This window comes from Camelus bactrianus, chromosome 7 (genome assembly GCF_048773025.1).
Source record: "Camelus bactrianus isolate YW-2024 breed Bactrian camel chromosome 7, ASM4877302v1, whole genome shotgun sequence".
Taxonomy (NCBI): domain Eukaryota; kingdom Metazoa; phylum Chordata; class Mammalia; order Artiodactyla; family Camelidae; genus Camelus; species Camelus bactrianus.
In genome coordinates, this window is record NC_133545.1 from 24621092 (window position 1) to 24857279 (window position 236188).

General features: G+C 37.3%; 2 protein-coding genes across 3 annotated transcripts; both read left to right on the top strand.

Annotated features, from left to right (window-relative positions):
- The first annotated feature begins 12843 nt into the window (after positions 1 to 12843).
- NDUFA5 (NADH:ubiquinone oxidoreductase subunit A5) lies at positions 12844 to 25130 on the top strand. The gene is made up of 5 exons (XM_010947592.3): positions 12844 to 12962; positions 13262 to 13306; positions 16571 to 16687; positions 21444 to 21509; positions 24185 to 25130. Exons 1-5 carry the CDS (start codon positions 12942 to 12944, stop codon positions 24284 to 24286), a joined length of 351 nt encoding a protein of 116 aa, XP_010945894.1. The 5' UTR covers positions 12844 to 12941; the 3' UTR covers positions 24287 to 25130.
- Positions 25131 to 31192: 6062 nt separating this feature from the next.
- IQUB (IQ motif and ubiquitin domain containing) lies at positions 31193 to 197326 on the top strand. Of its 2 annotated transcripts, XR_006722158.2 has the most exons (14): positions 31193 to 31345; positions 36648 to 37063; positions 39519 to 39653; positions 42658 to 42819; positions 42904 to 43076; positions 43288 to 43443; positions 52427 to 52637; positions 61395 to 61570; positions 69282 to 69452; positions 71763 to 71939; positions 77804 to 78052; positions 78970 to 79155; positions 125693 to 125815; positions 197311 to 197326. XR_006722158.2 is itself a non-coding variant. In XM_010947593.3 (13 exons), the coding sequence occupies exons 2-13, from the start codon at positions 36652 to 36654 to the stop codon at positions 83769 to 83771; spliced, it is 2391 nt and encodes a 796-aa protein (XP_010945895.2). In that variant the 5' UTR covers positions 31193 to 31345; positions 36648 to 36651; the 3' UTR covers positions 83772 to 94094. The 2 variants fall into 2 exon arrangements, 1 of the variants encoding a protein (XP_010945895.2); XM_010947593.3 differs by lacking the exons at positions 125693 to 125815; positions 197311 to 197326 and adding an exon at positions 83589 to 94094.
- Positions 197327 to 236188: the final 38862 nt, after the last annotated feature.

Here is a 236188-nt window from a genome sequence, read left to right on the forward strand (position 1 = left end):
ATGAAGAGCAGAAGGGAGCCTATAGGACAGATACTACCTGGCCATTCATTGATTGGTAAGTAAAGACAATTTCTTTTTTTTTTTATTTAATTTTATTTTACTTTTTATTGAAGTATAGTTGATTTGCAATGTTAGTTTCAGGTGTACAGCAAAGTGATTCAGTTATACAGATATATATATATATATATTTTTTTTTCAGATTCTTTTCCGTTACAGCTTACTGTAAGAAATTGAATACAGTTCCCCGTGCTGTACAGTAGGTCCTTGTTGTTTATCTATTTTTTATATATAGTGCTGTGTATCTGTTAATCCCAGACTCCTAATTTATTCCTCATCCCCCCTTCCCCTTTGGTAACCACAGTTTGTTTTCTACGTCCATGAGTAGCAAAAGCCACTTTTAAACGGAGGTCAGTTCCACTGAAGCAAGCGGAAGCCCTGCCTGCATGAACGACAGCACCACCTAGTGGGCGAACAGTCACACAACCGTAGATGTCTACTGGTTTGCTTTCCACGTTCGTATTTTCAACTACTTTTTTAAGACTTAGGTGTCCATTGTGAATGCATCATTCTCTTCATAGACAGCTTAACCAGATGGCCTTCGACTGAGCCTCAACTCCATGTTTTGGAGTGGTTTGCTGTCTGATGACGGTCAATACTTATTGAGTTCTTATTATAACCAAGCGTCACGCTAAGATCTTTCCTCAGGATTTCTATGTACCCTGCACAAGGATGTTTGAATGAAGGGACCAGGGGACCAAAACTCATCTTCATCTTTACTCATTAATACTGGTGCCCTGGAGGAGGATTTTACCTACCTAAAGAGAGAGTTGAAATTTCCTAGATTGCACGAAGGTGCTGTGTGATGCAGTCCTGGTCCTGTATATGCATTAACTCCCATTTAAACCTCACAACATTCCTGCAAAGTAAGTATTATACTACCATGGTGATGTTCCAAGGAAGAAGTAAGGCTTAGGGGGTTAAGTTAAGTTTGCATGGCTAGTAGGGGCAGAGCTCGGATTTTTACAGTCTTGCCCACATGCTGGAGGCCTCTCAGAAGTGTGAGTGTGAGTGTGTGTGCGCACAGGTGCTTACATGTAGAATCACTGCCCTCCCCATTCCCATACTGGAGCGAGAGATGTTGTGCAGTGTCTTTCCACTACAGAGAAGCCCCTGCTCAATTGGCCCCAAGCAGAGGCAAGCTCAGAGCTGCCCCTGTGCCTGGCAAGTGGGACTGTAACAGTTCCTTTTTCAATGACTCAAGCATCTGAACAAGTAGCCAAACCACAGACACCAATACGGACCCAGGGGCTGCCATGCACCTCAAGACTTCACCTGCTACCTTAGTCTGTTTGCTGTCTGATCAGGCTATGCATGTTTTTCCCTCTGTGTCCTGTTCACACTGTCACCTGTCTCATACCGCATTGCCACTCCCCATTTCTGCCTGTAGAGGTCCTTCTGCTCCTCTAAGACCCAGCTTAAATCTTCCTTCTCCATCTCTAAGAAGTTCTTCCAGTCCTATCAGAGCCCATCTCTTTTTCTCCTTTATTTCCTGATTATGGTGTTTTTTTGTTTGTTTGTTTGTTTGCCTCGAACTGTAATCATGTATGTACATTTCTTACATCAGGTTTTTATTTGTAACCTTTGAGGACACGCGGTGTACCACATGGGATTTGCACAACGTTGCATTCAATAAATGTGAATTGAATTGAAGGCCTGGGGACCTAAACAACAGAAAGAGAGACCTGCAGCTTCACCATATGTTTAAGGTCCTCACCTAAACTAAACATCTAAGTAGGAATTTCAGAATACACGGAAAGACAAGCTGGAAGTCTTAAGGCAAATTTGCAATGCATTCTAAAACATAATAGATTTGTTTTTAATAAAGAACTATTAAATAATTTAATTAGTGTGATTTGCCATAATTAACTCAGCTCTCAAGAGCCGAATGAGTTATAGATTTGCAAACCCCTTGGTACCAGGCAGGTTGGAAACTAGTTCTCAGTTATTTTTAAACTCTCATTTTGGACTATGATTATCTATTAGATTCTCAGGCTAAAGTTAGGCAGTAATTAAGTAGAAGGGAAAAAAACAGAAAGGTCACTCAGGATATTTCTGAGAATATTTATGGCGAATTTATTTTTCATTGACATGAATTGGTGATAAAAAAAAGATTTCAGAGAACCTAACTATTATAACCTCTGTGGTGAATATACAGCAATGCAGAAATTTAACACCAGATATTCATTTAAAAAATAAATCTAAGATCCTTGTTCTTAATCTTAACCAAGAAGATATTTTCATCTAAGATTTTCTTCAGTTAAGCTTTGGAATTATCAAGGAAAACATGCTGTTACTATGAAATCAATGTATTCCAATATAATTGGTAAAATAAATATGACCCACATTTTTCTGTATTGGATAACACCTACTGTAAATACTGTTACTTGATTCTTAACCTTTGGCATATAAAATATCTTACATATTAATTGTGTTATTATAGATTTAGATAAATTAAGAAAAACAAAACTGGATATTTCAGACAGGAAGTAGGAGAAATACGACTTCATAAGTTTCCAGAAAGCAAGGATTCAGTTGCCTGACTGTCTACAAGAGGGAGGGTAGATTATAGCACAGAAAATTCTTACCACGCACACACACATTTCACTGAGAAAGAAAAAGGGTGAGGCATTGAACGAAATTATTGTGGTTCACAGCAGTCTCTCGCATTAGCTCAGATGCTAAAAGAGTGTATATGAAAGATGGCAAAGATTCCTATAATATGGATAAATATAAAGACTGGGTGGTGGTTCCTGCGTCTGGGTCTTTCTCCCCATGCTGTACTTGCAGTAGTCTAGTTAATATACTTCCTGGCTCAGAGCAGGTCCTGCACAATCATTTTGAGTGAATCAATGTACAGTCAACAGCAATATTAAAATTCATATGGAAAATGAAGCTGTTAGATCTTGACCTCAGAAACTGCTGACATGTATAACAAGTCAGCATAAATTCAGATGAGATTTGATACTCACCTATATGAAAAAAAAAAGCTGCTAGAGGATTAATTCAGCCAATAAATGACTCGGGTAACTATGACATACGAATTAGCAGTGATGGAGTTCAGGGCAGGAAGCCCCCACTTTGGCATATTGATTATTTTGAATTAAAGTTACATATGAACCAGCTGGTGCAAGAAGGACACGCAAACCCTTCTGTGCTCTCCTGAAAGCAGGAAATGAATCTCCCACGTGAAAGGCGCCCTCCCTGTGCCAGGAGGCGGAGAGACATCCTTATCACCAGCGATATGAAGTTCAGGGCCAAGAAAGCTGTAATAAACAAAACTTGTTACTTCTTTATGCATTTACTACACCAAGTCCAAACCTCTTCGTTTTGTCAATTCTTCACAAATTTATTATTTCTTTGTCCAAAAGGTATAAAAGCTGCCTGCTTTGGTTACTTCTTTGGGCCTCATACTTCTACAACCTCCTGTACATACGAAATTAAATTTTTTTTCCCCTTCTGTTAATCCTCCTTGGTTCAATTTAATTATTAGACCAGCCAAAATAATTAAGAGGCTAGGGAAATTGTTCCCATCTTTGAAAGTAGACAATATATATATTTACTGTAGAGCTAATAATAAAAGAGATGTAGAAATTAGGGTTATAGAACAGAATGTTTATGTTATATGCCCTGACAACATACATATGAGGCAATTAACATAAATTTGGGAAAGAAAGGAAAAGAAGGTAAGTGGTATTGATTGCTGTATCTGGTGTAGCTGGGGGTAAAATGATAAAAAGCAAATCTGACATGTTAGATAATGGAAGTATAAAAATGTTTAACATATGAAGGTGGACACTGAGAAAAGTAGTATTTTTTACTAAAATTGGGTGGGAGAGGGAATGTGGAGGAAGCAAGGAAAAAGGAAAAGGGAACATGATAATTTAATCAATTTTTCCTAGTGGGAAACCAACAGGTGCTGTCTAGGAAAATTGGAAACCAAGAGAGTTTTATAATATTGTAGATATAAAGTTAGCCATGAAACAAAAAATAAAGTCGTTTTAAATGTCTGAAGAACTACATAAAAAATAAAAACGGACTGACTAGGAAAAGGTACTTTTAAAAACCACAAAACCCAGAGCAACCATATCTGTCATATTAATAAATGAAAATGAGCTCGCTGTTGATTAAGGGAAAGGATCAATTTGATATATTTATGGTGGATTCTTACCTTTCTTTCCATATTTTTCTCCCTTGTGTGTCTTAAATAGAGCCCAAGGGAGCTGGGAGTTAATAGAGAAGGATGTAAATCCAATAAAGTCTTCAAGACTGAAATAGAAAAATAAAATAAGTCTTGTGGAGGAAAATGAGACTGGAAGTACTTAAGCACATTATAAACTGCCTGTTACTGGATAAGAAATGAATCCATTCTTCAAGGAAAAAATACTGATACAAGGTCTTTTGAACAAAACGCAGTAGGTTAAAGAACTAACTGCCCAGCTATAAGAATGAATTGGTAAATAGAGATTACTAAAAATAAAGGCATAAAAAATAGTGTAGCCTCAAATCGAAGGTGAAAATATGCTTGTGAAAAATAGAGAATAGCTAATGCTCAAGCTCATGAATACTTCTTAGAGCCTGGTTGACTATTTTCCTTCAGTGATCTTTCAGTCTGAAATACTGAAGGTAAAAACAAAATATTGGGGGTTTAAAAAAAAGTTTTATGGTTCTCAAATCCAAGTTTCTTCCATCGCTTGCAATCGCTGATGATTCCCTCATTGCCTTAACAATCTATCAATTGATTTAGGTTTACTTGCAATCAGTACCACTTAGGTACACCTACTTTCTGGCTGTCTCTGCAGAAAATGCCATGGGAAAGTAGAATAAATAAAAATCATGTTTTCATGCTCTCAGAATTAGCAAGGAGAAGCAGAAATCAAACTATTTCTTGTTTGAAATAAGAAATGGGTGGACTAAAGTTAGTGGTGGACAATCTGGATGTCCTTTGACAGGTAAATCATTAAACAAACAGTGGTATATCTGTAACATGGAATACTACTCAGCAGTATAAAGGAATGAACTGATACATCCAACAGTCTAGATGAATCTTCAGAGAGTTATGCTGAGTGAGAAAAAGTGAATCCCAAATGGTGCATACTGTATTTATTCATTTATAGAACATTCTCGAAATGGAGAACAGGTTAGTGTTTGCCAGGGGCAAAAGGGGGAGTGAATGTGATGGCAGTGGGGGTCGCTATAAAAAGGCAACATGAGAGATCCTTATGGCTGTGGAAGTGTTCTGTATATTGACTGTATAAATGTTAATATCCTGTATAAATGTTAATATCCCTTCAAAAATTAAAAACCAATGCTAAGTCAAAACTGTTTAGGCTTTCTTTGTATAAATGTAATGAATTGCTCCCAATCTTACTTGACCTTCACTAACCACAGCACATTTTCACCAGCTGTGCTATCGGAGTGGACAGTCCCTTAAGGTCTATGACAATAGTTTAAGCTTTCAGCATGGTCGACAAGGATTTAATTATACCCCATGATAACACACTTTTTCTTAGAGAAAAGCATAATAATAGCAATCATTACTTATTCCTAATTTCTAATTGTCCTAGTTACCCATAGTAAGGCATGTCCATCACATGCTAGTTCTCGTCTGCATCCTCTTGCTTGTAATTTACCAGAGAAATCAATTATACTTAATATGCTTGCCTCTCAGTTTCCTCAAGAGTCTCCCCACCATGTTCCCTACAACCATCTCAGCCACACTGTGCTTGTAAGATATTATGTGAATTCCACTTAGCTTCCCTTTACCACCTTGTTTACTGGCCTCGCGCTACTGTGGGTGCTGATTCCATGTCTTGTTCAGCTGGCTTTTTAATAACGGTGTCCACCTTGCTTCAGCCTGTTCCTTTTCCCTGCTACCCTCCTTCCGCCAGGCATTGCCAGTGACATACTGACTCCCTGTCTCCTTCCTTCTTTTACTGCCCCTTAAGTCGGCCTCATACGTCCTCCAACTATTAAAGATGCATGTGATAATGTTTTAATGTCATGTAAGGTCACATAATCAAGGCCCCCTTATTCTGCTATTTACTGTTGTTAGCAATGACTTTTTAAATGGCAGGTTGGTTCTTTTGGGGTCTTAGCTGTTCCTGGGCTAGATTTTTTTTCCTGCTGTCTACACGTATTTGAGGTATTTCAGACCAAACTCTTTTGTGTTGTACTGTTTATTAGGTTTCCTACCAAATGAATTTGCCAGAACACCTAAAAGAAATAAAGTTCTTCATCCCCTCAATGGTATAAGGTTGCCAATATTGTCATTAATATTATCTCTCTATCACCACCTCCTGGCAAACTGCCTGCATGGTTTACGAAGTCATCTTAACTGGCTTTCTATGGAAAACAAAGGCAATTTTAGATACTTTATAATATCTTTATATTATAGGATTATGTTGTAATGGGGAAAGGACAAGTTGCCTGAGTATATGATAAGATCCCTGAGACTTTTTTTTTTACTACATTATATATTACGTATTATATATTTTATAATATTGCAAATAAAATTGAACTTTTCTCAAGAACTCTCAGGAATGAAAGCTATGCTGACCCTGAAATTCAGATTGAAGGTTTCCATGATTAAAGTATTTACTCAGCTTTTCAGAGCACCTGAATTCATAAGCAGGACCCCAACAGAATATTTAAAGGAAGGTTTGAAATTTATACATTAAAAGATATTTTAAAAATTCCACTGTGATGCCTTTATAATATCTTCTGTAGTTTTAATCAGAATTTTTGGAGGCTCCTGTCAATTTTTCTTTATCTTTTGTCATCACTGCAGTAATTCATGTCCATTCCCCCTTCAGTCAGTCCCTAGCATCTTTAAATTTATTCTTTCATTATTCTCTGTTATTACTCTCCAACAGTCTTGCCCAGGGCTACCAGTAAAACGTGACTTTTTTCCAGTTTGCTTTCCTCTGTGGGACTCTTTGGAGTAAGTGGGCTTTGCTGTATTTGAGGGCGAGAGGAAAAGGCAGCTGGAATCACCTAGCAGTCTTTTGTTTTATGAATACTAAAAAAAAAAAAAAAAAAAAAAAAATCCCCCTCTGGCCCAATGGTTTTGGTCCTGAAATTTACCAAGGACCTTAGGCTCCCATGCGACTTAATACAGTGAACCGCAGTCTTTGGGAAGATGACACGTGGAGTGTCTGTTCGGTACTGGTAGCTGCCGTAGCCCAAAGGTCTTTGCTTTGCTTTGTGTGAGGGTGTTAAACATTGGGTCCTATGACTTTAAATATTCCTTTTTGTTAAACTCATTTGTTTGGTTTTGCCATCTTATTCTTTAGTCTGTAATTTGGCTAATATTTATTTGTTGATGCTAAACTTCTGAAACTCATTTTTTTTTTCTTTAAAAACATTCTTCTGTATGAATTTTCACTTGCCGTGTTGCTAAAGCCAGAACCCTAGGAGCCATTCTTTCATTCGGTCCTTTCCTTTACCTCTCACGTCCGATCTAGTAGTAGAGCTCTTCGGTTTCATTTTCAGATTTTACAATGCATCGGCCCTCTTCCGCTCCCAGCAGGCTTGTTCAAGCCATTATCACTCTTGCTCGGGCTACTGCAATCCTCTCCTAACCATTTCTTTGCTCTGTTCTTTCTCTGCTGCATCCCATCCCTCCACCAGTATCAACTGGAGTTGTCTTTTCAAAGTGTCGATCAGATCTCCTCACAGTTTAAACGTATTTAAACATTCCCATGGAACCATCTTTTCAACTCAGTCCCTGCCACCCTGTTATTCACGCTTCTAACTCCAGTAATAACTCTGGGCAGGCACTTTCCCTCCTCATACTTTCGTGCCTACTGCTCCCTCTTCCTGGATGCTCTAGCTAGTTTTTGTGTGACTCGATCCTTCTCTTCCTTCCTGTCTCAGAACAAATGTCTTCTTCTCAGAAAGGTCTTCTTGCATCCTTTACTAGGTACCCATCTATCATAGTGCAGTGTTCATTCCCTTTGGAGAACAACATTTGGTCATTTTATTTATTCATTGGTTTACTTATTTACTATGTGTCCAACCACTAGAATGCAGCTCTTTGGTGACTGAGACCTGTCAGTCTGCTTCACTTATAGACCCCTAGCATCTACTGCAGCTTCTCATACAAAGTGCATAATCCACATGCATTTGCTTAACAAATGATTATTCCAGTTTTTCTGCTGTTTATCCAGTTTTCAAAAGTGATTATCTGCTTCATCTCCCATGGTGAAGTTCCTTCTCTGCTTTAGCTATGTTGTCTCCCTGCACCCTCATTTTGTCTTGGTTATTTTGTTTCAGTTAATGTGTCATTTTACATTGGATGAGACTAATTAAAAATATAATATTGACATTTATGATATATTTTGACCCTTTTCAATTTGTTTCTTATTTTTAATTGTATCTCCCTATTTCTAAACTCTATTTAGGTACTCATTTTTTAAAATAATTATTGTTTTATTACCATTTTACTCACATATTCTTATTACATGTATGTTAATAAATATTCATTTTAGTCTCATAAAAGTTTCATCTCCTTAAACAAACTTCCTGCCTTTCATCACTTCTTTTCTTGCTTGCTTTTGAATGGGGAGCAGCAGCGTCTGGTACTGGGAAATCCAGCTCGACATGCCCCCATCGACATTGTTAGTGTTCAATTCTCCCAGAGGTTCTGCTTTTCAATAGGGATATTTGTATTTAACCTCAACATTAAACTTAGTCCAAACCTGGATGCGAGTGTCGGATAGCCCCCATTTTCACACATTAGGTAAGTCAAATATGTGGAAGCTGATAGGCACTCTGATAAAACTGAGTAATGGCTTTTTTTTTATCTGAGTTCAGCCCAATTTAGAATGATTTTCTAAAAACCACCATATCAAAAACACTCAATTATCTGGCTAGACATGTTTTAGAAGTATCCATAACCTAGAGAGAGAAGAAGACAGGAAAAAAATCCAAGTTGTTTTGACCAGGCCTGATATGAATGGAGGCACAAGAGTTGGGTAATATCTGAACGATTAGAATTTTAATATGTCAGTTTGTTCTAAGAATTAACTTGAGTAAAATGATTTTCTTTGTTGCCAAACTGGGAGAGGAAAGAACACTCCTTGAGTAGAGATTACTTTCACCTCTTCTCCCCAACCGTAACAGCTAAGGGGAAACTGACCAAGGCAGTCCGTGTCCCCTCTAGATTTTCAGGAGTGAGCCCTTTCTGTCCCCAAAACTGAGATGCTTTCTTCTTTTTCAGTCATTTGGTCTCATGCCTCCTTCAGGTGAAATTTCCCTCAGCAGAGCTCAAGAGCCTTACATTCTAGGCAAATATCCTAACTGCATACATTTGGTAAGATCCAGCCCTTCAGAAAAGACTCTGTGTCATTAAGAAGCAGCACAGGAGGTCCTAACTCTTCCAGTTAATTAACTGGAGAAAAAAAGACTTCCCTTACTAGATAGGCTGGAGGTCCTACAGATTAAATTGTGTAACACACAAGCTCCAGATTTTAGCTCTAAGTTACCTGGCCTGCTAACTTCATTTGCAGAAGAACTTCCCAACATCTGTCTCCTTCCTGAGAGGATTCCAACAAGGACCCCTTGGGGAACTCTCACCCAACTGAGAATACAGGGCATTTGGTGCCCTGTTACTCACGTTAGGATATTCCCAAATCCCTTTCTGATATCACAGATGCCAGTGTTGATTTCCCTTTGCAGCTAATTCTACTGTCACCAGCCACAGGACACCACTGTCGATCCCACTCCACACAGAGCCCTGCATCTCTGCAAAGGGACTGGCTCAGAAACCCTGCACATTTTCCCACCACAGAGGACTCATTAGCTATGCAGTACCTTAGCCAGGATCAGTTAGGTCTTTTTAGCCATGGTGTCTTTAGTAAATGTGGTAGGGCAGAAGCCTGAACCCAAAGTTACAACCAATGAAAACACATGCATCTTTTATAATCACATGACTCCATGTTCTGGAACACACTCTACAATGATGAAAATTCTTAGAATCTGGAGAGGCAGGGAACGAAGACTGTGACCTCATAAACTTCCATTCATCTAAGTTCCAGTGACTATTTCAGCATTATCTAGTTTGAAAAACAAGGATATTTCCTCCCAGGCCTAATGTAATTTCCTGAATCTAATCTAGTGTTTCTAAGTATATATGTCACCTTTGTAGGAGCAAATGGGTGCATCAGATGGTTTGCTTCAAATCAGTAGTTTCTTTGTATTTATATCTGTGTGCACATCCATGCACGGGTGTCTGTGTATTTTTAAAATGCCATTAACACATGCATATTTGTTACTATTACATTTCCTTTGTCCTGAATTGTAATTGTGGAAGATTTCAATACTAGAAGTTGGAAATTATGATGGAAGTTATGGTAAAGCCTAATTCTTGGGTAATCTCAGCTGGAAAGATTATATCCCCATGGCTCATGTTTCCAGGGGCGGCTATCCTAAGAGAAGAGAGGAGCATTTAATCAAACTCATGTAACACTCAGTGTTACTTTATAGGGTTGCTGTAACAAAATACCACCAACTGAGTGGCTGAAACAGCATAAATAGTATTAGCTCACCCATCTGGAGGCTAGAAGTCCAAGATCAAGGAGGCAGCAGTGTTGATTTCTCCCAAGGGCTAAGAGAGAGAATCCATTCCATGCCTCTCCCCTAACTTCTAGTGGTTTTCTGGAAATCTTTGGTGTTTTTTGGCTTGTGGAAACATCATCCCAATCTTTGTGGGCTTCATCTTTGCTTGACATTCTCCCTGTGTGCATCTCTTTGTGTCCAAATTTCCCCTTTTAATAAGGACACCAGTCATATTGGACAAAGTCTCACTCCAATGACCTCATCTTAACTAATTACATCTTCAATAACCCTATTTCCATATGTGGCCACATTCTGCTGTAGTGGGGGTTAGGACTTCAACATAGGAATTTTGAGGGGGCACAATTCAACCCATCACCCTCAATCACAGGTTTGCATATCTTCAACTAACTATTGTAAAATAATTCCTGAAGTGATTATACCAATTCACTCTCACCAGCAGTGTATGAGTATTCCTGTTGCTCCACCTCCTTGCTAACACTTGGAACTGTCGGTCCCTAATTTTTGTCCATAAGATGGCAGTAAAATTATAGTTAATTTGCATTTCCTTGTTTAATAGGAGGGGGTGTTGAGTTCTTTTCATGTTTATTTACTGTCTCTGTTTCCATTTCTGTCAATTATCGATTCATTTCTTTTGACTATTTTTGTGTTGTACTCACTGGAAATATATTAACTGGGTGCCCATTATGTACCAGGTACTATTTGAGGCACTTGAGATATGGTAAGAAAACATTTCCATCCATATATGGCTTATATTCTAGAAAGGATGATACACAAAAACGATATAAATAAGATAATTAGATAGTATATTAGAAGGTAATAAGGGCTATGAAGAAAATTGAAGCAGAGAAGAGGGTAAGGAGTGTTTTCATGGTGATTTGCAGTTTTAAATCTCGTGGCCAGGGCGGCCCACATTAAGAAGGTAGTATTGTGCAAAGATTTGAAAAAGGTGGGGGAGAGAGCCATCTGCCTGCCTGGTGGAAGGTTTTCCAAGAAAAGGATTAAAAGAGCAGCAACCTGAGTAGGGAGAGGGAACAGGATGTTAGGTCTGGTCTGAGAGGTGAGGGGCAGAGGGGCAGCTTTATAGGACACTGTATGCAGATGGAAGGACTTGGGCTTTTACACCTCGAGTGAAAAATCACAAAAGAACTTTGAGCAAAATATTTTCTAAAAGGATTATTATAGCTACTGGGTTGAGAAAATTAATAGCAAGATAAAAATTAATAACAAAATCCCTTGTGTGGTGCTGTGTTCCATGCACTGAGCTGGGCACTAGACATACATTAACTCATTTACAATATTCCAGAGAGAGAGGCAAGAATGGAAGCAGGAAGATCTGTCCTGGTTATTAGTTCTTCTTTTTACTGATTTATGGAAGTTCCTTTTATATTCTAGGCACCACTTATCTTTTGGTGACTATAAGCAGTTGCAAATATCTTCTCCCATTCTGTAGGTTATTTTAATATTAAGTTATGCCTTTTTCTATTCATATATATATATATTCTCAATTGTGCTCTTTTCCCATTGACTTTTTAAGCAAATGCCCTTTTTAACTCGTCACCCCTCAATTTTTGGTTATATCCTCTTCCCTGCTACCACTGCACTTGGCACAAACCTCTTTTGGAACACTTACCAAATTACCTATTCATGCACGTCTTTGTCATTGGTTCTGTGAAATTCCGGGCTGCAAGATCCTGTCTTACAAATTATGTCCCAGAAACTAATACATAATGGGTGTTCAGGAAATTGTTTAAGAGGTTAAGTGGGAAAAAGCGGTGTGGTCTGGTATCGCTTCGCCTGGGAAAATGAGAAAATGGATGATGTGCTTCAGTGAGTGAAATGAAATACTGAACACCGAACTAACCTTTGCACCTCAGAGATCACTCAGATGAATGCTCCACGACCACCCTCATTTTACTGCAGACTACGCTGTGGCAGGGAGGAATTCGCCAAAGATTAAGCCGAATGCAGGTTCCTAGAGCGACTATATCGGAGATTTTTTGTAATTTGGAGTGTTCCCTTCAACCTTTGGGCAAGTGGTCGGCGTGAGAGGGACAGGAACTGAGATGTAAGACCCTAAGGGAATCCTTTCCCCAAGCGCCGGGTTCAGACACTTGTGCACTCACTACGCATGCGTCAACTTTCCCGGAAGGAATGGGCGGGGCAGAGCCTTGGCCCGGGTGGCGAGCCTCAGGAGGCGGGGCCAAAGTGTTTCCAAGGTGACGGAGAGGCGGCCTCGGCGGTGGATTGAGCGGGTCTGATCGAGGTTCCCAGAGGGCTGCGCGCCCCGGCTGCTCGGTGCTGTCATGGCGGGCGTGCTGAAGAAGGTGAGCCGGGTGGAGGTCACTGACGGAACTTTTCAGATCGTGGGGATGGAGTCAGCGGGTGGGGGGCGCGGGCTTGGCGGCGCTTTTGCGGGACTCATTTTGCTCTGCCATTAGAGGTAACCAGTTTAGTGGCTCCAATCGGAGAGGCTGGAAAAAAGCTCCGAACGAGAGGCGTTGAGAGACCGGTAGCTGGTTTTCGGCCCAGTTTTAGCCAGGACAGTGGTGATTTTGCTTTTCCTTAGCGTGGCGACGCCTGGAATTATAGTAAACAGTGTGAATCGTGTTTTGTTTTTGAACAGACTACTGGCCTTATGGGATTGGCTGTATGTGAGAGTCCACACGAGGTATGTACCTCTTTTTTTTTTCATTCCTGAGTTCCCAAGGAAGGCTAGAACCTTCAGACCTTGTTTCTTGAGAGGTTAACGGGATACGGATAGTTTAATCCAAAATTACAACTCAGCTTGAGCTCTTGAGACAGGAGCGGTATTTAGTCCTTCGTTTATCCGATGCTACTTTTTTTTCCCCTCTATGGTCTCTTTTTCGAACCACTTTTCTTGTTGATTTTTTCCGTGGCATTTTCGTGGCGTCACATTTAGTTTTGTGAGTGCCCTCCCAAATCTATATCTTCATTTTCCACCCTTTCCTCCCTCCTCACCTTTTCTTAGGTGCTCTAGATTCTATACACTTCCCATTACCGAAGATACCGCTTTAGCGGTTGCTCCCTTTTGTAATCAGTTTTCCCTTCTGGTAGATCTTTCCTGTCAGTATTCAGGCATGCTTGCATCTAAAAAACAAAGTAAACAAAACTTCCCTTGATCCTTCTCCCTCCAATAGTCACGCTATTTCCGTGCTTCCCTTTACAGGTAACTTCAAAGTTATCAATACTTTACCATTCCCTGTTTCTGTTATTCCGCTTTGAAGGCTCTCCAGTCAGGCTTGGCCAGAACTGCTCTTTTCAAGGTCACCATGCTGCTAAATCCAATGGTCATCTCACGTTTCTCATCTTAATTGACTCAGTAGCAGCATTTGACTCATTTGGCACTATATCCATCAAGCACTTTAATTCCTGTACTTCAGGAGTTTTCAGTCTCCTGGTGTTTTTTTCCTGCTTTTTTTTTTTTTTTTTTTTTTTTGCCACATCTTTTTTCTGGCTTATCACTCATATTCCTACTTCTAAATGTTGGAGTTCTAAGACTTTATTCCTGGGTCTTTTCTCTACTTATACTTGCCCTCTCTTGGTGTCTGGACCCAATCTAATGGTTTTAAATACCACCTATTCACTGATAACTCTTGGGTTTCCTTATCAAGCACTGACCTCTCCCTTTATGAAAGTCTTGCATATTTAATTGCTTAGTGGACATCTCCACTTGGATGTCAGCAACCCAAACTTAATATCCAAGTTTGAATTCATGATCTTCTCCCTAAAATCTGCTCTTTGTTCAGGCTTGCTCATGTCAGTTCCATCCTTCTATTCACTCATGTCACAGACCTTGATATCTTTTATTCCTTTCTATTTCTCAGACCCCACATTTAATACTTCAGTAAATTGTCTGGGTTCTACCTTCAAGTTATATCTAGATTTTTATTACCTCCCACCATCTCCTCTGCTACTACCCTATTCTCATCCACCATCATCACTGCTGTGGATAATTGCTTTCACTTCCTAACTGCCTCTCTGTGCTTGTCACTGCCTCAGTTTGATCTTTTTTCAACCAAATTAGAGTCAACCTGTGAAAATGTGAGTCAAGTCATGTGAGTCCTTTCCTCAAACTCTCCAATGGTTTTCCATTTCATTCTGAATAAGAGTCCTTACAGTGGCTCTCCAGATTCAACAGACTGTATTCTACTGATTTATCTAGTTTGTTGTCTCTCTCTACTAGAATGTAGGTTTCCATCGAGACAGGGTTGTTTTAGTCTTTTGTTCACTGCTAGAACTATGATTAGCACGTGGTGTGTGCTCAGTAACTAATGTTTGCTGTGTTAATGTCTTGTATTCATTATGCGTTCGTAATGACTCTAGACTCAGTGCCTAAAACTGAACTCCTGATTTCCCCTTTCTAAATCTGTTTCTTCCACTGTAGACTATTTTTATTGATGTGTCAGAGTCTTTCTACTCCCCAGGCTGGGAATTTGAACGTTCCAGTTGATAATTCTCTTACCCTTGTATCTTCATGTTCATTTCAGTGATGAGTTTTGTCGATCCTTTTCTATAACAGCTCTCCATTCTGACCCCTCTTTCTTTTTCCTACTCTTAGTACCACAGTTTAGTCCCTTGCTCTTGTTCATAGAATTGCAGCAAGCTTGTTACTGACCTTCTTCTCTGTTTTTCCTTCATCCAATTCATTTAATTCACTTCTGCCAGGTTAATTTTTCTGAAGCATGCATCTAATCACAATTTTTCTGTATCTTTTAACTATCCACAGAATAAAGCCCAGATGCTTTAACCTGACATGTGAAACCACTTACAACCTGACTCCCCTTTTCTCCAACCTGATCTCCTAAGCATTTCCTGTGTGTCCTGTATTACAGCCATGTGCTGTCCAATAAAAATATAATGCGAGTCATAAATGTAAACCATGTTTGTAGTTTAAAGTTTTCTAGGAATCACTTTTTTTAATAAAGAAAAAGTTAATTTACTGAACATATCCAAAATATTACCATTTCAATATATAAATCAGTATGAAAATTAATGATATTTTAGTCTTTTTTCATGCTAAATGTTCAAAATTCAGTGTGTATCTACCCGTAACAGTGCATCTTAGTTCAGACTGGTCACATTTCAAGTGCTCAGTGGTCAGATTTGGCTAGTGGCTACTATATTGAACACAGTTCAAGGAAAGTAGAACTGTGTACTAATTCCTTGATAGTTCTTTTATTTTTTTGCCATTTAATTCTTTATATGTATTAATTGTATAAAATTACCTTTTCCAATGTCTTTAAGTGTCCAAGTCCTACCATGCCTCCAGGTCATTCTCAGATGCTGCTTCTTCTTATGGAAACTTCTCTGATATCTGCTTCCCCAATAAAATAATAATGCTAACATTGAAACTTAATGTTTGCTAGATACTGTTCCAAGTTATACAATATCCTATGAAGCAGATATTATTAACATCCCCATTTCAGAACCCAAATCTCTTCCTAGGCTTTTCTAGTGTCATACCCTTTGCTAAAATTAAGAAATGAGGCTAACCCCCCCTACACACACACACGACTCAGATTGTATGTTATCTGACAAGTTCTACATTAGTATAGTAAAATACACTCTGTTATGGAGCATTGTATTCAAATATGTAAACAATGTCTAAATATACAAATTACTTTTTAAGAAAAAAAGATTCTTAGAGGCCCTCAAGGTTGATTTTGTATATTCATATGTATGGTGAGTATATATGAATGAAATTAGGTAGTAGTACCTATAATTTTATTGTATAAACTAAATTAAGCTAAAACAAATTTCAAATTAAATACAGATTAATATAAAATACAAATTAAATACAATTTAAATATAGATATGAATTAAAAAAAATAATCTGTGAGACTTTTTGAAGTATTCCATTAAATCTTTGGTGATATTTTAAGCTGGAAATTTGTATGTTTTGTCTTTTCAGAGGCTAAAAATATTGTATGCAAAGATTCTTGATGTTCTTGGACAAATCCCTAAAAATGCAGCATATAGAAGGTACACAGAACAGATTACAAATGAGAAGTTGAGTATGGTTAAAGCGGTAAGTAGCTGACTTGATTTTGTTTTATTGAATTTATGGTATCCAGTGCAACATTTAACACAAAAATTCAGTTGCTTATTTTTATTCTCATTTCTATTCTCTTTCCTTCCATGCTTTTTCTTTCATCCTTTCTCCCTTTCATTCACCAAACTCCTGTTTACTGAGTACTTGCAATATGCAAGGCACTACTAAATACAGGAGTGAAAGAATAAGATCAAGTCCTTTCCTTAAGTCAGCATGGTAGCTTTCTTTTACATCTCTTACCTATCCAGTCCTTTATTGATTGTTTACTTCTTATCTATAGATACATCAATCTTTATCTCTCTTTTCTAGTTTCAGAGTAGAGAAGAATGAAAACAGAAGAAAAAAAAATGTGTGTTGTATTTAGCAACTGTCAGAAATAACAAGTGCTTTGTTGCAGAAAGAAGAGGACTAAGTCTCTTAACTATCAAAAATTATATTGAGCATTGTTATGGACTGAATGTTTGCGTCCCAACCCCCACATTCCTAAATTGAAGCCCTGACCCCCAGTGTGGAGTAATTAAGGTTAATGAGGTCGTAAGAGTGGTGCCCTGATCGGATAGGATTAATGTCCTTAAGAAGAGACTCTAGAGAGTTCATGTTCTTTGCCATGTGAGGACACAGCAAGGTGTCTGTCTGCAAGCCAGGAAGAGAGCTGTCACCAGAAACTGAACCCTGCCACACCTTGATCTTGAACTTTCAGTCTCCAGAACTGTGAGAAAATAAATTTTTGTTCTTTGAGCCACCCAGTCTTTGTATTTTGTTATGGCAGCCCAAGTGGAGGCATACAAACATTTTACAGCTTCTGAATCAAAGGCCCTAGGCAGGCACACAGTAGACTGCTGCTAATGCTTTCATACCAAACTATATTGTACTATTGTTAAATCTGCACAGCAGCAGTTATTTTGTGGACTTTTGTAATTATCCAAAAAAGTGGTCATAAACTCCAAAAGTAACATATACATGCAATAAGTGGTCCTTACATATTTTTCTTATTAGATTACCAAACTCTAGTCCAAAGAGAATTCTTATACTTTCCTTAAGTGTACAGCAAAACAATGCAGTTTGATTTGGAACTTTTCTTCTTATTCTTACAATTCTGGAGGTAATTTACAGATTACAAGTCTTTAAAGGGGAGAGACTTTTCTTTAAGGAAAATGGGCTTATGCATTTTTTCCCATCACAGAGTAAGAAATTGCCCTTTTTCTTTTCATGAGGTGAATCTCTTTAACTCTGTCTTTTATTCTTTCTCTGCTTTCCTTTTCCATAACCTTGTTCCTCTTTAATCATTTCTTCTATTTTTCTTTTTAGCCTCCCATTTTATTATCACTTTCAGATAGCCTCAAAATGTATTTAGCTTCTTATCTTAAAAAAGAAGAAGAAAACCTATCTTTATATTTTCCTTTACTTTTGCCCTATTTCTCTCTCTTCTCTCATAGCCAGTGTCACCCAAAGAAGAGTTCATTGTCATTACTTTCACTTAGTAGTTATAAATTTTTTTCTATGACCTGGGCTGTTTTAATTGCCTTATAACTAATTGGTCTGTGTATGGTTCTATCATATTTCATTATATGCCCCACACCGCCAAGAATTTTCTTTCAATATGTAAATCTAATTGTGATAAGTTTCTGCTTAAAAATCTTTCTACCGTTTCCTGTTCACTGTTTCTCAAAGGCTGAATTTAACGACTTACACTGGGCTGGTTGTGTGAAACTCACCCTAGCTACCTTTACTGTGTGGTTTTGATGTACAGCCAGGCTTGGGCACCACTGGCTTATAGTATTCTTATCCTAGTATGGAAGCCTCCCAAAATCTGGCTCTAAATTTTCTCCTCAATATTATCTTGTCATTTCCTGTTTTGTACACTTCACTTTAGTAATACCAGACTACCGACAGTTATGTGAATTCCATGCAATTTTATTTTTGGTTCCTTTGTATTTTCTCTTCTCTCTCTCTGGAATACCCTTACCTTGTCTGCCTGGCAGTTCTTAGTCTTTAAAACTCATCACTTCTTCTGTGAAGCCTTTTATATCTCCTCTACTAGTCCATAAGCTACTTGTGAATTGCATCCATCTTTATATCCCAAGAATCCGGCTTAGTACCTGGCACTTAATAAGGTCCTTGGAAATGTTTGTTTATCCAAAAGGCTAAATATAAATAGTTTTTAAGAACACCAAGCACTATGTAATAGCTGTATTGCTCTATCCTGTTTTTGGTAAAATTATCACAAATTTTTAATCCCCCATGGAGGCATAGGGTCTTCAATGAATATTATAATGATTATAAAATATCTATTTACTAAGCCTAAAATGGAAGTAAAAGTAAATATTTGTTCAGATTATACTAGGGAGATAGTAATAGCATATTGGTGAAAAGCATTGGTCTGTGGTCTAAAATTTTCATCTCAGCTCTAATACTTATTTGCTGATTTGGCATATTGCCTATTTTCACTGTCTCAATGTCCTCATCTTTAACTTGGGTATAATAATACCTGCCTTGAACACTTTAATTATTAGGACTGAATGGGTAATACATGCACAGTGCTTACCACAGTTGCAAGCATGTAGTGAGCACTCAGTACATGGTGCCTTATCATGCCATTGGTAAATAACAGTCACATTATTGACTCACCTTAAGTAAGACAAATTTTGAATTATTTTCCCAACGTGGGTTTTTTCCTGAGGTTGAAAACCATGTTGAATATTCCTTGCTTTCTTAACCTTCTCCCCTTCTCCCTCGTGGGTCTCTCATAACAATGACCAGCTTCCCTGTTTTGTTATTGATGTTTGGCTTCAAAACTCAGTCACTTTTGAGTTAAACAGTCTTTCTTGAACATGTTCATCTGCTTTTTTTTTTCCCCTCTCTTTTCCAGCTACTTTGTATTTGTTTAAGAAATGCTTATTGAGTGCCTGTCACATGCCACGTATAGTTCTGGGCATGGAAGCTAGTGCTTACAAGGCAATGGACAAAATGTAAAAATACCTGCTTTGGAGATTACACATTAATGATGAGAGGCAAATAAATAAATAAATAAAACAAGTAAGTGAATAAATAAGTACATTCCATAGTATGTTAGAAGATAGTAAATGCAGTGAGGGAAGTTAAAGAAGGAAGAACGGCGTGTCCGAGAGTGATGAGGGATGCTACAGGATGAGTTTCCTGTGGCTGCTGGAACAGCTTACCACAGTGCTGGTGACTTAAAACATTCACAATTTATTCTCTTACATTTCTGGAAGCCAGAGTCCAAAATCAGAATCAGGGCCCCAAATCAGGGTGTCGGCAGGCCTGCACTCCCTTTGGAGGCTCTAGGATAGAATTCCTTCCTTGCCTCTCCCAGCTCTGGTGGCTTGTGGCCAAATCACAATCAGTCTCTGCCTCTATGGTCACATTACTTTCCCCTCTTCTGTGTGTAGTCTCCCTCTGCCTCTATCTTAATGAGGATACCTATAATTGTATTAAGGGCCCACTCAGATAATCCAGGATAATCTCACCATCCCAGGATCCTTAATCACATTTGCAAAGTGTTTACCATGTAAGGTGGCATTCACAGGTCCCAGGAATTAGTTCATGTATATTTTGTGGGGCATTATTCAGCCTACAACAATATAAATTATCAGAGTGATCCCCGCTAAGAAGATGATGTATGAGTGAAGACTTTGATGGAAGTGAAGGAATAAGCCATACAGATATTTTGGGCCAGCCAGCAGATGCCCTGAGGCAGATGCCAATTCCTGTAGAATATACTCTTTCTCCCTCTTTTGATTCTATTTATAGGCCAAAAACCCACCCTATTTACAAATGCATGTGTATATACAGGGCATGGTTTCTGGCTCTCAAAAAGCTTAGTCTACTACAAAATTAATATGTTGCTGAATATTCTAGGTACCCTATTAACATTTCTTTTTTAAAAACCTTTTATTGAAGAATAATGTACATAAAGAAATGTGCAGAAATCATAACTATGGAACTTGAATTTTCACTAAGTAAATCACACGTCAGCACTAATTCAAAAAAGACGACATTTCTAGAATGCCAAAACCCTCTCTTGTTCCCCTGGAGGTTGCTATCCTCCTAGAGGTAACTACTCTTCTGGCCTCTGACACCACAGGTTCATTTTGTGTAGTTTGGAACTTTTTATAAGTGGAATCATCAATATGTATTTGGTTTCTTTTACTTAATAATATGTTTGAGAGGATCGTCTATGTTGTTGCATGTGGTTGTAGTTTGTTCATTCTCATTGCTCTGTAGTAGTCTATTCTATTAAAATACCATAATTTACTCTATGTATGGCCATTTGGACTGTTTCTAGTTTGGAGCTGTAATTTGTGCTGCTGTGAACATTCTTGAACATGTCATTTGGTTAACGTATTATGCATTTCTGTTTGGTATATACCTAGGAGTGGATTTCTAGATCCTAAGAAAGCATTTATTTTTAATGCTAATGCTTAGGGGGAAATATAGGAAATACTAAGCAAATAAAGTGTTATTTTAGAATCTGTATTTTAGGAAAACCGAGTTAAGCATCATATTCTTACCCTTGTTAAGCATATCAGTAAACATTTAACACTTTTAAGATGGAAAAGCAATAAAATAATAGATAAAATGACTTTCCACCAAATATTTGGTAAAAATTAGCAAGGGTACAGGGAAAGAAAAATTAATTTGTCACAATTAAGTGCTTTTTGTGCTTCTTTGTATAAATATTTTTTTCTTCTCTTTTTCCCTTAAATTATAGGAACCAGATGTTAAAAAATTAGAAGAGCAACTTCAGGGTGGCCAAATAGAAGAGGTGATTCTTCAGGTAAGAAAAAGCTGAATATTCAGATGTTTGGCTTTAAATGTTCAAAGGCACAAGGTATAGAGGTACAAAACTGATATTCCAGAAAGAAAGGAAAACTAAATTTTTAAATTTATATCAACTCATCAAATATAAGACATATAGAAAATACATACTTCTGACATGTGTATGTCATTTATCATTGATTATAATTTGAATTTATGAAGCTTCTGTTGGAAGTTTGGAATTTAATCAGTGTGTTCTTGTTTGCCTTTCCTTAGTTGAAATTAGTAATACAGAATTATTGTTATTGGAATAATTTATGTTTTTAGATACAAATACTTTTATGTATTAAAGAGTTACTATATTTTTAATATAGGAAAACACAGGTCTTTTGCGTCATAAAATTAAAGTGTATTTTTCACTGTTGGTTAAATTTTTAAAATATGTTCTTGTATTTCATGTTGTAAATTATTAACGTTTTTGCTCCATCATTTGTTTTTAGTGTTTTTCTTTTATCTTTCATTTTTTTTTAATGAAAGCTATTAACCTTAAATTTTTGCTATCTTGTCTGTTTATTCTTTTTTAGTCTCTTTGCCTTTTGACTTCAATTGAATATTTTCTCCTTTATGTAGATGTTTTTAATTTTTTATTTGGTCAAATTGCCCTCCCCTTGTCCACCCCCTTTTCAGTCCCACTCTATCCCAGTATTACAAGTTTAGAATGTCTTCCCCTTATAAGGATCTGATAAATATTCAATTCTGTTTCATTTAATTTTTATTTTTTCACATTTTAAAAAGTGTAACCATTTCTTCTTACATTTTCTTACCTTTTATCAAAGTATATAACCAATAGATGTGATATACAAGTTCAAAAGAATTGTTAGATGGCTCTGTTAAAAGAGGAATGGAGCATTCAGATAGCTTTCTAGGCATGTAGACTGTTTCAGTCATTCAAAGACCTATTTTCTTGGCCTTTTATTCATTTGCCAGGTTGAATATGGTACTTGGTATGTTATGGGAACTTGCTGCAGACTTGTTGTCTTCTTCCTGTTCCTCTTTCTTTTCTACCTGATTTCACTTTAATCATGACTTTAGTTTATCTGATATGTTAATTTATCATGCAGTTATACATTAGGGTACATTAGGTATTTTTAAGTTAGCTGTGCAGTTCTCCACATTTTGATGGGCAAAATATTAAGATTAAATTAACTTTAATAATGTTTAATTTAAGCCAATAGATCTAAAATACTATTGAAACATATCATTAATATAATAAATTAAGACAGTTTACTTTTTATTTTAATACCAAGTCTTTAAAATCTGGTGTGTATTTTATACTTGCAGCACATCTGAATTTGCACTAGTTACATTTCATGTGCTCACTCAGTAGGAACATATAGGTAGTGGCTACCATATTGGCAGCCCATTTCTGGAGGTACAATATGTGAGGAATGAGGAAAGAATAGTGTGTTAGAAGCCAGAGAAGAGGGAGTGGATGCTGGGGCTATGTGCCGCTGAGTCCAGCTCCCTGAAGTAGAGCTGGCGTCAGTGATGCTCAGGAGTAGGCACCCTCCCCACCCTGCAATGCCTTGGGGGCATAGAGGAAGTGTGAATGTTTAAGAGATACTGGCCAAAGGGCAGTCAGGGAAACAGCCATCCTTAGGAATATTTTTAATCAGTATTTTCTCATTTCAGCATTAGTAAATACCTCTACCCCCAGATTTCTATTAATCTACTCTTTAACTGATTGTGTATATTTTAGACTGTTGCTGCTAAACATAGGTTGGCTGCTCTGCATCACTGGCACAAATGAGGCATTGCCTTTTAACTAGAGAATATAGCCTCTGATAGGATCTCAGCACCCATTCTGTGTTTTAGTTCCTTCTCTGATGTCCTGACAGGCGTTCAGCAATGTTCTTCTTTTAACTTGGCTAGAGTCATCATAGGCCTTTTTGCTGTAGAAAAAAATTGTGCAGTAAAAGATAGCTAAAATATTTTGTTAAATATGGTATATATTGTGTTTGAAAGGAAAAATTAAATGTAACAATCTGATTAAGGAAAGTGATTCGATTGCTCAATAAACAAATACACCTATTGTATTCTCTTGAATTATTCCATAGATCCCTGTTTTACAAATTGTTTGTCTCAAGTGATTTTAGATCATAAAATCAGTTAAGTGGATTATGACTAGTGGTTCTTTTTTTTTTTTACATTCAGTAGAAAATAGTGTGTGTGACAACTAGTTAAGGTGATGATATTTTTAGTTTTGTTTTAGTTACATGTGTATATTTCTGGATCCCTTAGTAAAATTTTTATTTTTTTTAATGGTGGGCCATGGTAAAATAAAATCTGAAAGCTACTGACATAGTTTGAGACATAATTCTTCAAAGAATTTGTGGTGTAAATTGTGAAACAATTAAAATTGAAAACTCACCAGCTAAACTTTTGAACAATCTAATAGCAAATTTTTGATAAAATAAAAGAACTCAGAAGCTGTCCTTTCTTACTCATGATGATTGTGTAGCTGTGAGAATTAAGGTAATTTAATTAATGATGTTCAGCATTTGATGGTAGAACAGCTTATTAGTTATTAACATGAAAGTAATAGCTCTAATAGTTATACTTCAGTTATTAGCTTTGGTAAATATCTATTAAGCAGTGTAATCAAATGATCTTTTAAAAAATTTTTATTAACAGGCTGAAAATGAACTAAGTCTGGCGAGGAAAATGATACAGTGGAAACCATGGGAGCCTTTAGTGGAAGAGCCTCCTGCCAACCAATGGAAATGGCCAATATAAACATCATTAAGTGACCTGTGTGTTGATGGGAAACTGATGTAATTAAATATTCTGTTATATTAAAAATGTTTCCATATTATTAACATAATCAAGAAAATTGATACCAAACATATTTAGGAGACTTGTTAAACTTGGTGAGAATGGTAATAAGGACTTGTGAAACAGTTTTTAATTTATAAAACATTCATTCAGATTATTTCAGAGATGATATTTTTTTAAACAGAGAGGATATGGGGAAGTTTGGAAAGTTAATTGGGAAACTTCCTAGAGATTTTCAATGCAGGGTCCATATTCAAAAGGTGAAGTATTTTTAGTGGTATCTTCACATTGTTTAATTTTTTTTATCCTGAAAAAAAAGAAAAGGTACTTTATTATTATTGTTTGAACAACTTTATAGGTCACTGAAGTGAAATAGTAAGAGTAAAAACCATCAAATTAGAATTTATTGTACAGTTGAGAAAATTTGTTTGGTATTGGAAAGAGTTTTTTTTAATTTATAGAGGTAGTTGGATAAACTTACTTTTTTCTTATTTAAGGAAGTTATCTTTCTGGCCCTTTGCCTTTGTTTTTTGATCAACCAAAGTACATCAAGATAAAGATAGAATTTCTGTAAAAGAAGAGACATTCAGAGTTTCTAAAGTTTCTAAAGACATACAGATAGGCTTGTTTTGAGAACATCTTAGTTGTATGGTTATAACTTCAAAGTGGAATCACTAAGTAGTTTTCACTAATTTCCAATATTAGTGCAGCTAGATATCAAACAAGATAAATGCTGTTCAAAGAAAGAAGCAGTTTGGCAAGTTTAAGGGTAAACAAAAATAAAATTACTTTTTATATGTCCTCACCTTCTAGCCTGCTATCACTTTTAAATATTTGGCTAAATTTGGTATTTCTTACCTTCAAAGATAGTACTTTTGCTTTTTTGTGTGTGTATTTTTACATCTGCATAATGTGTTTTTGCTGTCTCCTGTAACAAAACAGAGCCTTTCAGAATTTTTAGAATGAGTAGAAAATTATATTTTTCTTTTTCTGCAGTATATTTCTCCCTTCATAGAGCTGTAAATTGAATGTTAAATGAATTGGATTGAGTTGCTTTTTAGCAGTCATATTGCAAGAGAAACTTCTTTGGGGAAGTGGGAAAAGCATTAGAGGGAGAGTCAAGTCCAGGGGTTCTCATTCCCATGGTTCCAGCACCATCATGAACTCAGTGACGAAGTGGAGACAAGTTGTCAGTCTCTCAGAATGGCCTGTTTATATCCTTCTCTGTAAAAGGTAAAATGTATGATTTATAACTTCCTTTTCAGTTCTAACCATTGCTTTAATATATAATACATAGTATTTATTAAGGTCAAAACGTATGATCTCAAAGCATGTTTGCATAGATGCTTTCAAGCTAATTTTCTAGCCAACAATTTTTTTCAGGTCCTTTTGGCACATGAAAACAGAAAGGTGGCTTGTTACGTACTTTCATCTCCACTTCTCCCATAGTCCTTGGGCGTCTTTTATATTTCACCAACAGAGCTCCTGTGGCTATTAGTAAAAGGGGGCCTTCTATGATGTTTGCGTTAGAAATGCTAGTTGAATAGCAATGCTAGTCACAGTAACAATAATAACTAATGTTTGTAATATTTGCCAGACACTTAGTTCTAAGTATTTGACTGCCGTTACTCGGTGAATCTGCACTACAACCGTAAGAGTGAGGTCCTGCAAATCATCTCCATTTTTCCAGATAAGGAAACGAGAATTCAGTTGTGAGTAGTGCTCCCCTGCAATTAGGCAACATAGGGACCCTGGAGAAACTGAAGCACAAAGACAATGTAATAACACGCCCAATGTCACATAGTAAGACGTGGAGCTAAATTTTGAGCCTAGACAGCCTTGCTCCAGCACTCATTCTCCTAACCATTATATTACTCTTTATGCGTAGCTTGGGGTGCTGTCCCTCCTGCCTGTACTGTATGGGCTGCACCAGAAGAACCTAGATCTGCTTCTTGACTTTTTCTATCAAAGTACCTATAAATAAGAACAAATATGAACAGAAGTAATAAACTGAATTTCATTTTGCATGGAAGTCTTCTTATGGATCATAGGCAGATAATGTCAGGGGGTGGGTGCCTGAAAGGCACTGCTGTGAGGGCCATCATTCTTCTACACTTCCTGTTATTCCAGCTGCCCATGTCATCTTACAGCTGACTTTTTAGGCCTGCAGATGTTTTCCAGGTGCTTCCTATAAACTTCCAGATTAAATTTTCCTGATCTTTTGCAGCTAATTCTTCTGTTTAAAGATCTTCAGTGTTGCTGAGTGGTTTCTAGACTAATTTGAGTAATTTTCAGAATGGCCCATTGCAGTCTCCCTAGGCTCCTCATATGTTTCATTCAAGTTAATCATCATACTCCAGACACCTCAAAAGAAATAGGAGCTAATCAGTTTGAGCTTTGCATACAAAGAAGAAAGTGGCAGCAAAGTGATGCTCCCTTTGTCCTATCTGTGAACTGAGTGTACAGTATTCCAAGTTTTTGGCATTCTTTCCTTTGGGAAGAAAATGGTTTATATGTAGGATAACTGTACTTTTTCATTCAATATGTAATGATTTTGAGAGTGAAGGGAAGTAGATAAGAATAACAGATATAAACCATGACTATCCTGGACACACAGGATATGGCTCAGCCTGAGGGATGCTCACCTTTTTAGGCCAGGAGCACTTGGGAAGTTGTCTGCCATCTGGATAGAGAGGATGTGATGCCAGCAGAGGCAGCCATCATGTACTTGCAGACCCCAGGTGTCACTGTGCCTCTTCATTCTCCGTTATTCCACCCCTTGGCGCGCTTTCCCTCAGAATTGGGGATGGAAGTTTGTTTTATTTCCTTTTCTAATCCTAAAGTGCAGTTGGAAAAGTGAAGCTAATTGAGCTTTTTTGTTGTTATAATGCAAAGCAGGTTTATTTTCAAAGCAGGGAGGAATAGGATACTAGATAAAAAGGAAAGGAGTCTTCTGTCAAATCTGTCAAGTGGAGATCAAGATTCTTTTTTATATTTTCACTGTAAAAAGGCAGCTTATGTTATTGGGATGCTGGTAGGGGCAGGGCGAGCAAACTTTCAGCCTCTGCACAGGGTCCCTGAGGGCTGTCTGGCCCACCTTTGCAAAGTGGGATGCAGGGCTTCTTCTCCCTGGTTTACCCCACCGGTCAGCCTGCCTCTCACTCAGGTCCAATCTGCTCCCTCAGCTCCACGTGGGTCTTGTCACCAGATTCTTCAGGAGCTACCTTTGGGACCTACTAGGATGGGAAGATGTGCTGTGTTACCTTCAGAAGTTAAGTCTCTACCTGCTGCAGTAGGCTTTTCAAATGGGCATGGCCTAGCAAACATTTACCAAACATTTGCTTTTCTATATCCTTGTGAATTGCCTTCCTCCCCTTTGAAGTCTTAAACCACTACCCGCAACATCCTCTTTTGTCTTTAGCTGAAGATGGTATTTAATGTGAGATTTTCGGCCAATTTGGTGAATGACTCAGTTCTCCTGGCCTCTCCCGTGTTTACGTGTAATTAAAATTTGAATGATTTTCTCTTGTTAATCTGTCTTATGTCAATTTAATTCTTAGACCAGCCAAAAGAACCTAGAAGGGTAGAGGAAAATTTCTTCTTCCCCGATAGAATCAAAGTGGGAACGTGATACAGGAATTGAATTATTGATGGGGACTGGAGTAATTTATTTGAATGTTTTTATTTAGAGATAATAAGCCAAAACTCTCCTTAGTGAAGGAAAATATGAGGAAAATAGTGAATTAGAATAGGCTACCCCTAAGTCCCACTGTCTTATTCAGACAGTAAAAGTTTGTTTCTTATTCATATTACATGTCTAATGAGGGTTGACAGTGCTCAAAAGAATCACACGGATCCAGGCTGAAGATGATGACATTTCAACACATGCTTTCACAGACACAGGGGCAGGGGAAAAGGAATATGGCAAATCACAGATGGAAACAAAAAAGAAACAGAAAGCCAAGGTTAAAACAATTTTTTTTTGGAGTGTGTTAAAGAACTCATTAATTTAGCTTGCCATGCATTGCTAATAATGAGTTTTCGACGTGGTTTCGGTTTATAGTAATAGCTGTTTGTTGTGTGCTTATGTGAAATGTAAGGTAGGTTAGCTTCTTTCCATACATGACTGTAAGTGAAAAGCATTGCAGAGATTCTTTATTGGTATTTCTCACAATCTTCAAATATTAGGTTGATTTCTTTTTCAGGTGAACATTTGAGGCATTTCTAAAGAGAAACATTACTATTTTATGATAGTGTATTTCATTTTACTCTTTTTCTATAATTGGAAGTTTGATTCCTTTTCTCAGGGTGAAACAGGTCCACAATTCCCTATCTAAATTCCAGAGTCCAAAAATGTTTGAAAATAGAAAAGTTTTTCATAACTTATTTATAAGCAAAGCCTGACCTGAATTGAAAGAAGGCTGTTTGTGGTCTTTATCCCACTTTGATGTGAATGTGAATATATTCTGCCCCAGAAGTACTAGTGTATTTGATTCTGAAGTACGTCCCCAAGCCCACTGAAGATGTTACAGGATCATAGGGTATGTGCCCATATTACATGTCAAAAGTCTGAAAAAATCTGAATTTCAAACACATTTGTCCTTTAAGGTTTCAGAAAAGCGGCTATGGATCTGTATTTCCAGTATCTTAACAAGCTCACAAAGGTATTATTATCCAAATTCAGTTCATACATGTAATTTCCAAAGTATAATTTGCAGGTCCTTAGCTTTCTAAATTATTCTTCCAATATGTTTTTCTAATTCATTCATTTACATTAAAATGCATTTTAGCCTAAAGGGAGATATTTTGAAATGCTTGATTTCATAAAGCCACTAGATGGCATCTTTATAAAAATAAAAGCTCTTTAAAAGAAATGTTTACTGTATAAATAAAGGCTGAGATAAATAAAGGTAGATTCTTATTTCATGAGAAATAAAGATAAGTCATTTGGGGCAATAAATCCTGAGAAAAAAATGCATAGGTTTATTGTGAAAAATAAAATGGAAAATGATATTTTAAAATTACTTTTCCACTTTCAGAATTGAGGGTCTTTTTCCTATTGGTTGTTTTCATCTTGCGTTTACATTTTTTAATATAACCAAGCAACTATATGTTTATATGTGTGTGTGTGTGTGTGTGTGTGTGTGTGATTTTGATGTGCTAATAACCTTTCTAAGCTGCATAGACTACTTGGGGAGCCTATCAATTAAGTTAGGCTTATATTGTACAATTGAGTTGTATAAGATCACCTCCACAGCAAACTATAAATAAAATATGAACATACAGTATCAAGTCACCTTTTAACATTGTGAAGTACTTAAATTTCTCTACCACCAAGTTTTCTTCCCTCCACCTCCTGCTTCTGTGCCTTAACCTAGTATTTTCATACTGTCCCTAACATGGAGGACAGTGAATGATAAATTTTAAAGAGGAGACCCAGAAAGGTGAATGTTTAAAACCAATGGCATTCTCATTACTAGTAAAATTTGAGAAACACTATGATTTTGGAGATGGGGATGGGGGAGTGTTGGGAAGAACTTGTCTGCACACCTCCAATCACACTTGGTTTATTCATGAAAGACTAATTCTAGTGGTTATCCGAATGCCCTTTGCTCTTCATGAATATGTGGCTTCAGGAAGTGCATTTAAATGCATTTGCTTTTATTTAAAACCCCTTAGTAAAGTCAATTTTATTTGCGACTATAATCCATATTTTATATTGTTCTGGGTAAGAAATATCTATTTTAGTGTGAGATAAAGACTGAAAAAATGACATTGGACATTAGGAAGCTACTGGGGAGATGAGAATGTAATTTCAACAGAATGGTATAAAGGAATGAAGACACTGAACATCATGAAAGAAAAATGAACCTGTCCTATATATGACACAAATTTAAGTTTTATTACTTAGTCTTGTATCCTTTTAGGAGGGTGTCGATTAGGTTTATTTATTTATTTTTTAATGGAGGTACTGGGGATTGAACCCAGGACCTTATGCATGCTAAGGGCACACTCTACCACTAAGTGATACCCTCCCCCCAATCTTACACCCTTTCTAAATAGCAAACTGTGGTAAGTCAAGGGTAGCATAGAATAGTGGTTTAAAATGGAGGCTCTGGAGTCAGACTGCTTGCGTTTATTTCTGGCTCCCCACTAAACCTCTCTGAGCCTTAGTTTCCTCATTAGTAAAAGGAAGCTGATCACAGTTCTTCCTTAATAAAATTGTTGTAAGAATTAAATTAAAAATATATGTAAAGTGTTTAGGAATAAATAATACTTAATAAATGTTACTATTATAAAGCCACATGAAATTTGTTACTACATTTGCAATAGGAACATAATTGATCCTTTCCTTCAATAATATGTGCTTCTTTAAAAACCATCTCAATTTAAAGAATTTATAGTGATAGGAAAAAGAAAAAACTTTATAATTCAGTGTTTAACAATAGCTTTGCTTCTCCTGACTCAAAGGGGGAATTATTTAATAGCGCCCATCTCCCTTTTCTCTTTGGCTGCCAAGGAGCTAATAGCCAAGTTCCAAATTTAGCAAAAGCAAGTAGGCATCTATTGTTGTACCACTGTGTTCTCCTTGGTCAAGGTCTTCACTCACTTCTTATTTACATTTTCCCTAACCCTTATTTTTCGTATCCCAAAGCGCAAATTGCTTTCATTGTTTGGTTGGGAGAACTGTGCCATTTCGCAAACATAAAGACATCTGAGAGAGCGGCTTCTGTCCAAATCACTTTCGGCTCCAGATAACGAGCGGGTAACAAGCCCCCTCGCCCCGCCCCTCCCCGCGCCTCATTCCTTCTCTCCGCCCCCTCGCCCCTGGTTCCACCCCTCCTCCTCTTTTCCAGCGTGGTCACCGCCTCTTCTCGCGGGAGCGGTGCCCTGTTGGGGACAGGGTGCCAGAACCGTTGCTAGGATACGACCCGTAACCGAGAGTCCGGCGAGTATGGACTCTGCTTACTAGGAGCCTGAGGAACCGCTTCCACCCGAGTTACTGCGTTTCTTAGTCAGGTAGGAGGACAGGTGCTGGCTGCCCTCTGTCGGCCCGACCCCTAGAGCGACCTTGAGCGGGTGGCTGAGGCGCTGGGCTCCGACGGCTGTGTGGGGCGCTGATGCAGCTTGGGCTCTGGGGGCTGTTTGGCCGCTCGGGGATGTTCCACCTTTGCCTACAAACCTGTGCAAAGCATCCCATCTTTCTTGGTTCCTTTTCTGGCTCCAGATCTCTGATTTGGGGTTAGGAAGCAGCAGCATCAAGCTAGGAGGTGTACCTCACTTCCCACGGTAGTAGTATAAAAGCAAGACGGGTGTGTAACCCAGGTCTGGCATTAAAAGACGTTCAGCCCTCCATGGTGACCGTTTTCAGCCTTTAGTAAATAGAGAGCTTTCATACTTTACTCTTTCACTCCTCTCCACCCATGGTCTTTGCTGTGCCTCTTAAAAAAACTTAAAAACTCAACAAGACTACTTGGTAGAAGGCAAAACTGGGTCCCTGCCTTAATACTTACACTAATATTCTAGATATAGCAACGAAATTATGCATTGTAGGTGAAAGGGGGATTTTTAAAATATGCAATCATAGTAGAGTGTTTTTTCTTTTTAAACTTTTTTTTAAAAAGATTATAACATTTACGCTTGAATGCTTAATACATAAAGTTGATAAAAAGTTCAAACAGTAAAAAGAATGAACAGTGAAAATCTGCTTCCCACCCACGTCCCCCGCCACCTCCCCGCCCTCCACGTCGCCTTCCAGAGGTATTCTATGCATATGCAAATATGTAGTTGTATCTGTAACATTGTTCATCCTGGTATGTGCTTTTGTTGGAGGAGGTCATTGGAAGGACGTGACCCGGTACCCAGGCGGGCAATTGGAGGAGAGGCTCTTTCCCCCTTCCCTGTCCTTGGAATGTACCTTCTGCCCACTGTTGCTGAACCAGGAGATGTGTTATTAAGACCATCTGAACTGTACACGTGACTGAACCCCGTAAAATTCTCATTGACTCTTAAGATTTTGGCAGGTGGATGTTGAGATTTACTGTCTTTAGGCTGCCTCCTTTGTAAGTTTCCCTGCTTGTTAAACCTGCCACCTACAATCTAGAATGGTCTGCCTCTTTCTCCAGTTCTCCCTGCCATCTGTGTGCTGGGCTCAATTTCAGTTTTACTCAGGAAATTATAGAGGATGTGAACCAAGAGCTTTGTGTTTCCCTTAATTGAACCGTACAGTATCTAGCCTTTAGAACTGGCTTCTTCATTGAGCATAATTTAATGGAGAGTCACCCATGTTGTTTCTTGAACTTTTTAAAAACTGAGGTTTTGTTTAGTTTTGTCTCGTTTTACTATTTTTCTCTGTACTGTTCTGGCGTTTAAAAACTTTATTTCAGTTCTTTTATTGGTGGTTCTTGAAATTTAACCGCTTGTATTTAATTTAACAAAATCTAGCATTACGAATATCATCTCTCTCACTTTTGTAAACAGTGTAAGGATTTGATAAGTGTATTCTCATCATTCCCTTCCCAATTGCGTATGATTATTGTCTCATATTTTAATTTTCTGCTGTTATTTTGTGTTGACAATATTTATTTGTTTTTACCCATATGTTTTTGATTTATTTGTTTGCCTATTCTTCTTTCACTTCAGACTAACATGGGACCCATTTTCCCCCTTTTTCAAGTGTATCCTTTAGAAATTTCTTTAGAGCAGTTATCTTGGTGATAACTTATTTGTGAATATTTCCGTTTTTCCTTTTTTTTTTCCTGTTTTTCTTTTTGAAATATAATTTTACTGGGTGCACAGTTCTGGGTTGATAGTTATCTTCTTTTAATTAGTCCATTATTGCCTTGGCTTCTATTTTTCTGAAGAAATATTTGCAGTGATTTTACTTTTCTTTCCTTTGTATTAATGCCAGCAAATTAATATAATTCAAAACAGTGGATGATACGTCCTGTATCACTGTTTGCTTTCCGGACTTTGTTACTCTCTAATTTAGTTATAATATGTATGTTTATGAATTATTTGTATTTATCCTGTTAGGTATATATATATTTTTAACATTTTTTTATTGATTTATAGTCATTTTACAATGTGTCAAATTCCAGTGTAGAGCACATTTTTTCAGTTATACATGAACATACATATATTCATTGTCACATTTTTTTCTCTGTGAGCTACCATAAGATCTTGTGTATATTTCCCTGTGCTATACAGTATAATCTTGTTTATCTATTCTACAATTTTGAAATCCTGTCTTTCCCTTCCCACCCTCCACCCGCTTGGCAACCACAAGTTTGTATTCTATGTCTATGAGTCTGTTTCTGTTTTGTATTTGTGCTTTGTTTGTTTGTTTTTGTTTTTGTTTTTTTTTAGATTCCACATATGAGCGATCTCATATGGTATTTTTCTTTCTCTTTCTGGCTTACTTCACTTAGAATGACATTCTCCAGGAGCATCCATGTTGCTGCAAATGGCGTTATGTTCTCAGTTTTTATGGCCGAGTAGTATTCCATTGTATAAATATACCACCTCTTCTTTATCCAGTCATCCGTTGATGGGCATTTAGGCTGTCTCCATGTCTTGGCTATTGTAAATAGTGCTGCTATGAACATTGGGGTGCAGGTGTTATCCTGAAGTAGGGTTCCTTCTGGATATATGCCCAGGAGTGGGATTCCTGGGTCGTATGGTAAATCTATCCCTAGTCTTTTGAGGAATCTCCATACTGTTTTCCACAGTGGCTGCACCAAACTGCATTCCCACCAGCAGTGTAGGAGGGTTCCCTTTTCTCCACAGCCTCTCCAGCATTTGTCATTTGTGGATTTTTAAATGATGGCCATTCTGACTGGTGTGAGGTGATACCTCATTGTAGTTTTGATTTGCATTTCTCTGATAATTAGTGATATTGAGCATTTTTTCATGTGCCTATTGATCATTTGTATGTCTTGGAGAATTGCTTGTTTAGGTCTTTTGCCCATTTTTGGATTGGGTTGTTTGGTTGTTTCTTATTAAGTTGTATGAGCTGCTTATATATTTTGGAGATCAAGCCTTTGTCGGTTTCATTTGCAAAAATTTTCTCCCATTCCGTAGGTTGTCTTTTTGTTTTACTTATGGTTTCCTTTGCTGTGCCAAAGCTTGTAAGTTTCATTAGGTCCCATTGGTTTATTCTTGCTTTTATTTCTATTGCTTGAGTAGACTGTTTGTTCTAGGAGAACATTTTTGAGATGTATGTCAGATAATGTTTTGCCTATATTTTCTTCTAGGAGGTTCATTGTATCTTGTCTTATGTTTAAGTCTTTGATACATTTTGAGTTTATTTTTGTGTATGGTGTAAGGTAGATCCTGTTAGGTATATTTTTATGTTGTGCTTCCTGGACCTGTGGATTCATATTTTTTAAATCAGTTTTGACAAATTTTCAGTCATTATCTTTAAAAATATTTTCTCTCTTCCATCTTACTGTTTTCTTCTGGGACTCCAGTTTGACATATGCTGGATCAGGGGCTGGCAGACTTTTTCTGTAAAGGGCTTCACAGGCTACATGCAGTCTCTGTTGCAGACTCTTCGTCGTGTTTTATTTTGACAATACAAAGCTGTTCTTAGCTCACAGGAAGATACATGCTTAGCGGAAAAATATGCCAGACTTTCTTTTCCTCTTTCCCATGACTCTTAATCTCTCATAGTTTTCATATCCTTATCTCTTTGCAACATTCTGTATAAAATCTTTTTATTTCTCTTCCAGCTCTCTTAGCGGATAGAGAGACCCCCAAATTGGGAAGCCCCGCAAACAGGTGGGCAAGCTGCCATCCCTCCCTGCCACCAGATGTAGGTCCTTGTTTGTCGACTGAGAAAGAATTCTCAATAGAGACAGAGGGACAAAGTGAAAAAGAAAGCTGCTTTGTAACTCAGAGAGAGAAGGGAAAAAAACAAAGAAAGAAAGCACTCAAGCAGGGAGCCGTCAGCCAGGTAGCCAGTCGGGACAGCTCTGGCCCCCCAATCGGGCCACGGGGTCTTTTATTGGAAGCCTCTGCCATGCTTACCTTTATTCCGGTGGTGCCAGTCATGTTCTGTTACAGGCCTTCTCCTCTTGAGGAGCTCAGCCCTAAAACAGAAACTTGGGTGGAAAAAAAGAGAACAAAGAAAGAGATACTGAGCTATGTCCTTTGAACTGATGCAGCAGTTGTGGAACATAAAATGTCCTGTTGTACGGCTGTGTCCTTGGAACTAAGGAGCCAGCTGCGGGATGAGAGAAACAACCTGTTTTTTTTTTTGTTTTGTTTTGTTTTTTTAACAGCCTGGCACTTTCTTTCCCTTGATGTTAGTCAGCCAGAGTTAGTAAGCCTGCCTCATCCCCCCTCTCAGCTCTAATGCTGTGTTCATTGAATTCAACTATTATATATTTTTATTCCAGATATTCTTTTTCTTTCTTTTTTAATTTGTCATCTAGTAGCCAGAGAACTTCACTGACTACGGTTAATTTTTTTCTGCATAACGAGCTGTGTTTAGAGTGGAAGTCCCAAACACAGCTTTTCCACCTCACTACTATTCCAAGTTTTAATCTTTTCTATGCTGTTGCCGCAGAAATCGGCCTCAGGCCCATTTCCCCTACCCCTCTTCCCGCTGCCAACTTCTATTGGCGGGCTCCTGGCTGTACCAGCTCCTTGCTGCCCTGCTCCAGCTCCTGCCTCCGAAGCCTGCCTCTGGGCTACTCTGGGCCACCGTGGCCCAGGCTCCCGGGTGCTGTCACACTGTCTCCCAAACCAAAGCTCTTCGTTGCTCAGGCCCTAGTCAGCTCCCAGATCGATCCACATTTGTTTGTTGATATGTTTCTTTTGAGGGCAGAGGTTATCAGTCATCTCTGCTACAATTTGTGAGAACAAAGCTACTAAAAAGAGTGTGTACTTTCCAGCCTATCGTGGCTGTGGACCTGGCAGGTTCCTTGGGGCATCTAATCAGTCGTAGTGCCAGAAGCACGAATCCTGTGCTAGTTCGGTCTTTAGGAAAAAAATTATTGAAAAAGTCCTTTCACAAGGAATTGTTCATTGAGTAAGGAAGAGATGGCGATATATTTTAAAATATTTTTCAATATATTCTTCACAGAAGATTTCTCTCAAACTTATTATGTTTGAGCTTCTCTTTTTGGTACACATTTTTACTTTCTTTTTATTAAAAATTCACCAATGTTTTTACCTAATGCCATTACTAAGATAATACTTCAAAATAATGAGCCACATTGTACTATATTATGAACATTACTGTATACCAGCAATGAACTTGATATTTGGTGTAGGAATTTTATGTGTAGTAAATGCATTTGTTTTTTCAATTCAGGAAAATGTCTGACCAGGAGAAAGGCCCTGATGCTCAGAATGCTGTTGATGCATCAGGAGAAAGAAAGACGATCAATATTCCGGTTCCCTCAGAAAAGGTTCCAGAGTCAGATCAAACTAGAGACAGTGAATCTGAACCAGGACCATCTGCTGGAGGCCAAGAAAGAGGTGCTGAGTTACACAGTGACCAGAGCATTTCAAACCTGGAACTAAATGATGTCGAGCAACTCATGGAAGATGGTACGTCAACCGAACAAGGTTCCTATTCTCCGAGAGACTATGGAGACTCTCTGACCAAGTCTGCGAATGCAGTGCAGTCAGCCAAACAATACACAGAAGACCCTCTGACGTTGCTGGAAAAAATAAAGGCTGGGAAAGAATCTCTGAAAACATCAACGAAAGATGCTTCAGCAACAGGTATTACCTAGGGGTGAGCGGGTGTTTTTTTTCCCCTCATTTTGAAGAATGGTTGCTTTTTCTTGTTTGTTTTTGCTTGAAAATTTGTTTTATACTTGATACTGCTTTCCTCTCCCTTATCCATCAACCTTCTATGACTACAACACTTGAATCTCCTGATCATGTGAGAAGCCCCTCTGCTACTTACTCTGCAGTATCTGCTTTCCCTAAATAAATGGACATCATTAAATTTCAAATTGATATTTATTTTTGCCAAATAGAGTAGGTTTCTGAAGTGTTTAGGGACATATTTTTAGTATAATTATGAGTCTTTTGCATGCCACTTTGGAATTAATCGTACATAGCCAGCAAGCGGTGGGATGGGAGCTGGACTCCATGTTTTCCTCATTTCCTAGCCAGTACTCATTCCATGTATCTTGCGGCTTTTACGTATTTCCGTGTTTCTGCTTGGTGTTAACTTTATATTGAGCTCCAGAAAAATCATTGTTGTATTTCATTATAGGTTAATTTTAAAGACATCAGGCTGATGGCATGGCATGTTGGAGTTATTACTACGCTGTTGGTAACAAATTGGGAGGGGAGCAGCAGGAATTCTTCTTGGATGGTTAACTGACTGCTCCTTCTCCTCCTTGTCCATAAGTTTTGGGAGAGTTTCCATTCAGAGGGTGGAGAACATGGGCTATCATTTAACAGTAACAGCAACTCAGTTTGACTGGCAGAATGTAGTGTTTGAATCCAGTGGAGTCGTTGGTCTTTGTATGGTGTGTCCACACAAGAATGAAAAGGAGAAGGAAGTAATCAAGCCCATTTATACCTAATTGAAGTTATTATCCCTCAGTTTCATTTTTTAGTATAAATTTGAGCTCTGTTTTTTATTTCTGTGATTCTCTGATATTGTAGCTTATAACAAACACACGGTGATTTAAAAAAAAAAAGTGGTCTTGATCCTGTACTTCTTTTGTTTAACTTTATTATTATTTTTAAATTGAAGTACAGTCAATTACAACGTGTCCATTTCTGGTGTACAGCACAATGTTCCAGTCTTGCATATACACACATACATTCGTTTTCATATTTTTTCCATTAAAGGTTATTACAAGATACTGAGCATAGTTCCTGTGCTACACAAAAGAAACTTTTTTTGATCCTGTACTTCTTGAGGCTCACAGACTCCTTAACACACTTTCCCTTCCCAAAGCTTGGGAAGTAGCTGCTATGAAAAGTTTAACATATACTAATCATACAATTTTGAATCCAGGAAACAATTGAAATAGCTTGTGATAATTTAACATTTGTGAGAGTGTCCTCTCTGTTGATAGCTAACTGTGAAAACAAGTTTTAACGAGCTCAAAGGAGCTTGGCATCAACAGAGCCTCCTTAAATTTCATGCTGGCATTACTGATAAATGTCTCATGTAGCTTTATGAAAAGTGTCCTGTCAGGCATCTAGAAACATACAAAACTATTTTGGCCTACAATGTGCACTCTACACTCCATTTTAACTTATTGTATCTTCTTCATTAGAATTTAAAGTCTGTAGATGTGAAAGTTTACCCCATAATTAGTTTTTAAGGACTATATTTCCTTCTTATAATTTATGAACAGATAATCATTTTATAATTATGGTTTTTCTCTATTTTTAATATGTAAGGGTCTTGATTTTTTATTTTATAGAGTTTGGAGTGAGCCACATAGTGTCCATTTTTGTGAAAAGTAGATTTGTACATAGTTATTCCAGATACTTGTAATAAAGTGATCTTCTGTTTTGCGTTTTGCCAACTATAGATATAAATCAACAATGGGAGGAAGAACGGACTTAGATAATCTCTTGTCGTTGCAAGGCCAAGGAAAATTTCCTTTGAAAATTTCCCTCTTGGTTTTTTTTTTTAACTTCATGAATAGTCACTGATTTCCTGATGCATGTAATCAAAACATGCACGTTTTTAAATTCAGATCTCAGGGTCTCCATTTCTAATACTTACTACACAAAAACGCTTGATTTTCTGAGATGTTTCCTATGTTTATATCTGAATAATAGATACTAGATATTGTTTAAAATTTTTAAATGATTTAAAAAGAATCTTTAAAGGAGGTTTAGTTTCATTTCCTATTTCTCAGGGTATCCTGGGCGAGGAGGTAACCTCGAACGTGCAGTGATCCTCCAGCAGGCAATGGAAGAGAGACCTGAACTCCGAGTTGGATTTGGGGGAGCAGGCATTGGCTATTAATGTTAATTCTTGAGATAATGGACTGATTTTCAAAGCAAAATGTTGCAACTGAATGTCACTTCTCATAGAAAATGAAAAGTAACTCTTATCACGGAGGTGTGGGAAGACTTGTCAGAAGCAGCCTTATTCTATGGATTAAAAATTGTCCCATAATTCTCTGTCTGCTTGTGGACTCTAGGTTGCTGACCCTTGCTTTTAATTATGACTCTTTTCTCTTTTTATCTACAGTAAAAATTGTACTTCTTCCAGTGGGCCAGAAAATTATAATGCCCTTTAAAATCGACACCATTTTAAAATACCTCCAGGATCATTTTTCATCCCTGTTAGGTGTCCCACCTTATGTACTGCAGCTGAGAAGTTCAGGTAAGCTGGAGGCTGGTAAACTTATCGAAACTTATTTTGTCTTAACGTGTAAATAATCAGGATCCTTATTGATTAAACTAAATGTCTTGATAATTCCTGCTTGAACATTATATTGTAGTTACACATTTATTCATTCAATGCATTGTTATTGAAGACTTTTGTTCTACATACTTTGCTAACAACTATCAAGAAACATGAAATAAAAGCCCTGTTTTCAAGTTGTTTACAGACTAGGCAGGAAGAAGACAGGTGCAGTGGTTACCACACGATGTGTGAATGTTCTAGTGGAGATGTGCTCAAAAAGCTGTGAGAAGCAGGGAGGAAGGACACTGATCTAGAAAGCTTCATCTAATAAAAATGATAATGCTTGTGCTAAGCCCCAAAGAGGTGAGAAAACCTGGGAATTTGGGGAAGTGGTAAGAAGCTTAGAGAGACCGAAGTAAACTTTATGTGGGGAGTAAGAGGAAATGAAGTTGAAAAAAAAGATGATGAATGAGTGAGTATAGAAGAAGAAGAGGACTGAGAATGGTTTATCAGTCTTCTATACGTTAAGATCAGTTCGCGTTCCCATGATGTTCATGTTCGTTTCTATTCTGTGGTCATACTGAGCAGCCAACCTTATATTAGCCTTGTGTTATGAGAGAATGTAGTCTTTGTAACTGAGAATTAAGCAGAGTAGCATAGCTAAATAAATGTTTCCACAGCATATGAGTGCACAGATCATAATATTTTATTAAAAAATTGGTATTAACTTATAAAAATGCCAAAAAAGTTTCCAGGGAAATAAGACCAATTTTTTTGTGTGTGGGGGGAAATCCTATGTGCTAAAAAGAAGTAAGCCATACCTATTAAGTTCTTCCTCCTTGTCAAATCCGAGAAGAACAATCAGTTCAATCACATAATTATTTCTAGAAAACTGTTGCAGTGAATGTGCTCTAACAGTAAAGATGTTCAAATAGTCAAACAATTGGTTATTAAAGCCTGATTGAGGAAACAGAGCTAAAATTTAAATAGTTATTATAATAATAATGATAAAAGTGATGATGATATTGGTTAATTTGAGCACTTACTGTGTGCCAATCTTCTACAAAATGTTCTGCCTACATCATCACATTATTATTCAGTCCACGTAACAATGCTTTGAGGTAGATATTAACGTTTTTGCGAGAAGCTAAAGCTTGAGGAACTTGTGTAAATTTTCACAGCCTATGAGTGGCAGAGTTTGAACTTAAATATAGGTATGACTCAAAAAAGGGAATTTTAAACTGCTTGGTATTAACTAGAAGGTGAAGTTCAAGATTGGAGAAGAGAGAGCACTTTGAAACTGGAGTAGCTAGCCAGTGGTACCTAAGAATCTGCACTGCCTGAATTTTCTTCTTTATGTGTAACTACCAGGCATCGCCACTGGGTGGCAGGCTTATGTCAGCAGCGCTAGTAAGAGAGCTTGATGCTATGCCAAGCACCCTCTAAGACAGGTACTTTATTCTAGTACTAGAACTGGAGTTTGAGTTTGGGTGGGACCAAGCCTACTGTAGAGACAATCAGAGGGATGAAGAGGACTCTGTATTAGTCTGAAGAGGAATCTTTGTTTTTTATGGCTGTTGTAAAAATTAACAATAAATTTGGTGGCTTAAAATAACACATTTTGTCTCTTACAGTTCTGGAGGCCCAGAATTCTTAATCAGTTTCACTGCATAAAGAAAATCAAGGCGTCAGCAGGGCTGTTCTCCTTCTGGAGGTTCTGGGAAAGCTTCTTTGCCTTTTCCAGCTTCTAGAGTTGCATTCCTTGCATTCTTGGGCTTATGGCATCTTGCTCATCTTCGAAGCCGACAACATAGCATCTTTAACTCTCTCTCTGTTTCTGTCATATTATCTTCTCTGTAATCAAATCTCCCTCTTCCTTCCTCCTATAAAGGCACTTATGATTACATTTAGAGCCCACCTGGATAATCCAGGGTAATCTACACATCTCAAAATTCTTAATAAAATCTGCAGTCACTTTTGCTGTATAAGGTAACATTCATAGATTCTGGGTTATTAGGACATGGATATATTTTAGGGACATTTTCAACCTACCAGAAAACCCAGAAATTTTAATTTTTTAAATTAAGAATTTAGGGTGAAATTGAAACTCAAAAGATTTTTGAGTGTGCTTTGAACATAGTTCATATAGACTAGTGGTATCTGTTATATTTCTAAGAATGAGTAAGACAAACTTTTGCGATGTTCAAATTCCTAATTGTAATTTAAGAAGACCATATATTGGAAGATTGACACAGATTCTATCAATAAACTTTCCATTATACAAAACAGCAGCAAGTAACATTGTTCATATTTCTGTATGCCTTGCAGAATGTAGAAATAAAATAATGGTCAAATTATAGAATAAACCAATGGGGTTATAAGTTGAAGCAATACAACATAAAAGTAACTTGATGTACACTTTTTTTCAGCAAATAAGCTGAGGCTTGACTCCGCCTTGGCAAGAATTAATTTATATGAATTTCTGATTATAGAAACAGACAAAAGAAGGGATTCTTTAGAACTCTGAGTGTATACTTTTCTACCCTTGAGAGAGTGGTGTGTATTAAAATAATCAGGCTTTCCCTGATGCGGAATTGTCTTGTGCTTACATATAACACATTGTAATTTTTCTAGAGATTCACCGTTTAGCATACGGTTTTGCTCATATTATAGAATGTGTTTTTTATTTTCAAGTGTTCAGAGTTGCGTGGTTATTGCATATTTGTATTTCTGATGAATTGAGAGTTGTAGCTTTACTTCACTTATAATGATGAATTCCTGCTCAGGAGTATCACTTTAACATTTTCCATTGTGGCGTTTTCTGTACTAACATTATAGCAAGCGGTGGACACCATTAATACTCTGGTAATTAAACAATATGCATTCATGTAACCACCTTTGGTGTTTGCCATTCCTGAAAAGGAGTACATATAGTCATTTCTTTGTCATAATACTTTTTATAATTTTCTCTCATTTTTAGGAGTGATTCTTAAAAATAATGAGACATTGCTACAACATGGAGTTAAGCCCCAGGATGTTGTACAAGTGGAAATCTTTTCTTTACAGCCAGATCTATATCCACTCAAAAGAATAACTGGATTAAATGATGTCCCTCAAATCATAACTGTCAGAGTACAAACTGGTTAGTAATTTGATATCTTTTAGATAAAGTATTTTTGAGTACCTTTGTAGTACCTTTTATTCAGTCTTGGTTTTATCTCCTCAGGCATTGATCTGTACCAGGAAGTGGGTGTTGAGATTATAAAATCTGATTTTCACAAACCATTTCTTGGTGGATTCAGGCATAAAACAACAGGAATAGAATATCACAATGCTGGAACACAAACTTTACCTAAAAAAATTCTTGAAAAACAGAATGCATTTTGTAGGGATACCCAGGTAATATTTTTATTTTTCCATGTAGATTTTTGAAGCTGCAGAATCAACAAATACTGTATTGTGTATCTCTCTAAAATTAAAAATATTCTAAGGAATTATAATTTTATAAAATAAAAAAGAGTATTCACTTAAATGTGTAGGAAAATATGCTCTCTACTCTTGATGTGTATATAATGAATACTTATTTAAATTTTTTATGTTTATATTTTAGACAGTTTTTGAGAAAAGAAAGCTCCAACAAACTGCAAATACAACATCTACACAGATGACTAAAATTGGTGTGTATGTATCAAATATGACTGATAAACTGGTAACACCAGGAAAATATTTTTCAGCAGCAGAATACCATGCTCAAAGACTAGAGGCGGTAAGATAACTTTTATTATAAGTGAATATTAAAAATTAGGTATTTGAGCTTCTTTTTCTGGTGTGTCTGTGTGTGTTTCCCTACGCCACACTTGCATGTGAAAGAAAAAATTACTCTTAACACTCATTAGAGATGGTAAGGCAGGCTTTATTCAAAAGGGGCTACTACAATGGAGTTTTATATTTTGTAGTAGAGAAGAGAGATTGGGCTCAGCTTTGAATACAGGGAAAAGAGGGAAGTTATAGCCAAGGAGCAGGGTAGGGGTCAGTGGATGGAAAATTACTAAGAGAAAACATCTGGAATAAGGGAGGATTCTAGCTAAACCAGCTTAGCAGGATTTTTGCTGAAGGCAGGCCAGAATGATTAGTCATCATCTGAAACATGGTGCAAGATGAAGAACCCGATGGAATATCAAGGGTGATCAGATTTTGAGGGTAGGGATTCTGGTTAAACTGACTTAGCAGGACGCTTGCTAAAACTGAACAATGCAGAGATGAACACAGAATCCTAAAAATCAAGGCTTAGTTGTAAAAGAGCTCAAAGGAGCCTGATTAGAATTTGATCAAGGAAAGAATCTTTGTCAGTGTGAGTCATTTTTTATTGGGAGTAAAAGCAGCCTTTATCTCCAGTGTGTCCCCCCACCTCCCCTCCTCAGTGTGAGGAACTGGAACGCTAAATGCAACCAGTCCTTCCCTTTCCCTTAGGGAATTCCAGGGACTGTGTGTTGCCATTGGGCACTATTAGCTTTGTCCCCTCTGTCCCTTGGCTTCAGTCCCTCTGTCCTTTGGCCTTAACCCTTGTGACAGAATCACCTATGGAGCTTTCCAGAGTAATTGAAATCAAAAGGATATTAACATCTATTTTCTCTGATACTAATAAAGCCACTCCGTCACTTTTACGTTACTGTTTGCGTGGTCTGTTTTTATCCTTTTACTTTTACCCTATTTGAGTCTTTCAATCTGGAATATATTTCTTTTAGACAGCATGTAGTTGGATCTTGTTTTTTTTATCCAGTCTGACAATCTCTGCTTTTGATTGGAGTGTTTAATACATTTATATTTAATGTAATTATTGATAAAGTTGGATTATATCAGCCATTTTGCTGTTTGCTTTCTATGTGTTGTGTGTCCCACTTGTTCTCCTATTCTTTTAATGCCTTCTTTTATATTAAATAGATATTTTCTAGTACCATTTTAATTCTTCTGTTTTTTTAAATTTAGAACTTTTATTTTCTATACAATGTATACTTTTAAAAAAATATACAATTCAATGATTTTTTATTATATCAATAGTTATGCAACCATTACCACAGTGAATTTTACAACATTTTCATCATCCCCAAAGAAATCCCACACCTAAAGCAGCCACTCCCTATTTCCCTTCAATCCTTTCTGCTTTAGGCAACTGCTGATCTACTTTCTGCCTCTATTGATTTGCCTATTTTGGTTATTTCATATACATGGAATCATACAATGTATAGTCTTTTGTGACTGGTTTCTTTTACTTAGCATAATGCTTTCTAGGCTCATCCATGTTGTAACATGTATCAATACTTCATTCCTTTATATTGCAAATAATATTCCTTTGTAAATACACAACTGTATATAAACACACTGAAGGTATGCCAATATATACCACATTTTGCTTGTCTTTGTCCATTTATCAGTTGATGGACATTTGAGTTGTTTCCACTTACTGGTTATTAGGAATAGAGTTCCTGTAAACATTCATGTTCAAGTTTTTCATATGGACATGTGTTTTCACTTCTCTTAAGTATGTGCCCAGGAATGTAATTGCTTGATTGTCTGGTAACTCTTTTTAACCTTTTTAAGGAACTGCTGGACTGTTTTCCAGAGCAGCTGCACCATTTTATGTCTCACCAGCAGTGTATAAGGATCCCAGTTTCTCCACATCCTTATCAACACTTCTTATTGTCTGTCTTTTTGATTATAGCCATCCTAGTGCGTGTGAAGTGGTATCTTATTCTGGTTTTGATTTGCATAACCTGATGGCTAATGCCACTGAGTATTTTTCATGTGCTTATTAACAACTTGTATATATTCTCTGAGAAATGTATATTCAGATACTTTGCCCATTTTTAATGGAGTTATCTTTTTTATTGCTTTATTGTTTACAAAACTTTTTCTTAGTTATTTCCTAAGTGGTTGCTCTATGTGTAGTTCAGGGATTAGAATATACACATCCATTTATAGCAAAAAAGTTTACATTACTACTAACTGAAATGCAATAAAGTATTGAAACCGTGCTCCAGTGGAACTCCAGTTTTATTCCTTCTCCTTTGTGCTGTCATTGTCATACAAATGTGTGCATTCTTTTCATGTTCTAAGCCCCATAATTCCTTTTATAATTATTGCTTTTATGTAATTCATTTTTAAATAAGAGTAGAAAAAAGGAAAATATATTTATACAGTCTTTTATATTTACCTACATAGTTATATTTTCTACTGCTGTTTATTTCATTTGGGTTAAAATTAACATCTAATGTCTTTTTCTTTCAGTTTGAAGAATTCCCTTTAGTATTTGTATGTGGTTGCTTGCTTGATGGTGTCCTGAAGGCCTCTGAGTCTCTGTTCCTTTATTTTTTTCTCTCCAAAGTGGATAATTTCTAATAATATATCATCAAGTTTATTATTCTTTCTTTTGTCAGTTCAGATCTTCTGCTGAGTCTGTTTTTTGTATTCTCGTTTCAGTTACTGTACTGTTAAACCCCCAAATTTCCATTTGGTTCTTTAAAAAAAAAATTCTGTCTCTTCATTGATATTCTCTCACCATAAATTTTAAACAAAAACGTATTCCGTATCTAACCCTAACCATAGTCAATATGGTATTTTCCTTCTGTTTTTCCAAATGGCGTTAATCGTATAAAAAAAATGTAGAAAATTCATCACTTAGTTTTTTCTTTTTCTTACTTTGGAGACAACTGTACATGGAACTTTAAAGAAGCTTTTTGTACACTTAACATTATATCACAAGCATTTCTCTACCTTTCATTATTTATTAAAAACATTTTAATGGCACCATATTTTTCTACAATGTAAACAGCATATTTAATTACTTTCCTTTGTAGGACATATAGACATGTTTTCATCAAAGTCTTAATGATATATAAATTGTAGTGTGCATTTAAAAAATACTTTGGCAGGAGATATTAGAAGTTGAATTACTAGGGCAGAAATGACGACTTTTTAAAATATTGTACCAAATTTACACCCGTAAACCATTTATAAGAGCCCCTTCCACACTGACTTCACCAATAGCACATATTATTTTTCAAATTTTTTGTCATCTTATAGATATTACATATATTTCATATTTTTTGTCAGCCTATCACTCATACTTAATGATACCTTTCATTATAATTAAATTTATTAATAGTCCCCTTTATGGTTTTGCATTTTATATATTGTTATGGAAGGCTGTATCACCCCCCCCAGTCATAAATATAACTTTCTTTTATAGTTTATGTGTTGGGGGTACTTAATCTGGACTTTTTCAATGATATGAAGAAGAGTTATAATTTTTTTCTCAAATGTAATGCCAGTTGCAAAGTACTATGAGTATTCAAGTTTGTTCTCTCCACAGTAATTTAATGTATACTGAATTTTCATTTATACATACATCTGTTTCTGATTTCTCCATTCTCTCATTTATGTATATGTCTTTTTCTCTCTGTCAGTAACGTATTGTTTTAATTATTACTGCTTTATAATATGTTTTGAGAACTGGCACATTAGGTTCTATCTCACTGTTCTTCCTTTTTTAAGACTGTCTTGATTATTAATGCAAAATTTTCTTCCATATAAATTTTAAAGTCAGCTTGCAGTTTTCATGAAAAGTTGAAGCTCTTGATCTGAAGTACACTGATCAGTTAGGGAAAAATTGACACCTTTATCCTATTAAACATTAGGGATGTCAGTTAAACATGACATATGAAGCATGTGCATTTTGTCTCTGCTACCTCCTAGCATCGTTTTGCTGCACGTAAAAAGAACTGATGGCAGTGACTTTGTATTTTGTATGACAGGAAACCTGGAGCTAGACTGTTGTTCTGGCCCAGTGAGCCTAGGACCTTGAGAGAGGAGTCTGTAGCCTTAGTCTTTTAACTCATTGCACTGCAACCAGGGGAACCACGGGACTAACCCTGTAGCTGACTATCAGTGCCTCTAATTAGTTCAGCCTGAAGAGGTTTTACCTTTTCAGTCCAAAACTAATTTTCACCGAAGGAAAAGATGGAGTTATTGTAGACTTTTGAGGAAGAGTGAAGTTTTGGTGAAATTTAAGTGAACAGTATCTTGATTGTCTCAGGGTAAAACAGGGTTGTGTATAAATGGGTCAGGTTTGGACTGAGATGTGGGCCAGAGTACTGTTCCTTTGGTAACAGAGTTAGCAGAGAGATGTGGAATCTTGTTTCTTCTCTGAAGTTCAGCATGTTGGTAGTAAATCAATTCTCTTTGTCAAAGTAACCTCGATCCTTCAGGCAAGAGTGAGATGTTTCATTCTTAATGATCTAATTTTAGACAACAAAGTTTCTGATAGATTATGATTTTAGAGAACAAAGTTTCTCCGTGAATAAGAAGATAGTATTTACTCAAAGAAAGGGGTTGGTACGATATTTTATAGCTGCAGAATGTCCTTGGGAGAAATGCTATTTCCTGCTAATTTTGTAGCTGACTTTATTAGGGCCTGTTACTCCAGCCTGATACATTCTTGTTTTCTTAGTCCAAACTAATTTTTAATTTCTTACTGTATGGGGTCTGGCTGGTGGCTCTGTGATGTCATCAGGAACCTGAATTCCTTTTACTTTTCCTCTCTATTAATCTCATCATGAGTTTGTTACTTTGTTATGATAAAATGGTTAATCAGCCTTCAGCATAGTGTTTGCATTCTGCAAGAAGGGAGAAGCTCAGGGGGCATGTCCCATACGTGGCATTCAAGAATTTTCCCTGAAAGCCCTACCCAGGGATTCAACTTACATCTCTTTGGCCTGAACTGGGTCATGTGACTATCCTGGCCACCAGTATGTGATAAATACATTTCTAAAGTTTCACATCGTTGCTCCTCAATAAGACTGAGATTTTTCTTAGCAACGAAGTAGGAGGGAGTAGATATTAGGTGGCAGAATGGACAACAGTACGCTATACTACAGCACTTTCCAAACTTCAATAAAATGATGTTAAGGGAATAAGAGAAGTATAAACATACAGGAACAAAGAATATCTGAGAAAAGAGAAGGGTAAATGTCATTTGAGTTTTTAAAGTTGTAAAGCAGATGGAGAAGTGTTAATGTGACTTACTTGAGCAGAGAAAGTGAAAATAAATGCCTGCCAGGGAGAATGGCATCAAGAACCAAATCAGTTTGCCCCAAGAATCCCGGAGAGTGAATTGGAGATTGAGCCATAAACAGAGAGATTGGTTAAAGGCTAGGATAAGGAGTAAATTTCCATTTTAGTAAGTTCTGCTTTAATCTTGATTGATTCCTTTCTCTTTGTATTATGTTTATTTTATTCTTGAGCTTCTTGAGTTCGATGCTTAGTATTTATTTTAAATCTTTCTCATAGTAAGCAAGATTATATTATGTGTGACTACTGATATTTTTGTACTCATTCCTGCCATCTTATTTTGGTTTTTGTTTATTATTCATTCTTGCTGTTTGTTTATTCTTTTACTAAGCTTCCTTTTTTTTTCCTTTGGTTTGACCAAACTTTTTAATTTTTTTATTCTTTCATAGTTCAGAAGTAGGTATTTTGTTTCTATTTTTCAAGTGGTAACTTATAAAAATTTTTAATGCACTTAATCAGGCTCTCTGTCTTTTCCATGAACAAATCAATGACCCTAGCAGGCTCTTTTTCATTTCCTGCTTCTCCTCTCTCATTCCTCCCAGCCAGTGAGGATTTGATCTGGAATTACAGTTACATGTATATTACATAATTATAATTTACTGCATAACTATAACTTCAGATTGTTTTATATATTTATATGGATATAATATGTAGAATTTTTTTTCAAATAATACATATTTAGCCCTAATAATTTTTTGAAAGTTTTTGCTCACTTCTTTAATTCTTTCCCTTTAATTTATTGTTCTTGTTGGAATGTATTCTCTAAGTAATTATTTCAGAGATTATGCCTGGGAGGTGAGCCATCTAAGGCTCATTGAATGAACCTTACTCGGGTTTTGGTTTGAGTGGGTGTAGAAGGTTAGATCCAAACTTATTTTCAAAATGGTTTTCTTTTATAACTTCAAAGCTGTTTTTAATTAAAACTCTGATGTCAGTGGGATTCTCAGCTCTTTGTTTCCTCTTCCTGGGAGCTTTCAGGGTCTTCACTTTATCCTTAGTAATCTTACTGTGATGTGCTTGAGACTTGGGGATGGATCCTTTCTGAGAGCTCATGTCTTTCTTTAGTTTTGGGAAATTTTCTATGAAATTTTGAGCATTTTCTCGAATCCAGTTTTCTTCATTCTGTCTGGAACTTGTAGCAGACATATTTTGGAATGTCTGCATTCGTCTTCCATATCTCTTAATATTCCTCCATTCTTTCTAATTTTTATGACCTTTTACCCTGCATTCCAAAAGATTTTCCTGTCTAAGTTTCTTGCTTGCTAGTTCCCTCGTAGGCTCTGCACATTCTGCAGAACAGCCTACAATAAACTACTAGTTACTGGCTGATGTCCATTCTTCCCATTGTAGTAAAACTTTGGCTGGGCCGCACCACTGAAGGCCGCATTTCACAACTCTTTTCTGTGTTGGTGAGGCCAGAGGACTAAGGCCTGGAAAAGGGGATGAGGGAGCTGATGTGTTCCCCTTCTGGACATTGTTCTTAAAGTGACTGGGTGGTAATTCTTTTGTCTTTTCCCCTCTCTACTGGCTGGAAGATGGGAAGTGGACCAGCCACTGGGACACAGGAGTAGGAAGCCACTTGGTGAGTAAGGCAGAGCTTCCTACTAGCCCCAAGCCGTTTGCCAGTCCCTGAGCCAGTCCCTGAGCCAGTCCCTGGATTACCATGCGAGAAGGGAAAAACTGTTGTTTAAACAACTGTGTTTTAGTATCTTTACAAGTTCAACAAATTTAATAACACCCAAGCTAAACACATTGTACTGATATTTTAAATTTCAAAACCAAAAATTTTGTCACAGTATTTTGTTGGTTCTTTTTTTAAAAAAAATTTTTATTTGTCTATTATTGTACTACTAAATTATTATTATTTTTACTTTTGGTGGGGCAGGTAACTAGGTTTATTTATTTTTGGAGGAGGTACTGGAGATGGAGCCCAGTACCTCGGGCACGCTAGGCCTGCACTCTGCCACCTGAACTAGTCCCTCCTCCCCGGTCCTTTGATGTTGATTGAATAGCCTTTCCTTTCTCTCTGAAAATACTCGCTCTGTCCAGTTTGGCTTTGTTGTTCTTTTGTTTTGCTTTAGTCTGGAAGAGTGGCTCTAAAACCTTAGTGTGCATCAGAGCACCTAGAGAGCCTGTAATACGCAGAATCCGTACTCCCCCCCGAACCTCTGATTCAGTAGCTCTGGGGTGGGGCCTGGGAATTTGCACAACAGTTTTCCAGATGCTGCTGCCGCTGGTGGTCTGGCCGTCATGCTTTGAGAACCTCTGTTCTAGTAATTCTGTTTCACACAAATGTAAGTTCTAAGTGACCGAGGAGCCTTTTATTTTGTTGCCTCTTCTCAAATGTTTGGTTATTCTTGGATATGAACCCAGAGTATTTGAAATTCCAGATGTCCCACGTGCTACAAAGTATTTGGTTGTGATAGTCTTACCCCAGCGGCTTTAGGGGACGGGCAAGACTTGATTCTGGAAGAGAGCTAGTTTTCTGGAGAGGGGGCTTTTATTCATCCTGGGTGTCACCAGCCTTGTGGGACACTAACCACACTTGCCTAGAGGCAAATACCTCTGCTGCTCTTTACCTAAATTGTCTTAGAGAGCCTGTCCCTTTTGCAAAGGGGAAAGCAGTCACTTTGTTAGTTGCCCTAAAACCCCTCCTGCAAACCAGTTTGCGAGGCACTTCTGGGTTTTCTAGCTTCCTCTCCAGTGCATGACTAGATAGATTCCTTCTTCAATTTATTCCGCCTGTCTCCTTTCTTGAGGGGACTCTTCAAACTTCCTGTTCTGTTGGAGGACTCCTGCAGTATGGTCCAATATGTTTATTGATTTCTGTTTATGTGCTTTTTCTGTAATTATTAGGGATCAGGCTGAGGGGAAGGGCTGTGTCAGCACGTTCTCTGCCCTCAATCTTGGCCTAGCCTCTCCATGTTTTTCCTTTTTAAAAAAAAAATGAGTTTAGGAAATAAAAGGAAGAACTCTCTCAGTTACATTGCAAGCTTTTTGAGGATCTGGTACTATACTGTGTCTTTAAACACATATATTTTCCTCCTAATTTAATATATACTTGTTTGCTTTGGTGGTTTCTACACATAACCTACCTGCTGAGTGGTTAGTAGATTACATTTTTAAAAAGATATGAGCATAGCTAATGACAGTTAAGATAAAGTAGAGATAACTAATATTTATAACAATAACAGTATTCATCAAAATGTACCAGGCTTGAGCTAAGCCCTTCATATGCGTACTACTATTATCACTATTTTGCAGATGAGGGTCCTAAAGCACAGAGATGGCAAGTAACTTACCCCAAATCAAACAGCTAGTGAGGAGCAGAGGGAAGATTTAAACTCAGTTTTACTCCGGAGCCTGTGCTCTTAAGCGTCATACTAACTGCCTCCTATGATGGTGTACCTGCAGCTTGAGATTTCAAAGTCAGATGGCTGGAGTGCCTTACCTGTGACTTTTGTATTGTAATGTATGTGAGAGTACCTGGCATAGAGCTAAAATTTGACTCTCAGCATTTTTTAGTAGTTATTGAATTGGAATAGAAATAATCATTGTTGCCTTTTATTGTCTTAATAAAGTTGATGATAGACACTTTTTATTTCCTTTTAATTTACCTGTAGGTAATAGTGCTACAGACTTACTACAGACAATGGCATGCTAAAGCCGTGGTAGAAAGTTTAAGAAGACAGAAAATGTTAAGGTTGCAGTGGGAGGCACAGGAAGAACTAAGGAAGATAAAAGAAAAAGAAGAGTGGATGAAATTGGACTATCACCGGAGGCATAATCCTCAAACAAAAGAAGATTTCGAACTTCTTTATAATGCACTAGAATGTAAGTTTGAAATAGGCTTTGCATAAAATATTAATTTTATAACTTCATTAGTAGGAAAAACAGGTTTACTAAAGACAAAAGGAAGACTGTTATTTTAGGAGGATGTCTTGGGAATCTGGACTAGAGAATTTAAGGTGAATAATGTCTTACATTTGAGGATGGAATTAAGACTGAAATGAAATTGAAAGTGCTCTTATATTAACAGTGGGTAAATAAGATGTGAATACTGCTCTGTGCCTTATTCAGTTTTAGTATATTATTTCATTTGATCTTCGTTCCTGTGAGGTAAAAAGAGAAAGTATTGTCCAGTCTGGTTCTCTGATAGTCTTGGGAATTTGTGAACTCAGAGTTGAACTGTCTTGAATCCCTCAGCCCTGCATCCTGTCTCTGATTCTGCTCTTTAGAGGAAAGGCTTGGCAATACCTTCCTATTCCCCTCCATTAATGACTCTGTGTGTGTGTGTGTGTGTGTGTGTGTGTGTGTGTGTGTGTGTATAATGTATATGTATTATATATATTAAATATAACATATAGGTATGTATGTATGTACGTGCACTGTCCACCCATTTGACTTCTGTGCCTCATTTCTTCCACAGGATGTGTGCTAGTCACTGACACAGTTACCCGCAGTTACTTGAACAAGCCAATCACTCCCTCCTTTGGGCAGTAGGTACACTGTTCTTCCTGAAGCTTTTCCCCAATGCCCACCTTGCAGTCTCAGCTTCAGTGTCACCTACTCAAAGGCTTTTGTGAACTGACGATACCACCTGGGTATCCTGTTATCATCTGAGGGTTCTCACTGCACCCCAGATTTTTCATTTATAACGCCACACTTTGTAACAGTACATTTTTTGTTTAAGACTTTCACCACTGGAGTATAAGCTCCATAAGGGAATAGTGATGTATTTGTTCTTTGGATGATCTCTCATTTTCTGTGCTTAGCTCACATGCCCCACAAAAGGTGGCAGATGAATGAGCAAGTGAGTGAAGGGCGACCCGAGGGCGTGGTGATGCAGCTCTCCAGCTTCTGCTCTCCCAGGAACGGCTCTGAAGTGGGAGTAACTGGAGCAGATGCCAGAAAGTGAAGTTGGGCTCTTGTGATGACATAGAAGAATTAAAAAAAAATGTTAATATCCTCAATTTTTTTTTAGTTGGACAGATTTTCATCCACAGAAATAATAGTCTCTGAATTCTCTATGATTATTCATGATGTTAACTTTAACTTTGCTTCTTTGTATACTATTTGTTTGTGGTGGTGTTTGTGTTCTGTTACCTGTCTCTCCCTTTCTAATCCAATACAGTTTTAGGTGTCAGATATCGGTCTGTTTAAATAGCTGTGTGACAGCACGCTGTTCACTGAAGAGGATACAATTAAACACTAGGTCTTACAAGCAACATTAATACATTTATCTATTTGATAAGGCGCAAAATTGAGTGGCTTTAGGAACGTGGCAGCGTTTGAGGTAATAGTTACACCTGTTTCTGAGGCTCGTATGTCCACTCTCCCTTTCTCCTAATCATTGACCTCAGCAAATACTATCTGTTTTACTTTGGACGTCACTTCTATTTCCATTTTCTCTCAGTTGAAAACAAAGTTTGTTTCTCAGGGTAGTAGTTAAACAGAGAGCACTGTTAGCAAGGTGTCTGTGAAAGGTCTCATTGACAAGTATTAAACTAAAGTTCTATCAGAGCAGAGTTCTATTCAAATAATCTTCCAAATTCACATAGGAGTAAACCAGAGGGTATCATTGTTATTTTGTTTAGTTAACAAGCAGCTGTGCAAACTAGTAGAAACTATGCTCAGTGAAGTTCTACTATTTCTACTTATGAGTGATATTAACTTGGATAAGTTACTCCCTTCTCCTAGGCTTCAGTTTCTTTATCTATGAAAAGACTTAATAATTTCTGGCACGTCTACTTCAGAGGGCTTTATAAAGTGAAAAATACAAAATATTACATTTATGAAAGTACTTAAAAGTGCAAAGACGTATATATATATGTTACTATTTACTAAGGTAAATAATTTTATGCATATTTTCTATATTAAAGTAGAACAGATATATTTTTTATGTTTACAACATGATTTATATGAAAGAAAATGAAAACAAAATTTTACATAAAAGAGAGATCTCTTAGTTTCCTTCCAGCCCTAAAATTCTAAATTAGAGCTCTAAGAATAATATTTTTTAAAGGTCTGATTTGTGGTAGTTAAAGTTCAAGTTCACAAGCTCAGTAATTTATACAGCTCTTCTATTTAATAGTTTTCATTCCACATTCTTCACGCCAGTCTTTGAAACTGCTGCCCTCTTGTGGCTCATAGTGACAATTACATAGTTTGAATTACAGCTAATCCTAATACAAAGTTTAACTTTTCCTCAGTAATAACAGCAAAATGGTACCAATTTAAGAAAATGAATTTAACTATATACTGCATCAAAGAAAATTTGTCTCCAAACAATAATGTTAGATTTTTATGTCTTTTTTTTTTCTTATAGCAATATGTTGAGGGTGACTTCTTCTATTGATCTAAATTGTTTCTCTCATCTCAGACTCAACACAGGAGTCATCGTCTTTAGGAAACCTCTCTCGACAGCATGAATTGGGCTTGGAGCCTCTTTTCCCTGCCCTGTAATTCTCTGTTCACACCGTTCTCTTAACTGTCCGTGTCTGTACCTCGGTTTCTGATAGAACCTTGCTTATCGTGTCTAATGGATGTTTGCTGAATTGGATCTTCTACCCTTTGACTTGTTTTGACAAAAGTCAAAAAGTCAAGCCAGGTGGTTTCTGACTTGTCTCTAATTATTACTTCGATCTCAGAGTACCTTGACTTCTAGCTTCTGGAGACTCCCTGGCCCCATCCATTGACAGATCTGGCCCTGGGGTTTCGGTCTGAATCTTTCTTGGTTCTTTCCATTCAAGCTTCCAGCAAATGCATATAAACTGCCAGTGGTGGACAAAATATTGTATGTTCTGCTATTTCTCGTTTGGAAATTGCAAGTTTAGATCTGAGAAATTATAGAAAGTGTATGGACTTTATATACTAGTACCATCCTTTCATTTTACAGTTCCATTTACAGTTTCATTTATAGTTTATAGTATAGAACTTCAGACCCTGGAAATTAGATAATTTATCCAAGAGGATAAGTTAAGGATATAAATATATTCTTTCAAATGAACCAATTCCTTTAATATCTTTTTCTTTTAAAATATTGGTGGTTATTGACATCTGTTATGGGTTGAATTGTGTTCCTCCCAAATTCATATGTTGAAGTTCTAGCCTTTGGTACTTCAGAATGTGACTGTATTTGGAGATAGGGCCTTTAAAGAAGTAATGAAGAAAAAATGAGGTCTAATGGGTGGACCCTAATCTAGTATGATGGTGTCCTCATGAGAAGAGGAGATTACAACACAGACACACATGGAGTGAAGATCACGAGGAGGCACTGGAAGAAGATGACCACTTACAAGCCCAGGAGAGAGGTGCTCAGGAGAATCTAATCCTGCCATCACCTTAATCTTGAACTTCTATCCTTCAGAACTGTGAGGAAATTAATTTTTGTTGTTTATGTCACCCAGTCTGTGGTAGCTTTATGGCAGCCCTCGCAAACTAATATAGAATTCCAAATTTTTTTTGTTTTAATTATCATTCTCAGGGAATATATATTTTATGAAAGGGAAGAATCTCTCATTTTTCTCAGTGTCTTCCCTGTATAGTTCTGGAAACTGTCAAATCAGATATAAAATCAGTTTTGTTCACCTGCTCCTGGTTCCTGTGCTTTTCTGTTCCATTTTGGTAGTTGGGTCGTGGGATTTGTCTGATGCCATGTTCTGTCCCTGACTCTAGACTTACAGGGAGGCTGTTCATCTAATGGAGAATTTTACTAGAATTATTTTCATTTTTAATTACCTTCATTGAGTTGTTTCCTTTTTAAAAGTCATACTAACAATGTAAGCAAAATGTAGGATCTGAGCTTATATGACATATATGTGCCCCCTGATTCACCCAGGACTGAAGTGTTAGTCTAGCAGACCAGTATATTGGTTTCTGAAGTTGTTGGCAGAATAGCATAAATAATATCCTAGTGGCCTAAATATATTACTGGTTACAAAGTTTTCTAATGTAAAACTGGGAAGTAAAATAGGCTTACTAATATCATTCAGTTTTTATTTGCTTTCTGGGAGCATCCTTATAATCCCATGAGGTAAATATTCTCAGTTATTATTTCCACAAGTAAGCAATTTTCTTCTTCATTCGTATACTGCCTTTTGGTATATGGATATTGTCAAATTTTTAAAAGTTTTTTGGTTGGTAAAACTACTCTTAAATGATACACTCATCAATCTTGGATTTTCTGGACTTTCATAGCATATTTTAGCTCTTAAATTTACAACCCTTTTGCTGAAAACAATTTAGCGTTTAAATTTACGAATCCTTTTTGAGCAGACCAAGCTGTACTGTGTCTGAATAATGTGTTCTTGGTAAGGGTCAGAATGGATTCTTGTAAAGAACGTGAGCAGCAAGTCCTTGACCTGATCACGGTGATTTCAAATCGAAATTTGAGAGGAGGAAGAAACAATCTGATAAAACTAGATATCATGAAAGGTAGTGGTTATAACAAGAGGGCCAGAAACAACACTTAAGGCTTCAGATATTTACCTTTCGATGAAGAGTGTTAAAATAAACTGGAAATTTTAGTAGAAGGAGGAAAATATAATTTATAATTATATAAATTATATATAAATGTAATGTATTCTGAAACATCCCTGCAACACATTGAGAAAGTAATCATGCCTGGAATATAACAATGGGAGAGTACATTTTACTTGATTGAATCATACCTGATACAAGATAAGAGGAAGTAATCTTATGTCAAGAGGAGATGTACCCAAAGGAAGTATTTAAACCTAATGGTGAAACATGTCAAGCTTTTGGGTAATGAGAGGCAGAAATTCTGCCCTAGTGGAAGGATTTTACAGTCTGTCCAACCAGGGAGAGGCAAGGGGACATGCTCGCTCCTTCAAAAAGGCATTGCGCTCTCTCACTTTTGTATGTACCATCAAACCTTATAGAGTTCCTTTCAGATGATAATTGCTCAAAAATTGTAGTTGAGTGTTTTGAATTGGCAAAGAAATGATAGGGTTTTGGCAAATATAATAACCAGATAAGGGAACTAGGATTTTTGAAGTTCAGAGAAAAAAACAGGTTTGATTCTACGGCCAGAGCACAGCTCATGAGGCTCTGAAACTTCATTATTCTGACAATAAAATAATAAATCACCTCCATGTAAAAGGAAAGAATTAGATGGCTAATTAAGCCATTAAGTAAAAATGGCTCTCCAGTAGTAAACCAACTAATAAGTTCACATTGAAAAGGAATGTGATAAATGTCAAAAGACTAAAGTGACTCTGGGGAATATTTGTTCAGAATAAAGAACAGTAGGTCACTGTTTCAACCTTTGTTTTGCTTCCGTGTTCTCTATGAAGAGCAGAGAACAAACATGGCTTCGGTGAGTTCAGGTTCCCAGTCCGACTCTATATGCCAGGGGATCTGAGCCACACTGGTCTCGCACATAATCATGGAGCATGGGAGCCAGAAGACATGGCCTTCCAGAGAAGGCCGGTGATTACCTGTCTCAAACATTACAGCTTTTTATAAGTCTGCCCCGCTCCCTGCCCCGGGACACACTTTTCATAGGTGCCTGATTTGAATTTGAGGCTTACTTTGAAAATATACTTTACCACAATGTTTGTTACATCTTATGCATTTTGATATTAGCATTGTTTTTTCTTTCTTTCTTTGATGGTTGACAGTCATACCTTTTACTTCTTATTTGATTAAAATGTTATTGTTGATAGCATTTTTTACATTTTCAAGAGGTTGGGAACATTCTTAAACTTTTGTAATTAATTGTAGTTTGTACTGTGTCAAAAATGCAGTTTTCAATTTTTCTGATTTGGGGGATTTTTGTTTTCTTCCATTCCTACTCCTAGAATTTATATAAATTTAACTATTTCATAGCAATTTGAAAATAAGATATATTTTCAGCTTTTGGCTTTCAAAGCTTGATGCGTATTAATTAGTTTAAATTTGCTAATCATAGTGTGTCAATATGCTAATGCTTTTAATTCTTCTTTACTTGGCTGTCATAGATTAACTCATTTGTATTTCATTTATGTTTATATGCTATAAAATATACTCACCACAGTAGTATTTATAACTAATAGAAGTTTTGTTTTATATACGTTGCTGGGATGTGATTTTCAATATAAACACTTATGACAGCCATACCTTTCATCATAAAATTGTCTTTTACTCCAAGGACTGAATTTTGATTGTTCCCCCTCCATTTTCAATATATTAATATTGCTGCTTCTGCTTTTTTTGTTCATATTTACCAACCTTTTTATATCATATTTACCAACCTTTTTATATTTAACTTTAATCTTTGATGTCACTTTATTTTAATGTGCTCCCTGAAAACATCATATCATTGGTTTTTTAAAAAATTTTAGTTTTGTTTTCAGTCAAAAATTTAACCATTTCATATTTTAAAGATAATTATTAGACTTAATTTTGCTTCTCTAATCTAGTTTTATGCTTTCTGTTTCTAATTTTTTTTGTCTTTTTCTTCATAAACATTTGTGACTGTTAATCCTGTATTGATTTGAAATGTAGGCATTCTTCTTTCATTCCTTCTTAAAGTTTTTCAAAGACGTTCTTAAAACATGAGAAGCTATCAAATGGATTCATAGCCTACCCTTTTCTCTAGCTCTGAGTCCATGAATTAAGGTTTACTGTCCTTTGCTACAGCGTCCATTTCTGAGATGAGACAGACAGCAACAGTTTGGGTGATGGCATTGGTGCCTCTTTGAGTGTCTTCCAGTAGTGTCTGTGCTATACCTTAAGGAGATTCCCCCAAGATTCTACATATGAATCACACCTCTCTCTGATTTCCAGTACTGATTCTGGTCTCTCCCTGTTCTCCTCTATTTCATATTTCTTGTATTATTTCAATAAGAATTTAGGAGGAGGCAATGAGCAGTCTGTATATAAACCTCCATCTTGTCAGAAATTTGGTATGCCATATTTAAAAGAGCTGCTTGGCCTGGATGGGACATGAAGTTATGCCAAATAATGTGCAGTTTAAGAAAGGGAAGTGTTTTTTCTGGAAAAGAGAAAAACTAAGTGGAATGTGACAGCTGTCTTCGATATCCGCAGGGATGCCATGTGGTGTAAAGAATAGGCTGACTCTGCTTTGACTCATAGGCTGGTACCAGGACCAGGACCGAATTCAGCCTGTCCAGGCTGCTGGGAGGAGGATGCTGTCTTAAATGGGGAGGGGTGTTGAACTATTTAACTTCTTTGTTTTTTGAACAATTTTTTAATTGAAGTATAGTCGATTTACAATGCTGTGTTAATTTCTGGTGTACAGCATAGTGAGTCATATATATATATATATTCCTTTTCATATTCTTTTCCATTATATGCTGTTACAAGATATTGAATATAGTTCAAACTATTTAATTTCTAAGTTTCTTTTCAGCACTAATTTTCCTTTATTGTAAATAAGTTAGACATTTTTGAAATGTGGGATATAAAACAGTTTTCTTCCCTTAATTTAGCATATATAAGAATTGAATGGGACACTTGTTAAAATAAATGTATCTGAACCCAGAAATTTTGACTTCTTTAAGTTTGGAGTAGGACCTAGTAATGAGTATTTTCTGAGGTTAGTTTTGAGAATAATCTTCAGGTAAATTGAGTTTATAAAAATACTATTCTTTGGCATTTTATGGTTTTGTCCTAGGATGTATTTCATGCAACACATTCTTTATTAATAGTAGCCAACGCTTTAAAATATTATGAATATTATTTTATCATAATTCATTAGTTTGAGGAAGTGTAAAAGTAATTACTTTATAACACTTGCTAATATAATTAGGGTTTTGTAAATAAGTGGAAGATGGTACTAAAAGTGCTAGTAGTGAAGAAAACAGTTGAAGCCAACAGTTCTAAATAAAACTGTGTCACGCTGGGTACTGGGGGAAGCAGATACCAAGGTGGAGTTTGAAGTGAGAAATAAAGGGAAGACCGAGCAGGGAAAGGACATGAGAGTCTCCTTTCAGACTGAGATGTGGGTTGTTGCCTGTGAAGCTGACAGAGAGGAGAGAGGGTGAGGGATGGAAAGCCTCAAAGAGACAGAGCTCGGAGGGAGTCTCAGTCAGCCCACTGGTCAGCTCCGATACAACGACTGACCCCAGGAGAGACCACTGCTGGCCCTTGGTACCCCACTGGCTCTCAGTCATTGACTGGGCGCTTAGTGGGGAGAGTGTGGCCTGTGCTCCAGAGTGGCGGCAGATCCGAAGTGCTGTAGCTGGGACTGTCAGCCTCCTGAACTCCTAGCAGCAGGCACTGCCTTGGAGGGAGATCTGAGCAGTACGTGTTCATAGGTGCCACACATCCAGGCCACATTTTTTTCAACACTGGGGTGTGTGCATGCTCACTTGGAGGCATAATTTGACATTATCCGTACTGATGTACTATGGACTCTTCTTTTATCGCTTTAAGTCACTTAGCTTCTGTTTCATCCTGTTTTTTGGGGATATCACGTGTACAATATGAATGATTCTATTCAAGTCTAATTTTATTTAAAGTGATATAAAAATAAAATACTGCTTGTCAGGATGTGATAGTAAAAAATGCTCTGGAAAGATGTGGGATTTAAAAACTCAAGAGTCTTTCATGTTATTGCTCTAGTCTGGCGGCAAGAAGAACTTGCACGCATTAACCAATCTTTCACTGGAGCTGAAAGGAAAGCTGCTTTGTGTCAACTTCTGGAGAAAGAGACCCAGATAATTGCTTCCATTGGGAGACATAGATACATCGCTTATATGGCGAACCAGAAAGCACTAATACAAACTTTTTTGGATCAGGTTAGTGAAGTAACAATTATTTAAATATGAATGCATCCTGAGTTAAAAAATGTAGAATAATGAACTGAAGAGACTTATATCGTAAGAATTTGCATGAATTTTGTGGAGCATTTTGGTGATGTGTTTATTTAAATTTTGCATGTATTTTTTTTTCTTATACAGCTTTAGATTTTTGCTGCAGCCTAGAATAACAATTGACCAGTAATATGGAATTAACATGCTGTTAACAAAAGAGATTTGTCCATGACGGAAAAAGTGAAGACACCTTCCTTGTGACTCTGTTCATTTAGATTTAGGCTGGTTGTAGAAATTGGATGAATTCCACACCCAGATAAAATGTAGTCTTGAAGTCACAAAATGCCTGGATCTGGGGTGCCCCAGAGTAAACAACCTGGAGAAAATAGCATAGACTAGTGTTTCTGCTTTTGCTCACCAGGTCATTAGCTGACTGGAAATTTCTGATTAAAAAGATGTAAGATTATTGAAAACCATGAAAACATACAATTAAGGGAAAAACTAATTACCCTTTCATGGTGAAATTGCCTGTTTGATATTGACTAGCTTGTTTCCATAGTGACCAGTTTCCTTTTATGCACTTGATCTTTCCAAGCAATTAAAAGCCAATCCAGCCGTGAGAAGAAAAGGGATGGAGTTCTTTAAGATATTCACCTGTCATGATTTTAGTTGTATGATGCTTATTCTGTGAGAACATCTGTTCTTAAAAACCGTATTTTTGTGATACTATAAATGCGCTCCTCTCATCTCACTTACACGCTCTCCTGTTTGATCTCAGTTTTTCTTGTGGCTTTACCCTGCATCCTGGAACTCCCTACGGTTCCAGCCAGACTTCTCTTGGGAGCTTCCAAGTCATAGCTAATTGCCTACTATCACTGCTCTTTGGATGTCTCAAGAGTACACCTCCAGTTGACAGGTCAACCCCTAAGCCATGTCATCTAACCATTCCTTGGCTCCTCACCTCTAAGCTCGTCCTCTGCTGTACCACTCACATAGTTTATCTCTATGAAGATTTCCTCATCTCCTCAGTTGCTTCAGGCAGAAACCTGGGCGCTATTCTTGATGTCCTGTTTAGCCGCCAGACTGTTCTATTACTTGAATAATCTCTGTTCTTTACTTCTTCCTTTTCAAACCCACCACCACTGCCTACAGGGAAGTGGCTCTGCCGTGGCACCTTGATAACCTTGCCTGTATCCACACAGGCTGTGTCAGCAAAGACTTGAACCGCAGCTAATCTGAGTCTTGGCAGAACGCCTTGCGGTCCTGCTGGAGCATGAGAGGATGAGAAGTATCTGAGGAGGCGTTATGCATCAGCTCCCCTCTCTGGCTTTCCTGTGTCCCCTGGGAGGCCGTCATGAGACAGGTCTTATCTTGTGTGTGTGAGCTGGACACTGATTGAATTGAATCTGGATTTCCTTCCCATCTGGATTATTTTATGTCTCTGAATTAGGCTGTTGACCTCCAGTCTCACTTCTCAGTTCCCTCCTCCATCACCCATACTGCAGCTAAAGTGATCCCATTAAACACGGCTCTGCCCCTACCCGCCTCGCCGCCCTCAGGGAATGAAAATTTCTGTAATGGACTCTTGGCTCACCTCACCCGTCCCACTGTTGTCTCACCGTCATCTCTCCTCGCACAGGACAGCCACACTGTTCCAGCGATGCTCAGTTCCTTGCATGTCTCAGGGGGGCCACGCGCACTCAGTGCTTTTACGTCTGGTGTGCCCTCTACCGGAACATCCTTTCTTTCCTCAGTAGCCAGCCACCCCCCCCAAAAACAAGCACAGGTGCCCCTTCTGGGAAGCACTGCTGATGCCCCTGCTTTAGCCTGTTCCGCATGCTTTCCTAAGACTCTGCGTCGCTTCTGCCTTTGTACCCAGTGATCAGTTTTTATTACGGCTACTTATATGAGTGAATCCTTCCTAGATTCTGAGCTTCTTACGGCAAGAGCTACCTTTTATTTCTGTATCCTCATATCCTAGCGCAGTGCTTAACACAGAGCATCAATACATGCTTGTGGAGGAAGGTAGAGAGGAAAAACAAGGGATAGAAATAATGGTTGGGTAATTTTATATTTCAGGTATTATCAAGAAATTATGCAACATAGATAAAGTCATTTCAAATTCTTGAATATCTTCGTTCTAGGAAAGATGAGTACTACTATAAGGAAGCCATAATAGTCATACTTCTGCAGGGTGATTCTTTAAACTAAACGTATTCCTTTAGCAAGTTGCTTTATCTTGAATCCAGCTTCCTCACTGGACACTGTGTTCCTTATGTGTCTGATTGTTATTCTTACCAACCAGCGTGGACCAGGGGGCACAGGAGTGTCTGGAGGAGCTAGAGGCCTCTGAGGTGCTAATGGACAGGGAAGATGGGTGGCACCTGCCTTCCTTATTTAAGGCTGGACCTTCTACAGGGTTTCCTACTTGTTCTTGATCTGCCGCTCTGTTCCCTATAAACTATTTTAAATTCTTGTTGCAAATATTTATACAATGTCTATTCTTCATTATGCTTTTACACCCCCGACTTCTGGTCTCATGTCTAGCATTGTCTCTAAACATTTTTTGAATCATAGTGAGGCCAAAGGTAGATCAAGTCCTGCCATATAAAGTGACTCTGGGGCCAGCTGATGACCATTGCCCCCTGTCATGGAGCAGAGCACTCTAAGAATTTCCTTAAATCTCACCAAATAAGGAGATGGGGAAATTTTGTTCACAAGAATTCCTAGGAGGGAGGAAGATTTGTTTTTGTTTTCTGGTTTTTTTTTTTTTTTTTTTGGAAGTGGGGTAAATAATTTGATAAATTTTGAGGTAGAATCTGAGACCCAGAAAGGTCCTGAGTATAGGAAGAATTGCTCTATGCCAGGAAAATGGGCGTTTTTGAGTATTTCTAGGAGAGAGGGAGGGAGGAAACAGTTGGAAGGCAACGAGGTGCAGTGTGGCTTCTTTAATTGTATTACTAAATAAATGAAGTATTAAGTGTAAGAAGATTCGTTCTGGTCAGAGGAGAGGGAACAAGAGCAGTGACTGGACCTTAATGTCCAGACTGATGCAGGGCAGCACACAAAGATGCAAGACCAGAAGGTTGAAGGGAGGATGGAAAAGCTGGCCACAAGAGCTTGTGGGTTCACAAGAAATCAAGGCACGGCTTTGTGTGGGCCGTACGTTTTAGACTTGGGGTTCTGAACCCTTGTTCACCCCAGCTGATATGCCAGTTAATCTCACCAATGCCCAGGCTAAGATTTAGAGGAAATGGACACTTTAGCTAATATGAGGAAATTTTAAATCAGTTTTGACCAAAGTGTTATACAGGGCAAGAAAAACACCACCACAGACTGGGACAACTACACTTGACATCAATCCCAGTCCATTATATAGTCTCATTAGTCCAGTCTTTAAAAATATTGGCTAACAGTGACTTTTGGGCTGCTTCTAACCTGTTATAGTAAACTTTAAAATCTTTGTTATTCTAATACATAATCATTTTAATCACCTTTCTGTATATAATGCCATACTAAATATCATAGAAAACAATTAAGATAGACTTTATAGTTAGTCTTCTGTTGTAAATACTTATCAAGGTCTGTTCCTTTTTATGCCTGTCTCCTCCCCTCACCATGCCTTGCATTGCCTCCAGTATTCAGGAGTCAGTGTTGATTTCATGAAACTTGGAGTAACTTATTCTACAGTTTTTTTTATTACTGGGGAAAAATAGCTTGTAATTAATCCCTGAGGCTAAATAAAGCCAGAGTTTTTTTCAAATGTTAACACTAACAACCAGAACCATGATGCAGATTTTAAGATCCAGATTTAGGACGAGAACATGTAGGTATGTAAAGAGATTATTTACTTCCCTGTAATTGGGAAATAACTTTGGAGAATAAAATTTTATGGTTTGGTTTTAGTTTAACTTCATTTTATCTAACTATTATGTCATGTACTGAGCTAATATTTTATTTTTTATCTTCTCATCCTGAATATAGAATTTCTCTGAGTAATGAGTCATATTATTTTAAGTTAGTCCAATCAAGGCACTGAACTAATCAGTTGTTATGAATTTGATATTAAGCCTTCATTCTCCTTAAAAGTCTTAATCTAAAGATTTTTGAAGCATTAATTAAATAATTTGCAAATTAATCCATCAAACATGGTCATCCACAGGTTGTCAAATGTTAAAACCTCACAAGTAGACAAAGGTGAAGAAATTCGGGTCAAGAAATTTGAATGAAAAATCATAAGCCAGTTTCTAATATAGCCTGGGTGCTCCTTACCCAAACTGTGTAAGGAGACCATTTGAATTTCTGCAAGAGGTTTCCCCTAGAGTCAAGGCCATTTATTTCCTTGCGTCTCTTTGATTCGCCCACCACTTGTCACAATCACAGGCTACAAAACTGCAATCTGCCTTAGCTGTGTCTGTTAATTTTTTTTCTCCTTACTCAGGTGGCCAACAGCTAATGGGATAGAAAAATGCAACCAGCTCTGGGGCTCTCTGAGCACCACAGTACACAGGCACGTGCTCTGTGGATGAACAAAGCCCCTTTGCTGGGCAAAAGAAAAGTTGATCAGTACCCAGTAGCTTTGGAGGGGTTATGTGGTTCTTAATTTGTGCCTTTAGGGACTAGAGTATTAATTTAGGAGAAAGAAAAGGCCTCCTCTTACAGCACAGTCATTTCTTCTATTTTATGGAGGCTTGCCGCGCTCAAGGTTTTTGTTGTCTCTCCACCTTCCCTTCCTTGAAATGTGTCTTCCTGCTGTTCTTCTGTCTCTCTCCTCCAGAGTCTATGCTGCCTCATTTGTTGGCAGCTAAATGGAATTTATTATGCTCCTGCTTTCTGAAGCAGTTTTAAGAACATGATTGTTGTACATCTCTTATTACAGCCAAAGCATTCAAAGAAAAAAAGGAATAGAAAAGAGAAATAAGCAAAGTTGACATTTTCCTGCATCAGAGTTTAAAAAAAAAACAAGAAACCCACCTTAAGGCCTGAAATCAAAGAAGCTTAGACTTGAAGACCAAGTTATTAGTGTTGGCAGAAATAAATCCAAATATAAAAACTGCTTTGCCAAACAGATTTTTTTTATATCTTTTCAGTGCTTATGCTAGGGAACTCAGACTTCAAATCTAGGAATCTTTGATTATATCACTCAGTTTCCTTTAATCTGGTTTACTCCTGGTTAGTCTTCAGGTTTTAGCTTATGTACTGTTTTCATTTCACCAGTTAAACCCTTCATAGCAACCTTTAGTTACCTATTTACCTGCACCATCAAGCATAATCACCCTTTATTTTAATTACTTTTTAAAAAATCTTTCCATCCCGTTAGACTTAAGAATTTTTGAAATCAGGATAGTATTTTATCTAGCACACTGTCCAATATATAGTAAACACAATAAATATTTGTTGATTGAATAAATACAGAACTACATGAGAAATTTATCTTATAATCTTTTGGAAGAAATAGAATTAACAAACATTATGATAAATATATATGTAACAATTTGTATCCAAATTGCATTTCCCTGAGTGATTGAAATAGAGATACTATATACTTTGTGTGTGTGCATGTGTTTGTTTTTACAAGTACAATAGGACTTCAGATAATAGTGATTTCAGTGATTTGAAACCATAGTGTTAGGAATCTATATGGAGAAGGTAGGATTTAAGTTAAAAATTGAGGAGTGGGAAGGATATGAATGTTGAGTATATTTAGAAAAAAATCCAAGGTATGACTATATCCTCTTACCTTAGATGGGGCTAAAAACATGGAAGGAAGGTAGAATTAAGTCAATACAACAGTTGAAAAAACACAATCAAGTAGATGAAGTAAGCATTTCATTAAAAGGCTGTTATACTGAGATTATTACAAATGAAATAGTTTACCAGCTTGCAGAGCTAAAGGTATTGTCCACATTACTGGAAGAAAGGAAATTACACTTAATAGAGCCACCCTCAGAAAGCCTGCATACAAAGATTGCCCTTAGACTTTAGAATATTGCAAAATGAAACAGCCTAAGATTGCTTATTCCTTAAAACTTTTAAAAAGAGCTTTGCAACAAACATTAGATCTCAGTAACACTCTGAGGCCTACCACAGACAAGGCTGTATCCATTCAAAAACAATGTTTTAAAAATTTCTAAGTGATAATTAAATGATAAAATATTTTCTTACTATTTTCCTACTATAATCCTTAATAAATTTTATTAATTCTGTCAGTCTGCTAGTGAACTCTACATTATTTAATATTAGATTTATGCTCTGAAAATATAAATTAATCATAGGGCTGCAGTTTCTCATTTGCTGGATTGAAACTAGACCCTGAGGATCTAAAGTTTCTGATGAAGATTCCTGGCTCTGCACAACGTTCATTTTAGCTTTGATCAGAAAATGATGCCATTACTTTGAACACATATCATGTATAGTTGTTGCTAAATGGTAGCTTTGCAGTTTTCAATGTAATTTAGCTAATATGAAATGTAAAAATTTAAAGGTAAATTGAGACTAAAGGTTTCTCATAAGGCTGTCATACTAAATGCAGCCTTATTTCTCTGTTTGGCTACTCTAACTCCTGATGATTTGTTCCAATACATCGGCTTCTATTTAAACTTTAATTATATCAAATCTAAGATTTAAATGGTTACAAGTATGTGGCGATTATAAATTGGACTGCAGGTCTCCAAAGCAATTACCAATCAGCCTACAAATAATACAGCATTTGGCCAGTTCGTGGTCGTGAGCAACGTACCCTCCTTTCTGATAGATTATAATCTGGGAAAGAAACTGAGCAGCTTTATACCTTAAAGTAGAAGGGAAAATAGTGAGTTTTCACTATAATATTTCTAGGTCGATGAATCTTCTCCTGAAGTCTCAGTAGGAGGGAACAAAAACCGTGGCAAACACAGTCTTAGTCACTGTTAAAGATTGTACTGGGGTCCCGAGCCAGCAGAGCTTACTCCACTTCCTGTCTCTAAATTCTTAGCCTGGGAGTCCTCAGAGGAGCTTCAGGGCAAGTGAACACCATCTTGGACCCTCAGGTTGAGAGGCAGGCTAGGTTGGGAGGCACCAAGCCAGATTTGGAAATAGGAAGTGAAAATCTTAGCCATCACCAGGGAGGCAGGGACCACAGCCCCGCTAAGGTAGCTAAACACAGCTATTTCACTATGGACATCTGCTTTGTGAAGAACTGTGAACTTGTTATAGATTTATTTTTTGCAGAAAACAAAACCATAATTAAAAGAGTCCCGTTTTGCCTTATCTGTAGGTCTAATGCTTTGAGGATTGTAGCAAGTGTTCCACAAAGGTTGTCCTCAATTGGCAAAGCATGATCAAGACACATTCATACAACTCAATATGATTGAACTAAATAAGTTGTTTTTAGCATTCTAAATAGCATACTTTTTTTTTTCCCCAAGGTGGGTAATGAGTTATTTCATAAACCCGTCAAATTCTCCATCATACTAGTTAGGGAAAATTAGTAGCAAATTCTGAATCCTGAGGATTCAGGATTATTTGCATGTTTATAACCTGAAGCTCTCTCGTATTTTTTTTTCCTAAAATGTTTTACTTTCCCATGGCCTTAAAATTCTTCAATCAATTTGTGATATTCATAAAGCTCATGATAGTAAGGTTAACTTACAGTAGAAGAAACAAAATTACTTTTGAACCTTTAACTGATAATTATAAACATAATATTATTTTTAAGTGTTCAGCTCCAAAGATGTGGAGAAGATTTGATGGCAAAATAATTGAGATGGATACACAGTTCACCATCAGAGCCAGAGAGCTGCAAAGCATCTATGAATGCATTATGCTGAAAAACATCTCTCAAGATGAGAGGCTGGATGTACTCTTAACGCTTAAACATACTGTAAAGGTATGTCAACTTTCTCTTAGTTTGGGGGTATCATAACCACTGTCAATAAAAAGAATTGAATACTAAAATGAGATGTTTTGTATTAAGTAATTATAAAGATATTAATAAATGTTTATATGTATGAATTTTATTTTGTCAACAACTATATTGTTTGGGTATAATTTGGGGAGATATGATTTATGCATTAATGTTTATCTAAAAATTTTCAAACTATATATTATGACACACAAATATAGCACAATGAAAATTCCCCATGTAAATATATCCTCAGCTTTGCAATGAATGCAGATATATATATAGCATGAAATTAATGCTCAACTTAGTTCAATACAATAGCAATTACTGTCTATATATTTTGACAAAATTTTATTTTTAGCAATTTTAAAGCAGCATTAGTGTAAGTATTTTTATCTCTTTTCCCTCATCATTAGTTAGTTTAAGATGCAATAAGTAGTTGAGCAAATGGTTCTTATTGGAAGGTAAGTCGGTCTCCATGGGTCTCTCACATTTCTGCCCCTCTTGAGAGCAGAGACATGGACTTAATTAAGCATTGATGACCTTTGCTCTGGACTGCCTTTTCAAGGATGTTTGTCTAGTGACTATGCCTTTGAAGATAGACATAGTTAAGAAGAGAGGGAGAAGCAGAAGTTCCAGAGGTAGGAAATAAGAATATCTGCAGATGTCAGTAAAAAGAACAGATTGGAAAAAAAGAGAGTGCAGGACCATTAGCTGGTTAATGAAAAAAGTCAAAGGATGGACTCAAAAAAGATAAGTTATGCATTGCTTAATACACTAATATATCCATCTATGCATTTATTTAACAATATTTTGATGGAAGTTAAGGCCTTTGAGCATAACTTGAATTCTGGCTCTACTCATTATGGCTGCACAACCTTAGATAAGTTATTTAATATTTCTGAAAACCAGTTTTATCATTTGTAAAATTACTTGCTTTGAGGACATAAAGATATGTATATATAAATATATATATGTATATGCACACACATATATATATATAAATATAAATAAAAATATAATTTATACATCTCAATGTTTACAAATAGGGAGTCCTCAGTAAATAATGGGTAATATTTTTATGACAATTATTAATACCAGTGAATCTGAAACTCGAGTATACACCAGAGTCATCTGGAGAGCTTGAAAGAGAGAGAGAGACAGAGAGAGAAACAGGAGGGGAGAAAGGGAGACAATATGAGGCTAAATGAGTAAGAATGGTATCTAAGGCTCCATTTCTGAGCAGCTAAATTAGAATCTCAAGTGTGAGGGCAGTGTTAAAATCTTTTAAAATCTCCTCAGGTCATTCTAATGTGCCTTCAGGGTCAAAAACCACTGATGTAGACTCTTGTATTAGCTATGTCAAGTGTGTATTACAAAGAACAGAAGAGCACTATTTTACAGTTACTGACTTTCCCTTCTGACTTCTTTATTCAAACGATGTTTCTTATAGTCCCTTCTTGAGCAGTTGGAACAGCTTCCATTTTATTACTTTTAAATCCTCTACCTTAATGACTTCAGCTCTTACCTGGGCTTTCTTATTCAACAGCATTTATTTCTATTACTTTATTACAAACTATTGTGAATTATATAAAAATGCAGAAAAAACATATAAAATTTATATGTACAGTCTAGCAAATATAAAACCACCAACATGTGACCACTCTCTGGCTTAAAAACAGGACATTGCCAACATCCTCCTTTCTCTTCATATTCATAATTCACCCTCTGGTCCCCTAAAAGTGACCACCATACTGGCTCTCATGGTCATCATTTCCTTGATTTTTCTTCATAATTTTACCACCTCTGTATACATTTCTAAATAATATAGTATTGTGTTGCTTATTTTTAGATCTTATTTAAATGGAATGATACTGTATTTTTTTTGTGCCTTGATTTGCTCAACATTAATTTGTAAGATTTAAGCCTATTATTGTATATAGCTGTAGTTCATTCATTTCCATATATTAGATAATATACTATTATATGAATAAGTTATCACTTATTTATGTAATCAGTTTATTTATGGATATTTGGTTGTTTCTGATTTCGAGCTTCTGTGAACAATGACTGCATGCACATTTCTCCAAAGCACTCAAGAGTAGAATTGCTGGATTGTAACTTATGCATATCTTAAACTCTACTAGATAATGTCAAATTTTTTTCCAAATTAGTTGTACCAATTTATACTTCTATCATTAGTGTTTCATTACTTTTGGAATTTTCAGTTTGGGTGGTAATTTCAACTTAGTGATATTTAAAATTCTATACCGACTATGTTTGTGTTTTGGACAGGAACATGCATGTAAACTGACTCAGGAAATTCTAGAATTGATTGACAGGGAGGTTGACCTTATGATGAGAGGAGTCAAACATCATAACCTTGAAGGACTCAGGAAAAGGATTGCAACACTCTTCTTTCATTACATCAGAACACCTTTGTTTAATCCAGAAGTTGCAAGACACCTTAAGGTACCACTCTACTTTTTTTTTCCTGTATTACTTTATCAGAATTTTAAAATGTGCTAGAGTAAGTTGAAGTATATTCAAATTTTGCTTTAATGCTTTACTAGGGGTCCACATGGAAGACCATCTTATTGGTAAAATTGCCTTTGAATGATATTTTTTATGTTGATAAATTAGTCATTTAACTTTGTCTGTCCGTGTTTCCAACCTTGAATTCTCTCCTGCTCTCTGAAGCAAATTTCCAGTTGGAAACTGTGCCGTTTGAATGCATTGTAATTTCTCACACCTTCATGCTTTTGCACATACTGCAGCTTCTACCTGGAATGCTGTCCCCTTCTTCAACCAGCCAACTCTTCTTGATTTTCTAAGACACAACTCACATGTACCCTCTTTCATTAGGCCTCAGAGAGAGTTAAACTCTTCATTTCTGAGATTCTACATGTACCTATTTGTGTCCTTTTATACTACTTACCACATAGTTACAGTTATTACTGAACAGATCCATGTAGATACCCTGTGAGAACTTCAAATGTGACATGTATGTGAATTAAACTGCCTTTTCCACCTCCAATATGCTTAGGCTTCTGTAAGCAATTTTCTCTCTATAAAGCCAAGATAAGTGTGTTATTGCCTTCTTACTTTGCAAAACTATTTAAAATACTTTTAATAACGTTTTTTGGGGGGTTTACTAAAGAACTTGAAATAGTGTTTTATTCCAATGATTATTTTTAGAGTAGTAATCTATTTAAGAAGCTGATTTAACATCTATTTTGCTTTTTTTAAGCATAAACAATATCAATATTTAGTAAAAGTTTTTAGAAAAATTAAAGTTGTTGAATTTTTATTCTTTCTTTTTAAAATTTAATTGTTTTGCAGGAGAATATTAAAATACAACAAAAGTTCAAGAGAAAAGTTGCCCACTGAATTATTTCTTATTTGCATCAATGTTTTATTTTTCCAAGATACCTTTTGGTCCTCAATAGGCTTAGTTTATATATACTTGGAGTAGTATAATAGAATTTAATATTTTACACATTCACATAATGTTATACCATTTATTCACTTTTTAAATTTACCTTTGATAAAATTCAGTCTTTCTGGTGAGTTCTGACAAATGCAGAGTCATGTAGTCAATGGCCAACAGAGCAATTAAGATAAAAAATGATCTTATCACTTCCCCTAAATTCCCTCATCCTGCTACTTGTAATCAACCCTTCCAGTGGCTGCCTAACCCTTGACAAACCCTGATCTGCATTTTATTTCTGTACTTAACCTAACTCAGAGTGTCATAGAAATGGAACTGTGCTCCGTGCACAAGCACACCAGGTTTTATTGTACTTCGCTTTATATCACTTTGCAGATACTGTGTTTTTACTAGCTGAAGGCTGTGGCAACCGTATCAAGAAAGTCTGTTTGCACCATTTTTCCAACAGCATTTGCTCACTTCATGTCTGTGTGTCACATTTTGGTAATTCTCGGAATATTTCAAAAATTTTCATTATAATTATATTTGTTATGGTGATCTGTGATCATTGATCTTTGAAGTTACTATGGTAATTGTTTTGGGGCATCATGAACCTCACTCATATAAGATGGAGATCTTAACTGATAAATATAGATATGTTCTGACTGCTCCACCAACCATCTCTTTCCTTCTCCTCCAGCCTCTCTATTCCCTGAGACACAACATTATTGAAATTAGGCCAATTAAAAACCGTACAACAACCTCTAAGTGTTCAAGTGAAAGCGTTGTACACCTCTCCCTTTAAGTCACAAGCTAGAAATGATTAAACTTAGTGAGGAGGTCATGTCCAAAGCTGAGCTAAGCCAAAAGTTAGGCCTCTTGCACCAGTTAGCCAACTTGTGAATGCAAAGGAAAAGTTCTTGAAGGAAATTAAAAGTGCTCCTGCAGTGCACACATGAGAGATAAGAAAGTGAAACAGCCTTACTGTTAATATGGAGAAGGTTTGAGTTGTCTGGATAGAAGATCAAACCAGCCACAATATTCCCTTAAGTGAAGCTTGGTCCAGAGCAAGGCCCTAACTCTCTTTAGTTTTATAAAGGCTGAGAGAGGTAAAGAAGCTGCAGAAGAGAACTTTGAAGCTAGCAGAGGTTGGCTCATGAGGTTTAGGGAAAGAAGCCGTCTCCATAATATTAAAGTGCAAGGTGTGATAGCAAGTTCTGATGTAGAAGCTGCAGCGAGTTATCCAGAAGATCCAGCCAAGATAATCAATGAAGGTGGCTACACTAAATGACAGATTTTCTGTGTAGATGAAATGACCTTGTATTGGAAGAAGAGACTTTTACAGCTAGAGAGAAGCAGTCAATGCCTGGCTTCAAAGCCTCAAAGGACAGGCTGACTCTCTTGTTTGGGACTAATGCAGCTGGTGACTTTAAGATGAAGCCAGTGCTCATGTACTATTCTGAAAAATTCTAGGGCCCTTAAAAATTATGCCCAACCTACTCTGCCTGTGCTTTATAAATGGAACAGCAAAGTCTGCATGACAGCACATCTCTTTCCAACCATGGCTTAGTGCATATTTTAAGCCCACAGTGGAAACCTACTTCTCAGAAAAAAAAATTCCATTCAAATTATTACTGCTTACTGACAATGAACCTGGTCACTCAAAAGCTCTGATGGAGATATACAATGAGATGAATGTTGTTTTCATACCTGTTAACACAACATTGTTCTGCAGCCTGTGGATTAAGCAGTAATTTTGACTTTCAAGTCGTATTATTTAAGAAATACATTTCGTGAAGAGGTATGGCCAAGATAGCAGAGCAGGAAGATCCTGAGCTCACCTCTTCCCACCAAAATTACAGCTGTTTACAGAGCAGCGATCTATGAGAACAACCTGAAGATAATCAAAAAAGATTTTCCACCACTAAAGATAATAAAGAAGGAATCACAATGAGGTGGGTAGGAGGGGCCGAGACGTAGTATAGTCAAGATCCACACCCCCGGGTAGATGATCCACAAAATGGGAGGGTGATCACGATTGCAGAGGTGCTTCCCAAAGGGTGAGGGGTCTGAACCCAGTCAGGCTCCCCAGCCCGGGAGTTCTGCATCAGGAGGACGTGTCCCCAGAATGTCTGGCTTTGAAGGCCACCAGGGCTGGCATATGGAAAAGCTGGAGGGCTGCACTGTAGGAAACAGAAACTTTGCTCTTAAAGGGTGTGCACAAAATCTCACAGCTACCCCGAACTTCAGCAACCAGCACTCTGATCAGCTGTCAGCCATCAAGGAGAGCAAGACCTCCGCCAGAAAAAAGGAGGCTTAGGTGAAGCTTAGCATTTTCTAGCAATAAAGTATTTTAAAATTAAGGTATGTACATTTTTTAAGACATAATGCTGTTGCACGTTTAGCAGACTACAGAGTAGCATAAATGTAAGTTTTATTTGCACTGGGAAACAAAAAAATCAACGTGACTTGCTTTATTGTGATATTCACTTTATTGGTGTGGAATTGAACCCGCGATATCTCCAAGGTGTGCCTGTAGTCTTTTTTTTTTTTTGGTTTCCTTCATTTAACTTACTGCATTTGATATTCACTCATTTTATTTAGTGTTTCATTAGTTTGTTGTTACAAATGAATAATATTTTTATGATCTGGATGTACCAGAATATTTATAGTTGTAGGACATTGGGTTATTTAGAGCTTTGGGCTTTTGTGAATAAAGTCACTGCAAACTCTCAATTGTGAGTTTTTGTGTAAATTGGTTGTTTTGGGTTAAATATCTAGGAAGTAGGATCGTTGAGTCATATGGTAAATGCACATTTACCTTTATAAGAGACTGCCAGAAATTTTCCCAAGTTGCTTGTACCATGTTGCACCCCCATCTGCAGGGTATGAGAGTTCCAGGTGCTTTGCATCCTTGTCAGTACTTGGTATTGTCAGTTTTTATTTTAATTTTGGAATTCTAATAGGTGTGCTGTAGTATCCCATTATATTTTAATCTGAATTTTCCTAATGAGTAATTAAGCATCTTTTCATGCATTTTTTGGCATATGTATATCTTTTTGGTGAAGTGTCTGGACATATCTTTTGCCACCTCCTATTTCTTCAGTTGAGTTGTTTATATTATGATTATTGAATTTTGAAAATTCTTTGTATATTTTGCACATAAGTCCTTTGTAAAATACGTGATTTACACATATTTTCTCAGTCTGTGGCTTGCCTTTTCATTCTCTTAACAGCATTTCTAACTGAGCAGAAGTTTTTTATTTTGATACAGTTCAATTTATTCATTTGTAAAATGGATCATGCTTGTTATTGCTTGTTTTGTACTTGAGAAAATTTTTGGAAGATTTAATATTGTTAAAATGCCCATATTACCAAAAGTGATCTACAGATTCAGTGCAATCCCTATCAAAATTCCAATGACATTTGTCATAGAGATAGAAAAAAAAGGTCCTAAAATTTGTATGGAAACAAAAAGGACTCGAAATAGTCAAAGCAATCTTGAGAAAGAAAAACAAAGCTGGAGGCATCATACTTCCTGATTTCAAACTATATTACAAAGCTATAGTAATCAAACCTTTATGGTGTTGGCATAAAAACAGACACATGGATCAATGGAACAGAATAGAGAGCCCAGAAATAAACCCGTACTTATATGGTCAATTAATTTACAACAAAAAAGGAGCCAAGAATACACAATGGGGAAAGGACAATCTCTTTAAAAAATGGTCTTGGAAAAACTGGACAGCCACTGGCAAAAAATGAAACTGGTCTCTTATCTCACTCCACATACAAAAATCAACTCAAAATGGATTAAGGATTTAAATGTAAGACCTGAAACTGTAAAACTGTTAGAAGAAAACACAGGGAAAAAGTTTCTTGACATTGGTCTTGGCAGCATCACCAAAAGCAAAGGCAACAAAAGCAAAAAGAGACAAATGGGATTGCCTCAACCTGAAAAGCTTCTGCACAGCAAAGGAAACAATTCAACAAAACAAAAGGTGACCTGTAGGACGGGAGAGAATATTTGCAAAGCATGTATCCGATGAGTTAATATCCAAGACAACAGGTACAACTCAATAGCAAAATAATTTTAATTCAATTTAAAAATGGTCAAAAGAATAAACATTTTCCCAAAAGAGACATACAAATGGCCTACATGTGAAAAAGCTCATTATTACTAGCCATCAGAGAAATACAAATGAAAACCACAGTGAAATATCATGTCACCAATGTTAAAATGTCTGTTATCAAAAAGACAAAAGATAAGTGTTGGCAAGGAGGGAAAAAAGGACACCTTGTGCACTGTTGGTGGAAATGTAAATTGGTACCACCATTATGGAGGTTCCTCAAAAAATTAAAAATTGAACTATTATATAATTCAGAATTTCACATTTTGAAAATTGATCATTGAGCCAATCCAAATTTATTGTTAAGATGAATAAAATGAGAACAACGCTCGATTTTGTGGGCTTTTATTTATATGTGAATCTAGCTATTGCCTGTAAGAGTAATTAACACAGCATAGCACTAAAGATCAAAAAATCTAAATTCTTCTTAAGAAGTGCCAAAAGTGCTTGTGAGGTTTTCTTACTATTGCAACTCAAAGCCTCTACCCACTCATTTTTTTTTCAGTCAGTTAATTTTCTAGGTGATTTTACCACATATATCTAAAAGTTGATGAATAATAGAGATTTTTAATATTTTGGAAGGGTAAATGAATACTGCTTGAAATTTAAGTTTTGTGTAGAGTAGGAAGTTAAGGGGAAAATACAACTTTAAAATTAACTGACTTTTTAATCTCATTCTAAGATGTTAGCCCTCAGTACTTCTGTCAGTTAGCATTTGGCCTGGCTATTATACTTTCTTTTCTTTTCTTTTTTTTTTTTTTTTTTTTACTATTTAGGTCCCTCAAGACCCATTGAAGTTTTATAAGAAGATTTACTTTTGCCATAGTTGCCAGCTCTATTTGCCTTCTACAGAGTTCTCTGTATCATCCACCTCACACCGCATTTACCGGTGTCGTCACTGCATTAACCTTGACAATGAGACTCGAAAGCGAGAATCATTTTTGAAGTACAAATGTTTACTTCAACGACTCTACTATTCAGAAGCTGATTATGAAGATGATTCTAAAATTGCTTTCCTGATGCAGGTATGATCAGTAGACATGGCCAATCATGGATGAAGTTTGTCCATTGATTTTACAGAAAAGATTTCTCCTTTCCCACCCAAACCTTTCAAAGTAATGGTGCTTCGTTCTGTGTTTATTCTTTGTGACGCTGGCCCCTCTGGCAATTCTAAGTTTATATATGCAGACCTCCTGATAAAAAGTCATTTCAAGAGCTTTAGCTAGTCTGGTTTAAATTCTGAAAACAGTTTCTAAACAGTTATTTCCCTCTTTATTTTTTTCATTAAAACAACAAAGTTTTTTAATAACACCAAGTGAATTGTTTATTCTTTATTAAGTCTTAATTTCCTAACTTGTAAAATGGGAAGAAAATGACCTGTGATAACCCTGAGGATAAGATGATAGTTACTAATGAATTTTGAAAGGTACTTAATACCATGTAAATATAAAATCAAATTAGCATACTGGAAGAAGTATACACAGCTGAGTCTGGGTTAAAGATGCAGTCATGACTGAGATTGGTAACATAGTTTGGGCAGAATGAACAGAGATTTGGTGAAAAATAAGGAACTGTGTGCACTGAAAACCTCATGAATAAGGTGTATACTCAGTATGAATTGTTTTCTCAGTAATACAATAATCTTGAGGAAATTTTTTTAACATTTTTATTGATTTATAATCATTTTACAATGTTGTGTCAAATTCCAGTGTAGAGCACAATTTTTCAGTTATACATGAACATACATATATTCATTGTCACATTTTTTTCTCTGTGAGCTACCATAAGATCTTGTATATATTTCCCTGTGCTATACAATATAATCTTGTTTATCTATTCTACAATTTTGAAATCCCAGTCTATCCCTTCCCATCCCCACCCCCTTGAAGAAATTTTACATTTAGAAGAAAACATTCTTTTTCACAAATGTCTTGACATCCAGCTGGAAGATATTCAGTACCTGACGGAGAACATCTGGGCATCCCAGTCGGCGCTCAGTGCCAGGAATGATCTCAACGATCTGGTCATGGTCAGATGGGATAAGTCCTTGGAATGGTCGCCCTGGAACTGCATTCTTCTTACCAAAGATGAAGGCGCAACTCATCTCAAGCTGCAGAGTATGGAAGAGGTAGGAAACTTTATTTGGGACCCTAATTTGATCATTGGAATTATTAGAGATACCTTGAGTGCCGTGCATAATTTAAATACTTCCATTGGATTAAGAAACAGAGAACCTGTGGATAACTTACATAACAAAATACCAGGGATGGTATGTATGGCAGAGATTAAAATTAAAAGGACACTAAGGCACATAAAAGGTGAAGATAAGATATCTGAAAGTCTTACAAGTACCTAACGTGATACCACGTCCTCCTAATGACAGCAAGTTCAAGCACATTAGTTCCATAGTAAATTCCACAAGAGCAGGGATATTGTAACACCTACAACAGTGTCACAGACTAGTGATTTAATAAGTATTTGTTGAATGAATAAATGAATATTATCACTAGGTAGGTAATAGGGAAACTAGAATCTGGCCATCTTTGATTAATCACCAGAAAAGCACACTAAGTTCTCAAATAAATTGTGTTCATAATTTTGTGCTCTAACTGGCAATCATACTGATGGGGTAGGGTTCTGAGGCTCCGTTTTTCATTTGCTTCCAGCTACCTTGGAGTGGGGAAAGCACTGCAAAAATTAAATACCATTTAATTTCAGTACCTTGCAAGATGCAATCTGTATGACATTTTGATGAACAGAATTGAGGGGCCCTTGATGCGTTCCCAGAGAGCTCCGTTTATACTAAGCAAACCTGTGATCCCTGCAGCTGATGCTGTTCTCTGCCTTCCGTTTTTTAAACTGCTGTACTTTCATTCCATGCAAGATGTCAGCTAAGGGAAAATAAGGAAATGACTTCAAATATAGTAGCCATTTTGAATCATGTTTTTTCCCCGGCCTATGTTCTTATTGGGAAGGGGAAGGTGTGAAGAGGAGAAACTAGCTAAATTTTTAGCTTTTTTGAATAATTTTCTAGTAGAAGCCAGGCTAAGAAAAATTTCACTCTAGGGATTGAAAGAAAGGGCAACAAGAAATTGAAACTATGTTAAATATTATATTTAGTAAACTAAGCTGCCTTATAAATATTTAATCACTGGAAGCATAGCCAATACTAGCAATATCATTTCATCTAGGACCCATAGTGGGATTGAAGTTCATTCCCAAAGCTGATATTCCACTGCTTCTTCAATTAATCCACACAACTCCCTTTGTGTATTTAACCAAATTACTGCAGTATCAAATTAAATGTTCTATTCACATGCATTTCTAATTTCAGGAAGCTGATCTTACTGAATTTTTGTAAACAGAGCTCCATTTACACTAAGCAAGCCTACTATAAATAAAGAAATGACTTCAAATATAACTGTCATTTCAGACAAACTGAAATAAATTTGCCTTTTTATGGTTTGGGGCTGGTGTGCTGTTTTAAGTATTAATATTCAATCTAGTTAAAGAATAGTTTATTCAGCCTAGTTAAAGAATAGTTTATGTCTTGTGGCAAGTTAAAGCATTTCCAGAGTTTCCTAAGTACATAGAGATATTTGCTTTCTCAGTAAGTAAAAAAAATATGCAAAAGTTAAAATAATCTTGACTCCTTGCAATCACAACACAAATTGTAGGAAAAGCATGGAAAAAGACTTCTGTTCTTTGAACTGTATGTGAGGCAGATCAATTTCTCATGATGTGTATATTGGCCAAAGTAGGACAACAGTGGATTTAAAGTCAGGAGGCCTGACCCAGTATTTTCCCATTTCTGTCACTAACAAACTGCAGGATATTAAAACCTGCCTTCTTGGCTTCATAAATTTTTATAAGGGTTAACTAAAAACGTGGAATCAGTAAGAGGATCAGAGCAGCCCTAGCTTTGAATTCTGGCTCTATCTAGGAGCTGGGAGAAGTTGGGCAAGTTTGTTAATGTCTCAATTGCCTGGTTTTCTCATCTATAAAGGGGATAATGGGTACTGGACATTTTCCCACATTATATTATTCTTTAAGAATTACTTATTGTTCCTTTTATTTATGTTCCATAATGTGCTATTCCCATCTTTAATGATCACTTTTTGGCTTTATTTTTGCCCTTTGAAATCTGTAAAGTTCTATATATGTATTATCTAACGTTGTATAACAGAAATGTGTTAGTGTTTCTTGAATGAAATGTGGGCTAAGAAGTGGTGGAATAAAGTTAGATTAGTTCAAAGGATGAGTATTTTGACCTGGTGAATTTGTCTGTAGAGAGGAAACTTTTTTTAATTGAAGTATAGTTAATTTACAGTATTATTTTAGTTTCAGGTGTACAACATAGTGATTCAATATTTGTACTGATTATCCTCCACTTAAAGTTATTATAAAACAATGGCTATATTTACCTATGCTGTACAATATATCCATGTTGCTTACCTATTTGATACACAGTAGTTTGTGTCTCAATGCCATACTCCTGTCTTGCCCTGCACCCACTTTCTTCCCCCCACTGGTAACCATTAGTTTGTTCTCTATATCTGTGAGTCTGTTTCTGTTTTATTATATACATTTGTTTGTTTTATTTTTTAGATTCCACATATAAGTGAAAAGTATTTGTCTTTCTCTGTCTGACTAATTTCCTAAGCATAATACTTACTCTCTAGGTCCACCCATATTGTTGCTAATGGCAGAATTCCATTCTTTTTTTTCATTGCTGAATAATAAACACGTATACACCATAGGGAGGAAACTTAAAGATAAGCCCAGGATACGTCTACATAATGCTTTCTGTAAGAATAAGGAGCCTTTGGCTGCTTTTCTCCAGGGCTTTCTTTACTTGACTTGACATTGTGGAGGGGTATTTAGTCAGGGGATGTCTTAACTTTCAGGAAACAAGTTGTAGAAGTAGGTATCCTTAATATTTGTGATTTGATTGAAAAGAAGAGTCGATTAAGATTAATAAAGAAAATAGATGGCTTTTATTAATTCAATCAGAATTTACTTTTGAATGTGCCACATACTGTGCTTAGTGCTTGGGAAAAAACAAGAAAATCTAATGGACACAATTCTTTATTGTTTTAGTTGCATTTAAGTTTAGCTGCAAATAGCAGAGTCAGCAATTTATAATAACTTAATCAAATAGGGGGTCAGTTGTCTTATGAAACAAGAAGCCCAGAGGTTAGCAGCTGGAGGCTTGTATGGTAGCTTTCCAGTGCTCTCAGAAACCCAGGCTCCCTAATTTCTTCCTCAGCCGTTATTTAACCTTTGGCTTTAATCCTAATGCTTGTGTACTCGTTTGGAGATAAGATAGCTACTTCATCTCCTGCATAATACCCACCTTCTGGATATGGCAAAGCCTAAAGGTACTTAACAGATGAGTCTTCCCACTTCTAAAAAACTTTCTTATAAGCTTTATCTAATGGCTTCTATTAAAAATATATACATATATAAATATATTGTGTATATATAAATATCTATCTATCTGCCAGAAACTTGTCATATGGCCTTCTCTAGCTATAATAAAGGCTAAGAAAACTGAGCATGTCGCAAAATACAGAATCAGGCCCCTATATAAAATCAATCCTCTAAATATAGAATGGAAGAGAGAATGAATATTGAGTTTGGCAACTAGCAGTGTGCCCCTTTCATTAGAAAACAGACTGTCTTACCATGAATAACTGAAAAATTGTGCTGAACACTGGAATTTGACACAACATTGTAAAATGATTATAAATCAATAAAAAATGTTAAAAAAAAAAAGAAAACAGACTGTCTTATAATGTGGCAAAGCTGTGTAACAACGTTCAAAGTGCTGTTATAGCTGTAGAGAGACAAGAAGCCTAAAAATTAATTAAGAGCAGCTAAAAACGGAAAGGCACAAAAACTTAACAGAGGCAAGAAGGTCATTTTCTGTTTGGAAAACAGAAGAGAGATGGTGCAGGAACTCATATCTAAGACAGTAAAAAGGGTGACCAAAGAGAAGTTTGCATTGTCACAACACCATTGTGATCTCTATTTTGAACTCTGGAAAGATGGAGGAAAGGACTAATTTTAGGAAAAAAATCAAGTTGGTAATTATATCAGTATTGACATAGATTTGAAGAGAACCAAGGTGACAAGAGCATTCACACAGAAATACTGGTTGAATATTTGCCTTATGGTGCCAAGAGACACATATATGAAGAAGACCTAGGTTGAATCTTTGAGGAATTTTCCTTATTATCTATGGAAGAGACTCGCAAGCAGATAGTGAAATTCAAGGCAGAATGAACTGAATATTGCAATTAAAATACATGAAAGGGCTTGCAAGCATGGAAGAAGGAGGGATTCATTTGGATTTAAAGAGGTCAGAGAGAGAATCGAGAGGCTTCCAGGTTAAAGCGTCGTAAAAGCTGAACTCTGAAAGATGATGGACAAAGTAAGAAAAAAAATGTGTTCTGGTCAGAGAGAACTGAGAAGCAAAGGCACTGAGGCATAAAAGTGTTTTTATTTGGAAAATATATCTGTGACATTTAATAGAATTTGATTTTCTTTTCTTTTCAGGGATATGAACCCTTGTTTATTCACAAGATCAAACACAAACATTTCCTGGCTAAGAACTATTTTTCTCAAATTCCACTGCTGGCTGCATTTTTACTTGATGATGGTGAAGTAGATGAGATCAGAAAGAATCATCAGACAGACACCACACCTAAGATTATAGAAATCCAGAGGCCTAGCCCTTAGAAGATCCAGGAGTATTTTTTGATGATCAGCATTTTTGTCCACTGCTAATAGAGTAATACGGAGGTCACACAATATGGAAATAGAATTTTATCTTTTTGTTGATTTTAATCGTTTTTCATATTGTCATAAGTTGTATGAAGAGAACTTTCCTATATAAACCCTTTACTGTTAGACAGTTAGTGCTAAATTTAAGTACAATTTTGTTCCCAAAATTAATATTTTAAAGTGAAGAGAACGTTTTATTTTACTTATTTTTCATATTAAATTTTTTAAAAATGTCAGGTACACTATAGTTAAAATCAACAGAAAAACAAAAGTTAGGCTTATCTTTCAACTCATATTTATTTTAGATAAAATGTAGTTAAAGGAGAATAATCAGTATATGGATGAGAGGAGACATTATAGAATTCTCCTTCATGAAAATCCTTACAGGTAGGATAAAAGATGCTATGTTTTAATATAAATATTTGAATCTTCACATTTTAGCTTCATCTTCCATTCTTCTCAAAATTTCAATGGAAAAACTGAAACTATTTATAAACAAACAAAATGTACATTCCATGCTGGAAGACAGGATAAATATCTTTTGTTCTATGGTAGAAAACCCCCCAATGGGGCAAAAAGGAACTCTGTAAGAAGAATAAACTTGGTCAAGTAAACTTTAACAATTCCTTTCCCTAATAAACCAAAAGAATAGCCTTGACCACATGCATGGCAGGGACCCACAATGATGAACAGGATAATGAGTCAGTCTTAACAAAATTGGCAGCACATTCAAAATAGGATGATTCAAGGAGAGTTTACTTTAAAGGGATTTTTTTAATAAAGCCTGGGCAGAGTGTAGGGAAACTGAGGGAACAGTGTAGGAACCTGGGCTCAGTATTAGGTAAGCTGTCTCTACCCTAATCTCCAATGAATCTGGGGAGGGAGAGGCCTGGGAACCTGGACAGACTGTAAAGAAGATAACGGGGAGGACCAGTGACCAGCTGTCAGGGCCCAGATGATCTCATGAGCCTGACAGACAAACACTCTGATCTCATCTTCTCCCTTCCTCCAGTCTCCTGCTTGGATTTCCAGCTGGCAGAACCCAGAAGGAAACCAGAAAAGACAGAATTCTGTGGACACAATTCATACAGCTTCAGGGCAAAGATCAAAGGAGATAAGAGGGAGTGGGTCTGGCTGGCTCAGGAGAAGATATCCAGCTGAGAGAGAATTAAAAGTGAAAATGAAGATCTGTAATTCAAGTAGTAGTATTTCAACACACAACATAATTATGTATGTGTGTATGTATAGAGAGAGAATTCTCCCAATTCCAGTCAGCAGTTAGCAAGGCTGTTCTCTCAAGCTTAGTGATCAAGGAAACAAGGAATTCAATCTAAATATTAATATTTGTTTTACAAAATATTTTCCAACACTTTAACAACATATTTTCTAGGATGTCCACAGTGGTTTTACTTGGCAAATGCATGGCACGTGGATATTTAAGGAGCTAAACATCAAAAAGGGAAGTGCTATAAAGCCGCCATTATTTTCAAATTTTCATAGACAATTCAGATGTTCTGGGAACTTTCTAAACAGTAAATTACAGATAGGATTAGATTGGGGACCATTCTGATCACTGATAAAAAGGTTAAGATTTAACACAGACAAAAGTGGGTTTACACTGGAAGGACAATGAGCAGAGTTTCACAAGACAGTTCAGGAGAATCCCCTAGCTCGGAGTAGGAAGGGCTGGGGAGGCAGGCAGTGAGAGGGCAATAGTCAGACAGAGGCAAATGAAGGACACTGAGAATTCCTTTATTGACCTCGGAGTGAAGCATCTGACTAGATGGCATTTGCTTACAGTGATAGAAGACTGTGGAGCACAGCTGAGAGGGGCAGGACAACCAGAACAGTTGAATCACATATGAAAAGGGACAGCATCTTAATTTAGGGCTGGGAGAATAACCACAAAGAGGGGAAAAAAAAACCAAAACAGCGCAACGACAGACTTTCTTTAATAAAGTCAGCTCTTCTGGTAAACTCTTTTCTATCTTGCTAGAACTCCAATTCTCATTTTTCACAGATATCCAAAAATCCACAGCATAAGGGGTTGGAGGAGATGTCAGCAGAGGGGAAATCAGGTTGTTACTCCTAGAATCCTAGCTCCAGGATATTGGGAAGCAGCTAGTTAAGAAGTTAAGTTCCTCTCTGCCTTCAGAGTATCTGCATTCCTCTAGTTTAGAACCTCATGGACACACCTACTCTGGCCCACTAACAAATGAAACTGTGGAAGATGTTCCTTCTTTCTCCTTTAGGGAGACTGTATGATATGGATAAAGGCCTAAACAGTAGAGCAGAATGAAATTTTATATCCCAATATTGCAAAAACCAACTGACAAAGAATAGCCACCATATATTTAAAGATTCAAAAATCAAAAGAAAGATCCTTTTGAGGACTGGAAACAAATATTCGTTTAACAAATCTCTTAATTATGTTAAGGATATTTGATAGCATTTTTCATCCTTTGGGAGAAGATGATACTGGGAAAAGTTGCTATTACATAAAATAAACAATTGCTGAATTACAAAAAACCCCCACCTTGGTGGCAATGAAGAGCAGATTTGGTACTTGAAAGCTAAAACAGAAATTTGGTGGATGAGCTCAAGAGAGGGTCCCCTTGAAGTCAGAGGAAAAGTCAAAGAAATGAGGTAGATAAACAAAAATAATAAGTTTAACAGCTTTGCTCTGTCTACGCTAGAAATAACACAAGCCAATAATGGAGTAGAAGAGGAGAAACTACTAGCAAAGAGAGATTTAAAGCTCATTTTCCTAAGCTGAAAAGGCACAGAATCTTAGCTGTATAAAGAGTCTACCAAATACTGGAAGAATTAACATAGAGAGACAGACACACATAGACACAACGTCATGACATTTCTGGATTTCAAAAATATTGACCAAATTCTATAAGCACTCAAGTTGGAGGGGAAAAGCTGCAAGAAAAAAGTAGCAACAGCGTGGATTTCTCTTCCTCAATGCTAAATGCCAGAAGATGAGGGAGGAACATTTCTATCGAAGAATTTTGAATTTTGAGGGTTAAAAAATGACCTGAGGATTTTTTCTTTCTGAAGTCAACAGAAAGACACTGTTAGGCAGAAGCATCTCATCAGTCTACGTGTGCCCACTCTACTCAGCTCCCTCGAAATGGTGGGGTCAAGTCTGGATGTGAGCTTGTACATGAAAAATGGCTGTGAGCACGACAACTTCAAGATCCTTTCTAAATGATCCTCACTTGTATGTTATGACACAATGTAATGGACAAAAATAATTTTTCAAATAAAAATCTATTTGCAAAAAAAAAAAAAAAATCTGAATCCGTGAAAAAAAAATACCCTGAGTATTCTAACTAAACATCTGCTGTATGAAGGTTCAGAGGGATAAAAGTGTTCCAAATCTTTTTAAGGGGAGAAGAGTTAATAGATATGTAGGTAAGAAAGTAGATACTCAAATACTCAATTTAAAAATTTAAAAGCAACTAAAAAAATTTAAAGGCAACTGCTAGCAGAATGAAAATGGAATTATAAACTCCATATTTCTAGAGAGGAAAAGAGACCAATAACAAACTTAAGAACTATTATGAAATAAGGTTTTTGTTTGTTTTGTTTTTTAGGTTAATAGAAAGAAAGTACATATAAGAGAAAAACAAGATTAAAAATATCAGTGCATAAATTTGAGTAAATCAAAACTCTAGTAAAGTATAATTATTCTTGTATGGTATCAAATGAGTGAACTAGATGCTGTGTACCAGATATGTACCCAAACAAAATGACATGTAAAGATATTTAGTAAAACTGTATCAGTCATAATGCAGACAACAGAAAATTGGTGGCAATATTAATATCAAGGATGAAATTGAGAATATAGCAGAGCAGAAGAAATTATTTTGATAAATTATTATTCACAATATAAATGGCTAATTAATCGTTATGTTAGGTTTGAAATTAGGTTTAAAACAAAAAGTCAGTTGGGAAACAGTTCTCCGTAGGCTTCTAATGTTTCTGCATGTCTTTTGAGCAGAGCTACTTAGTTCTCTTTTTTTCCAAGGAATGTGTATAACAAGCAGCTTTGAAGATAGAGATAGTGTTTACTATCTCCTGTAAAATGTTCAGAGCCTCTAAGCCCAGCATCCTCTGTCTGTAAAGCAGCTCACTGTGTGTGTGTGTCACGTGGACTTGGTGTCATCCTGAGGGAATTAGGGCAAAATCCTGATACTCTGATTGCTGTTTCTGTGAACAATAAGTTGTGCTTTATCTCTGACCCATGAGTCTTGTGTCTTCTGCTATCATTTATGAAGTCGTGGCACCAAACTTGCTAGCTTGCAATTAGAGTGGCACCTCAGACACTTTTTGATTCTTGATATGGATATCCTTAGAAATGAAGAAAAAAAAAAGTGAGTCAAGAGGTAGAAAATGCTGTTTCTTTTCTCTCCCCAGGAACACTGGGTGATTGATTGCAATTCTCCACCCTCTTGAAGTGAGACGGGATTATGTAACATGCTTTGCCCAATGGAAAGCAAGTAGAATTATCTTGTTTCACTTCTGAGCATTGAAGCAATGAATGATTCTAAATCTACTAGTTATTCTGCTTTGAAGAAATAGAAGAAGAGTGACCACTTCTCAACTTGTGAGGGCAGCATGTCCTTGATATCAAAATTTAACAAGGAGAGTACGAGAAAAAACATGCTAGGCCTATTGCACTATGAATATAGATGCAAAAATCCTAAACACAATAATAGAAAACCAAATCCAAAAAATATATGAAAAGATGAAAGCACATGGCTTTTTCTGGATACTCATCATGTACCTGTTCAGCGCTGCCCTTCCCTTCCCTTCTCTGGTCCGTGCCCTTGGAGGCTGACCCTTAGCCCGGCATCCATGTGTGCATAGCCTCCCTCAGCTGGATTTGGTCAGTAGGAAGCATCAGCAGGAAATTTGAGGTCTGAAAGAAAGAGGTTGGGATATTTATTCCCCTGGCTTCTCCCATCTGCTTTTTGGCCTATTTTTGTCAAGTGACTGCTTTTCTCTGCCTAAGACCACAGCTCCGGTTGGATGGTCATCCCTCCTACTCTACAACTCTTTGAATTCTGGGACTCATTCCTTTTCTTTACTGCTTCAGCTTATTGGTGATAATGGCTTTCCTTTGTAGCTAGGTTACAGTGCTTCACTTTTTTATTTACTTAAACAGTGTCCTCTCCCTTTGTAAACAGTCCTTTTACTAAATACTTCTTAAATAAACCAGGTCCTGCTGGACCCTGAACAAAACAGTAATAGGTACCAGGAGTGGTCCCAGCAAACGGACTTTTGAATATAATCCTAGGCTTGGGCTGCTCACATACTTGAGGACCATTTGGGTACCCTCCTCATGGGAAATGGGACACTGGTAATATGAGCATGTGGTAGCATCATGATTACTCAAAATATCACCAGTGGAGGCAGATGGAGGATAAGCACAGGGAGCTCAAATGGCTCCGGCAATTAGTTTGATGACAAAGATTGCGACATAAGATGGTTATTTCTTACACTAGAAAGAGTGCATAAAGAAAAGGATAAATTGGAAGCCTTGACTGTCCAATACATACCTGGCCAGAAATTGAGAAAGCCATTAAGACAACTCTACAGAAATTACTTATATCCTGTATATATAGGGAAGATGTGGCTAAAAATTAGTCTGGAGCCTGACTGTAAGGTTTAAAGAGGTGTCTTGTCTTTGAGACGTGCACCCAGGTAAGCTCTCATGCTAAGGTGAGGAAGAACAAGGTATGGTCCGGTCTGAGTTAGCCTGTATATTGAAGGAGTTGCAGGATCATGTCAATTTTTACTGAGAGTCAGGGAAATATGTATAAGAATTTATTGTAAAGGTATTAGACTAAAAAGGATTTAAAAAGATATCAAGCCAAGTTTATGTTCTTGCCTAGCATTCAGGATTTCATGTGTTGTCTTGTGGCCCTGAGAATTGCTCTATGTGTTAACGGAAGCCTAAACTTGAAAGTAGCCTGTATCAATGAGCTTGAAATGCCTGAACTTCCCTGGAAAACATTATTCAGGAAGATGGGTTATTGGAGTGCATCTGTTATGTGCAGCTTTTTCAGACAACTCTTAAAGGTGTGTCTTCTCCACAAGAGGGTCTTCACCAAGCCATTAATAAATGCATTCATAAGTGGATTACCAGCATCCTTGAAAAACTCTGTAGTATCTCTTCTAGTAAATGACTCATGTCATTTACTAGAGGTCTGTGCCCTGGGGAAAAAACAAACAGCAGATCTTCTAGGGGCTCTCAGATAATGGCCTCTGAAAGGACAGAGGTTTCTGCTCCAGCAGGTTGTGATTCTCTGTATTTGCCTTTCATTCTGTCCCATATGGGGGGTTAGTGGTTTGTCCTGTGACCTCACATCTCTTCTGGATCTTAGAAGAGTTGTTGATTTTTCAGTTTGTTTAGCTTTTTACTTGTTAGGGCGGAGGGGTGACTTCTAAGCTTTCACATGCTGGACTGGAAACCAGAAGTCTTCAGCATGCTCTTGCCTTGGAGAGAATTTGTTAATCCTTTTTCCAGCTTAAAGTTAATGCATTGCATATTTTAAAAAACACTTCTTATATTGCACAACATCTAATACACTTAAAAATAGATTAAAATGTTATCAGTGACTGTTAATTTTAAAACATACACCTATATTCAATTTTCAGTCTTAGTGATTCAGGAGGAAATATTTCCATTACAGTCCCCATAAATGTACACAATTACATAAATATGCATTCATGTAATCAGGAAAGGAAAATACATACTGAACTATGAACCTGTCGAATCTGAACAGTTTGTGATAATTACAGAGTCAAAGTCTGCTTTTTTCATAAGAACTTGTGGACAGCTGTTGCAAGATGTTTGTGATACATAAACTGCATTTGAGATTCTTCTCTCCCACATACGATACAGCATTAAATTACAGTCTCAACAAATACATACTAAGAGTGATTGTTCTCAGATTCTAGAGAGCTGACATTTTTACACTGTGTCAAAACTGAAATTAAGAGCATATCAAAAGTGAATTCAGCAATGTTTAATCATCGCTGATTCAAGTGACTTGGCGTGAAGATTAATGTAGGGGATGCAAACACAAATCGGTCTGAACAGAGGATAAAGTTTTGCACAAGTCAGAAGTCTATTTTTCCTGACTCTCCAACGAAACAGTGTTCTGGAGTTTGATATTTCATGTCAGTATTGGACTTGTGAATTGAATTAGGTACAAGAACAAGTAATTGAAAGAAGGAAATTGGGTTATTTCTTCCTCATAGCTCTTCAAATTGTTCTCAGCTCTACCTATAGGCCTATCCCTCTGAGAGATGCTGGAAATCCCCCCTGGTTCTCTTTTCTACCTTCACTCCCTGCTCCTGCTTATTCCAATCCGGTGTGTTTTTCTAGGTCAGTCCAACTGTACCTCATTCATTCATTCGCTAATTTATCCAACATTTATTTATTCCTTGAGTTTAATGTGAATTAGTTATTATGCCTTGAGGGCATGATGACAAGTAAAGTGCTATCCATGCCCTCAAGGAACCCATGTAGACAGACAGACAAATAATTGCTATCTTTCTGTGCCTCCTCATCTATACAGTGAGGTTGGCATTATTTCAGCTATAGGATCGTTAAAAATTAGAGTGTGTTTATAAAACATGTGAGACACAGGAAGTGTTAAATATTTGTTTAATGAAGGATTAATGTGTGTTTGCTCTAAGTGTTTAAGACTCCATGATCCTCTTTATTTTATTCTTTCATACGCAACATGTTGACAGGAGACACGCGCAATTAGGTTTATCCTTCACTGACTGGGCATTGTCTTAGTGGCCTACGTGGTTATTAACTGTACAGTAGTGACATGGCACTGTGGGAATTTGTCCAAAGCCATTGTATCCTAATTTGATCCAAGTGTCATCCCTTATCCTCACCGTCTCCTTTTACTATACGTGAAAACCGTTCAAAAGAGACAGAACTCTACTTCCTGGAGGTGGAAGTTTCAGGTGTATAAAGTGTGAACAGCTACTGCTGATACCTCACAGCTGTGAATTTTACAAGTATTCAAGAGGTTATTATGAACTTTCCAAAGCACTTTCTCAGGGAAAAAAAAAAATACTTCCCCAACTTTACAAGAGCTTTATCTGCAAATGGATTGCTCTGTCTCTCTCCTCCCACTCAGCTTGGCTTCCTGCTAAAGCTTGTGTTTGGCAGCTTCCAACGGTCTTCCTAACCTGCATTTATCCTTCCCAAATTAGAGGCAGCTGGGCAATTTTAGGAAGACAACAACTCACTAATTCTCTCTTTTCTAATTTGTAAAGCCAGTAATTCTCTCAAACTTGGGGAGACTGATTTGGCTTTGAAACAAAGAACTGTGTGCGGTCTTGAACTTTTTAGGCTTTATAATTTTTCAGATATTCTCTAGGAGTGTGAAAGTTTTAAAAATACCAATTATTAGAATAAAAAAATTTATATATTGTGATAGCTTTATTCTCCTTACCTGTTTTTAAGTTGTTGCAAATAAAATCAACTAGAGTTGGTCTCCCAGTATGAATAAGAAACTATTTAATTTTTATTACGCATAGCAAGTGGCCAGGAAAAAAATCCCTGAGCTGAAAAAAATTTTAAATTGCTTTCTAATACAGAATAAAAAATTCTTATTGCTAAACAAAACCCCTTACTGTTTTATATTAACAATGTATTTTTCAGTTGTTTTCTTTGGACAAAATTTCAGAGATATTAATTATTTTTAGCACATTATTATTTGAACTAGCAGGTTTTGATCTGCCTTTCAGATCGTCTTTTCCTTGTGAATAACTCTTAAGGAAAAACTTTATCACGTAAGCCAAAATGCCACATACCAGTCAGGCTCCCTTCATGAGTTACGGAAGTGCAGAGAAGGAAAGCAGTCTTGGGTATTTGGGTATCATAATAATACTTTGTTTTAAAGACACCAATACACTAATAAAAACATTATGATAAGAAATAGCAAATATAGCCGTGTTATTCTTTTAACAAAAGCTGTATTTTACAAGATGCAAATCTGGCAACCTATGACTCACAAAAAGAATCCCGAATTCCCCCAATATACCTGTAATTTTTATTTGCAATGGTTGAAGTGTTCATAAGGAATTAATTTTTATTGCATAATTTTATTGTTGAAGTAAAATTTGCAAACAGTAGAATACATAGATCCTAAATGTATAATTCAATGGATTTCAAAACATGTGTATGCCTGTATAACCAATATGACAATCACGTTAAAAAACATTGATATTACCTCAGAAAGTACTTTTGTGGCCCGTTGTAGTCAGTTCCCACCCACCAAACACAATCACCAGTCTGATTTGTCACCAAAGATAAGCACTGTCAGTTCTCATGTTTTATAAAGGACTCTTTTCTGCTTGGCTTCTTCTGCTCAATATAATATTTTCAAGATTCACTGATGTTGTTGGATGTCTCAGCAGTTTGTTGATATTTATTGTTGGATGATATTTTATTTGGATTATTTCCAGTTTTTTTTTGGCTCTTATAAATAAGCTGCCATGAACTTTCTTTTATCACGCCTTTTAATGGATATATGCTTTCATTTCTACTGAGTAAATATCTAGAATTGAAATTACTGGGTTGTAGAATAGGTGTATCTTTGACTTTAGCAGAAAATGCTAAACAGTTTTCCAAAACTGGTTGTGTTATTTCACACCCTCACCAACAACCTATAAGAATTTTTATTTGCTCTGTATCCTCACCAGCAGTTGGTGGTGTAGACTTTCTATCATTTTGGTGGATGTTACGTGCATCTCATTGTAGTTTTAATTTGCATTTCCCTGGCGACTAATGGTGTTGAACACTCCTCATGTTCATATTGATCATTCTGATGAGTTCTGTTGGAATGTGTTTTTTCAAGTGTTTTGCCCATTCATTAATTGAGTTGTTTTTCTTATTATTTAGGTGTAAGTGTTCTTTATAAATTCTGGATACAAGCTTTTTGTTAGATACGTATATTGTGAATATTTTTCTCTAGCTCTCTGTTTAATTTTATTAATGGTGTGTTTTCATGACTAACAGGTTTTAACTTGTTACAGTCCCATTAATCAATGTTTCTCCAGTGGTCAATGCTTTTGTGGTTCTAAAAAAAGCTTGCCTTCCCCAAAGTTGAGCAGATATTATTTCCTTCTACTTTGTAGTTTAAACTTTACATTTAGGTCCTTGATCCATCTTGAATTAATTTTTGTATGTTATGTGAGATAAGGATTGATTAAAAATTTTTTTAATATGGATATCTAGTTGTTTCAGCACCATTTGTTGAAAAGGATATCTTTTCCTCTTCTTTTATTGGTGCCTTCATTGATTTTCTCTGTTGTTTTCTCTCTGTTTCATTAATACCTACTTTTACTTGTATTAATTCAGTATTTCTATTTACATTGGGTTAATTTGCTTATCTTTTCCTAGTTTCTTCAAGTGAAACTTAGAGCACTGATTTAAAATCTTTTTTCTGTTTTCATAGAAACATTTCGTGCTATAAATTTCACTCTAGGCAGTGCTTTAGCTATATTCAACAAATCTAATATGTTGCAGTTGTAGTATAGTTTTATTTTATAAAAAATGCAGAATGATCAAGTGCTATTCATTGAATAAAATCAATATTTTCAAGATAAGTATTCAGTCACATGTCTTTTATATATTTGACTCTATGCATATATAATATTCCTCAGATCCATACATAAGCTAAAGGCACATTTCTGAGAAGAAAAGTTTGAGGCAGGTTTTTATTCCTATGCAATTATATGTGTAATGCATAATTTGACTTTGGGCATAAAAATTATTTCCTCTAAAATAATATGTAAGTATATCAGATTGACTCAATGTATTAGGTTTTAAAACTACTCAGTCTAAGAAATAAGGGTGTTCACTCAAACTAGATTTATTTTAAGTAGTTTACTCATCTATGAAATCTGGATGATGAATGTTTTCAACTGTGCAAACCACTCTGAGATTTCTGTCTTCTTTCTCTCTCATGTTCTTTTTCTGTTCTCTGAATTGTTCTGATGGTGTATTATGAATAAGGCTAAATATGCCTCTGAGAAGTTCGTATTTATTGAAAAAGATTGACCACATTCCCGGGAAGGGGTGCCAATCAGGAAACTAAACAATGCACTGTGTGCAGAGGTCTGTATTTTCATTGGCCAGCATTGCTCACGTAGAGAAATGCAGCCACACTTCACCTGTCTGAAGCAGGCATGCTTATGAGCATTTCTGACTTTAATATTACCCACAGTCTGTTTGTCTCATATGCACGCACGTTATCTAGAGGAATGTGACTGATTCCACAGGTTGGACAGGAAATCTAACTTACAATTTTATAGCGTTCCCATACGTGTCGTTTAGGCTGGAATGTATGTGCATACCACAGCTAAAGAATTAGAAGGTGTCATTGAAAGGTACTGCAGAATATTAGAAAAGACTTTGGTTTTGGTCCTGATACTGCATTTTACCCTGTATTTATTTTGGATAAGTGACTTAATTTCTCCATCCTTACAATGAACCATTTAGCCCAGATAATCTCTATGGTGCTTTCATCTCCAGAATTTTAGGTCTGCAGTAAACACAAACCAGATGAGAATTTGGATAGGCTCAGGAGGCTAACATCTGAAATGTTTTGTCAGTGTTCTTCAGCAGTGGTTGCTGATCCCTCTCCCAAACTGCACCACAAGGGAACTTTCTCTGGATTCTTCCCAAGCATCTCAGCGAGTGCCTTGTGGGGTTTATGGAGGAACAGTGAGAAAGAGATTGGAAGACCTTGTATCTCTGGATAATCTGGCCTTCAAGAGCTTCACACCATCATATTAGCCTAGACTCATCCCTTTGTAATTCATTTAATTTTTTCAGCTGACTCTATTGGTGTCTGTGGTTTCCGACGTCATCAGCCACAGATAAGCAAGTACTTCTCCCTGCAGCCACCTGTCCTCAGATTTCTGGTCATTTGGTTTGCCCTGTGCCCTCAGTCCTCTGACTGGTTAAGGAAACTTGGTAATCTGATGCTATTCTAGCTTTTCTTTGTTGCAATAGTGGGAGTGATGCTCCTTCCAGTTTCCAAGGTGAAACTGATACAATAGCAATTGGATATTCTTCATCAACTACTTAAACATTCTTGCAACTATGATGCATACATTATATTTTCACACTCCTGCTTCCCTTACAGAACTTTATCTTGAGCTAATTAATATATGTTAATGCCTGAAATTCTTCTGTTGATCACAGTCATACTTCTATGCAACAAAACATTTATGTAAACTGGAATTTCAGTTTTTTGGTGATGTCGTTTAATTCCTTAAACTGGTGAATTGTATGCTAAAAAGCATATAGAGTTCCCTCTTTAAAAATAATTTTTATTGATATATCAGTTGGTGACTCAGATAGATTCTTCCTTAATTTTGTGCAAGGCAAAGAACTGAAAACCACCCGGCTTACAGTAGGATTTGTTCAGTCATTATAATCATTTATTTTCCTAATTCTGATAATTAGTAAGACTTGCCGAATGATTTATTAATTATATCAATTGTTTTTTTGTTTTTCACTTAGAGACTTTTTAAGACTTTTTCATTTTTTAACCCAATATGCCAATCTATAAAAATTAAAATATTGTTAATTTTAAGAGACTTTTGCCAATACAACATTTTGGTTAAGAATGCCTTTTATTGTATTACATATTTTAAATATATTCTTTTCAAAACTCAAGACTACAGATTATAGATTTAACTCATTCAACTTGTGACAGCTCTGGATCACGTCACTCAGCTCTCTTGGCTAATACCCCCCTTGCTGCTCCTTGGATCCACCCCTGGGTTTGCACTGAGGCTGTATTTTCCTTGTGCTGCTCACATCCAGTAGCGGGGATAGCGGTGCCAGCCCATTCCTGTGAATAGAGGTCCCTCGAATAGGCAGTTTTGACTCAGGGCTCTCCATATCCATGGTCAAAACTCTGAGAACTGCTTTGCAGCCTGCGGCTCTTCCTACCCTATTCTTCCTGCTCCTCTCCTTTTGTAGGTGTCAGAATCACACAGTAATCTGAAGGCTATCTTGCCAATTCTTTCTCCTTCCTTTTTCTCCATAGATTTTTTTTTTCCCTAGTGAATCTCTTGCATGTTTGATTGTGTCTTGACATGTGCTTCTTAGAGGACCTGAGGTCCCATAAATTTCTGCATAATATCTGCTGTATAATATAATTAGTAAAGCCAATCCTCAGAGTCAGCATAATCAGTCAAATTAGACTTCACTTCTGTCAGAAAGTCTGGCTCCTTCAGTTTACATAAACATTTACATAAATATGAATTTTCAGACTATAATAAAAATGCCTAAGATAAATTATGGAATATATCTCATAAAAGATTACTAAAAGCAGTCAATTCAAGATTGAAATGATGTAATTAATACTAATGTAACTACTGTAAGTTTTGGGAAGGTTTTAGAGACAATAATAAATGTATATGTTATTATTCATTACTTATTTTAATAATGCATTAAATGAATATCTAATATAATTTATTTATGAGGCAAAGAGGATGCTAAAGGGCATAGTATTCCTTAAGCAAATCGGTGTGCATTCATATATTAGACTGTGATGTTTAGCTTGGGGAATAATTAAAAAAGAATTATGTTTGAAAAGTCAGAAATAACTCCATTTTTTTTTTGGATGTTAATATTAAGCTTTTCCTATGCATAACAAAAGAAAGAAAGTATCACTACTAAAAACTAATTGACCCAGTAGTTACTGTGTGTTTTTATGTATATTAACAGAATATGGTAAATATTAAACATATTATAAGGTGAATTAAAAAGTTGGAATGAAGATTTTATTATATATACTACATATAATGTATATATACATATGTGAGACTTGTGTGTATGTCTATATACATTTTATTATATAAGTTGACAAAATAGGTTCTTTTTTCTATATATATTTGTTTTCATATTCTTTTTCATTAAAGGTTATTAAAAGATATTGAATATAGTTCCCTGTGCTATACAAAAGAAATTTGTGTTTCACCTATTTTTATATATAGTGGTTAACATTTGCAAATCTCAAACTCCCAAATTTATTCCTTCCCACCCTCTTTCCGCTGGTAACCATAAGACTGTTTACTATGTCTGAATCTGTATTGTAGATGAGTTCATTAGTATCCTCTTTTTTCCTTTTTTTTTTTTTCTTTTTTAGATTCCACATATGAGTGATATATGGTACTTTTCTTTCTCTTTCTGGCTTACTTCACTTAGAATGACAATCTCTAGGTGCATCCATGTTGCTGCAAATGGCATTATTTTATTATTTTTTTTAATCACTGAATGGTATTTCATTGTGTAAATATACCATGACTTCTTTATCCAGTCATCTGTTAATAGACATGCAGGTTGTTTCCATGTCTTGGCTATTGTACACAGTGCTGCTCTGAACATTGGGGTGTATGTATCTTTTCGAATTAAGAGTTCCCTCTGGATATATGCCCAGGAGTTCCCTCCAGATACATAAGCCCAGGAGTGGGATTGCTGGATCATATGGTAAGTCAGTTTTTTGAGGAATCTCCATATTGTTTTCCATAAAGGCTGCACCAAACTACATTTCCACCAGCAGTGTAGGAGGGTTCCTTTTTCTCCTCACTCTGTCCAGCATTTGTCGTTTGTGGACTTTTTGATGATGGCCACACTGACTGGTGTGAGCTGATAGCTCATTGTAGTTTTGATTTGCTTTCTCTGATAATCAGCAATATTGAGCATTTTTTTCATGTGCCTATTGACCATTTGTATGTCTTTATTGGAGAATTGCTCGTTTAAGTCTTCTGCCCATTTTTGGATTAGTTTTTTTTTTTTTAATTAAGGTGTATGAGCTGTTTATATATTCTGGAAATTAAGCCCTTGTCAGTCGCATCATTTGCAAATATTTTCTCCCATTCCCTAGGTTGTTGTTTTGTTTTACTTACAGTTTCCTTTGCTGTGCAAAAGCTTATTAATTTAATTAGGTCCCGTTTGTTCATTTTTGTTTTTGTTTCTATTGCCTGGGTAGACTGCCCTAGGAGAACATCGGTAAGATTTAGGTCAGAGAATGTTTTGCCTATGTTTTCTTCTAGGAGGTTTATCATGTCTTGCCTTATGTTTAAGTCTTTAAGCCATTTTGAGTTTATTTTTGTGTAAGGTATGAGGGAGTGTCCTAACTTCATTGATTTACATGCAGCTGTCCAGTTTTTCCCAACACCACTTGCTGAAGAGACTATCTTTTCTCCATTGTATATTCTTGTCTCCTTTGTTGAAGATTAATTGACCATAGGTCTGTAGGTTTATTTCTGGGCTCTCTATTCTGTTCCATTGATCCACCTGTCTGTTTTTGTGTTGATACCACACTGTATTGGTTACTGTAACTCTGTAGTCAAAATAGATTCTTAATTGTATTACTTTATTGTATGCTTTAATTTTACCAAGTTTAGATGACATCACATTTAATTTGCACCTGCAGGTTTTATTTGTTGTAATTAGAACGATGGGTACTTCTTGTTCTTTGGTTACTAGGAGGTATTTTTCATTTCACCTCATAACCCATTCTGTGGATGAATATTGACAAAAATGGAAAAGAAATACTCAAACTTAAGGAAAAAAATCCATGTTCAGCCTTTATATTTTTCTTTAATCTTATCTATGTGCTTTACTTACATCTTCTTTAGTAATTAATTCTTTTTTTTTTAAATTTTATTGCTTTTTCTGGTTTTTTGGTGGTTTTTTGGAGGAGGGTGATTAGTTTTATTTATTTTTAATGGAAGCATGGGGGATTGAACCCAGGACCTCGTGCATGCTAAGCACACACTCCACCGTTGAGCTAAACCCTCCCCCCAGTAATTAATCCTTTGATAATAGTTTAAATATGGAGAGATTAAGTTGTAAAAGGGAAATCATCACTCTGAGTAAACATGTTCTACAATATATCAAATTTTAGATCATCCTAACAAATACCCAATTTCTTCATACTTATCTCAGACCGCTGTAAGATACAGGAAGACAGGAAGCTTTTATTAAGATAGGCTTAATGTACTCTCATTACTCGTTAAATGAGGTTCCCCAAAATAGCATTTGCAATTGCCCCTTACTTTGTTAATTTGAAAGCTGCTACCCCTTGGAACAATGTACCATAGTGAGATACCTAATAACTAAGTGTATGACTTGTGGTAGGAGATGGGATATTGTCAGACGGGAGATGGGAAATAGAATGTAGTCAATGTTAGGAAATATTGTGAATGAATGTTGGAAGTATGAGAATTAATTCCATTTAAACTATTGGTGTCCTTACATCCCTTAAAGGTCCTCCGGTGCCCTCTCTGCCCCAGGGCCACGTAGTCCTTAGGCTGAAGATTGCTCACTTTGCCGTCCTTTGTTATACTATTTCTGGCTCTTATCTCCCCTTGTATAAAAGTTCTGGGGCCATCTTCTGTAGACATTTGAGCTTGTAAATCTGTAGTACAGTCAGAGGTAGCAGGAGAAAAAGAAAAAAGGAGCCAAAGAGATTAAAGAAGAGGAAATGAGAAAAAGGAAAGGTGCAAATATTTATCTATCTATTTATAAAGAGAGATTGCACACTCACACTCACAAGGATGAAGAGGATACATTAATGATAAGAAAACAGAAATAATATAATACTCAGTACTTTTAAAAGTACGTGGTTGAGATAGCTGTTTTGCATTCTGATGTGAATCTTTCACTTTGAAATAAGCTTTGATCCAGCTGTTCCCAAGCAGTGGATTCACTGAAATCACCAAGGAGGCTTTAAAAAATTGAAGTCCAATCCTTTTCTAGACTTACTGAATCAGAATTTCTGGAGTAGAATCCTGGATTATCTGGAGGCACCTGAACAACAGCCTATGGTTTATGAGTATTATTACCCCCTCATAAGGCACCTTCAGGATCCAGGAAACTTGAAACACAATATGAGGACATTGAGGGATGATAACAGAGAAGGGAAGAAATACAATCCCCAGCAGTTAGAAAATAGAAAATGATAAAGCTTCCTTTTGTGGGCATATTTAAGGAAAAGAACAAGAAGAGACCTATGTGAATGCAGACCACCCTCAATTTCTGAGTTTTGGGGAATAGAGAAGAGGAAGGATGAAATGGGTGTGTAGGGCTCTAGAGGGACTGGCTGACCAGGGCACAGTGCACAAGGGTCTGGAAACCGCAGCCAGAATGAGAGAGGAGACCGGGGGGTGAACCATGCTAGCAGCAAACTCTGTCCATTTCGTGTCCATTACTTTCATAAACATGTCTGGACCTAGATGGCCCTCAAGATTCTGCCTCTCATCTTTTTAAGTCTTCATCCCGGAGAGAGATGAAGTGGTCATCGGGACCCAGCCCCCTCTCTGCTGCACCCAAGTCACTGCTTCTAGCGTCTCTCTGTCTTCTGTCCTCCACTCGCTCCCAGACACCACTTAGCACTCACAACTTTCCCCTGTCATTTCAGATTTCTTCCCAATAACGTTCACCATCTGCTAGCTTTCTCTTCCGTGGTGAGTCTTGTTCCTTTCATAATCAACAGAGGTGAATTCTTGTTACCTGTCCCTTAACTGGGGAATGAGTTAGTTAATGGGAAGAGCACTGGAAATAGGCTAGTGATCAAGTGCGTTTTCCTATCCCCCTCCCCTCCTCAAAAGGAAGTAGTGAACATAGGAGTGAGTATGGATTTCAAAATGCTTTCACTAATGAAACCCCAGCACCTTCGCTTGTTAACCATTCCACATTTCTACTAGTGCTCCCTGCTGGGAACTTCCCGTTACTTAACCATCCTTCTTCATGTCATAGATCAGGCCTGTATCTTTGTTCCATTGCGAAGGAAGATGGAAAACCACTTTTTGGTATAACAACCTCTCATTTGATACCTAGAAAAGTCACAGTTAACTTTTTTACCTGATGTTCATTCTTTTTTTCCACAGGCATTATATAAAATTTGAAATTCTTTATACAGGGACACAGCACAGAAATCTTATTTCACTCCACTCCCTTTAACTTCAGCTTTACTGCGTGGGAGGTGCCACAAGGCAGTTTCCCCCAAGGCCATTCTCGATTTCAGGTGACAAAACACAGGCCACCCTCTGTAGGTATACTGACTCATGCCTCCTATTTCTTCTCAAATCCAAGTCTGTAGTCGGCACCTCTGTAAATTCCCCTCTTTGAAACTAAATGTTCAGAAAGGATATCTGAACTGATGTGAGGCTAAGTTTTTTTCAGCACAAGTAATATCTCACACCTCTATTTCACTATTCTTCATTCCAACTATTAAAATTCATAGCAACAAACTCTGTGAACACTGGTTCTGTGTGGGCTGGAGGTAACTTTAGGCCTTAATAGAGGATGTCACTCACAAGGAAAGATAATTTAAGGATGGTCTCTTTGCATTTGAATTTTAAAGCACTGCAGCAGGAAGAAAGGAATGTTGCCAGTGTAAATTTATGTATGGATATGGCTTTTGAAAAGTATCTTTAGAATCAACATATGGATCACAGAGATTCTATAATAAGCTTGGATAATGAAAGATCACTTATTTTTATTTCAGTTTATTTTTAAAGATGAATTTTAATATCCACAAGGGCCAAAACTATGTTTCTACAGGAGAAAGACATGTATGGTAACTCAAAAGCTTGAAACCAATTTCTCCTACCAAACAAAGTTGTAAGATCATCTCATGTGATCCTTGGGAAAACAGTATTAAGTCGACGAAGTCTACACAGTGGCCATAATCTGTAAGACTAATCTTTTTATTTTGTTGGTAGATTCTTTCCCAGATAGGACAGAAGTAATACTACGAAGTTAATTTTGACACATATAGACATAGAAAAAAGTTAATAAACAGTGAAATGTTAAGATCATTTATCATAGTATTAGATAATATGACTATGTAAAAACTCACAGAACTGTCCACTGCAAAGAGAGAATTTTACTGTATGTAAACAAAATAAAATTGACTATGGTGTGGAAGGAACTAAAGATTGAAGGTAGATTGTGACAGATGATTTTAATTATATTTCAGATGAATGGCATAATCACACCAAAGAGGGTGGGAATGAAAGGAACTGACTTAAGTAACTTTGAAAAGCAGTGTTTTGATTGCATAATGTACAGTAGAGACAAAATTACTAAACACAATCACTGAACACTGCTTGGCATATGTATTTCCTACAGGAGCATGGGTTAGCAATACTGAAACTATTTTATACGTGAGCTAGAACTGAACGAACAAGGTAATCTGTTGTATATAATGTTAGCAAGGGTTCCTCACTATTGGAGAAAGACATTACAAATAAGCAAAGAGGGAAGGCTAGAACTAAACCCTGTGGCACTGAATTGGAGTGAGAGATATCAATGCAAACTCATGTTTTAAAATATGCAAGAAGTAGAGACAGAAATAAATATGTATTTGTGCATATGTGTAGGCAAGTGTATATACACATATTTCTTAGCTCTGTCCCCTGAAAGGGCCTACCCCAGTAGCAGTGAGCACACCTACTGCCTAGATCTTTGTTTCCAAATATCTTTCCCCATAAAAAGAACAAGGTCCCTTGGAGAAGTGGTTGATTCCAGGGCTGGGGAAGGTAAAATACAAGATAAGCCTGGAATATTTCATAGTTCCAGAAAGTATAAAAGGGCAAAGTGATAGAAGCTTGTCAAGAGAAATTAGACACCAACCTGAAGGAACTCCTAATGACTAAAGCTGGAAAAATTTGAGAAGCAAAATAAACAGTGGTCATTTAAATTAGAATCTGTGATGGTTAATTTTATGTGTCAAGTTGGCTCCGCCATACTGCCCAGATATTTGGTCAGACATTATTCTGGATGTTTCTGTTAAGGTGGTTTTGGATGAGCTTAAGCAGATTACTTTCCATAATGTGAATAGACCTTATCCAATAAGTTGAAGTCCTGAATATAGAACAAAAACTGACTTCCCTGAACAAGAAGGAATTCTGCAAGCTGACTGCTTTTGGGCTCAGACTACAACTCTTGCCTGGGTCTCCAGCCTGTTGGCCCTTCCTGTAGATTTTAGGCTCACACCTCCACAATAGTGTGAGTTAATTCCTTAAGACCCCCTCTCTCTTTTTCATTGTACACACACACATACACGCACACACACACACAAAAATACACGAACATATAATGTGTGTATATTCACATATGTATATGTGTATATGTACATCCTGTTCATTCTCTCTGGAGAACCCTTGACTAACCCAAAGAAAAAGATAAATGTCCATGAGTCTGTACTAATATAAATAAACAGAGGGAAAAGGATAAGTATGCATTACAAAAGAATTCCAATTAATAAATGAAGAAGGGATGAGGGAAATAGAAAAGTCACCATTAGAACACTAGAGTAATATTTGTGGGCAAGATCCATCTGTGGATACTCAATAAGTGAAACGGTATACTTAGACAGTCTCATAGCATATGTATTAATTATAATGACATACTAGCAACTTCAGAGGGAGAAAGCTGACAGATGGTAGTTGGTACCTTAACCAAATGATGAAGGTTAACGTCACTAACGACATATTGGAATCGTGTGATCATGGAGCCCGCTGATGTGATGCGATGAGAAGGGCTCATCATCTCTGGAATTCTCCCACGAATTCATGACTTCTGTCTTACGTGAGATAACTTCAGACCAACTCAAATTGAGGGACATTCTATAAAATACTTGGCCAGGACTCCGCCAAAGTGTCAAGATACTGAAGGATGAGGAAAGACCAAGGAACTGTCACAGATTGGAGGAGCTCAGGGGACATGGCAGTTAAATGTAATGTGGTAGAACCCTAGAATAGAGAAGGGGAAAACTGGGGCAATCCAGATAAGTCTGTCATTATTGTATTACGTATTGTATTATGTACTGTATTACATAGTATTAGTTAATAGCTTTTTAGTAATATTAATTTTTTAGTTTTGATAATTATACCACAATTATGTAGGATAAGAACATTTGGAGAAGTTGGGGGAAGGGCACAGAGAAGTCTCTGTACTGTCTTTGAATCTTTTCTGAAAGCCTAAAATGTCAATATAAAATGCTGAAAAGTTACAAGCATGTTTAAAATCCTTCAGGTGCCTTAAAGGGAATGATGTGAGTTTTATTTAGAACTTAGTACTTACATTATGCTAGAGAGTATATCATTTCAACTGTTTAAACATATGACAGAATTTTTTAGATTTCAACATAAAAGTGTGCAAGAGGCACAAGGTTTTCAGGATTCCTTTAGGGGGTCTTTGAGCAAAGGCACTTGAAGTCTACTCATCTGCGTGACTTGTCATACGTTGTTTTAGCTCACCAGGCCCGCCATTTCAAGGCACATTTATTTGGGTGGCTTGGGGTAGCTGGGAGAGGTTATTTTGAAGATGTAATGCAGTCATAAACCACACCTGGGCCCCTCTGCTGTGCCAGGCAAGTGACATGAACGAGTGAAGCTGACCAGGTCTAAGAATGACAACAGTGCAAGTACGCTGAGTGACGGTGACCGACACTAAGCCGCAGCGTCTGGCGGACGGTAGGAGCTGAGCTGGAGTGTGCGTGCGCCATCTAAGGAGGGCAGCTGCTACTCAAGGCCTGGAGGCCCGAAGCTCCGACCTGTCTAGAGGAGCTGGATGGTGTACGTTTACGTGAACACTCCCGGACTTTAAGTGTTGAAAGATAACTGAAAACTTTTCAGATACTGTGCAGGCCAAACCAAGCACATCTGCTTGTCTTTGTTTTTCTTTCTTCCGTCTTCCCTTGTTCCTTTTCCTTTCTCATACCTCCCGTACCTCCTAGGTAGCCAGTATAGAACTAAAAGGTAGAGATTTTTAATATTTGTGTAATTTTCTGTAGTCCTTGTTCTTACTTTCAAGAGCAATTTGTAGAGTTAAAAACACAGGAAAACAAAATCAAAATATGGAAACTTGCTTGAATTTTACTTGTAAGAAATCTTTTAATAATTTTATTCATTGATTAAAAAATTCACCATGACTTTAATAAGAAGAAGAATAAAAAGCTAATTGAGTATTTTCTAGTGTGAAACATCATTCTGTGTGGTATCATATGGACTGAATCATTTAATTCTCAAAACAATTCTGTGAAACAGGTTTTGTTATTAACTCATTCTGCAAATAAGGAAGCAAAGACTTAATGAGGCTAAACTATTTAGTAAAACAACAGAGCTGTATGTCTCTAGAGCCATGCTCTAATTGTGACACTGAGCAAGATGACAGTCCTACAGGGCAGAGTTGCCAGATAAAACACAGAATGTCCAGTTAAATTTGTATGTGTATTTGCTATACTTTTATTTGCTAAATCCAGCTAGTCTACTATAGGGGTAATTCTCTGGCTTTTGTATGCCCCAGTGCATTTAGCAAAAGGCAGAGAGTTCAAGAGAACTTTCACTAAACCAGAAAAATTACGTATTATGCATCTGTTCTAGTAAACCTTCTTCATCCTCATCAACATGCCTTTTCATACTCAAAAGCTTTAAAGTGCAGCAAAATAGAACAGAACATGGTGAAATTCATTAGCGGTGTTTTAATTTCACTTTTATGTGTGCTTATCTATATAACTTAAATGATTACATCATTAAGATGATTATTGCAACAGTAGCTGTTTGTTTTATGTTTCAGCAAAGTTACGAAGCCCTGCTGGCTTCCCACTTCCCAGTCTGGATTCCCTGATGTCCTTCTTTGTGTCTCACATTGTGAATAAATTTAGAGAATCTATGTGCTGGCGCTCCAGTTAAGTAAGCAGCCAGGAAAGCCAACTTCTTAGGCCAAGGAGGGGCATCTGGGTCCTGCTTCACATTTATGTGGAATATACATCTTTTTCTCGGCAAGGCCTCAAGAAAAACAAGCCTGGGTTCCGAGGTCAGGGAGACAGAGGGAGGGAGTGAGAGTGTTGGGTCAGGGCTTCGGAGGAGCAAAAGACGGGGTGATCAATGGGGAGAAGTTCTTCAGGAAGGAGAAAGGCAGAGCCCTCAGTACAGCAGGGGAGCAGCTGTTTGAGTGGTGCTTGTTGTTTGCCAGGCTGACTCAGATTCCAAGCTTTGTTCTCTTTCTTGTGTTGATTTTACTTGCCATGTCATCATTCTAATTTTAATCCCCCCTCTCCTGTTTTTCTCTTTGGAACTGATCACTTTTTGCTACATGTGTCTCCAAGAGATTTCCCTGCAGTTATTGTGGGAGACAGTGATTGGGAAGGGAGGATGGGCAGGGGATTTCACAAGTTAGTCATTCAATCAGACTTCTGGGATATTTTTATCTTTAGCATAATTTATTCTGTTTAGAAGCAAATGCCTCCTTTTTAAAATTTTGTTATTTTTATTTTTTTTTAGGCTCAAGTTTGAAGTGAGATTCTTTAGAGCTCCCCTCTTGCAAGTGTCATCAGTATAGCAAAAGCATTTCCTGCTGAATCTAAAAGCCACAGTTACTTCCCGAAGGGGCAGTGCTAGGCAAAATTCAGAACCTGGAAAAAATTGATTGGGGCTTCCTTTTATCCTCCCATGTATTCATCCATTCTGGTGGCACTTCTCTGACCTCAAACACAAGGGCCTGATTCCCTCATACCACATCCTTTTTCCCACCAGGGTGCTCTCTTCAGGTCTTCACCCTTTTCTCCTACTTGTCAATTCATTTGTTCATTCAATTATGTATTAATTCATTTTGCAAGTAATTATTGAGTATCTACTGTGTACTTGTGTGTTCTAGGTGCTGAGGTACAGCACAGTGGTGAATAAAGCAATGTCCTTGTCTCTTTGTGTGTGGGGGGGGGTAGGGGAGACAAACAATGTATAAGTAATACAATGTCAATATATATGTATATAACGTATAAGTGTATAAGTACGTATAAGTGTAAGTACAGTCGTCCCTCAGTATCCAGGACCCTTGTGGATACCCAAATCCACAGATACTCAAGTCACTTATGCAAAATGGCTAATACAGTCAGCCCCCCGGAACCCATGGAATGGAAGTATATTTACTTTTAAATACAAAAGTATAAATATGTAATGTCGGCTAGAGATAAATCTCGTTAAGAAAAGTTAATCAAGGTTAGAAGGGAGAAGCTCTATTAGTAACAGTCGTCAGGAAAGTTTTCTTTGATGAGGTGATATTTGAGCGGCAACCTATTTGAAGCAAAGGAGTAATCGAGGCGGATACCTGGAGGTGGAGAGTTCTGGGCACAGGGGACAATAAGAGACCACACTGAGGGTGGAACAGCGAGAAGGCCACTGTGGGAGGAGATGATGTCCAAGTGGTAGGCAGGGTCTGGTTCACATAGGGCCTTGTAAAGACATTGGGATTCCTTTTGGTGTAAGGGGAGGCCACTGGAGGGCTTGAGATCCAGAAAAGTAACAAGGTGAAACTGATATTGTGAAACTGTTCAATAGTACTTCTCAAACCCACCAATTTTTTTTTTTTCACTGATCTGTAACTTTGCCTATACTATTTCTTCTGCCCTCTAGTGTTCTCACTCACCCGCCTCAATGCCTCCATTGCATTCTGTACACACATCTGTTATGCCTCTTTACAGTGCACTCTATTTATTAGGGGATTATCTCAATTGTGAAGGTGCAGACGAAGCCATGGGTGTTCGTGCCCTATCCACAGAAGTTAAAACAATGCGTGTCTCCCATTCCTTATCCGACTGTTGAGTGGATGAATGAATGATGTTGTGTTTTGGCTTCCTGTTTCACTATGAAGTAAAGTTTCACATGAGAAAATCCCTTTAACTCCGAAGATTGGCTTAATGGTGTACCACATGAACTTGGCTTTTATTTATTTTTCTAGTAAGCAGAGTTTAAAAGCTAGCTAGAGTCAATAGCCTACTTTACTGTGTGTTATTCTCTAAGAAAACCATTTTTTCCTTGACACTATGTACAATTTTTAATGGGCATTTTTTACTTGTATTATCCAGAGCTGTTAAGATACAAGCCTGTTTTAATGGTATCATTCCTACTTCATTATTTTCTTCTTAAAAATCTCTAAGCGTGCCAGGTGCTGTCTGCTAGTACTCAACCACAACCCCTCTCTTCCATGTGTGCTTCTGTTTCCAGAAAGACTGAAACCACTGTCTTTGATTCCTTTGAGGGCTGGGTTTCAGACAGGTGTAGGAGGAATGTAAGAAAAATTAGAAGGCGGGAGGAAGGGAAGCAGGCAGTGTTCCGCTACAGGCTCTGAAATTCAGAAAGACATAGTGAGGAGGATTTACTTCAGAAGAGTGGAAAAGTCTGCTGAAATGCGGAGACTTTTTCCTAGCGTATGAATCATCTGTAACCTATAAATCCACAGTTTAGCAGTTCTAATGTTAACAATTACAATTCTAAGTAGGAAGACAAAAGAGCAGGTTCATATTAGAGTGGAACATTTACATGTTCACGGAGCACAGCATGACGGTTTGATTTACATATATTGTGCAAGGACTACCACAGGAGGTTCAGCTAACATCCACCTTCTCTTGTGGATACATTCAAAAGAAAAGAATAAAGGAAAATATTCTCCTTGTGTTGAAGACTCTTAGGATTTACTCTCTTAACAACTTTCCTATGTGTCATACAGCGGTGTTAACTATAGTCATCATGTTGTACATTACATTCCTAGTATTTATTTATCTTATAACTGGAAATTTGTACCCTTTGACCACGGTTACCTATTGCTCTCAACTTTTACTTCCTGCCTCTGGCAACCAGCAATCTGTTCTTGCTATCTGTGAGTTCAGGGTTGTTTTTGGGTTCCACATATAATTGGAATCATATGGTACTTGTTTTTCTCTGACTTATTTCACTTAGCATAACGCCCTCAAGAACAATCCATATTGTTGCAAATGGTAAGATTTCCTTCTTTTTTATGGGTGAATAATATTCCATTGCATAGATATATATACCACATCTTTATCCATTCATCCATCGATAGACACTTAAGTTACTTCCATGTCTTGGCTATTATAAAATAAAGCTTCAATGAACATGGGGTTGCCTATATCTTTCTGAAATAGTGTTTTTGTTTCTTTCAAATAAATACCCAGAAGTGGAATTGATGGGTCATAGGGTAGTTCTACTTTTAATTTTTTGAGGAGCCTCCATAATGTTTTTTTATAGTGATTACACCAATTTACATCCCCACCCACAGTGAACAAGGATTCCCTTCTCTCCACATTTTCACCAACACTAGTTATTTCTTGTCATTTATAGTAGCCATTCTAACAGGTGTGAGGTGCTATCTCATTGTGATTTTAATTTGCATTTCCATGATGATTAGTGATGTTGACCATCTGTTCATGTACCTGTTAGCCATCCATATGTCTTCTCTGGGAAAATGTCTATTTGAATCCTCTGCCTATTTTTTAATCAGATTGTTTGGTCTTTTTGCTATTGAGTTGTATGAGTTTATATATTTTGGATATTAACCCCTTATCAAATATATGATTTGCACATATTTTCTCCCATTCAATAGGTTGCCTTTTTAACTGAGGTTTTAAAATGGAGTTTGAATTTTATCAAATTTTTTTCACAAATCATATGATTTTTCTCCTTCTTGTAATATGATGAATATGTTACTGGATTCCCAACACTAAATCACCTTACATTCCTGTAGTGTACTGAAGTTGGTCATTATATATTTTTAATATGTTTTCCAAGTGTCCCTGCTAGTCATTTAAGATTTTTGTGCCAGTTTTGTAAAAGATGTCTGTAATTTTTGTCCAATTTTTAATATATTTTGACATAAGTGTTAACCTGCTTCGTAAAAATAGGTTTTCTTTTTTTTCTAGGATTTAGAATAATTTTAATTAACTATGTAGACGTAGGTTTTTCATGACCCTGCAAATAACTTACCCAGGTCCGAAAGTCAGCAGTTCAACAGTTAGAAATTCCAAGAGGAGCTTTTCAGATGTCAGATTGATAGCTCAGAGAGGCTAGATGGTTGGCATAAGATCATAAAGGACGGTGGCGCTGTCTTATGGCTGCTTTGCTGTAATAAAGCAACCTTAAGAACAAGACAGGTTAAATGAAACCAGATTTCTTTTTTTTTCCAGTGCATTTTTATAAAGACAGTAAATAAGCCCAGTTGATTTCTGATAGAAATTATTGACAAAAGAGTTAACGACACCCAACGGCATACAAATCACGCATGGTGCTCAGAGTGGAGCTGCCAGTGTGTGCAAAATGCTGAACACTTTATTTTGTATGTGTTGTACTGATTTATATTATCTTCAAACACAGATATGACCACAGCTAGACAGAGTTTACTGAGAGATTTATGTTATAAACAACGGACACGTCTTATGTCTTGCAGACATTCTTGCTTCCTGGATTCCATCCTGGGCAAACTCTGGGTTAATGATGGGAACCAGTCTTGGCTCTGCTCCTTTTTCACTTCTCCAATGCTATGCTGCTCCCCACTCTTCTTTCCATATGTCCCGGCAAATGCTGTAATTGGGTTGATGGCGATGTGCATGTGGTATCTTGCCTAAAATGAAAGCCTAAAATACATCCCGAAAAAAGTCACAATAACAACACTTTGGGCGTCGCGAAGGGGACAGATATTGCTGGGAGGAGGGCCGCACTTTTTTTATAGCTACAGAGCACCTTTCTCTGGGGCCAACACTATGTTCCTCCCCAACACACCATGTGCCAGTGACTCCAAATGCTCCTTTGTGACAGAATAACAGAAGCGCTGGTCCTCGAGGCTGTGATCACCCTTGCTGTAATTGCTCTTGTTATGGTCCACTCAGCGCCATCGACAATATTCTTCTTCCTGATGGGAAAGAGCTTTCACGGGCATGTAGAGGTTCTGCTCTGTGCTGCTTCCAGAGTCTCATGTTTATATGCCAAGTCCCCAGTCTCTGACCCCACGGTAGCTGGGCTGAACGGAGAAGGGCCTGGGCGATGTAGGTCCTGACTTGGCCCTGACACCAAACCTCTGAGTTGGGTCAGTGTTCATTGTTGCTGCTTTTCTCTAGGGTGAACAGGGCGTTTCTTATTAATTCAGAATCATTTCCCCAGTCACTAATTTTCTTGCAGGGAATAAATTCCTTTTTTTTTTTTCCTGCTTATTTCCCATATATTTTTAGTTTTTAAAGAAAAGCTGATCTATACATACTGTGATTCAGACTCCCTCCATTTGGCTGCACGCACCGGGGATCCCTATATAACGCACCCTGGAGAGATCTACGTCACAGGACAAGGCTCGCTGCCCTCAGGGTCTGCCCCTTGAGGCTGAGACCAGTAGCTAGTCCACTGAGTAAAGGAGACTTCTCTGGGAATTCCATAATACAGTCCGCTGGGAGCTTTGGGACTTACAGAACAGATCCATTTGAGCAAGCCCACTCCCCTGAACCTGTGATCCCTTTTCATACTCTGCCAGAACATTTCTGGGACTGTGACCCATTTAGTGGGAGCTAACACTTTCCCAAGTGTCTAAGAGCCTTCCCAGCAGTGCTGCAGGACTGGGGCTCTTGCCAGGACATTAGATCTTGTCTCACAGGAGAGTGCCCCCGTATTGATAAACTCTGCCTTTTCCAGCCTTACTTTTTTGCCACCCTTCATGCAGCCCCATCAGCATCTCTCCCGGCATGCTTTCGTGGCTCCAACTGGTAGAGCCTGGGGCCTGTAGCTCCTTCAGAGTAAACTCTGAGGAACGGAAATAATACAGAGATGAGGAATGAGCTGTGAAAGAATCCAGTCCCTTGCATTTTCAGGAAGAGCCTAGCGCCATCATCAGACACAGTGGGGGAATTCTGGAATGCAAAACATACCACAAATGCTGTCCTGCCTTGAGACAGGGGGTGGAGCTTTTAGACTCCCGTCCAATCAGACTCCACAGGTTAAAGATTCAGTCCTACAAGACTGCCCGTAGCACCCCGCCTCCCCCCAACTTCAAATGCAGATCTTGAAAGCCCAGGTTGTTACCTGTGCTTCTGACTGACTGGCTACAGATCAGTGGTTCCAAAGACCGCTCCTTGGGCTTCAGTTGCAAGTCCAGTTGTTATCTGTGCTTCTGACTGACTGTCTATAAATCAACCATTCCCACGACCCGCAGCTTGGGTTCCATTAATTTGCTAGAACGGCTCACAGATTCAGGAAGCCCATTTACTCACTAGATTACCAGTTTATTGCAAAATATATTAAAGGATACAAATCAACAGCCAGATGAAGAGATACACAGGGCTAGGTATGTGGGAAGGGGCATAGAGATTCCATGCCCTCTTGAGGTGCACCAGTCTCCCAGCATCTCCATGTGTTCAATAACTTAGAATCATTCTAAATCCTCTCCTTGTGGGTTTTTATAATGGTTTTCCTACATAGGCACAATTGATTAAATAATTGGCCATTGATGATTGACTTAATCTCCAGCTCCTCCCCCCTCCCTGGAGGTGGAGTGGGAGATGGGGCCGAGGGTGGGGGGGACAACCAAAAGTCCCAACCCTTTAATCGTATTCTAGGTTCTACTGGCAACCAACTCCCATCCTAAGACACTTTCCCAAGGTCACCTCATTAACATAAGAAAAGACACATTTATGCTCTCACCACTTAGGAAATTCCATGTGTTTTAGGAGCTATGTACCAGAAACAGGGATGAAGATCAAATATACATTTTTAAAATATTGTCAAAAACCAAACTCTGCACAGCAAGTAAAACAAAGCTGAAAGATGAGTTCGTTGCAAGGTTTCAATCTGCAAGCTAGGAAACTCAAGGCAATGGGGGCAATGAGTTTTGAGTCACAGATTTAGGGATTTTTTGCGGTAAATGCAGAGGTCATTAGATTTAGGAATCATCAAAAATATATGGAAACAAGGAAACAGGAACTGAAGGTAAGGAAAGAGGGCTAAGTGCAGAATCCTGAAGAGTCTAACAGAGGCTTGAAAACAGGGTAGAAGAACTGGGAACAAAGAGGAAATCTAAACTCTGTTTTGATCTCTTTATGAATTAGAACACAAATATTAAATGTATCTGTCTTCCTAATGACAGCTTTTGCATTTTCATTGCCAACTGGGAAAACATTAATTTTTCAGGCCTTTTTTTTTTTTTCCCATATCTGGAAGTTTTATTTGTGACCTCAGCTGTTCTCACATCTATACTTAGAATCAGCATATTAAAGTGCTCAGTTTTAGAGGCTGCAGTGCAATGGATAAGGGCATATGTGCCTAGTCAGAACTGAGGTTTCAAACCCCAGTTTTGCTACTTACCTGACTGGGTGCCAGGGAAAGTTACTTCAGTTTATTGCATGATGTTTTTTTGCAACTTCAACACAGAGATGCAAAATGCTACATGAAACACTAGGCGTTATGTCTGGTGCTTTGTAAGCATTCAGTGTAATTCTTGAAGTTGTTATTCTTACTACAGGGAAATATAATATTCAGAATAAGCCATTAATTCCTTTCACTGCTTGAGTAGAATTTCCATGGAGTTAAGTGAATTTTAAATCTAGTCTCTATCATTTAGAAAAGGATGGCCAATACAGTGCACATTTCAATTTGTACAATGACATTTAAAAATCATTCTGTCTCTGAGTACGTATCTACAAAAATTTTAAAGGAAATGTTTTCTATAAAATTTCTCTCTAAAAGTTCATAGTGTATTGTAGAAAAAGGGATGCATCAGAAATACACTGAAATATATTTTGAGATAATGAATGCTTCAATATAGTGCTTTTCTTTTTCTATTACTGGACATTTTCAAAAAAGGTTGTGGCTAATTATTATGTCTATAGAGAAATTCTGAGAACCATAGTTATAGCATTAACTAGAAGTGTTCTATTATCTGCCACAGTAAATCTTCAACTTTGGGAATAGCTAAATGTGTATAATTGCTAGTTTATTTGCAGTTCATTAAGGAAACATTAACCTTCATTTCATAAAGGACATACAACAAAGCATGAGTGGAACGTGTCTCTGACCAGCTTTCATGCAGAATTCCTACAATACATTTTATTTTATTAATACATGGTAGGTGTTTTTTTGTTTGTTTTGTTTTTTATGATTTTGTAGTTTGGAAAGACCATTTTTTAAAGTAACCAGAGCTGTCCTTCTAATCTGGGTGATGATTTTGTCTTTTTAAAATGATACTGACAGCTCATGCAGCAAAGGCAAGAAATTTCAAAAGACATTCAGTAACATTTAAATTAATCATTTCTCTTTAGTCTGCTATAGTCCAGTGGGTTTTAAAAATAATAATTTTAGAGTTGAATTGTAAAAATTATGCTTGACTGACAAATGAAATCTCACTTAAGCTTGTGATTGATGGAAAATAAAACACATTAGAATTTCATTCTGAAGTAATTCTTCTTCGCAATTTTTAGCCAAACTCAACTGCCAGCATGGTTTTTTAGGTTACATAACACGAACTGTGAAAGTGACCCTCTCTTCCCAAGACACATAATTCCAAATATTCACAAGTCCCTAAAATTTTTATTTGTTTTATTTCTACCAAAGCAAGGACTTCAGGTTTGCCAAAATAAGACCAGTCTTACTTCTGGGTGAATGAAGGCAAAGACATTAATTCTGAAAGCTGAAAAATTTACTATGACTTAATATAAGGAATTCTTTAGAGTTGATGCCTTCACATAGATCTAATGGATCACATACTCACAGGACTATTTGTACTAAGGAGAACTGATACTTGGCTCAACAGCTCCATTCCAAGATTGTTGACACACCAGTTGGCATTTGAAGGAATCAACTTGCTATTTCGTGTTGGTTCATGGGTAAAGTAAAACACTTGATGTAGCTGCAATTCAGTGCACATCTTTAGGCTTAATGGTTGAGTGACCAGTAGACTTTTGGCTCTTCGGTCAAAAATCACCAGTGTTTTGGCAGAGAGAACACTCGTCTGGCTACTAACGCCCCGAATGGTCATCTGTTGGTGAGCATACATGAAGGCTCCAGCTTACGTGTGTCTTTAACTCAGTCTCTCCTCACTCATGTTGGTAACTTCTCTAGGCCACTGATAGAACATCATTGCAGAGGTCTGCATGCCTCCCACTGCTTGCTGGGAATTGGAAGCTGAATCTCTATCAGCCTGAGTAGCATATATGACCTCGTATGACCTCGTAACTGGAGCTTTAGCTATTTAATGTAAGTATTGTGAGAACAAAATAGGTGAGAATGTCAAGAAGTAGGATGAGGAACAAGCATACGAAATGCTTGTAGAGGAGAGACTCAGAGGAAGGTTTAACATTTCCTCGCTTTCCGTATCTTGAGCTTGTGTACATCAATAATACATATTTGTTGAGTTCTTTCTAATAATGCCAGGTACTTGCACTATTTTATGCCCCTTGAAAACCCTGTGAAATAGAGAATATTATTATCTTGTTCAATTGGTGAGGAATCTGACACTTAGGAAGTTAAGTGAATTGCCAAGGTGACACGGCTAGTAAGTAATGAAACCATATTGGCTCCTACCCACTCACTCCAGAGGTCAGCTTTGGTGCTGCAAACCTAGATTATGCGATGGGAAGGGCACCCCTGGGGCTGTGTAAATGGCAGCCCTTCCACTCTGCTCTATTGCCCTGGGCGAAGGGAAGGATGGACTTAACCTTAAGGCTCATTTTGTTCTCTGTTGCATGACCTTGAACGGTAAGTAGTCTCTGTTATTGATGCTCTAAGGCCCTTAAGGAAAGGGAAGGGAAGATTGTTTCACACTTTTGTTGCTCCTGTTTAGTGCAAGTCTGGGTTTTATAGGGCACTGCCAGGTTGATTTATATTCTTTCCTGCAATAAAAAAAAAAAAAAGGAAGAAAAATGTTATTTAAAAAGGAAAGATCCTTAAAGTCTGTGGGAAATGAATAGGATTTAAAAAGGTTAAATTTTTCCTCTTTTGACATTTTCTGTTATGCTGACATTTTCTGTAGTGTTTGGTTGGGGATGAGACCTTTTCTGTTTTGCTTTGTTTATATTTATCCTAAACAAATCAAGCTCTTTGTTTTAAAACTATTTCTATTGTTTTTCCTTTTCTGCTTTGTAAGGAGCATGTCTCCCCAAGAAAACACTAAATCGCTTTTATTTGGTTCAAGTTTAAAACACAGTTGTTGAAACGACTTATGCTGGTTTTCTTTGTTTAAAAAATTTACATTGGAAATATATGTATCCCAGAAGAGAAACGAAGGAATCCCTCGTTTAAAGGATGTTAAGTATTTAAATTCTGGAAAAAAAAAAACAACCCACAATTATATGAACACTAAAGTTATGTTTATGCAACATAGGCAGTTTTTTTTTAAATTTTGGTAGGCAGGATGGATCATTTAGGCCAAAACTCTCCTTTAGTATTTAAAAAAAAAAATCAGCATAACATTTCACCAAAGAGCACAAGTGAAGGTGTCCCAACTCAGACTGCAAGGCTTGCCCGCCACATTTCAGTGAGTCCATGTGTTACTAAGTTGATTCCTGTGAGGACCAGTTTGTGCATAATGGCTTGACTACAGTTTTTCAGAGCATTATAAAATTTTAAGAATTGGAGGGACTCTTAGCTGGTTTTGGCCTCTCCATCAAGTAAAACACACTCTTTCTGTCCTTTCTTTTAAACATGGCATTCTACATATTACAACAGAGAAAATCTCCCATATGGTCTTCCCCTTGCATAAAGCCATCGGCCCCTATTTTTGTTTCCTGGGCCTGCCATAGTAAAGTACCGCAAACAGGGCGGCTTCAAACAACCAAAACATACTCTGTCACAGTTCAGGAAGCCAGAAGTCCAAAGTCAAAATGTCAGCGTGGCTGGATCCTTCCGGAGGCTCTGAGAGACTGTCTGTTCACTCCTTGTTGCTTCTGTAGGTTGCCGCAGGCAACAACCTCGGTGTTCCCTGCCTTGTAGATGCCTAACTTCCATCTCTGCCTCTGTTTTCACAGGCCTTTCTCCCCTGTGTGTGCTTTGTCCCAGTTTTTCCTCTTCTTACAAGGACACCCGTCATTGGATTAGGACATGATAATCTAGTATTTCCTCATTTTAATTTGATCACATCTGCAAAGACACCATTTCCAAATAAAGTCACATTCACAGATACTGGCGTTGGGACATCAACATATCCTTTTGGGGGTGGGGGGGTGGCAAAATTCACCCCACACTAGCACAACTATGCATATTAGAAGTGCAAGTCGTGCACTAGGACAGAGTCCACGCTTCAGTGGACAGGCAGTGAAATTCAATTTGTGCATTACTTCCATTATTGTGAATCTTGAAGGACTGGTTGAAATATTTTGTTTTTATAGAATATTGACTTGAAATTGTTCAGCTGCAGATTGATACATGAAAATCTTATGCATCATATAGTGGTTTCATGTTATTGGTATTTGTTGTCATACGATTTAAAAGCTGGAATTTTGGTGGTCTGAGTAGTTTGTAGGCACTACGTGAGGAAATTAAACGCTAGTCACGAGAGCAAACAGAGGAAACAGACTGGGATTGGGGAAGGAGGCTGAAGCTTGGCACTGAGGGTTCTTTGTGACTTCACTCTTGGGCATGGACAGCCCCACTCTGGTGTTTTATTTCTGCATCTAGTGATGGGCTGACATGCCTGGATGAGAACTTCTATACATCCTCAGCCAACATATAGTCAAGCGCCCAGTGGATCATCGGGGAGTCTACATGAAGAACAGAGGTCTGCTATTAGGGCTAGGGTCTGTCTGGACAATAGGGCAAGGAGAACAGGGTGGGAGGGTCCGATTGGCATAAAAGCTATGTCAGTAAAGAGCTGAGCAGTGGATTCCCTGGGAAAATAAATCACTGAAGAAGGATGAAAAGTTCTCTAACCAGGACCCTAAATGTCATGTGGGAATACTCATGGTCAGGCATTGTAAAGCTGTTGAGAGACCATAGCTTTCTTGGTGAAGGGAAATATCTACAAATTTTCCTACACTGTCAGTTAAAATGTAATCTAACATGCATTGGCTCATGTGCCCATGTGTTTGGGAATTGGGGGCAGTTTGCTGGACTCCAGTAAAAAGATTTTCCCCAGGTATCTGAGGGGAGCCTTGTGCCAAGGAAAGTGTTTCACTCAAGTGAAGTGGCCTGGGTCTTTTGTACCAAGGTCAAATCAAGCATGTATGCCACTCTTTGAAAGGCCTAAAATTGCAAAATTTCACATAAATTTTTCATATGTACTTTTTTTGGGATGAAGTTTCCTTACTTTTAACTGATAGCCAAAGGGCTCTAAGACATAGAAAAGGCTAAAAACATCTAATTTATGGGAACAGCAATTACCTGACCTCTAACTAGTCCTATTTTTCTGTCCCTTATCTCTTGCCAGTTTCCTTTGAGTTGGCTGAACACAGTGAGATTTGTTGTACTCGGGACTTTTGTTCCACGTGGATTACTTCCCTTTCTCTCCCTGGCGTCTTTCCTCCCAGCCTCACTCTCCATGGGATCCTTCTCAGACTCCCAGTCTGAGCTTAAATTTCATCTCTTTGGCTTTCCCATCTAAGCTAGACTCCACTTTTGTATTATTTTCTGCTCAGCTTCCCATTTATTTCCTCTAAAACACTTATCAAAATGTGTACGTAATTTATTTTTCGTCTGTCTCCCAAAAGGCAATGATCTTGTCTTATTTCCTTTCAAATTCCAAGTGCCAGCCACAGTGCTCAGACATGATAGGTGTTCAGGAAATATCCGTTGAAGACAAAATACAAGGGGAACACCCTCTAACATGGAATAAGAACCTAAAGATCACTAGATTTCAACTCATGATCAAGAAGACATTTCCAGGTAGTAGTTATTTTCTGCTACGTTAGCAATTGTTTGTGCTGATAAAATCAGCGACTGTGTTCATAATTAGAGCTTAATTTACCTCTGCAAAAGAAATGGGGTTTCTTAAATTTTCACTTTTTAAATAAATTCAGATATTAGCAACCAGTGAAGCAAACTCTAAACCGAAATGAAAATTAGGGAAATTTTTCTTCCATCTGATATAATAGAAGAACCCAAATACTTCTTGTTACCAGTGTTCCTATTTCTGGGCACATAGAAACATGATGTATTCCGTTCCTCCTTCACATGTCAATAATCTCAAACCTACTGTGTATCATCACCTCGCAGAGCAGTGGACTCACAAGAGGGGGCTCAGGACACACTGACTTCATGCTCAGTTCAATGACAGGTTTCGATGGCTAAGCCTATCTTTCTTTTCTTTTCTTTTTTGAAGAGGAACCTATACCCACAAATATCAGTCTAATTTTCAATAGTGGTTCTAATTTACTTTTAAATTTCCGTGGATAGTCAGGGTATGTGGAGCTATATATCTTTGTACTTACCTGACTTCATTAAAAAAAAACTTCCTTTCTGCACAGCAAAGGAAACCAGAAGTAAAACAAGAAGAAAACCTACGGAATGGGAGAAAATTTTTGCAAGTGAAACCGACAAAGGCTTGATCTCCAGAATATATAAGCAGCTCATACGACTCAATAAAAAAAAATTCCTTAGCAGTCCCTTTCAGGAAAGTGTTAACAGTGAAGGATTTCACTATTCATCCAGGGCAGTTTTAAAACTCAGGACAGTTGTCACTGATGTAATAGCATTTCTGTTTAAGCAACAGAAAGCTTGCTTTCTACAGATTTCATGTAAAAATATATTGTAAGGCACATCAGAAAGGACTAAGTTAAAGCTTGATTATCCAAGGAATATTTCACAAAAAGATTTTTCTCCAGCTCATTGCTTTTAAGAAATGTCCCAATTTTTTCAGTCAAAGAGGCCTCAACAAATTGCCAAATTTGCTTAGGTTTTAGCTGTATGTAGACTTCTAGGTTCAATAAAATAGTTTAAAAGCAGGTTTTATATTTTTTCATGACCTAATTTTCTATGGATAATATGAGGAACTACATTTAAAGAATTAAAAATAATACTGTTTTTCTAACAAAAAGTACCAGACAATCATTACAGAGAATCTTAACGTATAAACAAAATTAAAAAAAAAAATGCTCTAATAAAGCTTTGATGAACATCCTTTTGGTGAAATACTTTTACCCATTTTGAGTTATTTATTCAGAGTAAATTCTCAGTATGTTTAAATTTTCAAGTGTATTATGCATGTTTAAAACTATTTATTGATATTAAATTATTATGAATAAATCAAATGTGATTTTTAAAAAATAAGTAGCCTAAACTATTAAGATAAGGAATAAAGACAAAGTATGAAAAAATGTCAAGGGTGACTTATTCCTAAAAATATTAACCTGGAAAAAATAAAATAAGACAACTCAGTCCTATGGGTCATATTAATTTAGTTACCTCATGATTATCTTCAAGTTCCATTAGGGCTAAGATTTTTGATAGTTTTGTTCACTGCTTATTTCCTGTGCCCAAAATAATATCTGCCATATATTAATTCTAAAAAATAGTTTGTTGAATGAGTTAATCAGGAAAATATGATAAAACTATGGTTTGTATACAGTTTATAGCCCCCTTTGGCAGTGTAAATCTAAATAATCAAAATATTTATTCAGTAGCTCTTGGGTTTGGAGCCGACAGATATTTGCTTCTAGTTTACATATGAGGAAACCAGGGTTCTTTGGTTTTTCTTGCTCTGATTGTCCAGCAAAAGTAAGAACAGAACTGACCCACTCAAATGGGAAATGGGTCACAAATCTGCTATGATATTTATTAGACAAAGATATCTAACCTTGAGATCTATAATTTAGACATGACTTACTAGGAAGGGATTCTTGAAACAAGTTTAAAGAAACTCACCGAAGCTCTTTACGTGTAATGTTACACTTGGACTTGATTGCTGTGCATTCTGGGTTACTTTTGCTAATTTGACTGCTTTCTCATTTAGTTTCTACACTGAGTAGCCTCTATGTTTATTTATATTTTCTGCTTAGTTTGGATGAAGATCATTTTTAATGATATCTCCCCTGTGTTCTGATGAGTATTAACCACTTAGTAAATGCCATTTCAGATTTGTTGAACCAAAAGTTAGCCCCATAGCAGATGATCTCTGCTAACAAGTTTCCCAAAGTCTCATCTTGTGTGTATTCAGCCAAGCCCAATAACCCACGTTCAGTCTCTCTGCAGACTTCTGCCTGTCCTCCACCAATATAGCTCTGGTGGCTTCCCTTTAGATGTCAACCCCTTCAGCAGCTTGGATCTTCAATTTCTGCCTCCTTAACGTCCATCACTCATTTTAGAGTCCTCTTAGAGTCCACCTCCTTGAGCCAAAGTAGAAAAGTAACCTCCAGGCAGAAATTCAGGGCTATCTTGAGGCTCACATTGTGTATTCTTCTTCTTGGAGAATTAATAGTCCCCTGCTGCCTGTTATTCAGTCCCTGAAAAAGGCTCCCCTGTGTATTTTGTGCAGTTAAATAGTTTACAGTGTAAGAGGCAATGATCCTCGTACCAGTTCTGTCAAGTCCAGAAGCAGAGGTCCTTTTAATTTTTACTATGTTTTCTTCATCATATTCTTCTTTTTTTTGTCCTGGCTTTTGCTTGATTGAGTAAAATTATTTTATTATTCTTTTTTTAATGTGATTTGAAATCTTCATTCTATTTCTATTAAACTAATGGTCATTTTAAAGAAACAAATATTTTTGACTAATATTTGAACTTTTTCAAACAACATCAATAATTAAAGTGTACATATTAAATTGTTCCCTCCAAGAATGTGGTCATGAATACGTATTAGATAAGAAGCATCTGTTCATCTCAAATAGATGAACAAAAGGGAACTGGCACTGCTGTGCATAATAATATTAGGCTGTTATCTTGTGAGTTATGGACTTTGCACTTCTTTTCTTTTTAAGGAAAATACTTTCTTCAATATTATACTGACTGAATTCCACCCCCTTCCTTTAGAGGTGTATGTCTGTCTGTGTTTAAAGAGTAGCTTCCTGTTGATTATCTTGGAAGGACGAGAAAGATTATCTTCTATTTTCTTAACACTAGTAGAGAAAGTTGGAAGATACTAAGCCTTGGACAGTTATCTCATTTAATCCTCAAAACTGACCTGTGAGGACGACACAAGTACTGTCTCCATTTTACAGATGGGGAAATAGAGTTTGGAGAGATTAAGTTAACTTGGTCATGCTCACATGTATAGTAAGGGAAACATCGGTATTCAAATCCTGAAAAATCAAGTGTCTGATTTTAGATCCTACGTTCCTATACTTTCTGAGTAAGCCAAATACGTTGAGTATCAATATGCAGGCCAAATGACACAGCCCATAGCACAGCCCCAGGGAAAGACAGCGTTAATTCCGGAAGTGCAGATTGGCGAATGGATTAGCGTAATCAAAAAGTTCCAGTTGAAGACATGAAAAATCATCTCTCATAACCAAGTTGATTTAGCATAAAAAATAATTGATAAGGAAGGTATAAAGTGTGAAAGTACCAGTTAAATCTCTCCTCTATCATTAATAGCTTCCTTGCTTCAGAATTTCATGGAAGAGAGTGTTCTTACTATATGGAAGTTCATAGAGATTGCATGGAGTTTGGGGCTGGGCAGATGTTTGTGTGGCCTCTTAAACGTGCTTTTTTGATGTTATTGTTTGTGAATTAATTAGAATAAAGTGATTTTCTTTAGAAAAAAAAATAGCACATTGGAATTTTATAACCCCATAAAGTAAATAGAGGGTGTTTTCTAAAGGCAAGGTGAACTGGGCATTCTGCTTTCTGTCTTCCAAAACAGTAGGAAACTCCTTCTTGCCACTTAAAAATATGAAGTAAGTCAAGGCCATTTATGAGCATAACATCCTGGGCATGTGAGGTCTAGAAAATAGATACCTGTTGTATCAGGACTAAGGCCATCTAATAGTTTTGTCCTGGGCAACTCAAGGGAGGCTCTCTCTTTAAAGATATTTTCAAAGTACACAGTGTTTTATGGGAAAAAAAGAGGATAAGAAATGTCACATATTAAAATGTTTTTTGACAGGTGCATTTAAAGTCTTCTCTAACCTCCTGCCTCTCAGTGTGTTTACATGACAACTTCCTTGAATAAATACTTAGTCTAGAGGCTATTCCGGAAAGCAGGGGTCCCTGATACACTTGGTAACTATAGTTACAGTTGTCTCTTCTTTTCCTGGAATGTAAAATAATATTTCATCATCTCAGAAGTCATTTTGAAAGCCTTAATGAGATAAACACTCATTTTTCCAGGTGATACTCCTACTGTTGAGTGCTAGTCGTAATTTCCTCCACTCAATGATAAAAGTGATGTCTAGCTGTAAAGTGGAGGCAGGATGTGAATGCTAACATCTTACAATGTGGAGAACAAATCAATTAATTAAAAAAAGTACTCCTTAGGAAAATGTTTTTCCCCTCTTCATTAAAAATAAAATAACAAATTTATTTAATTACTGATTATTCCAAAAGCTACTTCCAGACAATGATTATATGGAATTTTAATTGGCTAATCCATATAAACTTGGCAAAACACTGGTACAAAACTGTTTTTTTAAAATGTTCACTAAAAATTGAAGCGTTTCTCCCAGCTCAGAGAAGCAAGTTGCAACAAATAGAAGAGATGGGAAATTAATCCTGTGGCTTGGTAAGGTGCATCACACCCTTCCCACCCTACTGTCTCTTGTGGGGTGAGATTCTCCTCTATCGCTGCAGAAGAGGTTAACAGAACTTTTCTTATCTCTCTAGTTATTTGTGAGAGAGCATTTATGAGGAGATTAAAACTTTTACTCCCTTACTTATATTAAAAGCCATATCTTTAGTACAGTAGAAACACTTCAATAAGTATCCTTTAAAATAGGTTTGTCAATCTTCCTTATTATGTCAAAATTATGCTATTTTCTTCCAAAGAGAGTACTAGATATGCCAAGCAGAACTCTTCTCCAACTTCTCATCCACGCGCATTGCTGGGGGCTGCGACTCAAGCCCACCTAGGGCTGCGAAGCTGATCTATGTGGATTCCAGATGACTTCCTGTTTCGATTCTGGTGTGAACACAATGAATACCAAAAACAAAACAAAACAAAACAAAAACGCACTGACAAGGACACAGGAAATAATTTGAGTGCAAATTTGACTTGTTAAGCAAAATTTTCTTATTCTGTTCTTTCACATCATCTTCAGAATTGATTTCCTAATGAATTCTGAGCCTTCCCCCCCCTTTAGTGGTGCCCCCGACTCCAGGCGCTAGAGGGACTGCTTACGTTTAGCAACATCTTTGGAAGAAATAAATGTTTGATGATTTGGCCAATTATTTCTTCCAATTTCTTTCCTTATTTAGAAAATATTCTTCATCATCTTTGGCTTGGCTATAGTTAAATAAATTTGGTTTTGTTTCCTTGGTAGAGGAATTGGTAGTAGAGGTGTAAGAAAGTGGAACTAATTTTGGGACATTAAAAGAGAACCAAATCAGTGGCTCTCAAGTATGCCAGGTCCAGTACCCCTTTTGAAAGAATATTTGGTTCCCTTGGCAACCAGCCCCCATCCTTAGGTGCTTTCCAAAAGTCACCTCCTTAAGATAAACCCCATAGTGATAAAAGGGCTTGTTATGAATAACAAGACACCCATTTCACCTTTATGGCTCTGAAGTTTTTCCAGAAACTGAGGACTAGAGACCAAATATTGTAACAAAAAATGCTTCCATTCCTCTTGTAGCTCAGGAAATTCCAAAAGTTTTGGAAGCTATGAGCTAGTAACCATGAATGAAGACCAAATATATATGAGAAATATATGTTGGTTATCTAAATGGCCAAAGCTGTATGTGAGAAACCAAACTCTGCACACCAAGTAAAATAAAGCTGCAAGGTGAATTTATTGCAAGGGTTTCAACCTGCAAGCTGGGAAACTCATGGCCATGGGAGCAATGAGTTCCCAGCTGTTTACAGACTAAAGGGTTTTTATGGAGCAAATGAGGAAGTTATTTGACTTTTTCAGCTAACTGGTTGCCTTGTGGTCTTCTTTTTTGTTCAGGGCTGCTGACCTAGGGGAATGAGGAAGTCCAGAGATGGTGTGAAGACATTTGGCATTTATGGATTGACTGGTGTCCACTGCTGACTTCTGAGAAGAGCTGTAAATTTCTACAAATGGTGTTAGGTAAGGTTAAGCTTTGCTTTCCTTTTATGCACTTGTATTGCCAACTCCATTTTGTTCCCAACATAAGTGACTCCATTTTAGTTGTTGTTCTACATATACCTCTTTTTTTCCCTACATATGTTTCTTATAAATCACAATGTCATCCTTAGCAAAGTGGTAGGTCATAATAACAACACCCTCTGCAAATCTTCAAATCTGATCACTTCTGGGATTCATGTTCTACGTATCTTGGGAATGGAAAAGTGGATATTTGGTGGATAGTGGTGGAGGTATGTGGTAGTTATGTTACTGAACCAAACGTGAGTGTACGGTGAAGCCAATCTACTGACATCAAGTTGTGGTGAAGGAAACTATATTGTAAGGCGCCATACAGGGATTCCAGGGCAGCTAGTGCTCAGAAAGTCTGAACTCCCCAATGGGTTTCAGCCAAGCATTTTTAAAGGGAAGGTGAAGGAGGGGAATCCCAGTGTATGTGATCAGCTTGTGCGCAGTTCTCTGATTGTTTGATGTTGAGGTAACAGGGTGGTGTCATAGGGGTTAACATGATCAGTCCTTAGGCACTGGTAGGTCTGGGGGCTCCGTGCTCATGACCATCAAGTAATTTCTTCAATTTGGTGGCAATTTAAGCATCTGTAAAACAACTTAGGAAATATGCATCAAATACTATTATTACTGTGTCCAAACTTGTTCTGCTCACTGCACAGCAGGCCATAAATCGGGAGACGAGGTGTTGGGGCAAGGAATAACGACCTTATTTGGAAAGCCAGCAGACCAGGGAGATAGGGGGCTAATGTCCTAGAGAACCGTCTCACCCAAGCCAAAATTCAGGCTCCTTTTAATACTAAGAAGGGGAGTGGATGTGGTTGGTTGCTGCAGACTTCTTGGTGTTGGAATCCTTTGTTCTTGCAGCTGTCCGTGTAGATCAGGTCATGATGTTCCTGTAAACCTCCAACAAGACAAATGTTGTTCTCTGTCCTGCAACTTTTTATCTCTATACGAATGGAGAATTGTTATACCCTTAAAGGTTAGAGTCTTGAGAATGGACTATCCTGTATATTTTCAGGCTATAGGCAACGTTCTTTTACAAAAGGTGAGAACCAATATGTCTAAGCACAGGAAACAGAGCACAGGGTTAGAGGCAAAGGAACAGATGTAATATGGAGTCAGATTTGTTCTTGCCTATTACACTGTTACCGAGGCACTTCAGAGAGAAGCTAAAGCAGAGGAATTGGAGGAAGGGTCTGTCCTGGAAAGGCCCCGTGGGGTCCTGCTCAGTTATAGTTATGTAGGATTCTACCAAAACGGTGTCTCTCATGAATTCAATCAGAGAAGCATTGATTCTAAAAGCTGTAAGTTCTCTATTGTTAAAATGTGTGCCCAGCGTAAGCTTCAGTAGTCAGTTCCTGGAAATCAAGATCCTGTGTGGCATCTGACACCATCTTATTCATTTATAAATGTCAAAGTAACACTTTGAGGGTATTATGATTACTAATGAGCTCTAAGTAACATTTCTTCAAGTTATTTAAATCTCATCAGTAGCTTGTTTGTTTATTTGTTTAAATCTCAGTAGTAGCTAATTCATTTCATTAACTGCAATTTTCCGGGATGGTCTTTTGGTAGCTTATGAGTATAGAAATATGAAATTTCCCTAAAGTGTTATAAATAAATTTATGTCTTTCATGACTGACACATGATCTTTAATGTTAACTGGGTAGCTAATAAAAGTCCTAGATAGACTCATAAAAATAAGTGAAGATTAGAAAAATGAGACATGTAGGAAAAGATTAAGGAATCATTCAGGGAAACTGAGAGTCATTTTGCTGATAATCTTAACTTTGCTGATAATGAAATATGGAGAATGCTGGTGAGTTATTGTTCTTCATAAAGAATAGAAGGAAGAGTGAATAAAGTGTTATTTGTAGCACTTGAATGGGTTAGAAGTTCCAGCCAGTTGGAAAATATTAAGACTTGTTTTGGAAATAAAAGCAGTTTGGAATTGTTCTTTCTGGATTAAGACAGGATAATTTCCTCATTTGTTTGCTGTGATCTAGGACAGGTTAACCAAAGCACATGGACAAATCTGACAGCTTTAATACAGTTTAGTCAACTGTTGGAAGTTGGAAACCCTCTGTCGTTCTTAGAACCGCCTCTGGAGGTCAGGGTTGAGGCATGGTGCAGGGCTAACCTTCCTGGTCACTCACTATCTTTTCAGTCAGAACTTTTGGTTCTCCGTCTGGTATCATTCATAAGCTCTAAATTTGTTTACTCCCAAAATGTAAATTAACTAATAAGCTAATATGCAGCATTCTCTTATTGGATATTTGAAGATATATTTAATTCATACATTGAAGTAAGTGTCTATTAATTTCTGTTAAGATAAAGAAGTTAGGACTCTAAGAACATTTCAAAAATCTATTTAGACCTTGATATATGTAAGGACTTGTAAAATAACATGTATTAAAAATGAAGGTACCTCAACTTTAAAATAATAGGATCATTTTAAGTTTTCTCATGCTCCAAAAAATTTAGGATTGCAATAATTCTCTTAATTCAAAAGCATTTGAAAGCTCTCCAAAAATTTTTTAAATCATTTGGAACAAGACAGAATAATTTACCATTATTATTGTACTTTAGTGTTTTATCATCTTCAGTTCAGTGGATGGCAGGCAGCCAAAAGATGCACTCCCCATAGATCCTCCTGAACATCCTCAGTCCAGAATTAAATGGCTAGTGAAGGCCAGAACCAGAAAAGGGGAAATCAGAGGAAAGTCCATCTAAGACCTCTTTACCAATTTTTGGAGCCACAATCTTTCCTATTCTCCAGTTATTTACTGCTTACTTTAAAAAAAAAAATTTTTTTAAATGATGCTCCCAGAAATCCTTGAATGTTTTGTGAAACTATGAAAGGTAGTCTTTTTAACATCCAAATGAAATTTGCTATATTTAATTATATATCATGTGATAGTGGTACTTGAGCTGCTTCCAAATATTACTCAGAAAGAAAGAGTATGCCGTGGTAATTCTGGCAAGGCCCAGACTTTTCCTACCCCTTCAATCCCTTCCCCCATTCCTACCCTCACTCCCAAGTCTCCTGTACCATTTTCTCCGTGAAGCCTTCTCAAAGGCCACCATGTGAATTTCACCACTCCTTGCTGGATTCTCCCACTGAACCTTGTATGAACCTCTACTAAATCTCACTCAGTGGCATGTTCTTAAGTTCTTCCATGTTCCTAAAATTTATAATTACAGACAGCATGGTGAGAGAGGATATTCAAAACATTTAAACACCAGTAAGGCATAGGTGTCGACCAATCAGAATGGAAACCAGCTTTAAATAACACTGGCTGATAAGAACAGGTCTATGAGCTCTTCAAGGGCAAGGCTCTTGTTGCATTTGATTTGATATTTTTAACACCTCACACAATACTTGACTTATAGTTGATCTATAAATGTTTTTTATGAGTGAATGAATGAGATATCAAGAAAAGTTATGCATCGGTTACAGGGAGAGTCCTGAAATCTTAGTGGTGGCTTCAGGATTCCCTAGCATCATTTAACTTTAGACATTAATTTAGCTTGAGGTAAACGAGTTGTCCTTTGTACTAGATGATCCTAATGACACACAGGACCTATGTGTTGAGTTGTCCCCATAGGCCAATTGCCCTGAGCCATCTGCTCTCTCTCAGACTTTCCTGCTGTAGTTTTGAGGAACAGAACGGGTTAATTAAATTGGATTTGTGGAAGAAGAAATAGGAGACAAACCAATATCCTAAATAGAAAGTCTATGATGCCATTTAAAATATAACCTATAGCTAATTGTTTAAAAGATATTAAAATAAATGTTTTGAAAATTACCATACCTCATAAGTTATTTTCACATATGATGGGATACATACTAGATGGGAGTCATTCTTCATTTAATGTTGATCTATTGTGGAAAAAGATTCTTTAGATACAATTTGGAACTATTTAAAATGAAGAAATACATGCACTTACCACAGGTTAGCAACTCTTCAGAGCCTTTTTTTTTTTTCAAACCTAAAGGTAGAGTACATGTCAACCTGGTTTCCAGCTATCTTTGCTCTGTCTTGTGAGCTGGGATGGCTTCGTTCCAGTCCCCTTTTTTGTAGCAGCTGAAACTTCCTGCTCAGCAGAGTGGTGCTTCCTTTTCTCCTACCCCAAACAGGTTCATAAACTCCTCAAACACACGTCCAACTGAATAGATTCAGTTGCTCATATTAGACTAACTCTGAGGAATAAAGGAAGTCTGAGGCCAACAGTAGTCAGTTTGAACTTAACTAAACCTAAGCGAAAAATAATTGTTTGCCTGTCTTTCTGAGTGAGGAAACCACAGAGGATTAAAGGGCATGAGTTGTGTACATCCGTGCAAGTTAAAATGGAGAGAAGGGTGGGGCCATAGAGAGTTCTAAATCTACAGCGATGGTCCCAGTTTACTCCTGGGGCACAATGAGATGGCAGGCAAATCTTAAAACTTCTCATAAACCTTTTATCTTCAGAAATATTAAGCATTTTGTTTAATCACCACTGAAGTATCACCTGGATCCAAAATTCTACAGTTTTTAAAATGGCAATTGACCATAGGTTTTGGTCATTGAGAGTAAGCAAGTTATGAATTAAGCGTGTCCTGCCTGCCCCTGGGCCTCGGACTGGGCTTTTTTAACCCCAAATGCCCAAAATATTTGTATTGCAATAGCTGTTATCTCTTTTTCCCACAGAGAGTCCTTATCAGTCCAGAAATGGGAGGCCCATAATATTTTGGAAGTTACTCTCTTTCATTTCCTGATTGATTTCAGGGCACTGTCCCCTTCTAAAATGATGCCTGGCACATGTTATTAAAATTTACTGGACTACAAAAGAAAATTTACTGGGCTACACATTTGCTTAAGACATTGGTGTAAATATTGTGAGTGAATCATTTTTCCAAAAGTGAGACCAAGACAATAGAAATTAGTCCTAAACATGCATGTAAAAAAAGATGAAAGTAATGATGCTTAATCTTTAAAAATTAGCATTTACTGTGGTAACAAGGCAAGTTCCAAGTGAAAGAGAGAGTTGCTTTTCAGAGCCTGAGTCTCACAGAGTGTCTGCTTAAAGATGGGCTGATTACATATCCTGCAGTTTGCAGATTCTGAAACGCAATTTTCACATTTTAGTCAGGAGTAAGTAAGTACTGGAAGATTGAGTCATGCTGAAGGATTTATTTATATATAATAATGCCAGTTTACTAATTACAAAATAACAAAAATAATGAGAAATTGACTAGGATCCCATGAAGCTGGACAGTAAATGGTGTTTCTTATAGGTACAAAATAAAATCAATATTAGAAGACCTCTTAGTAGCTATACTGTTATAGAGTGGGGAGTCAAACAGTCTCCTGGGACAATTAAAATAATCATTAAAATTGAGACATACTATCCCCTCTCTCCATTATAGGACTTTATTTCTAAGGAAAATTATCCAGTCCCCTAGACAGGGTTGGAAACAGACTGGTAAATTTTTAGTATTGAATTTTTATATTTAGAATGACTTAGTCACCAAAAATTTTAGCCCTTATAGTACTGTACTTTCTCTTTTTCCCAAGATCATAGTTCTCCCAAGTTAATTATATTTCAGAATGCTTTATTTTTTTTATAAAGCACCAGAAATCACTTGTTAAGATTTAGGATTTATAGCTGTGTGAGCAACCTGTTTACAAATCTTTACCTTGGAGGATTATTTCTCTAGGAAGTGTCAAATCCAATCATGTTTATGCTGGGTATAGTGTTTTCTTACCAGTGTTTATATTGGCACCTTATTTTGGATATAAAACTCTTATGTAGGTTTATAGATGTAAACTAAGATTGATTATACCAGGCAAATAGCTTAATGACTACATAGCAACCCAAGAATTTGTTGTAATTCTGATTTATGTAATTTAAATGGCAACCTTAGTTTAGTCTTCCATTTTTTTTCCCCCACATTTTCTCCAAGGTGGCATTTTTCTATAAGACTCAATTTGTCTGTTTTATATACTGGGGCCTCAAATACATTGAAGTCTCAGTTTTCAGTATTTATTAAGGGTCAGTAATTGTGCAATGCAGTGAAAACTTGAAGATACAGTCAAAGTACATTTCTTTTTAATTAGGCAGATTGAGTCATATGTAAAATACTGAGACATTTGAAGTGTCTAGAATGAATTATTTTTAACTAATTTAAGCAAGGTAGCTCAGCTCTTTTTTTTTTTTTTTTGCTTTTTTTTTGACTAAAATAAAGAACTTGAACAAAGGTCAAGCTAGGTCCCTTGTTAAAAATATTAATTGTATTCATTTTTTAAAGTAAAATAAAATAAATAAAGAAATGTCCTAAGAAAGTTTGGTTTAGGAACCATTGTCCTAAGACATGGCCTGAGGAAGAGTATATAGTAAGCACTCCTTTGTAAGTGATTTTTGTGATCTTCTTTAAGATAGCTCCATAGCCTAACTTGATGGCTAATACTGCCAGCAAAAGTAACTCCCTGTAACTATTAGAGCATAGTTTTTATCTGGGAGAGCTGATACTTAAGTTTGAATTTTCCCAGGAAAGAGCAGAGGACTGCGAATGGGGAAATAGGACTGGTGAGTTTTGAAAGGAAAAGAATGAAAGTAAAAGATCTTGAGCATAAAATTATCCTTCACAGTGGATGTGGGGCTTTGGCAGCTAGAGACACTCGGTGAACAGTGGGACATGTGTAAAAGTACCAAAAAACGAGAAAGGGGTGCAAAAAGAGTGGAGTAAGGTTTTCCCACCTGCCTAGATCCACATATCCTTATGCATCTGGGAGTTGGGCTCCCGCCCATGTGTTTTAATATGTAAGACCTTTGAAAGTCCTCGACCAAAAATATCTCTTTTAACTTTTCTCCATAGTTACCTGAAATTCTCATTGTATTTATTTTTTGGGGTAGGGGGTAAAAGCAAGAGTGATTCTACCCTCACTTTCTAATCAGCCTGTAAGCATCTTGTTAACGAGAACTGTATCCTAATTCTCTGAACCCCTACACAGTGCCTAACAGTGATGCTTACAGGTGACCTCTACATGTGAGGGAAGATGGGGCATCTTCATTTCTACCTGTTGAGACCTCAGTTGGTATTAGTGTAGCCCAGGGGCACCAAGAAAGAAGTGCAGCCTCAGGAGAGGGGCACTGAGAGAGCAGGGTGTGGGGAACCTTGAGCCACTGGCCGGCTCTCAGTTTTGTAGGTGGAGGGAGGTTAATCATAGAAATGTTTTGTTGACCAGGGACTCTATGAGAATCTTGCATTGTCTTTCTGAAGACGGTCTAATAAGAAAAGTGGGGTCTTTAGGGGGAAGAAAACCCACATGGAATTGATTCCCAGCTGTGGGATTTTGCAGAAGTAACCTCTCACCTTTAGTTCCTGATCTGTAAAATGGGATGAGACAGTAACTATCGTGGCCTCATGGAACCGAATTTTCTCTCTAACTACTAGTGATTATGTCTGGCCAAGTCAACACTTGTGTTCACCTCTTTTATTGCTCCTCACTTCCCAGCCATTCCCTATGAGACATCTCCCTACCCCGCCTGTTTATATGGGTCAGGGATTAGCACAGTAAAGTTTATTGTTTCAAGCTATATAGCTAGAAAAGCATCTATTGTTTTTTAATTAAGGAAAAATCCTGGCTACCTTTAGATTTTTCTTTCAAATCACTTGAAGGTAAACATCAACTCGGCTATGGACAAATTCCAAATTGATGCAGCCTGATTTAAAATCTTATTCTAGGTCCTTAAACTACATTTGCAAATCTAGTTCCGTATGCCATTTTGCAGTTGACATCCATTGGAATACATCTGAGTACAATTTTCAAAGTTACAATTTGCAGAATTACAATAGGGCAGAAAGATTTTGTTGTTACTCCTTAGATTTGCTGATTATACAGGAGCTAGATTCTTGGCTGTACAATGAGGAGTGAAGTAAAGTGGTAGGTTATCTTTTTTTTTTTTCTCCATGATCTAATCTCTGCATGTTGCATATTACTGCTTTTTGTAGTGTTCTTCTTGCTTCTGGTATTTTAAAGTATCTTTTAACATTTCAGTTGATGTTGTATACTGAACAGATGTCTTAAATTATTTGTGCATGGTGTTCAGAGAAACCTAAAAAGAATTAATTTTGAAAATAATTATTTTTAGCTTTTCCAAAGCTTGGTAAAGCGCTTTCTCCACTTTTTTTTTCCTTTCCACTGTAATGTTCTTGAGCTCATCTTTTCAGGTTGATATGTTGCCTCATATCTATATTAAATTCACTAGAGTAAGGCCTTGAGTACATTCATCAAACGTCCAATTTGGCGATAACCAAGTTAACGAGTAGCATTTGTTATTAATTATATCAATAAAAAAATCATAATTTTACAACTCTGGTTTGAGCCTAATAGAGCAGGAGATTTGAGGGGTGAATATTCACAGGCAATTAATGGCTCGCCCTTTGGAAAAAATGCTAAAAATCATTTTAATAGCCTCTTTGCATCCTAACCAGACTTCAGTCAAATCAAACCATCTCTGGCTAGACAAAATGTAATTGGTTCCTCAAAATTAAATCCAATGAACTTGTCTCTGCAGAAGGTCAAGTGATGTATTTCTTTCTCATGAAAGAAAACTGTTTTTCATTTAATGCATCAGTTAGTAAAAAGGTGTTTTAGTATCCTGTTTGGATTCTGGTTTTTTTATGACTGCATATTAAAGTAACCATCTTGCCAACATGCAAATGGTATCCTAACTGAACGCGGCTTGGATGAAAGCGATGATGAAAGGGCCAGAGAGACTTATCAGCTACGCTGTTACGCCTGGGAAGTGGAAAATCACTGAGCTACCAGAATCTTCCTCTGTTTTATGTTTATGTAACTCGTAAAAATGAAAAATATGATATTTTCTCCTTTTTTAACAAGGAGACAGTCAAAGAATCTTATAGAATCTTAGATTTTGGTATCTCCTTTTTTGGTGCAAGAGTCAGAAACCCCAGGTTTTTAAAGGAATGTAAAAGAGAAAAAGGGAGAAGGAAAGGGAGGGAGGGAAGATGGGGAAAGAGACAGACAGACAGACAGACCAGAGAGCGATACCTATCTTTGTCATGACGGGGAATGGAGTAATGTTCGTTGAAAGCATCTTACCAAATGCCACTAGACTCCTTGCATGTTTCAAGGCATTCAATCCTTTGAGGTATGTCTTATCTTCAATTTAGAGTTAAAGAAACAAAAGCTTATGAGGTTCCGGACAGCTGTCCAAGACTACAGGCTACCAGTGGTGAGCCTCATATCTTACTGACTTTGAAGCCCGTGAGCTTTTCACTGTGTCACTCTAGCCCAAGGCATGTGGCATCTCATTTTTGGAAAGGAAAACCCATTCCAATCTTACTAAAATGAAATTTTAATATGCCATCATTACTTTCTAGCCTAACTGAGAAGTTGATTAGGTTTTAAATATAATGAAGATGAAGGTGATGAAGATTGCCGTTCCTTGGTAGATATATGTTTGGTGTATGGTTTGTGTGTGCATTTATTTCTTTGGTGAACTAAGTTTCAGTGTCTTACAGAAAATGACCACTTGTCTGCTAGACTTTGCAGATGTTCTCATCTGAGCTTGTTGGAGTGATTGTCTTCTCTCCCTGTTCCTCCTATTTTTGTCCATAGATAATAGGCTCCCTCTCTAAGGATAAGAGAAGCTGCAGATGATCAGGAGTGTTATAAAGTTCACTATCTTAAATAAAGCTTCTAGTGGCCAAGGCAAAAGGTCTCCAATGAGATGAGCTGAGCCAGCTCAGAGGATAGTGCAGTGGTCTGAAGGTCCTAGGGCAAGGAGATTCTCCACATGGTCTAGTTGGTGGCACCTGGGCCCTGAGACTCAGTTATGTGTGTATATGTGTGTGTATATATATATATATATTTTTTTTTAATTACAATGTATTTCACACACCATAAAATTTACCTTTTTGAATTATACAATTGAGTGGCATTTAGTATATTCAAGAGGCTGTAAAACCATCATCAGTATTGAATTCCAGAATATTTTTATCACCCCCAAAGGAAACTCTGTTACTCACTAGCAATCACTTTTCATTCCCCATCCCCCCAGTCCCTTACAACCTGGATTCTACTTTAGGCCTCTACAGCTTTGCCTCTTCAGCTGCGTTTTATATGCAGTTACAAGATGACACACTTGATGGCATTTTCTGTTACTCCCGCTGAGACACTGAGCATCCAGTCGGTTGTTTCCCAGGACATTCAGTGAGGGATCCAGTAATTTCCCCAAACCCACACTTTCAGATGTATCCAGCCTCAGTTCAGGCATGAGGATTACATTTTCCCCTGGGGTTTGTAAACTTCCTCTGGACTCCCTGAGTTGTAGACATTAAAAGCAATAGGAAGTCAATTAAGTTTGAGCTTTAACTAGAAATGTCTAGCCTGAAATGCGCTCCCATAAGCAAATGTTATTCCATAGGCCCACTACATCAGTCTGGTTTTTCTCTTTGCTCTTGAATTTCATCTCTCCAATCATCATGTGTATGTATTTAGTATCTCGAAAAGACCTTTGAATCCCTTGAAATCAGTTGCCTCAGCCAGAAATCCAAGAATCACCTTAGATCTTATTTCTTCATATTTTTATTCTGCTTCCTCTTCCACACCAGTAACCCATTACTACCAGATTCTGTAGATTTTAACCACCCACGGAACCATCTTGTCTGCTGCCTCCTCCATCTCTGGGTTCCCTGCCACTGTTAGAGGCTCATCAACATGGAGCTGTTGTGATGACTGGACTGCAGGTGCTTCTCTTCTGGTCTCCCCTCTTGCCTCACTTCATTATCCTCTACGATGCTCCCAAGTGGTCCTCTACTAACATAAATCTCTTTATACCCCATCTGTCATCCTAAAATTCTCAAAAATCTTTCCACAGTTTTCAGAGTGAAGGTCAGAACAACTACTTCCTTCCTAGTCTGATCTTAGGCTCACCTGGCGCAATTTCCCGCTTGTGCCCTTTCCTGCTCCCACATGAAATGGGGAGCCCTGAATGTGTCCCTCAGCTCTGGGTTTATGTCCCTGCACATACCTTTGCACTGCCTAGAACATTATTTTCTACTGTATTCTTCTACCCCCACCCTTGTCTGGAATGTGGCCCTTTTTGGACTGAGACTGTCTAATTCATTCATCTCTACCCCAAGCACTCTCTCTGTTTCTCTGCCACAGCACTTCACACATTTTCCTCACTGCCCCAGGATATCAATGCTACTCTCAGTGTCTCCAATTCTATTGTAAATGTATTGAAATCACAGATTTCTAATCCATAGCAGCTAGTATAATATGTAAGTACCTAGTTAGTGTCAGTTAAATAGAAAAAAGGAAAGAAAAAGAAATAAAGAAAATAAAGAGCAACAGAACCCAGATGCTGCTTGTCTCCATGTGTGGCATTAACTTATAATGGGATTCAGCCCCTTTCCCTTAAAGCCTATCCAAGCCAGAAATCGTAAGTGAATAAAACAAGTCTTATACTGTTATTTGGAGGACTTTTGGAGGACACAGAGAGGTTTTATAAAACACAAAGCACTTGGTAAACTTCATAAAAGTCCGTATTTGACCTTTTAGTTTTTCTCCTCCACTCCGAAAAGACATGGCAATTCATAATGTACATAGATGGAACAACACGACATCAAACAAAATGCATGAGGTAAAAACCGATAGAACTGCAAAGAAAAGTAGATTAACCCACTATTATAAATGGAGATGTCAACTCTCCTTGACCAGAAACAGACTGACCCAGCAGGCAGGACATCGGTTGGATCATAGTTGAGCTCAACACTAGCATCAATCAGCTGGGTATAATGGACGTCTGTGGAGCACTGCATCCAACAACAGCAGAAGGCATGTTCTTCTCAGGTGCACATGGAATATTCACCAAGACAGACCACATTCTGGGCCATAAAACACACCTTAACACATTTAAAAGAACAGAAATCCTACAGATCATAATGGAATTAAACTGGAAGTCAATAACAGAAGATAAGTGGAAATTCCCAAAATACTTGGTGATTAAATAACATGCTTCTAAATAACATACGGATCAAAGAAGAAATTTCAAGAGAAATTTAAAAATGTTTTCAACTAAATGAAAATAAACGTACAACTTATCAATATTTGGGGATGCAGAGAAAGCAGTGCTTAGAGGGAAATTTATAACATTGAATGCATTTATCAGTAAGAAGTAGATCAATTCATACCATGGAATTTGGGGAAAAGTCAGAGCTTAAAGGCACCTATTACTGCATAAGACTGGGATGAGACAAGTGCTGAAAACAAAAAGAACTGGTCAAAAATCTCTGAGAGGCAATCAGACCTAATGTTCCTTTCTTCTATCCCCTGTAGCCCAACCCTACAAAGAAACGGGAAATTTCCTTTGAAGAGAGTAAATCTCGAAAACACTGGGGATAACACCAGACAAGGAGAGCTGTTGTAATAAAATGATAAATGATAAGGAGATGATAAAGACTGTGTGGGAAAGTGAACCCCTCCCCCAGTGCTCCTTGCTGTGTGAGCACTCAGAGTCAGGTATATGCTTCCCCTGTTCCCGGGATGAACATTACAGAATTCTTCTCTGGAGAAGCTGAAGTGCTCCAAAGAAAAGACTTGTGGATACTGTCCTGGCAGGAGAGCAGATTCACGCTAGATGCTTCAGATGAGGAGACATTAATGGAGGAACTACTTACAGCCCGTACATGTACAAATGAGGGGTTATGAGTCATGTAGCAGCTAGCAACAATAGGAAGCTGTTATCTCCCCAGGGCTGAAGGGACAATGGAGAAATAGAAGCCACTGAGAAGTATGGCAGTGGAGCAAAGCCCTCAGAGTTCCAGATGCTGCTAGAGACTCTTGCTGAGTAGGGAGGGAGTCGGGGAGGGGATACCCTGACCTTTGTCGTCCTGTCACCAGCACCCTCCTAGTGTCTGCCCAACCGCCCTTGTTTAGGGAGCCCAGGTGTGTAGTTCCCAAGACACAAATCGGGACAGAGAACGGAGAAGAGATGTAATGGTGGGGGGAGTGCATATACAGAATATCTAGCCAAGACACTGACATTTGGAGGTCCTCTAATGAAACCTCTGTGCTCTGATTTTAACCTCCTAGAAGTCTGCTTATAGTGGACTTCCAAGTAGCTCTTTTAGTGCCACATCCTGCCAACAGCAGGGAGGGGGGCAGAGCAAGAGGAAACCTAACCAGGGAGCCTTGAGTAGGCAGGAGGCAGGGGTGGGAACAGAGAGGCTGAGTTCGGGTCACTAAGATGAGGAAGAGCGGAGGCATCAGAGCTGTATGACAGGATGTGCATGAAGACAAGTCCCTCATTCCTGTTGTTATGTCTGGGGGGTCCTTGCCATCTGTCGTTCCAAATAGCGTGGGATTAGCCAGATGGAATAATGTTCTTGAAAGGAAGGACCACTGGAACAGGGAGTGGTCATTTTTTATAACTTGGTGTGCAGATCATGAGTTTAATTCATCCATAAGGGAAAGGAAAGGAAAGTGGAGATCGGTAGATATGTTTTTAAAACAGGAGCACCTGTGGTTGAACAGACGGTGAGTGGCTGCTTCTCTGAGAACATCCCAGACCTGGAGACTGAGCTGTCTCTCTGGCAGCTCTGCCCAAGACCTGCTGTTGTTTTCACTTTTTGATGTCTTTGTTCAAACCATATGGTGTAGGAACAGTACATATTTGTAAATAAATAGACTGTGAGTCTAGAGTCCTTCTGTCTGTGTGACTTGTTTTCATCTCAGATTTATCAGTCTCTTGGAGGAAAAGATGGACTTGAATCTAGAAAACTTGGGACCCTTAGAGAGCCTATAAGAAAATTTTTCAGTGTTTGCTTGCATATTTGATATAATGCTAAAACTCAGCGTGACGGAGTATTGTACAATTCGGAGCTTTGATTTTGCTCTGTTTTACTTTCAATAGTCGAAGGGATTTCTAGAATGAGTGTAATCATTCATGTCCTTTTATAATTACTCCTTTGAGAAGATTTTCAGTAATTTTGAATTTAATTTTATGTTTTTGTTTACTTAAGATACCTTGGCTCTGGGTAGCTTTTGAAGATGTTAAAACAAGAACCTTCATGAAGGCAAAAGGGAGTGCCGGACAGCACAGGGGAGGCTGGGTTAGACCTTCTGCCGTCTCAGACACTGCAAGCTCTTGGCAAAGTCTTTCTTTTCTGTCTTTCTTTTTTTTGTCTTTGTTTTTGTTTTTTTGAGTGCTGAGTGATTAAAGCTGACTAATCTGATAAACTAATAATCAATCTGCTCACAGGAGAAGATAAAAGGCCCAAAGAGGAAAAGATCTCCCCTGTAAGTTACCCCCTGGCAGTCTCATCTGAGCTGAGTACTGTTGTCCTCATCTCATACATACTGTTTGGAGTGTCATCACATTAAGCCTGACTCTGAGAAACCTGTGCTTTCCTCTGGTGTGCTTCAGGCATCCCCCAGAGAGCTCGGGGCTCCTTGGTTTCGTCTGGGTCCTAGTTTGGGTACTGCCCCGCTTTTCCTTTCTTCGGGGATTTGGTTATGCAGTATTTGAGTGAATGAGAATCCAGAACTCCAGCATAGTCCCTGTGCTACCTCTGAAGTTTCCCACCATGGTTATCCTTTCCTTTGAGGTGAGGATTTTGTTTCGATATTTATTGAACTCTAAACAGACCTGTATGTTCAAGAGTTTGCTGGATCAGATTCAAAGATGAGTAGCTCTCAGACCTATCCTGAAAGAGTTCAAGAGTTCACAGCATAATAAGGAAAACAGCAACTGCACGCATGGCCAGATGCACGGGACCCAAGGGGCAAGGATTGCCAAATGGTTAGGAACATGGTCTCTGGGGCAAGAGAATCCTGGGTTCAAATTCCAGTTGAACTCATTACTAGCTTGTGCCTTTGGGAAAATTCATTCAACTCTCCTTGCCTCAGTCTTCCCGTCTGTAAAATGGGTGATAAAAGCGGTACCTATTTTACAGTTGTAAAAATTAAATACATAAATGCATATAAAGTTATAATAAGAATTATGTGTTTCATATAACTATATATACAAAATTTCTTACTTAAAAAAGTATTTACTATGATTATCTCATTTAATTTTCACTTTGTTTCAGTTCAACAAACATAGATTAAGCAACTGCTTAGGTTCTGTGCTGGACTCTGGCAATGCTCAAATTAATAAGACAAGGTCTGTGGTGTTGGTTGAAGGGTTCAGGGTTCTGCTGAGGAAAATGGCACTGTCATGCCTCTCTTGATTGACTTTAACTCTCTGAATCATCACCAACTCTCTGTGCCTTGTAGACAATGAGTATGAAGAATCAAACTGACAACGGAACCTTCCTTCAAGCGATCCACACACATCATGTGAATGCAAGGGCACTGTTTCTGTTAATACAACTTCGCCCTCTGAATAATTTCTACACATTTTTCCCTGCTCTGCAATAATTCTTGGAAGTAGGCAGTTTAGAAAATTGATTCCTCTAAGTCCTAATGTTTAACTAGAATGTCCAGAGCACATTTTTATAGAAAGAGATAATTAACTTGATTTCATTGTTACATGACTACCCCGTGACAAGCTGAATTCCTGGAGTGAAAACATGTGCCATTTTCCTTCCAAAGGGCAAGCTGTCAGGCACTCAGCTAGGCTTTCCCCTCAGCAGCATTCCCCTCACCATCAGAATCGCCACTCTGATGGCCAGGGAAAAATCTACTTCCTTGCCCCTAGGGTTAAACAGAACATGAGTTAGAATTTTTGGCAGAACCTGCTACTAAAGTGACAGTTTGGCCTTCTCCAAAATGTATAATCTTTGCAAAGAGAGGTTTAAGCAGCACAAAGGGAAAAGAAGTGTAGATTTCAGTCTTACGATTTAAGAATCTCAGACGCAGAGCCATTTACTAGTAGGAATTATAGGAAAGAAATATAAACACAGTAAAAACCTGGTATAAAACATTTCTCCGTACGATAGATTATGTACTATCAAAATAAAATCATGTCCCTCAAATTAGTCTGATATATCATTAAGTCATGGGGAGCAAATAAAATGAAATTGATGTTTGAGGCAGTGAGAGGTCGAGTAGGCCAGTAGAACTTAGACAAGTGATGTAACTTCTCGGAGACTGAGTGTGTGTCACTTTGACAGAGATAGCATGATGATGGATAGCAATGACATTGGCTTGTGTGTGTGTTAAATAGCAAATGTGGCTTCTGACACATAATAAGCTCTTGAAAAATGATAGTTATTTTTCTTGTGTTACAATGGGATTTTACCCCACTTGACTGAGTTGTTGGTTTTTTTTGTTATTGTTGTTTTTAAATATAGAGGGGGTTCATAGTGTATAATCTTGTCCAGGAGTCTCTTCTCAACCATTGGTCAAATATTTATTAGAAGTCCTAAAATGACAAAGACAACCCTTCAACCCAAAATTTCAAAACTATGTAATTGTTAGTCAAATATTTTTCAATTAGTTTGGATAAAAATCTCAATGTACATTCAAGCAAAAAGGGTAGAAATCTTAGCCTATCTGTAGAAAGGGTATCAGTCATTGTTCTTATTCTAAACAAACCATACCGTTTAATACCTGCTGTATTGACAGGCTGGAAACAATGGAGGACAAGTCTGTGATTACTGTCATTGTCACCTCCAGGGGCTTCTAAGGAAGCAGCATTCATTCCAGTGAAAGAGGGGAGACGAGGGGAGAATACTGAGGGCATGAGAGTAGCCAAGCAAACCTTCCAAAGTCAGAACAGGGAAGATATTGTTAGAGAAGTAGCAACGGAGAAGGGACGAGAAGAAGGGAAGAGACGAAAAAACTAATCTGAGCACCAAGAAAAGAGGAAGAATGCTAACTGTGATTGGAGGGTATTACTTTATAGAATGCAATGAGTTCATTAACTGTAGTTGTCCTACAGTTGCCTCATGTGGGTAGAACATGAAATCCTATTTTGCATGAACTATGTGGTACTAGTCAGTTTTCTTTAATGATTTATTCCCAGCTTTGCTAACATAGCTTGGCATGTGAGAAACTGCTCTCGCAGCAGCCATAAATCTTCTAAAAGTTTCATTTCATTTTAGGGAGAAAATTAAGTGTCCATTCCAATAGCAATCAGAAAGAATAAATCCCATTTTAAGCACATATTTCTTGCTGTGAGCTAATAAATACAATTTTTACTAGCCTGTTTCTCTTTTTCTTGTGAATTAATTTTGAGTTGCCGCTTTAAGATATTCAGAGTAGGCACAGATCCACAGAAAGGAGAGCGAAAAAGATTATGTATTGGAGACAGTTTCTTTTCTTAAAGTCATGCATATTTGTATGTCATGGCTAATGTCCATTGATGCTTAGCAAATTGGTAGACTATGGCTGTATTGACAATTTCGTTCTTAAACTAATGGTTTATAGGGACTGTTAACTTTGTCCTCAGGCTCCTGGCAAGCCCAAGGCAAAGTTTTATTTCCAAGCATCTGCTCACCACTTAATTCATAATTATCGTTCTGGATACAGCCAGAGCTGGTAGCGGCAGTTCTAAATTACCAGCTTGGACAAGCATATCAATGATGAAACCCCATTGATGACTGACGTCTTTGCTGGAAGGATGATTTCTAGTGTTGTTTACATCTTCCATCTGTGATTGATAAGTCACAAACCAGTATAATTTTGCTATAATAGCTGAGATAATGAATTCCCCTATTGTTTTTTCTTTTTCTTTGTTTCCTTTTTAATTTGGGGAACACTTCAGTCTGGACCCCTGGAAACAATTTATCTCTTGTCTTGGTCTCAATGGCATGGGTAGTTGCACAGATTACATTTTGTATTATTAAATTATTCCTCATTTTATTGGGAATTAAAATATTGCATAAAATGGGGTATTTTGCATATGTAGATATTTAAATCCTGAGAATGGTATTTTTATTTATTTATTTATTTATTTATTTTTATTTATTTATTTATTTTATCCTTGAAAAAACTTTAGTAACTGTAATTTGCTTACATTTTTTAAACTGAAATATGGCCAGTTACAATGTGTCAATTTCTGGTATATAGCACAATGTTTCAGTCATGCGTATACATACATGTATTCGTTTTCATATAGAATGGTATTTTATTGACAATAAAGTTTCCATCACATTCCAAAGTTTAAAACTTCAATCCTGACAATGAGAGCTTTTAAAAATCTCTTAGATGGCACTAGAGGGTCAGTGCTTGTAAGTGCCCTGGTTGAATCTGTAGATTAGGCAACTCTTCTCACTTGAAGAGTTTGGAGGGTTTGGATAATGAACCACAAACATAACGATGCTGACTGATTGCCCATAGAGAGACGTAGTGACCAACTCCACCATAGACACTGAGGGGAGGCCACTCTTAGGAAGTGGTCCTCATGGTGATCACAGCTGGCAGAGTCTTGATGTCTAATGATACTAGCACAGCCAGGACATCTGCTGGAGACAGGATCTGGCCCCAAGCCAGCCTCTTTCATCCCCATGCAACATTGTGGGACACAGGAAGATGGAGGCAGAGACTGGAGTGGAAGCCAAGCCACTCCAAGGAAGTGTGATATATAGATAAATATGTGTGGGAGTAAACATATGTAACAGGCAATTCAGAGTTACGTCAAGTCTATGAATTAATAGGGTGAAAAAAATAGACTAACTTTTCCTTTAAGATACAAAGAGAAACATCTAGCTATGGTATAGGTTTGACTCCCTCTTTTATGTAACACCTCTCTCTGGTTGTGATTTTGGTTCTGAAAATTATTTTCCTCTCTATTCTGTATAAGAAATACACACAGGTATTGTTGGAATGCTTGTCACCTGGACTCGGGACTGTCAGATCCCAACAGGACCGTTCTGTTGCTGGAGCTTGGGGGCAGAGAATGAGTAGGTATAGATATTCAGCTCCAGAGCAAAGTGTTATTTTACCCTCTAGGTCCTTTGGGAACAGAATGTATACTTCTATACTTCCGCTAACACCAAAGTTTAAACCCTCTTCATCCAATAATTTGTAGTTTTCTTTCTACTTAGTAGAAAGAAATTTTAGATACATTTTTCTTACTTAAAACTCATTCCTCCCATTTCTCCACTGGGGTTTTAGTTAAAAAGCCAACCACTCTTTTCTATTTTGGTAGGTTTGTATCCAGAGCAAGTACACAGTGCTTCTATTTCAACTCTATTTTGAGGGTTTTTTTTTTTTTTTTCAAAAGAAGCATTTTTCAAAGAAAAATTTTGCCTACTGGAGTAAATGATTTACCAGCCAGGCAAAAGAGCAAGGAAATTGCTCACATTAAGTCTCAGAACATTCAAAGTTCTAGTGTGCCTGTGGAGTTTAGCTCTCAGAACTTTAGATGGTAGCCTTTGCTGCTCATGTACCCAGAGGCTAAAAAGAAGCAGTACCATATATAAGCACATGCATTTCCATTTCTAAGACTTAAACAGTGATGGACTTTGACAAATCATGTGAGACATTCATGTTTGGATTCTATCTATAGATAAGAATTCAAATTATTGAGATATGCTGATTAAAAATTCTTATTTTACAGTATTGACATGAATAGGTCCCTCCTCATACACATAGCAATTTACACACAGACACGCATACACATGCAGAGCCTTTTTTCCAGAATTATAATTCCATCACGTTATGTGATATACACGAAATGTTTTAAATAAAATGTATTGAGTCAGAATCAGTGCTTGGATTAGCTTCTGTATAACCAGCTAGCAAACTAATAGCCCTCATATAAAAGACGACTACATCAGAAGCGCATCTGTATCTAGACTGAAATACTTATTGTGAATTTCATTTCAAGAATACTCTCATGAAGGCCATTATTACTTTAAAATCTATATTTGTGCTTTTAAACTGGTTAATCAGAAAATGTTTTCCCATTTCTTCACCAAAAGTCATAAAAGCTTTGATACAGGGTTTATCAAATATTTATAACCAGAGGATCTTAATACTGAAAAGAACAATTATTGGAATCATCAGAGAACTTTTCAACAGAATATTATACTACAAAAATGGCAGTAGTTACAAGGTATAACCATCTCAGTTTGTCCCTAATGATCCATGTTGAGAATGAATGAGGAAGAATACAGACTTAATCTTGGAAGCAGGAGACAACAAGCTGCTTCTTTGCTCTTGATATTGTTTCTTATTTCATTGTAATGAATACATTGCTTCTAAGTGGCAACATTTTAACTTTTACTTCTTCCTGTGGTCCTGGGTTGTACCTGGGAATAAATAAGTCTTCAGAGCTAAGAAGAGGAAAGAATGGGAAACATGTTAACATTCTTATATATAAAAGGACGAAAAAGGTGCCAGGACCCCACAATGTAAGTCAGAGAAAGTTATTACTTGAGAGAACATTAGAAAATAGGAGGTGAGCTAACAGTTGGAATCAGGGAAAACTGAAATTCATGAAGTATGTCTTTACGTTCTTCATGTCTCCTGGCTACGTGCACTCATACTTCCTCCATCTAATGCCCCAGCCCTCTTAGCCAATCTTTTTGCAGTTCTCCCTTCCTCACTGAGAAGTACCCACTTTGCGCTATCATCTCCTCAGTGCTCTCCAATAGGTAATTTGCCAAATTGCTCTGTGTTAACAACAACAACAAAAAATATCTAAGCATCAAATACTAAGCAGGGTACTGAGTGTATAAAAATTATCTCAATGCCTGGGCTTCCTTCCAAGTATCACGTTTAATAGTAACAGCATTCCCATTAGTTCCTCCAATAGAGGGGATTTCTGGACAGATTAAAAGGCAAAACTTTGGGAGCTGGCTTGGGAAAAGATATCTAAAATCAGGGATGGCTATAATATATTCCTTGGATCATGCTCGACATATATATCTGCTAATTTTATGTGGCTTTTTTCATGACTTAGACTTTGAGAACACAAGAAAATCAGTTGGTTTTATAGTTCTCCAATCATAACCTTTTGTTTCTAAATTAGATTGGGTGTGAAAAACCAGGATTCTCAGGCAGGTTAAAGGAGTCACAGATTAATAAGAGATTTTTCCATTCTTCAAATGGCTCCTTAATTTCTTATTTGATGTTCTCATATAGAAATATTTTTTCTTGATTTTCTCTAAGAACATAATGACCTCAAATACATGGCCTGTACAACTTGACTTCTTCAATAACTACATACACATCCCCAAATGAAGGTAATTTAAGCACTAATAGGAGCCATGCCTTAGAATTTCAAGATGGCAATAAAAACTTACTTTCAATTTGGCTGAAACTGAGAAAGTTGAAGATGTGTATAAACTAATCATTATAAAGTTTTGTATTATTGATCATTAGAATTATGCCTTCAAAAATTAAGAATTTGGCAGTTTTAGAGGTCAGGTGCTTTATTCACACTCAAACTAATTCAATGAAGATATTAACATGATAGCTCTTCTAAAAGAAACATTAGTTTCTTTTATAAACATATTAATGGATACTTGCAGTCATTGCTAAAGTGAAATACAAATATTCCTTTTTGACTATACAGTGACTGCTCTTATTAAATGGACACTTACTCAGCTCTCCAAATGGTGATGTGCATGACTGGAGGATGATATCTGTTTTTTAGTTCCTTTGACTTCAGCATCAAGCTTCTCAGAAAAACTTGTACAAGGAACATGAAAGCAACGAAGGTACTCTTGGGAAAGTGGGTACCTAACTCTTATAACCTTCATCCAGACAAATGAATGTGAAATTTGCATCCCTTCTTAATGCCTTGACTTTGATAACAAGTGTGAAACATTTATGAATACCATTAGATTATTTCACTTTCAGACTATTGCTATTTGCTGTTTATTTCAAAGACAACCTAACAGAGACAAACACAGATGCATTTTAGGTTGTTTGGATTTCGTCTTTAATTACTTCCTTTTAATTTTTACTTGTACTAGATTTTGGTTTAATTAAGAAACTATAGTGGTTGCTGCATTGTGTTTTTCAGATTCCCCTTCCAGGAATGGTGCTAGAGAGATTTATCATTTGATAGCTCTCAGTTGAGTCTCTGGGAAATGACCTTAGCCAAAAAGAGCCACTCTGATGAAGGTCACACCTTTTCCCTGGGCTCAGCCTGTATCAAATGACTGGTTGACACATCCAGGTAGGGACATAAAGACGTCCTCCTTACCTAAGTCAGGACAACTCTTAGGGTACCATCCTTCCTCCAGAGGACCCACATGATTGGCTGAGCCTTTGTTGTGGCTTCATCCAGTTTAAACCATCCCTCTGCCCAGCCCTTCTTCTTACATGCCCCTATAAACTTTCCTAATAAACTTCCTCATGCAAATGTCTGTTTCATGGAGAGCTGACTTAGCACCCTCATATACACGGCAACATGTACGTTTGAAAATTGTAGTCATCCCTGGACAGCCTGGACCAGTATCTTAAAGAGAAAGTTTAGGGTCTGAGATGAGATTGATAGGCAACAATCACAAAAAGTTTTTTCTCCAGAGAGGACCTTATAGCTATAGAATCTAAGAGTTATCAGTCATTAGAAATCTTTCTATGGAATAGCTGAGTTATTGCAAGCAACAGAGTACTATTGAAAAACCACTGGACAGGGGGAAGACAGTTACTGTTCCATCCTCCAACCAGCGTGGGACCTCGGGCAAGTTGACTTCTTCGTAAGAGACTGGACTGTGTTCTTTAAGTTCCCTGTTGATTCCAGGGGTCTATGATTTTTTTCCAAGCTTGTGGAAGAGCTACCACTTACACTTCGCTATTAAAAATTATTAGGACAATACTTTTTTCTTTATAGTTTCAATGAGAATGCCAGAGGCCACACAACAGGGATGGATGAAAGAGTTGAAGAAACGGACAGTAATCCACTACAGCCAAGATGGTATCCAAGCAGCTGTAGTGTTTCTGAAGGACTGGTGCTCAGGGGAGAACAGTGTGGTGAGACTAGGAAGAGGAGTCTGAGAAGATGCTATGTCTACGAATAGAAAAGCAACTCCCACAAGTGAAAAAAAAACCCACAAAAATATGAAAGCTTATTCTGTCTTTCCTTTTTCATGGCTCCTCCATGATATACTGGGTTAATGCCAAATACCCATGAAGACTTCTGCTTTCAGCTGTGGAGGACTGGCTTGTAGCACAGCAATCACCTTTCCAAGAAAAACTAGAAAAGTGAAAAGCTGGATTAAAACACTCACCCACCCACACATCACACATCTTCTGTTTGAAGACACTGGAGAAATTCTAAGGCAGCAAGGACTTGAGGGCCAAGTTGCTGAAGAGAAGGGAAGGAAAGTGAATGAACACAACATTCTATGATGCTTTTGCCCTCAAGTCATTTATCAGTTTATAACTGTTGGTTCAGTGGCCAGAAATCTGACAGGAGCTTGGAGACAATAGTATTCGGAGATCATTACAGAGGAACCTTAATGAACAATCTAGAGTTTCAGTTGTGACTCCTAAAGAGTTACCCTTTTATTAGTAAAGACAAATGAGAAACAGAATGGCCCACACAATGACTAAACTCAGCTTCAAACTAGCTCACTTTCAACTTCAGACTGGATTAAGGTGAGTTTTCCTTACCCTAACTGCCTACTGGAAGCAAAATGTGTCTAGGAGTTTTCATACCTTACGTCCAGCATTCACTTACAAATTTACCAGGCTTTAGGAAATAAGAAAACATGACTAATAAGAAAAAAAAATACTAATAAAGGTCTTCAGAAGTTTCAGATATTGGAGTTACCAAATACTCACCTTGTGTTAACCTGTTAGTACCCTAGTTTCTCAGTCTCTCTGGGACCTGTGATATGTTCAAGGTGATATGAACTAATTTCACATAATAATTCATGCTAATATATGAAGAGAAATTTTCTGCCACCTCCTTCAACCATTTGACAGACTTTAATAGTGTTTCAAAGAAAATAACTAATTAGTAGTAAATCCAAAAAAGATGGTGGGAATTTCAGGCTATGTAGGAGGGAGAAAAAAACATTGGTAAGATGGCAAAATGTGAGGGCAATATTTTAGGGGAAGGCACCTTGGGGACCCTCTAATGGCTTTATGTAGGCAGCTACCCAGCTGACCACATGGATGGTAAATTGTTAGCAAGCACAATTAATCACTGGTCCGTATGATTTTGTTTCTGTCTGATCTGCACACTATAGCTGCTCTAGACTTTGAGACTCCCTTCTATATTGCATGCAGTTCTGTTGTTTTAAAACTTTGATGAGTTATGATGTGCTTTCAGTAAAGCAACTGTAAATCTATCAGACCTGCCACATCTAATATCAAGTCCACCAGGGCATGATTGCTGGTGTAAGGAATGCAGATTTCTCTTGGCTGTGCTCCGATAAAGATAGACCTTGTGTAAGGAATCTTGGAATTTGAAAAGATGAAGAGTACAGGGCTCTTAGTTTGTCTTTTAGAGAAAGGAGATATAACATTTCTAGGTACAGGAAAGGAAGTCTTTGCTTTTTATTTTTGTGTAAGTTATAGTGTTGAAGGTATAAAAAACAAGGAGAAAAACAAGAAGTTCTTTTGGAAGATTGAACAGTTGAGCCCAATAGAGCTATTGTTCTGTCAGTATTGACATTACAAATTCCCATCTTTGGGTGTTTATAAAATCCAGTTAGACCTGAAACAAAATACAGGAGATGCTAGCCAGCAAGCGATTTCAAAACAAAATTGAGTAATAAACCTTCAATTATTTTTAACTCTAGGCCTTGCAAATCGCTGTACCATCAAACTCCTCTGGATGCGCCCAACCTCATTTGACCTGGCACTGAAGTCGATTTCTTTCAGACACATTTTTGGTACATATAAGTGTGATAAAATGCTCTTCAGAGGTACTTCAGTTTGAATAAATGTAGACATTAAGTTTCATCACTACTTTTAGGGAATATTACTTTTAAAATAGATTTACTGCTGTATACTGCTTGAATCAAGCAGTTTTAGTAAATACTTTATAAGTACTGAACTGCATTTGAGTAAAGCTCAGCATTTTAGAGATCTGAAGTTACAGTCCTAAATCAAGATCTCAACAGGCAATACTCAGTATGACGGTCCCCACGCTAGCACAGAGGCCTGACAATGAAGGTGCGCACATCCTATTTACTAGCTCAGTCAACCCTGCCTTAATCCAGCATTGCTACCTAAATGTTGCAGTGTTTTACTGATTTTGTCTAAAAGACGTAGACTAGAAAAGGATGGAGGAGTCAATAGAATGGATATTGAAGAGACAGTAAAGGAAAGAACCAGAAAGATACAGTGGGGGGACAGAAGAGATCAGAAGACACAGCTGATCAAGAAGCAGACTCATATTAAGATTTACAGCTAATTCAGTGGACATTATGCTGCTATAAGTATACTCAGGACCACACATGTAGCTGTTAATTATTCATTTATTTAACAAATAATCACTGAACACCTAATAAAAGCCAGGAACTTTTCCCAGTGCTAGGGATGTGGCAGTGAACAAAACAGATAAAAAATTCCTGTCCATGACACCACTGGTGGGTGAACGGATAAGTTAACTGTGGTATATACGTACAATGGAGTATCATTCAACCTTCAAAAGGAAGGAAATTCTGACGCATGTTAAACATGGATGAACCTTGAGAATCTTATGCTGCATGAAATAAACTAGTCACAAAAAGACAAATACTGTATGATTCCACTTATACAAGGGGCCTAGAGTAGTCAAGCTCATAGGGAGAGAAAGTGGGATGATGACTTTCAGGGTCTGAGAGGAGGGGAATATGGAGAATTACTGTTTAATGGGTGTAGACTTTCAGTTTTGCAAAATGAAAAGCATCGCTGGAGATGGATGGTGCTTGTACAACAATATTAATGTACTTAATACCAGTCAACTGCACACTTAAAAATGGTTTAAGAGTGTAAATTTGATGTTTTACTACAATAAAAAAAATTGGAGAGAAAAAAACCTTCCTGCCCTTGTAGAGTTTACTGTTTAGTAAACTCATTAACATCTTCATAAGTCATAAACTAGCTGTGGGTCTCAGAAAGATTTTGGTAATGGTTTTCTCTTTTCCATCCTTCAGGGAGAAATACAGACCAAAAGAGTATTGATCCTTAAAAGATTCTGAAGAGATGTGTACAAATTTTAGTATTCACGAGTCAATGTAATCCTTTGCTACTGACTATTAATGAGTTCTCTTGGATTCTTTTAGGTCTGTCCTGCTGAAAAGGGAACAGTGGGCAGGGGAATCCCAATAGAAAAATCTGTGTGGGGAGGACTTACGAAAAAACCAAAGAGGAGAGGGATTCAAACTGCCGAGGCTCACTACCAGCCTGATGGGTGCTGTGTCCTTTCTCCCACTGCCTATTACTGAGGTCTCCTGAGGCCACTGCAAGAACCAAGATCAAAATAAAGAGCCATCGGGGTCCTGACTTGTCATCTTGTAGAATGCTTCTGTGAGGGCCTTTTAAATGCATTGATCCCAGCTGCCCCGCCCTCAGACCGAATTGTTCCTTATTTTTGACCTGTTCTCATAGGTTTTTCTCTTTGACGATGGGTGGTGTTTCTGTGGACCACTTGTATCAGTTTCATCTGGGCGTTAAAAGTGATGGTTCTTGGACCTGCCCAGGCAGAACCCTTGGGATCTGCGTTTTTAGCATGCTCCTCAGTTGACTGCGAAACGTGAATGATTGAGAATCACCACTGAATGCGGTGTTTTTGAGTATACTTGGGGAACAAAAGAAAACCTTCATTTTCTCTGTCAAATGAAATGGAGGCTAGGGCTCATGGGTCTAAATTTTACCTGAAGCGTGAATATTACTTTGTACCAGGGGGGTGCACAAGGATCAGTTCAGCTCCTGGGAATGATCGCAGCAAGTCAAGATATTGCCTGGCAAACCAACAACAGCTCTTGCCTTAAAAAAGGCTGTATGTTGTTCACGGCAAAGAGTTTAGATTGTTTCAAGCTCCCTCTAATATTTCTTCCCATGAAAGCAGGTACAAAGTTTTGTTATTTTATCTTTACACCTTCAGAATTTAATGAATACAGATATAATGACTCCAATAACATGGGACCACCATGTTATTGTAATTCACGGATCCTCATTTATTACCTATTCAAACACATTATACAACCTTGATTGGAAACTTCCTGAAGGCAAACTTATGTGTGATGTTTTTGGTTACTCCTTTAGCATTTAGCAGAGTAGGGTTTGTATCGTAGGGACTCTACCAGTATTGACTAAGTGACAAGTGTCACAGGGAAAGGGCCCTAGTTCCATTCTTACTGCTAGTGCAGTGGTTCTTTGGGTGCTCTTCCAATAGAGGACACGGCTAAGAGACAGAATAACCTTCAATCAGAGGACAGCCATCTACCTAAAGTCCTCGTAGCTAAGAGATAGGAAAGAGGTGGAACATTAGCAGCCATGAAACTATCCTGTATCTCAGAGACAGCTCATCCTTCAGAAGCCACAAGATCCAGGTGGTAAAAGAGATCCTCGGGGTTAGGATGAGTGCCCCCTCTGGGGTAGGGCTGAAATGGAATCAAGAGGAAGAAACAATCCTAAACAGCCACACTTTCATCTTCTGACTGAGCTATGGAACTTGCGTAGAATAGCATTCGATCATAGCCCGGATGAGTCTGCCCAGGCACCAAGTCCATGTGCAAGACTCAGCAGTTGTGTGTCCAGAAGGGTCCATGAAACCAGCCCTTCCTCTAACCAGCTCTCCGAGCCTTAACCAATTGCAAGGAAAAATGGCCCCAAAGAGGGAAAAATGTTAAATATTACCCAGTGAGACTCTTCAATTAAAATATCTGTAGCAAGTCAAAACTCAAATTCCAAGGGAGTCCACATATATTGCGTGTAATTAACCACACTAAAAAAAAAAAAAAAAGAAGTTTCATAAATAAATAAATAAATTTATTTGTATCATAAATAAGCATTATTCCCAGGAGAAGAGAGGCCCAAATTATCAAGTTTTCTGAAATTTTTGAGGAGAGCTGGGAATACAGATTTTTTAGTTAATAGTTGGCAACAAATTTAATTTTTAAAAGCACTATATAAGCGAAACAAATAAGGTGCTGGTATGTCTGGTGATCCACTACCTTGTGACCTTCATAAAGAAATAAAATATATTTAAAAAATTATGCAAACAAGTTTGGAGAGGACAGCTGTGCTAGCTCACTAGGACTGCCGTAACAAAACACCGCAGAATAGCTGGCTTAAACAAAGGAAATGTATTTCCTCCTGGTTCTGGAGGACAGAAGTCCAAGATCAAGGTGTAAGCATCAAGGGTTTCATTCTGACTCCTCTCTCTTTGCTTTGTAGATGTGTCTTCTCCCTTTGTCTTCACAAGGTCTTACCTCTGTGCTTGTCTGCGTTCTAATCTCCTTTTCTTACAAGGATCCTAGTCATATTGGGTGAGGGCCACACCCCCTCATGTAAGCTCATTCTACCTTAATAACCTCTTCGAAGGCTCTGTCTCCTAATACAGTCACATTCTGAGGTAGTGGGGACTTCAACATATGAATTTGGGGAGGGACATGGCAGCCCACAACATTAACCTTATACATGAAATAGTTTCTCTCTGTTAAAAGAAAAACTGAAGCATATTAAAATTTTTAAGAGTTTACTTGAGCAAAAATTGATTTGCATACAGTGATAACAAACTGGAAGCTGTTAAGAGCAGTCTACCAACTGGAGCTAGGGTGTAGGTTTATATACAGAAGACAGAGGTAAAGCAAGGAAATTATTTGATTATCTATAGCTTAAGCCTTTGCATTATTTGGCAAAGCCTAGTTGGCTGTTTGTGATTGGTTGGTTTTTACTCTTGAGGCATTGACAGGAATTGACTCTGGCTTCAGTTTTGGTTTGTGTAAGTGGGCTACCAAAGCATCAGAGCCACCTCAGTGTAATGGCCTCCTTATTGGATTGCTTTGACACTTGGTAAGCAAAATGATTATATACCCTGGTTTGCCAACATAGTTCCTTCTTATGCATGACATCTTGGCATAAATAGTAAAGATCTGATACCCACTCTCAAAAGTGTTTTTATTTGGAAGACAAATTTATGGTCACTTTATTTGTAAGAACCCCATGAAAATTTTTATAAAAGACCCAATAGCCATTTTTCAGCAGATATGAACAAATTATATTCTATTATTAAAGAATGTTAATAATTACTGGAGGAGACAGTAAATAAAAATGCATGCTGCAAAATATCAGACTAGTAAAACTCAGTTCCATTCAGTATTTTAATAAATAACAACAATAACTAAATGCAATAAATATTTTCATTTTGATTGTCAGACATGCCCAGCTGTTGTGTAGGATGCTGGGGATAAAGTAATGAATAAAATAATTCTACTCTTTACCCTCATGGAGTTTCTGGTACTGCTCACAAAAGGTAGATTTGAGGAAAACAATCAAAATATATTAAGAAAATGTTAGTGAAGATGACATACAAAAAGACTTATCAACAGAAATAATAGAATTTCCTGAAAATAGAGTAAATGAAACAATCAATCATCAAGGGTATAAATGGGAGTGGGGGATGTACAGAGTGAGACCAGAAATTGAAGGTACTCATTGTGACATGAAACAAGTTACAAGCAGAAATAAATTGCCATGTAGAAATCATTAAATTTTAGGGAGGAAAAAAGAATCATCTAAGTTTCTGAGTCTTTAGTAAGGGTTAAATTTTAGGCAAAATTTTATGTGTATAGGTGTAGATGCATTTTTCTGATTAAAGGATCCAGTATTTTATCATTTTTCTTAATGAGATCTCTAACTCCAAAATATTTTTTAAAATATTGTAGTAGAGAGTGTTTTCCACAGTTTTTAGAATTACTTTTTAAACGACAAATCTCAAATTGGAAATCTGTTGAGAACTTTAGTATGACCTAGGGGAAAACTCCCTATCTTAAATGTATCCATAGTTTTCCAATTTTTTATTCTGTTCTCCATGGTCGCAGTTTCTTTTCACATCCAGCCCCCGTGATGGGGAGACTGTAGGAAATCCTGTCCCGTGTTTTGTGTGTTTGTGAGGACACAGAGGTACATGTGTGGAGCTCATCCCTTCTCCGTTCTTGTTCCAAACCCTGTGTAAGGCTTCTCTGACACATCTGGCCATCTCCTTTCCCGCACTGTGCAGCCACAGGTCAACCTCACACTGTGATATCTCTGCCATCCCCCAGGTCTCAGTGCATACTAGGCTGCTGTAGGGAATGGCTATGACAGAATCTTCTAAGGATTTTTAACAACGGAAAGGTAACTTGAAATTGGATATCAAGTATCACTGCTCCGAAGGGCCGTTAGCTCTGCCCACCACTTTTTTTACAAAGACTTCCCAAACCTGTTCCTAAGCTTTTGAGGGCCATGTACTTTCCTCTCTTTTATGAACATTTTCCTCTTTCATGTCACCTCTCTCTCATGTCCCTCCCCCAACCCTAGAGCTCTCAATCCTTCCACTTCCCCCAGCTCAAAATGATGTCTTTGTGAAGATGCATTCCTGTTATTTAGAGAGCAGTTCAGTTAGTCTAAATTCCTACTCTCCTTGCAAAAGAGGCCTGGCTTTGGCGTAAGTGTTTTCCTAAGCAAAACAGCAGCCTTTAGTGCAAAAACAGTGGCCTTTTTTCAAGTCCCAGTTTTCTTTTTTCTGCAGAAATTTAAGTAAACAACAACAACAAAAAATAGCTTAGAGAACAAGAAATGATCAGACTAACAGAAGAATATGGTTGATTATTTTAGCTAATTGTGTTAGTTAATTGTTGGACCAAAAGCAGAACTTAATTCAAGCTGGGCCCTCTTCCATCCCACTAAAACTGGTCCTTGGATTAGATGAAGAAAGCAGGGGTCAGAGGGAGCAAGGAGGGAAAGCCAAAAATTGTGAAATACTTCCTCTGTTATAAAAGGGATCAGAGTTGTTGAGTTAGTTTATGAGATGAAATCAATGATTAACTTGGAAATAGTTTTTGTGGTTGATTTCATTTGTTTTTCAAACATGTTTTCAAAAATGATATAATAAATGTTCTAATGTTACAAAACTAAAAACAAGTCTATATAGCAAATACAATCTTAGATAATAGATCCTCTAGAAAATAAAGCAAATAAAGAATGGCATATGATAGAACTAGCATAGAAATTATTTCTGTGGATGAGGATGTATAAATCAGTCACCAAAAATAGTACATTGTATGTAAATAAAGAATCAAGTACAGTAATTTGTAATACTATGACATAACACTAAAGTAAAAACATTAAAAGCAACAGGTTGAATAGAAAACAAGAAAAAGATGAATGTAAGTTTCAAGTGGAATTTAAAGCAAACACAGTAGTAACAGCCAACATTTCTTTAGTACTGATTTTATGTACATGTTTTAAGTGCATCTCTTAAATATTTAATCCTCATATAAACTCTAGGAGGCATGTATTGTTATTATCTTTGTTTTTCAGATAATGAGACTGAGACACAGAAAGGCTGGACAGTTTGACCAAGGTCACACAGAAACAGGAGGCCTAAGACTTGGACCCACACTCTCCTCCACAGACCGTGCTGATTTTAGCTCATTACGATTTGCGTCAAATTTTAAATAAAACAAGAGTGTAGGGAAAAGAAATAATCAATAGTTGTAAATAATTGATATTTACTAAAATTTATATACCGTAAATAAGGATTATTCATTTCCAAGTGCACAGTGTGTACATATCAAAATGGCCTGTAAAACAGAAAACAAAGAAAATTTACATAAATTCAAAATGCAGAAAATTTGAAGACTATATCTTTAGATTACTATTCAATAAAACTACAAAAAAGTAAATTAATTACTGACATGTTCATAATTAATAAAACAAATTCTGTGCAGTAACAACTGGGCCAAGAAATCAAGGAAGATTAAAACAACACTAAATCAAGAAAACAGCAATAGAACATTTCTGAAATGATACAAAATTAACCTTTGTATAAATTGAAAATCATTTTTAATTACCTGAAAGGAAAATTTAGGGCAAAATTTATGATAATGAAAACAAATAAGATTTGCAGATTGAATGAAATTTTATAGGGAAGAAATATGCCTTAAACTATGTTCTTAATTTACACAATTCTTTACAGTTTTCATATAGGTTGAGATCACTGGTTGGCATTTTATTTTTTGACAGCACCTATATGAATAGTCCCCCATTCTTTCACAATTTCTTATTAAAATCTTATTAACAACTTTAATATTTTAAGGAAACTAAATAGGAATTCCTCAAATTTCAATTTCAATTCTTAAATGTATTTCTTTTTCTGCTATACAGCTATTTTCCAAATAAGTCAAGCTTTCATTTTGCCATTTGAGAGAGGAAAAAAAAAAACTTAATCAAAACCTGACAAGTTCTCTTTGAAGTGCTAAGAAATAAAAGTAGTTTGCTTAACCATAAAAGGTCAAAATTTACTGGTAAGCAAGTACTTCTTTGCTAAGAGAAAATTACAAATTTACAGTGGAGAAACTGTAGACACCACCTTAATCAAGTAATCATAGTTACTATAGCCAGTAATGGAACTCAGCACAGCATGTGTCTGCTAATAGGATGCAGAAGAACACAATGTCACTTCTGTGTCACTGCTGCTAAAGGTGATAACCTGAAATCTAAACAGGAGGAATCATAAGACAAACCCAAACTGAGGGACATTCTATAAGCTAGCTGGCCAATTCTGTTAAAAAAAAAAAAATGGCAAGTTCATGAAAATAAAAGACTCAGGAATTGTTCCAACTTAAAGGAAACCAAGGTCACATAATGGACATTATTGGTATAAATGGCCACGTTTGAATAAGATCTACAGCTTAGATAGTGGTCTTATATCCATGTTAATTTTCCGATTTTGATCATTGTACAAGAGGAAATTGTGTAAGAGAATTGTAATTATGTAAAAGAATGTCGTCAAGCAATCTCTACTAAAGGAATTTTAAAAGGGTACTTTGGACAGAAGAGTGATCTCAGGAGAATGATCTGACATGTACAAAGCAATAAGGAACAAAGAATTTGCTTAATAAACATTGAATAGGAAACAAGAACAACAGTATATTGTGAGATAAAAGCAAACCCATAAAGAACCAAAATACTTAACACAATATCAGATAGGTCAGGTGTGTTTGGAGTTCAAAGACCTTTGCGTTGTTTGGGAGAATAATGAGGATATTTATTGATTTCAGACCTTAAGAAGCTAACTACTCATTGTACAAAGTTTAAGGTAACTATTCTAAGAATAGGAATGTGGTAAATATCTCCAAACTTGTAGTGAAAAGAGATGGAATAAAAAACATAATAGTTTTTTTAAGGCAAGAAAGGAGAAAAAAAGCAACATTGAAAACAAAAACAAAACCACAGAAATAAATTCAAATATATCAATAACTGTTATGGATATAAATTGAGTAAATGCTCCAGTTGAAAAATTGGCGTATTGGGCCAGTTAATTTTTTTTTTCTCAGACTGATTTAAAAAAGCACACACACATACAACTCAGCTGTATCTTGTTCATAAGAGGCACATCTAAAACATAATGATCCAGAAATTCTTAAAACCAAAGAGTAGAAAAAGATATTCCTAACCAAACAAAAGCTGGTGTACTTATATTAGTATCATTAAAAAAAAATTTAAAAGTCAAAGAATGGAAAACACAGCGAAATATATACAAGATCGTGTGGTGGCTCACAGCAAAAAAAAAAAAAAATGTGACAATGAATATACGTATGTTTGTGTATAACTGAAAAATTGTGCTCTACACTGGAATTTGACACAACATTGTAAAATGACTATAACTCAATAAAAAGTGTTAAAAAATAGTATAGTTACATTAATATCATACAAAGAAAAGTTTAAGGCATAAATATTATTAAAGATAAACAATATCACAGTATAATTTTTAAAAATATTAGTTTTCCATAGTTAAACTTGGATTATCTAGTAACAAAGCTTCAAAACACATTAAGAATAGATCTGCAAAAGAAAAATAGACAAATCTAAAACATAATGGGATATTTTATCATATTTCTGAGTAAATGATGAATCAAACATATAAAAATTTATATATTTATTAAAAATGTAGATTAATGGTCTTTGCTTAAATGTCATTGTGGTTGTTTACTTTCACAAAATTCATATATTTATTAAAAATGTAGATTAATGGTCCTTGCTGAAATGTCATTGTGATTGTGTACTTTCACAAAACATAATTATAGGAGACTCTTCAAAAAAATACTCTGGACAGAGGTAAGAAAGTAAAGAGAAACAACTTTCAGGGCAGTGCTAGTTTGACATAATTCTCTTATAATTAATAGTTGCTGGAAAATAGAGTTTGGCCTGATTTATGAATATATCAACATTCAAGAAGGCTGAATATGGCAGATGCAGGTGCATTCTGACCGGAAGCTTTTTCATACTTTACAAATAGTTTTATATTTCAGCTGGGAAGATCAAAGAGTCTCATTTGCAGACAGAGGTAGAAATTGTAATCAGGTTCTTCATATCATGCATCCACATATAATGCCCCATCTTTAGGTGCTGTCCAGTTTCTTTAAAATAAAAGGAGTGCCTCCCAGCGGGACCACGTAGATGAGGAAGTTCTGCAGGGAGGAGATCACATTCCCCAGCATCTTCCAGTTCATCTCTTTGCCCCGTTCCCTTGCGAGGCCCTCAGTATGGAACGTGGTGGCTCTGCCTCCCTGGGCCTCAAGCCTGTGCTCTGCTCTCTCCTCACTGCCTGAAGCTTGAACAATTTTAACTTCTCTAAGCCTTGCTTGTTTCCTATGTGGAACAGAAACTGTGGGATCTAACTGATTGCCTCGCTGTGACTCTTAAATGAAATATATCAGAAAGCTTTATGCTGAGATATTAATATTCTCCCAACCCACCCCCACTTAGCTCCTTAAACTCCTAATACCCCTAGGACTAAACTGTCACTTATTATCCTTCCAAGCAAGAGATTAAAGGACTAAGACCGATGATCTCCACCTGACGTCGTGTTCTGTCAGATGCTGGCCCTACCTCAGGCATCTACTCTGTTCCCTCAGCGTCCCTGCTCCGGGTCATGGTCTGGGTCGTTTACATGCCAAGCTTACCAGCCAGGGAAGCTGTATTATGCTTTTCTTTCTACAGCCAGTGCTGTTGCTATTGCAGTGTTTGGTGTTCACTGAACACCAGATCACTGTTATTATCATCATCATTGCAACTGATGACAATAATAAAACAATCCCTCGAGTTTTTGTGGGTGATGTCAACTTCCTCGGGCTGCTTGGTTGTTTCTGTCCTATTCTCTCCCCCTGACCTAAAACAGATCCCTGAGCTCTCTCTTAGTTGACAATAACTTCCCTAACTCATTTGATTTCACTCATTTTTCCCCTTCAGATTGTAAATGATGAACAAGTTCTGTACAGACTCTTCTCAAAACTGATCTAGTTTAGATTCAGTAGCAGTCTTGCAGGATCATGGAGAGACTGCTAAGTTTAATGCCACAATCATCTCGGCTCCTACGGAGTATTCATTTCATTGTCAGCTGGTGGGAACAGGCAATTGCTGTGGTATAAGGCTGATTCCCTTCAGTAATGAAGCAAGGAAGGCACTGGGACATTTTCATTTCTGAATTCCAAGTGAGTACATATTGTCATTTCAGATGCTGTTCCAAGAGCTATCATTTGCTGGAGTGCATCTGGTACCACATTTATTTACAGCATTCTAATTTTTCTTTAAAACTTAGGGAATGTGGGAAGGAACTGAGGTTATTGATTTTGGATATGTAGAACTCAGCTAGTAAGATAGGGCCAAGTTATATTCTCCAAGGGAAAAATGCTCAATTTCTCATCATTTCTGATACTGAAGACAGCATTGGAAAGAATAATTGAAAATAGGTAATGGACAATCAGCCAGAGGGTTTATTTGATAGGAAAGAGACGTTTGAGTCCCAGGGAGAGAAAATCAAGTTGTAAGAGAGTTGAAGTCCTACCATGCTGTAATAACGGGAAATTGTGCAACTTTTTACTTTGATACTGAAACATCTCTTATCCTGCTCTAAATGGAATGATGAGCACTATCTTCTTGTATACAAAAGTAAAGAAAGGAAAAGACGGTGCAAGAGTCATGTAAGATAATAACTGTCTTGCCTTGAGAAAAAGCTGTAAGACAAAGGAAAATTTTAACACAATACTGAAAAAAAAGAATTTTATATAATTAAACAAGTAATTGAAGATGTTGTAAAAGACACTTACAAATCAGAAACTCAAAAGTCAAAGAAGAAATTGTCAACAATAGCATACAATGTTAGATAAAAGTAGAGTAACATTTTCAAGAAGTTCAAGGAAGAACGTGTGAGCCAATGGTTTTTTATGGTGCCCTTCAATTTTCACAGCTATAGAAAACCCGTTTTAACTGTGTAAGAACTCAGGGAATATTATACTCACAGGTTCTTTCTGAGGAATCTTGCCATTCGATTGAGAGAGAATTTTAGCAAAGAACTTCTAGTGAGTATTGTTGTATATATTTAATTGTACATCTAAGAGTAAAATAAAGATGAGAATAAACGTGGAAGACGAGAACGTGCATATTAAATGTTTTGAGTAAATAGAAATAACATAACTAAAAAATGGGAAAGTATAAAGTTAACAAATGTACAAAAGATATAAAGAAAGCCTTTTAAAACACTTATGAAATGTACATTATATTTGAACAAATGAAAAGGTATCCCATATTCTTAGAATGAAAGAATAAATGTCATCAAGATGTTAATTCTATCCAAGATAATATACAACCTGAATAAAAATACCAATTAAAAAAAAAGAGTTAGATAAAATGAACCTAAAGTTTGTATGAAAAAAATTAATAAAGCTCAAATTACTATAGAGGGAAAAACACAGGAGAAAAGGGCAGTGGGAAGTGAGGAGACTAGCAGGAACAGATATTAAAACATACTGAATAGTCTCTAATTAAACCAGTGTGGACTGGCATAGGAATGGAGTGACTAATATTCCAAGTGAACATAATAAAAACTAAAAATAGACCCAAATATGTAGGACAATTTATGTATATTAAATCACTGAGGGAAAGAAAATTTTCAGCAAATTGTGTTGGGTTAACTGGAAATATTGAAAAAAACCCTCAGACTATATGTAAGAATAAATTCCACTAATTGATCAGATATCTGAATATTTTAAAGATGACAATTTAAAGAAACTATGTATGTACTAGAAAAAAATTAATTCCTCTATAAACTAGATGGAAAAGGCATTCTTTATCATAACTAACACACTTGATGCTATGAAGGAGAAGACTAATAAATTTGACCTCAAAATTTTGTAAGGCAAAGAAAAAAACAATTTAAAAGAAGAATAGGATTTAGAGAGGAAAGAAAAAAAAAAGATTTACTTTGCCACTATAATCAGGTTTTCCCCTTCCCAATTTGATCTTAAATGGTTTTAAATAATGAGATTGGATAAAATGATTTCTGAAGTCCCTTTAACTTTAACATTGTAGAATTCTAGCATGCTTGAACTACCTAAATACAAGAGAAAGACAATTATATGCTTGGTTGAATCTTAGTCTTTTTTTCCTTCTTAATAATCTGACCATTTCCTTTTAATTTTTTTCACCCTGTCGTAAAATACAGGATCTATTCCACTGTTTCTTCTCCTGGTAGCCTTCACTCCTCATTCCTCCTCTTGATATGATGATAATGCCATCAATCCATGAGCAGTTATTTTAAACCTCATGGATCAGGATTTCTATTTCCTCAAGCCCTCCAGCATCCAAGAACTTTGGAATTTCACAGTGAACAGACAACTGTTCATTAAGGTCCCTGGGTTTGTGGGGTGAGGGTGATGCAGCTAATTCAGAGCTTTAGTCTTGGCAAAGGTAGTAGGGAAGGAAAATATCCAGTGATAGGAAGTAAGTTCCGTGATCTTTGACTATGATGTATATAAGTGGTAGTTTGTGAAAAGAGAACATGAGAAGGTAAAGAGGCAGATGTGGAAGAGAAGCAATATTTCTATCAGAAATAGGAAGCTAATTTTAATTCTGTTCTAGATAAATATACAACCTTCAGCTATTCATATATTTATTCCAAAAATTACTTGAGGTTATTTAAAATAAAAGGTGCATTTCTTTTCTTTCTTTTTTTAAATTGAAGTATAGTTGATTTACAGTATTGTGTTAGTTTCAGGTGTACAGCAAAGTGATTTAGTTATATACATATTTTTTAAGATTATTTTTCATTATAGGTTATTATAAGATATTCAATATAATTCCTTGTGCTGTATAGTAAATCCTTGTTGTTTATCTACTTTATGTATAGTAGCTCATATCTGTTAATCCCATACTCCTAATTTATCTCTCCCACCTTCCTTTCCCCTTTGATAACCAAAAATTTGCTTTCTATGTCTGGAGTCTTTTTCTCTTTTGCATATAGATTTGTTTGTTTGTTTGTTTGTTTTAGATTCCACATATAAGTGATATCATACAGTATCTGTCTTTGTCCGCCTGGCTTACTTCACTACGTATAATATTCTCTAGGTCCATCCATGTTGCTGCAAATGGCAATATTTTATCTTTTTTATGGCTAAGTAATATTACATTGTGTGTGTGTACGTGTGTGTGTGTCTCACATTTTTAAAGCCAATCATCTGTTGATAGGCACTCTTAGGTAGTTTCCATGTCTTGGCTATTGTAAATAGTGCTGTTATGAACATTGGGGTATATGTATCTCTTTGAATTAGAGTCTTCATCTTTTCCAGATATATACCCAGGAATGGAATTGCTGGATCATATGGTAGCTCTATTTTTAGTTCTTAAAGGAGCTTCCATACTATTTTCAGTAGTGGTTGCACTAATTATATTCCCACCAACAGTGTAAGAGGTAGAAGATGCATTTCTAAAGGAAAAAAAAATTATATGATGTATGATATGGAAGGTAATTATATATAAAACCTTGGCTATAAATAGTTGCAAGATTATATACTCAGTTATGGCATGATATTGTAAAGCTAAAGCCAAAGAAGGAGAGCTATATTGAGTTATAAAATTCCTATTGTCAATTAAAAAGCACATCTTTTTTCGAAGTAATAGTTCTATTTGATTGATTAGTTGACTGATTGATTGATTTGACATCTTTTTAAGAGACAGAGATTTTTCTGTTGCTGAATTCTTTGAGTAATTTGTTTACCTGAATGATCCTTACACAGGTACAGGGAAGAAAAGATTTAATGATTGGTCTGTAACTAGCTTCTTTTCCTCAGGGATGCCTCAGGTAAAATTGACCTGAACTTGTGCAAACATTGACTTATGGAATGTATAAGGCTAAAAGATAATGAGGGTCCAAGAGGAATGCTTTTAGAAGGGTGTACCTGGTTTCTCTAGTTTGATTCTGAGAAATCCGAAATTTATGGAATTATATACTGCAGCTGTATTGAAGAATATGATTTAATTATGTAGCCAGAACAAGTCTGTATGATTAATTGAGCATATAAGTTTAAGAGACACCAAATTCAGTGATTTCCCTGTGCTTGACCGGTCCCTAGTTGGACAACATAATTCTGAAACCAATGAACTCAGGTACAGGAAAGGGTATTCCAAGAGCTGCCTCTGGTGTTTGAGGCCACGTAGATATTGGTGCTGCTTGTAATATTGTTTTGAATTTTTTTGCTAATCATTAATAAGGATTAAGGCTGAGGAAGACTCTTATTTCATTGACTGATGATTCAGGCCTTTGTAATTGTACAGGGGCAGTAAACAGTACAAGCCACAGCATCTCCCAGTTTCTTTTAGAAAGGATGCAGACACATTCTTCACATAACTCTTCCTTATAAACAATCTTCATAGCAGCTAAGGACCCAACACAGTGAAAGCAAACGGTGTCGACAGGGACTCAAAGTTCTCTGGGACAAAAGTGTGGCTTCTTAGAGGTTGGGCTCAGTTCAAGGCTTGAATTTCAAAAGCACAGAGCGATGAATCACTAGTATGTTCTATAGACTCTCTTTCAAATACTAATGTTCTCGACAGAGCTTGTATCAGGAGCTCTGCAGGGATCCATTTCTGGAGAGTGCCTGAAGTATAAGTATTCGTTGATTGAAAAAAAGGTCTTTAAGATTTAGAAACAAGATGTGCAGTGGTAAAGTAGATATTGTTATAAATTTTAAAAGATTCTTCTTTTTTGTCTATGGTCTGGATGCAAGACAATGATTTGCATGATCTATTAATTATTTACACTGATCACTGGACAGCAAATACTAATTCTGGATGCAGTCAGATAAAAGGATCATTCTTTTATGGATATTACTTGCTTGTAATAGTACTCACTATGTAAGCTTTGTATTTATAAGTTGTTAGGTACATATTACTTGTTTGTTCTCCTTTTTTTTTTTAAAAAGTTAAAAACATTTTTTTCCTAATAAATTTTCCTGCTGGATACAGAAGGTGTGATCCAGTGCAAAAAATTTTTTTGCTCCTGGAATAGTTCTCATTGTAAATTAACAAATGGTCTTTTGGCTGATTGACCTGAATCAGTCCCCTAGAACTTATCACATTAAATTTATATTTTTAACCTGTAAATATGAGTATCAGACCCAAGCCTTATGGGGATACTACTAGGGTGCAGATACCTGGGAGGCCCTATCTGTAGCTGTGAAACCTTCCATTTGTTCTGGGTACACCTACCAGTGAAAACACCTCCTTGTTGGAAAAGCGAAGTGGTGAAGGAGGGGACAAACTAAAATAACTTTAAAAATGGGGAGCTAAAGGAGGAGATTTTAAAACCTCTTGAGTCATAGCTCTCTAAATCACTGAATCATAATGGTGCTGTGAATTTATTTTTACATTCTGAATTTATTGATATTTTAGTGGACAGTATTGTGTACATCACACCCAAAGTGATACATTTAATCAAATCCATTTAATTGGCAAATTATTCTTAAATGCATCTTTTTGCCTAGCACTGGAGTTTTGTGCTAGGAATGCAAAATATTAACAAGACAGTTAGGGCTCCTTCCCTGGGGAAACCACTGTCTCAAGGGAGAATCAGACATTTAATTAAGCACTCAGTTGATTATTTAATTATATTTGTGATAAATACATCAAAGGACAGGAGCTCTGTGCATTGGAAGGCTGTAAACAGATGATCTGATGTCAACTGAGGTCCAGAGAGTTTCCTTTAATTGCCCAAGATTATGTAGCTTAGAAGTAGCAGAGCAGAACTTTGAATCTAGGTGTAATCTTATGTGAATGCACTACATTTACTGCCTCTAACTACACAGCTATAATTGTGGCACAAAGTGCCATGTGAGCAAAAAGAATGGTGTATTTGTTTTCTATGACTGCTGTCATAAATCACTACAAATTTAATAGCTTATCTTACGTTCTCTAGGTTAGAAGTCCAACAGTTCTCGCGGGCTAAAATCAAGATGCTTTCGTTCATATTTGATTGAGAGATCAAAATTTTTACAGAGAAGCAAATGCTGAAAGAGTTCAGCACCACCAAACCAGCTTTATAAGAAATATTAAAAGGACTTCTCTAAGTGAAAAAGAAAAGGCCAGTGCTAGAAAAATGAAAATTACAAAAAGAAAATCTCATTGGTTAAGATAAATATACAATAAAGGTAGTAAATCAACCACAAATAAAGCTAGTAGGAAGGTTAAAAGACAAAAGAAGTAAAACCATTCATATTCAGAACAAGTAGTTAAGGGATACACAAAACAAAAAGGTAAAATATGATATCAAAAACAGTAAGTGCTGGGGAGGGTGGGTAAAAACGCAGGGTTGTTAAAATGCATTTGAACTTAAGACATCAACAACTTAAAATAATCATACATATATGTATATATATATATAAACTATAGCATATATATAAAAATCATATACATATATAGCTATATATAAACTTCATCGTAACCACAAACCAAAAATCTGGAATAGATACACACACACACACACACACACACACACACACACAAAGAGAAAGGAGTCCAAGTATAACACTAAAGACAGTCATCAAATCACAAAGGAAGAGAGGAAAAGAAGAAGAAAGGAGTAAAATAGAACTACAAAAACAACCCCCAAACACTTGGCACAATGGCAATAAATGCTTATTTATCAATAATTATTTTAACTGTAAATGGACTAACTGCTCCAGCCAAAAGACATAAAGTGTCTGAACGGGTGCAAAAATAAGTCCCATATATATTCTGATTTTAGAACTAAAGACACACACAGACCAAAAGTGAGAGGATAGAAAAAGATATTCCATACAAATGAAAGAAAAATAAATCCAGCATAACAATACTTATATTAGACAAAATAGACTTTAAAGCAAAGACTGTAATAAGAGGCAAAGAAGGATATTACATAATGATCAAAGAATCAATTCAAGAAGATAATAACAATTGTAAATATATATGCACCCAACATAGGAGCACCTAAATACATAAAACATATTAACAGACATAAATTGACAGTAGCACAATAATAGTAAGGGGCTTTATCATCCCACTTCAACATAGTATTGGAATTCCTCACCACAGCAATCAGACAATAAAAATAAATAAAAGGAATCCAAAGTGGAAAGGAAAAATAAAATTGTTACTGTTTACAGATGACATGATACTATACACAGAAAATCTTAAGAGACACTACCAAAAGCTACTAGCACTTACCAATGAATTCAGTAAAGTTCCAGGATACAAGATTAATATACAGAAATCTGTTGCATTTCTGTACACTAACAATGAACTATCGGAAAGAGATAGTTTTTTTTTTATATAATCCCATTTACATTGCATAAAAAAAGAATAAAATACCTGGAAATCAATCTAAGGAGGTACACAGATGGAAAAATATTTCATGGTCCTGGATTAGAGGAATTAATATTGTTAAAATGACCATACTACCCAAGGCAATCTATTGATTCAAGGCAATTCCTATCAAAATATCAATGGCATTTCTCACCGAAGGGGAACAAATAATTTTAAAATCCTATAGAAATGCAAAAGACCTCAAATAGCCAAAACAATCTTGAGAAGAAGAACAAAACTGAAGGTATCATGCTCCCTGTCTTCAAACAATACTACAAAGCTACAGTGATCAAAACAGTATGGTACTAGCAAAAAGACAGACACATAGATCAATGGATCAGAAATAAACACACAGTTCTATAAGCAATTAATTTATGACAAATGAGGCAAACATATACAATGGGGAAAAGACAACCACTTCAATAAATGGTATTGGGAAAAGTGGACAGCTACATGCGAAAGAATCAAACTGTACTACTCTCTCACGCCATGCATACAAATAAATTCAAAATGCATTAAAGACTTAAATATAAGACCTGAAACCATAAAACTTCTGGAAGAAAACATAGGCAGTAAACTCTTTGACATAGGTTCTAGGAATATTGTTTTGGATATATCCTCAGGCAAGGGAAGCAAAAGCAAAAATAAACAACCAGGACTACATCAAACTGAAAAGTTTCTGCACAGCAAAGGAAACTATCAACAAAATGAAGAGGCCACCTACTGAATAGGAGAAGATAGTTACAAATGATATATCCGATAAGGGGTTAATATCCAAAATATACAAAAAACTCATACAGCTCTACATTAAAAGAACAAATAACCAAGTTAAGAAATGGGCAGGGCATCTGTATAGACATTTTTTCAAAGAAGACATAAGATGGTTCATGAAAAAATGTTCAGCAGTACTAATCATCCGGGAAATGTAAATCAAAACCACAGTGAGATATCACTTCATGCCTGCCAAAATGGCTATTACCAAAAAGACAACAGATAACAAGTGTTGGAGGATGTGGAGAAAAGAGAACCCTTGTGCACTGTTGATGAGGATGTAAACTGGTGCTGCTACTATGGAAAACAGTATGGGGATTCCTCAAAAAAAGTTAAAAATAGAACTACCATATGATTCAGCAATTTCCTAGGTATTCACCCAAAGAAAACAAAACCACTAATTAGAAAAGATATGCACCCTTATGTTCATTAAAGCATTGTTTACCATAGCCAAGATATGGAAACAACCCAAGTGCCCATCAATAGGTGAATGGATAAAGAAAACATGATGTATACATACATACAATGGATGATTACTTAGCCATAAAAAAGAATGAAATCTTTCCATTTGCAGCAACATGGCTGGACCTAGAGGATATTATGCTAAGTGAAATATTAGACAGAGAAAAACAAGTACTGTATAATATCACTTATGTATGGAATCTAAAAAAAACAAAATGACCAAACCTAACAGAGCAGAAGCTGAATATAGATACAGAGAACAAACAGGTGGTAGCAGAGGAGAGTGGCTGGGTGGAGGAAAGAAATAGGCCAGGGAGATCAAGAGGTACAAACTTCCAGTTACAAAATGATGAGTCATGGCTAGGAAATGTACAGTGTGGGGAATACGGTATGATGACAGATCATAACTAGTTTATCGTGGTGATCATTTTGAAATTTATAGAAATATTAAAGCCACATGTTGTGTAACACGAGCTAACATAGTGTTAAAGGTCAATTTTACTCTAAAAACAAGCATGCAAACAAACTCATTAAAAAGGAGATCAGATTTGCGGTTACCAGAGGCAAAAGGAGAGGGGATTGGATGAAGGTACTCAAAAGGTACAAACTTCCAGTTATAAGATAAGTAAGTCCTAGGGATATAATGTTCAACATGACAAATATAGTTAACACTGATGTATGTCATATATAAAGGTTGTTTCTAGAGAGTAAATCCTAAGCGTTATCATCACAAGGAAAATTTTTTTTCTGTTTCTTTAATTTTGTATCTATATGAGATGATGAATGTTCACTAAATGTCGTGATAATCATTTGGTGATGTATGTATGTCAAATCATTATGCTAGACACCCTAAATTTATATAATGCTATGTGTCAATTATATCTCAATAAAACCGGAAGAAAAAAAAGATAAACAGGTAAAAAAATCCTACTTCCTGTCATGGGTGGATGAGTAGTTTCTTACCTTTTCAACATCTAAGCCCCGAGGATGCCTTTAGTTTTATGACACTTCAGCCCCTTAGACGCTACCAATCCTTTAGCAATTAAAAGTCCTACCTGTAATACTGGCGCATCTTTATATTTTCGCGTTGGTTGTCTTTTATTGATTTGAAACACATTTACTTAAGAGGACCTACGATGTATACAGTGTACAAAGGTACAGAGTGACAACTTCATGCAATACATTGGCTTTTCTTAAAAGTCCCAACTTTTTTACCATACAGGTCCTCATCAGTATAAAATCCTTGAAAATGTGTAACAGACCTCCCAAAGATCCTAAATCTGTGATAATTAAGGTAAACTGGTAAATAAACTTTTCAATGAAGGAAGAAATAAATCCTTTATTCTTTCTTACCAAATTTGTACCACTCTTTAATGAGATATTAATAGAGTAGAAATCCTTTTGTAAAGGAATTCCAGCTAAAAAATGAAGAAATTGTAGAAGTAAAGTATTATCATGCAAATTCTAGTAGATCAGTCGAGTTAGGTAATAATCATCAATGGCTGAAACATCACAAAACTAGATAATGTTGGACATCACGTGCCCCTGATGGAAGAATATTACCACATCTATGAAGTATTATTGGAAAAAAAATTGACCCTAATTCTGCTTATTTTCGATCCAACCATCAATTTCGAATTGTGGACTTTAGAGGAACAGTTAAATGACATCTGTGAATGCAATGACAATATCCAGACAACAGGATAAATGCCATACTTTCTTCAACAATTAATTTGAAAAGAGGAAGAAGAAAGATAGAGGGGGAACTGATAAATTAACAGAGACAAGAGATAAAGCAGTCAACTGCAAGGTGTGTCTCATTGGATTCCAATTCTAAGAAACAACTGTAAAACATTTTTTATATTTGTAAGCAGCTGGAAATGGGCAACTTCCAAGATATTTAATGACATTGAAGGATTGTTACCTCGTTTTTCAGATATTATAATGGTATTATGGTAATGTATATAAAATAGTCCTCACTTTTTAGTCATACATATGAAATATTAGTGGATGAAATCATGTGACACCTGGTGTTTGCTTCCAGTAGAGGTGAAGGGGAGAGGTGAAACAGAGTTCGCCATGGTTGGTGATCATGAATCATGAATCAGAGTCCCAGGAGCATGGAGATTCATTGTGCTCTTCAGTTTGAAATTTTTCATAATAGGAAGTTAAAGTTAAAAATAGAGATATGTCTTTTTTAAGGCTGAATAATATTCATTGTATGTATGTAGCACATTTTCTTTATGCATTTATCTGTCAGTGGACACTTAGGTTGCTTCTATATCTTGGCTTTTCTGAAAAATGCTGCAATGAACACAGGAGTGCAAGTATCTCAAACCCTGGGGACATTATGCTAAGTGAAGGAAGCCAGTCACAGAAGGACAAATGCTCATTTCCACTTAAATGAGGTATCTAAAATAGTCAGACTCATAGATGTCGAAAATCAAAAGGTGGTTGCCAGGGGCTGGGAGGTAGGGGAACTGGGGAGTTGCTGTTTAACAGGTTCAGTTTCAGCTACGCAGGATGTAAAATGTCTAGAAATCTGTACAATGCACTTATAGTTAACGTTGTGCTTATAGGTATTGTGGTATTGAAACCTTAAGAGGGTAGGCCTTATTTTTTTAAATAAAAAAGATATGTTATTGTTTTGCATATTTTGATGACAAATGAATAACATTGCATTCCTTTTTTTTTTTTTAACATTTCTTGTAAACTTTTCAGATAGCTTATTTAATCTGGTCAGCCAGTGTAGTATTCGAACAATGCCAATTAAAACATTTATATTTTTATTCTATAGATAATGATCTTATTCCACAAAAACCCTATGTGCCGTAAGTTGAGTTTATTGGCAGAGACCTAGAGTTTAATTATCAACACATCGGTCAATTACCTCTCATTCCATCTGGTAAAATTATGCTATGGTTGAGATATCTAAGGGAGGATATATGACCTTTAATCTTAGAACCTATAAAAATACTGACTAGATAAAACTTAGCACCATGGTCTATGATTCATTACATCTGCATTATAGCCGTGGCTCTGCTTATCAAACTACATTCTTTTATGGCCATTCAGATGATTTATTTTTGGAACAGAGCTAATAATACTCACTTAAAGGAGAATTATGGGGATTAATATATTTGAAAATGCGTTAGCCCTTAACATGAAGTTTTGACCGATGATTTCAAAGAGTGATTAATTAATGAAAAGCATATTTGATAAAATATTTGTGACATCTGCTTGGCAGTTAAAGTACAGACTTGGGGAGCTTCCTGTGTTGTAGGCAATGAGAACAATTTAATTAGTGCTTCTACAAAGATGATGTTAATTCTTTAATATGGATCTTTGCAAAAGTTTCACCCAATTTAGATTAGTTTCTCTCATCTTTTCTTTTGTAATAACTCATGGAAGTAAATGAGAAGCACAAAGTCTGATGTAGATAAAGAGGAATGAGCACAGACATTAAACCAAGAGTGACTGCCACTTCAGTTACTTATCGAGGACGATTGTCTGCTATTTTCTCCAACCTTTTCAAGTTTTACATACCATCCTAATATTCTAGGACCTTGAAAACAGGATGAACAACAAAGCATCAAGTTCTCAGAGTTATTTTGCCCCTTTGGTATCAGATGATATAGGTTGCTGGGTCCCATGAGCTTCCCCGCTGCTTTGAGCTGGGAGGTTTACTTAAAAGGCAAACTTAAACTGATCTGTCTATACTCTAGTCCCACCTTAGAAGCTCTAGGATTTCTATTTAAAGGTGATGTTGACCCCATTATCACAGGAACAAACTCTAAGCTAGTCTCGAAATGGGGGTTATAAAATTGTGCTGCTTTCGCCACATGCTTATCCCCAGGCTCCTCTGTTTGCGAACCTTGTGTTTGCAGAAGACCAAGCTGGATATACCGGCAAGTCTGTGACTGCAAAAAAGTTGCTTCTTATGTAAAACTAACTGGTAAAAGCAGTGTTCTTGAGACCATGCCTTCATTACTGTGGCACTCTAATCAAGCGAGCAAGCCTTTTAAATACACCTGTCACCCTCAGGTGCCTACTAGAATGAACCCTGAGGACCCGAGGACAGAGCAATTGTTTGAACTGAGACCTTGGCAGTGACTGATGAACTACTTTAATTCTTTTTAATACGGAATTTCTCTCCTTTTTGTCCACCTCTTGTGCCCTTAAGACTATAGGGTGGCCTGACTGAGCTGTCCCCAGGAACAATCTTTCCTTAGAGTCTCCTCCATAGTGGCATGTTTTATTGCCTTAACTGTTATCTATACGCCAAAGATTTTAATAATTAGGGGCTGAAGTTGGGGTAGGGGTATAGCTTGGTGATAAAGTGTGTGCTTGGTGTTCACAAGGTCTTGAGTTCAGTCCCCAGTGCCTCCATTAAGGGACAAAAATAATTAGGGACTGAAGTTCCTAAAGAAAGTGGGGAAAACTGATCTACAGTGATCTGTATCGTGATCTATAAATCTGCATGAAAGTGACCATTTGACGTTTAAACTTTGTAATATTCAGTAATGTCTTCACAAAGAATTCTCTAAGGATACAGGGATGCTTGTTTTGCAGATAGAAATAAGTTAATTTTCCTCCATTATAAAAGGAATGTATGTATATTCATTGCAAGTAATTCAGAAAATACAAAAACAAATGAAAAAGAAAATTAAAATCACCACAGTTTCATCACTGAAAGGCGAATTCTGTTTACATTTGACTATATATTTCTCCAGACCTTTAAGTATACCATTTTATTCTTATAAAGATATGATAACACTTTACATACTGTTTTGTGACCTGATTCCTCCATCCCTTCTCTGCTCCACCTCCTGCCCCCCCGGGAAACATACATGCGCGCGCGCACACACACACACACAGCACACAAATCACTGGAATCTTTGCACTTCAAAAATGTGCTTATATACAAACAAAACATAAAGATGTTGAATAATGTCTAATCAGAGGGCTTTCTATTTAGGAGCAGGAAAGGTAAAGGATTATTACTTAAATCTTAGGAATATCAGAAGGGTGTATGTTTCATAAGGATCACATACCCAGCTTAATTTAACATGGCAGAGGCACCAGGCAGAGTTCTGAGAACTATGTCATTTCGGGTATGATTCAGGAACATTCCCATATGGTTGAGAACAGCATTCTGATTTTCATCTTACAATTTCAAGTCTACATTTGTATTTTGCTTTAAGACACTTTATAGCTGGGCTGGTTACCAATGACTATGCATAAATTTAGGGGTTACCACCTATGTGGTGAGCTCTCCATATCCTTGTTAGTATATAAAAGCTGAATTAATGGAAGATAAAATACAGTTGCTGTTTATTAATGTCAGCAATCAGTAAAAGTAAGATAGTGCTTCTGAAGGAGTCCTGGACCTGTCAGTGCTTAAAAATCCCAGCAGCCAAGTTCAATGTAGTCGAAACCTTTAAGCAGAAGCAGGTATTCTAGCTTTTAAGTTGCAGTAACAACTTGTCTGCTTTAGAGATTGTTTTAAAAAACAGGTGTACTCAAACCTGATTTTCCTATATTAGACTGAATTTACTGAACTCTTGTCCTGAACAGGAGTCATCTTGTTGAATATAATAAGGCATCTCCTTTTGTCATGTGATCGTTAACTCAAAGAATGCTAAACATGTACCTAATATATTTAAGATTTATCTAGTCAAATAATGTTTAATTTACCAGTGGAAGAATTAAAGGGTAGAGATGCGATTCCCTTTATCTATTACACAGATAATTGCTGACAGAGTTGTGATAGGAACCCATGACTTGACACCTCCTAGGTGTCTATTAGACAATGTAATGGATGAGCCAGGTCTTTTATTTTCTGTATTCTGATGCTTTGACACCAGGAGCCTCTAACCTGGAGGGGCTGCTTCTTCCAGAGTTAGCCATCTCCTAGAGAGAGTAAACAATTTATTCATCAGCAAGCACACTTTTCAGTGGCAAACCAGTTAATCCAGAACCCACATCCCTAACTACCTTCTCTACTGAGCTCTCACACTCCCAGTCACTAGCCCTCTGCCCTAATAAGCCCAGGACCAGGTACCAGACAACTAAGGACAGTCCCTCTGCCCTGGAACCCACTGAAATTATTCAAACTGGCTAATCCTAAGCATGCTTCCCTTGTCTTGCCTGTTCCTTCCTGTGGAAATCACAGTAAAGGTGTGTCCCCATCTTTCCCCCCTCCCTCTGCTTCCTGACTGACCCTGGTGCTTCTCTGTGTGATGGTCTCCCCACCCCCGCCATGACATAGTAATGCCCTCATTTCTTGTGAGTATAACAAACTAGCTTTTCCACAGCAGTGATCTCCCGACCTTTTGGCCTTGTCATACCTGAATAATAATAATAATAAAGTTATATATTAAAACACATGGACCTTTCTTAACATGATAAACTTCACTTATGCTGCTACCACCAAGTGAGCATTATGTGTACAGAGACTACAATCATTGCTTCTGATTCTGCTTTATACCAATACTGCATCATCTTCAGTCATTCAACAGAGGTCAGCACCCCTCTGTTACAAAATTGCATGTGTATTTTAGTATGTACATAGTATTAAAAATGCTGTACATATTTTAAACTTTCTTTCAATTTTTTCTTTTCCTCCTCCAGATTCATGTAGAGTTGGCAAATAATGTTTGACATGAGAGCTTCTGGTGAACTGCTCCATTCAATTCAAAGAACACAAGGCATATGGCCTTTGGCGTTTTTTTGGTAGTCCTGGGCTACTAATGCCAACGTTTTTACAATATTCTAGAAAAGAAAGGTGTGCCTAAAATCCACACCATTCACAAGTGATACCCCTATGACCACTAAGAGGGCCCACCACCAGATGGGAGAATAGGAGGAAGAATGGGGAAGTCAGAAAATTTTGGAAGAGCATTTGGAAGTTCTCAGAGTAGGAAAAGTTTTCATATCAGAATGTAGAAAAGTCTGTCTTTTTAAATCAAAGATTTGTAGAAAAATTGCTTTCACCTGTTGAGTTGAACTCCAGGAAGTTTCCAATTTTGTAGGTGAAAAATGGTTGAATACTGGCAATGCCCTATGGCTCAATCTATTGGTAGAGTAAACAGTGTTTTTCTCTGCCGAGCACAGCTTTTTAATCGATGTGAGAACTAGAAAAATGAGACCTTACTCATAACAAAGATAAACTCTTACTCATATTTTAATTATCTCCCGAATCTATAGATGGAAGATTATAGCATAATTTTCACTGACAAAATCTTACAGGCACAGTGACTTTTGCCTATAAAGCAAAGGGAGGAAGACAGATAAACCTTTCTGGACTGAGAAGACAGAAGCTCCCCTCCTGTTTTTCAGGGAAGAGCTTATTTCTGCTCTGGTGTTTTCACTTAGTCTTGTCATTTCTACTCTGACAATTACCAAGATTTCTTGTAGCTTTGACTGATGGTCTGATAACTTTATTTTTATGTCTTTCTCTAACATTTATAAATAGTGAATTTAATACTGGTTTCAAGAAAACACTGACTACTAACTGACTATAGGAATTTTCTCAATATTCTTCTCCCTGATGCTCTATTTCAACAGGGTTGAATTTGTAAAATGGATTGAGCAGCTGGTAAATAAGATTATGTTAGTAAAGATCTGTGCCTCATCCAAGGAAAAGGAATTGATTGAAGTGCAAAAGAATTTCTGTAGTGTTTGTCTTAAAACTAACATTAGCAGAGGTAGCCTGCTGGGACACCTTCTGTGCCTTCAGGACACCTTTTGTTTGTAGATTCCAGGCTTTGGTGTCAAAAACACCTTGTATTCATATGCACTGACTCTCTTTCCATTCTCCTAATGTGTGGATAGCTGGAAAACATTAATAAATTCACTTTGGAGCCAGACATACACAATCCACATGATCTTGTATCTTATGGTGACCCAGGAGACCCACCCTAGTCAGTTCCTCAGAAAATAATAGTCCTGTCTGACTTACCTTTGTGTACAGTTTCTTAGTATTGTATTGTGAATGAATGTATGCTTTTTTTGTTTGATATGTTGGAAGGCAAAGATAAATCTTCTCACTTATAAGTTTAAAATCCTCACAAGTCAGACATAGAAATGGTGTGGTCTTGGCCTTAATGTAGCTGTACAGTGATAACCTCTCGGTCATGATGATGACGATCTGGCCAGCTGTTATTCAAGAGTTAATCACAGGCTGAGATCAAGGCCTGAAATAAGTCAATGGCTTTTCTTAATCTAGTCAATTATTAAAATGACCGATGGTGTCAGCCCACAGGTTTATTTCTATTATCAGAGGTAGTAATGCCTTTGAGTGTTTTTATTTCATAGAAAACAAGATCTTGGTTAACAAACGATATGCTGGAACATGTTCAAACTCCTGGATAATTTTTTAAAATTTAAATTCAAAGCAACAATCATGGAAATTTATAAAGGTTTGTGATATTTAAAACTAGAAGCATCAGTATGTCACAAGCGAAATATGAAAACTGAAAGGGAGAAAACACTTATGTTTGAGAGAAACTTAGGAGGTTAAGAAAAGGCTGAGCTGTGGCAACAATGGAGACTCCAGTGTCCAGGCGATCTGGCCTCATGCAAGCAGGACACTGGCCTCGTGAGGTCACTGGGTCAGGCAATAAACCAATACTCTCTGGCATTACTTCACTATCCGAGTTCATTTCTGCAATTCTCTTGGTTTGTCCAGTCTTCTTTTATACTATGATTTCAACTAAGTGATTATTCAAAATCCTAAACCTTGGCACCCAGAATTAAGGTCTTCTTTTCAACAAAGTGGTAACCCCAGAATCCAACATCTGGGAATAAATTAGCATCTGTTGTGACTACACACATATTCTGCAATCTAGTAAAGACTCATTTTTTAAATTGAAGTATAGTTGATTTACAATATTGTGTTAGTTTCTGGTGTACAGCATAGTGATTCAGTTTTTATATATATAAATGTATATTTATATATATAAATTTATTTATATATATATGTATATATATACACACACACACATATATACTTTTTCATTATAGGTTAATACAAGATATTGAAATAGTTTCCTGTGCTATACAGTAGGATTTTGTTGTTTACCTATTTTATATATATAGTCTATGAGTCTGTTTCTGTTGTGTAAATAAATTCATTTGTGTCATTTTAAGACTCCTCATTTTAATTAAAGTTGTATGTCTGCTTAAGAAACCTGTAACATATGTTTTTTTTCTTATTTTTGTTTTCTGAAGAATTAAATCTTACTTTGACTTAATGGAATTTAAATTGTCAGTTTTTGCCTTTTTATAAAGTTGTGAAAATGTGGAGTGTGACTCTATTCTCATCCATATTTGCAAAGTAGTTAAAGATTGTGTTAAGGACTCACTATACACTGTGTAGTACTGTTATACCCTGTGAGCCATCTCATAACTACGAACTTGGTGCTATGTGGACACAGCTGGACATGTTCTGGAGGTCTGATGTTGAGGTGCCCCACATAAGAAGGTAGAATCAGAGGGTCAGAGATGAACAACTAGAAAAAAGAATAGAGCAGAAGCAGAAGGTAAGATGGTACTTCAGGTTCTACTAAAATATGGAGAAAACTTTAATACACCAAACTGAGTGGACCCTGGATAATATTTGGGACATCCAGGACTCAAAGAGCTGGTCAAGTTTCACTTTAGGTAGAATTAGGTTGATGCTCTGGAGTTTATCTGGTATTTCAGAGTCTCAGTTCTGGTGGTCAGAGGGTAAAACCAGTATGCCGAGGGGCTTCAGGTTTATTTATCTTTCTCAAACTTAGACGCTACTTAAAGTTTGTCTTATAAATCTCTCTCCTTTGCTGATGAAGGAATGAGCTCAAGTATCAGCCCAAGTATGAAGAATATTTTATTGAATGTTGTTTACAATTAATTTACTTCTAGAAGATATAAAAACTATGGTAATTGTTTAGGTATACAACATACTGTTCTGGGTGAGTGAATCAAAGATAATTTTAAAGTGGCCATTATGGCATTACCATAAAGATGTTTAAACCTCAAGTATCAGTTTAACCTTTTTCTTCCTAAATAATATATGGAAGTTGAGTTAATTTCAATTTACAATGAATAAGTATAATATAGAGAAGAGGAGTAAATGACAGAGTAAAGAGAGAAAAAAATGTTTGCTTAGCATCTTCTAGTCCTAACTCTAATGATCAGAACATGCATATTATACTTTTTGCGAGCTACCCAATAAAGAAGATGGTTTGCTCGAATCCCCTACATTTACTGAGCTGAAGAGATCAAGTTGCACCTAACTAATATCTTTGCAAGAAAGTTCATCAGGGTTAAAAACCTGTGGCCATACAACAGTTAACTGAAGTGGCCCACAGAAAAAGGAGCACTGAAGTGCTCTCAAAAAACTAGCTACCTAAAAAGACATAAATGAACTTATTTACAAAATAGAAACAGATTCACAGACATAGAAAACAAACTTATGGTTACTAGGAGGTAAATGGGATAGGAAGGGATAAATTAGGAATTCGAGATTTGCAGATACTAACTACTGTATATAAAATAGATAAACAGCAAGTTTCTTCTGTATAGCACAGGGAACTATATTCAATATCTCGCAGTAACCTATAATGAAAAAGAATATGAAAAGGAATATATTTATGCATATGTGTGACTGAAACATTATGCTGTACACAAGAAATTGGCATAACATTGTAAACTGACTATACTTCAATAAAAAAGAATGCAAAAAAATTAAAAAATAAAATAGCTACTTACCAGCCAAGAACTATTCCAGATACTCTTAGACATCATGACTGAAGTACCTTTGTTTCAGGTATCTTCCTGACTTTGAATTAAAACTCTACTTAATTTGATCCTATTAAGTTCATGTCTTAAAAAAACAGTTCAGTCAGCAAGAGTGCAGTAGATTCGGTTTGTTCTGGCCTTAATTTGATTGACTCAATGGCAGTCTGATTTAGTCAATAATTAATAAAGCTACAGTTCCTAAATTAACAGTGATGTGTTACATGATTTTGTCATTGTCTTAGCTGGTAGGCGTAATACCATTGGTTGCTTTTCTTTCTTCCTCGTATAATTCTGGCTTTTTCAACTTTTTCTTTCCACTATAATTCTTTCTTTTCCAACTTTTTCTTTGTTTTTACCTAAGTGATATCAGTGTTTAAGCTAAGAGTTGGGCTTTTCTCCCCTGTTCTTGATTCTGTAAAGACCTTTAGTACTTTTTCAGATGACTGACAGGTGATTAGTATTTTTTTCTGAGTTAATGGCATGTTCTTTTCAAGCTGTGGTTTCACTAGAATAAATCCTCTTTTCATGCTCTGTTCACAGAGGCCTTTTGTGTCCTTCACCTATTGAACACCCGGACTAAGCCTTTGGGCTGTAACATTGAGTTGCAACTAATGTGTGATCCATTAACCCATACCCTAGGTTTCTGCCCACTGGACACCTAATGCTTTCAAGTGATTAGTTTTCAGATGTCTTTATGCCTTCTCTGCCCCTCTACCTCCACTGTTGTTTTTTTTTTTTTTTTCCAAATTGACTCTCATTTTATTTCTATTCCAATTTGCAAACTCTTTTGGAAAATTTACATCATCTTTCTTTCCACACTAAGTTTGTTGAATAATTTCCGATTTGAAATCATCAGCCAACATTGTTTTTGAGAAGTTCATTTCCTGTTTCAGATTATTAGTAAAGACAAAGTCTATTCCTCTCTTCTCCTAGTTCCTATGGAGCACTGCTTACTTCTCTTATCACGTCCCTGATGGCCTTGCATATGATTAGTTGTGCTCATTTTTCCTACTAGGTTATAAGTGTCTTCAGGGCAGAGGATCTGCAGCTTTGCGCTTTCCACAGGGAGCAGCATAATGCTTTTCACACAGTAGGAATTTAGTCAATGTGTGGGAATTACATTATTATGGATATTTGTGGTAGACTACACAAATGCCTCCTTAGAACTAGAAATATTGCCATTAAATCTAACACATAGTTTGTGTTGTTTTCTTCTCAGTGTCTTTCAGGTGATGTTTTCCGCATGTACTTATGGAAATTAATTTGAATTAATGCCGTTTCTACAATTGGGATGCTGCATTATGTCTTTTCAAGCCAGGCACACAATATGTGTTACATTTGTTCTAATCGCAACATGAAACTCAGTGGGGAAGTTTTTTTTTTTTCCTTTTAAGTTAATTGAGCATTTCCATCCTGGTGTTTAAGATTCTAATTGCTTTTGTTTCAAGATATTTAAATGTTTTCTCTTGGCATTTTCTAATTATTACATAAAATCACACAAGCAGATACACAGCAGCCGTGTTTCGCCTTCTCTCTTGTTTTGTCAGGGAGCCCAGAGTGATTATGTTAGGCCTTAAGGACTCTCTTCATCATTTCCCCTAGTTTTCCTTGATACTGTATTTTCCTGATTTCAAATGGAAAATAATTACACTGTAAAAAAATTTAGAAAACATAAAAAGCATAAAGAATGAAATATAAATTAACTATAACTTATAATTCAGATATGATATAAAACAGCATTAATGTTTAGGAGTATATTATTCCTTTTTAATTAAACTTTTTTTAATTAAAAATTTTTGCTTTATAAGTTTCTTCTTTCACTTAAATGCATATATGAAACATTTTTATCAAGTCCTTGTATATTCTACTATACCATCTTCAATATTTCTTATAGTGATATTTTGATATATCATGATTTATTTTGACAATCTAGTTTTGAGTATAAAAGACTTTCTTTTATTCTTATCCCAATAAGTACTAATGTATTACCTTCAAACATACTTTATGATAAATTAATTTTCAATGAGTGAGCAACCTTAAGTGTAGAGAGAGGGACCATGGCTGGTACATGAGCTATGATGAAATTTAAATTCTTAAGGTTCTGTTGTTTGCTCCTTTTACTTCCAGGACCATTCATTCCCACTGGTGAGCCTATGATCTGACCCAATAGTTTTTAGGCACTGAAATTGGGGTTCTTTTACAGAACACCATAATTAGAGCTGGTCAAAGGGCAATTCTGTGTCGAGGCATCGGTGTAGCCAGAAAGGAAGTGAACAAATCCCCCAAGTACTGTGTGCCCTGGAGAATGAAGTGTATTTTATTTCAGTATTTCCATACTATTGATAATGTGAATATAGTACTGAATTAATAATAAACTGAGATTTAACAAAATTGGGAAGATGAGGAAAGGAGAAATAGGTATCATGGTGTAAGAGTGCCATAAAATTCACATCTGTTCAGATTCGGTTTGGCTGTGTATAAAATAAAAATACAAAAGAAAACAGGCTTAAATGAACAATAGGCTTATTTTCTCTCAGGTAATAACTTGGGGAGATAGACTGCCCAAATTATCTGGAAGAAGTTTCACCAAGTAGTTGGGGACCCATCTACCTTTAAAAATCACTGCTTTTTCATGCTAGTGTGTTACCTTCAAATTCAAGGACCAAAGTGGCTGCTGTTGATCCATCCATTTCATCTTCCTCCAGAGATAAGCATAACATGAGTTAGCAGTGTACACCAATCAAGATCAAATAAAAGTGTGTACTTTTTGGGTTTTTTTGAGGGAAAAAAGGACCAACCAAAGTATATTCAAGGAAAGAGAAGATCTCTTTGAACTTGGAACTTGTATCTTATAGTTTCTCTTTTATCACCATTAATCTTTGTTACAGTGGGTAGCCTTGAGCCTCTCAAACAATTTTCTTTGGTCCCAAAACACAGGTTGACCCTCCTATAATTCAGTCTACTTCTGAAAGCTATATGTACCCTTCTTGGTAGGAGCCATATGCTAACATCACTGTATTCTCTTCTATATGTAATATAGTGGTCTATATACTTCAAGTAGTAAAGATATTGATTGAGTGAATGAAAAAACAATTCACATAACTTTTGGCAACACATTAATTTCTTTATGTTTTATCCTGTCTTATTCCAAAGAGTCTGTTAATTTTCTAACCGTTTTCTCTCATCTTATTCTGAACAGGCCTGGCTACTGTTCTGCTCACCTCTGTTTCCCCAGGAGAATGTAGGAAATGATGCTTTGGTTTTACTTGACTCTGCTACTTAATGGCAGTTTTAGCACATAATGTCACCTTTGAGGTCCTCAGTTTACTCACCTGTAAAAGGAAGATAATGGCCTCTGATGTATCGGCCTCACAGATTTGCAAATAGATCTAATGAAAACTGATTATGAAAAACTTAAAATCTGCAAGCCATTGTACAAATAGAACATAGTGATATATTTTTTAAAATTTGCATTCTTTTTTTATTGAAGTATAGTCAGTTTACAATGTTGTGTCAATTTCTGGTGTACAGCATAATGTTTCACTCATACATATGCATACATATATTCATTTTCATATTTTTTTCATTATAGGTTACTACAAGATATTGAATATAGGTCCCTGTGCTATACAGTAGAAACTTATTGTTTATCTATTTTATATATAATAGTTAGTGTCTGCAAATCTTAAACTCCCAGTTTATCCCTTTGTTCCCATTTACCCCTTGGTAACCATAAGTTTGTTTTCAATGTCTGTGAATCTGTTTCTGTTTTGTAAATAAGTTCATTTGTGTCTTTTTTTTAGATTCCACAGAGAAGCAATATCATATGGTATTTTTCTTTCTCTTTCTGGCTTACTTCACTTAGAATGACGATCTCCAGGTCCATCCATGTTGCCACAAATGGCATTATTTTATTCTTTTTTAGACTGAGTAGTATTCCACTGTATATATATATACCACATCTTCTTTATCCATTCATCTGCTGTTAGACATTTGGTTGTTTCCATGTCATGGCTATTGTAAATAGTGCTGCTGTGAACATTGGCATGCAGGTGTCTTTTTTAATTATAGTTTTCTCTGGGTAAATGCCCAGGAGTGAGATTTCTGGATCATATGGTGTCTATTTTTAGCTTTTAAGGAACTTCCATACTGTGCTCCATAGTCCTCCATACTGTCCTTCAATTTACATTTCCATCAACATTGTGGGAGGGTTCCTTTTTCTACACACCCTCTCCAGCATTTATTATTTGTAAACTTTTTAATGATGGCCATTTTGCTTGGTGTGGGGTGATACCTCATTGTAGTTTTTGATTTGCATTTCTCTAATAATTAGTGATGTTGAGCATCTTTTCATGTACCTGTTGGCCATCTGGATGTCTTCTCTGGAGAGATATCTATTTAGGTGTTCTCCCTGTTTTTTGATTGAGTTGCTTATCTTTTTAGTATTAAGCTGTAGGAGCTATTTGTATATTTTGGAAATTAGTCTCTTGTTGATTGCATTATTTGCAAATATTTTCTCCCATTCTGTAGGTTGTCTTTTTGTTTAGATGATGTTATCCTTAGCTGTGCAGAAGATTTTAAGTTTAATTAGGTCCCATTTGTTTATTTTTGCTTTTATTTTCATAACTCTAGGAGTTGATTCAAAAAAAATATTGCTGTTATTTATGTAAAAGAATGTTCTGCCTGTGTTTTCCTCTAGGAGTTTTATAGTATCTGGTCTTACATTTAGGTCTTTAATCCGTTTTGAGTTTATTTCTGTATATGGTGTTAGAGAATGTTCTGATTTCATTCCCTTACATGTAGCTGTCCAATTTTCCCAGCACCACTTACTGAAGAGACTATCTTTTCTCCATTTTATATTATTTCCTCTTTTGTCATAGATTAATTGACCATAAGTGTATGGGTGTATGGGTTTATTTCTGAATTTTTCTAGCCTGTTCCATTGATCTATGTGTCTGTTTTTCTGTGAGCACCACACTTTTTTGATTACTATAGCTTTGTAGTATAGTCTGAAGTCAGGGAGCATGATTCCCCCAGCTCTATTCTTTCTCAAGATTGTTTTGGCTATTTGGGTTTTTTTTGTGTTACCATACAACTTTTAACATTTTTGGTTTGAGTTCTGTGAAAAATGTCATTGATAATCTGATAGGGATTGCATTGAATCTGTATGTTGCCTTGGGTAGTATGGCCATTTTAACAATACTGTTTCTTCCAATCCAAGAACATGGCATATCTTTCTATCTGTTTGTGTCGACTTCAGTTTTTTCATCAGTGTCTTACAGTTTTCAGAATACAGATCCTTTGCCTCCTTAAGTAGGTTTATTCCTAGATATTTTATTCTTTTTGATGTGATGGTAAATAGGATTGTTTCCTTAATTTCTTTTTTTGCTATTTTGTTGTTAGTATATAGAAATGCAGCTGATTCTGTATATTAGTTTTGCATCCTGCAACTTTACCAAGTTCATTAATGAGCTCTAGTAGTGTTTGGTAGCATCTTTAGGATTTTCTGTGTATAGTATCATGTCATCTGCAAACAGTGACTGTTTTACTTCTTCTTTTACAGTTTTGATTCCTTTTATTTGTTTTTCTTCTCCGCCCACTGTGGATAGGACTTCCAATTCTATGTTCAATAAAAGTGGTGAGAGTGGGAATCCTTGTCTTGATCCTGATCCTAGAGGAAATCTTTCAGCTTTTCACCACTGAGTATGATGTTAGCTGAGTATGATGTTTGTCATATATGGCTTTTATTATATAAAGGTATGTTCCTCCTTTGCCCATTTTCTAGAGAGTTTTTTAAATCATTAATGTATGTTGCATTTTATCAAAAGCTTATTCTTCATCTACTGAGTTGATCATATGGTTTTTATTCTAGTTTGTTAATGTGGTATATCATATTGATTGATCTGCAGATACTGAAAAATCCTTGCATCGCTGGGATAAATATCACTTGATCAAGGTGTATGATCCTTTTAATGCATTGTTGGAGTCGATTTGCCAGTATTTTGTTGAGGATTTTTGCATCTATATTTACAAGAGATATTGGCCTATCATTTTCTTTTTTGTGTGTGTGATTTCTTTGTCTGATTTTGATAGAGTGATGGTGGCGTCATAGAATGAGTTCAGAAGTGTTCCTTCTTCTGCGATTTTTTGAAATAGTTTCAGAAGAATAGGTGTTAACTCTTCTCTAAATGTTTGGTAGAATTCACCTGTGAAGCCCTCTGGCCCTGGACTTTTGTCTGTTGGGAGTTTTTAAATTACTGATTCCATTTCAGTACTGGCAATAGGTCTGTTCATATTTTCTATTTCTTCCTGGTTCAGTCTTGGCAAATCATACCTTTCTAAGAAGTTGCCCATTTCTTCTAGGTTGTCCTTTTTGTTGGTGGTATATAGTTGCTCATAGTAGCTTCTTATGATTCCTTATATTTCTGTGATGTCAGTGGTAACTTCTCCTTTTTTGTTTCTAATTTTATTAATTTGGGCCCACTCCCTTTTTTTCTTGATGAGTCTGACTTAAGGTTTATAAATTTTGTTTAGTGTTTCAAAGAACCAGCTTTTAGTTTCATTGATCTTTTCTATTTTTTTTTTTTTAGTCTCTATTCATTTCTGCACTAATCTTTATAATTTCTTTCCTTCTACTAACTTTGGGTTTTGTTTGTTCTTCTTGCTCTAGTTGCTTCAGGTGTAAGGTTAGGTTGTTTATTTGAATTTTTTCTTGCTTCCTGAGGTTAGCTTGTATCACTATAAACTTCCCGCTTAGAACTGCTTTTGCTGTGTCCCAGAGGTTTTGGATCATCATGTTTTTGTTTTCATTTGTCTCTAAGTATTTTTGGATTTCCTCTTTGATTTCTTCAGTGATCCATTGGTTGTTTAGTAGCATATTGTTTAGCCTCCACGTGTTTGCAGTTTTTGCAGCTTTTTCTTATAGTTGATTTCTAATTTTATAGCATTGTGGTTGGAAAAGATGCTTGATATGATTTCAGTTTTCTTAAATTTACCAGTGCTTGCTTTTTGGGCCAGCATATGATCTATTCTGGAGAATGTTCCATGTGCACTTGAGAAGAATGTGTATTCTGCTGCTTTCAGACGGAATGCCCTATAAATATCAGTTAAGTCCATCTGGTCTAATGCATCATTTAAGGCTTGCATTTCCTTTCCTGATTGATTTTCTGTCTGGATGATCTATTGATGTAAATGGGGTGTTAAGGTCCCCTACTATTGTTGTGTTATTGCCAATTTCTCCTTTTATGCCTGTTAACAGTTGCTTTATATAGTGAGGTGCTCTTGTGTGGGGTGCATATATATTTACAATCGTTACATCTTCTTCTTGGATTGATCCTTTGAGCATTATGTAGTGTACTTCTTTGTCTCTTGTAACAGTATTTTAAAGTCTATTTTATCTGATATAAGCATTGCTGCTCCAGCTTTCTTCTGGTTTCCATGCGTGGAATATCTCATTTCATCTCCTCACTTTCAGCCTTTTTGTGTCCTTAGATCTGAAGTGGGTCTCTTGTAGACAGCATATATACAGGTCTTGTTTTTGTATCCATTCAGCCAGTCTTTGACTTTTGCTTGGAGCATTTGATCTATTTACATTTAAGGTAATAATCAATACATATGTTCTTATTGTCATTTTGTTAATTGTTTTGGATTTGTTTTTGTAGGTCTTTTGTTCTTTTTCTCCTTTTTGTTCTCTTCTTTTGTAGTTTGATGACTATATTGTTACATTTGGATTTCTATTTCTTTTTTGTGTGTATATCTAGTATAGATTTTTGGTTTGCAGTTACCATGAGGTTTTCGTATAGGAAGTTTATATATATACATGATTGTTATAAGTTGCTGATCTCTTAATTTAAAATACATTTTAGATACCTTGCATTCATACCCTCCTCCCCTCACAGTCATTGGTTTTGATACCATATTTTACTTCTAATTGTTTTGTGTACCTTTAACTGTTTATTGTGGATACAGATGATTTTATTACTTTTGTCTTTCAATTTCCCTATTAGTTTTTGTGTGCATAATTTCCTACTTTAATTGTATGTTTACCTTTATTGGTGAGATTTCCCATTTTGTAATTTTTTTGTTTCTAGTTGTGACTTCTTCTCTTCTACCTAGAGAAGTTACTTTACTATTTGTTGTAAATCTGGTTTGGTGGTGCTGAATTCTTTAAGCTTTTACTTATTTGTGAAGCTTTTGATTTCTTCAAATCTGAAAGAGAGCCTTGTTGCATAGAGTATTCTTGGTTGTAGATTTTTCCCTTTCATCATTTAAGTATGCCATGCCACTCCCTTGGGGCCTGTAGAGTTTCTGCTGAAAAATCAGCTGATAACCTTATGGGAGTTCCTTTGTATGTTATTTTTTGCTTTTCTTTTGTTGATTTCAATATTTTTTCCTTATCTTTAATTTTTGTCACGCTGGGGGTGTAGGGCTGAATTATATCACAAGCATACCCCTCCTATTGTCCCACTGTTGTTCCCTCTTTTTTTTTTAACTTTTTTTATTGAGTTATAGTCATTTTACAATGTTGTGTCAAATTCCAGTGTAGAGTACAATTTTTCAGTTATACATGAACATACATGTATTCATTGTCACACTTTTTTTTGCTGTGAGCTACTATAAGATCTTGTATATATTTCCCTGTGCTATACAGTATAATCTTGTTTATCTATTCTACATATGCCTGTCAGTATCTACAAATTTTGAACTCCCAGTCTATCCCTTCCCACCCCCACCCCCTTGGCAACCACAAGTTTGTATTCTATGTCTATGAGTCTGTTTCTGTTTTGAATCTATGTTCTTTTTTTTTTAGATTCCACATATGAGTGATCTCATATGGTATTTTTCTTTCTCTTTCTGGCTTACTTCACTTAGAATGACATTCTCCAGGAACATCCATGTTGCTGCAGATGGCATTATGTTGTAGGTTTTTATGGCTGAATAGTATTCCATTGTATGAATATACCACATCTTCTTTATCCAGTCATCTGTTGATGGACATTTAGGCTGTTTCCATGTCTTGGCTATTGTAAACAGTGCTGCTATGAACATTGGGATGGAGGTGTCATTTTGAAGTAGAATTCCTTTTGGATATATGCCCAGGAGCGGGATTCCTGGGTCATATGGTAAGTCTATTCCTAGTCTTTTGAGGAATCTCCATACTGTTCTCCACAGTGGCTGCACCAAACTGCATTCCCATCAGCAGTGTAGGAGAGTTCCCTTTTCTCCACAGCCTCTCCAGCATTTGTCATTTGTGGACTTTTGAATGATGGCCATTCTGACTGGTGTGAGGTGACAGATACCTCATTGTAGTTTTGATTTGCATTTCTTTGATAATTAGTGATATTGAGCATTTTTTCATGTGCCTACTGATCATTTGCATTTCTTCCTTGGAGAATTGCTTGTTTAGGTCTTCTGCCCATTTTTGGATTGGGTTGTTTCTTTTCTTCTTATTAAGTCGTATGAGCTGCTTATATATTCTGGAGATCAAGCCTTTGTCAGTTTCATTTGCAAAAATTTTCTCCCATTCCGTAGGTTTTTGTTTTGTTTTACTTATGGTTTCCTTTTCTGTGTAGAAGCTTGTAAGTTTAATTAGGTCCCATGTTCCCTCTTTATGTTTCCAGTTGAATGAGATCTTTTTTGCTAGGTTCCAGTCCTTTTCCATTGATGACTATTTAGCAGACAGTTGCAGTTTTGTTATGATCATGAGAGGTTGTGAGCTCGTGGTCCTACTACTCTGCCATCTTGACTGGAAATCAGAACATAGTGATATTAACCAAGCACTGAGCATGAATCTGTAAGCTCAGAAAACCTTTCAGGAAAAGAGGATGCACTGCATCAGCTCTGCTCCTTCTAAGCTCTTCTTCCACTCCTTAAACAGCCTGTGGTCACACTGCAAATATAAGAACTATATTTTTTCCCCTTGATCTCTCACATTTCTTCTGCTCTTCTATCTAAGTGTTCCTTCTCTGACATTTTTGTTTCAGACTTGACTCTCCACCCATCTCTCCCATCTCCTAAGTGGGTCAAGGACAATCATGATCTCTTTTAGATTCCTTCCTTAAAACTAAATTAATATTTGATCTCATTTTTTTTACTGTCTAGTATTAGCCATAAGCAGCTTTTCCCAGAATCTTTTCAGTATATCAAGGATTCATGAAGGAAAAGAGACGAGAGCAGAGATGAAAAATACAGAAAGGAAGGAGTATTCACAGAAAGAGAAATAAAAGTTTGCAACAACCCAATATTCCTCTCCTCCGAAGTCTCTCAAGAAGTGATGTCTCTCTATTGATTTTCCAAGCAAGCAGTCTAGCTGAAAACTGCCAAAGAGGCCATCTCAGAGACCTACATGCATTGCTTGGAAATTCACTTTCAAACACATAGAATCATTTATTTCTCTAGGATCTAGAGCTGTAGAAATGCATATATAGTATGTAGTGGGAAAATTGTATATTTCAGTTTTTTTGTATATATCGGAAGCATTTATTGATTATGACAAACCTAGTGTTCAACAAATATTTGCTGAGTATTTATGACAAGCCAGGCACTGTATTAGGTGTTAGTAATAAAGCAATGAATAAAACAAGTTCAGCTTAGAATTTAGGTTAATTGTTTATACTTTCATTGCAGATGTTTTTCTGGTTTCCTTAAAGTACTTAGTGGCAATCAAATAAAACATACTACAAGTGTATTTGAATATAATGCATTTCTTTCTCAACAGTCATTATTTCCTTAATTACCTCCATGTGATAACTGTGATATATAAACAGCACTTGAAACAATGTCTGAACATGGAATCAGTCAATAAAATTTAGTTATGAGGAAGAGAAAGAATGTTACTGAGTCCAAGCTCATACTGCTTGCCTTACAATAGGCCAATAAATTGAGAGACAAAGTTTTGGGACAAGGAATAGTGACTTTATTCAGAAAGCCAGCAGACCAAGAAGACGGTAGACTAGTGTCCCAAAGAACCATCTTCTTTTCAATACTATTAAGTTACCATATTTTCTTATGGCAGATATTCTGTTAGGAAACATAAAAAATATCTTGTACCAAGGAGATCACCTTGACAATGATTGAGACTTATTTTATACTAAAAAGAGGGGGGCATAGCTGGTTGTTGCAGACTTTTTGATGTCAGAATCCTTTGTTCTTGCAGCTGTCCATGTAGGTCTGGTCACAGTGTTCATACAAACCTCAAACAAGATAAATGTTATTTTCTATTCTGCAATTTTTTATCTCTATATGAATGATAAAGTGTCATACCTTTAAAGGTCAAGCCTGGGAGGCAGAGCCTTGAGAATGGGTTATCATGTATATTTCAGACTATATAGGCAACTTTCTTTTACAAAGGTGCAGAGTCATCATGGCCTAAGCACAGGCAACAGAGTGCAAAGGGTAGATCTAATCTAATATGGAGTCAGGTATGTTCTTCTTTGTTTCAAGAGGAAGATGAAGGAGTCAGAAAACTGTAATTATTACTAGATTTGAAAATAAGACTGTATCCCAAGACGTGTGGAGGTGCAGTAAGTTCAAGAGGAACTACCAAGAGATCTGGATGTAGGTTCGAATATTTGCCATTTTCCCTTGAGCAAATTAGTCTCTCTAGGATCCATGTGCTCATTTATAAGATGGGAAAATAAAACCATGTCTTCTGATGTCACTGGAGGCTACATGAATCAAATAAGATAGCATAAGTGATAACGATTTTGTGAGTTGTAAAAGTACTATTAAATATAATGGTTAGTAAGACTTAAATTAAAAATAAGTCAAAGTATTTATCAATAGGTCTTCTTCTCCAAATGTCACTAATATTTTATTACGAAATTCACCACATCTAATGGCCCATCTTCATTATTAAATGGAATATGTGAGATCTAGTTTTATTTTTCAGAATACCAAAAAAAAAATGTCTGAGACAGGCATAAATTTCTTTTATGGTAGAGAAGGATGCTTAGTTGTTTGGAAAATGGTCCATGCTGGTGAACCTGTGCCATCTCTGTCATCTCCATAGCAACAAGCTCTGATGTAGTAAACAGAAGAATTTGATGAGAACAGCTTAGGGATACAGGAATGGGAATTTATAAAGTTACTAGCAAAGTAAGAAAATTGTTTCCATGTAAACATTCTCTCTTCTACCTCTGTTCTTAATGTGAAGTTTCTCTGAAAGTTATTTGTTACCATGGCTTTTAAATTTTAAATACCACTTATTTTTTCTCTCTCTCTTTTAAAAAGTTGGTTTTTGCAGAGTGGAGCACTTTTAGGACGACAAAATACAGAAGGCTCATAATTTCTGACTCACTTAAGGGGACATTTGGTGCAAGATAATATTTTTAGGTCCCAGCTGTTGTTCTAAGAGTAGTACAGTCAGGGACAGATCTCACTACTTTTGATTCTGTGGCCCCACCAAGGTAGGGTATTGAGGAATTAGATGGACTGCTAATCAGATTGTGATGTAAGTCCTTATGTTTTAGTATATTCAGTATTTACTGATTTAAAATTAATAATAATAATAGTAATAATAATAATAAATAATAGTAAACATTTATATAGTACTCACAAGTAGCAGACAGTATTCTAGGAGATGTATATGTGTTTTTATCGTAACACTTTGTGAAATCCATACTCATATTATCCCCAATTTATAAGAAACAGAGAGTTTCAATAACTTGCCTCAAATCACATAGCTGGTAATATAAACTGTGCTGTTTGTTTTCTCTGGCCAATGGCAATTTATTGGTCTTGTATCTAGAGGATCACCATCTGAGAATTACGATTACTGTAGTGATATGATATCCCATTTCTACCAGAGATGATGAAACCTTTAATACTTAAGTAGGCACAGAGAAAAAGAAATGAGAATTGTTTTTCCTGAATAGGCACAAGGAGAAAGGGGAATTCAGTATCTTTTGACTCAAAACAAATCTCTCTACTGCACTTTGCAGTAGTATTGATAGCTAGCATTTACAAAGCATCTTCTACATGCTAGGCAACATAATGCACTGTATATGTGTATATTTCTCACTTAATTCTCACAATAGATCTTTCTGTAGTTTTTATTTTCATTTTATAGATGAGGAAATGGGGACAAAAGGACTTTGAGTGAGTGATGGAATGATGAAACTGATCAATAATTCTTTACGCTTTCAATTGGGACACAGAAATTTTAAATAAGTTCATAATGGTGAATGGTCCAGGGTTTAAATCATAAGACTGTTCAGTTCCAAAACCAAGAAAGTGATCAAAAGGAATTGATGAAATTGACTTGCACAAATGCATGGGTGTTTCTGCAAAATATTTTATCAAAGTAAATAAGGTAGGTGGTGTTGAAAATTTATGCTACATGATGTTTTTCTCGCTTCTGGTTGATGCCCTGAAATGATAACTATCTCATTCTTTGTGTATTTTGCTATTTTAAAGTCTCAGAGTTTACCAAAAAAATGTGGTAAATATGCCCGTGTTTTATTTCACTTTTGTTTGTTTATTCAAAAAAACTTTATTTAAGCACCAACTCTGACCACATGCCATCATGCCAAGTAATAAAGATACAGAGATAAGTAAAATATCTTCCTTGGCTTCAAGTTGCTCATGATTGAGTGGGTGAGATGATAAGCAAATAATGACAAATGAACATGTAGGATGAAACTCTCATCTGGGGGCTTTCGGAGTGATCAGGGAAGCAATGTCAGGCAGGAAGTAGTGTCTAAGCTGAGGTTTGAAGGATGAATTGAATTTTTCCAGGCAGTCTGGGTGGGGAAGCTGATTTCAATCAAGGGAGAAAAGATGAGATTTTAAGGTATCACTATGTGGAGAGAAAATAGAAAAACAAATCTACCTTGTCTGAGGACTGATCACTTCTCTAAAACAAGTGACTTTTTATTTTTGTACTAACAGCATTAATTTAAAAGCATGTTTCTGATTTCTTAAGAGGGTATGCAATTGCAAGATCTTTTGTGGTAATACGGTTCCATCCAGAAAATTGTGGATGATTTCTCATTGTTTCCCACTCGTTACTCTTAAAGACATTTATCTAATAAAACTGCATTTGATGATGCACATTTAAGAATTATTTATCAGATATATTGTAAGTGTAAGTCTTTTAATTGGGAAGTTAGAAGGGTCAGGATATATTAAAGTGTAATGGTTGAGTTGTAAATTGACCATTTGTGATGATCAATTTCCCACCCAGACTTCCCACAAATTTCAATTCATCCTTTCAAGACTCTGCTTCGACACTACTTCCTTTCTCATCTTCCTTTCCTAATAATTGAAGGGTCTTTAGAAATGTTATCTTTCCTTCCCCAGTCAGTGAAAGTATGTGAAATACAGTAATTTCTTTCAGTTTGAGAAACGCCATCTTCTAAGTGAGGCACGTAAAACGTCCCCAACTCTTCCCATTGATGTCTTTTGACACGGCCTGTGCAATTCTAATTTGTCTCATTCCTGTCTATTCCAGTCTCTCACGTCGTCCCCCAAACTCTCCCATTTGTCCCTTCTCTCTTACTATCTAAATCTCATTCTAAGTCACATCTTTCATTGACAAGCCTTTGTTTACTCGTGAACATGGAGATTTTTTTCACTCTGCCCAGTGCTTATGAATAGTGGGTTGATAGATAAACTTTTTTCAGAGAGTTTTCCCAAATTGCTATTTTAACTGCTGATAAACTTCTTAATCCAGTCGCTAATTCAGTACTCCTGGGGGGTGTTTATTTGCTTGGAATCACAAACAACCCCAATCAATGATACCATATAAAAGACAGATTTTTTGTGCGCTTGTGATTGTGTGTGTGCTTGTGCGTGTGAATGGGCTGGAGGCAAACAAACCTTAAGTATCATAGAATCTTCAGATTTTTGAGCCAAAAAATAATCTAGAGATCCTTTAATCCAGTCCCTTTATTTTAATAAAGAGCAAACTGAAGCCCAGAAATCACGCAGCAAGTAAGGGAGACCAAATAAGAAGGTAGGACCACAGGCTCCAACCTGTGCCACTGTACCCAGGGCTCTCAAGGAGATCTGTTGAAATCAAGCAGGCTTGGCCTTTTGTAAAATGTAGATTTTTTTTTTTTTTTTTTTGGAATCTTTTAAAGAACTGGCCTGGAAAACACTGTCCAGTCTGGTTTTTGACATCATCTTTCATCTTGGTCGGTTTCTTTTCATTGGAGTGCAAGAAAGAAGAGATTACATTTGAAATTGTTTACTGTCCTCAGCTCTGAAGCACTTTGCAGTTCAGAGAAAAAAGGACATACATAGAAATTAGGTTCCTAAAGTAATTCCTAAGCCATTTGAAATGCATGATTTAAAAAAAAATAACAAAATGCTTGATTTAATACTCTGTAGGGAGAGGGTGGGAAACGCAGAAGAAACTGACCTTCCCCCCTTTGCTAAGGAAAGCCCATTTTGAAAGCCTCTTAGCCTTACAATTGATGCCAGGACTTAGAGAAATTCTGAATGCTAGGATTTACCTAGGCATGTCTCCAAAGTGAATCCTGTCATTTTCTTAAATATTTCTTTTCTTCTCTCAAGTCCTGTCATTCATACCAGACATTTGAACTCATGTTTTGGTTCTTTTTGCAACAATTAACTAGTTTTTTTTTTCCTATCCTAGAAAAAAGAAATTAACCTTTCCAAGTACCATATATTCATAATGAGAATATTACCTAGGATTCCTGCAAGCTCTTCCTTTGGGACTCACAGTTAAGTGGTGGCCTGATGATGGGTCGTTTTGGCTCTTCAGTCATACCAAGAGCACTCTCCTCCCCCTGCTGCTCTGAGGTCTGAGAGTTGCACTCTTCCCTTCCTCTGTCACCCCTCCTGAAACTTTGGGCTTTCCTCAGACTGGCTGTGGAATGCAGAAAGGTACTTGCTCTCCTCCTCGGTAATCTCCTGTAGGTATAGAATTTCATTCCTGGTATTTGAGCAGTGATGAGGGATTTGGGTTACCCCTTTAGAATCCACAATACAGTATTTCACAGGAGGGTGCAGAAAAAAATGAAGCTCATACCTAATTCTACATAACAGTTTCAGGGGGAACAGAAATGTAGAAGTTAAGAGTCTAGGGGAGAAACCCAATTTTAAGTTTAGTAGGTTGCCTGCTGCTAGGGTAAACAGGGCAGAAGTCTGAATGTAACCTTACTTTTTTGGATGTGCCCCAGAAATGTATCTGAGGGTATGAAAGCACACCTGGAACTCATGAAATAAGCTGCAATGCATTCATTTCGCCACCTTGAAGGAGGTGGGGCTAAGCAAGTCGTGTCTACTAAATGTATTTTCTTATTTTTCTAATGTTCACTAGGTGTATAATACATATGTATGAACATAAATGCATACATACGTCCGTCCCCAGTAATCATTATGGTCGGTTTGTAATTTGCTTCCTTCATGCAGAAAGGAGCTTTTGGAGTGAAAATGCTAGCTATTTTACATCTTAAAGACAATTCACTAGGTGAGAGCTGATCCTGCCTTCCTTAATAGCAAACTATTCAGCATGAGTTTGGAGGCAGAAACATACGTGGAAATCACATATCCTCAATGTACACTTGAAGCTCATTTGAAGTTGTTCTTTTATGGTGATTATGGAATCTAGACCTTAAAGATTTCCAAAGTAACTTGTCTATAAAAACAGTAATAACAAATGGCCTCATTGATTGTTAAATAAGTAACTTGTAATTTCTGTTCTTTATGTTCTGTTCTTTATGTCAGTGAAAGTCTAAAACTGGGGATAAAAGTGGACCTAAAGAACAGGGTGGACTCGAGGTGGTCATGGAGAAGACTATCACAGATGTGGTAAGTAGGGCTTATCCAGAGATAGACCATCCCTGACTTGCCCGCATGACTGAAATACCGGCATCACTAACTGCTTCAGGATCCAAAGACAGTGGTTGCAAGGCTCCTTTGGGGTAGGTGGAAATCCACTGAGTCATTATCAAGGTGACCTCCTTGGTATAAGATATTTTTTATGTTTCCTAGTAGAATGCCTGATGTGAGAAAAAACAGTACATTTAATAGTATTGAAAAGGAGAGAGGAGGAATGGGATAGGAGCAAGGTTTCCATGAGGAACTACTGGAGTGCTACAGAGGGCCCTGGACGGTCACTAAGGTTGCTGAAAAGGGGGTGAGGGGAACCATCAACACAATATGTGACCTCGCAGCATTATCCAGCTCTTTTCCCCCTCTACATCGCAGTCCACACAGAAATTGAGCACACTGAGTTTGAAGAGATCAATATTTTGGCACCTTTGTAGTACACGCATTTCTGTGTGCTGACTGGAAACCTGAGCTGTCAGGATGAACTATAAGCAGTCTTACTATGGACAAATGACACTTGGCTTCTGATATGTGGTCACTGCATATTATGTTGGACACTCAGCCGCTGGGTCGGTGGAGGGGGCAAGGGTGGCATTGGATGTGGCCTCACTCATTTGAGAGGCTTTCATCAGGAAAATTCCTTGGTGACCTCACCCTGCTATTAGTATCTGTCTCCTCTTCCCAAGGGAGTGGTAATAGTAGGGGCACAGCCTGAATAGGTGCTTAAAAAACAGTTACACAGCTGCAGAACCTTTCACCACTGACTCTCACTACAGGTGCAGGCATTTTGGCCAGTCAAATCTTGGCCAGTATGAATTCCACAGCTTTTTTTCCACTGCATAGACTCATCACATGCACTCAACTTTACTGGGAATTTATAGTTCACAGAAAGTTTTTCATGAATGCTTCATCACTTTATTTTCATAATAACCCTCTGAGGTGGATATTATTATTTTGATGATTATTTCATTTTTATGATAATGTAACAAATGTATTTTTTTCTCATGGGTTGTTTCAATTCACAAACATTGTTTAAATATATAATACCTGTGGTCAGCAAAATGCTGCCCTACTTACCCACCCTACTGCAAAGCCATCATCATTCTAATCCCTGAAACCTGTGAATTTGTTAAGGGTACATGGCAAAAGAGAATTAAGATTGCAGATGGAATTACGGTTGCTAATCAGATGCTAATGCCTTAAAATAGGGAATTTATCCCGAGTTATTTAGATGAGCCCACTGTATGTACAAGGGATCTTAAAAGTACAAGGGCAGGCAAAAGAGGACAGAGTGATGCTATATGAGAAGAACTAGACCTGCTGATGCTGGCTTTGAAAATAAAGAAATGGGACCAAGGACCAAAGAATTTGGGTGGCCTCTCACATCTGGAAAAGGTGAGGAAACAGTTTCCTCTAGAGCTTCCAGAAAAGAACACAGTCTGGCTGACATCTTGATTTTAACCCAGTTAAGCATGCACTGGATTTCTAACCTACGAAATTGTAAGACAATAAATTTGCACTGTTTCAAGCCACTAAGTTTGAGGTAATTTATTACAGCAGCCCCAGAACACTAAGATTTTCTACATGAGTGAATGGTCTAGGCACCTAAAGTGGAATATTTTGACTGACAGTTTTAATCTTTTAGATGGAAATATTCCTTAAATAAATGTTGCATTTTCCTAGTACATTAAGCAGGATGCATTGATCCCTATTTAACTTTCTTAATAATTGCGGAACATAGTTATGAAACCAAAGGTTTGGGGCTATAACAATACAGATGAGCTCTCACATGCTATTGATGTAGGAAGTCCTATTGGCTATTACACTAAATGAGCCTAGTTTATAGTTCTTGTTTTGTTTTTGTTTTTGTTTTTAAGTTCTTGGGTCTCTTTTATCCTTATCATTTCTAGTTGCTGGCTGTTTATAAGTTTCTACCGGTGGCCGACCACCACCAGTGCTGCTTATAATCTGTCCAAACTTGTTTAAAAAAGTAGACAAAATTATTTTGGTTGAATTCAGAAAATATATTCTGAGCGTCTTCTATATATACATACTTCAAATGTGTTTGGTTTTTCAGAGGCTAGAACATAATGAATGCAAAATCTGTCAGTATTTTGTATATATTAAATATTCACTAGGGGCCTGTGAGATAAATAGGAGACTAATAAAGGCATGATTTCTGTGGGTTCATCTCTGTCTGACCTAAAGGAGACAAGACTGTATTTTAAATCAATAAGCTTGAGGTGAGGGCTGGGGGCTCCAAGATGGCTGCAAGTTGGAGCCACTGCAAAGCCCTCATGGTTGGGAGGTGAAAGAGGAGAGTAGAGGTCAGGCTGGCGAGGAAGGCAGGACTGTGATCATGAGTTTGGATTTTATTTTACAAGAAGAGCATTAATGAGAAAAACAACATAATCAGAACAAAGGTCACTTGACTACTGTGCGGACAATAGATTGGGTGGGGGTGAGAGGGCCAAGAGAGTGATAAGATTGAGAGGAGACCAGTGATAAGGAAGCTGTGTCAGCAGTCCAGGCAGCAGAGTGTTGGCTTCGACTAAGGTGGCAGCAGCGGAACTGGAGAGAAGGCGTTGGAGTCAGGATATACTTTGGAGACACAGCATATTACTCAGATCTTAAATGCAAGGGTTATGATACCATGTTGGGGAAATAGTCAGGGTATTCAATGTAATAGGGGAGCTACAACCCGACATAAGTCACATCAATACAAGGTAAAAGGTCCTAGAGGTCATAGCAGAGGTAGACACAGTATGGAGATCTTGGCAATATTTAAATTAAGACTGATTACTTTCCCTCACTGTTAGAAGCTTAAAATTGGACCCTCCAACAAAGCTGGGGGGAACTCATCCCCTTTTGCATCCCTCTGAGTGTCCCTTCTCCTGCTCTTCTCAATGCTGGAGTTCTGACTCTTGAGTGACCACTCAAGCAGGCCAGGCAGATTCCTGCCTGCTCCAGGCTCCACCATTGATACCTTTAACCCAAGAACCCTTCTAGAAAAACTTGGAAACTTGATAGAAATGTTTACATATGAATCTTGTAGAAAATACAGTTTTTGATTGAAATTATCCTGGGCTCAGAGATCTAAGTGGTACCATCTCAGTTCTAAGAAAATCTGGAAAACCAGTATATCATTCAGTTAAACAAGACATATTTCATATGTTGAATTTCTGCTTATTTGAATTCCTATTTCTTTGACTCAATAAAGGATCCAGATACTGAGATAATGATACAAGATTCTTTGACCTAGGCTGTGAACACCAGATGCCAAGTTTTCCCAATAAAATTGACATTTTCTAGCAAATACTAACATTTATCATTCAAATATATTTTTCATTTTATTTTTTATAAAAATACCTCAGAGGAAGCCTGATTTTTCAAAAAGCCATAAACTTTTTATGTCTAGGCAGAAATTCCTTGAGTTCTATACGATGTTATGACCCTCTGTTTATCTTCATATTCCCTTGAACGTCAGGGTTTAAGGCCCCCCCACCCTTTAAGAATTATAACCAAGGCTGATCAATCACTCATTTCTCACTGTATTAGAAGTAATAAGAATACCACCAATTGGTAGAATTTGTCATTTTTCTAGATTAAACATGTTTCTATCTTAGTAGCCAAAAAGTAAAGATTGCTGCTTGATTTTTCAACTCTAAAAATGATGATAACAGTGTGGTCACAAAAAAAAGAAAACTTGAACGTCCTTTCTAAATCCCTTTCAAATAAGGTTAGATTGATTTTTTTTAACATAGGCAAAAATCAGATCTTTTCCCCTTCAGTGGTACTCTTCAACAAACTGACATTCACAGGGAGTGCTTTCCTGCATTCTGAGAATTTTAAGTGATTAAGTCAGCCAAGCAGCCCTTATGCAGGTGGAAAATCACAACCAATGACCAGAAGGTGATTCAAACAGTGACGATCTGTTGAGAGTTGCCTCTAAGCCTGTTGACCAGAGGAGCTCAACCTTGGCTGCATGCTAGAATCACCTGGGTAGCTTTGAAAATGCTGACTCTCGGGCCATACTCCAGGCCAACTAAGCAGAACTTTGGAGGAGGGTCCCGGGCATGACTGTTTCTGAGACTCCCCACGTGATCCCCAAATGCAGCCATGATGAAACCACTGATGCATGACAGTGGTGCTTTCCCATCAGCGTTACTTAGGGGTTTCCTTCAGACTTACGTGAATCGTAGAGAACTGGAGTTCAGAACTCTCAGGATGAGAAGGTCATTCGGTAAAGGGCACAAGAAAGTTGGCACTATGTGCTGCTTACTGTCCGTGAGCAGGTGTGCACCATGTGATTGCTTTGAAGAACTGGATGAAAAGAATTCACCACCCCCTAAACAGAGCCGTTTCCTCAGTAGGTCCAACCCGCTCAGTTACTGCATTGTGTTTCCTCACTAAAAAAAAGACAGGACCTCGGAAGGACAATGAAAGAGGAAGCTTAGTAATTATTTACCTGTTCTGCTAGGTGCCAAGACACCTATGAATCACAGTAAGTGGGTGGACAAACACTGGCCACTCAGGAACTTGGCTTCCGTACAAAGCCCAGGGCTTCTGTAAGCCAGTAATCATGGGACAATAGGAGGGAGTAGGGACTGTTTCTAACTGGGGAGAAAAGTCTACTCCCAGCAGAAAGACATTCCCATCACAACACACACACACACACACACACACACACACACACACACACACAAAGAGTGTTTACGTTTGAAGAAACTGTTACGCACAGGAGGTGAAAGCATCCTTTATAAAGGAATACTTAAAAACTATTTGAAGATGAAGGTTGCAACTGAATTCGAGTTTCTCAGTCTTTCTGTAGTAATCCAAATTATGATATGCTAATTGAGTAAATATAGATTGATGTTAACAAATGGATAAAGGACTATTACTCCCCCTACACTAGCAATGTTTATGTGTTTTGGCCTCTGCTCCAACATCTTTCCAAGTTTTTATTCAAAGAGCACAGGTTAGCAGAGGATGTTTTGCAGTTGAAACTGGTAAACATCTGGGAATCCAGGTGCTCGACATTTAAATTCTCTGTGGCAGAAGCGTTCCTTCATCATATGAAACTGTCATATTATTATTTTGCCTAATGATACCATCATTATCATATTCACTTGAGTGACAAAATGCCAGATTCATATTCATCAGTTTTCTGCTGTGTCTCTCCAAATCAAAGAGCTTTTTCTTTTTAAATCTATCAAATTAGCATGGTGGGCTCAGTCAACAGAGAGTGGCGTTTCAGTAGTGATATTCAAAAATTATGTGCCATTTTTGTCCATCTTTGTAATTCATGCATTAAATTTAGTACTGCCAGGATTTAGCTATTTAAGCTTGAATTGTTCTGAATTTAATTATGTGTATCAAGGCAAATATTTAAGTGTGAAAATTTCAATCACAAGAAATTAGAAAAAAGTAAACATAATTTAGAGAGGAAGGATAAGAAGAAATATTCTTATTATATCAATCTGCTAACCTATATGATTCTAATTTTTTGACTGAATTAAAAGAATACATTTGCTTTTCATGTATTTAAAAATGGTGCTTTGTCTAAACACACATTAAAACAAGCATCATTAGTAGAAATTACATGAAAATAGTTATGGAACTTGAAAGGTCTGTAGTAACTTAGTAAGTGATTTGAGGAGACAATACAGAAAGCAAAAAGGAAAGAAAGATACCTGAGTTGTTAGGGGCTTTGGCTCTGGAATCAAATAATTTGAGTTTATGCTTTGGCTCAGGCATTTATATGTGAACTGGGCAAGTTACTGAACCGTTCCAAGCCTTATTTCAATGCTGCCTAATTCATATGTTTGTTATTTGGATACAAGTAAACAACATGTCCTGCATGTAGTGAGTGCTCAGCACAGATTAGCTATTATTTGTTAATAAGAAGGATTAGTGTATGTTATATTACATTAGCTTAAATGATATTATATGGTTATATTGTAAGGTAATTTTATTTCCAGTTATAGACTGGTACCTGAGAGGGAAGAGTAGACGAAGGGTATCCAGATTTCAGCTAACATTTGAAAGATACTTTCATAATATTAACTCATGTGAATTAAACTAAAGCACGCAGGATAGTAGTTCAGCGTGACAAACTTGTAACTAGACAATTAACCCTTCAATAACTAATTGCCATCAATGAATTTGAACTCACTAAACGGGATCTGCTTCAGCTCAACTAATGGCACCATCCAAACAGCCACTTGATCGTATAAATAGAATCCTCTCGGCCTCTGAAATTCTTGGCATTCCTTTGCTGCTCCTCCCTACCAGCCATTAACACAGATTTTGCTGATTACAACTCTTGGAAACCCTCCAAACTCTTCCTTTTTCCCCATTTCTCTCTCCTTTCCTCTCCCACCTTGGGTCTCTGCAGTCCCTTTCTCCTGCCCACGGATCTCTTGAATTTCTGCTTTAAGAAATTTCTTACTTTCCTAACACAGCTACCTTCTCTGTCTTCTCTTCAGTCCATAAGAAGCAAGCCCTCATCTTTCCTCCCATTACAGGATGGCTGACAAATACAATCTTAGTATGAAAATTAATTAGTTTACACTATATCTTGAGCACAGTTTTACCAAATTCCCAAATTAATTCTCTGTTCCCTGGTTCAGTGTAGTACACACAGTTAAACCCTCTGGCTTCACACAAATCAGAAGAACAACATATATGTGGAAGCTCTAATTGCTAATGATTCTTTAACTCTGTGTAAGTCAACACAGTGACACCAGCATAAAAACAAATGCAGTGGACTCTTGCCATGTATCTAAGAAGAGATCTCGAGCATGAGGAAGACTGAAGTAAGTGGTATGGCAGTCGAGAGCCTGGGTTGTAGGGTCAGACTGTCTCATTCAAATCTGTTCTCAATGGAACCTTGGGGAAGTTATTCACTCTTTACTAGAGATGCTATGCGAGCAACCGTATCAATTGCTTAGCACAGTACCTACTATATTTTCAGCATCCTATGACTGGTAGGTCAAAGTGATGATCTTGTTCTGTATCTCTGGGAGTGTTTGTATGTGCCAGTGGGTGTGCATACTTTAATTTTCCCTTCCAGGGTGACCTCCGGCACGATTCCAAAGAAAGGAGGAAACAGGTGGGGCAGTTACTTTCAAAGGGTGAGATGTTTACATATAAGACTTTATAAAATCTACTTGCTGTTGTGCTGGCTTCCTGAAAATTTCCATACATAAATAATAGTTATTCATTTACTTAAAACTGTTTAAACAAGTGCTTATTGAGTATGTAGATCAGATTCTGGATGCAGTTTGAAGGCGGAGCTGACAGGATTTACTGCTGATCAGCTTGCCACAGATGACAAAACGCCATTCTGTACGTTAGTACATTGACTCATGTAACACTCGACAAGGGTGAGAAGTAGTTGTTGGACTTACATAGTAAGAGGGAGAACTGATGATCCGAGGCGTTAACGTGGAGAGGTCCAACAGCCTCGATGGGGCAGGAGTGTGGTCTTGCACTCAGTGTCCTTATTCCCAGCTGCCTCTCCTTGTATAAGAGCCTCGCTCCCCAGGAGTTCTTTTAAGGTCTTTTTATCTCATACAATTTGTGGTCAGAACAAATATCTTGGTTGACTCATAGTGCCTTCCTATTACATATCTATTCCTTTGCACCACAAGGAATTTCCCAGACATCTTACCCAGTGGCTTCGTAGTGACCTGAGGAGAAAATTTTAACTCCTGCGGGCAGCTCACAGCTTCTTCCTCACTTGGTGATAGGTTCTTTCTGCAGCTTCATGGCTCCATCTCTGGCTGGACTCCCCACCCTACCCCCCACCCCACCCCCACCTCATACCTGTACCAAACACACACACACACACACACACACACACACACACACACATTAACTGATTGCACTCATAAAATTACCTTAACCTCATTAGGTGTAGTTTCCAGGTTAACATAACAACCTGAGTGTATATTTTCTGATCTGGAAGGATAAGAAGAGCAAAATATGGCAATAGACCAAAACAGAAAGTATCAATTAGTCCTCTGAGAAAATAGCTATTAAAACCTCAGTTATCACAAGGATGTCCTTTTTGGTTTTATCTTTGTCTTGTCAGTATAAAAGAACTTTTGTTTTGTATTTTTTTTAACATTTTTTATTGATTTATAATCATTTTACAATGTTGTGTCAGATTCCAGTGTTCAGCACAATTTTTCAGTTATTCATGGACATATACACACTCATTGTCACATTTTTTTCTCTGTGAGTTATCATAACATTTTGTGTATATTTCCCTGTGCTATACAGTGTAGTCTATTCTACAATTTTGAAATCCCAGTCTATCCCTTCCCACCCTCCACCCCCCTGGTAACCACAAGTCTGTATTCTCTGTCTGTGAGTCTATTTCTGTCCTTTATTTACGCTTTGTTTTTGTTTGTTTGTTTGTTTTTGTTTTTGTTTTTTAGATTCCACATATGAGCGATCTCATATGGTATTTTTCTTTCTCTTTCTGGCTTACTTCACTTAGAATGACATTCTCCAGGAGCATCCATGTTGCTGCAAATGGCATTATGTTGTCGGTTTTTATGGCTGAGTAGTATTCCATTGTATAAATATACCACATCTTCTTTATCCAGTCACCTGTTGATGGACATTTAGGCTGTTTCCATGTTTTGGCTATTGTAAATAGTGAATATCCTTTTCCATCCTTTCACTCTCAATCTATATGTGTCCTTCTCCCTAAAGTGGGTCTCTTGTATGCAGCATATTGAAGGTTCTTGCTTTATTATCCAGTCTGCCACTCTGTGTCTTTTGACTGGAGCATTTAGTCCATTAACATTTACAGTAATTAATGATAGATGTGTGTTTATTGCCAATTTGAACTTATCTTTGCAGTTGAATTGGTATATCCTCTTTGTTCCTTTCTTCTTCCTTTTGTGGTTTGGTAATTTTCCTTTGTATTATCATGGATTTTATTTAATTTTTGTGACTCCTTTGTAAATTTTTGGCTTGTGGTTACCCTTTTTTGTAAATCTGTCAACCCATTACTATAACTGTTTTTATTAAACTGATAGTAACATGATCTCAAACCCATCCTACTATTAAAAAAATTTAAAAAAGAAAGAAAAAAATACTCTATATTTCCCTGCCTCCCTCTCCCACTCTCAGTGATTTGTATGTCTTCTTTTATAATTTCATGTTTACTTTATTTGTAATTCATGAGTTATCACCTTTCCAGTTGTGTGTTTCTCATTTCTGTAGCATCCTGCTGCTTTTCTATTTAGAATAGCCCTTTCAATATTTCTTTTAGCATGGGTTTAGTGTTGCTAAACTCCTGCAGCTTTTTTTTTTTTTTGTCTGTGAAACTCTTTATTTCTCCTTCTATCCTCAAGGATAGCCTTGCTGGATAGAGTATCCTAGGCTGCATCTTTTTTTCATTCAGGGCTTTGAATATATCTTGCCACTCCCTTCTGGCCTGTGGTGTTTGTGTAGAGAAATCAGCTGAGAGCCTTATGGGGGTACCCTTGTAACTTACTCTTTGCTTTTCTCTTGCTGCCTTTAGAATCATTTCTTTATCCTTGACTCTGGCCATCTTGATTATGATATGTCTTGGTGTGGGTCTATTTGGGTTCTTCCTGTTTGGGACCCTCTGAGCTTCCTGTACTTGGATATCTGATTCCTTCTTTAAGTTTGGGAAGTTTTCAGTCAGGATTTCTTCAAAAACCTTTTCAATCCCCTTTGATCTTTCTTCTCCTTCTGGAACCCCTATTATGTGAAGATTGGGACGCTTTATATTATCCCATAGGTCCCTTATGCTATTTTCATTATTTTTTATTTGCTTCTCTTGTAGTTCTTCTGAATGGATGCTTTCTATTGCCCTGTCTTCTAGATCACTAATTCGTTCCTCTGCATTATGTAGTCGGCTTTGCACAGCTATTAGATCATTCCTCATCTCTGTCAATGAGTTTACCCATTCTACTTGGCTCTTCTTTATAGCTTCAATTTCATTTTTGACATATTTTATATCTCTAAACACTATCTCTTTTAATTCCTTCAGCAATTCGATCACTCCTTTTTTGAAATCTTGATCTAGTAGGCTATCGATGTCTATTTCGTTGATCTTTCTTTCAGGGGATTTCTCTTGTTCTTTTAATTGGGAAAGGTTTTTCTGCTTCCTCATCTTGCTCATACCTCTTTGGCACTGTGGTTTATGGAGTATCAGTTGTTTATTTTGGTCCTTAAGGATTTTATCTATCTGATGCCTATTTAGGAATAGAACTTAGGAAAAAAAGAAAAAAAAAATAAGAGAGAGAGAGAAAGAATTTTAAAAGAAGGGAGAAAGGGGGTTTGAAAACAGTGTATAATGAATAATAGAAGAGTGAGTTGAAGCAGAGTATTAATCGGGTTGAGACGTCCTTTTAAAACCTTTACAAAAAAGGGGGGGGGATGAATAGATGTATTTGAAACCTGTGTCTAATCAATAGCAGGACATCAAAACCCAAGAGAAATAGAAATGAATTAAGAAGTAAAGATTAAGAGAGTAATAGAAAATAGAACAGGTAAAAACAGATTTAAAAAAAAAATGGGGGGGGCTTGTCGGTGTTCTCCTGGAGTCTGTGTGCTTTTAATGTGAAGTCTTTCTGTCTTTGTCCTGTTTTGGAAGCTCAGCTTGCTGTTTTCAGAGGCCCTCCGTTGGCGCCCTCTTCTGTGCTGCTCCCAGCACCTGTCGGCAAGCAGATCACGCCTCCTCCTAAAACTGGGTCAGGTGCAGCTCTCTGCTGTGGGCGGGCGGGTCGCTGCCCCTCCGGATGCCACAGTCAGATGTTGCAGACTGGCCAGGTAGGAGGTCGGGTCGTGCCCCCTCCCAGCACCTCGGTCAGGGGCTGTGTTCCTGCCCGAAAGGCGGGGGGGCCGCTCTCCCTCTACCTGCGCCGCTGGTAGTTCCGCTGCTCTGTGCGGCTGCGCGCTCCGCCCTGGTCGGTGCTCCGTAGGTGGGCTCGGGGAAGACCGAGGGACAGCCTTGTCGCTGCTCCGAGCCAGAACCCAGCTCCTTGTTTGTCTTTGTGGAGCAAGTTCTCTGAGGGACCAGGATGGAAGGATCCTATCTGCCCCGGGCTGCAGGCCAGTCTCAGTCTGGCCTTTGAGGCTGCTAAGCCCTTCGGTGCGGATGCAGGTTTCGCCCCCGCCCCCGCCTGAGTGCTCAGCACGGAGGATATGGCGGCTGTGCCTGAGCCTCGCCTCTCTTCCCCCAAAAACTTTCCGCGGGTTTTCAGAGATGGGGGTGTGCACCCTTCCCCCGAGAGCACATCAACCTTGCTGTTTTATGGAGGGCCCAGGTTGTTCTGCCCTGTGCCCCCACAGCCACGGCGCGCAGCCCCTTGCGTTCCCCCGGGGCTGCCTCCGTGCAGCCACTTCCGTCCTCCGCCCGGCTTGTGCAGCCTGGCCCTGCCCGCGGCTGCCGGCCCGCGTCTCAGGCTGGGTGTCAGGGGGACGCTCTGTGCCCGTTTAACTTAGTTCTGTCAGTCAAGGGCTGCTCCGTACAGATCCGAGCCTCGGAGGTTCCCCCTCCGTCCCGCTGGCCTCTCAGTTGGAGAGGGGAGACCCAGCGAGCGAGCGCCAGTCCTCTGCCGCTCCCTCCCCACGGGACCCGTCCCGCGCTGCTTTGCCTTTTGTTCTTTCTTTTTTCCTTTTCTCCTACCAGGTTTTTGGCGTCTTTATCTTTTGAAGAGGGCGATGTTCTGTCAGAGTTCCACAGGTGCTCTGGTTGGCTGAGTGGGTCTGTAGATGTGGGTCTTGGTGTATTTGTGGGAGAGGGTGACCTGCGAGCGTCCTTCTACTCCGCCATCTTCTCCATCTCTCTGTTTTGTATTTTTAAAACATTTCTGGAGCAGAGCTGGTGGGGCAGAGGGGGCGAGGAGGTTGTGGAGTCAGGGAGATTTTTCAGTAGGCAAGATATTTCCGTGAACATAATGAGAATTCAAACAGCATGATGCTGAGTTTTCTTCTCACGCTCGTGGTTGAGGAGTAAGTGAAAATTAACAGCATCTTTACCGAGATCGAATATAAAGTGATTCCATCTTAGTACCTTATAAAATCAAGTTAATTTCCAGCCCTGGGATAAACAGCCCCTCAAAGGCCTGTGAATGAATACTCAAATACGATTTTCGGCAATTTTGTTCACTTTAGGTCCTATTTGCTTTTTTGATAAAAACAAGCACAGTATGGGAGGGGTCGTTATCTAGTCTCCAGATGGCCTCTCAGTGCTCTCTGACTCTGAGGCTCTGGTGCTTCTGTGAAGACAGCCACAGAGAGCTGCTCTCACACTGGATTTTGGCAGGAGGATGCCTTTCTCCCTGAGCCATCATGGCACCAGTATCAGGCAATTTGGTTGGACTGACTTTATCAGGAATTGGACAACAGTGTACTTTCGTTTCTTCACCCCGCCATGGAGAACGGGCGAGCGTCCCAGCTCCTACTGGTTATTACTTATGTGTACAAATCTCCATTCTTTGATTTCCTTCTCTGTAAAGTGAGGCTGGGTGGTTGGCTCGAAGTTACAGGGAGGAAAGATTACGCACAGTCTTCCTGATCAGTCAGCTCTCTACTTGGTTCCTGAAGACAATTAAATTGATTCTGTTATGCAAGTGCTTTGTTTCTGTTGGCCTATGCATAATAAGTCACTTCTGAAAAATGGCAAGTCCTACATTAAGATCAATCAGCGAAATGATTTTTCAACCTCAGTGGTTCTACAAGAATGATTTTTAAAAGAAAATGCAAGTGGGACCTTCTGGTAGAAATGCAATAAAGTGCTAATTTCCTAATGTATACAACATAGATTGGGGGTGTGGCCAGCCATTTATTGAATAAGAAGAAACTGTTCCCTACTCTGTAGCAAGTATTTGCTGTAAATTCTATTCATTCATTTCTGTGTATTAGTAATAATCTCATAAAAACAGTGGCATTCCTGAGTAAGGTAACCTAGTAGGTTATTATCAGCCACAGTAATTGTGGTAGGCTGAATTATTGTTTAAAATGTTTACATGCTGGACTTGGGACTCAGGGTGGGCAGGATGTAACTCCCTGCCCTTTCATTTTGGGCTCAGATTATGCCTTGCTTTGTCCGGAGGGTTATCACCAGGCTTGAAATGTGACTGCATTATTGGCCTTTGCCTCTTACCTTTCTGCCTTTGCCATACGCCCACCAGGAAGCCGCCTGGGTCCCAGACTGACATACGTGGAGACCAGTGATGAAGTCTAGCCTCGGCCAGCCAACCCCCAGCTGACTTGTATACACATATCTCTTGTTTTAAGTATATATATCTCTGGGTGGTTTGCTATGAAATAATAACTAATATTAATTGGGCACTTACTGGTTAAAGGTGCTACACACACACTTGTCTCATTTAATTCTTACCTTAAGCCTCTGGACTAGATGGCAGCCCAATTTTTAAAGGAGATAGAGTTAGTATCAGAGTCAATATTTGAACCCAGCCTTTTATGACTCCAAAGCCAATGCTCTTAAATGCTTTCAGAACTGAGTTATTCAATAAAATTAACAGATGGTTCAGAACAGGACCCTTTATCTGATCTCCTTACCTAGAGGCAGTGTATGTACTGCCCTCCTCCCTCATCATCCCGTTTTCTCACTGTGGCTCTGGCCTCTCTGACTTTCCTCCAAACCCTTAAACTTGCTCAGATTTACTCCTCTCAAGCCTTTGTGTGCATTTTATTTTCCCTGTTCTTTTAATGGCTGGCCTTTTCCCATCCTTGAGATTCCAGAAAGTTCTAACAGACCACCGTAAAGTAGCCTTCTCTTCATTATTTTCTCTCCCACCGCCCTATTTGTTTCCTTCATAGCGTCAGCACAGTTTGTAATTATTTTGCATACTTGCTTTCATTATGTCCCTGTCCCCCAGTGCACCTCCGCTAGGCAAGGGCATGCTTGTCTTGCATACTGTGGTATCTGGTGCATCGAGTGCAGTGTCCTGCACATAGAATGTGCGCAATAAATATTTGTAGAATGAATGAATGGAGAGAAGAGGAATAGGACCAGGATATGAAGAGCAGGCTGGTGAATGGGGAGCTACAACTTGCACTGAACACTGTTGAAGGAAAACCCAAGCAACTAGAGAGAGAGTTAGGGTTGCGGTGGGCACAGGACATGACAGAGGGATGTAGAGATGAGGGAGCAAGTTTCAGAAGCCAACGCTGCCCACTTCATAACTCCACACAGAGCTCTCAGTGAGTTCTTAGGAGACATTATTCCTTGAGACACTTTAAGCTAGAATATGTGCTACTGAAAACACATACTAGCATGTGTATGATGCCCTTCTGATTTGAACTGCGTCTTTTATTTTATTAGGGTTAGAAAAAGAGGTTAATATTAGAAACAAAAAAGAGAAATCTCATAGTAACCAATGCGAGGGAAGCAAGGGCACTACACCAAAAGGGACCTTGGGTGAGCGATCTCCTTGAATCCACAGGAGACCCCGAGAGACTCGAGTGGGACTCGAGAGGGAGGTTCAGACTGGCGGTCACAACACTGATGAATCTCACTGGTGATTTTCCGTGATAAATGGAAATGATAAATATATCACACGGACAAGAAATCCAAACAAGGTCTAGACAAGATGAAGTGTGACTAGGTTCTGAAAGAGCTGGTTTCGTGCTGGAGAAATATAGCAGGCTTAGGCTAGACTTCTAGATCTGATTGTGCAATGGTGTACAAAAGGATGCTCAAGGATTATGTTTTAAATTAAACCTTGCTTCTCTTACCTGGCTATATAAGCCATGGATTATTTATTCGAATATGTTGCAAATTATGATTTATGAGGGAACTAGCTAAGAACAACAGTTTGTTCCTGTTTTTCTCCTCTGGTATTTATTGAATCTGTTCACTTATCGATTTGTCTAACAAATATTATTAAAGCCCTCCTGCCTTAGGCACTAAAATATATTATGATGGTCCCAGGAGTGAAGAACTTGAGAAAAAGCATTAGAGAACCCATAGGGGGAGCATCTCTTTCTTGCTTTCCTAAAAAAGGGAGAAGCCAAGAGTATTCCACTTTATTTTCCTCTAGAGTGACTTTACAACTGTGGGCAATATGATGCAGTATAAGAATGGAGTTGACAGATGAAAAAGAAATAAAGAAGAATGAAAAAAAGTGTCTTAGAATCTGCTTATAAGTATTTTTTAACATTTTTTATTGATTTATAATCATTTTACAATGTTGTGTCAAATTCCAGTGTAGAGCAAAATTTTTCAGTCATACATGAACATATATATATTCATTGTCACATTTTTTTTCTCTGTGAGCTACCGTAAGATCTTATGTATACTTCCCTGTGCTGCTTATAAGTATTTTTAAACACTGGATATACATAGTCAGTAGGAAATACTCATGGGCTGAGTTTTTTACTTTGATTTACTCATTTCATCCTCATAGTAATGAACCTAGGAGGCTGGCACTATTATTATCTCCATTTTACAGTTGAAGAAACTGAGACACAGACATTTAAGGAGACTGTCATCATCACCCAGCTAAGAGATGGAAGCTCCAGGACTCCAACCAAGGCAGACTGGCTCGAGAGTACATGTTATACCAAATGGTGAATTAAGCAAACCCTAAGGAACAGTACTTGTGAGAAACTTCCAGCATTCCGAGGTGAACAAGGAACTTGCATTCCTTGATCACTAATACATCCACATTAAGACATATGCGAGTTAGTCCCCAGTACCAGCACCTCACCAGAGCCCGGCCGGTAAGAGCCATGTCCACTCTTGCCAGATGCTTGGCTGGGCCTCCATCCAGCTCCCCTGGCATCCATCCACCTGAAATCCAGATAATGATCTTGACAGCCCCCCCCCCCAAATAACAAGATTTTGGTGCATCCCTTTTATATAATTCTAATCAGAATATTTCTTAATGACTCAAACTTACATATATGCTGAATCAAAATATCAGATGTTTTGATTGCAAAATTCTAGATAATTGAATTGAAGCTGAACTTCTCTCTCTTCTTCTGCGTATTTCCACGTGACCTTCCTTTGCTTGTGCCTTTTTTGTCTATCCTTAGTCTTCTTGTTAGATAACCCGATCACCCAAATACAGATTATACACCAGGGCATCCGTGAGTCCAAAGGAGAGAACCTGGAAGCCAAGTGGGTAATGAGTGAGGAAGAGCATTGTGGGGTTCTGATCCGAACACTTCTTAGATGCCTGACCTGTAACAGCCCCGGTTCCACATGTAATTACAAAGAAGGGGAGTAGACAGTATCTTGAAGCACATAACAAGTGCCTAGTCTTTCGGCTGGGCTTAGGGAAGGCTGCTCAGAAGAGGCAACATTTTAGCCAAGCCAGGAAGATGAACTGGAAGTGGTCAGGAGCTGGATGGGAGTGTGAATGGCATCTTGTTTAGGGGCTGTCCTGGGGGTGGGGTGAGGTCTCATCACTTGTCATTATACACTCATCTAGATGTTACTCTACCATAATCTATATGAAGAGTTGATTGTACAAAGATACAGAAAAAGGGTTTCTACTCTCATCAGGAAACTGTGCACAAGATAGAGATTTTACAATACTCAAAACAGAAAGTTAGGGGATGTAGGTGACTCTCTGGATTGTCTGTGTTTATTTCGCCTGGATTTGTCAGTTGGTCTCAGTATCACCTGCCTGGATGTTCTGTTCTTTACAAATTATTACAGCATCGAGGCATTCGAGTGCCGAGGTTCTATCATGAGTACAGTGAGTTAAGAGCTGTATCTCTAATGGTGAGATGCCTTGTGCAGAGTGGCCTTAAAACCAGCCATTATCCTTGGATGCTCTGCATTTGGCCACAACAGAATCCTGAGGAGAGGCTGTTGGTACCGTAATTTCAACTCTGCTATAAGTAAAAACACCACAAGGAGTAGGACTGTCCCATCGATTGGATCAATAGTTTTCTCAACACAGACAGAGAGAAAAAAATCTTGCTATTACTTAAAATCTGAAAACACATATTTTGTTTTTGGTACCAATCCTAAATACTGGTAGCAGAAGCTCGATCTGTTTCTGTAAGAAGCTAGTAAGAAACCTAGAAAGAAAGTCATCTGTCTCTGAATTCCTTGTAATGGGCCTGCAAAACTCTCTCTTGCCCTGAAGAAAGCTTTAACTGGGCCCCAGGGCAGCACTGGTTATGAGGAGGAAAATGACATTTCCCCCGTGTGTCAGCAGTAAAAGGAAGGACAAGAATCAGGGGTTGAGACACAGACTGCCACTCACTGGCTCTCCTTTTTTGTTGTTCTGATGATGGTAAGGTTGGAGTCAGGACAGAATGGAGATGTGGGGAGAGGAAGGGCATTTTTCAAAATTTACAAGTTTCTAGTTAAAATGAAATGGCCTTTTGGCACTCTCTGAAGTGGGCCATTGTAAGAGAAAAGAATCATTTGTTTTCCTTTCACTTTTGCCATTGTAAATGAATATCCCTTTAGGAAAATTGTATATGGAGACTCGCAGAATTCATTGCTCCATTTATTCAATGTGACAGGAATGAAAATGAGTCTACAGAAAACAAAGCAGTATGAGTTGGATTATATTTTTTATTGCTCATAACCTAATTTTTTTCCGATGACAGTATGGTGGTGTCTGTTATCAAGTATTTACTAAGTCCTCATTGTGTTTTGTGCTTGAAGTAACTGGATGGGGATGGAAAGGAAGAATATTGGAATAAAGATGAGGAACTAATACATATGGTATCAACCCATCAGTGTTTTCACTCTAACCGGAGAGCACATATCAATGTCTTTTTTCAAGATCTGGCCTTTACCATCAAGAAGACTTTTAATCTAAAAAGATGGGCCAGAAAGACCAAAAAGAAAAATGCAAGAGGAATATAAAAATAAGATGTATATATGTGGTTGTTTCCAGACAATACATAGAAACTTACCATGTCGGAATAATGACAGAGCTCTGGACCTCCCAATACTGGTTAGGGAACTCATCTTTTGATTCTTCAGATACATTGGGCAGGGCCTTCAGTTATAAATAAACATGCATGAACAACTACCCAAGAACACTAATTAATAAATAACAATGAACAATTACTGATTTTAAAGTTAATAATCTGGCAAAGTAATTTATAGTGGATAAAAAATTATAGGCAATGTTAAGTTCTGGCCAGCCATTAAATGGTTACATGTTTATAACCAATTTGGAAAAGGCGGGCGCAGAGCTATCAAATATAGCTATGGAAAACCATTCCCTACAGATACTTTTTCCCATCACCGTAACTACACATTCTAGTTTTCAGAGAGCAGATTCAGTGTATGCCTGCTGTCCCAACATTAATATTAATAGGTCTCCTTTAAATCTCAAAAGTGTACCAATTGGGATAAAACTTGTGTCTGATAATGGGTCATCATGACCATCAATTTGAGGAAGCTAAATAATTTTGCATTCCAGCAGAGTTATATTATTAAGCAACCATATAGACTCGGCAATGATGATGGTAATAATAATGTTGATAATATTATCAGCAGTAATTTGAGCTGTAATATTTATTTTGTGATTACTCTGTTCTGGGTAATACACTGGGCACTTTTAGCTCACTTAATTTACAGCAACCTTACAAATACTCTTATTGCCATTATATAGATTTTTTAAAACAGAAATGGAAGCACAGAGCAATAAGTAACTTGCCCGAGGTCACACAATATTATGTGCTGAACGCAGTGCTCAACAGAAATATTTTGATTCCAGAACCTATTTTCGTAATGATTGCTGTTATCAAGAAGCTTACTAATACAATAATTAGATTAGAAAGTATTATGTAAGCATATGAAATAGATAACATGGGGTAATTAATGAGACAAAATGAACAGTATTGCCTATTTCCCAATGGTTTTTCCATCTGTGGAATTCAGAGTTCTTGCAAGAAGTTTTTTTTAAAGTTATATAAAATATAATGCGTGGTCTATAAACTAAATAATATGCTTATATATCTCTTCTGTGTGTTTGTGGTTAATAAGTTATGCCTTAAATTAAAATCAGTACAAAATTCAAAGTAGTTCCTTCCCTCAATCCAAAGATACTTTTCTTAAAACCCCACTTTACTTTCAAGTTTATATGTGGTCAGGAACAAAGAGGGTACCAGAAATCCAATAAAAAGCTGGATAAGTGACCTTGCTGAACAGCCGCAGTGCCCAGCTGAGGCTGGCAAAAGCTGAGCAAATGTAGATACTATTCTGTATCAAGGTCTCGTCTTGTCCAGCTGCTATATGATTTTACAACAGCACCAGGGTTGGAGAGCCACAATATCCAGAGTAGTGCATGCAGGGTAGTGGTGAGAACAGCACTGGGGGATTCAGCCATGGGGTAGTGTGTCATCCAAATTGAGCCAGTGGAATCCATAAGGAGGAAAAGATGGAAAGATGAGAGGATTGAAAGGCAAACTCACAGAGTACTAATCTTAAGAAAAACTAGGTTAAAGAGTTAATGGCCACTCAGGTGGGGAAGCATCAAATTCAGGACGCTGGGTGCTATGAACTGAATGTTCGTTTCCCCCCCTCATTCACATGTTGAAGCCCTAACCTATAATGTGGTGGTATCTGGAGGTGGGGCATTTGGGAGGTAACTAGGTCATGTGGGTAGAGCCCTCATGAATGGAATTAGTGCCTTTATAAGAAGAGACATGACACAGCTGATCCTTCCCTCTACCATGTGAGGATGCAACAAGAAGGTGGCCACCTGCCAGCTAGGAGAGGGGCCCTCACCAGAATCTCGCCATGCTGGCACTCTGATCTCAGACTTCCCAGGCTCCAGAACTATGAGGAATAAATGCCTGTTGTTTAAGTCACCCATTCTACAATATTCTGTTATCCCAGCCCCTGACTTAGATCCAGTGTTTAGCTAGAGTGGCAAATGGCTGATGTGGCATGGAGATGAACAACTTCATCCATACAGAGGAAGGAAGGAGGGAATGAATGCCTCATAGATGTATCGGGGGATTAAGTGAGGTTTTGGACATAAGGGTTTAGAACAGTGTCAGCCCATAGTAAATGCTTATTGAATGACTGTTCGACAAATGCTACTGAGGAATATGACGCATGTTGACATTGGGGTCTGAGATTCCCTTGGAATTTGGAGATGCCAGGATAAGTTTGGAAAGATAGAGAGGAAGAACACAAATGAGTTGTTGAAGACATGGGGAGGACAAAAGTGAGTCTAGCAGAACGAGCAGGAGGTAGTAGATGGTGGTGGCAGTAGTGACTGGGAAAGGAGAATTTAAATAAGTGTTGCTTGAAAAGGAGAGTAATGCTCTCCAAAGCACCCACAAAATCCTTGGGAGGTTTGCGTCCTTCTTTTCCATTATTGCTTTAATTCACTTTCCGAGAACTGCTTTAGGTAACACATTCATCCCTTTAAAGCCAAATGTTATGCATGTTGAATTATATATACTAAAAAGGTAAACAGTTGCAGCATTTATAATAAGTTCAGAGAATAAACAAAGGATTTTTTTGTGCATTTATATTCCTCATTGTTTTCTGGGTGTTTAGTGATCGTTCTCCACTCTGTTTGCTTGGGATGTGGTGAACGTTGTTAATTATTGTCGTCAGAATGATGAAAGAGTTTCATATCACAGGTGTTGACGGCAAACAAATCTGTGGCTTCAGAAAAGGAAGTTCCAGTCTGAAGACAAATGAATGTTTACAAAAGCATAATGGATACTGCAAGGGTACTACTGTCAGATTTATAGGGAGAACAGTACATGCCATGTTCTGCAGGTCAGGTTTAGGACATCTGATATAAGAAATGTTTTCTATTCTGATTTCAACCAGAACATTAATTGTTCTCCTCTTGCGTTGTGTCTGGTGCAACGGCACAACCTTCTTCCCCTAATTAGGTTTCAGAGGATTCAGAAAGGGCCCACTCTTGGTCTGAATTGTTTCCCTTGGTGACATTATTGGGTTTTCCTTCAACAGCCTGGAGGCAAAATCCATCAACCAATCAGCAAGTTTATACAGCACCCCTACTATGCAGCCGGCTTTATGTTAGGTGCTCTCTAAAAGCCTACAATTGAATTGGAGGGGCAAAATCTATGCATATGAAATAATAAGGGAACGACAAAGGCCAAACTGGGTGGAACTGACTCTCAGTGCTATAGAAACTCAGGGAAAGGAGAGATCAGTGTGGGCTAAGTAGCCAAAGGTTTTCAAATTATTATGATCAATTACTGTCATTACAGCAACAACGGCTAGCTGTATTTATTGAGCGTTAAGTGCTCACCATGTGCCAGGTACTGTGCGGAGCACTTTGTGTGCCTTCTCTGATTTAATCCTCATAACAGCCCTTTTTATTATTCCAACTTAAAAAAAGAAAACCCATACTCTCATTATTCCCATTTTATAAGTGAGGATACTGAGTCTTAAAGTGGTTATGTAAATTCAACCATGGTCACAGAGTTAGCCATGCCACAATTGACACTTGAAAGCAAATTTGTTTGACCCCAAACCAGTAAGCATATTACTACCACATATACTGCTATTGCTTTGTAGCAGGATGAAGTCCATAAAGCCAGTCTTTAACAATATGTGTAGATGCCAAATGGCGGGGGAGAGCAAGGGAGGGCATTTCAACAGAAAGAATAACACACACCCACCCACCCACCTAGAGACAAGAAGGAGCATGACATTTGTAAGGAACAGTGGAAAAGAGCATGCCTGGAGCAGAAAGTTAGCGTCATGAAGGACTGTAAAGGCTGAGAGGATCTGCTTTGCATAGCGCTGTGCTGGGAATGCGCACAGACGAGGTGTGGAGGTTCAAGTTGGGTCAGACCGGTGACAGGCGGTACTACTCAAGAAATTAGGATAATATTAGATAGCAAAGGCTTTGTATCAAATTTGATGGCCAAGAAGCTCAGGTACACAAGAATCAGAGTAACGAGACAAGAACAAGTGTAGGTCATGCATTCAAAACATTACACGAGGCACTGTGGGAATTAAGGAGATGATGAAGGCCGGCTTTCTTCCCTCCAGCAGTTTACAGTGTAGACAGGAGTGACCTGAGCTGGAGTTGTTAAGGTATACAAGACTCGGGAGAAGGTGGAGCGAGAGAAGCTCCCTGAAGGAAGACTGTCACATTCTGAGTGGACTGAAGCCCCAGTCAGAGGGATCATTTATTCACTTATTGATTTAACAACTGTTTTTGAGCATATGCCTCATGCTAGGTGTTGGGGAGAATAGTGAGTCCTCAGTAAACTTAGCTATGGATTAAGGGATAGACATTAATAAGATGACCTCACAGACAAGTGTAAAATCACGACTGGGAATGCAGTGAATTGAGGAAATGAATCAAGACTGAGGGTCCTCTTGGCAACAAGCCCCATCCTCAGTAGCTTTCTAAAGTCACCTCACTGATGTAGCAAAAGACATTTGTCACTGTCCTCACTTAGAAAATCCCAAGGGTTTTAGGAGCTCAGTGCCAGAAACTGAGAGGGAGAGCAAATATTTATTTCTTATCATAAATCACAATATCAGAGGACCTTTTGCTTACCGCTGCAACAAACCAGAGTAACTCTGTGCGCCCATGACACCCGTCAGCTCTGCACTGCGGGATATGCAACTGTGAATATGCGCTATGGGGAAGAGAAAGAAAAGAAGAATTCCATGGGGCAAAGCCAGCAGGAAGTGAGACTTGGCTCCAGAGTCCGGGAAGCGAGCAGGCTGTGAGGCAGGAGGGGCCTCTTTCTATCACGGGCAAGTGAGGGGAACGTGCAAAGGTGAGGAGTGAGAACAAAGACCAGAGTAGGAGTGGGGGGTAATAAATAAATAGAAATTTAGAAAAAAAGAGGCAGCAAAAATTACTCTCTTGAGAACTTTCGAGATAAAGGGTTGAGAGCAAGTGAATGTTTAATCTAAAGGTTAGCTGAAGGTTTGAGGGACATGGGATGAATTAAACATGTATGTAGCTAGATAGAGATTGAAAATGCCGGAAAGAGGTGCCCTCCCCTGGGACCAAGACTAGTGGTGCAGGTGTCTGCTCTAGAAAGGAGAACGTTGGTGTCTCCCACTAACATTAAAGGGGAGGAATGCAGAGGTAAAGATACAGAGACATTTTTGAAGTGAAAATGCAGGAATCTTTGTTTTCTCAATATAACTTTCATATTGATTTCCTGAAACTGCTTTATCAATCAGTGCTTTGCTATGTATCGTCCTACTAAGAACAATAAACAACTCATCTTCAAAGAGATTATACAATGAAATACAAACAAAACACCAACAATGGACTTTTTTCTCCTGTTGAGATACTGTTCCATCAGATATCCCTTCTTGCCTCTGAAATATTCTCCCCTTTCCACATATAAAGTCCGTTCTATCCAAATAAATGCATAACCTAAAGCCTTGTGCTCCCTTCCTTCCTACTTTTCAGAGATACCCATCTTCACTGGCTCCTTTGGCTCACTTTCCACTCACCCTTCAACCTTCTGTGGTCTGATTCCGTCCCCACATCCCCAGGAAAGTGATCTCACATGAGGCCTGTCATGACCTCCATCCAAGGGCACATTCAAGGACTAATCCTTTTGTAGCTCACTCTATCCTTGACCCCATTCTCTCTCTCTGGTTCTTCTCTAGCCTCTCTGATGGCTCCATCCCAGTCTCTTGGACATGTTCTTATTCCATATGCCTGACAAAATTCAGTCTTCCCTGGGGTCCTGTTGTAGGCCATAATCTAAAACATTCTGCATATATTATGAACATAATCCATAATCCAAAAGAAGCAAGCTTGAGGAAGAGACTAAAATGGTCGGGAAATAAATGCTGATGAAGATGAAGAGAGGAGAGTGTTGGAATGATGAAGAGAATTAAATTTAATTCTTTCAATTAAATAAGGTAGATTTAAACTGAATGAAAACTAAAAATAAAACTAAGAGAGACACAGGAAAGCAGGATAAGTCTCAGGGTCACTGTGTGGCTGGACTGGGGGCTGTGGACAGGGTTGTTGAATCTCAGGTCTGCTCAGGTTGAGTCAGAAGACCTGATCAGGTTCCTTGGTCCACACCAGACTGTTGCCATAGTGGTCAGCTTTTTTGGATGGTGGACTTATTTTTAATATCTATTTTTATTGAAGTATAGTCAGTTTACAATGCTGTGTCAATTTCTGGTGTGCAGCATAATGCCTCAGTCATATATGAACATACATATATTCGTTTTCATATTCTTCTTCACCATAAGTTACTACAAGACACTGAATATAGTTCCCCATGCTATACAGTATGAATTTGTTGTTTATTGGATTTTTTGAGAATCCTCCTGTATTTCGAATTGAGAGACATTCTGCCAGAGTTCAGTAGGTGTTCTGTGCAATTCAATAGGTTTGTAGATGTAATTTTTGGTGTATCTGTGGGAGAGGGTGAACTGTGAGTCTCTGCACTCCACCATCTTGGCCTCTGGATAATGGACTCTTGGAGAATCTGATGAAAGTTATATTCTGTCTTTCTATGGAAAAACATACTTGCACATAAATATGAATTCAAGAAGTTCACAAGTTCCTACACTAAATAAGGGAAAACTCTTAAGTTTTGCAGACAAGTAGAACACCCCACCCATCAACCTATTAGTTTGTACTTTGACCAGAAGCCCTCACTAAGTAAATCAGTGTAGTTCTTGTCAGTCAAGTTTTGGAAAAGCTGAATTTTACTCTCCCCCCTCCCCAGTACTAGCCTGTTCAGCTGCTCTACACTTACTGCTAAAAAGAAAACACAGTGGTTGTTCTCCTAACACATATTTGCCTTTTTTTGTGTGAAACATGTACATGGGACAGCTTCAATTCACAATAGTTCAACTTAATTTCTCTCTTGTAATCAGATACTTTTGGAAAGTTCTCCATATGACTGAAATACTGTTGTATTTTCCAAGAGGAAAAGAAGCACCTTGAATTTTGTCAATAATATGTTACTATAGATTTTTCTCACTCAAAAGAGAATGACTTGGTGTGATACTGAGAAGTCATTGTCTTTATTAAATCCCTCCCTTTCCAGCCACATCTGACACAGCAGTGGGCTGGTGTTGATCTGTATTTCTCTCCCTATGATACAGTCATCTCGCCCATTCATTCAAAGACATTGAGTATTCACTGAAATGCTTCAGTCTTATGCTAGATCCAGAGAATAGGACAATGAATAAGACAAAGTCTTAGTTCAAGTCTACTTTCAAAAGCTTGAGGCTCCAGGCAGAGATAGATATGTCAACAGATGTTAAAGATATAGTATAATAATCGGTAGTTCTCAACCCTGACTTCATAATAGGATCATCAGGGAGAAGTGATGGTGCTGGTCTCTGACCAAGAGATATTGGTTTCATTGTTGTAAGATAACACCTGGACATCAGTATTTTTTAACAACACCCAGTAGCATCTGTAATGAGGAAAATATAAGGTACCATGGAAGCATTTAGGACCTAGAATGGATGTCTGAATTGATTCACTCAGTGAAGAAGGAATATTTAATTGAAGCAGGGAGAAGGCGTGCCCAACCAGGTACATCAGTTTATGTAAAAACATCAAAGTGGAAGGACACATGTTGGGTTTATTTATTCCTTCACTCAACAAATACTTATTGAGTTCCTTCAATATTGCAGGCACTGTCCAAAGCCCCAGGAGCTAGGTCTCAGTAACCAGACAATCACCCCTGCTCCTATGAAAATTCTAGTATGATGGTAAATACTGACATCACACCATTAATTGTAGAAATGATTGTTAAATAACAATTCTGAGAAATGCTATAAAGCAGAATCACGAGAACTATGAGGGTCTAGCTAGAATAGACCCAACTCCCTCTGGGGAAGCCAGGAAGCTTTACCTGAAGAACTGATATTTAGGCCGGAATTTGAAGTGTGGGCAAGAAGTAGTCAGCAGAAGCAGGAATGCAATGCAGAGAATTGCTGGCAGAATGGCTGTGAAAAGCCCTGACATGGATGTGTGGTCAGTGGGTGGTCCACACACAGTGAGTAATGGGAGGGTGATGGGGGGAACGAAGAAGAATGTTCCCTCAGTGTGGTCAGATTACCCAGGACCTTGTGGACCATGCTGGGTTCTGAGTGCATCACATCCCTTCTGTTTCTGTACCACATCGGCAACACAACAGTTTGTGCATTTCTTGGACGTTATCAAAATTTCTGCACAAAGAACCTCAGTGTCCTCAAGACAGTCCTGCCTCTTCATTAATGTTCAGAGATGCTAATTGACTTGCCCACGTTTGCATAGCTTAAAATCAATCTGAAGAACCAAGGTTGGAACCCAAGGCTGGTGACTCCAAACCCGAGCCCCTTTTTGTCACATCACAGAAAATATTTTATTTATTAGATGATATATTGTATGCAGCCAAGTAAAGAGTGTTCTGATAAGTCTAGAACACTTGTCTAAGTTTTATGACAGTACAAAGATGTCAGAAGCACTTTGTGGTTTGTTGTTTGTTTTTGTAAGAATGATCGAATCAAAAGATGAGGGGCAGAATTTTCAGGCCATATAGCAGTAGCTAGGGAGAACTGTCTAGATGAAAGGAAGCTGTGAAGATAGATCTTTGTTCAGAGCCAGAGAGACCTTATTTACTCAGTAACTGCTTCCAAGAGGAAACGAACACCTACACTTCCTAGGACAAAATGCAAAGAAAAGAGCAGCTTCTCACTGCTGAAATTCCACTGATGAAAAGGAAAGAGCTTTGGTTTGTCAAATAAAGGTTCCAAGGAACCCATGGGAGCTCTGAAAAAGTAGCCAACATATAGGAAAGTCTTTGCATTGCTCTAGGACCCATGTATCTGGCCAGGAGAAAAGCTGTGCTGCCGAAGTTACCTCCACGTGGCCCACCCAGGAGCACGTTCACTGGCTGCCATTTTGCTGGTGTGGCCAGATCAGAGCCACCACCTCCCTACAGTGACACCCCCAAGGGATTTAGAGTGCCTGCCTGAGTGGAAAAGATTCATGGTAGATATGGGACAAATCCAAATTCATCCTTCTTGTCACTTTTCCTCATAGTCCAGACAGGATAGATTCTAGAAGCTTTCACCATAAAGTGATTCTTAGAGAAATGTTCTCTATAGATATTAACTTGGGACCCATACTATGCATTTAAATAAGTAAACTACTAACTAGCTAGAAATAAATGACAGGAAAAGTAACATCTGATGACTTGTTGAGGATGTATCTTTCATATTTCTCTTCATCTGTATTCCTAAATTAGCATAACATAATGCATACATAGTCCAGAGAATGAAAGCCAAATTGTGAACATCTCAATTCCTTGGCACAATCAAGGGTTTTATAAATTCATGATTATTTCACTTGGTCAGTAGTGTTAGAGAACCAAATATCCAAAAAGTGAATTTCTGGATCACTAAAAGCAAAAACTTTAAATGTCAAAATATATATTCTCCTATTTTCACATTTACCATCCTTTAGTGTATTTCCCTTTCTTTTTTCGCTGTCCCTCCAAGGCAGGCTCCCCATGGCCCTTTGTTTCTCAGATTCCTTATCTCATCTGTCTTCTGGTTTAACAGAGTCCATCTCCTAAAAGTTCACATATTTAGTTTTGATGCCTCTTTTACCTTCCCACTATTGGCATCACAGAGTGTATGTATCACCTGAACTACTGCAAAATGTTTTGAACTCTTCTCAGGGTTGCCTGGTTCTTACTCTCCAACTCATCATTAACCCTATTGCCAGGTAAGGTGCTGTCTGCCAGGACAATCCAGCACCTGAGAGCCAGGCTTGCTATGCTTGGTGAACTTCCGACATGGAATCCACCTTCTGAAGGCAGAAGTCAGAAATAACCTTTCTTGGTAGCAAGGGCACAGGCATGATCCCTGGGCTCTATGAATTAGGCTCATCCATGAAACACTTGGATTCCAAAGTGGGTAAATGGAGGAAGAGACTCACTGTGGATACCATTTCACTGGCAAGTGTTGTGACAAGAAGTCTGGTTCTACCAACAGAGTCACTGCAGCATCCAGTGGCAGCAGCGTCTCAGATGGCCATCTCCCGGGGAGCCAGTTATGAGTGTGGTACTGGGCATCATTCTTCAAAGTTAGCCTTGAGCCTAGTTCTGCAGCTCTCCCAGGGGTTCCATGCATCATCCAGTGTTCTGTCAGTAAAGTCAGCTGCTTTTTCTTGCCTCTAATAACTGCAGAATAATTTTTCTCAGAGGTACACCTGATCATTTCTCTCCCCTACTTAAGCTTCTTCAGGGCTCCCTTCAGCCTGCAGAATAAAGTCCAGATACTTCAATCTGGCATTCAAGGTCCATCACCATTTAGGTTCCATCCACTTCTCCATCCTCTTGCCTTTCCATTCTTCCTGCACAGACTCTGAGATCCAGGCACCCCAGACAACATGCGGGACCCTCTACATGCCATCGCTTTTAGTGCTGTACCCTTTGCTTGGAATGCCCCCTAACCACCTCTGTCTGGCAAACACACTCCTCCTCCAGGTAACTCTCCCCAACCTTTGTTCTCCACAACTTTCCCTTGGCAGGGTTATGTGTTTCCCCTCTGCCTTCCCAGTGTGTCCTGCATATCTCTATTTTAATACTTACCACACTGCATAAATTATTAGGGTGGACATTGGCCTCACTTATCCAGACTGTATGTTTCTCAAAGATAAGATAATATGCTATTCTACATCATAAAGGACAGTCAAATGTGCTTACACATATTCAAGAAATCAAAATAATAATACCGCATTCTGTGAATTCTTATTTTGTAGACGGCTTTATTCCTTTGATAACTATGGAAGTTCAAAAAGCTGAAGATCTAATCTGTTCTTAAAAATAATAATTAGTACATACATGTAAACTAAAAAAAATGCAGTATACTGTATATATGTATTTACATGCAATATAATTTGTATGTAGAGTCAAACTGTAATAAAAAAATTAAAAATTAAAAAAAAGATAATATGCTGTTCATCCTCGTGTCCCCACTCCTAGCACAGTCCCTATACTCCGTATGAACTTTACACATGGTAAGTGAATAGATGAACAAACGAATTTCCCTAGTCTTTTTAATTCATCCAGCTTCACCTCTTTAGGTTCCCTGCTCACACCCCACCAACTCCAGCCAAGTGCTTCCTTAAGCATCTCTAACACCAAGGGGTCCTGACATCACTATTTCTTTTCTGCAAAGTCCTTCCTCCAGATATTCTTTTGGAAACATTTAATGTAGTTACCAAGGCTGCTTCATTTATCCCATTCTTAAGAAGCATTTCTGTCCTCCCTCCCACCCCCCGGTATGTTTAATCACTCCCTTTTTTGTGTCTAAACTGTCCCCTGGAGGGGTCCTCTTCATGTCTCCAGCTCTGACCAAAACACTTGGTAAATGGGAGAAGCTTAATGAAAGTATGATAAATTCCTTGAATGTTGCTACCATGTGTATTCTAGTGGAAAGGTATATTTTGGTCTTTCTTTTTCTTGGTCTTCCAAAATCTCTTGATTTCCTCTTGTCCCTTCCTACTTACTCTTTCACTAAAAGGAAATGTTTCCAGAAGAAAGTGAGATTAATATTTAGTTTTAGGGATGGATTTAGTTTATAGGTAGATAGATAGATAATTAGATAGACAGGATAACGTAATAGAAAAAAAGCAAGTTACTTTAAAAATTACAAGGGGCTGAACATTAAATGGAAAAATTAGAACATGCAGTTGAGAAATGGGACATAATGAGAGAATCCAACCAATTAAAAATTTTAAAAAATAGAAATCCCCCTTCTAATTGTTCCTGAATACTTCAGTCAGAATTGGCATTCTTAAATGCTTATCTGTATAAGCTACTTTTATGCTTTAAATTTTCCAAAGCTCCAAATCTTAGCACAACCTATAGAGTTTAAGTGTAACCTGACCCTACCTTTCTTCCAGCTGGGGGAGCTGATAAGGGGAGGATTCTTTCAAATCAAGAGTAGTAAGCATACAGTGGGTTGTTTATTGCCAAGTATGCCCTGTATGCAAGATGTTTGGGATCTGACTGAAGAATCATGAAGTTGAAATGATGGAAAAGGCAAGGGAACTGGTGGTTGAGATGGAAATGACAATCCTAGCAGTGACACTTGGAAAGTGAAAGATGTTATGGGTGAAATATGGCCACCAAAAAGCTAGATGGGAAGGGCCTCAAACTGAAACACAAGTTTAACATTGTACAGAACTTTGTGGTGAATGGCCATTTACTTGCTCATTGGAAAGTTCAAGATTGGTGAAAAGCTTGCAGCCACTTGGAGACCTCCAGCTGAACTCAGAGGAGTTCCGGTTACCCTGGCAGGCAGTGGAGACAGATCTGAGAGAGAGCAGAGCATCATCTGTCATCAGAAGGCAGTTAAAGTTATAACAGCAGATAAGATGAACTAAGGAATGCCACCAGATGGGAGCAGAAAGCTAGAACAAGCATTAGAAGTGACAAAGGAAGTAACACCAATAAGATGAGATAACAGCAGCCAAAAAGCAAATAATATATACTGGGTTTGTTTTTTTTTTAAACGTGTTTTAAAAAGTATTAAATCTATTTGATCATTTACTAGTTTTTCATTTCTCTGTCTTTCCCCTGAAGAGGGCCCCGAGCATTTGCCAAAGCAGTTGGTCCCTGGAGCATGCATTTCCTTGGGATGCCAAGTTGTCTCAGCCACTGTCCTTCCAGCAGGAGCAGCACTGACACATGCCAGGCTTGCTGCCGGGTGCCCTCAGCCTGGCTGCACGTGCGGGTGCAGACCAGAGGGCCTTGCAGCAAACCACCCATGCAGGGCTTGTTGGATTTTCCATTTCTACCGTGATATTTTTTGCAGAGTTCTAAAGACCACTCCCAAAGAGTTCAGTTGGGCATCTGCGAAGATTTTAGTCTAAAATGATTTGAGTTGAATGATTCTACAGCTGGGATTTCAATCGGTGTTCTCCTTTTTCTCTCCCCCATTCCCTTTTTTCCTTCCTTTGAGTGACTTGGGCACTGATGTTTCCTCTGTCTAAAGCGTTGGTGGCATGGGGATTTCATAGATCACCTCATTCAGATTCTCCTGTACGGACTAGTTTCAAAGCACTGACCCTAATGTATAATCACATTCGCTGGCTGGCTGAGTCTGTCTAACTCCTTGAAGTAGCAGAGTCCTACTGATGCTGTGATAAATACTGACCCTCTGGGAAGGAACACCGTGTTTCAGGTCCTGGATCGTCCAGAAGAAATGGTCAGAATGACAAATGTTGGACAGAGTCAGCATCGCAGATTTTTTTTCCCTACAATAAGTCGATTCTTTGATTAATATGACTTTAATGTATATTATTTAAAAGTAAGGAGTGAGCATAGGATATACTATCAGACTGCTTGTGTCTTACATTATAATGGGATGTTAAATTACAGTGGAATGCAGAGATGAGAAAAGAGCCTGGTCTTAGTGTGACTGTGGTTTAAGTCAGCTTTCATCCAGGAAAGCTCAGTTGTTGATCTCTGATATAAAGATTTGAATTAGAAGATACAAATGTCCACCTTCAGTTTGGTTTCTATAACCTATAGTTAACTAGCCTTAATGCTGCAGTAATAAGTGCATTCTGTGCCTACATCATGGTAGATTCGTTTTATATTCTAGAGATTGCTTAACCACAGTAGGCAAGAAACTGTGCTCCTCCTGGGATACAAGGATGCTTTGACCCTCAATTAAACATACCTTTGATGTTCTTTCTTAATTAATGGTGAGGATTTGTGCTGTGAGTCATCCACCCTCCCTGTGATATGTAGCTGGCTAAGTTTAGATTGATCCTATGCTATGGGTTACAGGGCAGAGTATTGGTTGGAAGAATCACAAACAGGATCACACTCATGCCTTTATTTCTATTAGTGTCATATTGAATCTGTTGCTACCGTTTAAATAGCAGGATATTTCATGTAAAAGAATATGTTTCTGATTTTTTTTTTTTTTTGAAACTTCAGAAAAATCAGATAACTTGGGACCTGTCCTGTCTCATGCCTACTGGCCCTGATGACGGCCACCTCCTTCAGGGAGCCACCTGCTTTTACTTTTACCAAGGTCCCTAGCCTGTCCTTTCCTTTCACACCTGAATCTGGTGTCTGAAATCATTTGGGTTTGCAATCCCTGCTTACTGACTGTTTTGTTTGTTATCCATGGAAAGACACTGGCCTTAATTAAATTACCTCCACCCAGAGGTCCTCTCTGATGGGGGAGGCATGGATTTCCTCGTTACTTTCACCAAAAACGTGTTTTATTCTCTTAATGGAATTAAGCCCTGTGGCGTGTGAATTAGCAAGTCTCTCAGGATCAGAGGGAAGATCCGTCTCTAACAGGGATATTCTTGTACCTCAAACTAATTTTTGACACTCAAAAAATAGATTACTTCAAATGTTTAAAAGTTTTAGAAAAATTGTTAGTTAATTTTAAGATTCTGTGAGCTCTCGGGATCTTTAAATGTTCTCTGTACCATGAATTAATCTACTCAGATCAGCCTCCCTCCCTTTGGCCATCCGTCCAAGCAGAGCACTCCCATCCAGGCCCTCCAGATATTCAAAATCTTTATTTTCAGTCTCAGCTTAGTTCTCAGTTTCCGCCATGGCTAAGGGCAAGTTGTCTGGGACAGTTCCAGAGTAACTATTAACAGCATTCCTTTTATTCTCAAAAGTGTCCAGGTTTGAGCCCTACCCCTGGTACTTCATAATGATATCTATTTGTGATTATCGTAACACAGAAGGGTCCATGTTCTAGAATTTAGCAATTACAGTTTTCATATTGAATAGAGTCTTCTTTGAGTAGAGGTATTTCTTTTTATCAACATCAAATTTAATGGACATCTCTGACTACCTCCCTTCCTCGTAAGGCAAACCTCTTCCTACTAACCATAGTTTATCTCATACCTATTTATTTCAGCGCTTCCCAAAATGAGGTTCAGGGACCCCTGTGGGTCCCTAAGACCCTTTCAGAGAGTCTGCAAGTTCAAACTATTTTAATAATAAGACCTTTTTTGCCTAGTTCTCTGCTTCTCTCACAAGTACACAGTGGAGCTTTCCAGGAACAGCATGACATGTGACCTGGCAATAAACTGAAGAAAGAATCCAACTGTTTGCAGTCTCTAAACAATACCATTATTCTCACAAAATTTTTTGGAAAGTAAATTTCATTTCTTAAAATATGTTCTTTATCTTAGCATTTAATGGAGTTACTATTTTTAGTTTTAAGCAAATTGCTAAACATTTAAAAATTTTCTCAGTTTTATTTTCTAATTGGTCATAAGAAAAAAATTAGATAAGACTATAGAAGATTGCTGAAACTTTGAGAACTGCTGATAAAGTGTTTTGTATTTTTCAAGTAATTTCACATGTATTGTGTAATTTTTAGTAAGTTTACCTTTTCTTAAATTGAGATATAATTCACATGCTATAATGTTCACTTTTTAAAATTGAAGTATAGTTGATTTACAATATTGTGTTAGTTTTAGGAGTACAGCAAAGTGATTCAGTTGTATATATATTTTTTCAGATTATTTCCACATAGGTTATTACATGATATTTAATATAGTTCCCTGTGCTATACAGTACATCCTTGAAGCTTATCTACGTCATATGTAGTAGTGTGTATCCATGAATCTCATACTCTTATTTTAGCGCTCCCCGTTCCTTTTCCCCTTTGGTGACCATAAGTTTGTTTTCTCTGTCTAGGTCTGTTTCTCTTTTGTAAATAAACTCATTTGTATTATTTTTTAGATTCTATATGTAAGTGATATTATACAGTATTCATCTTTCTCTGTCTGGCTTCACTAAGTATGATATTCTCTCTGTCCATCCATGTTGCTGCAAATGGCAATATTTCATTCTTTTTTTATGGCTGGTTAATTTTTTGCTGTATCTATATCACATCTTCTTTATCTGTTCATCTATTATGGACACTTAGGTTGCTTCCATGTCTTGGTTATTGTAAATAGTGCTGCTATGGACCTATAATTTCACTCCAGAAAGTATACAATTCAGTGGCTTTTAGTATATTCACAGAGTTGCGTAAACGTCACCACTATCTCATTCCAGAATATTTTCATAACTAAAAAAGAAACCCCGTACTGATTAGCAGTTACTCCCCATTCTCCCTTTTTCCTAACCACTGGCAACCACTAATCTACTTTCTGTTTCTATGAACTTACCTGTCCGGGGCACTTCATAAATATATATCATTCCATGTGTGTCCTTTTGTGTCTGGCTTCTTTTATTTGGCATAATATTTTCAAGGTTTACCCATGTTGTTGCATGTATCAGAATTTCATTCCTTTTTTATGAATGAATTGTATTCCATTGTATGGATATACCATATTTTGTTTATCCAGTCATCATTTAATGGACAGTAGGGTTGTTTCCACTTTTCAAAAATATTATGAAAAATGCTGCTGTAAACATTCATGTACGAGTTTTTGTGTGCAGACATGTTTTCATTTCTCTTGGATATATACCTAAATGTGGAAATGCTGGGTCATATGGTAACTTTATGTTTAACTTTCTGAGGAACTTCCGGACTGTTTTTCAAAGTGGTCGCACAATTGTACATTTCTACTGACCATGTATAGGGTTCAATTTCTCTATATCCTTGCCAACACTTGTTATCTTCCATCTTTTTAAATTCTAGCCATCCTAGTGGGTATGAAGTGGTCTTCCATGGTGATTTTGATTTGCATTTCTTTGGTGGCCAATGATCTTGAGCATCTTTTCATGTGCACATTTGCCATTTGTGTATTTTCTTTACAGAAATGTCTATTCAAATGCTTTGCTCAATTTTTTTAATGTGGAATTTATATAATTTGTATTATTATGTCTTTTTATTACTAAGTTGTTATAGTTTTTATATATTCTAATTACTAGATACCTATCAGATATATGATTTGCAAATATTTTCTCCCATTCTGTGGGTTGCCTTTTCACTTTCTTAGTAGTGTCATTGGAGCACAAAAGTTTTTAATTTTGATGAAGTTTAATTTTTCTAGGTTTACTTTGGTTACTTGTGTTTTGTTGTTATATCTAAAATAACTGATGCCAGGTGGTTGGGGGGCTGGGCAAAATGGGTAAAGGTGGTCAAAAGGTACAAAGTTCCATTTATAAAATAAGTAAGTCATGAAGATGTAATGTACATCATATTGACTATAATTAATAATATTGTATATTTGAAAGTTGCTAAGAGAGTAAATCTTAAAAGTTTTCATCACATACACAAAAATTTGTAACCATCTTCTGTGATGGATGTTAAAGAGACTTATTGTAGTGATCATTTCTCAACATACAAAAATATCAAACAATTATGTTTAGACCTAAAACAATGAGTCAATTATATCTCAATTTAAAATAAACTTGAGTTAAAGCCAACAAAAACAAATTAAATAAATAAATGAATGAATAAATAAATAAGGTCACAAAGATTTAAACCTATGTTTCTTCTAAGAGTTTTACAGTTTTAGTTCTTACGTTTAGTTCTTTGATCCATTTTGTGTTAGTTTTTGTGTATAGTGTGATTCAGGGGTCCAACTTCATTTTTTTGTAGATGGATATCAAGTTGTCCCAGCACTATTTATTGCAAAGACTCTTCTTTCCCCAGTGAAGTGTCTTGGTACCCTCATCAGAGTAGGTTTATTTTTACCCCAGCTTTTCCTTGCTTCCAAGTCAGTCTTGACTAGTTCATTTCACCCAAGTTCGAAGTGCACATTCCCAGACCAAGCACTGGCTGCTAGATAATTAGCGAAAGCATGTGACGAAGAAGTCAATCTTGAGAAAAGATCTATATCTATGAAAACATCTTCCAGGCTGAGTGATCATAACAAGTCCTTGGGCCTATGAGAAGATGAATGATTCTGTGTAAAATCATCTTAAAGTTTCCTTTATATTATGTAGACTAGATTTCTTGAGGTTCTGTATGGCAAGAGGTTGTGCTAAAACCCATTTTTTAGGTAACAAATCTCTTGACTGTTTGAATTGACTTTGGATAGCTTCTTTTGTATTTTTAATAGTTTATTTTTTCATTTTTAGGAGAAACATGGATTAGAAAGATTAGAAATCTCTAGATTTTTCTGAAAGTTCTGAGACTTCTACATTTTTTTTAAAATTATTTACTAATTTTTAAAATTGAAGTATAGCTGATTTACAATGTTGCATTAGTTTCAGATGTACAGCAAAGTGAATCAGTTATATATGTGTGTGTGTGTATATATATATATATATTTTCTTTTTCAGATTCTTTTCCTTTATAGGTTATTATAAGATATTGAATGTAGTTCCTTGTGCTATACAGTAGGGATGCTGTTGTTTATCTATTTTATATATAGTAGTGTGTATATGTTAATCCTAAACTCCTGATTTATCCTTCCTCCTCCTTCTTTCCCCTTTGGTAACCATAGTTGAGACTTCTACATTTTTGTAAGCGAAAATTTTAATGTATGTTCTGAAAAGAAATTCTTTGAATATAATGCAAGCCTGGGAATATAGAATGGAAGAGCTGGAAGAGATGTAAGATCATATAATGTAAATATTTGATATTTTTAAAGGGAGATTAATGAAGGTGAATTTATTTATCTAGAGGTTATCCATGGAGAATTAGTTAGGCAATGAGGAGAGATGGTAGGAGGCTATATCCAAGGTCTTGAAAGAGTTGAAAAATGGAAGGAACTTTCAAACTTATAGTAACTGTATACAGCTAGAGCTTAGTATAAGGCTCTAAGTAGAATGAAAATCAGATGCAGAGGCATGAAAGTATAAGAAAATATGGGCTTGGGGCAGGAAGAGACTGTAGATAATTTATTGGGGAACTGCTTTACAGAAAAATATCAAATGTAAAGCAGGGCAGTGAAGAAGAATGAGGCTGAAAATAGAGACTGGAATTATATTCCATAGGACCTTTCAAATTATGTATGGATATTAGACTTTCTTTTTTCCATAGTAGAGAGCCATTGATATGTCCAAACAGGAAAAACATGTGGTCAGATTCATTTGGGCAGAAAGGTCTCTCTAGTGGCATTGTGGAGGATGTATCATTGAAGAAGATGTCAGGAATGGAGACAGGCTAGTTAGGAGGCTGGTGATAGTCAGGGATGATGAGAGCCTAAACAAAGAGCAGTGGTCATGGAGATGAGGAAGGGAGAGATTTGAGAGCATTGCAAAGGTAAAGTGAAGAGGCCTCCTTGATGGAGGAAATGAGGGGTGGGAATGAGAAGACAACGTCAATATAATGTTCAGATCTCTGGTTGATAGGGGCCAGGAGCCTTCTCAATACCATGACAGAGTGACCACACAGTCTAGTTTGCCTGGAACTCTCCTAATTTTTGTACCAAAAGTTTCATGTCCCAGAAGATGCTCAGTCCTGGGGAAAGTGGTACAATTTGTCACCGTAAGTATGAGCCTGATATTCTGGCCCCTGAAGTTACAACCACCACCACCAAGCAGCTTCATGGCCACTAAGCTACCGTTCTCCCAGTTTCTGTTTTACAAAATAATGTATTTGCATTCTGCTCGCAGTTCCTGATCTGAGAACAAATTACTCACCTGGGCAGGATGGTTCCCTTGACCCAAGTGCAGTTGGCCAGGGTGCTATGTAGACCCCCCCGCTCCCAGTGACTGCACCCTATTCTCCACGTTCTGTCCAGAAATAGTAAACATCAGGCTACTCAGAAGTGACTCCAGCCCCTCTGACTTTAGATAGCCTCACTTTTGGAGCCGTGTGCTCTATGCCTTCCACTAGTCGACTTATGGTGTCCATACGAAGCCAGAACTAGTGATGAATTGGGGGAAAAGAGCACCAGCTTCGGAATCAAACAGATCTGGGTGTGGACTTCATATGAGTGACCTCAAGCAAGTTACTTAACCTGTTGAAGCCTCATCTGTAAAAACAAGATTGCTGCTGGAAATCAAGAGTATGACAAATACAAAATACTAGCCATCAGCAGTTTGATTTTTCTTTCTTTGGATCTTTATAGCTTCAGATAATGCCTCCTTCCCCTGAGGGGAGAGTCTCAGGTCCATGTACTCCCTGAGCCTTGGTGCTTCCCAGTCCAGGTTCTCAATTTCCTCAGCGGCCTCTGCCAAGGTCCCTGAGTGGCTGATGCTAAGTCTGCCCAGGAGATAACATCCCTATAGGAGGAGAGAGAGGAAAGAGTGGCCTGGAGGAAACATGCTAGTGGTTTCCAGTACTACTAGATTCACACTAACTCCACATGTAATTTGCTGGGTATCTGTTTATAAAGTCACACATATGCATTCACACATATTTAATACGGATAACATATATTTTCTAGAAAATATGAATATTTCTCATTTTTAGATAATGGATAATCTGTCTTTCTTTGGAGAAATCAATGACACAATAAGTATAATAGCTAACACTTCTTATCCAGGCAAGTGCATATTTCAGTGTATAGAAGAAGAATTGGTTAGCGAAGCTGAAAGTAACTTATGCCTTAGGAAAAACTGTTGATGTGCTTTTTGGCATCTATGCTAACCAAGGAGTGGAAAGGTAGACATAATCGTATGTGTAACCTAAATTTCTGGGAAGGTTGATTTCAAAAATTGTGTAGGAAATGTGAATTTGTGCTCAAAGATAGAAAAATGACATCCTGATTGTCAACAAGGCAAAAATGATTGCTATTAAATGTTCATCAGTGAGTGAAAAGTAGTCTTGGGCCAAATTGTAGAGTGGGACTGCTAAAGGGAGACAATTCAGTAGAACTGAGTTAATAATAGTATCCAAAAGCTGCTTTCTAATGAAAGAAGGCATTTGGAGAAGGGAATCTATTGAATACCTTATCAATGATTTTGAATTAAAATGTGA

Bases quoted from the DNA above. Each gene is read 5' to 3' on its own strand.
- NDUFA5 (XM_010947592.3), top strand. From the start codon at position 12,942: ATGGCGGGCGTGCTGAAGAAG. The intron at 13,307-16,570 runs GTATGTACCTCT...TTGTCTTTTCAG, and splicing joins TATGTGAGAGTCCACACGAG to AGGCTAAAAATATTGTATGC. The intron at 21,510-24,184 runs GTAAGAAAAAGC...TTTTATTAACAG, and splicing joins TAGAAGAGGTGATTCTTCAG to GCTGAAAATGAACTAAGTCT.
- IQUB (XM_010947593.3), top strand. From the start codon at position 36,652: ATGTCTGACCAGGAGAAAGGCCCTGATGCTCAGAATGCTGTTGATGCA. The intron at 42,820-42,903 runs GTTAGTAATTTG...TTATCTCCTCAG, and splicing joins AACTGTCAGAGTACAAACTG to GCATTGATCTGTACCAGGAA. The intron at 79,156-83,588 runs GTAGGAAACTTT...TTTTCTTTTCAG, and splicing joins AGCTGCAGAGTATGGAAGAG to GGATATGAACCCTTGTTTAT.